A 288,358-nucleotide genomic window follows, 5' to 3' on the forward strand; every position below is an offset into this window, starting at 1 on the left:
TAAGGAGTTCTGTTCTTTAGGAAGTGTTGAACTGTCAAAAAGGTCCCCCTCAAATAAATTGATCCCACCTACTGGGAACCCCAGCAATCAGCTGTAATTGGTGCGGAAACCTGGAAAGTGTCTAAGCACTTCCAGACCAGGCCATTTACTCCCCTTCCTGACCAAGCCTAATTTTGTGGATCTGACATGTGTCACTCTACAGTATGTGGTAATAATTTTGGAACGCTTTTACTTATCCAAGTCTTTCTGAGATTGTTTTCCCAAGATACATTGTACTTTATGTTAGTGGTAAATTTGCGCCAATATGTTTTACCTTTATTAATAAAAAAAAATCTATAATTTAACGAGCATTTTGAAAAAAAAAATCACTATTTTCTAAATTTCCCTTTCTCCGCTTTTAAGACAGGCGATGATACCTCATAAAATAGTTATTAATTAACAGTCACCATTCTCTGCTTTATGTTGGCATCATTTTGGCAATGTCATTTAAAAAAAATTATACGTTAGATGGATTCGAATTTTAGAAACAGTTTTTTAGAAACTGAATTTAAGAAAGTTTCTAAAATCTACTTTTTAAAGGACCAATTCAGTTTTGAAGTCACTTTGGGGAGCTTACATAATTGAAACCACCTATAAATGGCCCCATTTTAGAAACTACACTCCTCAAATTATTCAAAACTGATTTTAATCATGTTGTTAACCCTTTATGTGTTTCACAGGAATTAAAGCAAAATGGAGAAGAATTAAAAAATATTACTTTTTGCAGATTTTTTATCCATTTAATCCATTTTGTCCTGTAACACAGCAAGGGTAAACAGCAAAACAAACCTTAATATTTATTACCCTGATTCTGCAGTTTACATAAACACCCCATATGTGGTCACAAACTGCTCCATTGGCACATGGCAGGGCTCAGAAGGCAAGGTATGTTTTTTTTTTTTTTTAGGGCATATTTTGTTGGAATGGTCTTTGGGTGCCATGTTGCACTTGAATAGACCAGGGGCATAGCTATAGAGGAAGCAGCAACTTTTGGGCCCAAACTCAAAAGGGGCCCACCCAGGAGGAGGGATAAAAAAAATTGTAAGGGCCCACTCAACAGTATATACAATGACATTATATACAGTGACCTGGTAGGAAACGGACAGAGCAGCTGCCGGGCCTGGTCTGAGAGAGCGATCTTGACTAGCTATAGGAGTGGGTGTTGCACCGGAGGAGGGGGTTGTGAAGAAGTTGCTGGGGGGGGCATTAAAAAAATTCTGCGGGGTCCAGTCATTTTTAGTTATGCCACTGGAAGAGACCCTACAGTGGAAACACACAAAAAATTACCATATTTTGGAAACTACACCACCCAGGAAATATTTAAGGGGCGTAGTGAGCACTTTGATCCCACAGGAGTTTCATAGAATTTATAACACTTTGCTGTGAAAATGAAAAATAGATATATTTTTCCAATAAAATGACACTTTAGAGTCAAATTTTTTTTCCACAAGGGATAACAGGAGAATATCACCCCATAATTTGCTACCCATTTTCTCCTGAATACAGTAACGCCCCATTTGTGGTACATATGTGTTTTTGATAGTTTGATATTATGTTTTCTGGGAGGTGACATGACTAAAAAATAGTTTTGGCATAATTTTTATTTATTTTTACGGTGTTCACCTGATAGGGTAGATGATGGAATATTTTTATAGAGCCAATTGTTACGGACGTGGCAATACCAAATGTCTATTTTTTCCAGTTTTACACTATAAGGCTACTTTCAATTCCGGTTTGGAGATCCGGCAGAGGAGGTTTGTCAATATGGGTAAAACTGATCAGGATGCATAAGTATGCATCCGTTCCGTTTTGGTTCCAGACACAATACCGCTCCAAGCTAGAGTTTTGTGTCCGGTTTGCGAAATGGAACAAACCGGATCCGGCATGAAAATCAATGTAACTTAATGCTGCAAGATTTGGTATATTTTTTTTCCAGTTTTGATTTAATACAAATAGATCGGGCAAAACACATGCATCCAGATGCATTAAATGGCATGGTTACATTTAATTCCGGTTTTGAGATCTGGCAGATGTGAAAATGTGAAAGTAGCCTAAGAGAATAAAAAAAATAATAATATTGCTTTTGTGTTGCCATTTTCATAGAATAGAAATACAATATCTGTTTTGGCATAATTTTTATTTGTTTTCTTTACAGTGTTTACTATATGGAGTAGATCATGTGATATTTCTATAGAGCCTACTGTTATGGATGTCGAGATAGCAAAGATGTCTATTTTTTCTATTTTTTTCCAATTTTTAAATGACTTGATTAGGAGAAATAGGTGCATTTTTTTTTTTTACAAGAAAGGCCTAGCAACTCCTGCAATATTCCGGCTTGTTGAGGTTGGAACAGGAAAAGGCATAGCGCTTCCTCAGCTGTATACACAGCGTTCGTTCAGCACTGTGTATACAGTGATCTACAAGGCAGGGACACCAAGGAATGATCCCTACCTTCTCTATGGGGTGCCCTGCTGTCACTGACAGCAGGCACCCTGCTCAGCAGCTGCGATCTCTGAAGGTTTCATAAAATCCGTTCAGAGATAAGTCCTGGCAGCCAGGACATTTATACTATATGGGCTGTTGGCAACTGGTTAATTTCTCTGCAGTACCACCAAAGATAAAAAAAAAATAATAGAACCAGACTTTAACATACTTAGCACAAATTGATAGCACAAAAAAAACACAAGAATCTTGGTAATATTTTATTTGAGAAAATGTAATTTGCTTCACATGAAGAGCTGTTAAGTGGAGAAAGGGGCATTTTCTAAAGCCATGCTCTTCTTCTCCTCTCCCCTGGACTGATTATTTACCTTATTTCACGCCTAAAATCCATCTTGAGATGCAAAATGGACTGAACCTACTAAAGGATCAGGTTACACACTCTCCGTAAAACCCAATGGTGGATGATGGGCTAGTGGAAGTAGTAAGCTGCAAGAAGGATAAAGAGTCGCAGATGTAGTGAAACACTGCTGTCGGCTCTATTAAGGTCTCACATCAGTGCTGGATTTACAGCTGCCACTACTCTGTATTGCTGTATAATGTTACGGTATGAATAGCACAGAAGACACAGGGATGGAAGATGGGGCCCTTATTCAGAGAACTTTGTGTTACTGGGAAAAAATCACCACAGACAATGGCCAAGCACAAACTCCCAAGGCTTAATCCAACACAACTATGAGCAAATCCAGGGGTGCCATCCCATACTCTGATGCCAGCAAATCAGTCCACAATAGTCCTGGGTACTCCACCACTTGGTGAAAAGCCCATAGCGTCCTCCCTCCTCCACATTCCAAGGGGTTCTGTCTGCAGAAAGTTTATTTATTGAAAACTCCAGTAACACACAAAGCCCTTTCCATCCTGAATGTGTGTAGGTTACATGACTCCAGTAGATAGGTTTGCAGGTCCAAGGCTGATAAGAGTAAGATGGAGGTGATTAATTGTCACAAATGTCTACCATGCAGACTTTGAGACTGTGTTACAGAGAGATAGGATAGCAGAATAATTTTTTGCATTCATGCACCCTCCTCATATCTGCATACCATTTAAAGTCCCTGCATTCAGGTGCACCTTTATTTGTTATATATTATAACATGGATTTAGTTCAGGAGGAAAGCGAGAGGTTCAGGTATTCCAGGGGAGAAAAACTACCTGAAGGGTATGTTCCCACATGGTGAGTCTGCTGTGGATTTTCTACTGTGCAAAATCTGTCTGAAATCCACAGTGTCAAATTTTACACTAAATTGTGCAGATGTTATTCCATAATTCTGCAGATTTACCCTCTTCACTGTACACTGTTGTGGATTTGACACATGCAAATCGGCGGTGTAAAATCTGCAGCGCTTACGCCATGTGGGATCATATTTTTATTTGCATTGATTATCGGTAGCCAGATAATGCTACTGTGTGCACTGAGGAAGGTTCTGTACATATAATAGGATTAGTTTACATTCTGCCAATTCTTTTTGAACTTACCAGACATGCCATCTTTTGGAATTGTTGCCCAGGGCCACTATATTGCTCTACCTCTTTTGATACATATTATCTGTACTGCCTTCTGCAAAATAATACACAGCTCACACACCATCTTGGCTGTTTGAAAACATTTTTGGAACCATTTCCATTTCTTTGCTTCTCAGTTCTATTTCTGAACCCACAGATGAAGCCAATTATGAGTTAATGAGTGCATGTGCACTAACTGGGACACCCAAAGATATTCCGTGGGTTGGTGATGACCAACAATATCTGCTTTCACTAAGTATGGATCCTCCTTTCTCCATCTGCCTCCAGGCTCATTCACCTCCCACCTAATGTAGCTCAATTCTATGGCACAGATGTATTTTCACACAACAAGCCTGCATGGGATGACCAATATTTTTCTCACACATTGGTGAAGAAGATGTCTTTAACATAAGGGTGCTAAATATATAGGCTAAATACAGCCCTCCTATTGGCAGTTTCTAATTGTAGGAGAAATAAAAAAGAAAGCAAAATATCAGCCTAGAAATATTGGAAAAGTATAAATAAACAGAAACGGGGGAGCAAGAAGCAGTGTAATCACAGAAAAGGTCCGGAAAAAAAAAATCAAGCAGACAGCTAAAGAGACAGGCACAATAACATATACACTCCTCAACATTGAAACTGCAACACCGAGAAGGACAAGCTGTAAGGTTATGCAAATGGGGGAAGTAGCAGGTGTTGCTAAGATCTGCAGATGGTAAACAATTTTCAACCACCTAGCTCCAAGCTGCAGCATGTGGGGGAAGAGGGGTAGGGGAATAAAAGCCAGGTTGAAAGCAAAGTTTGTTAGTTGCATGAAACCTCAAAATTTGGATCAAGTTGTGTGGGATGATTGTGTGATGCCTCCTGTTCATCAATGTGCTAGTTATCGCTACTTGTCACAAACAGAGGAACCGAATCCTTAAACCTCCATGGCGGTCTGATTATGTCAGTAATTTTGTACCCAAAATGGTACATTGTTTTGCATGGAAATTTGTTGTTTTATATTGTAGGCCTGTAATTCTTAGAAATTACTCACTTAAACCTGTCTAAACAGAAGTCTAGTAGACATTCCAGGTATGATAAAGTTTGAAACACATATAATCATAAATACAATCAATTTTAAAAAATATATGCAATTTTATTCAATAATGTAATAAAAAACACTGCAATTTGTCAAACAAGGGTGCAACATCACTAGTCCCTATAATAATAGACACTGCATATTGGTTCAATAAACCCCCAAGGTGTGAAAATTTTTGAAACATGGGACTGCACAAAGTCCGACGTCACAATCAGGACTATGGAGCCTGGTTTCCTTTCTGATTCTCTTTTCATTATCATCTCACTTTGAGCAAAAACCACACACATCCTTGTAGGTGCTGACTTTTTTTTCGGTTGTTGGGATGTAGTCCATGAAGTGACGACTAGTCAGGTGTTCCGGGTTGACAACATCAACAGTATGACGTCCAGGTCTATTTACAGCCATTGATGGTGTTTGGTGGTTCATAAAGATCCATTTAGAAACTTTCCAAATGAAGTCAGAATGAAAAAATATTAATGGCAAATAGCTCACTCCTCTACAAATCTGGAATGGGTGCTCTAGTCTCAGCTGATTCACTCTATCAAACAAAAGAAAGTATTCACAATGTGGTTTAAGACTGGCACTCCCAGTCTCAAACCACCTCTGGCGAGAGGTGGACTTGTACTGCCGGAGTTCAGGTAGCCGATGTTACGATCTTTCTTTCTATTCTTTTGGAGTGCTCCAATTTTTCTATTGGAATATTGACACACAGGCTTCCAGTAGAAATATCCGTTGGGAATACGATTGTCAGAACCAAATGCGTTTCGGTGATCTCTTTCCCCTTCCTCAGTGGTCAATTCCCAACTTGCTTTGATCCATTTTATACCTTTCTCCGAGAGGAACGGAAAAGAAAGATCGTAACATCGGCTATCTGAACTCTGGCAGTACAAGTCCACCTCTCGCGAGCACCATCTAAGGTCACTTGACAGACCCGAGATTTCGGCACATCGATCGAGAGATAGCGGCAGCGCACGAGCAAGGTGAGACACAGAGAAACCAAGCCACGGACGGAGAAAGTATACTGTGAGTAAAACCGGACTTTCCTCCTTATAGCCATACCAATACAATATCGGACAGATATTTGTGATTTACATCAAGGGAATCAGCCTAATATACAGTCAAGAGACTGAGACAGGCATAAGGATTATACGCATTGGAAACACTGCACTATAGCTTGGGCTGATCTGCTCAGAACTGTATACTTTTTACCCTCCATTTAGGGATTTTTATCATTTTTTTATATTATCAATGGACTCTTTTTACTTTCATTTTTATTTTCATTATTTATTTACTAAGGATATTTGCTGCAGCTATCATCTAAGCTTTTAGTATATTTTATGATCAGTTTTTAACTTGTGTTATATAATAAATATTGTGAATATTTCAGATATAATTGCCATTACCCACAAGTGGGAGTGCCAGTCTCAAACCACATTGTGCAGTCAGAATGAACCAGAGGCTTGTCACTGTTATGCATTGACAACCCCCAGTATGCATTGTATGATTGAAACTATTTACAGCAAAAACTGTCAGGAATTCCTCTAAGTCTATCATACATATGCCTTAAACTTATTTCCTGTTTGAGTCCACTCCTTCCACTTATATGGAGAAACATTGTGACACTCTTTGTGTTGATACATGGAGAGTATTGTTAAATTAGAAGCAAAGAACTTACTGATGAAAAGATAGTAAGTGCAGTGGAGGTGTGGCTTGACTGCAGCATAGAATTTAAACGGACGGGGGGAGGGAGAACAAACATATAATGAAAAGACAGGAAGATATTACTGCATGCCCGGGCAGCCACCTTTTAATAATTGTGTCATCAAGAAGAAGGGGGAGGTGGACCTGTGCCGTATGTGGGCAACAGAATCCTCCCTCCCGTGTTACGTGCCTCACATGTGGTTCTTCACGCCCACATAGCCACATTCTTGTAGTTCCCCGGCACCACCTAAGCTCTGTATCAGACACTGTCATATTCCCAGCCGACACCCACAGCTGGACTGTTGGACTGTTAGCTGATGGTCTGCAGTTAAAGCACATCTTGTTCGTTTCATTTCAAATCCATTATGGTGGTGTATAGAGCCAAAAATGTTAAAATTGTGTCAATGTCCCAAAATTTATGGACCTGACTGTACATGAGATAAAAGAAAAGATGAAGAATGTGGCAGGAGAACAATCAGAATTTTTGAGATATGCAAATTATATCATTTTATCCAAAGCAATATCCAAGGGGGCACCTAGACATGTATCATTCACACCAAATCAGCAGTATTCAACTGTCAGTCAGTTGCCAGACCCCGAGACCCACCCCATGCCGTTTTACCATAAATGAGATAAAATATACAAGACATATGGGTGTACGTGGTCAGATCTACAAAGTTTAATTGTCACGGAAGGTGTACAGAAAACTAGGAGACACAAAATGAAGATCCGACTGACTGGATCCAAAAACTAAGGAACCAAAGGGTAAGCCCTGCAACAGCCCTGGCTCTCTCCCTTACAGCTCAGCCTATGCAAAAATCTCTATGGTAGATGATTGCATACCCTCGTTCCTCGACTGTTTGACACCTGAACACCCTATAATAGTGAGGGGACACGACCACCGGCTCCCTACACTAAATACAGAGGGAGTCAGGGTCTCCTAAGATCCAGCAAACAGGAAAACACAAATGAATGAACAAACTTATCTGTAGAAGACTCAGTAGTAGCATCCAGCATGCACACACTCCAGGAAGTTGTATAAACCGCAAAGTGATGCAGTATGGGAAGGGATTTAAAGGGATGCAATCAGTGCAACTACATGACAGCTGAGAGAGGCTAACGAGATGAGAAAACAAAAGCAAAACAAATGGAACCTCAAGCAAAAGGTTCTGAAGAACGTCTGTCAGAGCATCTCAGATGTCTGGTGGTGACATTAATGGAGAACAAAACTGGAGATTACTCAGCCCTCATTCTGGAGTAACTCAAGAAGCATTGTGTGCCCTGCAATGTGCGTGTCTCTGTTGATCAGTGAATATAGAGTAAGAGACAGGGGGCCATAGCTGGAAGGGGGGAGTGAAGTCATGACATTGGCATGTGTGATAAGAGAGAACACTGTATGCAAGGCCAAAGAGATAATTAAAAGAAGATTGTCGCATTCACACATGCAGGCAAGCAATACACTTGGACTGTGATGCCTCAGGGAGCACAGAATAGCCCCTCATGCTTTAGCAAAGCCATGTCCTCCGTGCTCCATCCATGGCAGGCAGACAACCCGGAGGTCGAACTCCTACAATACGTGGATGACCTCCTCCTCTGTGCTTCAAGCTTTCAGGAATGTCTGGCCAGCTCAATCTCCCTGCTACAGTTCCTGGCCGAATCAGGCTGCAAAGTATTTCAAACCAAACTCCAATTGTGTTTACTCAAGGTAGTCTTTTTTGTCCACTGTATTGCCCAAGGTCGTAATCACTTCACAGATTCCATGAAAAGGCGGTTTCAAACATATGGATACCAGACGCTCCACACCAATTGCTGACCTTCTTAGGCCTCTTTTCCTACTACCAACCCTGGATCCCCCATGCCTCAGTGCTTATGCAGCCTCTATATAACTGTATTCCCCGGAATGCAACCTCTCAGTTACAGTTAACAAGGGAGGCTAATGAGTCCCTTGACAAGTTGAAAACAGCAATTGCAACCATTCCGGCCCTTGGGATTCCTAACTACAGCCTTCCCTTCAGTCTGTATGTCATGGGACGTCAAGGTCACGCTACTGGAGTTCTTACCCAAACTCATGGTGGACGCAACAGACCACTGGGCTACTACTCTAAGCGCCTTGACCCTGTAGCCAGAGCTGCCCCTTCCTGTGTCAGAGCTGTCCATGCTGCAAGCTCTCTTCTGGATGTCACATCTGACGTTGTGCTTGGGCACCCCCTCACTATTTTGGCTCCGCATGATATCTCTGCCATCCTCCAGCAGACACAACCCAAACACCTCACTGCACAACGCCACCTCCGACAGCAGTGTAGTCTGCTCCTGCCAGATAATGTCACGGGAGAAGTATACTAGAGATTCAGGAGAAGCTTCTGAAGATTTTATTGATCTGCATGCTGAAGAAGATCTTCAGGAAGAAGAACTATGGACCTAAACTGACTCTCTTTACCAGGAACAGGATCACGATTGCATCACAATGATGGAAGCTGAAGTAGAGATATCACCATCGGTCCAAGACACTCCTCTGACAAACCCTCATTGGATTATCTTTGTGGATGGCTCAAGGTACGCCAATGGCAAAGGGAAATTCCATACAGGCATGGCAGTCACTAGTGAGCATGAAGTGCTGTGTGCTTGCCCTCACTGAAGCCTGCCTCATGGCAAAAGATTCCACCACTATTATCTACATGGATTCCAGATATGCCTTTGGAGTGGTTCATGACTTTGGACTAATATGGAAGGTATGGGATTACATCACAGCAGTAGCGGCCCTAATGGCAGTAGTACTCCTGCTCACTCAAGTGGCAGTGATCAAGGTAAAGGCCCATACACGAACTGACACTCCTGAAGCCAAAGGAAATGCCCTAGCTGATTAAACAGCAAAGAGAGCAGCAATGGAAGAGGAAGGAGCCCAGACAGAACAGATCCTGACAGTACAAGAAGATCTGGAGCAAGAGGAAGTCACATGGACCTGCTAATACAAATGCAGATACAGGCCACTCCCAGGTAAAAGGAAATCGGGTTGAAAGAGTCAGCCCTCAAAGAAGAATCCAGACTCTGGACACAGGGAAAGAGAGTATGCCTACCCAGAACTCTCTATCCCCTAATAGCCGCAATAGCTCATGGGCTCACCCACCAATCCAAAACCATCATGAAAGAGCTAATTGATAAAATATGGGTGGCCCCAGGGATCACCCCGTCCTGGTGAGACATACTCAAGCGTGCCTCAACTGCGCAGAGTGTAATCCAGGTAGAACCGAGCCCACACCCCAGAAATGTCTCCCAAAGGCCTTATATCCCTTTCAGAGGATACAAATCGACCATATCCAGATGCCAATGTGACAAGGGTTTCAATATGTGCTGGTAGTGATAGACTTGTTCTCTGGGTGACCAGAAGCCTACCCCATCCAAAATTAGACAGCAACTACTACTGCTAAAAAACTGATGCAGGAGCTTGTCTGTAGGTTTGGAGTACCTGAGGTCATTGAGAGTGATCAGGATTCACAGCATTCACTGCCAGATTAACCTAAGAAGTCTGGGAAATGGTAGGGTCACACCTGACGTATCACACCCCTACAGGCCCCAAAGCAGAAGCAAAGTTGAAAGATTGAACGGGGTGTTGAAGTAAAAAATGTTGAAGATGATCAGGGAGACAGGGCTCAAATGGGTTCAGTGCTTGCCTATAGCACTCTTTTCAGTTAGGCACAAACCAAGGCCTCCACACAAACTGACACCATACGAGATCCTATTTGGGACAGGGCAAAGAATGGGACAGTTTCAGCTCCATTATAAATCTGTTGCCAAATATGTGATAGCTCTGAGTAAACAATTGTCTAACATACATGCACAAGTTTTCTCTTCCATTCCAGATCCTAACTCCCTAGAACAGACATATCCAAACTGCGGCCCTCCAGCTGCTGCTAAACTACAACTCCCAGCATGCCTGGATAGCTTATGGCTATTAGGGCATGCTGGGAGTTGTAGTTTAGCAACAGCTGGAGGGCTGCAGTTTGGACATGCCTGCCCTAGAAGGAAGCCACACTCTGAAACCTGGAGAGTGGGTGGTGGTTAAGAAGCACATCAGAAGTACTCTCGAACCATGATAGGAGGGACCTTACCAGGTTCTGCTGACCACCCCAACTTCTGTAAAACTCGAGGGGAGACCTAACTGGATCCACACATCACACTGCAAAATATTACGAGTGCCAGCTCCAGATATCGAGGGAACCACCGCTGAATCTGCATGATGCCTTTTGCAACAGTTATCACTCTGCTACTTTTTGTCTACACCTACACGGTCACATATACACAGAATCTTCCAAAGACAGGAGGACAAGTGGCCATCACCCAACAAAAAGAGAAGGATGGCTACATATTGACCACTTTCTGGTTTAATTCCTCCAGTACTCATGTGGCTACCTTCAAATTCGATTACTGCAGTCTACAGTAGTATTGTGCCCAACGCCAGCATGGCAATATAGCATGTACCAAACGGGCAGCCATAGATCCACATACATCTGTGTCACTGATAACCAGTATGGGGAACAATGTAACTTGTGGGGAGCAGTTGGGTGGAACACGGGTGACCCATGGGGGTACAGACCTCAGAGTGCCCGAGACAAAAAAGACAAAAAGGGTAAATCCTTGCTTACCCGCATGACACTATTTAAGAGTGGAAGATGCCACCCAAGTGGACAGACAGGCTCCAACATGCTACTTACCCTCACAATAGAAAACCCCAGCCCCAATTATGCAGGGACATACCTTATAGGTACCTGGATGGGGGTGGAAACTGCTGGGGACATGGGCATGTCTCACCTGAAAGGCCTACATAATCTCACAAGGATAGCTAAGGGTCCATCTAAACTCTACACCTTATGCAGATGACAGCCATAGCAGACCCCACCTTGGAAGATACTATGGCTGCCGAGACAGGATTTTCTGAAACCAACCAGTGGTTAGAATGGATGAAATACAATGCTGACACACACAATAAGGCAAACTGTTATATATGCAGGGGGGGGCACGCCCACACCTAGGCACAGTGCCCTTGCATCTGCCTCCTGAGACTGAAAGCTGCTTCCTCAGCCTATACACCAACACTAGCATGGATGACTCTGCCTGTGAAAAGTGGAAGAGAAAATACCCCCTGGTAGTAAAAACCTACACCTGTTACTTCAACCCTGGCAGTCAGAGATTCTTGGGCAACTTCACAGAGGGGTACTGCTCATACTACAGCAACCTGTCCAATGAAACACAGAATCAGAGGGTATTTTTGGGGGACATCTATTGGATCTGTGGAGACGGAAAAATAAGAACTAGGTTAGAAGGCAATTGGTCCGGTGAATGTGCCCTAGCGAAAGCCATAATGCCCCTTCACATACTAGAAGATGACCCCACAGTTAGAGGGTACACTTAAAAAAACTATTTAGGGAGGTCAAAAAGGGAGGCCTCAATTTTGACCCACATGTGTATATAGACGCAACAGGAGTCCCAAGGGGGGTCCCCAACGGTTTAAGGCCAGAGATCAGGTGGCAGCTGGATTTGAATCCATACTCCCAATAGTGACAATCAACAAGAATGTTGACTGGATAAACTACATATATTATAATCAGCAAAGATTTGTAAACTACACCTGTGATGCCCTGAAAGGAATTGCAGAACAGTTAGAGGCCACTTCTGCTGTGGCATTTCAGAACAGGATGGCCCTAGATATGATCCTAACTGAGACTGGGGGAGTTTGTAAAATGATTGGGGAAACTTGCTGCACCTACATCCCAGATAACACTGGCCCCAAAGGGAAGGTAACTGAAGCAATAAACAAGCTTACTAACCTCTCAGAGATATTAAAACGTAACTCAGGATGAATCCCAGGGTGCAGAATATAGGCATTCCACAAGCATTGCTCAAGAAGATGCCTAAAGATCTTCGTGTAGCACTTTTGCTGTTTCCGCATTGCTGGGTAGAATGTAATTGCTTGGTCGGCTCTGTCGACGCCTCCCATGGTTTTATTGTAGTCTATCACTACTTGTGGCTTCATGACTTCTTTCCTACCCTTTGTGTGTACCATAACAGTTGAGTTATTATTAACAGTACTCATTAGGCACACATCTTTGTCATGCCAACGCAGTATCTTTTTTGTCATACCAACGCAGTGCCATCATCTTGCCTTTCTGCCAGGTAACCATTTCTGCAGTTTTCAGCTTCTTCTTGCCATGTCACGGCGGTTAGCCCTAACTGTTCCATAGGCATCAGTTTTGTTTTTTAGGAGAAACTCATAAAGTTCAGGAGATGTATAAAAGTTGTTGGTTGTTACATTTAGCAATGGTTCAATGAGTGTGAGGACGGAAGATGTTGACATTTCATAGTCGCTGTACTTTGGATCGAATTTTGTGCTCTTTCCAGTGTATATAGCTGAATTCCAAATGTAGCCAGTTGACGATTTGCAGAGCATATAGGATTTTATGCCAAATCGTGCCCTCTTTGATGCAATGTACTGTATCCAGCTGAGCCGTCCCTTGTAGGCCATTAGACTTTCATCTATGCTGATGTCTCTTTCTGGCACCTAGGTCTGTTGGAAATTCTTTACAATCATTTGATATATTTCCCAATTTTTCTTTAGTTTTGGTGCAGGATGAGTAGTTTCATCAAATTCTTCATTGTTTGTGAAGTGAAAAAAATTCATAATCAGGGAAAAATCTGTACTCTGACATGACGGTGCCAAAAAATGGAGTTGCAAGTAATTTATTAGCGGTCCAATACCATTTCTGCAGGGGTTTTCCTACCACTCCCTAAAGTATTATTAGGCCCAGAAATTTCCAAATGTCATCTTTGGTCACTGGTTCCCACTTTCTGCTTCTTGAAAACTTGTGACACAGAGTAGCGGATTGTTGCTCTTTGTACCTGTTTGTGTCCGTAACAATTTTTTCTATTACCTCATCGGTCAGAAATAATTGTAGGTATGCCAAAGGGCTGTTGTGCTCAACATCTACTTTAATACCAGGTGTTTCAGTAAACGGGAATCTTGGGGGCGCTGCCTGACCCGTACCACAGTCAATAGAACACCAAGTTCGCACATCGCTGAGTTCAGGTGCAGATTCGTCACTGTCACTTGTCTGATCAGTGTCGGATGATCAATTTCCTCATGAATCGTTATTGCTCAATTCAGCGAGTACTTCTGAGTCACTGTCGCTGTCATTTATCTGGTCTGCTTTTGCACTCAATTGATGCTTTTTTGATGCCATGGCCCAAAAAAATATCAGGCAGAAATGACAGTAAAAGGGCAGGCAGGGCACTGGAGAATGATGCCCAGGGACAAATCTGAGGTGATACCGGATTACACTGTATCACTGTGTATGTATGTCACTTTATTGCTTTGAATTTTCCTCCCAGTTATGCCTCTTGCGCCTCCCGACTCGCAGGGAACAGGTAATGGATATTCAGGTTCAGACGTCAGTATGAATGGTCAGCACCCGTTCCACAATTATGCGGAACGGGTGTGGATCCATTTATTTTCAATGGGGCAGGAATGGATGTGGACAGCACATGGGATTTTGGGTATAGAGCTGAGGACATGGGTTGCTAGATGGCCGCTAGCACATCCACAATACCCAGTCCCCATAGCTCTCTGTGATACATATGCAAATTAACCTGAGAAAAGTCCTGTCCCTGACTCATCTCAGTGACAGGACTCATCTCAGGTTAATTTGCATATGTAACAAATTGTTTTTTTTACACAATAAAAGCACACAGAGCTATGGGGACTGGATATTGCGGATGTGCTAGCGGCCATCTAGCAACCCATGTCCTCAGCTCTATACTCAAAATCCAGGTTCCCTTTAAGTTCCCTACACACATGATTTCGCACTGACGTTTTTGCACAATTCCTAAAATGCCATACCACCTGGTTTTTGTGACACTTTTTAGCTCTTTTTTAATCGCAGTCTTTCTCCTTTAGAGAAGGAAATGCCAGAAAAAAAGCACTTTTTTAAAAACACCAGACCCACAGAAAGCCACCTTATTAACAAAAACGCCAAAGCCTTCTGCATCCTGGGTTTTATCTTCCCATAGTCTTTCAGTTAACAACTGGAGCTGATGTTTTTAGTTAACTCCTTAAGGACTGGGCTCATTTTCACCTTAAGGACCAGGCCAAATTTTGCAAATCTGACCAGTGTCACTTTATGTGGTGATAACTTTAAAACGCTTTGACTTATCCAAGCCATTCTGAGATAGTTTTTTCATCACATATTGTACTTCATGACACTGGTAAAATGGAGTCAAAAAAATTAATTATTATTTATATTTTTTTTCCCAAGTTTCAATTTCTCTACTTCTATAACACATACTAATACCTACAAAAATAGTTATTACTTTACATTCCCCATATGTCTACTTAATGTTTGGATCATTTTGGGAAGGACATTTTATTTTTTGGGGACGTTACAAGGCTTAGAAGTTTAGAAGCAAATCTTGAAATTCTTCAGAAATGTTCAAAAACCCACTTTTAAGGACCAATTCAGGTCTGAAGTCACTTTGTGAGGCTTACATAATAGAAACCACCCAAAAATGACCCCATTCTATAAAACGACACCCCTCAAGGTATTGAAAACTGATTTTACAAATGTTGTTAACCCTTCAGGTGTTCCACAAGAGTTAATGAAAAATGATTTTTTGGCAAATTTTCCATTTTAATCTATTTTTTCCAGTAACAAAGCAAGGGTTAACAGCCAAACAAAACTCAATATTTATTGCCCGGATTCTGCAGTTTGCAGAAACACCCCATATGTGGCCGTAAACTACTGTACGGGCACACGGTAGGGGGTAGAGGGAAAGGTGCGCCGTGTGGTTTTTGAAAGGCAGATTTTGCTGGACTGCTTTATTCACACCATGTCCCATTTGAAGCCCCCCTGATGCACCCCTAGAGTAGAAACTCCATAACAGTGACCCCATTTTGGGTAATAAATATTACGTTTTGTTTGGCTGTAAACCCTTGCTTTGTTACTGGAAAAATGGTTTAAAATAAAAAATTTGCCAAAAAATTGCTGTTTTGGCACCGTTTTTATAGAGCAGATACTTACGGATGCGGCAATACCTAATATGTCTATATCTAATTTGTGGTCAGATCAGCTATCAGAAAAATTAACCTAACCTATCTAACCCTATCTACAACAAGCAGTGGAGTTATGCCATAACTGCCGTGGTAGGCAGCCTAAAGGGGGCCACCCTAATGTGAAGTGACTAAGATGGTGTGGGTGGGTGGGTGAAATCAGCGTCAGCCTGGGCCCACAGGTGCCTATAAATAGCCTAGTAATCAGCCAGCCTGGGCTCACAGGTGCATATAATTAGCCTTGTAATCAGCCCCACCTCCCACAAATGCAGCAATATATTTGCTTAATACTTGTGGTCGGATCAGCTATCAGAAAGGTAAACCTAACCTATCTAACCCTATCTACAATAAGCAGTGGAGTTATGCCATAACTGCTGTGGTAGGGCAGCCTAAAGGGGCCAAAAAGAGCAGACCTTAGTTTAGAGTAAATATATACATTCCGTTATGACACTTGATTTTGAACGGAAAAGACCATTCACAATGAAGGTGCGGGATATACCGTATATATCACAGTGACTTCCATCTACCTTACCTCTTTGTCATGTGCACCGCCACATCGTTCTTGGAGATGGTTAATGCTGATGCGATTGAAAGAGTGGCTGGTAACCAGGAACAATTTACTCCTATGTTGACTAACATATGACCATATTACAAGAAGGTCTGAATCCTGAGAGCTGCAGACTGAAACAAACAATGGTGAATCTGTTGGAAGGGCCTAGATGAACTCAAACCATCCGCCAAGGGCCCTGATCGGGCACCGACTGTTCCTGGTGGCAAAATACTTCACCTCTACTTATTCCCCAGGCCACACTTTCTATTAAGGGCCCAAAAGTCAGAACATGGCGTATGCCGTCTTACTGTAGTAGTAAATTAAGTGAAATGTGTGACCTCACCAGGCCTGGGGAACCAGCCATAGGAATACATGGCTATTTCGATTAACAAGCTAATGTTGCCTGTAATAAGGACAGAACGTACACATAATACCTGCAGTTGTGACAGAAAATAAGCTTAAGGTCGTGATAAACTATGTATACTGCGTCTGTAGTCGCGATAGGACTTGTTGCGTCTGAAGACATGAAAGACTTCGTAAACTGCGCCTTATTGCTGGAACTCCTACTGGAAGACGGACCGATACCCAGGACTTAGGCCTGACAGCAACACCCTCGGCCCAAGTTTGTAGATAAGGTAAGCATGCTTGGGAGAAGATGATGTCTGCAAAGGCAGGCTTTGGATGACTGCTTATAAAGAAAACAATGAAAACCCAACAACCTAGAAAAGAAAAGTCAGGGAAAACAATAACGTGAGTGAGACTAATGGCGCAAGCCACGCATGCGGGCCACCACAAGAAAATTGTATTGCGAGCCACAGATGACCGAGCCATGCGAGCGGGTCTGAAGGCAGAAAAAGACATGGAACCTTCTTGTTGTGGGACCACGCAGCAGGCCTTGAATGGCGGAGCCATAAGTGTAAAATTTAAACGGCGGAGCCATGCGTGAGAGACTCTAACGGCGGAGCCATGCATAATAGACTCTAATGGCTAAACCATGCGTGAGAGACTCTAACGGTGGAGCCAAGCGTGAGAGACTCTAACGGCAGAGCCATGCGTAAAACTAAAACGGAGAAGCCATGCGTGCGAGACTCTAATGGCGGATTTTTTTTATTATATTTTCTTTTATAAACCACTTATGCAGCACCAGTATGACTTGGGGACTCGCATAACCATGACCCTCTCCGACAATAAACCTAGGACGCTAACCAGCCTACAACTATATTGTACCCCTAACGAACATGATGAACGGTCATCGGGTTACCGAAGCCATAAGGCCCCCCCGAAGCCAAGAGACTGACCTGGATGACCTTACAGTGACGATAAGTAATTAAAACGTGAGCCAGACCTAATGGAAAATGCATAGACATTAGTGATCCGAATCACTTGCATTAACGAAACATTAAACCAACCGCGAAATTGAAACAGATGGGAGAAAAACAAGAGCCAGAGGCATTGCAGTTCGCTAAGAAAAGACCCTTGTCATGACAAACAAATGAACAACTGTGAAAACATAGTAGGGACTTGCTCCTATTGGCCCACTGACCGCTAGGGAGCTATTTGGTTAACTGGGGTGGGAGATCAATCTGAGTGAATGCAAACCAGAAGTAAAGGAGACCAGTCTGAGTGAATACAAACCAGGACTAAAGAACACCACTTTTTTTTTTTTTCTCCTTCCAGCCTGGGCCCACAAGTGCCTATAAATAGCCTAGTAATCAGCCAGCCTGGGCCCACAGGTGCGTATAATTAGCCTTGTAATCAGCCTCCCCTCCCACAAATGCAGCAATATATTTGCTTAATACATGTCAACTTTTTTTTTATCTTAGTTTAACAAAATAATATTTTTGAAACATTTTTGGGGGGATTTTAGTGTCTCAAGTCTGAGAACCATAGTTTTTTTTCCAATTGTCAGTGGCTAAATGGAATTAAAATTGGGGAAGGGCAATATAAATTTAGTACTACATGGAAGTGTGGTACTCCCTGAAGCAAATAATAAAGCAGAGGCCTGGATGATTGGGGCACGTGTCACACTGAGTGGTGGTGTCCTTCCGTATCCCCCTCCTGTGACACACTGCACTTTTTTGGGGGGATCGTCCCTTCTTTCCAGTATGGGGGACCACACCTGGAAAGTGTTGGCTAGGGATGATCCGGGTGCCTCCAGTTCCCGAGGTACTCCGGCCTGCTCTTTCCTGGTCAGAAAAGATCAGGGCCTTGAGGACTGCCTCATAGAACTGCAGGAATTTCCCTGTGTTGCCAGTGCTCCGGGACAGTACAAAAGAGTTGTACAAGGCAACCTGTACCAAGTAAACCGCAATTTTTTTGTACAATGCCCAGGTTTTGCGCATGGCATTATATGGCTTGAGGACTTGATCAGAGAGATCAACTCCTCCCATATACCGATTGTAGTCGACGATACAATCGGGCTTGAGGACCGGTGGTGCGGTACCTCGCACAGGGACAGGGGTGATGCCGTTACCGTGAATTGTGGACAGTACAAGGACATCCCTCTTGTAGAGTTGAGCGAACCCGAACTGTAAAGTTCGGGTTCGTACCGAACTTTAGGTTTTTCGGCATCCGGACCCAAACCCGAACATTTACGTAAAAGTTCGGGTTCGGTGTTTGGCGCTTTCTTGGCGCTTTTTGAAAGGTTGCACTGCAGCCAATCAACAAGCGTCATACTACTTGCCCCCAAAAGGCCGTCACAGCCATGCCTACTATTGGCATGGCTGTGATTGGCCAACTGCAGCATGTGACACAGCCTCTATTTAAGCTGGAGTCACGTAGCGCCGCCTGTCACTCTGCTTGGATTAGTGTAGGGAGAGGCTGCAGCTGCTGTGAGGGAGAGCTCAGGGAGAAATCTTATCAATAACTGTTTTTTGTACTCAGCGATCTACAGTAAATGTGTTTTGTGGTTGCAGTGCACAATTTTTTTAAGCCTGCCCTAAGCCAACTACTGCTGAAAACGAACTTTTTTTTCTTCAGTTAGTCAATATCATGACATGATCGGCAGCTATTTTATGCAACGATAGTGCACCAGCACAGGCTATCTGCATGTCTGCAAGTCCAGAAATACAGCTTTTTGCTTACTGGGGTTAAAAAAATACATCTGTTAAATATAGTGCACATCTGGGATTACACATGCATAAGTGATTGTCACATTTAGGACAGAAATACAGTTTTTGGGTTGCTGGGGTGAAAAAAAACCTCTAATATACTGCACATCTGGGATTAGGCAAGCATAAGTGACTGTCATATTTAGGCCAGAAATACGGCTTTTTGGTTACTGGGGTGAAAAAAGCCTCTGATATACTGCACATCTTGGATTAGACGTGCATAAGTGACTGTCACATTTAGGCCAGAAATACAGCTTTTTGGTTACTGGGGTGAAAAAACCCTCTAATATACTGCACATTTGGGATTAGACAAGCATAAGTGACTGTCACATTTAGGCCAGAAATTCGGCTTTTTGGTTACTGGGGTGAAAAAACCCTTGAATATACTGTACATCTGGGATTAGACAAGCATAAGTGAGTGTCACATTTAGGCCACAAATACCGCTGTCATATAGAGTTAAAAAAAAAAAATTGAGTGCAATACCCTACATCAGGGTTTTTATTGGCAGTTAATTATTTTTAACAGACTTAACCACTTTTTACTTTGCTTTGCAAACGCTAACTATGAGGCAAAAATCTAATAAAGGACGCGGTCTTGGTCGTGGTGTTGGTGCAGGGAGAGGACGTGGCCATTCTGCCACAGCTACACGTCCTACTGAACCTACTACCTCAGGTCCTAGTAGCCGCCAGAATCTACAGCGATATTTGGTCGGGCCTAATGCCGTTCTAAGGATGGTAAGGCCTGAGCAAGTACAGGCGCTAGTCAATTGGGTGGCCGACAGTGGATCCAGCACATTCACATTATCTCCCACCCAGTCTTCTGCAGAAAGCGCACAGGTGGCGCCCTGAAACCCATGCCCCTCAGTCTGTCACATCACCCTTGTGCATATCGGGGAACCTGTCTGAGCCTCAAGTCATGCAGCAGTCTCTTATGCTGTTTGAAGACTCTACTGGCAGGGTTTCCCAAGGGCATCCACCTAACCCTTCCCCAGGGGTGGAAGACATAGAATGCACTGACGCACAGCCACTTATGTTTCCTGATGAGGGCATGGGAATAGCACCTCAGCACGTCTCTGATGATGATGAAACACAGGTGCCAACTTCTGCGTCTTTCTGCAGTGTGCAGACAGAAAAGGAAGTCAGGGAGGAAGACTGGGTGGAAGACGATGCAGGGGACGATGAGGTCCTAGATCCCACATAGAATGAAGGTCGTGCCACTGACTTTCAGAGTTCGGAGGAAGAGGCAGTGGTGAGACCAAGCCAACAGCGTAGCAAAAGCGGGAGCAGGGTTCAAAAGCAGAGCAGCCGCCGCCAAAACTGTTCGCCTGCTATGGCCACCGTCAACGGGGACTGAGCACACCAAAGGCAGCTTCAAGGAGTTCCCTGGCATGGCACTTCTTCAAACAATGTGCTGACAACAAGACCCGAGTGGTTTGCACGCTGTGCCATCAGAGCCTGAAGCGAGGCATTAACGTTCTGAACCTTAGCACAACCTGCATGACCAGGCATCTACATGCGAGACATGGGCTGCAGTGGAGTAAGCACCTGCAAAACCAAGAAAGGGGTCCCTCCTGCTCCCTCTCCTGCTGCTGCCTAAGCCTCTTCCCCCGCCTCTGGAGGAACGTTGGCACCTGCCGCCCAGCAAACAGAGGATATGCCACCAACAACACCACCTCCGTCACCAAGCATCTCCACCATGTTACACGGAAGCGTTCAGCTCTCCAGCTCACAAACCTTTGATAGAAAGCGTAAATTCCCACCTAGCCACCCTCGATCCCTGGCCCTGAATGCCAGCATTTCTAAACTGCTGGCCTTTGAAATGCTGTCATTTAGGCTGGTGGAGACGGACAGCTTCAAACAGCTCATGTTGCTTGCTGTCCCACAGTACGTCGTTCCCAGTCGCCACTACTTCTCCAGGAGAGCCGTGCCCTCCCTGCACAACCAAGTATCGGATAAAATTAAGTGTGCACTGTGCAACGCCGTCTGTGGCAAGGTCCACCTAACCACAGATACGTGGACCAGTAAACATGGCCAGGGACGCTATATCTCCCTAACTGCACACTGGGTAAATGTAGTGGCAGCTGGGCCCCAGGCGGAGAGCTGTTTGGCGCACGTCCTTCCGCCACCAAAGAACGCAGGGCATCATTCTTTGCCTCCTGTTGCCTCCTCTTCCTACTCGGCTTCCTCCTCCTCTTCTACCACCTCCTCATCCGGTCAGCGACAGACCTTCACCACCAACTTCAGCACAGCCAGGGGTAAATGCCAGCAGGCCGTTCTGAAACTAATGTGTTTGGGGGACAGGCCCCCCACACCGCGCAGGAGTTGTGGCGGGGTATAGAACAACAGACCGATGAGTGGTTGCTGGCGTTGAGCCTCAAGCCCGGCCTGGTGGTGTGCGATAATGGGCGAAATCTCGTTGCAGCTCTTAGCCAGTTTGATGCATGTGCTGAATTTGGTGGTGCAGAAATTCATTCACAACTACACCGACATGTCAGAGCTGCTGCATAAAGTGCGGGCCTTCTGTGCGCGCTTCCGGCGTTCTCATCCTGCTGCCGCTCGGCTGTCTGCTCTACAGCGTAACTTCGGCCTTCCAGCTCACTCCCTCATATGCGACGTGCCCACCAGGTGGAACTCCACCTTGTACATGCTGGAGAGACTGTGCGAGCAGCAGCAGGCCATAGTGGGGTTTCAGCTGCAGCACGCACGGGTGAGTTGCACTGCGGAACAGCACCACTTCACCACCAATGACTGGGCCTCCATGCGAGACCTGTGTGCCCTGTTGTGCTGTTTAGAGTACTCCACCAACATGGCTAGTGGTGATGACGCTGTTATTAGCGTTACAATACCACTTCTATGTCTCCTTGAGAAAACACTTAGGGCGATGATGGAAGAGAATGTGGTTCAGGACGAGGAGGAGGAAGAGGGGTCATCTCTAACACTTTCAGGCCAGTCTTTTAGAAGTGGCTCAGAAAGAGGATTTTTGCAACAGCAGAGGCCAGGTACAAATTTGGGCAGATAGGGCCCACTACTGGAGGAGGAGGAGGATGGGGATGAAGCATGTTCACAGCGGAATGGCATCTAACGCAGCTTGGGCCCATTACTGGTGCAAGGCTGGGGGATACGGAGGACGCAGACGATACGCCTCCCACAGAGGACAGCTTGTCCTTACCTCTGGGCAGCCTGGCACACATGAGCGACTACATGCTGCAGTGCCTGCGCAACGACTGCAGAGTTGCCCACCTTTTAACGTGTGATGACTACTGGGTGGCCACCTTGCTGGATCCCCTTAACGAAGACAATGTGCTGTCCTTAACCACCTCCCGACCGCTGTACGCATGGATGCGTTCGGGAGGTGGTTGATTTACTCCTCCTGGACGCATCGGCGCGTCATCTCGCGATAGCCGAGATTTCCTGTGAACGCGCGCACACAGGCGCGCGCGCTCACAGGAACGGAAGGTAAGCGAGTGGATCTCCAGCCTGCCAGCGGCGATCGCTCGCTGGCAGGCTGGAGATGTGATTTTTTTAACCCCTAACAGGTATATTAGACGCTGTTTTGATAACAGCGTCTAATATACCTGCTACCTGGTTCTCTGGTGGTCCCTTTTGTTTGGATCGACCACCAGAGGACACAGGTAGCTGTGTAAAGTAGCACCAAACACCACACTACACCCCCCCCTTCCTGTCACTTATTAACCCTTTATGAACCACTGATCACCCCATATAGACTCCCTAATCACCCCCCTGTCATTGATCACCCCCCTGTAAGGCTCCATTCAGAGGTCCGTATGATTTTTACGGATCCATGGATACATGGATCGGATCCGCAAAACGCATACGGACGTCTGAATGGAGCCTTACAGGGGGGTGATCAATGACAAGGGGGTGATCACGCATATAGACTTCCTGATCACTTCCCTGTCATTGATCACCCCCCTGTTATTGATCACCCCCCTGTCAGGCTCCATTCAGACGTCCGTATGATTTTTACGGATTCACTGATACATGGATCGGATCCGCAAAACACATGCGGACCTCTGAATGGAGCCTTACAGGGGGGTGATCAATGACAGAGGGGTGATCACCCATATAGACTCCCTGATCACCTCCGTCATTGATTACCCCCCTGTAAGGCTCCATTCAGACGTCCGTATGATTTTTACGGATCCACTGATACATGGATCGGATCCACAAAACACATGCGAACGTCTGAATGGAGCCTTACAGGGGGGTGATCAATGACAAGGGGGTGATCACGCATATAGACTTCCTGATCACTTCCCTGTCATTGATCACCCCCCTGTCATTGATCACCCCCCTGTAAGGCTCCATTCAGACATCCGTATGATTTTTACGGATCCACTGATACATGGATCGGATCCGCAAAACACATGCGGACCTCTGAATGGAGCCTTACAGGGGGGTGATCAATGACAGGGGGGTGATCACCCATATAGACTCCCTGATCACCTCCGTCATTGATCACCCCCCTGTAAGGCTCCATTCAGACGTCCATATGATTTTTACGGATCCACTGATACATGGATCGGATCCGCAAAACACATGCGAACGTCTGAATGGAGCCTTACAGGGGGGTGATCAATGACAAGGGGGTGATCACGCATATAGACTTCCTGATCACTTCCCTGTCATTGATCACCCCCCTGTCATTGATCACCCCCCTGTAAGGCTCCAGTCAGACGTCCGTATGATTTTTACGGATCCACTGATACATGGATCGGATCCGCAAAACAAATGCGGACCTCTGAATGGAGCCTTACAGGGGGGTGATCAATGACAGGGGGGTGATCACCCATATAGACTCCCTGTCATTGATCACCCCCCTGTAAGGCTCCATTCAGACGTCCGCATGTGTTTTGCGGATCCGATCCATGTATCCGTGGATCCATAAAAAATCATACGGACGTCTGAATGGAGCCTTACAGGGGGGTGATCAATGATGGAGGTGATCAGGGAGTCTATATGGGTGATCGCCCCTCTGTCATTGATCACCCCCCTGTAAGGCTCCATTCAGACGTCCGCATGTGTTTTGCGGATCCGATCCATGTATCCGTTGATCCGTAAAAAATCATACGGACGTCTGAATAGAGCCTTACAGGGGGGTGATCAATGACGGAGGTGATCAGGGAGTCTATATGGGTGATCACCCCTCTGTCATAGATCACCCCCCTGTAAGGCTCCATTCAGACGTCCGCATGTGTTTTGCGGATCCGATCCATGTATCTGTGGATCCGTAAAAAATCATACGGACGTCTGAATGGAGCCTTACAGGGGGGTGATCAATGACGGAGGTGATCAGGGAGTCTATATGGGTGATCACCCCTCTGTCATTGATCACCCCCCTGTAAGGCTCCATTCAGACGTCCGCATGTGTTTTGCGGATCCGATCCATGTATCCGTAGATCCGTAAAAAATCATACGGACTTCTGAATGGAGCCTTACAGGGGGCTGATCAATGACGGAGGTGATCAGGGAGTCTATATGGGTGATCACCCCTCTGTCATTGATCACCCCCCTGTAAGGCTCCATTCAGACGTCCGCATGTGTTTTGCGGATCCGATCCATGTATCCGTAGATCCGTAAAAAATCATACGGACGTCTGAATGGAGCCTTACAGGGGGGTGATCAATGACAGGGGGGTGATCACCCCATATAGACTCCCTGATCACCCCCCTTGTCATTTATCACCCCCTGTAAGGCTCCATTCAGACATTTTTTTGGGCACAAGTTAGCGGAAATTTTTTGTTTGTTTTTGTTTTTTCTTACTAAGTCTCATATTCCACTAACTTGTGTCAAAAAATAAAATCTCACATGAACTCACCATACCCCTCACGGAATCCAAATGCGTAAAATTTTTTAGACATTTATATTCCAGACTTCCTCTCACGCTTTAGGGCCCCTAAAATGCCAGGGCAGTATAAATACCCCACATGTGACCCCATTTCGGAAAGAAGACACCCCAAGGTATTCCGTGAGGGGCATATTGAGTCCATGAAAGATTGAAATTTTTGTCCCAAGTTAGCGGAAAGGGAGACTTTGTGAGAAAATGCAAAAAAAATCAATTTCCGCTAACTTGTGCCAAAAAAAAAATGGGCGCGGATGACAATAGGAAAGTGGGATCATCCTCGTTCTCACTGGGGCTCTCGGAGGCAAGCAGGGCGTATGCCTCCTCGGCTGAGAAGGTCTAGCGGGCCATAGGGAAGTATGTGCGTGTGTGTGAGTACGTGGAAAACTTTATTCAGTGTGCGTGTGTGTGTGTGACGGGTGTTCACGGACTTTAAAATAAAAATAACAAAAAAAATTGAAAATCCTAAAAAGTATAAAAAAATAAATAAATTATATTCAAACGCGCTGATCAGCGTGTCCCCAAAAAATGTGTGTGGGGGGTCAGGGGGGCAAGCTGCAGCACCCCTGGGGGGTCTAGGACCACACAGCTGAGTGCTGTGGACCCCAGACACCTGATCTGGTGCTACAACCCAATAAAAATATAAAAATTCCCCTAACTCTCGCTCACTATCCCTGCCTAATCTACCGCACCCTACCTCTCCAAAAAACACAGATTTGTGCCTGATGGCACAAAAAAACATCACAGCACAGCCGGGCTCCTCTCTCTGCCGCTCCACGGACCGGTATGAGCGGGGAGAGGATCTCCGGCAATTCAAAACTGCCGTTCCCCCTGCCCACGTGCCCAGCCGACCAATTAGAATTGATCCTGAGAGGTGGCGTGACCGCCACTTCTCAGGATCATAGGATGGTGATTGGTGGTGTATTATCACCGTCCTATTCAGGGTTATTGGGTCTCCAGAGACCCGAATAACCTGGAAACGCAGCAAACCGTAGGTCGGACACGGGGGGGAGAAGATATCACAGGACCCCCCTGGGAATTGACCCAAGGTGCCTGCTCAATGATTTGAGCAGGCACCTTGTTCCGATCACCCTACGCCCGGAAATACATCCTCTGCCATTCCATCTCTGCTGCTTTGCTGCTCCCCTCCTCTTACCTCCATGAGGTCCTGGATTTCGTTTTGATTATGACAGACTGAAGCATGAGTAACCGGTATTTAATGCCAGAGTTCAGGTGCTTTCACTTAATAGTGGTGATATGAGACAGGTATATCCTTTCAGTGCTGCCCATAGCCAAACAGCTTAACATCTTTTGTGAATATTAAGCCAACAGGTCTATTTTAAATGTTTGCCCGCACAACTACAAATATATTAAAGTTGGTACACACTAAGAATTTTGGATTTTATCCCTGTAAGTGTGGATATAATCAAAGCCTTGTTTTATCTAGTTTAAAGTCATGGGAAATTAGTTTGTAGCATTCAGCTACTTGCATTAGTCTTTTCTATGACAGTACATCTGGATAGTTGGTTGAGGACAGTGAAACTTAAAAAGGTCTATGCATAATTAAATAGACTGAGGGCTGAAGGATCTCATGTCAGATACACTTGCCCTTTTATGATGTGAGTCAGATAATATAGTGTATATTGGATGGCGATCGACTGTGCTTGAAACACTAGCCTAAAATAGAGAGGGTGGCAGCAAATCAGAAACACTTGTTCTTTGCAGCTTTCTTCCATCTTACCCACTGCAAAATGTCAGACCTTTTTTGATCTCTAGCCTTATTGTAAATTCAGGATGTGGTTTGATCTATCTTCCAGACTCTGTTAAAGGATCTTTGTCTTTTAAAATATGTTTTTCTTCCTATTTTTTTTTTTATTATGCCCACTTTCAATTATGATTCATTGTTTTGCCACTTAGCTGAAGTGTCGTTTGCAGGGTCAAGGTTATTAACAAAAGCAGCAGTATGCACCTGGAAGTTTAAGAGACTTTATTAAAAAGTAAGATGAGGAAAACAACACATTTCTGTAAAAGACATTATATATAAGCTGGTGGCAATTTAACCATATAAAGGCAACACTGTTTGGTGCTACCCAATACTCTTTCTACTAATACTCTTGAACGATTCATCACTAACTACTAGGGATACTCCAAGAGAGCATTATAAATACTAGGGACACTACGGGATGGCAGTATAACTACTTGGGTGCTGCAGGAGGACATTATAACTACTTGGGGCACTATGAAGGGATCTTATTACTACCGGATTCTCTACATGGGGCTTTATAGAAGGGTCTTATTACTACTGGGAGCACTTTAGGGGTTTTTATTACTACTGAGGGCACTTTAGGGAGCATTATCACCACTGACAGTACTATGGGACATTATAAGTAGTGATGTCCCGAACTATTCGCCGGCGAATAGTTCCCGGCGAACATAGCTTGTTCGCGTTCGCCGCTGCGGGCGAACATATGCGATGTTCGGTCCGCCCCCAATACATACAGTGGAAGGTACCCAGACAAATTTTTTTTTCTAATAAGGCAATCCCAAACCTCTACTCGGTGATTGAAAAGGAAGTCATGGCATCTCTGGCATACAGTGTTGGGGCAAGGGTCCATCTGACCACTGATATCTGGTCTGCAAAGCATGGTCAGGGCAGGTATATCACCTACACTGCGCATTGGGTCAACTTGCTGACGGCTGCCAAGCATGGAATGCGTGGCTCTGCAGCGGAGTTTGTGACACCACCACGACTTGCAGGCAGGCCTACTGCCACCTCCTCTACTCCTCCTACTCCATCCTCTTTCATAACCTCCTCGGCTGAGTCCTCTTCTGCTGCGGCGTCTGGCTGCACATCAACTGAACCCCCCCAGCTCCCCAGGGGCTACTCCACATCCCGGATACGACAGTGTCACGCTGTCTTGGGGTTGAATTGCCTGAAAGCAGAGAGCCACACCGGACCAGCACTCCTGTCCGCCCTGAACGCACAGGTGGATCAGTGTGACAATGGAAGCAATTTGTTGGCGGCATTGAATTTGGGCAAGTTGTCACATGTGCCGTGCATGGCACATGTGTTGAATCTCATCGTACAATGCTTTGTGTCTAAGTACCCAGGCTTACAGGACGTCCTCAAGCAGGCCAGAAAGGTGTGTGGCCATTTCAGGCGTTCCTACACGGCCATGGCGCACTTTGCAGACATTCAGCGCCGAAACAACATGCCAGTGAGGCGCTTGATTTGCGACAGCCCGACACGTTGGAATTCAACACTCCTAATGTTCGACCGCCTGCTCCAACAAGAAAAAGCCGTCAACGAGTATTTGTATGACCGGGGTGCTAGGACAGCCTCTGCGGAGCTGGGAATTTTTTTGCCACATTACTGGACGCTCATGCGCAATGCCTGTAGTCTCATGCGTCCTTTTGAGGAGGTGACAAACCTAGTCAGTCGCGCCGAAGGCACCATCAGCGACCTCATCCCATTTGTTTTCTTCCTGGAGCGTGCCCTGCGAAGAGTGCTGGATCAGGCTGTAGATGAGCGGGAACAGGAAGAGTTGTGGTCACCATCACCACCAGAAACAGCCTTGTCATCATCGCTTGCCGGACCTGCGGCAACGCTGCAAGAGGAGTATGAGGAAGAGGAGTCAGAGGAGGAATGTGGCTTTGAGGAGGAGGAAGACCAACCACAGCAGGCATCCCAGGGTGCTCATTGTTGTCACCTATCTGGGACCCGTGGTCTTGTACGTGGCTGAGGGGAAGAACAGACCGTCAATGACATCAGTGAGGAGGAGGAACGGGAAATGAGTAGCTCGGCATCCAACATTGTGCAAATGGGGTCTTTCATGCTGTCATGTCTGTTGAGGGACCCTCGTATAAAAAGGATGAAGGAGAACGACCTGTACTGGGTGGCCACGCTACTAGACCCCCGGTATAAGCAGAAAGTGGCGGAAATGTTACCAAATTACCGGAAGTCAGAAAGGATGCAGCAGTTCAAAACCAAACTAAAAAATATGCTTTACACAGCTTATAAGGGGGATGTCACAGCACAACGGGAATCTAACTGGGGAAGAGGTCAAAGTAATCCTCCTCCTACCACGACCACGGCGGCAAGGACAGGACGCTTTACAGATGTGTTGTTGATGGAGGACATGCAGAGCTTTTTCAGTCCTACACATCGCCACAGCCCTTCGGGATCCAGCCTTAGAGAACGACTCAACCGACAGGTGGCAGACTACCTCGCCTTAACTGCAGATATCGACACTCTGAGGAGCGATGAACCCCCTGACTACTGGGTGTGCAGGCTTGACATGTGGCCTGAGCTATCCCAGTTTGCGATAGAACTTCTGGCCTGCCCCGCTTCAAGTGTCCTGTCAGAAAGGACCTTCAGTGCAGCAGGAGGCATTGTCACTGACAAAAGAAGTCGACCTCGGTCAAAAAAGTGTTGATTACCTCACCTTCATTAAGATGAATGAGGCATGGATCCCGAAGGGACTGACAGTAGGGGATACGTTTAACTAACAAAAGGCCTGATGACATGCCTTGCTCTCAAAATGGTCCCCACGCTGCTGTATTTAATGTCTGCATACCGGATGACTTTCGTGAATTCTCCGCCACCAACTAGGGTTCAAGCCGCAATGTTTTAGTCACCTTTCTGCCTTGAAAACATCAAATTTTCCGGCCGCTGCTACAACAGCGGCTGCAACAATAACATTGTTTTTCAGGCCTCTGGTGCTGCACTGTGGGTGCAAAAACAAAACAAAAAAAAGGCACATACAAGTGTCAATTCCCCTTTCGTGATTGTTACCTTGTTGTGGTGAAGGGGCTTGCGTATCACAATGAAGCGATCACCTCTATGAGTGTGTTGGCAATGTTGCCACACCCCAGATGATAAGGCCGTTGCTTCATTATGATCAGACCAAAAGCGATCGGGACGGCTAGATGTTTTTTCATAGAAAAAAACTTAAATTTTTTTATCTTTTTTTTTCAAGTTGTATGGGTGGGTTTTTAATACATAAAATAAAAAAATCATAATAAAGTCTCTTAATAGTTTATTAGAAATAATGCAGACAATTTAAAAAATCCCAACAATTCCAATACAAATCAAGTACAAAGCTCAGAACTAAATTATTCCAGGATGTCGTAATGGTTCGTTAATTCGACAATGGTTAATCAATTCGACACACGTCCCCGGATAGGGGACGTAACAGGGATTAAACTGATAGGAATAGGACTAGTTAAGACACCACTCCCACTCATATAGGGTGTCACAGCACATTGCTCCGTGCACGCGCAGTGCCCCAACTTGGGAGTAAAAGGACCGACCAAGCTGCTTTGTCCATCTCCCGGTTCCTAAAATCAATTCAGTTTGGTGTATCAGAGTTTGGTCTGTCACTGTGAAGGCAGTCGAAGATACCCGGCCTAAATTTTTTTTCACAAAAGGCAATCTCACCCTGATATGGGACGTAACAGGGATTAAACTGATGAGAATAGTACTACAGAAAATAGCACTCATATCGGGTGTGACAGTAAATTGCACGGCGCAGACGCAGTGACCGAGGCGTGGATTCAAACAAAGGGGAGGACGCCAGCAATTTTTTAACCATCTCCCCGTTCGAAAAATCTATTCAATAAATGGACCCCGGATTGGGGACGTAACAGGGATTAAACTGATGAGAAGAGAGAACTACAGGAAATACCACTCATATCGGGTGGGACAGTAAATTGCACGGCACAGACGCAGTGACCGTGGATTCAAACAAAGGGGAGGGAGCCAGCGTTTTTTTAACCATCTCCCCATTCAAAATATCAATTAAATTCGCCTTTCCGGGACCCATGGTGTTGTACGTGGCTGGGTGGAGGAAGAAACCTTCAATGACATCAAAGGGACATGGCTAGCTTGGTATCCAACCTTGTGCAAATGGGAAGTTTGCGGTTGGGCAAATGGACTGTTTGCGGTGCATTAAAAGGGGAGTTTGGTCTGTCAATTTCTGTGAGGCGGGCGTAACCCTTACACTACCTGATCGATACAACATCATACCTGATCGTATACACACACTGGATGTTTTAAACCACGTTGTTCAAAAAAAAATTGGATTGTTAGGTGATTTATGCCCTTTATGGATTAAAATCCAACTCTGCGTCAACTATGTAATTTTCCATGGGAGTTTTGCCATGGATCCCCCTCCGGCATGCCACAGTCCAGGTGTCAGTCCCCTTGAAACAACTTTTCCATCACTATTGTGGCCAGAAAGAGTCCCTGTGGGTTTTAAAATTCGCCTGCCCATTGAAGTCAATCGCAGTTCGCCCAGTTCGCCTGTTCGCAAACATTTGCGAAAATTCGCGTTCGCTGCTCGCGAACTGAAAATTTTATGTTCGCGACATCTCTACTTGTGAACAGCATGATGTCAAGGCCACATGACAAGTTTTTGATACATTGATATTTTTTTGTGGGGGTATACCACTGTTGGCTTTTGTTTCAATAAATTGTTTGAGATAAGGAAATCAACATTGCATGCTTCTACTTAAAGGGAATGTATCATCAGCAAATAACCTGCTGCCTAAATCACTTTTTTTATGCTTAACATATTTTTTAATAAAAAATTATGATATTTTTAATTTTCCATGTTACTTTTTATATTTAAACTAAAACAAAAACTCCTGCAGTTTTTGCTCTGGCCACTATTTCTAATAATTAGCACCACTTCTTGGCTTATACAGATTACTTTACTGCAGTTAACTCATTCTAATCCTGCCTGTAATTATATCATCTCTGTGTATAGATAAGACAGGATCCCCCATTCACAATTACAGTATCTGTTCTTTCCTTGTACAATGACTTCTGCACAGGTCACAGAGCATGCTTAGAAAACTATCCCATGTAAGTCAATATGGTCCACTCCTGCCTGTTGAGTCTATGGCTCGTGGGGCTACCGTAAAGCATTTTTTTTAAAATGCTGTGTAAATGCTGTTAAAAACAGATCAGGCAAGATGGCCGCCCCCATAATCATGTTCAGTAATCCAAAAATAAAAACAGATTACAAAACAGGAGATGTGCTCCTCTGTGATTTTAATTGGCAGATAAAATTGTTGGTGACACATTTCCTTTAAAAGCCCTACATGTAATGATATAATATCACTGTAGCACAAACTTTTTACCTTTTCCATAAATTTTACCTGAAAGCTAAATAGTCCCTAACTTGTTGTGAGTAGTGTATATGCATGATTACTACACAACCTAGGGCAGCAATTTACCTGTAAGTAGCAAAGTGAATTTGAGCATCAAGCCTTAATCGTCTGTTTATTCTATATACACATGGCTCGAATAAAAAATTTGGGGGTATTGTTCAATTTCATGAAACCAGCATATATATGTGATTACTACAAAAATACACATGGTAGAGCACAAAATAATTTGTGGGGGCTAGAAAATTTAGGCCTAAATCCATTTTGTACTATTTCTGTCTCCACACATTTCCAATCAATTTTTTGGGGGGAGTTGTTGTTAATTATATTCAAACCAGAATACATATGTGATTGGTACAACAATTTATAGGGTAGCGCCCAAAATTATCTGTGAGGGATAATGAATTTAGGCCTAAATCTGTTTTCCTTTATTTTTGGTGTAAACTGGTATAGGTGTGGACACCAAATAATCTCACGCTAGACTGACTGACTTCCTTGTAGCAACAGTAGTTAGGAACCTCCTGCTCTGTCCATATACAGTCTGTGGGACACAGTGCATAGTATAGAATGATGTTAACACTTGCAATGGGATTCCGCACTGCTATAATGATTCATGCAATCTTATGAAGTTAAATGTTGTTATTTTAGCACTTTATGGACAACCAAATGGTTAACAAATTAGCTTCCGGAGACTAACAATATGTCCTCTGTGCAGCGTGCCAGTCCGCAGAGGTAAAACACGTGAGGTTCACGGTGGGCTGAAGCGTACATACAGTTCATCGGTTACTCACGGTTTAGCAGACGCCTCCCTGGGCCAGCAGTTATCACGATCGGCGTAACTGTCACATACGTGACACGGAGGGAGGAAAAGAGGGAGGCCCTGCCCTAGTGAGAGGGAAGGTGGTGACCCCTGACTCACCTTGCGGCTGGCACCTGGCTGCCCTGTCGTCCCTAGACGGGTTCCTCACCCGTACGCCGATCACGTGCCTAAAACCCTGGCTTTCCCTAGGATGAGCCCTAGATAGTGAACAGGGCGGTGGGAACACTAGTCCGCACCACTAGCTCTAAAGCAAAACACCAAGGGGAGGACAGACAATACAAACTAAACATATAATCCCAGGTGGGCAACAACAGGAGACAACAAAAGCCCAACAGGGATCCGGAGGGTAGCACTCTGGAACAACAACCAGATTCTCAGCTCCAGTGGGTCAGCATAGATGTCCAGGCAGGAAGCTCTATAACTGGCAACAAGAGAAGTGTGAGAGGAGAATATAAGGAGTTTGGGAGTGGCAGACAAGAAACAGCTGAGGAGGAGAAGCTACGGATCCCTGAGTGAGACAAAAAGGATAGCAAGGCAAATACAGAAAACAAACACTAAGAAACACTGTGATCTTTAGACATAGAGCGCGCAGCCACCCGCTGCGACTTCCTGACCCCGGGTATAACGGAGTCAGACGTGGCTCTTGACACCCTCGTGACAGTACCCCCCCTTTCACGAGGGGCCTCCGGACACTCAGGACCAGGTCTCTCCGGATGAGAGACATGGAAAGCCTGAATCAACCTGTTGGCGTTTACCTCTGACGCTGGAACCCACATTCTTTCCTCGGGACCGTAACCCCTCCAATGCACCAGATACTGAAGAGAGCGGCGGACCCGACGAGAATCAACAATTCTGGATATTTGAAACTCCAGATTACCATCCACAACAACAGGAGGAGGTGGCAGCGGTGATGGTTCTAGAGGTGGAACATACTTCTTGAGCAACGACTTATGGAAGACGTTATGGATCTTAAAAGTCTGAGGTAGCTCCAGGCGAAAAGCCATAGGGTTAATGACGGCTACAATTTTATAAGGACCAATGAACCTAGGACCCAGTTTCCAAGAGGGAACCTTCAACTTAATATTCCTAGTAGACAACCACACATAGTCATTCACTCCTAGGTCCGGACCTGGCGACCGTTTCTTATCGGCCATGCATTTGTATTTACCACTCATATTTTTCAAGTTAGCTTGCACCTTCTGCCATACCGATGAAAGAGATGAAGAAAACCGTTCCTCTTCGGGAACCCCAGAAGACCCCCCCTCTTTGAAAGTACAAAATTGGGGATGAAAACCGTATGCACCAAGAAATGGTGACTTGCCAGTGGATTCCTGACGGCGATTATTTATGGCAAACTCGGCTAACGGTAAATATGATGACCACACCTCTTGGTTTTCAGACGCAAAACACCTTAAATATGTTTCTAGGTTTTGGTTGGTACGCTCAGTCTGTCCATTCGACTGAGGATGGAAAGCTGAGGAAAAGGATAAGTATACCCCTAAACGGGTACAAAAAGCTTTCCAAAACTTAGAAATAAACTGGGTTCCCCGATCCGAAACCACATCGGAAGGGACCCCGTGAAGCTTCACGATTTCACTGATAAACACCTGAGCAAGAGTCTTAGCATTAGGAAGTGCGGGTAGCGCAATAAAGTGTACCATTTTGCTAAACCTGTCTACTACTACCAAGATAACTGTTTTACCCGCAGACAAAGGTAAGTCAGTGATGAAATCCATTGATAGATGTGTCCATGGTCTATTGGGGATGAAAAGTGGCAATAAAGACCCTGCTGGACGTGTATGAGAGACTTTCGCGCGTGCACAAGTAGAACAAGTAGACACTAAATCTATTACATCCTGACGCAACCTTGGCCACCAAAAACGACGAGACAATAGCTCCAAGGTTGCTTTACTACCCGGGTGCCCAGCAAGTGCCGAATTATGATGTTCCTTCAATAACTCAAGACGCAGGTTTAACGGTACAAACAATTTCTCTGAGGGGCAAGAGGCCGGGGCGTCCCCCTGGGCCTCTAACACCTTTCCCTCTAGAACAGAGTGTACAGCAGAGACAACCACTCCTCTTTGTAAAATAGGTACTGGATCACTAACATTACCCCCTCCAGGGAAACTACGAGACAATGCGTCTGCCTTGGTATTTTTTGCCCCAGGACGATAGGTGATTACAAAGTTAAATCTGGTAAAGAATAGCGACCACCTAGCTTGTCTAGGGGTGAGACACTTAGCCGATTCTAGGTACAGAAGGTTTTTGTGATCCGTAATTACCGTGACGGGGTGGATTGCTCCCTCTAAGAAGTGACGCCACTCTTCAAACGCCAGTTTAATCGCCAACAGTTCCCTATTTCCAATATCATAGTTCTTTTCTGCTGCAGATAATTTTTTGGAAAAGAAAGCGCAAGGACGCCATTTGCCAGGAGACGGACCCTGAGACAATACAGCCCCCACTCCCACCTCCGACGCATCAACTTCAACAATAAAAGGTTGGGAGACATCAGGTTGAATTAGAACAGGTGCCGAGGTAAATCTCTCTTTTAGAGAGGAAAATGCAATTTTAGCGGCGTCAGACCATTTAGAAAAATCAGTCCCCTTCCTAGTCATGTCAGTAAGGGGTTTAACGATCACTGAATAATTTTTAATAAACTTTCTGTAGAAATTTGCGAAACCCAAAAACCGTTGTAGAGCTTTAAGGTTCTCAGGAAGATCCCAATCTAAAATTGCCTGGACCTTCCCAGGATCCATACGGAAACCTGAAGCAGATAATAGATATCCCAGGAATTGTATTTCCTGAACGGCGAAGACACATTTTTCAATTTTCGCATATAATTTATTCGTCCGTAGGACCTGCAGTACTTGCCTGACATGTACTTCATGTGTTTTCAGATCAGCCGAATAAATTAAGATATCATCTAGGTATATGACTACAAACCTGCCGATGAGATGACTAAAAATATCATTAACGAAATGTTGGAAGACAGCAGGGGCATTGGTCAGACCGAAAGGCATGACTAAATTTTCGTAATGCCCCTCAGGGGTGTTAAAAGCTGTCTTCCACTCATCCCCTTCCTTGATACGAATCAGATTGTAGGCCCCCCTAAGATCAAGTTTGGAGAACCACCTAGCACCCGCAATCTGATTAAAAAGGTCAGGAATGAGAGGAAGAGGGTATGGGTCTCGGACGGTTATCCGGTTTAGCTCACGGAAATCTAGGCAAGGACGCAGGCCCCCATCTTTCTTTTTAACAAAGAAAAACCCTGCAGCCACGGGTGAAGAAGAGGGTCTGATGTGTCCCTTGGCCAGACTCTCGGAGATATAATCTTTCATGGCTTGTCTCTCGGGACCCGAAAGATTATACAACCTGGACTTGGGTAATTTTGCACCGGGAATCAGGTTAACCGGGCAATCATAAGGACGATGAGGTGGTAGCTTCTGACAACCCTTTTCAGAAAAAACGTCCTCAAAGTCCGAAATAAATGTAGGTAGGGAAGCTATGGAGGCGATTAAGCAATTGTTATTTAAGCAATTCTCTCTGCAATGCTCACTCCACTCCAATATCTCCCTGGCCTGCCAATCCACCACTGGATTGTGCGCTACCAACCAGGGAAGACCCAATACCACAGGAGAGGGAAGGCCCTCCAGAACGTAACATGAAAGACGCTCCTTATGGTGGTCCCCTACCCGAAGATGTAAGTTATGGACAACGTGAGTGAGGTTTCTCTGAGACAGAGGAGCAGAGTCAATAGCGAATATGGGAATGGGTCTCTGCAGCGTACAGAGAGACAAACCCATAGTGCGGGCAAAATGGGCATCTATCAAATTTACCCCTGCACCACTGTCTAGAAAAAAAGAAATAGACTCCGTCTTAACACCAAAAACAATAACCGCTGGCAACACAAATTGAGATGTTCGTATGGAGGAAACGTATACCCCCCGGCTGACATTCTCCGCACAGCCTGGGGTTAGTAGTTTTCCGACTGTCTTTTGTTTTTGGGAAAGGAGGGACAGACATTAATGAAATGACCCTTCCCCCCACAGAAAAAACAAGCCCCCCACCTACGGCGAACCTCAGGAGGACGGACCTGACGAGAAGTTCCTCCTAGCTGCATAGGCTCATCCAAGTCAGTACAGACTAACTGCTGCTTGGGAGAGGTTACCGATTGCTCAGGAATTTTCGATCTCTCCCTAAGACGTCTATCTATCCTGATAGAGAGGGACATAACAGCATCAAGGGAAAGGGGGGTCTCATACAGCGCCAGCGCATCCTTAACCCTTTCAGATAACCCAGAGCAGAACTGACTCCTGAGAGCCGGGTCGTTCCACTGAGTATCCGTAGCCCACCTGCGGAACTCTGAGCAATATTCCTCTGCTGGCCGATCTCCTTGTAGGAGTCTCCGTAACTTCGACTCAGCCAGGGCGACACGGTCAGGGTCATCATATATGAGACCCAAAGCCCCAAAAAATCCCTCCACTGACCGGAGAGCCTGGGAACCAGGGGGTAACGAGAACGCCCAGGATTGCGGGTCCCCCTGAAGCAGGGAAATAACAATCCCCACCCGCTGTTCTTCATTACCTGAGGAGTAAGGGCGCAGCTTAAAATATAATTTGCAGGCCTCACGGAACAACACAAATTTGTCCCTTCCCCCAGAAAATCTGTCAGGAAGAACAACCTTGGGTTCTGTAACAACCTGGTTACCCATAGCAACCGCTGGGCTTACGGTCTGCTGCATTTGCTGCTGCTGTTGGAGGACAGACGCCTTCAATCCTGCCACCTCCAAAGACAGGCCTTGAAGCTGTTTTGCCAAAGCAGCAATAGGATCCATATTGGATTCTAAGTAGAGAAAAAAAAATAAAAAAAATTATATATATATATATATTTATTTATTTTTTTTCTCAAAAAAAAAATAAGGGCCAGTTATAATATCACGATCGGCGTAACTGTCACATACGTGACACGGAGGGAAGAAAAGAGGGAGGCCCTGCCCTAGTGAGAGGGAAGGTGGTGACCCCTGACTCACCTTGCGGCTGGCACCTGGCTGCCCTGTCGTCCCTAGACGGGTTCCTCACCCGTACGCCGATCACGTGCCTAAAACCCTGGCTTTCCCTAGGATGAGCCCTAGATAGTGAACAGGGCGGTGGGAACACTAGTCCGCACCACTAGCTCTAAAGGAAAACACCAAGGGGAGGACAGACAATACAAACTAAACATATAATCCCAGGTGGGCAACAACAGGAGACAACAAAAGCCCAACAGGGATCCGGAGGGTAGCACTCTGGAACAACAACCAGATTCTCAGCTCCAGTGGGTCAGCATAGATGTCCAGGCAGGAAGCTCTATAACTGGCAACAAGAGAAGTGTGAGAGGAGAATATAAGGAGTTTGGGAGTGGCAGACAAGAAACAGCTGAGGAGGAGAAGCTACGGATCCCTGAGTGAGACAAAAAGGATAGCAAGGCAAACACAGAAAACAAACACTAAGAAACACCGTGATCTTTAGACATAGAGCGCGCAGCCACCCGCTGCGACTTCCTGACCCCGGGTATAACGGAGTCAGACGTGGCTCTTGACACCCTCGTGACAGCAGTGCAGTGAAGGGGAGAACAGTACTGGATTCTCAGTGGCACACTCTATTACAGGGGACACCGGCCAGATGGTGATTGAGGTGCCCTTGATGGTGATTGGGTTTCTGAGTGCTTGTGTGGCTGAACCCCCTTAATTAAGTAATGTCGTGATGCCAGCACCGCGATGGTGCAAAATGTTAAGAGTTGTAGCAGTATGGAGTTAGAAGAATGAGGCAGGTTTAAATCCAACTGGGAACTTTACTATAACCAGGTCTTTTGATAACGGCTTACATCCAGCAATAAAACAGTCTCTGGTATACATGCAAGTTGGATGTGATGAATCCCATTAACAGGCTGTGCTGGTAGTAATATATCATGCTAGGGTAGTTAGTTAGGTACTCACTGATATTCAGCTCCTTGCGCTGCTTCAGTCTCAGTTGAGGTAGTTCCAGTCTTGATCTTCTACACAAGTGATGCAACAGAACCCTTATCTGTCCTTAGAATAACGGTGAGGCTGCCGGAAGCTAATAAGTCCTTCACCTAGATACAAAGGCGCCTAGAGCCTATAATAATGGCTTTGTCCTTCCTTTGTCTTTATCCAATAATAAACTTGACCAAAAATTCACTTGTTACCCCTGTAGAGTAAAAAGTAGAATGTTGACTGCCTGTCTTCCTGGTTTTGATACTGAGGTGTACGATGGCTTCTCTGGGCCGTGGAGCTCCAGAGGGAGCTGAAAGGAGAGGGGACCTCTCCTTCCCCCTTAGCTCCTCACTCCATCTCCTTCACACTTTCAACGTTCAACTGCCTATCTAGGCCTGAACTCCCCTATATATACAGTGGTGCTACCCCCACGTAGTGGTGACATGCATGTGGTGCACCTGACCGCCTGGTAAAAAGGGATTTCACATGACAATACAATGCAGCATGTCCATCAGCAAATTACAGAATACAACAAAAAGCTTTTGCAGTTCCCACATAAGCTAGTGGGACGCTGCATCTGCTACTTCTACTGACAAAGAAAGAAGATAAAGGAGAATGTTATGGGTACAGCATGAGTCTGCAAAGTAACCAGCATAAAACATTACTGACTTTGCTGCTGCAATGGGGTAACAAGTTAAGACACCCGATGCACCCCAGATTCATGGATTCAAAGGTGACAACATTTTCGTCAGCACGGTAATCAGCATACAGCTTTCTGGTTGCAGTAGAAAGATAATGGATTTAGACACCCTGCAAACTTCAGGTACGATTTTGGCCAGTCATATTATAGGAACCCCACGCTGCTGTGCAAATCACGAACATTGTGACAATTTGCAGTTGTTAGCCAGAAATACCAGTACTAGAGACTATAGCAAGAGAAAGAGTAATCTGGGGGTCATAACCTCCAACTCATGCTTGGACATTTGTGTGGAATTTGCACTGTGTACAGGTAATTGCTGGCTGTATTACAAATTTGGTGTACAGTAAAGAGAGACTTTGGTTAACTTCAATCTGGCCTGGCTACTGACACTCCTAACACCACACACTGCATCACTACAATCCCTGCCTTGCACCCACACAGACATTTAACATCAAGGACACCCCCAAACTACCATCAGGCCCACAAGTTTAGAGAACCTTTATCTCTGAGATTTCAGCTGCCATTGAAGCAACTCTACTATCAGTGTACCCCCAAAAGAAGGAGATAAGAAGTTTCAGAATCGTTTTCAGTCCATCCATTGGATTCAGACCGCAAGGTATCGACCAACATCTGTTAGTACCAGGGGTGTAGCTATAGGGGGTGCAGAGGTAGCAGTTCCTACCGGGCCCAGAAGCTTGAGGGGCCCAAAGACCCTTGTGCTGCAAAAGAAAACACCAGTATTATAGAAAGTGCATGCTGGTGAAGTTACACCTATGGCTGGAGGGAAGGGGTTAGGAAAAAAATTTGGCATGGGGCTGTTGCTGTTTCAATTTTTACCTCAGGCGGCATGAAGGCTTTGTGCTTCCCTGCCCATGGCCACAAAGTTGAACCCTTGCACCAGGGCCTATGAGCCTTTAGCTACACCCCTGCTTAGTACTACAATCAACCTTGGAGCCACAACTACCACTCCTATCCTCCATGTACTCCTGGTTGTCCACTGCACAAGATTATTTTGCTTCTGCTTTGAAGTTTCTTCAAGAGAACATGAACGTAAAAAGATTAAACTCTGGCTCTGCTCTTTCACTTAGCATCTTCCAATATTCAGCATCTGCATGTAAGTACAAGTTGTGACTGGGAGTGCAGTGCTGGGAAATAGATTGTGAGTAGAGTTGAGCGAACACCTGGATGTTCGGGTTCGAGAAGTTCGGCCGAACATCCCGGAAATGTTCGGGTTCGGGATCCGAACCCGATCCGAACTTCGTCCCGAACCCGAACCCCATTGAAGTCAATGGGGACCCGAACTTTTCGGCACTAAAAAGGCTGTAAAACAGCCCAGGAAAGAGCTAGAGGGCTGCAAAAGGCAGCAACATGTAGGTAAATCCCCTGCAAACAAATGTGGATAGGGAAATGAATTAAAATAAAAATTAAATAAATAAAAATTAACCAAAATCAATTGGAGAGAGGTTCCATAGCAGAGAATCTGGCTTCCCGTCACCCACCACTGGAACAGTCCATTCTCAGATATTTAGGCCCCGGCACCCAGGCAGAGGAGAGAGGTCCCGTAACAGAGAATCTGTCTTCATGTCAGCAGAGAATTAGTCTGCATGTCATAGCAGAGAATGAGGCTTCACGTCAGCCACCACTGCAACAGTCCATTGGCATATATTTAGGCCCAGCACCCAGGCAGAGGAGGGAGGTCCCGTAACAGAGAATCTGTCTTCATGTCAGCAGAGAATTAGTCTGCATGTCATAGCAGAGAATGAGGCTTCACGTCAGCCACCACTGCAACAGTCCATTGGCATATATTTAGGCCCAGCACACACAGGCAGAGGAGAGAGGTCCCGTAACAGAGAATCTGGCTTCATGTCAGCAGAGAATCAGTCTGCATGTCATAGCAGAGAATGAGGCTTCACGTCAGCCACCACTGCAACAGTCCATTGGCATATATTTAGGCCCAGCACACACACAGGCAGAGGAGAGAGGTCCCGTAACAGAGAATCTGGCTTCATGTCAGCAGAGAATCAGTCTGCATGTCATAGCAGAGAATGAGGCTTCACGTCAGCCACCACTGCAACAGTCCATTGGCATATATTTAGGCCCAGCACCCAGGCAGAGGAGGGAGGTCCCGTAACAGAGAATCTGTCTTCATGTCAGCAGAGAATTAGTCTGCATGTCATAGCAGAGAATGAGGCTTCACGTCAGCCACCACTGCAACAGTCCATTGGCATATATTTAGGCCCAGCACACACACAGGCAGAGGAGAGAGGTCCCGTAACAGAGAATCTGGCTTCATGTCAGCAGAGAATCAGTCTGCATGTCATAGCAGAGAATGAGGCTTCACGTCAGCCACCACTGCAACAGTCCATTGGCATATATTTAGGCCCAGCACACACACAGGCAGAGGAGAGAGGTCCCGTAACAGAGAATCTGGCTTCATGTCAGCAGAGAATCAGTCTGCATGTCATAGCAGAGAATGAGGCTTCACGTCAGCCACCACTGCAACAGTCCATTGGCATATATTTAGGCCCAGCACCCAGGCAGAGGAGGGAGGTCCCGTAACAGAGAATCTGTCTTCATGTCAGCAGAGAATTAGTCTGCATGTCATAGCAGAGAATGAGGCTTCACGTCAGCCACCACTGCAACAGTCCATTGGCATATATTTAGGCCCAGCACCCAGGCAGAGGAGGGAGGTCCCGTAACAGAGAATCTGTCTTCATGTCAGCAGAGAATTAGTCTGCATGTCATAGCAGAGAATGAGGCTTCACGTCAGCCACCACTGGAACAGTCCATTCTCAGATATTTAGGCCCCGGCACCCAGGCAGAGGAGAGAGGTCCCGTAACAGAGAATCTGTCTTCATGTCAGCAGAGAATTAGTCTGCATGTCATAGCAGAGAATGAGGCTTCACGTCAGCCACCACTGCAACAGTCCATTGGCATATATTTAGGCCCAGCACCCAGGCAGAGGAGAGAGGTCCCGTAACAGACAATCTGGCTTCATGTCAGCAGAGAATCAGTCTGCATGTCATAGCAGAGAATCAGGCTTCACGTCACCCACCACTGCAACAGTCCATTGTCATAAATTTAGGCCCAGCACTAGTGTTGAGCGGCATGTCCCATATTCGAATTCGCGAAATTTTGTGAATATTCGAAAGAATATTCGTAAAATATTCGCGATTATTCAAATTCGTTATTATTTCGCATATGCGATAATTCGAATTATCGCATAATACATATGCTATGCAAAATTCACATGTGCGCTAATGAAATCGCCTTACGAAGATTCGCAACTCAATTCAATCACTAATGTATGAATGCAATGCCCTTTGCCTCTGTTCTGGGACAAGTGTAGATATTCGCATGTGCGCTAATAAAATCGCCTTACGAAGATTCGCACCTCAATCACTTTCTAGGGAATGTGAGACTTTTGGGAATCAATCGAGATACAGTGGGGGGTGATGACAGTAGTTGACAGAGTACAGATCAATGTAATCTGTAAGGTGGAAAGTAAAATAAAAAATACGAATATTCGTAAATCGAATTTTACGAAGTTCTACGTATTCGCGAATATGGTGCTATACTATATGAATGCACAGGCCTTTGCCTCTCTGTTCTGGGGACAAGTGTAGATATTTGCATTTGCGTTAATAAAATCGCCTTACGAAGATTCGCAGCTCAATTCAATCACTAATGTATGAATGCAAAGCCCTTTGCCTCTGTTCTGGGACAAGTGTAGATATTCGCATGTGCGCTAATAAAATCGCCTTACGAAGATTCGCAACTCAATTCACTAATGTATGAATGCAAAGCCCTTTGCCTCTGTTCTGGGACGTGCCGATATTCGCATGTGCGCTAATAAAATCGCCTTACGAAGATTCGCAGCTCAATTCAATCACTAATGTATGAATGCAAAGCCCTTTGCCTCTGTTCTGGGACAAGTGTAGATATTCGCATGTGCGCTAATAAAATCGCCTTACGAAGATTCGCAACTCAATTCACTAATGTATGAATGCAAAGCCCTTTGCCTCTGTTCTGGGACGTGCCGATATTCGCATGTGCGCTAATAAAATCGCCTTACGAAGATTCGCGCCTCAATCACTTTCTAGGCAATGTGAGTAAGATCTGAGCTGTTGGACCTTTGGGAAACAATCAATTATATGTGTACTGTAATTTTGTGGGGGGGGGGGGGGAAACAAAAAACGAATATTCGTTTTTACGAATATATAGCACTATATTCGAAATATTCGCGAAATCGCGAAGTTGCGATATTCGCGAAAAAAATTTGCTTTTCGAATATTCGCGCTCAACACTACCCAGCACCCAGGCAGAGGAGAGAGGTCCCGTAACAGAGAATCTGGCTTCATGTCAGCAGAGAATCAGTCTTCATATCATAGCAGAGAATCAGGCTTCACGTCACCCACCACTGTAAGAGTCAATTTTCATAAATTTAGGCCCAGAACCCAGGCAGAGGAGAAAGGTCCCGTAACAGACAATCTGGCTTCATGTCAGCAGAGAATCAGTCTTCATATCATAGCAGAGAATCAGGCTTCACGTCACCCACCACTGCAACAGTCAATTGTCATAAATTTAGGCCCAGCACCCAGGCAGAGGAGAGAGCTCCCGTAACAGAGGATCTGGCTTCATGTCAGCAGAGAATCAGTCTGCATGTCATAGCAGAGAATGAGGCTTCACGTCACCCACCACTGCAACAGTCCATTGGCATATATTTAGGCCTAGCACACAGGCAGAGCAGAGAGGTCCCGTAACAGACAATCTGGCTTCATGTCAGCAGAGAATCAGTCTGCATGTCATAGCAGAGAATGAGGCTTCACGTCACCCACCACTGCAACAGTCCATTGGCATATATTTAGGCCTAGCACACAGGCAGAGCAGAGAGGTCCCGTAACAGACAATCTGGCTTCATGTCAGCAGAGAATCAGTCTGCATGTCATAGCAGAGAATGAGGCTTCACGTCACCCACCACTGCAACAGTCCATTGGCATATATTTAGGCCTAGCACACAGGCAGAGCAGAGAGGTCCCGTAACAGACAATCTGGCTTCATGTCAGCAGAGAATCAGTCTGCATGTCATAGCAGAGAATGAGGCTTCACGTCACCCACCACTGCAACAGTCCATTGGCATATATTTAGGCCTAGCACACAGGCAGAGCAGAGAGGTCCCGTAACAGACAATCTGGCTTCATGACAGCAGAGAATTAGTCTGCATGTCATAGCAGAGAATGAGGCTTCACGTCAGCCACCACTGCAACAGTCCATTGGCATATATTTAGGCCCAGCACCCAGGCAGAGGAGAGAGGTCCCGTAACAGACAATCTGGCTTCATGTCAGCAGAGAATTAGTCTGCATGTCATAGCAGAGAATCAGGCTTCACGTCAGCCACCACTGCAACAGTCCATTGTCATAAATTTAGGCCCAGCACCCAGGCAGAGGAGAGAGGTCCCGTAACAGACAATCTGGCTTCATGTCAGCAGAGAATTAGTCTGCATGTCATAGCAGAGAATGAGGCTTCACGTCAGCCACCACTGCAACAGTCCATTGGCATATATTTAGGCCTAGCACACAGGCAGAGCAGAGAGGTCCCGTAACAGACAATCTGGCTTCATGACAGCAGAGAATCAGTCTGCATGTCATAGCAGAGAATCAGGCTTCACGTCAGCCACCACTGCAACAGTCCATTGTCATAAATTTAGGCCCAGAACCCAGGCAGAGGAGAAAGGTCCCGTAACAGACAATCTGGCTTCATGTCAGCAGAGAATCAGTCTTCATATCATAGCAGAGAATCAGGCTTCACGTCACCCACCACTGCAACAGTCAATTTTCATAAATTTAGGCCCAGAACCCAGGCAGAGGAGAAAGGTCCCGTAACAGACAATCTGGCTTCATGTCAGCAGAGAATCAGTCTTCATATCATAGCAGAGAATCAGGCTTCACGTCACCCACCACTGCAACAGTCAATTGTCATAAATTTAGGCCCAGCACCCAGGCAGAGGAGAGAGCTCCCGTAACAGAGGATCTGGCTTCATGTCAGCAGAGAATCAGTCTGCATGTCATAGCAGAGAATGAGGCTTCACGTCACCCACCACTGCAACAGTCCATTGGCATATATTTAGGCCTAGCACACAGGCAGAGGAGAGGTTCATTCAACTTTGGGTAGCCTCGCAATATAATGGTAAAATGAAAATAAAAATAGGATTGAATGAGGAAGTGCCCTGGAGTCCAATAATATATGGTTATGGGGAGGTAGTTAATGTCTAATCTGGACAAGGGACGGACAGGTCCTGTGGGATCCATGCCTGGTTCATTTTTATGAACGTCAGCTTGTCCACATTGGCTGTAGACAGGCGGCTGCGTTTGTCTGTAATGACGCCCCCTGCCGTGCTGAATACACGTTCAGACAAAACGCTGGCTGCCGGGCAGGCCAGCACCTCCAAGGCATAAAAGGCTAGCTCTGGCCACGTGGACAATTTAGAGACCCAGAAGTTGAATGGGGCCGAACCATCAGTCAGTACGTGGAGGGGTGTGCACACGTACTGTTCCACCATGTTAGTGAAATGTTGCCTCCTGCTAACACGTTGCGTATCAGGTGGTGGTGCAGTTAGCTGTGGCGTGTTGACAAAAGTTTTCCACATCTCTGCCATGCTAACCCTGCCCTCAGAGGAGCTGGCCGTGACACAGCTGCCTTGGCGACCTCTTGCTCCTCCTCTGCCTTGGCCTTGGGCTTCCACTTGTTCCCCTGTGACATTTGGGAATGCTCTCAGTAGCGTGTCTACCAACGTGCGCTTGTACTCGCGCATCTTCCTATCACGCTCCAGTGCAGGAAGTAAGGTGGGCACATTGTCTTTGTAGCGTGGATCCAGCAGGGTGGCAACCCAGTAGTCCGCACAGGTTAAAATGTGGGCAACTCTGCTGTCGTTGCGCAGGCACTGCAGCATGTAGTCGCTCATGTGTGCCAGGCTGCCCAGGGATAAGGACAAGCTGTCCTCTGTGGGAGGCGTATCGTCATCGTCCTGCCTTTCCCCCCAGCCACGCACCAGTGATGGACCCGAGCTGCGTTGGGTGCCACCCCGCTGTGACCATGCTTCATCCTCATCCTCCTCCACCTCCTCCTCATCCTCGTCCTCCTCGTCCTCCAGTAGTGGGCCCTGGCTGGCCACATTTGTACCTGGCCTCTGCTGTTGCCAAAAACCTCCCTCTGAGTCACTTCGAAGAGACTGGCCTGAAAGTGCTAAAAATGACCCCTCTTCCTCCTCCTCCTCCTCCTCCTCCTGGGCCACCTCCTCTTCCATCATCGCCCTAAGTGTTTTCTCAAGGAGACATAGAAGTGGTATTGTAACGCTGATAACGGTGTCATCGCCACTGGCCATGTTGGTGGAGTACTCGAAACAGCGCAACAGGGCACACAGGTCTCGCATGGAGGCCCAGTCATTGGTGGTGAAGTGGTGCTGTTCTGTAGTGCGACTGACCCGTGCGTGCTGCAGCTGAAACTCCACTATGGCCTGCTGCTGCTCGCACAGTCTGTCCAGCATGTGCAAGGTGGAGTTCCACCTGGTGGGCACGTCGCATATGAGGCGGTGAGCGGGAAGGCCGAAGTTACGCTGTAGCGCAGACAGGCGAGCAGCAGCAGGATGTGAACGCCGGAAGCGCGAACAGACGGCCCGCACTTTATGCAGCAGCTCTGACATGTCGGGGTAGTTGTGAATGAACTTCTGCACCACCAAATTCAGCACATGCGCCAAGCAAGGGATGTGCGTCAAATTGGCTAGTCCCAGAGCTGCAACGAGATTTCGCCCATTATCACACACCACCAGGCCGGGCTTGAGGCTCACCGGCAGCAACCACTCGTCGGTCTGTTGTTCTATACCCCGCCACAACTCCTGTGCGGTGTGGGGCCTGTCCCCCAAACATATGAGTTTCAGAATGGCCTGCTGACGTTTACCCCGGGCTGTGCTGAAGTTGGTGGTGAAGGTGTGTGGCTGACTGGATGAGCAGGTGGAAGAAGAGGAGGAGGAAGCCGAGAAGGAGGAGGTGGCAACAGGAGGCAAAGAATGTTGCCCTGCGATCCTTGGCGGCGGAAGGACGTGCGCCAAACAGCTCTCCGCCTGGGGCCCAGCTGCCACTACATTTACCCAGTGTGCAGTTAGGGAGATATAGCGTCCCTGGCCGTGCTTACTGGTCCACGTATCTGTGGTTAGGTGGACCTTGCTACAGATGGCGTTGCGCAGTGCACACTTGATTTTATGGGATACTTGGTTGTGCAGGGAAGGCACGGCTCTCTTGGAGAAGTAGTGCCGGCTGGGAACAACATACTGTGGGACAGCAAGCGACATGAGCTGTTTGAAGCTGTCTGTGTCCACCAGCCTAAATGACAGCATTTCATAGGCCAGTAGTTTAGAAATGCTGGCATTCAGGGCCAGGGATCGAGGGTGGCTAGGTGGGAATTTACGCTTTCTATCAAATGTTTGTGAGATGGAGAGCTGAACGCTGGCGTGTGACATGGTTGAGACGCTTGGTGACGGAGGTGGTGGTGGTGGTGGTGTTGGTGGTACATCCCCTGTTTGCTGGGCGGCAGGTGCCAACGTTCCTCCAGAGGCGGAGGAAGAGGCCGAGGCGGCAGCAGCAGAATAGGCCGAGGCGGCAGCAGCAGAAGAGGTAGCAGGGGGAGCCTGAGTGACTTCCTTGGTTTTAAGGTGTTTACTCCACTGCAGTTCATGCTTTGCATGCAGGTGCCTGGTCATGCAGGTTGTGCTCAGGTTCAGAACGTTAATGCCTCGCTTCAGGCTCTGATGGCACAGCGTGCAAACCACTCGGGTCTTGTCGTCAGCACATTGTTTGAAGAAGTGCCATGCCAGGGAACTCCTTGAAGCTGCCTTTGGGGTGCTCGGTCCCAGATGGCGGCGGTCAGTAGCAGGCGGAGTCTCTTGGCGGCGGGTGTTCTGCTTTTGCCCACTGCTCCCTCTTTTGCTACGCTGTTGGCTCGGTCTCACCACTGCCTCTTCCTCCGAACTGTGAAAGTCAGTGGCACGACCTTCATTCCATGTGGGGTCTAGGACCTCATCGTCCCCTGCATCGTCTTCCACCCAGTCTTGATCCCTGACCTCCTGTTCAGTCTGCACACTGCAGAAAGACGCAGCAGTTGGCACCTGTGTTTCGTCATCATCAGAGACATGCTGAGGTGGTATTCCCATGTCCTCATCATCAGGAAACATAAGTGGTTGTGCGTCAGTGCATTCTATGTCTTTCACCGCTGGGGAAGGGCTAGGTGGATGCCCTTGGGAAACCCTGCCAGCGGAGTCTTCAAACAGCATAAGAGACTGCTGCATAACTTGAGGCTGAGACAGTTTCCCTGGTATGCATGGGGGTGATGTGACAGACTGATGGGGTTGGTTTTCAGGCGCCATCTGTGCGCTTTCTGCAGAAGACTGGGTGGGAGATAATGTGAACGTGCTGGATCCACTGTCGGCCACCCAATTGACTAATGCCTGTACCTGCTCAGGCCTTACCATCCTTAGAACGGCATTGGGCCCCACCATATATCGCTGTAAATTCTGGCGGCTACTGGGACCTGAGGTAGTTGGTACACTAGGACGTGTGGATGTGGCAGAACGGCCACGTCCTCTCCCAGCACCAGAGGGTCCACTAACACCACCACGACCATGTCCACGTCCGCGTCCCTTACTAGATGTTTTTCTCATTGTTATGGTTCACCACAACAACAAATATATTATTTGGCCCAATGTATTGTATTCAAATTCAGCGGGATATAAATTTGAGGCCTAGTATTTAGGCGCTGGGTGACCGGTATGGATTTAGTGACAGAATTAGACTTGGAAATGCACAGAAGCGTGTGTGTGTGAAGTTATTCTGAATGACCCAATGTGCACCTTGAATATTATATACCCTTTTAGGGATAGATTTCAAATAGCTCTGATATAGCAGAAACCACTAAATTATGAAATTGCTAAATTGGGAATTGTACTTCAACCCAGAACAAAAAATGTGCTTTGACGGACACTAAATATCTTGCCCAGCAACAACAGTACAGCGGTGGGTAACGAGAGATTTAGAGGGAATTAAATTTGAGGCCTAGTATTTAGGCGCTGGGTCACCGGTATGGATTTAGTGACAGAATTAGACTTGGAAATACACAGTAGCGGGTGTGTGTGAAGTTATTCTGAATGACCCTATGTGCACCTTCAATATTATATACCCTTTTAGGGATAGATTTCAAATAGCTCTGATATAGCAGAAACCACTAAATTATGAAATTGCTAAATTGGGAATTGTACTTCAACCCAGAACAAAAAATGTGCTTTGACGGACACTAAATATCTTGCCCAGCAACAACAGTACAGCGGTGGGTAACGAGAGATTTAGAGGGAATTAAATTTGAGGCCTAGTATTTAGGCGCTGGGTCACCGGTATGGATTTAGTGACAGAATTAGACTTGGAAATGCACAGAAGCGTGTGTGTGAAGTTATTCTGAATGACCCAATGTGCACCTTCAATATTATATACCCTTTTTGGGATAGATTTCAAATAGCTCTGATATAGCAGGAACCACTAAATTATGAAATTGCTAAATTGGGAATTGTACTTCAACCCAGAACAAAAAATGTGCTTTGACGGGCACTAAATAACTTTCCCAGCTACAACAGGACAACGGTAACGAGAGATTTAGAGGGATTTAAATTTGAGGCCTAGTATTTAGGCGCTGGGTGACAGGTATGGGTTTAGTGACAGAATTAGACTTGGAAATACACAGTAGCGGGTGTGTGTGAAGTTATTCTGAATGACCCTATGTGCACCTTCAATATTATATACCCTTTTAGGGATAGATTTCAAATAGCTCTGATATAGCAGAAACCACTAAATTATGAAATTGCTAAATTGGGAATTGTACTTCAACCCAGAACAAAAAATGTGCTTTGACGGACACTAAATATCTTGCCCAGCAACAACAGTACACCGGTGGGTAACGAGAGATTTAGAGGGAATTAAATTTGAGGCCTAGTATTTAGGCGCTGGGTCACCGGTATGGATTTAGTGACAGAATTAGACTTGGAAATACACAGTAGCGGGTGTGTGTGAAGTTATTCTGAATGACCCTATGTGCACCTTCAATATTATATACCCTTTTAGGGATAGATTTCAAATAGCTCTGATATAGCAGAAACCACTAAATTATGAAATTGCTAAATTGGGAATTGTACTTCAACCCAGAACAAAAAATGTGCTTTGACGGACACTAAATATCTTGCCCAGCAACAACAGTACAGCGGTGGGTAACGAGAGATTTAGAGGGAATTAAATTTGAGGCCTAGTATTTAGGCGCTGGGTCACCGGTATGGATTTAGTGACAGAATTAGACTTGGAAATGCACAGAAGCGTGTGTGTGAAGTTATTCTGAATGACCCTATGTGCACCTTCAATATTATATACCCTTTTTGGGATAGATTTCAAATAGCTCTGATATAGCAGGAACCACTAAATTATGAAATTGCTAAATTGGGAATTGTACTTCAACCCAGAACAAAAAATGTGCTTTGACGGGCACTAAATAACTTTCCCAGCTACAACAGGACAACGGTAACGAGAGATTTAGAGGGATTTAAATTTGAGGCCTAGTATTTAGGCGCTGGGTGACAGGTATGGGTTTAGTGACAGAATTAGACTTGGAAATACACAGTAGCGGGTGTGTGTGAAGTTATTCTGAATGACCCTATGTGCACCTTCAATATTATATACCCTTTTAGGGATAGATTTCAAATAGCTCTGATATAGCAGAAACCACTAAATTATGAAATTGCTAAATTGGGAATTGTACTTCAACCCAGAACAAAAAATGTGCTTTGACGGACACTAAATATCTTGCCCAGCAACAACAGTACAGCGGTGGGTAACGAGAGATTTAGAGGGAATTAAATTTGAGGCCTAGTATTTAGGCGCTGGGTCACCGGTATGGATTTAGTGACAGAATTAGACTTGGAAATACACAGTAGCGGGTGTGTGTGAAGTTATTCTGAATGACCCTATGTGCACCTTCAATATTATATACCCTTTTTGGGATAGATTTCAAATAGCTCTGATATAGCAGGAACCACTAAATTATGAAATTGCTAAATTGGGAATTGTACTTCAACCCAGAACAAAAAATGTGCTTTGACGGGCACTAAATAACTTTCCCAGCTACAACAGGACAACGGTAACGAGAGATTTAGAGGGATTTAAATTTGAGGCCTAGTATTTAGGCGCTGGGTGACAGGTATGGGTTTAGTGACAGAATTAGACTTGGAAATACACAGTAGCGGGTGTGTGTGAAGTTATTCTGAATGACCCTATGTGCACCTTCAATATTATATACCCTTTTTGGGATAGATTTCAAATAGCTCTGATATAGCAGAAACCACTAAATTATGAAATTGCTAAATTGGGAATTGTACTTCAACCCAGAACAAAAAATGTGCTTTGACGGACACTAAATATCTTGCCCAGCAACAACAGTACAGCGGTGGGTAACGAGAGATTTAGAGGGAATTAAATTTGAGGCCTAGTATTTAGGCGCTGGGTCACCGGTATGGATTTAGTGACAGAATTAGACTTGGAAATACACAGTAGCGGGTGTGTGTGAAGTTACTCTGAATGACCCTATGTGCACCTTCAATATTATATACCCTTTTTGGGATAGATTTCAAAGAGCTCTGATATAGCAGGAACCACTAAATTATGAAATTGCTAAATTGGGAATTGTATTTCAACCCAGAACAAGAAATGTGCTTGAACGGACACTAAATAACTCGCCCAGCTACAGCACTAGGGACAGATTTAGCTGGATATAAATTTGAGGCCTAGTATTTAGGCGCTGGGTGACAGGTATGGGTTTAGTGACAGAATTAGACTTGGAAATACACAGTAGCGGGTGTGTGTGAAGTTATTCTGAATGACCCTATGTGCACCTTCAATATTATATACCCTTTTAGGGATAGATTTCAAATAGCTCTGATATAGCAGAAACCACTAAATTATGAAATTGCTAAATTGGGAATTGTACTTCAACCCAGAACAAAAAATGTGCTTTGACGGACACTAAATATCTTGCCCAGCAACAACAGTACAGCGGTGGGTAACGAGAGATTTAGAGGGAATTAAATTTGAGGCCTAGTATTTAGGCGCTGGGTCACCGGTATGGATTTAGTGACAGAATTAGACTTGGAAATACACAGTAGCGGGTGTGTGTGAAGTTATTCTGAATGACCCTATGTGCACCTTCAATATTATATACCCTTTTTGGGATAGATTTCAAATAGCTCTGATATAGCAGGAACCACTAAATTATGAAATTGCTAAATTGGGAATTGTACTTCAACCCAGAACAAAAAATGTGCTTTGACGGGCACTAAATAACTTTCCCAGCTACAACAGGACAACGGTAACGAGAGATTTAGAGGGATTTAAATTTGAGGCCTAGTATTTAGGCGCTGGGTGACAGGTATGGGTTTAGTGACAGAATTAGACTTGGAAATACACAGTAGCGGGTGTGTGTGAAGTTATTCTGAATGACCCTATGTGCACCTTCAATATTATATACCCTTTTTGGGATAGATTTCAAATAGCTCTGATATAGCAGAAACCACTAAATTATGAAATTGCTAAATTGGGAATTGTACTTCAACCCAGAACAAAAAATGTGCTTTGACGGACACTAAATATCTTGCCCAGCAACAACAGTACAGCGGTGGGTAACGAGAGATTTAGAGGGAATTAAATTTGAGGCCTAGTATTTAGGCGCTGGGTCACCGGTATGGATTTAGTGACAGAATTAGACTTGGAAATACACAGTAGCGGGTGTGTGTGAAGTTATTCTGAATGACCCAATGTGCACCTTGAATATTATATACCCTTTTAGGGATAGATTTCAAATAGCTCTGATATAGCAGAAACCACTAAATTATGAAATTGCTAAATTGGGAATTGTATTTCAACCCAGAACAAGAAATGTGCTTGAACGGACACTAAATAACTCGCCCAGCTACAGCACTAGGGACAGATTTAGCTGGATATAAATTTGAAGGCCTAGTATTTAGGCGCTGGGTGACCGGTATGGATTTAGTGACAGAATTAGACTGGGATATGGCCAAAAAATGAACAGACTATTGCTGGTTAAATGCACTTGGTGTGACAGCTTCACCCTGATGTAGGCTTTAGCCAAAAAACAACCACACCATTGAGGGTTAAATGCACTTGGTGACAGGCGCAGCTTGCCCCTGATTTTGTATATGGCCAAAAAATGAACAGACTATTGCTGGTTAAATGCACTTGGTGTGACAGCTTCACCCTGATGTAGGCTTTAGCCAAAAAACAACCACACCATTGAGGGTTAAATGCACTTGGTGACAGGCGCAGCTTGCCCCTGATTTTGTATATGGCCAAAAAATGAACAGACTATTGCTGGTTAAATGCACTTGGTGTGACAGCTTCACCCTGATGTAGGCTTTAGCCAAAAAACAACCACACCATTGAGGGTTAAATGCACTTGGTGACAGGCGCAGCTTGCCCCTGATTTTGTATATGGCCAAAAAATGAACAGACTATTGCTGGTTAAATGCACTTGGTGTGACAGCTTCACCCTGATGTAGGCTTTAGCCAAAAAACAACCACACCATTGAGGGTTAAATGCACTTGGTCGCAGCTTGTGCTGGCGCACCACAAGACACAAAATGGCCGCCGATCACCCCAGAAAAATGAGACTGACAAACGGTCTGTGCAGCCTAAAAACAGTGAGCAATTGAGGATCAGCAGCTCAATGATCCACAGCTGCAGATCGATCAGTTAATCAAGTCCTTTGGAGGAGTTAATCTGCCTAATCTCGCCCTACTGTCGCAGCCGCAACCTCTCCCTACGCTAATCAGAGCAGAGTGACGGGCGGCGCTATGTGACTCCAGCTTAAATAGAGGCTGGGTCACATGGTGCTCTGGCCAATCACAGCCATGCCAATAGTAGGCATGGCTGTGATGGCCTCTTGGGGCAAGTAGTATGACGCTTGTTGATTGGCTGCTTTGCAGCCTTTCAAAAAGCGCCAAGAAAGCGTCACAAAAGCGCGAAGAAAGCGACGAACACCGAACCCGAACCCGGACTTTTACGAAAATGTCCGGGTTCGGGTCCGTGTCACGGACACCCCAAAATTCGGTACGAACCCGAACTATACAGTTCGAGTTCGCTCATCCCTAATTGTGAGCTCCATAGACAAGTCACCAAGAAATCTTTTTTTTTTTTTTTTTTGCAATTTTGGAAATTATGAATTGAAATGTAGAAGCAGAGACACAAGTGTGCTCCTCTCTCATTGGGAGGAGGTAACCGTGACAACAAGATGAAGGGGACACCTGTACATTAGCATCTCCCTCCCCTTCTGCCAGGATGTGGGAATATACAAGCGAGGTGATTAAACAGACAAGGCAGACTCACATAGCAAATAGTGCACAGATACGAGCAGCTGTGGTCATGCTTACAACCAAAGGGCACACAACAGAGAACCTAGCAACAGAAAGATGTCAAAATAGGGAGAGCGGGTAGTGGAACGAGAAAGTGGGGGAAGGTTCATGAACCTTACAATTAAATATGAGACAGTGTGAAAAGGCCAAGACATATTTAGTGGAGGAGATAAGTTCAGGACAAACAAAATGCATTACTTGGGAAGACAATTGCACCTAAGAATTCAGGGTGCGGATGGAATTTAATGAGAGGAAAATATTATATTATACAATATATGCAGAGCACAGCATTTAGCTGAAGGACTCCAGAAATAAAAAAACAATAAAAAAAAACAATAATAAGGGTCTATTCTCACGTCCGCAAGTGTTTTGCGGAACCACAAAACACTTACAACGGCCATGTGCAGCATGTTGCGGTTTGCTCTCCGGTCTGGGAACGCAATGCATTTAGGAACATTCCGTTCTGCTCAGTTCAGTTTTGTCCCCATTGACAATAAATGGGGACGGAAATGAAGCGTTTTTTTTACGGTATTGAGCCCCTATGACGGAACTCAATACCGGAAAACTTAAACGCTAATGTGAAAGTACCCTTAGGCTAGTTTCACACTAGCATTCACTAGAGATCCGGCAGACTGTTCAGCCAGAGAACAGCCTACCAGAGCTCTCTGGACTCTGCATTGTGATTTTCGGCATATTTGAAGGGTTGCAGCTGGATCTCTGGGGGTCCTGATTATAGTTATATTTTTATAGTTAATGGGTCCAGCGGTCATTGAGGCATATTTCTGAACGCTAATGTGAAACTAGCCTTATTGCTGATGTGTCCTCCAGGGATATTGTCCATCTGGCTCAGACAACCAAGCTGAATTCTCACAACCATGACTTGTCTCTGCAAAGTCACCCAGATGACTTCAGCTTCACTCTTTACAAACACATTAGCACCCAATTTACAAGCACAAACTCGCTGTGTCCTGACTATAATAGTGGCATACACTCTGCCCCTGAATACAAAAATGTCTCATATTTTGGTCTCTGAAAATAAAGCACCACAGAGACATTACCCCTAATGGTAGTGCCACACATTCTGTGCCATCTGCATATAGTGCCACATGCTTGGTGCCCCTATAGATGGTGCCACACACTCTGTGAAACCCATATGTAGTGCCACATGCTTGGTGTCCTTTAATATAATGTTTTATGCCCCTTTATATAGTGCCTCATGCTCTGTGCCCCCTTTATATAGTGCTTCATGCACTGCTCCCCTTTAAAATAGTGTTTCATACTCTGTGCCCCTTTATATAGTGCCACAGGCTTTGTGCTCTCCTTATATAGTGTCCCATGCTCTGTGCCGCTTTATATAGTGCCACAGGCTTTGTGCTCTCTTTATATAGTGTCCCATGCTCTGTGCCGCTTTATATAGTGCCACAGGCTTTGTGCTCTCTTTATATAGTGTCCCATGCTCTGTGCCGCTTTATATAGTGCCACAGGCTTTGTGCTCTCTTTATATAGTGTCCCATGCTCTGTGCCGCTTTATATAGTGCCCCATGCTCTGTGTTCCCTTTTTCTAGTGCTTCTTGCTCTGTTACCCTTAATATAGTGCCACATTCTCTGTTCCTCCTTTTATATAGTGTCTCATGCTTTTCAGGCAAGTACTTTTTTTTTTCCTGGAGATAAAACCGTAGCATGCTACGGTTTTATCTTTTGCCTGATCAGTCAACATGACTGAACTGAAAACATCCTGATGCATCCTGAACGGATTACTCTCCATTCAGAATGCATGGGGATAAAACTGATCAGTTCTTTTGCAGAATTGAGCCCTTTTGATGGAACTCAGTGCCGGAAAAGGAGGAAAAAGCTAGTGTGAAAGTACCCTAAGCAACTCTTCCACGATGCAAATGAAAGTCAGTGTAATTTTCAAGTCATCAACTGTTAGGCCTCTTTCACACGGGCGTCATGTTTTTGGCCAGGACAAGATGCGGGTGCGTCGCGGAAAAATGCGCGATTGTTCTGCACGAGTGCAAAACATTGTAATGCGTTTTGCACGCACGTGAGAAAAATCGGCATGTTTGGTACCCAAACCTGAACTTCTTCACAGAAGTTCGGGTTTGGGTTAGATGCTGTGTAGATTGCATTATTTTCCCTCATAACATGGTTATAAGGGAAAATAATAGCATTCTTAATACAGAATGCATAGTAAGACAAAAAACATGCAATGCGACAATTGACTGCAATATAAAGTACAAAATTGTATAATAATAACAAGTGCTACACTATAAGTGCGAGATACTTGGCAAATCGTTTTGTACAAAACTATCCGAGCCCGTCTGCCAAGCGTCAAGGCGATCTCTGTTAGACGGGTTCCTACGCTAAATTCTGCCTGTTAGGTGCCATAACAGCTACCGTACACTTCAGGGAGTGTAGGTTCCACATTCCTGCATTGAATCCTACCTGTTAGGTGCCAAGATGGCTACCATACACCAGGGAGTGCAGGTTACACAGCAGGCCCACTCCACAACACCACCGGCGCCAAACAGCTACCAAGGACTGCAGTGGGAGTCCACAAACTATCCCACTCCTGGTGCCATGGCTTCAGTGAATGAAGGGGAGCAGGCCAGACTATGTACTAACACTAATTAAAATCAGCCTGTGAGGCAGACAGGGTGGTCAGGAGTGCAAGACTGAGGAGGCAGCCACACCTCCAAGACAAACTGCAAAGAAGAACCTAAAAAAGGGGGTCAGTCAGCACATACCAAACCGCAGGAGCGCATTGCAATAGCAGGGAACAACATAGAAAGACAAAAAACATGCAATGTGACAATTGACTGCAATATAAAGTACAAAATTGCATAATAATAACAAGTGCTACACTATAAGTGCGAGATACTTGGCAAATCGTTTTGTACAAAACTATCCGAGCCCGTCTGCCAAGCGTCAAGGCGATCTCTGTTAGACGGGTTCCTACGCTAAATTCTGCCTGTTAGGTGCCATAACAGCTACCGTACACTTCAGGGAGTGTAGGTTCCACATTCCTGCATTGAATCCTACCTGTTAGGTGCCAAGATGGCTACCATACACCAGGGAGTGCAGGTTACACAGCAGGCCCACTCCACAACACCACCGGCGCCAAACAGCTACCAAGGACTGCAGTGCTCCTGCGGTTTGGTATGTGCTGACTGACCCCCTTTTTTAGGTTCTTCTAGAATGCATAGTACAATAGGCCTGGAGGGGTTAAAAAATAAATACAAATAATTTAACTCACCTTAATCCACTTGTTCGCGCAGCCTGGCTTCTCTTCTGTCTTCTTCTTTGAGCAATAGGATCTTTAATGAAGTCACTGTGCTCATCACATGGGCCATCAGATGATCTTTTACCATGGTGATGAATCATATGACGGACCATGTGATGAGCGTAGTGACGTCACCACAGGTCCTTATCCTGTGCACAACAAAGATGAAGACAGACGAGAATCCAGGCTGCGTGAACAAGTGGATTAAGGTAAGTTAAATTATTTTTATTTCTTTTTTAACCCCTCCAGCCCTATTGTACTATGCATTCTGTATTAAGAATGCTATTATTTCCCTTATAACCATGTTATAAGGGAAAATAATAATGATCGGATCTCCATCCCAATCGTCTCCTAGCAACCGTGCGTGAAAATCGCACCGCATCCGCACTTGCTTGCTTTTCACGCAGCCCCATTCACTTCTATGGGGCCTGCGTTGTGTGGAAAACGCACAAAGAGGAGCATGCTGTGATTTTCACGCAACACACAAGTGATGCATGAAAATCACCGCTCATCTGCACAGCCCCATAGAAGTGAATGGGTCTGGATTTAGTGCGGGTGCAATGCGTTCACCTCACGCATTGCACCGGCGCGGAAATCTTGCCCGCGTGAAAGGAGCCTTAGAGTATAACTCACATTTTATTGACCGAACCTCCCAATGATATGTTTTTTCAGAAATTCAAAACTCAAAATGCACTGTTACAAATTATTATACACAACAGAGTTTCAAAACATTTTATAGGTTGTAAAGAACTGAAAATGGTCATTTGTTGAATTTGCAGCATTAAGAAGTCACATTTACTGAACTCAAAAGCCATTTCAATCAAAAACAGGCCAAGTTATATGTTAACTTCTTTGATATCACCGTCACAATTCTTGCATCTATTGAACTTGGGAGTTTTTGGAGAGTTCCTGCTTGAATTTCTTTGCAGGATATCAGAATAGCCTTCCAGAGCTGCTGTGTTGATGTGAACTGCCTCTTACCCTCATAGATCTTTTGCTTGAGGACACTCCAAAGGTTCTCAATTCAGTTGAGGTCAGGAGAGGATGGTGGCCACACCATGAGTGTCTATCCTTTTATGCACATTGCAGCTAGTGACTCAGAGGTATTCTTTGCAGCATGAGGTGGTTCATTGTCATTTCAAGAAAGTGGTCAGTCAGAAACTCTATATAAATTCCCAAAGTCATTCAGGGACCCTAAAGGGACCATGATTCCAGACCAAAACATTACTACGCCACTTACTTTCTGACGTTGCAGCCTTGTTGGGACATGGTGGCCCTCCACCAACCATCCACTACTTAATTTGTCTAGACCATCCAGGGTTGCATAGCACTCATCAATAAACAAAACTGTTTGAAAATTAGTCTTCATGTACGAGGACCCACTGCAACCGTTTCTGCTTGTGACCCCTGGTTAGGACACCCAGGAAAACCGGGCGAATTGGCAAGTCTGCACAAAAAACAAGGCAAGTTAAAAAAAAGTGTTGATAAACTGCCAAATAGGAGTCTGTGGTATTTTTTTCCGATCCATATGCGTAGAAAAAATTGCAAGGCTATGTGTTGAACCAGTCCCAAACTGTCAAGTATTAAGCAGCAATGTTAGGAACCAATACACAAAAATGCTTCCAATCACTGATAGCAATCAGAGAACTTGAAGAATTATTGTGAATTATATGATTCTGTACTGGATGTGATATGTACCATAATAGCACAGATCACTTTTGTATATATTGTTTTCACTAGAATTTTGTGATTTCAATTGTAATTAACATCTAATAGCCAGATTCACAACATTTTGAATAACACACATTCAGAATCTATTTGTGTCAAAATACAAGAACCCAGTATAAAATAATTAGTAGGTGGTACAGGCCTCCTGAATTGCTATATCAAATACATCCCGCCCTCTCTCCCTTGTGTTGGAGAAGGGAAAAAGACATAAGTACCACCTCCCATATCTGATTTCATTGTGTTTTGGTAAACCCTATAGGATCTTTCTGGGTGTTTAGTATTGACTACACTATTGATTACACTATTCCCGATCAGCTATATGAAGAGACCCAAGCCACCTTCCAGTTTACCAAGCACAGGGCCATCCATTGGGACTAGGCATCTAGGCCATGTGACCAATGAACGAGACATCACTGGCCTAGGAAGAAGTCGCAGCACTCAGTGCCATAGTCTCTGCAAACAGCTGATCGGCGGAGGTGTGGAGAGTTGGACCCCCACTGATCTGAGGATAGGGTCTTCAATATCAAAATCTTAGACAACCCCTTTGATCATATTTTCTCTACCCAAGTACAACTTTCTTCCATGTTAATTCTACTTAAAGAATTACTGAGTACCATAAAGACATCTCTGAATCACTGAGTGCCTGAGAGCTGAGACCCCCACCGATATTTTGAACAAGAGGAGAGAAGCGCTTGCATATTGTGCTCTGTCTCCTCGCTGCAGAAGATAGAACCGAGACAGGCCCTTAGACTTTATGCTGAGTCCATCTCCAGGTGGCCACCTGGAGCCCAAAGCTCCTGGGGGCCCATGGCAACCCAAACTGCTCAACATCTTAAAAGATTTGAATTCTATAAAAGCGGCCCATAGTTCAGCCACATTAGTGTTATGGCAGGCCGTGGTGCTCAAGTGACAGTCTTCAGCCACAGGGGGGAACAGAGTAGGGGTCGCGGCTCACCTCACTCAAATGATGGTATCCAGAGTGCTCCTCTATTCAAGGAACAGAACCCACCAGACCTACATGTATTTTGTGAGCTGGTTCACTTTTCAACTGCATCTGCCTGGTCTGCTGAGCCTGAACCATCATTTAGCTATGTCAGAGGCAGCAGAGTGCTCAAGTTTGGAAGAGACCACACAGCAGATTGCAGGTGTGCAGCGAAGTGTACAAGGCACCACAACAGACAGCTTATTTTTATCATCACTTTAATTAATATTAAAGAGGAGAAATTAAGCAGTCAGCGGTGTACAGAGAACTGAGTTTTCAGTACACAGGCAATGGTGTGCTTTAGGGAGGAAAAGGTATAAAAATACAAAATTAATTAATAAGGTATATTGGATTTTTTTTTTTTTAGGGACATCATATTAAAATTTTACACAAAGGTTTAGTTACTCTTTACTAGTGTCTACAACCAGGGCCGGATTAAGAGCATCATGGGCCTGGTGCTGAGGATTTTGCTGGGCCTTTTTATGGAAATATATAAAATCATAAATAACATAACACATTAAAGGGATACCGTCACCAGGTTTCACCCCTGTCAGCTAAAAATATGCTGATGTTCAGGGCATCTTCACAATTCCTAATGTGGGCTTATAAATGTCATATGTGGGCTTATTTAGCTAAAAAACAGCTTTTACTAACCTGTCAGTCAAACAAATAAGGTGCCCGAGGGGATGTTAATGGATGCAAGGTGCCGTCTGCACCCGCCGCCGTTCGTGCCCAGCGCCGCCTTTCCAGACTTCTGCGCCGCCTCCCGCCCTCCCCCTCCTGCTGTAAGATCTCACGCATACAGGGGTTGAGCGAAGTGCCGGCGCATGAGCACTTAGCTGTAAGAAGCCAAATGGAGAAGTCCGCACGGCGCATCAGGCAGAGCCCTGTGCGCAAAATCTTACAGCAGAAGAAGGGGGAGGGAGGGAGGGAGAGAGGGACGGCACAGAGGATTAGGAGGCGGCGCAGAAGTCTGGAAAGGCGGCGCTGGGCACGAATGGCGGCGGGTGCAGACTGCACCTTGCATCCATTAACATCCCCTTGGGCACCTTATTTGTTTGACTGACAGGTTAGTAAAAGCTGTTTTTTTTAGCTAAATAAGCCCACAGATTACATTTATAAGCCCACATTAGGAATCATGAAGACGCCCTGAACATCAGCATATTTTTAGCTGAGGGGTGAAACCTGGTGACAGAATCCATTTAAAGAAATTACTGTTTCTAGCTGCTGTGGACTGTGGACTAGCAGCTAGAAACAGTAATTTCTTTATGTGTTGTTATTTAGACTGAGCTCAGTCTCAGCATGCTTAGGCTACTTTCACACTAGCGTTCGGCTGTCCACTTGTGAGCTCCGTTTGAAGGTTCTCACAAGCGGACCCGAACGCTTCCGTCCAGCCCTAATGCATTCTGAGTGGATGCGGATCCGCTCAGAATGCATCAGTCTGGCAGCGTTCAGGCTCCACTCAGCAGGCGGACACCTGAACGCTGCTTGCAACGTTCGGGTGTCCGCCTGGCCGTGCGGAGGCAAACGGATCCGTCCAGACTTACAATGTAAGGCTACTTTCACACTAGCGTTCAGAGCGGATCCATCTGCATTATATTGTCAAAAAAAATGTCTGTGAAATTAGCCTGAGCGGATCCGTCCAGACTTTTACATTGAAAGTCAATGGGGGACGGATCCGTTTGAAGATTGAGCCATATTGTGTCATCTTCAAACGGATCCGTCCCCATTGACTTAGGCTACTTTCACACTAGCATTCGGGGCTCCGCTTGTGAGCTCCGTTTGAAGGGGCTCACAAGCGGACCCGAACGCTTCCGTCCAGCCCTAATGCATTCTGAGTGGATGCGGATCCGCTCAGAATGCATCAGTCTGGCACTGTTTGTCCTCCGCTCCGCTCAGCAGGCGGACACCTGAACGCTGCTTGCAGCGTTCGGGTGTCCGCCTGGCCGTGCAGAGGCAAGCGGATCCGTCCAGACTTACAATGTAAGTCAATGGGGACGGATCCGTTTGAAGATGACACCATATGGCTCAATCTTCAAACGGATCCGTCCCCCATTGACTTTCAATGTAAAAGTCTGGACGGATCCGTTCAGGCTACTTTCACAGACATGTTTTTGACAATATAATGCAGACGGATCCGTTCTGAACGGAGCCATCGTTTGCATTATATGAACGGATCCGTTCAGAAGGGATCCGCTCTGAACCGAATGCTAGTGTGAAAGTAGCCTTTTAGCCAGTCAGTAATTTTCATAGTGCTTTTATGATTTATGGACACAGCTCTCAGCATGCTTAGCCAGCCTTCTATCTGGCTGTGCTTCTTGAGAGTCACAGTCCACAGGCTGTTTCTGAGCCTGCTGAGAGCTGTGTCCATAAATCATAACAGCACTATGATTGCCCTGATACACTCATCTAGTTGGAAGGCAGGGCATCTCACATCTGCTGCAGCCTGCCTCCAGAAGCTCCTGCTGCTGCCTGCTGTCTCCGAGTCCGACTCTCCGTGGGGTGTGGGCTGCCTGTGACCCAGCGCCTGTGGCTGTGGGCCGTCGCCGTCCTGGTCGAAACTGTGGTGCAGGAGGAATAATCGCGGGCACACTACTGAGTTCATATCTGGCGGGCCGGCATTATTTATAGGAACCGCACCAGCTGCTCTGACGTCCTGCCTCCGGATATCCGGCTGTGACGTATATCCGGTGGCAGTGGCAGGACGTGAGAGCAGCTGGTGCTGTTCCTGTAATGACGCGGCCCGCCGGATATGAACTCAGTGCGCCCGCGATTATCCCTCCTGCACCATGCGGATGCGATGCGCTGTGTACAAATCGGCAAAAGGCCCGACGGCCTTTTGCCTGGCACGGATGGGCCTATTTTATGGTAGGGGCCTGGAGCTGCAGCTCCATCAGCCCCTACGTTAATCCGGCCCTGTCTACAACCCCCTAAATTCTACAAACCTTCACTGTGAAGGTGTGCTATTCTGTTTGTCTACTAATGTACTGAACTGTGCCTGTTTACCAACTCTGACTCTCTGCTGCCTGACCTGACAATTGCCTGTTTACTGTTTTGACCCTTTGCTGCCTGCCTTGTCCTTAGACTTGTTTCACCAATACGCACGTACACTGCCAGCCCTGACCTCTGGCTGTTTCCTGCCCACTGATCCCTCAGTGCTTTGCACCTGTGTCTCTTGCCCAAGTGAGTCAGCTGCCAACCAGACTGGGGCTATTCCAGGAAGTAGTGGCCTGGTGCGGTAGCTCCCTTCAGCGAAGTCCAGATCCTTGGATAGGGGTTGAAGCATGAAAACCAGAGGGCTGCCAGGATAACACCCTTAGGTTTAGCCAAAAGTCAAACAGTTTTTTAATAAATGTTGCGCCCCCAAAGCTTGTAGGGTTGCCAAGTGTGGCGAAAATCCCAGGGTATGTGGTCTACTTAATCCACCGCTGGTTGTATTTAATAATGAGCTGTTATTCAGCCCTGTATGCCATTTGACACAAGTACATCTATGTGTGCAGAGAAAAGGACAGTACATTCAATTTATTTTTCTTTTAAAAATCTTTGAATTGATTTTGAAGTGCAGATCATGGTACAATTTACAGTAGAAATTAGTACATGTGCACAATACTATGGTATGGAAGCTGATCATGTGGAGAAACAAAGGTATGTTGCCAAACTAGGTACAAGGCTTTAGTGCAGCATATCACAACAAGCAAATTTCTGCTCCTGGCCATGTTCTGAAGGCTATTTATGGTGAGGAAACATTTCTATAACAACGAACAAGAACAGCCCAAAAAAAAAAAAGGAGGGACAATCAGAGAGAAGGGTGGGTGAGGGGGGAGGGATGGAAGATTTACCCTACGATCCAAACCTGTTATACATGTCTCATGATAAAGTGTTGTGGCGCATAATGGCTTCTCTTCAGGTCTATAAGTAATCTTAAATCTACTGTCTCTACCTGAGGGGTGTATGACATCCAATCATGTCATAACGGAGCTTTGCATAGTGATCTCAATTATTAGATTTTTAGTCCACCCACTGTGACCAAGTCTAAACATATTTCTGGTGAGTTCTTAGTTCTCAATGTGAAAGCTCCTCTAATCTGGAGAGGGATTCTACATTGTCAATCCATTGTGATTGGGAAGAAGGTAATTCTGATTTCCACTTGTAAGTAGAGTTGAGCGAACCTGTACTGTAAAGTTCGGGTTTGTACCGAACTTTAGGATTTTTGGACCCCAGACCCGAACCCGAACATTTCAGTAAAATTTCGGGTTTGGTGTTTGGCTATTTTATGGCGCTTTTTGAAAGGCTGCAGAGCAGCCAATCAACCAGCGTTTAACTCTGTGCCATTAGAAGCCATCACAGTCATGCCTACTAATGGCATGGCTGTGACTGGCCAGTGCAGCATGTGACCCAGCTTCTATATAGCTGGAGTCACGTAGCGCTGCACGTCACTCTGCTCTGATTAGTGTAGGGATAGGATGCTGCTGCTGTGAGGGAGAGAATAGGAAAGAATCTTTAATCTGAAGTGCTTGTTAACTCAGCGATCTACATAGATTTAGTTTTGTAGGTGCATTTTGTGCCAGCTCAATGCACTAGCACAGCATATGTGCTTTTGTGACATTTAAATCCAAGCTTGAAATACTGCAATAATAATATGGGGTTAAAAATTTTTGCCAATGTCCTACATCTGGTGCCTTTGCAGCATTTGTTTGTGCAATTTAAGCTATAAATACAGCAATAATTTTCTGGGTTTTAAAAAACACTTTTTTTGGGCAAAATACTAAATTTTACAGCCCTTGCTGCATCTGTCAGTGTGAGATACACACTTTAGATACTGCTGCCATTTTGGGACAAAGTACTTAATATTGCAGCCTTTGCTGCATCTGTGATTGTTAAAAACAAGCTTGAAATACAGTACTTCAATAATTTTCAAAAACACCCATTTTTGGCAATAGCCTCTATCTGGGGCCTCTGTCGCATTAGTCAGTGTGCAATTTTAGCAAGAAATACAGCTATAATTTTATGGGTTTTAAAAAACACCCTTTTTGGGCAAAATACTAAATTTTACAGCCCTTGCTGTATCTGTATGTGTGAAATTCAAGCGTTATATACTGCTGTCATATTCTGTTATTAAAAAAACACCCATTTTGTGGCAAAGTACTTAATATTGCAGCCTTTGCTGCATCTGTGATTGTTAAAAACAAGCTTGAAATACTTCTATAATTTTCTGGGTTTTAAAAAACACCCATTTGTGGCAATACACTCCATCTTAGACCTCTGCCGCATTAGTCAGTGTGCAATTTAAGCTAGAAATACAGCTATAATTTTCTGGGTTTTAAAAAACACCCATTTAGGGCAAAATACTTAAATTGCGGCCTTGTCTGCATCTGTCAGTTTGAGGTACAAGCTTTAGATACTGCTGTGCTATTCTGGTATTAAAAAAACACCCATTTAGGGCAAAAATCTTAATTTTGCAGCCTTTGCTGCATATGTCATTGTGAGATACACCCTTTACATACTGCTGTGCTATTCTGGTATTAAATAAACACCCATTTTGGGCAAAAATCTTAATTTGCGGCCTTGTCTGCATCTGTGCGTGTGAGATACACACTTTAGATACTGCTGTGCTATTCTGGTATTAAAATAACACCCATTTTGGGCAAAAATCTTAACCGCTACAGGACCGCCGCACGCAGGATCGCGTCCTGGCGGCGGCCCTGTTATTCCTTCTGGACGCGCCGGCGCATCCTCTCGCGAGAGGCGAGATTTCCTGTGAACGCGCGCACACAGGTGCGCGCGTTCACAGGACTTGAAGGTAAGCAAGTGGATCTACAGGCTGCCAGCGGCGATTGTTCGCTGGCAGGCTGTAGATGCGATTTTTTTTAACTCCTAACAGGTATATTAGACGCTGTTTTGATAACAGCGTCTCATATACCTGCTACCTGGTCCTCTGGTGGTCCCTTTTGCTTGGATCAACGACCAGAGGACACAGGTAGCTCTGTAAAGTAGCACCAAACACCACTACACTACACTACACCCCCCTGTCACTTATTCACCCCTTATGAACCCCTGATCACCCCATATAGACTCCCTGATCACCCCCTGTCATTGATCACCCCCCTGTAAGGCTCCATTCAGACGTCCGTATGTGTTTTACGGATCCACGCATCCATGGATCGGATCCACAAAACACATACGGACGTCTGAATGGAGCCTTACAGGGGGGTGATCAATGACAGGGTGGTGATCACCCCATATAGACTCCCTGATCACCTCTCTGTCATTGATTACCCCCCTGTAAGGCTCTATTCAGACGTCCATATGCGTTTTGCGGATCCGATCCATGGATCCGCAAAACACATACGGACGTCTGAATGGAGCCTTACAGGGGGGTGATCAATGGCAGGGTGGTGATCACCCCATATAGACTCCCTGATCACCCCCCTGTCATTGATCACCCCCCGTAAGGCTCCATTCAGACATTTTTTTGGCACAAGTTAGCGAAAATTTATATTTTTATTTATTTATTTTTTACTTCTTACAAAGTCTTATATTTCACTAACTTTTGTCCAAAAAATAAAATCTCACATGAACTCACCATACCCCTCACGGAATACAAATGCGTTACATTTTTTAGACATTTATATTCCAGACTTCTTTTCACGCTTTAGGGCCCCTAAAATGCCAGGGCAGTATAAATACCCCACATGTGACCCCATTTCGGAAAGAAGACAGCCCAAGGTATTCCGTGAGGGGCATATTGAGTCCATGAAAGATAAAAAAAATTGTCCCAAGTTAGCGGAAAGGGAGACTTTGTGAGAAAAAACAAAGAAAAATCAATTTCCGCTAACTTGTGGCAAAAAATTTTTTTTATATGAACTCGCCATGTCCCTCATTGAATACCTTGGGGTGTCTTCTTTCCAAAATGGGGTCACATGTGGGGTATTTATACTGCCCTGGCTTTTTAGGGGACCTAAAGTGTGAGAAGAAGTCTGGGATCCAAATGTCTAAAAATGTCACCCTAAAAGGAATTTGGGCCCCTTTGCGCATCTAGGCTGAAAAAAAGTGTCACACATGTGGTATCGCCGTACTCAGGAGAAGTTGGGCAATGTGTTTTGGGGTGTGATTTTACATATACCCATGCTGGGTGAGATAAATATCTTGGTCAAATGCCAACTTTTCACTGGTATAACTGGTATGAGGTATACGTTCCACCTATCAAAATTATATCACTGTCGTTTGGAACGCTATATTACTGTTAAAACATTTACTTTATTAATCAGAACAAGGGAAGGGAAGGGGAACTGGCCTATATTAAAATTCTAGGACACCATCCGACCAGTATAGGGTCGATGAATAAGACCTATGAAACCGCAGAGTGCGTTGCATGCAACTGTGGATGGGGTCACTAGAAATGCCGCAACTAGTGCCGTACTGCAGGCTGGATCATAAGGCCATAGGGCCGGCTAGATCCAATCCACCAGAAGTATGCACTGTGGCGCGGTCAAGGTGCTCTGAACCACTACCAGCTGATGGAGCCCTGGACTAAAATTTACGATAGACTAATCCATTGATAAACATCTGCCTCCAGAAGCCGACCTCACTTGAAACCATCCGTTCGATGTGAATCAGATGTCTGAGAAGCTGGGTGGAACAGAAGGGCTGGATTGCAATTGCTCATCAACTGCAGAGGGCTGAGAACCGCAGACCTCAACTGCAGTGTGAGCGCAATACAAGCAACATGAACATTAATTCATCCCCACACCACACTCGACGCGTTTTGCCATAATCGGCTCGTCAGGAGCGTGACTCTGTGGGTATTAGGATGAATAATCAAAGCTGCTAAGCCTCCGTAACAGAGGCTACAGCTGTCAGTACGAGGTGGTTCTGATTAATAAAGACAACTTTTACCATTTTTTTATACAAAATTGGCATTTGACCAAGATATTTCTCTAACCCAGCATGGGTATATGTAAAATGACACCCCAAAACACATTCCCCAACTTCTCCTGAGTACGGCGATACCACATGTGTGACACTTTTTTGCAGTCTAGGTGGGCAAAGGGGCCCACATTCCAAAGAGCACCTTTCGGATTTCACAGGCCATTTTTTACACATTTTGATTTCAAACTACTTCGCACGCATTTGGGCCCCTAAAATGTCAGGGCAGTATAACTACCCCACAATTGACCCCATTTTGGAAAGAAGACACCCCAAGGTATTTTGTGATGGGCATAGTGAGTTCATGGAAGTTTTTATTTTTTGTCACAAGTTAGTGGAATATGAGACTTTGTAAGGAAAAAAATAAAATAAAAAATTCATCATTTTCCGCTAACTTGTGACAAAAAATAAAAAGTTCTATGAACTCACTATGCCCATCAGCAAATACCTTAGGGTGTCTACTTTCCAAAATGGGGTCATTTGTGGGGGTTTTCTACTGTCTGGGCATTGTAGAACCTCAGGAAACATGACAGGTGCTCAGAAAGTCAGAGCTGCTTTTTGTACCATAGTTTGTAAACGCTATAACTTTTACCCAAACCATTTTTTTTTTACCCAAACATTTTTTTTTATCAAAGACATGTAGAACAATAAATTTAGAGAAAAATTTATATATAGATGTCGTTTAAAAAAAAATAATTACAACTGAAAGGGAAAAATATAATTTTTTTGCAAAAATTTTCGTTCAATTTCAATTAATAACAAAAAAAGTAAAAATGTCAGCAGCAATGAAATACCACCAAATGAAAGCTCTATTAGTGAGAAGAAAAGGAGGTAAAATTAATTTGGGTGGTAAGTTGCATGACTGAGCAATAAACGGTGAAAGTAGTGTAGTGCAGAATTGTAAAAAGTGGTCTGGTCATTAAGGGTGTTTAAGCTAGGGGGCTGAGGTGGTTAATTTGTGGCCTTGTCTGCATCTGTACGCGTGAGATACACGCTTTAAATATACCGTTGTTCTATTCTGCTATTAAAAATCCACCCATTTAGGGCAAAAATATTCATTTGCAGCCTTTGCTGCATCTGTCATTGTGAGATACACCCTTTAGATACTGTTTTTCTATTCTGCTATTAGAAAAACACCTATATAGGGCAAAAAACTTAATTTTGCAGCCTTTGCTGCATCTGTCATTGTGAGATAAACACGTTAGATACTGTTGTTCTATTCTGTTATTTTAAAAAAACACCCATTTAGGGCAAGATCCTAAATTTGAGAAATATGAGGAGAGCGTCAAATAAGGGACGTGGCCCCGGTCGTGGTGCTGCTGGTGGAGCTCCTGTTGCAGGGAGAAGACGTGGTCGATCTGTGCCAGCTATTCGCACAAGTGAAACCCCTTCCTCAGGTGCGAGTAGGTGACAGAACCTAAAGCAGTATTTGGTCGGGCCTAATGCGGCTCTACGAATGGTGAGGCCAGAACAAATACTGGCGATAGTAGATTGGGTTGCTGACAGTGCCTCCAGTTCCTTTACATTTTCTCCCACCCAGTCTCCTGCACCTGCAGGCGATGTCCATCAGTCTTTCACCTCACCCCCTTGCAAATCAGCCAAGCAGTCTGACCATCGCAGCTTGTCTCAGATGATGACGAAACACAGGTGCCAACTGCTGTGACTTTCGAAGGTGTGCAGACATGGAGGGCAGGGGTGAAGACTGGGTGGAAGATGATGTGGAGGACAATGAGGTCCTCGACCCCACAGGTGAACAGAGGATCTGCCAGCAACACCACCACCTGGGTCACCATGCATCTCTACAATGTCCCACGGAAGTGTTCAGCTCTCCATCTCCCGAACACTGGAGCAGAAGAGGAAGTACCCCACTACCCACCCACGATCCCTGGCCCTGAATGCCAGCATTTCAAAATTAATGGCCTTTGAAATGCTGTCATTCCGTCTGGTGGAGACAGAGAGTTTTAAAAGCCTTATGGTAGTGGCTGTCCCACAGTACGTCGTGCCCAGCCATCACTACTTTTCCAGGCGTGCCATCCCTTTCCGGCACAATCAAGTGGGGGACAAAATCAGGTGTACACTGTGCAACGCTATCTGTGGCAAGGTGCACCTCACTACGGATACGTGGACCAGTAAGCACGGTCAGGGATGTTATATCTCCATAACAGCACACTGGTTAAATGCAGTGGCGACTGGGCCTGAGGCGGATAGCAGTTTGGCGCATGTCCTTCCACCACCGAGGATTGCAGGGTGCTTCAGTTTGCCTCCTGTTGCTTCCTCCTCCTACTCCGCTTCCTCAGCAGGAGCTGTGGGCGGGCCTTGAACAACAGACCGATGAGTGGTTAGTGCCAGTATGCCTCATGCCCGGCCTGGTGGTGTGTGATAATGGGCGAAATCTCGTAGCAGCTCTGAACTAGCCGGTTTGATGCACATCCCTTGCCTGGTACATGTGCTGAATTTGGTGGTGCAGAGATTCCTTAAAATCGACCCCGATATGTCAGAGCTGCTGCATAAAGTGCGGGTCTGTGTGCGCTTTCGGCATTCTCACCCTGCTGCTGCTGCTGGAACTCCACCTTGCACCTGTCGTCCAGTTGTTCCCTGTATCAGGACTCGTGAGGCAAGTAGGCAGGGCCAGGAGTGAGGGGGGAGCGCAGTGGTCACTATCCTTCCCCCTGTGTGTGTGTGGACGTGACCGTTACAAATTGGATGTGGCACAGGAGGAGCAGGAGGAAGAGGGATCATTTCGTAGGGTTTCCGGCCAGTCATTCACAAGTGGCTCCCAGGGTGGGTTCCTGCACCCACAAACGCCAGGTACACAATTGTCCAGCCAGGGCACAGTTCTGGAGGATGACGAGGTGGAGGATGAGGAACTGTGTTCATAGCAGGGTGGCACCCAAAACAGCTCATGGCCATCACTGGTGCATAGCTAGAGGATACAGAGAAAACAAATTATACACCTCCCACAGAGGACAGCTTTTCGCTGCCTCTGGGCAGCCTGGCACACATGAGCGATTACATGCTGCAGTGTCTCTGCAATGACCACTCAGTTGCCCACATTCTAACTTGTGCTGATACCTGGGTGGCCACACTGCTGGATCCCTGTTACAAGGACAACGTACTGTTCTTAATTCCGTCATTGGAGCGTGATCGTAAGATGCACGATTTCAAGTGCACGCTGGTAGACTCGCATTCCCACCTGACAGCGGGGGCACAGTGAAAGTACAAGGCGAAGGCAGAGGAGGCGGAAGAGGTCGCCAACGCAGCTGGGGCACCACCGTCACCTCAGAAGGCAGGGTTAGCATGGCTGAAATGTGGAAAAGCTTTGTCAGCACGCCACAACAACCATCACCACCAGATGATATGAAACGTCTTAGCAGGAGGCAGCATTTCACTAACATGGTGGAGCAGTATGTGTGCACACGCCTACTTGTACTGAATGACGGGTGTGCCCCTCTCAACTTCTGGGTCTCCAAATTGGTCACATGGCCTGAGCTTGCCCTTTACGCCTTGGAGGTGCTGGTGTATTGTCTGAACATGCGTGTGTTTAGCATGGCATGGGACGTTATCACAGACAAGCGCAGCCGCTTGTCCACAGCCAATGTGGATAAGCTCATGTTCATTAAAATGAACCAGGCATGGATCCCACAGGACTTGTCCGTGTCTTGTGCAGAATAGACATGTATACCGGCCTTAACCAGCCATTGTTATACTACAGCGCAATTGCTTATTGTTGTATTTTGGATATTTCACACTCTTTTGGAGAGTACCCTAATTAAAAAAATATTTAAAAAAATGTAAACTGAAAACCAGTGTTAGCTACCTCGTTCTCCTCCACTGCCACTACACCGCTACGTCCACCGCCTCCTCAAATTCCTACTCCATATGGACCTCCACCTCATAAATCAAGTTTATTTGTTTTAATTTGTACGTATTTTATTTTATGTAATTTCATTAATTTGTCTGTTACATTTCTAGGTGGAATTCTAGGTGATATACTACTGCTATACCAAGAAGACAGGTAAAAAAAAATCATTAATTTGTCTGTCTGTTACATATTCGGGTGAAATTTACGAATTCTTTGGTGTGATATACCCTTGCTCTACCTAGTGGACAGGTAACATTTCACTAATTTTTATGTTACATTTTCGGGTGAAATTTACCAATTTTTGAGTGTGATATACCACTGTTATACCTAGTAGACAGGTAAAAAAATAAAATAAATTTGGCTGTTACATATTCGGGTGAAATTCACCAGTTTTTGGGTGTGATATACCCTTGCTCTACTAAGTAGACAGGTAACATTTCACTATTTTGTCTATTACATATTCAGGTAAAATTCACAAATTTTTGGGTGTGATATACTCCGGCTGTACCTAGTATACAGGTAAAAACATTTCACTAATTTATCTGTTACATTTTCGGGTGAAATTTGCAAATCTTTGGGTGTGATATACCAATGCTATACATAGTGGACAGGTAAAAAAAAATCATTAATTTGTATGTTACATATTCGGGTGAAATTCACCAATTTTTGGTGTGATATACCCCTGTTCTACCTAGTAGACAGTTAACATTTCACTAATTCGTCTGTTAAATATTCGGGTGAAATTCACCAATTTTTGGGTGTGATATACCCCGGCTGTACCTAGTACACAAGTAAAAACATTTCACTATTTTGTCTGTTACATTTTTGGGTGAAATTCACCAATTTTGGGGTGTAATATACCACTGCTATACCTAGTAGACAGGTAAAAACATTTCACTAATTTGTCTGTTACATTTTCGGGTGAAATTTAGAAATTTTTGGTGTCATATACCCCTGTTCTACCTAGTAGTCAGTTAACATTTCACTAATTTGTCTGTTAAATATTCGGGTGAAATTCACCAATTTCTGGGTGTGATATACCCCGGCTGTACCTAGTACACAGGTAAAAGCATTTCACTAATTTGTCTGTTACATTTTTGGGTGAAATTCACAAATTTTTGGGTGTGATATACCACTGCTATACCTAGTAGACAGGTAAAAAAAAAAATCACTAATTTGTCTGTTACATTCTTGGTTGATATTTGGCCATTTTTGCTGTGATTAAACCCCTCCTCTGCATAGGTGATAGGGAATTAAATTTCAAAAATTCTTCTTTAATTGAGGCACGCCCCCTCCTTTCATTCAATGCTTAAACTTTAGTAACTTGTCCCACATTTGCGCTTCAATAATTTGTCCCACTTTTCCGCTTAATCATATTTAATTTTAAAAAATGAACCTCCCTTGGATGTGGTCTCTCTTTTTTTCACACTCCCTCTCCGGTGTGGAACCCTGATTCTCAGATAACTGTGATCAACATGGTAGGCTTAGAAAAGAACATTGAAAGTTAATAGAGAAGATATCCAAATTTACGGTGACATGCGATCTAGAAGAGGTTATCTAGAGTCAAAAAAGCGGCAGCAGGGCTCTGTCTAACGTTTCCAAATCCTAAATACCCCATAATTTTTTTATTAATCATTTCAATAACAGGGCATCTTAAGAGTCCTGTATTGTTGTTTATCGTCACTACCTCCCCAAGTCGGGAATGGGTAATTGCTGCTCGCCCCCTCCTTTCCTTTGATTCTTCTGCTTTAATAACTTTACCATATTTCCGCTCAATCACAATAAAATTTCATCTATTGATCTCCCTTGGATGTAGTCTCTCTTTCTCACACTCCCACTCTGGCGTGGAGCCCTGATTCGCCGATAACCGTGATCAACATGGTAGGCTCAGTAAAGAACATCGAAAATTGATAAAGAAGATATCCAAATAGATCGTGGACATCACAGTGACATGCGACATGGTGGGGCAGTATGTGTGCACACGCCTACACGAACTGACTGATGGGTCTCCAAATTGGGCACATGGCCTGATCTTGCCCTTTACGACTTAGAGTCTTTCATGCATGGCTCCGCCATTAGAGTCTCTCCCGCATGGCTGCAGCTAGTGTATTGTCTGAACGTGTGTTTAGCATGACTGGAGGGGGCTATCACAGGTTATATTTCCCAATGTTTTGGGGTGTACTCCAATAAAAAAGAAAAAAGTAAAACCAAAAAGCAGTGTAGGCTACCTCCTTTCCCGCCGCTTCCACCTACATCGCCACATCCACCGCCTCCTCAGCCTCCTACTCCATATCGATCTCATCCTCCTAGATCAAGATTTTTTATTATTTTTTGTATGTGTTTTATGTTAATTAAAGTCATTTCCCTATCCACATTTGTTTGCAGAACACTTGCCATGCTCTTAACCACATTTTGATGTCATTTGCAGCCCTCTAGCCTTTTCCATTGCATTTTTAGAGCCATTTTAGTGCTCAAAAGTTCGGGTCCCCATTGACTTCAATGAGGTTGGGGTTCGGGGTCAAGTTCAGGTCGAACCCGAACATCCAGGTGTCCACTCAACTCTACTTGTAAGCAATCAGTAGTCTTTCTGCCGCTAACAGTGTTCTCAGCAAACTTTTCTCTAGTCTAGAGAGGGAGTCTGATAATATGTTTAATGCAATCTCTGGACAAGTCTGCAATTTAGTGCTTCCTGATCTGAGAATACTATTTAGATTTTCAAAAATCTTACTCCAAAAAGGTGTGCAGGACCACCATATGTGCATAAAGGAGCATTTGTCTGTTTGGCACCTCCAGCACCTATCAGATGTGGAACCATACATCTGTTTCAGCTTTACAGGTGTCAGGTACCATCTGGAAATGACTTTATAAGTATTCTCTTGTACATTTACACATCTGAAAGTTAGTTTAGGAGATGTTAGAATTGTTGTAATGTCTGTGTCCGAGAATTTTGTATGTAAGTCTCTTTCCCACTCCCTAATTAAATATAATGAGGTGGGGGTTTCAATTAATTTCTGGCATATGGTGGAGATTGTGATATTAGTTTTTTAAACCAGGTTAATTCAGTAAGTTGGTTGTCTAGTGTTAAGACACTTTTAAGGGCAGCACAAGTGATAGCATATTGCATGTCATTCAACTGTGGTAGTTGAAACTTAATTCTAACGGTCTCTATGTCTAGAAATGCACCATCCTGATCTAGTATTTCCTGTGGGGGAACAGTTGAATTTCTTAATTGAGTTGGTAAAGATAAATAGCCATCACCGGCCGATAGTAGACAGTTTCCCACCATCAGCTTCGAGGGGTATTTAGCGCATAATTCTCAAATTTCTGGCATTTTCCAGACTGATAAGGTAGCTTCAAGCATAGAGTCGTCTTTAGGATTATAAGGGATGTTTTGTGGGTTGGAAAGAATTAATCCTTTAAGTGGATTTAGCTAGTTTTTCTTTTATCCAAATCCAGTGTTTATGGGACGGCTTTCTGATCCAATCAACCACTCTGCTAAGGTGGGTTGCTCTATAATATCTTGATTTGGATGGAATACCAATCCCTCCCTTGTTGAATGGAATTTGTAGGATCTTGGCAGCGATTCTTGGCTTCACTTTACCCCATATGTATTTAATACATGTTTTGCGGAAGTTAGCAAAGAAATGGCTTGGGAGAGATATAGGGAGAACTTGTATGAGGTATATGATTTTAGGGAAAATTAGAGTGTTTATCCAGGAGATAAAGGTTGGTGACCAGGAGCCTAGAAGCACCGTTATGGATTTTAGTAGGGGGAGATAATTTAAGTTGCATAATTTATTGAGGTCTGGTGGTATGTTAATTCCTAAGAATTTCAAAGATTTCTCAGTTCATTTAAAGGGTGAATTTGTGCATAATTTTCTGAGAACTTTAGTCGATATGTTTACCCCCATAGCTTGGGATTTAGCAATGTCGATTTTGAAATGAGAGATTTTACCGAATGAGTTGAAGCTCTCAATAATTGCTGGGAAGGCCTGTGTGGGGTTAGAAACCAGTAGGAGTAAGTCGTCAGCTTGTTTGAATTCTAGATCTCCGCAAACTAGGCCTGTAATTTCTTTGGATTGTCTAATATGTTGTTCCACTGTTAAAACAAATAAAATCCGAGAGAGGGGGCAGTCCTGTCTGGTACCATTATTGATAATAACTGCTTGGGATAAGATGTAATTTACTTTAATATGGGCACTTGGGGACTCATACATGGCAAATATTGCCTTGATGAAGGAGTCGGGGAATCCAAACTTAGTCAGAGTGGCCTGGCCCTTTATTAAATGTACACTATCAAAAGCTTTCTCTGCATCTGTCCCTAATAGGACTAGAGAGTTATTCCTCTTCTTCACCAAAGCAATTGCATTCACAATTTTGTATGTATTGTCTTTACCTTCTCTACCGGGTATGAACCCTGTTTGATCAGGATGAATCAGCTCCTTGAGTAGGGGTTTGATTCTTGCTGATAATATTCTTGCATATATTTTGAGATCCAGGTTCAGTAGGGAGAGTCGGATCTTTTTGCGGCTTGTGAATTAAAGTAATTTGGGCATTCAGGATCTGGGATGGAAATGGGATACCAGATAATTCTGCGTTAAAAGTTTGGCGCATAAAGAGTGAGGGAGTATCAATAAAGGTTGTGTAGGATATGTCCGGAAGGCCATCCGGGTCTGAGGATTTTCCTTTTGCAATGTATTTCAGGGTCTCTGTTATTTCCCTTGATGGTATTGGAGTACATAGATTTAATGCTTGATCTTCAGATATAGATGGTAGATGAAACTTTTGCAGGAAATCATGAGTTCAGCTTTTGAGTTTCTAGAGTCTTCAGTGTATAATGTTATATAGTTCTGAATAAAAGCTGTGAAAAGCTTTAGCTATGCTGATGTCATCTCTTTTTAATCTGTTCCCTTCTAATTTAATAGCGGGGATTCTTGATCTTCGTTTACGCTGTTTCAAAAGTGCAAGTATTTACTTTGTAGGTTTATTCCCACGGGCAAAAAAAATTCTGCTTTAGGCAGAGGCGTACATAGGAATCACTGGGCCCCATAGCAAAAATCTGAATTGGGCCCCTTAACCCCGCCCACTACCCACCATGGCCCCTCCCACTTCCTGACTTTGCTCCTCCCATGCCACACCCCCATTAAATAAATTTATACATGACCTACAGAAACTGTTAGGGGTTTCCTGGGGGTGACCTGTCACATGGGATATCTGCTGCAGCCTGCAGGTCTCCTTATTTGGGGTGCCATGTTAGGCTACTTTCACACTTGCGTTCGGGTCTCCGCTTGTGAGTTCCGTTTGAAGGTTCTCACAAGCGGCACCGAACGGATCCGTCCAGCCCTAATGCATTCTGAGTGGATGCGGATCCGCTCAGAATGCATCAGTATGGCTCCATCTGTCCTCCGCTCCACTCAGCAGGCGGACACCTGAACGCTGCTTGCAGCATTCGGGTGTCTGCCTGGCCGTGCGGAGGCAAACGGATCCGTCCAGACTTACAATGTAAGTCAATGGGGACGGATCCGTTTGAAGTTGACACAGTATGGCTCAATTTTCAAACGGATCCGTCCCCCATTGACTTTCAATGTAAAGTCAAAACGGATACGTTTGCACTATCATAAACAAAAAAAATATATGTTTTTTTTTTTTGTTCATGTTAATGCAAACGGATCCGTTCTGAACGGATCTAAGCGTTTGCATTATAGGTGCGGATCCGTCTGTGCAGACACCAGACGGATCCGCTCTGAACGCAAGTGTGAAAGTAGCCTTAAAGGGAATCTGTCACTAGCAATTTACCCCCAATTTTTTTTTCGTGAATCCATGTTTAACAGAGTACCTGTTTTCCATCTGTCTTGTTCTTTTGATTGCGAGTCTTGTAATTTCTTCAAAAAATCGATTGTTATGATATGCAAATGAAGCTGTAAGGAGCCCAGAGGGGCGTTATTCTTTCTCTACTGTGCCCAGGAACGCCCCTCTGAAGTGCCGTGCCCGCCTAAGTTTGAAAACTAATAACGCCTCCAAGTTCATCTAAATCGCCTCCCAGAGGCGCGGCTAAGTGCCGCTCTGCGGCAAACACCCCGATCCTCCTCTCGCCGGCATCCCAAATCCCGCGCAGGCGTAGTGCCGTCAGTCATCTTATCATAGCGCAGGCAATCGCCGGCACTCCGCCTGCACGGGATTTGGGATGCCAGCGAGAGGAGGATCGTGTTTGGGAGGCGATTTAGATGAACTTGGAGGCGTTATTAGTTTTCAAATTTAGCCGGGCACGGCACTTCAGAGGGGCGTTCCTGGGCACCGTGGAGAAAGAATAACGCCCCTCTGGGCTCCTTACAGCGTCATTTACATATCATAAGAATCGATTTTTTGAAGAAATGACAAGACTCACAATCAAAGGAACAAGACAGATGGAAAAAAGGTACTCATGGATCCATGTTTAATAAAGTACCTTTTTTCCATCTGTGTTCTTCTTTTCCATGTCAGTCTTGTCCTTTCTTCTAAAAATCGATTCTTAGGATAAGCAAATGACGCTGTAAGGACTGGAGCCCAGAGGGGCGGTTTTCTTTCTCCACGGTGCCCCTCTGAAGTGCCGTGCCCGCCTAAATATGAAAACTCTAACGCCTCCATGTTTAGCTGAATCGCCTCCCAGAGGCGCGGCTAAGGCCCTAGACACCCGCCCCCCTCCTCAGCGCGGTCTGCAAACACCCGATCCTCCTCTCGTCGGCGTCCCAAATCCCGCGCAGGCGCAGTGCCGGCGATTGCCTGCGCCTGCGCTCTGATAATACGGCTGAGGGCAACAGCTTCAACATCGTCACTGGGCTCGGCGCATGCCCAGTGACGATGTTGAAGCTGTTGCCCTCAGCCGTATTATCAGAGCGCAGGCGCAGGCAATCGCCGGCACTGCGCCTGCACGGGATTTGGGACGCCGACGAGAGGAGGATCGGGTGTTTGCAGACCGCGCTGAGGAGGGGGGCGGGTGTCTAGGGCCTTAGCCGCGCCTCTGGGAGGCGATTCAGCTAAACATGGGGGGGGCCCTGGGGAGAAAAGCAGCCGCATAGCCGGCTACAGGTCATGAGTGGGCGGGGCCTTATCTGCGCTACGGGCCCCCCAGTGCCGCGGGCCCCATAGCAGTGGCGTGGTCTGCCTCTATGGGCGGTACGCCACTGGCTTTAGGGATAAATATAGTTTAGTGGACTGTGCATTTAGTAACTTTTTAAGTTCATCTCTTGCTTCCGATAACTTATCTAGACATCTGCATTTTTTATCATACACATCTGTTATCATACACATCTTTTATGTTCTTGCATCTTTGTTTATTTAAGTGAGAAGCAATAGATATGAATAGGGTTGAGCGAACCTAAACTGTAAAGTTCGGGTTCGTACCAAACTTTAGTATTTTTAGACCCTGTACCCGAACCTGAACATTTCAGTAAAAGTTTGGGTTCGGGTTTGGTGTTCGGCGATTTCTTAGCGCTTTTTGAAAGGCAGCAGAGCAGCCAATCAACAAGCGTTTAACTTTGTGCCCTTAGAAGCTATCAAAGCCATTTATACTAATGGCATGGCTGTGATTAGCCAGTGCAGCATGTGACCCAGCCTCTATATAAGCTGGAGTCACGTAGTGCTGCACGTCACTCTGCTGTGCTTAGTGTAGGGATAGGATGCTGCTGCTGTGAGGGAGAGAATAGGACAGAATCTTTAATCAGAACTCCAATTGAACTCAGCGATCTACATAGATTTTGTTGTGTGGGTGCAGTGCACAATCTTTTTACCCTGCTATGAGAACAGTGACAGAGAAAAATAACTTTTATCCGTCTGTTAGTTAGGTGGGGGGCCGCGGCCATTTTATGCAAGCTCAGTGCACCAGCACTGCATATGTGCTTTTGTGACATTCAAATCCAAGCTTGAAATACTGCAATAATAATCTGGTTTAAAAAAAATCGAAAAACTTTTTGGGCAATATTCTACCTCTGGTGCCTTTGCAGCATTAGTCAGTGTGCAATTTAAGCTAGAAATACAGCTATAATTTTCTGGGTTTTAAAAAAGACCCTTTTTGGGCAAAATATACAATTTTACAGCCCTTGCTGCATCTGCACGTGTGAAAAGAAAAGCAAGCGTTATATATTGCTGTCATATTCTGTTAGTAAAAAAACACAATTTTTGGGCAAAATACTTAATATTGAAGCCTTTGCTGCATCTGTCATTGTGAGATACACCCTTTACATACTGTTGTTCTATTCTGCTATTAAAAAAAACACCTATTTTGGGCAAAAAACTAAATTTTGCAGCCTTTGCTGCATATGTCATTGTGAGATACACCCTTTAGATACAGTTGTTCTATTCTGCTATTAAAAAAACACCCATTTTGGGCAAAAGTCTTAAATTGCGGCCTAGTCTGCATCTGTATGTGTTTGATACACCATTTAGATACTGTTGTTCTATTCTGCTATTAAAAAAACACCCATTTAGGGCAACAAACTAAATTTTGCAGCCTTTGCTGCATATGTCATTGTGAGATACACCCTTTAGATGCTGTTGTTCTATTATGCTATTAGAAAAACACCCATTTTGGGCAAAAGTCTTAAATTACAGCCTAGTCTGCATCTGTACGTGTGAGATACACCATTTAGATACTGTGGTTTTATTCTGCTATTAGAAAAAAACACAAATTTTAGGCAAAAAACAAAATTTTGCAGCCTTTGCTGCATATTTCATTGTGAGATACACCCTTTAGATACTGATGTTCTATTCTGCTATTATAAAAACACCCACTTTGGGCAAAAATCTTAAATTGCGGCCTAGTCTGCATCTGTACGTGTGAGATACACCATTTAGATACTGTGGTTCGATTATGCTATTAAAAAAACACCCACTTTGGGCAAAAATCTTAAATTTCGGCCTAGTCTCCATCTGTACGTGTGGTACCACTGGGGAAGGAGTGAATGCAAGTACCCCGAAAGGCGTCTGGTGCCACATCCCCTGCTATTTGTGCCCAGAGACTTTTACCCACTATCGACTGCCATTGACCAGAAGAGCGGGACCTAATACCGTTGAAAGTTACCAACGCAATTTGACGACAAACAAACAGAGGACTCGATATATCATTGGCCCATGTGTCGAATAACAGTTTGTCAGCGTGGCCTTTATCTATAAGAAACTCCCGATACTAAAGTGCTACAACAACGCAGGCACGATACAGGGAGCGAAAATATCCCAGGGTCTGGCAAAGTCTGCTTTTGAAAGAAGTCGATTTAGAGGTAAATAATAATCGCTTGCAAGTTGTTCAGTAGTGGGATGCCGCTACCTATCCTGTTTTAGCGGGACGCCGCTTTATTCAGGTGTGGCTACATAACGATATGAACTTTTATCTATGTTCAAGGACAGATTGGTTTTGATAGAATTAAGTAAAGAACTTTGGAAGTAAAGAACTTTCGAGTTATTTAATCGATTGTTAGTAGTGGACATTTGCTACCTCCGTATATTTTGGTCTGATTATTCTTTAGGTCGAAGTCTCTTAGGTCGAATTTTGGCATCCTGTTTGGTCTCTATTACCGAGCCACTACTATTGGGATTGCCACCATTCGACTTATTTTTTCGATCACAATTTGCTGCTATTTTTACTGTATGTATTCACTGCTTTACCCTGCTGATATTAATCACTGTCTATGTAGTAGATGTTTTTAGAAGTGGTATATTATAACTATATGTAGTATGCTGCTGTCTTATCATTCTAAAAGAAGAAAAACTGCTACAAGAGGACATAGTTTTAAATTAGAGGGGCAAAGGTTTAAAAGTAACTAACTTGTGTCAAAAAATAAAATCTCACATGAACTCACCATACCCCTCACGGAATCCAAATGCGTAAAAATTTTTTGACATTTATATTCCAGACTTCTTCTCACGCTTTCGGGCCCCTAAAATGCCAGGGCAGTATAAATACCCCACATGTGACCCCATTTCGGAAAGAAGACACCCCAAGGTATTCCGTGAGGGGCATATTGAGTCCATGAAAGATTGAAATTTTTGTCCCAAGTTAGCGGAAAGGGAGACTTTGTGAGAAAAAATAAAAATAAAAATAAATTTCCGCTAACTTATGCCCAAAAAAATAAATTTCTATGAACTCGCCATGCTCCTCATTGAATACCTTGGGGTGTCTTCTTTCCAAAATGGGGTCACATGTGGGGTATTTATACTGCCCTGGCATTTTAGGGGCCCGAAAGCGTGAGAAGAAGTCTGGGATCCAAATGTCTAAAAATGCCCTCCTAAAAGGAATTTGGGCCGCTTTGCGCATCTAGGCTGCAAAAAAGTGTCACACATGTGGTATCGCCCTACTCAGGAGACGTTGGAGAATGTGTTTTGGGGTGTCATCTTACATATACCCATGCTGGGTGAGATAAATATTTTGGTCAAATGCCAACTTTGTATAAACAAAAATGGGAAAAGTTGTCTTTTGCCAAGATATTTCTCTCACCCAGCATGGGTATATGTAAAATGACACCCCTGACATTCCCCAACTTCTCCTGAGTACGGCGATACCACATGTGTGACACTTTTTTGCCGCCTAGGTGGGCAAAGGGGCACACATTCCAAAGAGCACCTTTAGGATTTCACAGGTCATTTTTTACACATTTTGATTTCAAACTACTTACCACACATTAGGGCCCCTAGAATGCTAGGGCAGTATAACTACCCCACAAGTGACCCCATTTTGGAAAGAAGACACCCCAAGGTATTCCGTGAGGGGCATGGCGAGTTCCCATGCTGAGTGAGATAAATATCTTGGTCAAATGCCAACTTTGTATAAAAAAATGGGAAAAGTTGTCTTTTTCCAAGATATTTCTCTCACCCAGCATGGGTATATGTAAAATGACACCCCAAAACACATTCCCCAACTTCTCCTGAGTATGGCGATACCAGATGTGTGACACTTTTTTGCAGCCTAGGTAGGCAAAGGGGCACACATTCCAAAGAGCTCCTTTCGGATTTCACCGGTCATTTTTTATAGATTTTGATTTCAAACTACTTCTCACGCATCTGGGCCCCTAAAACGCCAGGGCAGTATAACTACCCCACAAGTGACCCCATTTTGGAAAGAAGACACCCCAAGGTATTTTGTGATGGGCATAGTGAGTTCATGGAAGTTTTTATTTTTTGTCACAAGTTAGTGGAATATGAGACTTTGTAAGAAAAAAAGAAAATCATCATTTTCCGCTAACTTGTGACAAAAAATAAAAAGTTCTATGAACTCACTATGCCCATCAGTGAATACCTTAGGGTGTCTACTTTCCGAAATGGGGTAATTTGTGGGGTGTTTGTACTGTCTGGGCATTGTAGAACCTCAGGAAACATGACAGGTGCTCAGAAAGTCAGAGCTGCTTCAAAAAGCGGAAATTCACATTTTTGTACCATAGTTTGTAAACGCTAAAACTTTTACCCAAACCATTTTTTTTTTACCTAAACATTTTTTTATCAAAGACATGTAGAATAGGGATGAGCGAACCCGAACTGTATAGTTCGGGTTCATACCGAATTTTGGGGTGTCCGTGACACGGACCCGAACCCGGACATTTTCGTAAAAGTCTGGGTTCGGTGTTCGTCGCTTTCTTGGCGCTTTTTGAAAGGCTGCAAAGCAGCCAATCAACAAGCGTCATACTACTTGCCCCAAGAGGCCATCACAGCCATGCCTACTATTGGCATGGCTGTGATTGGCCAGAGCACCATGTGACCAAGCCTCTATTTAAGCTGGAGTCACATAGCGCCGCCCATCACTCTGCTCTGATTAGCGTAGGGAGAGGTTGCAGCTGCGACAGTAGGGCGAGATTAGGCAGATTAACTCCTCCAAAGGACTTGATTATTAATCGATCTGCAGCTGTGGGTCATTGAGCTGCTGATACTCAATTGCTCACTGTTTTTAGGCTGCCCAGACCGTTCGTCAGTCACTTTTTTCTGGGGTGATCGGCGGCCATTTTGTGTCTTGTGGTGCGCCAGCACAAGCTGCGACCAAGTGCATTTAACCCTCAATGAAGTGGTTGTTTTTTGGCTAAAGCCTACATCAGGGTGAAGCTGTCACACCAAGTGCATTTAACCAGCAATAGTCTGTTTATTTTTTGGCCATATACTACATCAGGGGCAAGCTGCGCCTGTGACCAAGTGCATTTAACCCTCAGTAGTGTGGTTGGTCAAGCTGTCACACCAAGTGCATTTAACCAGCAATAGTCTGTTTATTTTTTGGCCATATACTACATCAGGGGCAAGCTGCGCCTGTCACCAAGTGCATTTAACCCTCAGTAGTGTGGTTGGTCAAGCTGTCACACCAAGTGCATTTAACCATCAATAGTGTGGTTATTTTTTGGCCATATCCCAGTCTAATTCTGTCAGTAAACGTATACCTGTCACCCAGCGCCTAAATACTAGGCCTCAAGTTTATATCCAGCTAAATCTGTCGTTACTGCTGTACTGTTGTGGCTGGGCAAGTTATTTAGTGTCCGTCAAAGCACAGTTTTTGTTCTGGGTTGAAATACAATTCCCAATTTAGCAATTTCCAAATTTAGTGGTTTCTGCTGTATCAGGCCTACTTTAAATACATCCCTAAAAGGGTATATCAGAATCAAGGTGCTGATAGGGTCATTCTGAATAACTTCACACACACGCTACTGTGCATTTCCAAGTCTAATTCTGTCAGTAAATCTATACCTGTCACCCAGCGCCTAAATACTAGGCCTCAAATTTATATCCCGCTAAATCTGTCGTTACTGCTGTACTGTTGTGGCTGGGCAAGTTATTTAGTGTCCGTCAAAGTACGTTTTTTGTTCTGGGTTGAAATCCAATTCCCAATTTAGCAATTTCTTAATTTAGTGGTTTCTGCTGTATCAGAGCTATTTGAAATCTATCCTTAAAAGGGTATATAATATTCAAGGTGCACATAGGGTCATTCAGAATAACTTCACACACACGCTACTGTGCATTTCCAAGTCTAATTCTGTCAGTAAATCTATACCTGTCACCCAGCGCCTAAATACTAGGCCTCAAATTTATATCCCGCTAAATCTGTCGTTACTGCTGTACTGTTGTGGCTGGGCAAGTTATTTAGTGTCCGTCAAAGCACAGTTTTTGTTCTGGGTTGAAATACAATTCCCAATTTAGCAATTTCCTAATTTAGTGGTTTCTGCTGTATCAGGCCTACTTTAAATACATCCCTAAAAGGGTATATCAGAATCAAGGTGCTGAGAGGATCATTATGAATAACTTCACACACACGCTACTGTGCATTTCCAAGTCTAATTCCGTCAGTAAATCTATACCTGTCACCCAGCGCCTAAATACTAGGCCTCAAATTTATATCCCGCTAAATCTGTCGTTACTGCTGTACTGTTGTGGCTGGGCAAGTTATTTAGTGTCCGTCAAAGCACATTTTTTGTTCTGGGTTGAAATACAATTCCCAATTTAGCAATTTCCTAATTTAGTGGTTTCTGCTGTATCAGAGCTATTTGAAATCTATCCCTAAAAGGGTATATAATATTCAAGGTGCACATAGGATCATTCTGAATAACTTCACACACACGCTACTGTGCATTTCCAAGTCTAATTCGGTCAGTAAACCCATACCTGTCACCCAGCGCCTAAATACTAGGCCTCAAATTTATATTCAGCTGAATTTGAATACAATACATTGGGCCAAATAATATTTTTGTTGTTGTGGTGAACGATAACAATGAGGAAAACATCTAGTAAGGGACGCGGACGTGGACATGGTCGTGGTGGTGTTAGTGGACCCTCTGGTGCTGGGAGAGGACGTGGCCGTTCTGCCACATCCACACGTCCTAGTGTACCAACTACCTCAGGTCCCAGTAGCCGCCAGAATTTACAGCGATATATGGTGGGGCCCAATGCCGTTCTAAGGATGGTAAGGCCTGAGTAGGTACAGGCATTAGTCAATTGGGTGGCCGACAGTGGATCCAGCACGTTCACATTATCTCCCACCCAGTCTTCTGCAGAAAGCGCACAGATGGCGCCTGAAAACCAACCCCATCAGTCTGTCACATCACCCCCATGCATACCAGGGAAACTGTCTCAGCTTTAAGTTATGCAGCAGTCTCTTATGCTGTTTGAAGACTCCGCTGGCAGGGTTTCCCAAGGGCATCCACCTAGCCCTTCCCCAGCGGTGAAAGACATAGAATGCACTGACGCACAACCACTTATGTTTCCTGATGATGAGGACATGGGAATACCACCTCAGCATGTCTCTGATGATGACGAAACACAGGTGCCAACTGCTGCGTCTTTCTGCAGTGTGCAGACTGAACAGGAGGTCAGGGATCAAGACTGGGTGGAAGACGATGCAGGGGACGATGAGGTCCTGGACCCCACATGGAATGAAGGTCGTGCCACTGACTTTCACAGTTCGGAGGAAGAGGCAGTGGTGAGACTGAGCCAACAGCGTAGCAAAAGAGGGAGCAGTGGGCAAAAGCAGAACACCCGCCGCCAAGAGACTCCGCCTACTACTGACCGCCGCCATCTTGGACCGAGCACCCCAAAGGCAGCTTCAAGGAGTTCCCTGGCATGGCACTTCTTCAAACAATGTGCTGACGACAAGACCCGAGTGGTTTGCACGCTGTGCCATCAGAGCCTGAAGCGAGGCATTAACGTTCTGAACCTTAGCACAACCTGCATGACCAGGCACCTGCATGCAAAGCATGAACTGCAGTGGAGTAAACATCTTAAAACCAAGGAAGTCGCTCAGGCTCCCCCTGCTACCTCTTCTGCTGCTGCCGCCTCGGCCTCTTCTGCTGCTGCCGCCTCGGCCTCTTCTGCTGCTGCCGCCTCGGCCTCTTCCTCCGCCTCTGGAGGAATGTTGGCACCTGCCGCCCAGCAAACAGGGGATGTACCACCAACACCACCACCTCCTCCGTCACCAAGCGTCTCAACCATGTCACACGGCAGCGTTCAGCTCTCTATCTCACAAACATTTGAGAGAAAGCGTAAATTCCCACCTAGCCACCCTCGATCCCTGGCCCTGAATGCCAGCATTTCTAAACTACTGGCCTATGAAATGCTGTCATTTAGGCTGGTGGACACAGACAGCTTCAAACAGCTCATGTCGCTTGCTGTCCCACAGTATGTTGTTCCCAGCCGGCACTACTTCTCCAAGAGAGCCGTGCCTTCCCTGCACAACCAAGTATCCGATAAAATCAAGTGTGCACTGCGCAACGCCATCTGTAGCAAGGTCCACCTAACCACAGATACGTGGACCAGTAAGCACGGCCAGGGACGCTATATCTCCCTAACTGCACACTGGGTAAATTTAGTGGCAGCTGGGCCCCAGGCGGAGAGCTGTTTGGCGCACGTCCTTCCGCCGCCAAGGATCGCAGGGCAACATTCATTGCCTCCTGTTGCCACCTCCTCCTTCTCGGCTTCCTCCTCCTCTTCTTCCACCTGCTCATCCAGTCAGCCACACACCTTCACCACCAACTTCAGCACAGCCCGGGGTAAACGTCAGCAGGCCATTCTGAAACTCATATGTTTGGGGGACAGGCCCCACACCGCACATGAGTTGTGGCGGGGTATAGAACAACAGACCGACGAGTGGTTGCTGCCGGTGAGCCTCAAGCCCGGCCTGGTGGTGTGCGATAATGGGCGAAATCTCGTTGCAGCTCTGGGACTAGCCGGTTTGACGCACATCCCTTGCCTGGCGCATGTGCTGAATTTGGTGGTGCAGAAGTTCATTCACAACTACCCCGACATGTCAGAGCTGCTGCATAAAGTGCGGGCCGTCTGTTCGCGTTTCCGGCGTTCACATCCTGCCACTACTCGCCTGTCTGCGCTACAGCGTAACTTCGGCCTTCCCGCTCACCGCCTCATATGCGACATGCCCACCAGGTGGAACTCTACCTTGCACATGCTGGACAGACTGTGCGAGCAGCAGCAGGCCATAGTTGAGTTTCAGCGGCAGCACGCACGGGTCAGTCGCACTGCGGAACAGCACCACTTCACCACTAATGACTGGGCCTCCATGCGAGACCTGTGTGCCCTGTTGCGCTGTTTCGAGTACTCCACCAACATGGCCAGTGGCGATGACGCCGTTATCAGCGTTACAATACCACTTCTATGTCTCCTTGAGAAAATACTTAGGGCGATGATGGAAGAGGAGGTGGCCCAGGAGGAGGAGGAGGAGGAGGAAGAGGGGTCATTTTTAGCACTTTCAGGCCAGTCTCTTCGAAGTGACTCAGAGGGAGGTTTTTTGCAACAGCAGAGGCCAGGTACAAATGTGGCCAGCCAGGGCCCACTACTGGAGGACGAGGAGGACGAGGATGAGGAGGAGGTGGAGGAGGATGAGGATGAAGCATGGTCACAGCGGGGTGGCACCCAACGCAGCTCGGGCCCATCACTGGTGCGTGGCTGGGGGAAAAGGCAGGACGATGACGATACGCCTCCCACAGAGGACAGCTTGTCCTTACCCCTGGGCAGCCTGGCACACATGAGCGACTACATGCTGCAGTGCCTGCGCAACGACAGCAGAGTTGCCCACATTTTAACGTGTGCGGACTACTGGATTGCCTCCCTGCTGGATCCACGCTACAAAGACAATGTGCCCACCTTACTTCCTGCACTGGAGCGTGATAGGAAGATGCACGAGAACAAGCGCACGTTGGTAGACGCGCTACTTAGAGCATTCCCAAATGTCACAGGGGAACAAGTGGAAGCCCAAGGCCAAGGCAGAGGAGGAGCAAGAGGTCGCCAAGGCAGCTGTGTCACGGCCAGCTCCTCTGAGGGCAGGGTTAGCATGGCAGAGATGTGGAAAAGTTTTGTCAACACGCCACAGCTAACTGCACCACCACCTGATACGCAACGTGTTAGCAGGAGGCAACATTTCACTAACATGGTGGAACAGTAAGTGTGCACACCCCTCCACGTACTGACTGATGGTTCAGCCCCATTCAACTTCTGGGTCTCTAAATTGTCCACGTGGCCAGAGCTAGCCTTTTATGCCTTGGAGGTGCTGGCCTGCCCGGCGGCCAGCGTTTTGTCTGAACGTGTATTCAGCATGGCAGGGGGCGTCATTACAGACAAACGCAGCCGCCTGTCTACAGCCAATGTGGACAAGCTGACGTTCATAAAAATGAACCAGGCATGGATCCCACCGGACCTGTCCGTCCCTTGTCCAGATTAGACATTAACTACCTCCCCTTAACCATATATTATTGTACTCGAGGGCACTTCCTCATTCAATCCTATTTTTATTTTCATTTTACCATTATATTGCGAGGCTACCCAAAGTTGAATGAACCTCTCCTCTGTCTGGGTGCCGGGGCCTAAATATATGCCAATGGACTGTTCCAATGTTGGGTGACGTGAAGCCTGATTCTCTGCTATGACATGCAGACTAATTCTCTGCTGACATGAAGCCAGATTCTCTGTTACGGGACCTCTCTCCTCTGCCTGGGTGCTGGGCCTAAATATCTGACAATGGACTGTTGCATTGGTGGCTGACGTGAAGCCTGATTCTCTGCTATGATATGAAGACTGATTCTCTGCTGACATGAAGCCAGATTGTCTGTTACGGGACCTCTCTCCTCTGCCTGGGTGCTGGGCCTAAATATCTGACAATGGACTGTTGCAGTGGTGGGTGACGTGAAGCCTGATTCTCTGCTATGATATGAAGACTGATTCTCTGCTGACATGAAGCCAGATTGTCTGTTACGGGACCTCTCTCCTCTGCCTGGGTGCTGGGCCTAAATTTATGAAAATGGACTGTTACAGTGGTGGGTGACGTGAAGCCTGATTCTCTGCTATGACATGAAGACTGATTTTCTGCTGACATGAAGCCAGATTGTCTGTTACGGGACCTCTCTCCTCTGCCTGGGTGCTGGGCCTAAATTTATGAAAATGGACTGTTACAGTGGTGGGTGACGTGAAGCCTGATTCTCTGCTATGACATGAAGACTGATTCTCTGCTGACATGAAGCCAGATTCTCTGTTACGGGACCTCTCTCCTCTGCCTGGGTGCTGGGCCTAAATATCTGACAATGGACTGTTGCAGTGGTGACTGACGTGAAGCCTGATTCTCTGCTATGATATGAAGACTGATTCTCTGCTGACATGAAGCCAGATTGTCTGTTACGGGACCTCTCTCCTCTGCCTGGGTGCTGGGCCTAAATTTATAAAAATGGACTGTTACAGTGGTGGGTGACGTGAAGCCTGATTCTCTGCTATGACATGAAGACTGTTACTCCGCTGACATGAAGCCAGTTTGTCTTTTACGGGACCTCTCTCCTCTGCCTGGGTGCTGGGCCTAAATTTATGAAAATGGACTGTTACAGTGGTGGGTGACGTGAAGCCTGATAATCTGCTATGACATGAAGACTGATTCTCTGCTGACATAAAGCCAGATTGTCTGTTACGGGACCTCTCTCCTCTGCCTGGGTGCTGGGCCTAAATATCTGACAATGGACTGTTGCATTGGTGGCTGATGTGAAGCCTGATTCTCTGCTATGATATGAAGACTGATTCTCTGCTGACATGAAGCCAGGTTGTCTGTTACAGGACCTCTCTCCTCTGCCTGGGTGCTGGGCCTAAATATCTTACAATGGACTGTTGCATTGGTGGCTGACCTGAAGCCTGATTTTATTACAAGACACGGAGGCTCATATTTGCTTAACTCTTTCTTTACTGAAAAATAGCAGCAAAGACAATTGAAGAAAAAACCATAAGAATATCCATGGTAACAGCTCCACCCCTTCTACCCCTATATAAGGGACATCACTGGCTGGACACTTCCTCTTTCTTTGCTGCTCCAGCTCAGATAAGTGGTCTAAAATTTCTTTCATTTTAATTGTCTTATTGATTTCTCCTTTTTAGTTTCTGAGGGGTACCTTTTTGAGTTTGTGTTTGGATTATATCCTTTCCCCAGTTCCTTCTGGAACAGGGGTTCTTAGAATTATCTTTTAGGGCCATTTCCTTATTGTGTACCCTGTTGAATTGTCCCGACTTGCAAGGGTTAATTGTGCCGCTTGCGGTCCCTCTCGCTTCACCCCTGTGACACCGGGTCGGTCTCCGGCTGTTCGGTGCCGTTTTTTCGATAGCCCCTTATTATATTTCGGCCATTTTGACTACTACTTCTCCTTCTCCTTACCTGTGCCTTCCCGCGCTGTTTTCCCGGGCTTCGGCGTCTCAGATCTCGTCAGACGAGATTCTCAGGCGCCATCTTTGTTTTCTCCCCTCAGACGCCGAGATCTCGCGTTTCTGTGCGAGATTCTCGGACGCCATCTTTCTCCTCCCTTTCTTCCGATTGGTCTTCTCTTGGAGGGGGAGGAGTCTTACTCCTGCGCTCATCGTCGGCTCATTGCTCCACAGTGCGCTGTCCGCATCGCTCGTCGGGTTTCCTGCTCTCTTGCCAGCGTTCTCTTATCCTGCTATCTGTTGGGGTGACCTACTCCTCAGGTACATATCTATAAAATGTCTTTGGTCCCTGTGTCCCCTGCCAGTTCGGTACCGGTGAGAAGATCCAGTCAGGTCTCACCTTCCCCCCCTCATAGGGTTAATGATGCCCCTGTTCAGGAATTGCAGGCTGCTAATCTCCAGCAATCTATTTCAGATGCAATAGTTGCTGCTATGGGGACAGTTTCAGAGTCCTTATCGCACACTATATCCCAGGCCCTAAGGGCTCAAACTAACCCTGTTATGCCCCCTCCTGCCTCCAGAACAAATGTGAATGTGGGTTCTGGCCCATCTAATGAATGCGCTGTCAAATCGCGCAAAAGAGCTAATTCACGCCCGGCAGAAAGGGCACGTGCATGGAAGACCGCCCGGTCCTTACCGGAGCAGGTATCTGATTCGGACGCAGAGTCCGTTGAGGAGGCGTATGATGATTACCCCCTTTATCCTGGGGATGATAATTTAAATGATGTGGCAGTAGATCCTGCTATTGAGGAGGACCCGTCTAAATCAGCGGGGACCGATATAGACCCTTTAGAGTCCGGCAAGGACACTATTCTGGATCCCATGGGTGACCCCCTATTTAATCCGGACCAGTTACACCATCCTAGGTCCTCAGAATGGCTTCCCGCCACTCATGTGGCGCAATACTTGGAAGCAAGGATTCGTACTCCCCTCTCCAAGGAAGCTCGCAGTAAGCTTCGGGCAGAGTGCCCACGACCCCTGATTCCCCACAGGATTTGTGAGACACCTAGTGTGGACCCAAAAGTGGTGCAATTTCTAGCTAAAACGGGGTTCAACCCGCGTAAAGGCTTGGACTCGGCATTAAAAGCCTGTCAGGATAAATTATTGGATATGACAGGTCCGCTGGCCAAAATTTTTGACCTAGCCGAATCTGCTAAGGCAGCGGGCACCCAGGTAGATCCTGAGGATCTTAGCGGTTGGGCCTAGCAGGCAATGTTAATACTTCTATAGCCATTGAAAGAAGAAAGGCCATTTTAATGAAAATTGAGCCTAAATTGGCAAATTTATCCCTGACGGAATCCGGGAAAGAGGCGCAAGGCCTATTGTTTGGGGACCCCTTCATAAAAGAGTTGGGGAAGTATGTTGGCGCCTTTACGGCCCTTGATAAAGCGCAGAGCTCTATGCGCCGCGTCTTTCAGGCGCGTTTTTCCTCCAGGGCCGGCAATCCTAGGGGCCGATTGTCCGGCCGCTCCAACTTTCAGCCCAAAGGCACGGGCCGTGGCTCCTTTACTTATCGACAGTCGCTGCAGGACTCCAGGTACCAACCCACCTTCTTTCCGTCCCGTGGAGGTCTTTCCCGTTCCAGAGGTTTCCGTGGCACTCCGGGCTCAAGGCGCCCATATGGTAAGTCCTCCTTGTGTGCCGCCCCTGAGTTCCCAGCAGGTTGGGGGAAGACTCCGTCACTTTTTCCATGTGTGGTCAGGGATCACCTCAGACCAGTGGGTCCTGTCTACGGTCCGGGGTTTTACCATCGAGCTAGTATCCACCCCGCAGGGCCTTCCCGCTGTTTGGGGGGGTCCGACCTCGGACCGGTCGCTCCTAAATTCAGAACTGTCATCCCTTCTATTCAAAGGGGCCATAGAATTGTCTCCCCATCCCTTCACAGGGGTTTTGAGCAGTATCTTCCTGGTACAAAAGAAAGGTGGCCAGTTTCGGCCGGTCATAAATCTCAAGCATCTAAATGTCTTCGTTCGCTACAGGCATTTCAAGATGGAGGGCATCCATCTGCTCCGGGATATGCTTCTGCCGGGAGACTGGTTCGTCAAACTGGATCTGAAGGATGCATATTTAACGGTCCCGGTAGCTCCTCCATCTCGAGATCTCCTTCAGTTCTTATGGAACGGCCGGACGTGGCGGTTTACGTGCCTCCCGTTTGGCCTGTCATCCGCCCCGTGGTGCTTTACGAAGATCATGAAGCCGGTAGTGGCTTGGCTCAGGGCGAGAGGGGTGCGTCTAATTATTTATTTGGACGACATCCTGATCATGGCCCAGAATCCTTCCCTTCTGTTGTATCATTTAGAGATGGCCAAGTCCCTGCTTCAGGGACTGGGTTTTGTTCTCAACCTGGAAAAATCATGTCTGGTTCCGGACACCTCGGTAGAGTTTCTCGGTTTCTCCGTGAACTCTTTGGATCAGTCCCTCAGTCTGCCCTTAACCAAGGTCAAATCAATACGCAAGGAAATTCGGCATGCTCTCTTGCTTCCTCAGTTATCTCTCCGTCACCTTGCTCGCCTGATCGGTCTCCTCACTTCCTCCATTCAGGCGATATTCCCTGCCCCTCTTCATTATCGGGCTCTTCAGAGGCTGAAGATTGCTCACCTTCGAGCAGGGGCCTCTTATTCAGACACTCTTGTCCTGGACACAGAGACCAGGGACGAATTGATGTGGTGGATACACAACTTGTCTGTATGGAATGGTCGAGCGATATTCGGTCCTCTTCCGGATCTGGTCATCGAGTCAGATGCCAGTCTGAGGGGGTGGGGAGCACACTGTCAGGGAGTATCCACGGGTGGAGCATGGTCTCCGGAGGAGGCTCATCTTCACATCAATGCCCTCGAACTCTTAGCGGGCTCTTTCGCAATCCGCAGCTTTGCTCAGGGGTCCGTACGGGCGTGTATTCGCCTTCGTATGGACAATGTCTCTGCGGTCCGTTACGTGAATTGCCTGGGGGGAACGCGGTCCAGGGTTTTGGCCTATCTGGCCAAAGATTTTTGGGAGTTTTGTCTTTCCAGGGGAATTTCGGTGGTGGCGGAGTACATTCCAGGACTCCACAACACATTGGCCGACTGGAGTTCTCGTTGCATTTCGGACTCCAGCGACTGGAGGTTGGATCCGGGGGTCTTCCGAGATATTGTGTCTCTTTGGGGCCCATGTTGCATCGATCTGTTCGCATCTCGCCTGAACACGCAACTACCCAGGTACTTCAGTTGGCGTCCGGATCCTCAGGCAGAGGCCGTGGATGCTTTCCTCCAGAACTGGGGGGGTCCCCTCCATTATGCCTTTCCTCCTTTCGCTCTCATCCCTCGGGTACTCGCCCAGGTCCGTCGCCAGATGGCTCAGTTGGTCCTTGTGGTTCCCTTCTGGCAAACACAATCGTGGTTTCCTCAGTTGCTGCATCTTCTCGCGGAGGAGCCTCGACTCCTGCCGTCGTTTCCGCAGCTTTTGCTCGACCCTTTTGGTCGCCTTCATCCCCTTCTCCTAGACGGCTCTCTGCAGCTTCTAGCTTGCCGGGTTTCAGGGGGCCCTGGGATTCCTCTGAGTTTTCCACTGCAACCAGACAGCTGTTGGAGTCGGCTTGGGCTCCAGGCACTAGACGAGCCTACCAGGCGGCTTGGGACGTCTGGGTTCGTTGGTGCAATCCACGGGACTTGGATCCCGTTCAAGCCCCTGTAGTCGCGGTTCTTCAGTTCCTCACTTCTCTCTTTGAGGCGGGTAAAGCTTACCGTACCCTGAACGTCTACCGCTCGGCGATTTCTGCTAGACATTCCGGATTTGATGGTTGCCCCGCTGGTCAACACCCGTTGATCTGTCGTCTGTTGCGTGGGTCTCGATTGTCGCGTCCTCCTAGGCCGCGTTTCTCTACCACTTGGGACGTTGCGACGGTTCTCCGGTTTCTGGAGGCTTGGCCCCTCAATTCGTTGCTGTCTCTTCGGCAGTTATCCGCCAAGTTGGTGACCCTTTTTTGTTTAGTCTCTTGTAAGCGCGTCTCGGACGTACGGGCTTTAGATATTGACGCGCGTTATTTTACGCCTCAAGGGGTGCTGTTCAATATATCCCGTCGCACTAAGACGGGTATCAAGTCGGTTACTTACCCGTCTTTTCCTTCTTCTCTGCAGCTGTGCCCCGTGGCTTGTTTACGGGAGTACGAGTCTCGCACCGTAGCTTTTCGCTCTCGAGATTCCCCGCAGTTGTTCATCTCTTTTCGTCGCCCTTTTTCCCCGGTTACCAGTGTTACGCTTTCCCGTTGGGTTAAGTGGATCCTTTCCCTCTCTGGTATTGATACTTCCATCTTCACCGCGCATTCGGTTCGGGGAGCGGCGGCTACCTCTTTGTCGGTGGCTGGGGCCCGTTTGGAGGATGTCATGCAGTTGGCGGATTGATCCCGAGTCTCTACCTTTCGGGAATTCTATTTCAGGCCAGATCCTCACGTTTTTGCTTCAGTTATTGCCCAGCTTTAAACTTGCAAATATGAGCCTCCGTGTCTTGTAATAAAATTAAGGATTTTCCTAAGTCATGACGTAAAGTCATGATTTTATTAAAGACACGGAGGCGAGTATTTCCCGCCCTTTGCACTTTCACCCTCCCTGCTGGGTTTTAGAGTCTTTGTACTGTTCGTTATTATTTATCTGTCTGTTACGGAATGTGAAGTAATTGAGCTGCTGTGCTTGTTCGGGAACAATGCAGTGGGGTGAGTTGCTGCCATGATGTTGTTTTTTCTCTTCCCTCCAGGTTGATGCACTTTGGTCATCCATCGTCTGATGTTCACCTTCCAGAGGTTCCGTTTGATTGTTCTACGGCTGCTGTTCCGGTTGTTATTGTCCGTTCCAGAGTCCAGTTTTCGCCGTTGAAGACTGCAAAGAAAGAGGAAGTGTCCAGCCAGTGATGTCCCTTATATAGGGGTAGAAGGGGTGGAGCTGTTACCATGGATATTCTTATGGTTTTTTCTTCAATTGTCTTTGCTGCTATTTTTCAGTAAAGAAAGAGTTAAGCAAATACTCGCCTCCGTGTCTTTAATAAAATCATGACTTTACGTCATGACTTAGGAAAATCCTTAATTCTCTGCTATGACATGAATACTGATTTTCTGCTGACATGAAGCCAGATTGTCTGTTACGGGACCTCTCTCCTCTACCTGGGTGATGGGCCTAAATTTATGAAAAAGGACTGTTACAGTGGTGGGTGACGTGAAGCCTGATTCTCTGCTATGACATGCAGACTGATTCTCTGCTGACATGAAGCCAGATTCTCTGTTACGGGACCTCTCTCCTCTGCCTGGGTGCTGGGCCTAAATATCTGACAATGGACTGTTGCAGTGGTGGCTGACGTGAAGCCTGATTCTCTGCTAGGACATGCAGACTGATTCTCTGCCGACATGAAGCCAGATTGTCTGTTACGGGACCTCTCTCCTCTGCCTGGGTGCTGGGCCTAAATTTATGAAAATGGACTGTTGCAGTGGTGGGTGACGTGAAGCCTGATTCTCTGCTATGATATGAAGACTGATTCTCTGCTGACATTAAGCCAGATTGTCTGTTCCGGGACCTCTCTCCTCTGCCTGGGTGCTGGGCCTAAATATCTGACAATGGACTGTTGCATTGGTGGCTGACGTGAAGCCTGATTCTCTGCTATGAAATGAAGACTGATTCTCTGCTGACATGAAGCTAGATTCTCTGTTACGGGACCTCTATCCTCTGCCTGGGTGCTGGGCCTAAATATCTTGCAATGGACTGTTGCATTGGTGGCTGACGTGACGCCTGATTCTCTGCTATGACATGAAGACTGATTCTCTGCTGACATGAAGCCAGATTGTCTGTTACGGGACCTCTCTCCTCTGCCTGGGTGCTGGGCCTAAATTTAAAAAAATGGACTGTTACAGTGGTGGGTGACGTGAAGCCTGATTCTCTGCTATGACATGCAGACTGATTCTCTGCTGACATGAAGCCAGATTGTCTGTTACGGGACCTCTCTCCTCTGCCTGGGTGCTGGGCCTAAATATCTGACAATGGACTGTTGCATTGGTGGCTGACGTGAAGCCTGATTCTCTGCTATGATATGAAGACTGATTCTCTGCTGACATGAAGCCAGATTGTCTGTTACGGGACCTCTCTCCTCTGCCTGGGTGCTGGGCCTAAATTTATAAAAATGGACTGTTACAGTGGTGGGTGACGTGAAGCCTGATTCTCTGCTATGACATGCAGACTGATTCTCTGCTGACATGATGCCAGATTGTCTGTTACGGGACCTCTCTCCTCTGCCTGGGTGCTGGGCCTAAATATCTGACAATCGACTGTTGCATTGGTGGCTGACGTGAAGCCTGATTCTCTGCTAGGACATGCAGACTGATTCTCTGCCGACATGAAGCCAGATTGTCTGTTACGGGACCTCTCTCCTCTGCCTGGGTGCTGGGCCTAAATTTATGAAAATGGACTGTTGCAGTGGTGGGTGACGTGAAGCCTGATTCTCTGCTATGATATGAAGACTGATTCTCTGCTGACATGAAGCCAGATTGTCTGTTACGGGACCTCTCTCCTCTGCCTGGGTGCTGGGCCTAAATATCTGACAATGGACTGTTGCATTGGTGGCTGACGTGAAGCCTGATTCTCTGCTATGAAATGAAGACTGATTCTCTGCTGACATGAAGCCAGATTGTCTGTTACGAGACCTCTCTCCTCTGCCTGGGTGCTGGGCCTAAATTTATGAAAATGGACTGTTGCAGTGGTGGGTGACGTGAAGCCTGATTCTCTGCTATGATATGAAGACTGATTCTCTGCTGACATGAAGCCAGATTGTCTGTTACGGGACCTCTCTCCTCTGCCTGGGTTCTGGGCCTAAATATCTGACAATGGACTGTTGCATTGGTGGCTGACGTGAAGCCTGATTCTCTGCTATAATATGAAGACTGATTCTCTGCTGACATGAAGCCAGATTCTCTGTTACGGGACCTCTCTCCTCTGCCTGGGTGCTGGGCATAAATATCTGACAATGGACTGTTGCAGTGGTGGGTGCTGTGAAGCCTGATTCTCTGCTATGATATGAAGACTGATTTTCTGCTGACATGAAGCCAGATTGTCTGTTACGGGACCTCTCTCCTCGGCCTGGGTGCTGGACCTAAATTTATGAAAATGGACTGTTACAGTGGTGGGTAACGTGAAGCCTGATTCTTTGCTATGACATGAAGACTGATTCTCTGCTGACATGAAGCCAGATTGTCTGTTACGGGACCTCTCTCCTCTGCCTGGGTGCTGGGCCTAAATATCTGACAATGGACTGTTGCAGTGATGGCTGACGTGAAGCCTGATTCTCTGCTATGACATGAAGACTGATTCTTTGCTGACATGAAGCCAGATTGTCTGTTACGGGACCTCTCTCCCCTGCTTGGGTGCTGGGCCTAAATTTATGAAAAAGGACTGTTACAGTGGTGGGTGACGTGAAGCCTGATTCTCTGCTATGACATGCAGACTAATTCTCTGCTGACATGAAGCCAGTGTAATGACCGGTGTCACGCACAGGGAGGAAAACAGGGAAAGCCCTGCCTAAGGGAGAGGGAAAGGTGGTGACCCCTAACTCACCTTGCGGCTGGCACCTGACTGCCCTGACGTCCCTAGACGGGTTCCTCACCCGTGCGGCGATCACGTGCCTAAACCCTGGCTTTCCCTGAAATGAGCCCTAGATAGTGAACGGGCCGGTGGGATCGCTAGTCCTCACCACTGCACTAAGAGGGAAACACCAGGGAGAGGACAGACAAACACAGACCAACACAAACACCCAGGTGGACGACAACAACTGTCCACAAAGGTCCAACAGGGATCCGGAGGGTAGCGTTCTGAATCAACAGTCAGAGAACGCAGCAACACAGCTCCAGTGGGTCAGGATAGATGTCAAGGCAGGAAGCTCTATCTCTGGCAACCAGAGAAGTGTGAGAGAGGAATATAAGGAGGTTTGGGAGTGCTGGACAAGGAACAGCTGAGGAGAAGGAGCTACGGATCCCTGAGTGAGCCAAAAGGGTTTGCAAAGCAAACCCAGAAAGCTACCATAAGGAAAACAGCCCTATCTTAAATAGAGCGTGCAGCCAACCGCTGCGACTTCCTGACCCCGGGTATAACGGAGTCAGGCGTGGTTCTCGATACCCTCGTGACAGTACCCCCCTCTCTACGAGGGGCCTCCGGACACTCAGGACCAGGTCTCTCAGGATGAGAGGCATTGAAAAACCCGAACTAACCTGTCGGCGTTTACCTCAGACGCAGGAACCCACATTCTTTCCTCGGGACCGTAACCTCTCCAATGCACCAGATATTGAAGAGAGCGGCGGACCCGACGAGAATTAACAATTTTGGATATCTGAAATTCTAGATTACCATCCACGACAACAGGAGGGGGTGGCAGCGGTGATGGTTCTAGAGGTGGAACATATTTTTTGAGTAACGACTTATGAAAAACATTATGAATTTTAAAAGTCTGAGGTAACTCCAGGCGAAAAGCCACGGGGTTGATGATGGCTACAATTTTGTAAGGGCCAATAAACCTAGGACCCAGTTTCCAAGAGGGAACCTTCAATTTAATATTCCTAGTAGACAACCACACATAGTCATTCACTCCTAGGTCCGGACCTGGCGACCGTCTCTTATCAGCCATGCATTTGTATTTACCTCCCATATTTTTCAAGTTAGCTTGCACCTTCTGCCATACCGATGAAAGAGATGACGAAAAACGTTCCTCTTCGGGAACCCCAGAAGACCCCCCCCTCTTTGAAAGTACAGAATTGGGGATGAAAACCATATGCACCAAGAAATGGTGACTTGCCAGTGGATTCCTGACGACGATTATTTATGGCAAACTCAGCTAACGGTAAATATGATGACCACAACTCTTGATTTTCAGACACAAAACATCTTAGATATGTCTCAAGGTTTTGGTTGGTTCGCTCAGTCTGTCCATTCGACTGAGGATGGAAAGCTGAGGAAAAGGACAAGTGTACCCCCAAACGGGAACAAAAAGCTTTCCAAAATTTAGAAATAAACTGGGTACCCCGATCCGAAACAACATTGGAGGGGACCCCGTGAAGCTTCACGATTTCACTGACGAATACCTGAGCAAGAGTCTTAGCATTAGGTAGTGCGGGTAACGCAATGAAGTGTACCATTTTGCTAAACCTGTCCACTACTACTAAAATCACTGTTTTACCCGCAGACAAAGGTAAGTCAGTGATAAAATCCATTGACAGATGTGTCCACGGTCTATTGGGAATGACGAGTGGTAATAGAGACCCTGCAGGACGTGTATGTGAAACTTTTGTGCGCGCACAAGTAGAACAAGAAGACACAAAATCCAATACATCCTGACGCAACCTTGGCCACCAAAAACGACGAGACAATAGCTCCAAGGTTGCTTTAACTACCCGGGTGGCCAGCAAGTGCCGAATTATGATGTTCCTTTAATAATTCGAAACGTAGGTTCAACGGTACAAACAATTTCTCTGAGGGGCAAGAGACCGGGGCGTCCCCCTGGGCCTCTAACACCTTCCCCTCCAAAACAGAGTGTACCGCAGAGACAACCACTCCTCTTTGTAGAATGGGCACCGGATCACTCACATTACCCCCTCCAGGGAAACAACGAGATAGTGCATCAGCCTTGGTGTTCTTTGCCCCAGGACGATAGGTAATAACAAAGTTAAACCTGGTAAAAAATAGCGACCACCTAGCCTGTCTAGGGGTGAGACGCTTAGCTGATTCGAGGTACAGGAGATTTTTGTGGTCCGTAATCACAGTGACGGGGTGGACTGCCCCCTCTAAGAAGTGGCGCCACTCCTCAAATGCAAGTTTAATAGCTAATAGTTCCCTATTGCCAATATCGTAGTTCTTTTCTGCTGCAGATAGTTTTTTCGAAAAGAAAGCACAAGGACGCCATTTGCCAGGAGACAGACCCTGAGACAGCACCGCCCCCACTCCCACCTCTGACGCATCGACTTCAACAATAAAAGGCTGAGAGACATCAGGTTGGACTAGTACAGGTGCTGAGGTAAACCTCTCTTTTAGAGAGGAAAAAGCAACTTTAGCGGCGTCAGACCATTTAGAAAAATCAGTCCCCTTCCTAGTCATGTCAGTAAGCGGTTTTACAATAAGTGAATCATTTTTAATGAATTTCCTATAGAAATTCGCGAAGCCCAAGAACCGTTGTAGTGCTTTGAGGTTCTCAGGAAGATCCCAATCTAAAATTGCCTGGACCTTCCTAGGATCCATACGGAAACCTGAAGCAGATAAAAAATAACCCAGGAATTGTATTTCCTGAAAGGCGAAGACACATTTTTCAATCTTAGCATATAATTCATTCGTCCGTAGGACCTGCAGTACTTGTCTGACATGCTCCTCATGTGTTCTCAGATCAGACGAATAAATTCAAATATCATCTAGGTATATTACCACAAACCTGCCGATTAGATGACTAAAAATGTCATTAACGAAATGTTGAAAGACGGCAGGAGCATTGGTCAGACCGAAAGGCATAACTAGATTTTCATAATGCCCCTCAGGGGTGTTAAACGCTGTCTTCCACTCATCCCCCTCCTTAATACGAATCAGATTGTAGGCCCCCCTAAGATCAAGTTTGGAGAACCACCTAGCACCCGCAATCTGATTAAACAGTTCAGGAATGAGAGGAAGAGGGTATGGGTCTCGGATGGTTATCCGATTTAATTCGCGAAAATCTAAGCAAGGGCGCAGGCCCCCATCTTTCTTTTTAACGAAGAAAAACCCTGCAGCCACGGGTGAAGAAGAGGGCCTGATGTGTCCCTTAGCCAAGTTCTCGGAGATATAATCTTTCATGACTTGTCTCTCTGGACCCGAAAGATTATATATCCTGGTCTTGGGTAATTTTGCGCCGGGAATAAGGTTAACCGGGCAATCATAAGGACGATGAGGTGGTAACTTCTGACAACCCTTTTCAGAAAAAACATCCTCAAAATCCGAAATAAATGTAGGTAGGGTAGTTATGGAGGCGACTAAGCAATTGCTATTTAAGCAATTTTCTCTGCACTGCTCACTCCACTCCAATATCTCCCTGGCCTGCCAATCCACTACTGAATTGTGCGCTACCAACCAGGGAAGACCCAGCACCACCGGAGTGGGAAGCCCCTCCAGAACATAACCTGAAAGCATCTCGTTATGGTGGTCCCCTACCCGAAGGTGTATATTATGAACAATGTGGGTGAGGTTTCTCTGAGACAGGGGAGCAGAATCAATAGCGAATATGGGAATGGGTCTCTGTAACGTACAGAGAGACAAACCCAAAGTGCGGGCAAAATGGGCATCTATCAAATTTACCCCTGCTCCACTGTCTAAAAAGAAAGAAATAGTCTCCGCCTTATCACCAAAAACAATAACCGCTGGCAACACAAATTGCGATGTACGTATGGAGGAGACGTATACCCCCCGGCTGACATCCTCCACACAGCCTGGGGTTAGTAGTTTTTCTGACGGTCTTTTGTTTCTGAGGAAAGAAGGACAGACATTAATGAAATGACCCCTCTCCCCACAAAAAAAACAAACCCCACGCCTACGGCGAGCCTCAGGAGGACGGACCTGACGAGTAGTTCCTCCTAGCTGCATAGGCTCGTCTAAGTCCGTACAGACTAACTGCTGCTTGAGAGGAGTTACCAATTTCTCCGGTTCTTTCAACCTGTCCCTAAGGCGTCTCTCTATACGGATAGAAAGGGACATAACCGCATCAAGGGAAAAGGGGGTCTCATATAATGCAAGCGCATCCTTAACCCTTTCGGATAACCCAGAGCAGAACTGACTCCTGAGAGCCGGGTCGTTCCATTGGGTATCCGTAGCCCACCTACGGAATTCAGAGCAATACTCCTCTACCAGCCGTTCTCCTTGTAAGAGTCTCCGTAATCTTGATTCAGCCAGTGCTACTCGGTCAGGGTCGTCATATATGAGACCCAAGGCCCCGAAAAACTCATCCACTGACCGAAGAGCCTGGGAATCAGTAGGTAAAGAGAACGCCCAGGACTGCGGGTCCCCCTGCAGCAGGGAAATAACAACCCCCACCCGCTGATCTTCATTACCAGAGGAGTGAGGGCGCAGTTTAAAATATAACTTACAGGCCTCACGGAATGCCAAAAACTTGTCCCTTCCCCCAGAAAATCTGTCAGGGAGAGGGACCTTGGGTTCCGCAACAACCTGGCTACCAGTAGCAACCGCTGGGCTTGCGGTCAGTTGTAATTGCTGCTGTTGCTGGAGGACCGACGCCTTCAATCCTACCACCTCCAAAGATAGGCCATGAAATTGTTTGGACAGAGCAGCAATTTGATCCATACTGGATTCTAAGTAGGTAAAAAAAATAATATAAATATATATATATATATATTTTTTTTTTTTATTTTTTTTTTACCTACACAAAATAAGGGCCAGAGATAATGTAATGACCGGTGTCACGCACAGGGAGGAAAACAGGGAAAGCCCTGCCTAAGGGAGAGGGAAAGGTGGTGACCCCTAACTCACCTTGCGGCTGGCACCTGACTGCCCTGACGTCCCTAGACGGGTTCCTCACCCGTGCGGCGATCACGTGCCTAAACCCTGGCTTTCCCTGAAATGAGCCCTAGATAGTGAACGGGCCGGTGGGATCGCTAGTCCTCACCACTGCACTAAGAGGGAAACACCAGGGAGAGGACAGACAAACACAGACAAACACAAACACCCAGGTGGACGACAACAACTGTCCACAAAGGTCCAACAGGGATCCGGAGGGTAGCGTTCTGAATCAACAGTCAGAGAACGCAGCAACACAGCTCCAGTGGGTCAGGATAGATGTCCAGGCAGGAAGCTCTATCTCTGGCAACCAGAGAAGTGTGAGAGAGGAATATAAGGAGGTTTGGGAGTGCTGGACAAGGAACAGCTGAGGAGAAGGAGCTACGGATCCCTGAGTGAGCCAAAAGGGTTTGCAAAGCAAACCCAGAAAGCTACCATAAGGAAAACAGCCCTATCTTAAATAGAGCGTGCAGCCAACCGCTGCGACTTCCTGACCCCGGGTATAACGGAGTCAGGCGTGGTTCTCGATACCCTCGTGACAGCCAGATTCTCTGTTACGGGACCTCTCTCCTCTGCCTGGGTGCTGGGCCTAAATATCTGACAATGGACTGTTGCAGTGGTGGCTGACGTGAAGCCTGATTCTCTGCTAGGACATGCAGACTGATTCTCTGCCGACATGAAGCCAGATTGTCTGTTACGGGACCTCTCTCCTCTGCCTGGGTGCTGGGCCTAAATTTATGAAAATGGACTCTTGCAGTGGTGGGTGACGTGAAGCCTGATTCTCTGCTATGATATGAAGACTGATTCTCTGCTGACATGAAGCCACATTGTCTGTTCCGGGACCTCTCTCCTCTGCCTGGGTGCTGGGCCTAAATATCTGACAATGGACTGTTGCATTGGTGGCTGACGTGAAGCCTGATTCTCTGCTATGATATGAAGACTGATTCTCTGCTGACATGAAGCCAGATTGTCTGTTACGGGACCTCTCTCCTCTGCCTGGGTTCTGGGCCTAAATATCTGACAATGGACTGTTGCAGTGGTGGCTGACGTGAAGCCTGATTCTCTGCTAGGACATGCAGACTGATTCTCTACCGACATGAAGCCAGATTGTCTGTTACGGGACCTCTCTGCTCTGCCTGGGTGCTGGGCCTAAATTTATGAAAATGGACTGTTGCAGTGGTGGGTGACGTGAAGCCTGATTCTCTGCTATGATATGAAGACTGATTCTCTGCTGACATGAAGCCAGATTGTCTGTTACGGGACCTCTCTCCTCTGCCTGGGTGCTGGGCCTAAATATCTGACCATGGACTGTTGCATTGGTGGCTGACGTGAATCCTGATTCTCTGCTATGATATGAAGACTGATTCTCTGCTGACATGAAGCCAGATTGTCTGTTACGGGACCTCTCTCCTCTGCCTGGGTGCTGGGCCTAAATATCTGACAATGGACTGTTGCATTGGTGGCTGACCTGAAGCCTGATTCTCTGCTATGACATGAAGACTGATTTTCTGCTGACATGAAGCCAGATTGTCTGTTACGGGACCTCTCTCCTCTGCCTGGGTGCAGGGCCTAAATTTATGAAAAAGGACTGTTACAGTGGTGGGTGACGTGAAGCCTGATTCTCTGCTATGACATGCAGACTGATTCTCTGCTAACATGAAGCCAGATTGTCTGTTACGGGACCTCTCTCCTCTGCCTGGGTGCTGGGCCTAAATATCTGACAATGGACTGTTGGATTGGTGGCTGACCTGAAGACTGATTCTCTGCTATGATATAAAGACTGATTCTCTGCTGACATGAAGCCAGATTGTCTGTTACGGGACCTCTCTCCTCTGCCTGGGTGCTGGGCCTAAATATCTGACAATGGACTGTTGCATTGGTGGCTGACGTGAAGCCTGATTCTCTGCTATGACATGCAGACTGATTCTCTGCTGACATGAAGCCAGATTGTCTGTTACGGGACCTCTCTCCTCTGCCTGGGTGCTGGGCCAAAATTTATGAAAATGGACTGTTGCAGTGGTGGGTGACGTGAAGCCTGATTCTCTGCTATGATATGAAGACTGATTCTCTGCTGACATGAAGCCAGATTCTCTGTTACGGGACCTCTCTCCTCTGCCTGGGTGCTGGGCCTAAATATCTGACAATGGACTGTTGCATTGGTGGCTGACGTGAATCCTGATTCTCCGCTATGATATGAAGACTGATTCTCTGCTGACATGAAGCCAGATTGTCTGTTACGGGACCTCTCTCCTCTGCCTGGGTGCTGGGCCTAAATATCTGTCAATGGACTGTTGGATTGGTGGCTGACCTGAAGCCTGATTCTCTGCTATGATATGAAGACTGATTCTCTGCTGACATGAAGCCAGATTGTCTGTTACGGGACCTCTCTCCTCTGCCTGGGTGCTGGGCCTAAATATCTGTCAATGGACTGTTGGATTGGTGGCTGACCTGAAGCCTGATTCTCTGCTATGATATGAAGACTGATTCTCTGCTGACATGAAGCCAGATTGTCTGTTACGGGACCTCTCTCCTCTGCCTGGGTGCTGGGCCTAAATATCTGACAATGGACTGTTGGATTGGTGGCTGACCTGAAGACTGATTCTCTGCTATGATATAAAGACTGATTCTCTGCTGACATGAAGCCAGATTGTCTGTTACGGGACCTCTCTCCTCTGCCTGGGTGCTGGGCCTAAATATCTGACAATGGACTGTTGCATTGGTGGCTGACGTGAAGCCTGATTCTCTGCTATGACATGCAGACTGATTCTCTGCTGACATGAAGCCAGATTGTCTGTTACGGGACCTCTCTCCTCTGCCTGGGTGCTGGGCCAAAATTTATGAAAATGGACTGTTGCAGTGGTGGGTGACGTGAAGCCTGATTCTCTGCTATGATATGAAGACTGATTCTCTGCTGACATGAAGCCAGATTCTCTGTTACGGGACCTCTCTCCTCTGCCTGGGTGCTGGGCCTAAATATCTGACAATGGACTGTTGCATTGGTGGCTGACGTGAATCCTGATTCTCCGCTATGATATGAAGACTGATTCTCTGCTGACATGAAGCCAGATTGTCTGTTACGGGACCTCTCTCCTCTGCCTGGGTGCTGGGCCTAAATATCTGTCAATGGACTGTTGGATTGGTGGCTGACCTGAAGCCTGATTCTCTGCTATGATATGAAGACTGATTCTCTGCTGACATGAAGCCAGATTGTCTGTTACGGGACCTCTCTCCTCTGCCTGGGTGCTGGGCCTAAATATCTGTCAATGGACTGTTGGATTGGTGGCTGACCTGAAGCCTGATTCTCTGCTATGATATGAAGACTGATTCTCTGCTGACATGAAGCCAGATTGTCTGTTACGGGACCTCTCTCCTCTGCCTGGGTGCTGGGCCTAAATATCTGACATTGGACTGTTGGATTGGTGGCTGACCTGAAGCCTGATTCTCTGCTATGATATGAAGACTGATTCTCTGCTGACATGAAGCCAGATTGTCTGTTACGGGACCTCTCTCCTCTGCCTGGGTGCTGGGCCTAAATATCTGACAATGGACTGTTGCATTGGTGGCTGACGTGAAGCCTGATTCTCTGCTATGACATGCAGACTGATTCTCTGCTGACATGAAGCCAGATTGTCTGTTACGGGACCTCTCTCCTCTGCCTGGGTGCTGGGCCTAAATATCTGACAATGGACTGTTGCATTGGTGGCTGACGTGAAGCCTGATTCTCTGCTATGACATGCAGACTGATTCTCTGCTGACATGAAGCCAGATTGTCTGTTACGGGACCTCTCTCCTCTGCCTGGGTGCTGGGCCTAAATTTATGAAAATGGACTGTTACAGTGGTGGGTGACGTGAAGCCTGATTCTCTGCTATGACATGAAGACTGATTCTCTGGTGACATGAAGCCAGATTCTGTGTTACGGAACCTCTCTCCTCTGCCTGGGTGCTTGGCCTAAATTTATGAAAATGGACTGTTGCAGTGGTGGCTGACGTGAAGCCTGATTCTCTGCTATGACATGCAGACTGATTCTCTGCTGACATGAAGACAGATTCTCTGTTACGGGACCTCTTTCCTCTGCCTGGGTGCCGGGGCCTAAATATCTGAGAATGGACTGTTCCAGTGGTGGGTGACGTGAAGCCAGATTCTCTGCTATGGGACCTCTCTCCAATTGATTTTGGTTAATTTTTATTTATTTAATTTTTATTTTAATTCATTTACCTATCCACATTTGTTTGCAGGGGATTTACCTACATGTTGCTGCCCTTTAGCCCTTTCCTGGGCTGTTTTACAGCCTTTTTAGTGCCGAAAAGGTCGGGTCCCCATTGACTTCAATGGGGTTCGGGACGAAGTTCAGATCGGGTTCGGATCCGAACCCGAACATTTTCGGGAAGTTCGGCCGAACTTCTCGAACCCGAACATCCAGGTGTCCGCTCAACTCTAATGTAGAACAATACATTTTGTGAAAAATGTAAATATGGATGTCGTTTTTTTTGCAAAATTTTGCAACTGAAAGTGAAAAATTAAATTTTTTTGCAAAAAAATCGTTAAATTTCGATTAATAACAAAAAAAGTAAAAATGTTAGCAGCAATGAAATACCACCAAATGAAAGAAAGCTCTATTAGTGAGAAGAAAAGGAGGTAAAATTCATTTGGGTGGTAAGTTGCATAACCGAGCAATAAACGGTGAAAGTAGTGTAGTGCAGAAATGTAAAAAGTGGCCTGGTCATTAAGGGTGTTTCAGCTAGGGGGGTTGAAGTGGTTAAGCATGCATGGGATAGGCATAAGGCCATCCTTCATATAAGATAGGGCCAGGGGCTATCCATAGTATTTAGTATATTGGGCAGACTAGATGGGCCAAATGGTTCTTATCTGCCGACACATTCTATGTCTATTGATTGCTGAATATCTTTAGCACAAATAAATATATTTCCTGTATCAGTGCATGGTCTCAGACTTCTTTGAGTGCCCTATCCATATTTGTAAACATACCCTTTAGATACTGTTGTTCTATTTTGCTATTATAAAAACACCCATTTAAGGCCTCTTTCACACTTGCGTTGTCCGGATCCGGCGTGTACTCCACTTGCCGGAATTACACGCCGGATCCGGAAAAACGCAAGTGTACTGAAAGCATTTGAAGACGGATCCGTCTTCAAAATGCTTTCAGTGTTACTATGGCACCCAGGACGCTATTAAAGTCCTGGTTGCCATAGTAGGAGCGGGGAGCGGGGGATCAGCATACTTACCATCCGTGCGGCTCCCGGGGCGCTCCAGAATGACGTCAGAGCGCCCCATGCGCATGGATCATGTGATCCATGCGATCACGTCATCCATGCGCTTGGGGCGCCCTGACGTCACTCTGGAGCGCCCCGGGAGCCGCACGGATGGTAAGTATGCTGCTGCCCCGCTCCCCACTGCACTTTACCATGGCTGCCAGGACTTTAGCGTCCCGGCAGCCATGGTAACCATTGAGAAAAAGCTAAACGTCGCATCCGGCAATGCGCCGAAACGACGTTTAGCTTAAGGCCGGATACGGATCAATGCCTTTCAATGGGCATTAATTCCGGATCCGGGCTTGTGGCAAGTGTTCCGGATTTTTGGCCGGAGCAAAAAGCGCAGCATGCTGGAACGGAAGACATCCTGATGCATCCTGAAGGACGGACTGTCCATTCAGAATGCATTAGGAAAATCCTGATCAGTATTCTTCCGGCATAGAGCCCCGACGACGGAACTCTATGCCGGAAGAAAAGAACGCAGATGTGAAAGAGCCCTTAGGCAAAAATCTAAAATTGCGGCCTAGTCTGCATCTGTACGTGTGAGATACACCATTTAGATACTGTTGTTCTATTCTTCTATTAGAAAGACACCCATTTAGGGCAAAAAAACTACATTTTGTAGCCTTTGCTGCATATGTCATTGTGAGATACACCCTTTAGATACTGTTGTTCTCTTCTGCTATTAGAAAAACACCCATTTTGGGCAAAAATCTAAAATTGCGGCCTAGCCTACATCTGTACATTTGAGATACACCATTTAGATACTGTTGTTCTATTCTACTATTAGAAAAACACTCATTTAGGGGAAAAAACTAACTTTTTCAGTCTTTGCTGCATATATCATTGCGAGATACACCCTTTAGATACTGTTGTTCTATTCTGCTATTATAAAAACACCCACTTTGGGCAAAAAACTTAAATTGCGGCCTAGTCTGCATCTGTACGTGTGAGATACACCATTTAGATACTGTTGTTCTATTCTGCTATTAGAAAAAACACCCATTTTAGGCAAAAATCTTAAATTGCGGCCTAGTCTGCATCTGTACGTGTGAGGTACACCATTTAGATAACAAAACACCCATTTAGGGCAAGATCCTAAATTTGAGAAATATGAGGAGAGCGTCAAATAAGGGACGTGGCCCCGGTCGTGGTGCTGCTGGTGGAGCTCCTGCTGCAGGGAGAGGACGTGGTCGATCTGTGCCAGCTACACGCACAAGTGAAACACCTTCCTCAGGTGCGAGTAGGCGATAGATCCTGCAGCGGTATTTGGTCGGGCCTAATGCGGCTCTGCGAATAGTGAGACCAGAACAAGCACAGGCGATTGTAGATTGGGTTGCTGACAGTGCCTCCAGTTTCTTTACATTGTCTCCCACCCAGTCTACTGCTGAAAGATCAGAGTTGGCACCTGCAGCCAATGTTTATCAGTCTTTCACCTCACACCCTTGCAAATCAGCCAAGCAATCTGAGCCCCAAGTCATGCAGCAGTCTCTTCTGCTTTTTGATGACTCTGTTAGCAGGGTTTCCCAGGGCCATCCAGAAGTGGAAGAGATTAAGTGCACCGATGCCCAACCACTTATATTTCAAGATGATTACATGAGAGGACCATCGCAGCACGTCTCGGATGATGATAAAACACAGGTGCCAACTGCTGGGGCTTTCGAAAGTGTGCAGACTGACATGGAGGGCAGGGGTGAAGACTGGGTGGAAGATCATGTGGAGGACAATGAGGCCTCCATGTGGCATGACCCCACATGGAATCAAGGTCATGCGAGTGACCTGTGTAGTTCGGAGGAAGAGGCCATGGTTGCACAGAGCCACCAGTCAGGCAGAAGAGGGAGCAGGGTGAAAAAGCGGAGCGGCCATCCCCTAGACAGTACACCTGCTACTGCCCACCGCAGCAAGGGACCAAGCACACCAAAGCCAGCTCCAAGGAGTTCCCTGGCATGGCAGTTCTTCAGACAATGTGCTGACGACAAGACATGAGTGGTTTGCACGCTGTGCAATCAGAGCCTGAAGCAAGGCAAAAACATTCTTAACCTGAGCACAACCTGCATGACCTGCACGAGCTGCAGTGGAGTAGACACCTCAAAAAACAAGAAAGGTCTCTGGCTCCTCCTGCTTCCTCTTCTGCTGAAATCTTGGCCTCTTCATCCACCTCTGGAGTGACAGTGCCACCTGCTACCCCGCAAACAAAGGATCTGCCAGCAACACCACCATCTAGGTCACCAAGAATCTCCACAATGTCCCACAGAAGCGTTCAGCTCTCCATCTCCCAAACTCTGGAGCAAAAGGGGAAGTACCCCACTACCCACCCACGATCTCTGGCCCTGAATGCCAACATTTCAAAATTACTGGCCTTTGAAATGCTGTCATTCCGTCTGGTGGAGACGGAGAGTTTTAAAAGCCTTATGTCACGGAAGGTGTACAGAAAACTAGAAGACACAAAATGAAGATCCGACTGACTGGATCCAAAACTAAGGAACCAAAGGGAGAGCCCTGCAACAGACCTGGCTCTCTCCCTAACTGCTCAGCCTATGCAAAAATATCAATGGTAGATGATCGCATATCCTCGTTCCTCGACTGTATAACACCTGATCACCCTATAATAGTGAGGGGACACGACCACCGGCTCCCTACACTTGATACGGAGGGAGTCAGGGTCACCTAGGATCCAGCAAACAGGAAAACACAAATGAATGAACAAAACTTATCCATAGAAGACTCAGTAGTAGCATCCAGCATGCACACACTCCAGGAAGTTGTATAAACCGCAAAGTGATGCAGTATGGGAAGGGATTTAAAGGGATGCAATCAGTGCAACTACATGACAGCTGAGAGAGGCTAACGAGATGAGAAAACGAAAGAAAAACAAAAGGAACCTCAAGGAGGAGATTCGGAAGAACGTCTGTCAGAGCTTCTCAGATGTCTGGTGGTGACACCTTATGGCGGTGACTGTCCCACAGTATGTCATGCCCAGCCATCACTACTTTTCCAGGTGTGCCATCCCTTTCCTGCACAACCAAGTGGGGTACAAAATCAGGTGTGCACTGCGCAATGCCATCTGTGGCAAGGTGCACCTCACTACGGATACGTGGACCAGCAAGCACGATCAGGGACGTTATATCTCCATAACAACACACTTGGTAAATGCAGTGGCAGCTGGGCCTGAGGCGGATAGCAGTTTGCCGCATGTCCTTCTACCACGGAAGATTGCGGGGTGCTTCAGTTTGCCTCCTGTTGCTTCCTCCTCCTACTCCGCTTCCTCACCCAATACCGGCTCCTCATCCGGTCAGTGTAACACCTTCACCACCAACTTCAGCACAGCAAGGGGTGAACGACAGCAGGCAGTTTTGAAACATATCTGTTTGGGGGACAAACCCCACACCGCGCAGGAGCTGTGGATGGGCCTTGAACAACAGACCGATGAGTGGTTGGTGCCAGTGAGCCTCAAGTCCAGCCTGGTGGTGTGCGATAATGGGCGAAATCTCGTAGCAGCTGCTCGCCTGTCAGCGCTGCAGCGTAACTTCGGCCTTCCTGTTCACCGCCTCATATGCAATGTGCCCACAAGGTGGAACTCCACCTTGCACATGCTGGCCAGACTGTGCGAGCAGCTGCAGGCGATAGTGGAGTTTCAGCTGCAGCACGCACGGGTGAGTTGCTCTGCAGAACAGCACCACTTCACCACCACTGACCTGTGTTCCTTGTTGCACTGTTTCGAGTGCTCCACTAACATGCCCAGTGCCGATAACGCCGTTCTTAGCGTTGCTACTTCTATGCCTCCTTGAAAAATGCTGCTGGTGATGATGGAAGAGGATGTGGCACAGAAGGAGGAGGAGGAAGAGGGATCATTTCATAGGGTTTCCAGCCAGTCATTTACAAGTGGCTCCGAGGGTGGGTTCCTGCACCCACAAACCCAAGGTACACAATTGTCCAGCCAAGGCACAGTTCTGGAGGATGATGAGGTTGAGGATGATGAGCAGAGTGTCACCCAGAACAGCTTATGGTCATCACTGATGCGTGGCTGGGGGCATACAGAGGACACAGACGATACACCTCCCACAGAGGACAGCTTTTCGCTGCCTCTGGGCAGCCTGACACACATGAGCGATTGCATGCTGCAGTGCCTCCGCAACGACCGCCGAGTTTCCCACATTCTAACTTGTGCTGATTACTGGGTGGCCACTCTGCTGGATCCCCGTAACAAGGACAACACACCGTCCATAATTCCGTCACTGGAGCGTGATCATAAAATGCGCGAGTACAAGCGCACGCTGGTAGACACGCTGCTGGTGGCATTCCCACCTGACAGGGGGGGCACAGTGGAAGCACAAGGCGAAGGCAGAGGAGGAGGAAGAGGTCGCCAACACAGCTGGGGCACCGCCAGCACCTCAGAAGACATGGTTAGCATGGCCGAAATGTGGAAAAGCTTTGTCAGCACGCCACAACAACCAGCACCACCAGCTGATATGGAATGTCTTAGCAGGAGGCAGCATTTCACCAACATGGTGGAGCAGTATGTGTGCACACGCCTACATGTACTGAATAATGGGTCTGCCCCCTTCAGCTTCTGGGTCTCTAAATTGGCACATGGCCTGAGCTTGCCCTTTACACCTTGGAGGTGCTGGCCTGCCCTGCAGCCAGTGTATTGTCTGAACGTGTGTTTAGCACGACTGAAGGGGGTTATCACAGGTTATATTTCCCAATGTTTTGGGATGTACCCTAATTTAAAAAAATAAAAATACATTTAAAACCAAAAAGCTGTGTAGGCTACCTCCTCCTCCTCCACCCCCGCTTCCACCTACACCGACACATCCACTGCCTCCCCAAACTCCTACTCCATATGGACCTCGTCCTCCTAGATCAAGATTATTATTTTTAAAGTCATTTCCCTATCCACATTTGTTTGCAGAGCACTTGCCATTCTCTTAACCACATTCTGCTGGCATTTGCAGCCCTCTATCTCTTTCCATGACATTTTTACAGCCATTTTAGTGTTCAAAAGTTCGGGTCCCCATTGACTTTAATGGGGTTCAGGTTCGGGGTCAAGTTCGGGTCAAGTTTGGGTCCCAAACTCAAACTTTTTTCGGGAAGTTCGGCCGAACCCGTCGAACCCGAACATCCAGGTGTCCGCTCAACTCTAGATATGAATTCACCTCTTTTAACCGACTTATGCGCCTCACAAACCATATGAGGGGATATATCTTCCGTTGCATTGATAGAGAAAAATTCCTTTATTTTTTTGTCTATTGTTTCTTTGACGGTTGGGTTATTAATGAGAGTCTCATTTAACCTCCAAATGGTCATCCTTTGATGAGAATCTGGGAAATCAAAGGAGGCAAATACTGGAGCATGGTCTGAGTGAATTATTGGGCCAATTTTTACTTCAGTACATAAATGTAGCTGAGTCTCTGAGAATAAAATATAATCTAATCTCTGGTAAGTGTTGTGTGGTGGGCAGTCGTGGGTATAATCTTTTGTGTTGGCATTGAGTATTCTCCATGTATCTGCAAGGGCACTTTTATGCATTAGCTTTTTAATGGTATTTAGAGTTCCTTTATGAACTCTATACGAGGGTTAAGGCCGATATTAAAGTCTCCTGCTATAATGACTGTACCCTCTCTGAACTGTTACATTTCCTGCCAGAACTCTTTGAACCACTGTCTGTGTGAGACATTAGGTGCATAAATGTTAACCAGAGTGTAGAGATGGATGTCAATTTTCCCCTTTACCATTATATAGCGACCTTTATCATCTGATCTATTATCTACTAACACTAAATCAGTGTGTTTGTGGATTCCTATGCTCGCTCCTAGTCTATTAGAGTAGGCGGATGAACTCTGGAACCAGAGATTGCAACTAGAGCGTGAGAGGACTGGTATATTATTGTGTTTAAAGTGTGTTTCTTGTATAAAAATTAGGTCGCTCTTCTCTTTATGTAGTTGATGTAGGATTTGGCTCCTTTTAACTGGAGATTTGAAGCCCCGTACATTGTAAGTTGCTTCTAAGGTTGGTCATAATGATATGTTTGGGATTGCAGGGCATGCTTCATTATACTCACAGACCCGAAGATGTGAACTAGAAGAGATTCGGAAGTGAGAGGAAGCTTGGTGCCCAAGACGTAGTGGGTAGATCAGGAGGGCTTGGGAAAGAAAGTGCTAAGGCAGGAATGATAAAGAGCAAAAACAAACATTAATAAATTAATAGCATTCCTCCAAATTTGAAAACCGTAGGGTCAGTTCTAAACCCTAAATGCAACCTGATTAAGTCAGGTTGTCTGACTCTTGTCAGAAGCTGGTAGACCTCAGTAAGGATATGGTACTGTCGGTACATATTGAGAATGAAACAGGTGGTTTATGTGACTGTTAACACATTGAGACTAACTCAAAAATAAATTAAGTTAACAAGTAGACCTGAGAGTAGTTTCTAGGACCTTTGGTAAGCTCAGTGAGAGAGGTAACCCCCACGCTCAGTCAGCTATATCAAACAAGCCACCAGAATGTTAGCAATTGGTTGATAAGAGCATGTGGGTTCACCCTCCGGTCCTGTTGACCAATCAAGGCACAAAGGCAGTGATAATTCACTAATACCTAGGCCTCAATAGAAATAAGTCATGTACTCTACAGGGCCTTCAGTTCTCTTCAGTAATGATACGTCTTGGTGTCATTCTTCCCTGTTTCTTTCTTGTTCTTTGCGCTTTACTGGAGACTATGGTCTCCCACATATTGGAGATCAGTATTTCTGAGGGAATGTAGACATCGTTAGTGGCTGACCAATCCGAGATGTCTTCGATCTCTAGTGCCGCAAACACTTCAGGAAGGTCTTTTGGGATCTGATGATGTATTTCTTCTCTTTCCAAGTGATCATCCATCTAAAAGGGAATTACTATCTGAAGGCGATTTGTTTGTGTCTCAGATAGTCTGTCAAGGGTTTGAGCATTCGTCTCTTGTTCAGGGCGGCTAGGGCCAGATCTTGAAAGAGTAATACAGAGGAACCTTTGTATTCTATGTGGGCAGTTTATCTGGCTTTCTTCATTACTTGTTCCTTTTGTGCAAAATTTAGAAGCTTGCAGATTATATCTCTTGGAGGGTCACCAGGTTTGGGCTTGGGACATAGAGCTCTATGGGCTTTTTCTATTGTGATGGGATCAGTATGGTCTTCACCCAGCTTTTAGGTACTGTGATGGACCCCCAGTACTCAGGAAGAGTATGTCCGCCTCTGTATTCTTCTTTCCTCAGGAGATATTGCAAACCGCTGATCTGTAGCTCCCAGTTTCCCCAGTCACTGGACGAGACTCAGTGTGGGTGAAACAAATTCTGCTTTATTGAACAACTGCACAGACTTATATACAGAAAGTGAAGAGATGAGACTGTAATCTCATCACATCCCCCTTCCCCTCCCCAGACATTCTGTCTTCCCCCCAACCACAGGCGTCCACCTGCTAAAATAGCTCCAGACAGGCCTAGCAGGAGCCTGGTCAAAATGTAATTGTCCTGAGCTCTTTCAGAGTACAATGGGAGATAATGAAGGGGAAGGGGGGGGGGGGGGGTGCTGACAGTCTTTTGAAACAAGTTACACAACATAACATAATTACACATATCCAACACCAGTACACATTTAACTCAAACTTATGTCCATGTCATCACAAAGCTCCTCTAAGTTAAAGGATGGCAAACCCGGTGAGACGATCTATGGGTCCACTTGGGGATGTCTATGAGGGTATAGTCACCCTCTTCAGTTCCGTTTGCCGAGATAGTCCATGGTCAATGGCCTTGGGTTTCCAGAGTCTGTGTTGAATTGGGAAATTGGATGGCTGTAGGGCCAGGCTCCAACGCAACATCCATCCCTGGGCCCCGGACCCCCGGTTCAACCAAACAAGGTGGGATCTCCAAATTTCTAGGCCCGTAGTCGCTAGGAAGAAGGCTGGCCATCAGCTCCCTCTGGGAGCCCAGTTCACGGTGGATTCCGTGACAGGTACTGCCTCAGGTGCTACCGATTCTGGCACTCCTCTGAAGCGTATGTTGTTCCTTCTGTTTCTATTGTCTTTGTCCTCAATGTAATCATACAGCTGGTTTATATGTTGTTGATACGTGGAAAGAGTTTCTGTGGTTTGTTTTGAATAATTGGTAATGGCGGTTTGATAAGCTTCAACTCTGGATCCAATCTGTCTCATCTCTTTTTTGATTTCTGAAAGTTCTTCCATAACTGGACTGAGGGCTTTTGAGAGAGCTTGAGAGATAAAGAATCTGGAAATCGGTAGATCATGTGAAGTGTCTGTATTTTCTTCTTCTTTACTATCTCCGTTGTGTTGTGTCATTGCTTGACTAGTATGAAAGCTTTTCTGAGTTAAAGAGTGGGCTCCTGGTATAGTTTGTGCTTTTTTCATGATAAACTTGTCTAGATCTGATTGCGATAACAAGGGAATCCTTGTAGGTCTTTGAGTATCTTGGATGGTGCCTCTATATCTTCCCACCTTTACATATGTGCTTTTGATCTATGCCCCTTAAGCAGCCTAAAACCAACTTAATAATAGAGTGTGATGCTAAATCATAGTTCTTCCTCCGGGTAGAAGGTGCTGATGGGAGCGTAGGAGGGATCAGCTCCTCTGTTTACTAATGAATGGAAGGTATATCATAGAGTAAACAAAAACCGCGGCACTCCAAGTCTTCAGGAAAACTTCTTTATTTGCACCAAACAAGCGATGTTTTGACTCTATGAGTCTTTCTCAAGCTTGAGAAAGACTCATAGAGTCGAAATGTCACTTGTTTGGTGCAAATAAAGACGTTTTCCTGAAGACTTAGAGTGCCGCTGTTTTTGTTCACGCTACGGTATTAGTGAGTTCGGAAGGTCGGGCGTCAACACTGTGGGCACCGCCACCAAATGACTGTGCTGAGATGATTCAGTGAGTAGTGCTGTCTTACTACAATTTGCTTGGAAGATATATTAGTTATGCTTTAGCAAGAAAGAGTTAGCTGAGTATATAATGGCATAATATACAATGGCTGAGTATCAGACGGCTGAATATAGGAGGCTGAGTATAGAGTAGCTGAGTATATAAAGGCTAGCTATAAACCTGGTATATAGGCAGTTAGGTCTGTGATGTCCATACCGCAAAAATAAAAAATTGGGTCATTGGCCCTTTACACCAGTTTGGCAGAAGGTCCAGTGAGTCCGATTGCTGCACCCCTTGATCGTGTGTGGCGGCCTCTGTTCTCTCGGATCACTGAGGCAGTAGTGCTGTGATGCGGTGCTGGACTTGAGTCCAGAGCTTGACTGGTGAGATGACGGACCTGCCGCTTCACCGGTAAAATGGTGGGCCTACCGCTTCTCTGCTAAGATGGCGTGCCTGCCTCACTCTTATACTCGGCGGAGTCTCGTTGTTCTCTGCAGCCCCCTGCCACAGTCTCCCAGTAGCCGAAGTAACCTCCGGGTAGGCCTATGTCTTGTGAAGTTGGGCCCGTAGCCCGGCAGCCGCTTGCGCAGTGAACTTTAGGCCGTGGTCTGCCACATGAGGTAGGCCCGAGGTGGATCTCCGGTTCTGGTGGGTCAAACTTGCCGTGAGTTGGCTGAAGTGGGAGCCCGGTGTGAGAGCCACCTATATGTCAGCTTTAGGAGCTTCTAGATAGCTTATGGAGGGTAGATGTCCTTGGATTTGTTCTCTTCTATCAGAGCTGCTCATAAAGCCATCTGCTCTCCCTGGTTTCCGGACACGCCCTCAGTGCATTCAATTTCAAAGAAAAGCTGAAAAAGATTGAATGAGAAATAGTCAAACTATATTAACCAAGAAAAGTAGAAAGGAAACTAAGATGAGGTGAATACATGGGAGATGGTTGCCATATCCAAGCAGTTCTTTAGCTTCTTACATAAAGATTAAATGCATCGGAAAAGATGCTTGCTGCTTTAATGGGAAGTGTGGAGCAAGCTTCACTACCTAGATGAGATGAAGGTGTCAGAGCTCACTAAGCCATCGTTATAAAAGTTTCTCTTTTCTGTCTGATCTCAAATAAGAAGAGCTAGTTCTAATGAAGAAAGTTTTGCCATATGAAGCATCCTGAGTCTGTAACCTGTGAATATTAAACATTAAGAATCCTGGGCACATACAGACGATGCAAGAGAACACCAAAAGATATGGAGGGGAATAGGAGATGAAAGGGATAAAAGAGAAAGTAAAGGCAGGAATAGAAACGGCAGCAGACAGACAGACATGGATACCTAGTGACGTTTAAAAAAAGCTATCCAAGTTAACTTTTTATGTGTACCAATCAAGTCTACATGTATGTTCCACATTTTATATATTCTATATAATAAACAGTTGTACTATGTGTACTAGGGATGAGCGAATCAACTTCGGATGAAACATCCAAAGTCGATTCGCATAATACTTTTTGCTGTAGAAAATGGCTTAAATCTAGCCCCAGCAAGGGAGCTGGTATAAATTTAAGTCTGTTGCACGGCCTGCTTGGAGAAACGGCAAACTTATGTACAGCTTCCTCCAGCAGAACAGAGGAACTTAAGACCGGTGGTCTTAATAAATGTTGCCCATAATGCTTCAACTGGTGTGATTGGAACTTTACTTGCATATAACTTCAAACTCTGCACCAAACAATCTGTCAGCAACAAACAGGCTGACTTTTCCATTTTAAATGTGTCAAATATAGAAATATTGTCACAGGGGTGGAGGTTTTAAAAAGGTTTGTTTGGAGTGAACTAAAGGCACTTGCTATTTTCCTTTCAGAATCAGAGCTACTGTTATCAATGGACTGTGTCTAGCATTGCAGTTCAATCTTATTCAAGTGAGTGGAGCTGAGCACCTGTGCAGGAGAGAATATACTGTTGGTGCAGCCTGTGCAGCTGAACATGAACCCTATAGCCAAGAGGACTCTACTATAACAAGGGTCACCAATGTTCTCTCAGCTCAAAATTACTGATAGATTCTGATCTATTAGCTAAAGGATTGACTATACAATCACACTAAGATACAAGGAGCACTATGGTGAGTTCCCTAACTCTTGATAAATTAACTGGTAAACAGCAAGGGGCCCACCTACTATTTTTGCACAAGGGCCCTCTACTGACTATGTGTGCCCCTGAACCCATGTACAGATGTAGCATTCAGTCTGGTAAAAGAAGCTGTGTTTTTCTAATTCGTTAAGACCCTCATGAAGATAACCCTGTCGATATGTATATGGACATCATAGGGAAGGCTATTATTAGAAGAAAATTTTAATTTCTAGTTGTGGAGTAACTATTTATTCAATAAATGTTTGTATGGTAGCACTGCTTACTGGTCACTTCTGCCACCCTTGTTTAGGTCCCCCTCATGCTGCCAAAACAGCACTGTCACATCAAGGCTTGTGCAGCAAACCCCAGAGGAGTAAAGGATAGGAAGGCTTGGGCCTTGGGAGTGGTTGTGGCTCTGGTAATAATTATTCGCAGTGGCATCCTCATGCCGAAGCTCCATATGGCCAGGGTAGTGATAGGAGTTTGTATCCTTTCTTTCCTCGGGGCACACTCTAATGTTGGTGCTTCTGCCTGATAATAGTTGGGGTGCAATTGGTGTGGTGAGTTTTGTGCTGGTGTAAAGCAGGAGGTGTAGGTGCTGTGGCTGGCAAATGGTGCTGGAGTTAGTAGCCAGGCCAATTGTAGAAAATAAACAAGTCTCTCTTTACTAACTGCACAGTGGTAATTGTTAGAGATGAGCGTAGCAAAGTTGACGAAGTGAATTTTAGGAAAAATTTGATTTGCACTGAATCCAAATTTCCTCACACTTCGTGGTAACGAATCACATTTTTTCCTAAAAAGGCTGCTGAACGTGTTAGGACATGGAGCAGGGAACTCTGGGAACGAGGGATCACCCACAATGCCATGCATGCAGCCAATCAGCAGCCAGCCAGCCCCTGTGATGTCACAGTCCTATAAATAGCCTCAGCCATCTTGGATTCAGCCATTTTCCAGTGCACTTAGTGCAGGGAGAGACGTCAGCAGGCGCAAGGGACAGTGGTAGAAAATACTTTAAAACTTTTATTTTTCTGTATAGAAGTTCAGGGAAAGAATAGGGAGGAATCATTCCACAGTATTGAAGCAGAACAGGGTTCAGTAGGGGAGTTTACAACCTGGGTAATAGGAACAATCCTTGTACACCTTGCTGCACTGACTGTGGATCCAAATTGCCATTATACAGCTCTGTAATTCCAGCAAACTGTTCTTGTTATTGGGGTGCAAGTGCTGTTTGCTACAGGCATTAACAAGGTTTATTACAAGGAAATATTTCTACATCTTATTTTCCCTTGTGCGGTGCAGTTATATGTTTTAAAGCATTTTTTGGCTTGTATTAGGGGGGAAAAGAGCTTATTAGCCCTTGTGTAGTGAAGTGAGAAAATTGCAGCCCTTTTTTTACATGTATTAGTGGCAAAAAAATATATATTATTTGCCGGTCAGAGGTGCAGTTATATGTTCTAAAGCCCTTTTTGGCGTGTATTAGTGGCGCAAAAATATATATTATTTGCCATTCAGTGGTGCAGTTACAGTATATGTTCTAAAGCCCTTTTTTGCGTGTATTAGTGGTGCAAAAATATATATTATTTGCCATTCAGCGGTGCAGTTATATGTTCTAAAGCCCCTTTTGACATGTATTAGCGGCAAAAAAAATATATATTATTTGCCGTTCAGTATTGGAGTTATATGTTCTAAAGCCTTTTCTGGCGTGTATAAGTGGAAAAAAGTAAGGGCCTATTTGCCGTTCAGCGGTGAAGTTATATGTTCTAAAGCCCTTTTTGGCGTGTATTAGTGGCACAAAAAAAGTATTTGCCGTTGTGTGGTGAAGTGAGAAAATCACAGCCCTTTTGGTGTGTTAGTGGCAAAAAAATATATATTATTTACCATTCAGAGGTGCAGCTATATGTTCTAAAGCACATTTCTTGCATGTATTAGTGGCACAAAAAAAAGTACCGTATTTGCCGTTGTGTGGTGAAGTGAGAAAATTACAGCCCTTCTTGGCATGTATTACAAGGGAATGTCACAGTTATTTGGGATGCGCAAACGTTATACAGGAGATTTAGCGCAGGCAATGTAACTGTCCGCAGCGGACACCGTCTACGGAAAAAGTACATATGCAATGTCTCCATAAAGTGGCCTGGGAGAACCGTGGCTCCGGTGTGGTGGTCCAGCCTGCTGCAGCGACCGCTGCATCACCCTGTGGAATGCACCAGATTTCAGGCAGTTAAGGCTCCACCACCTCAGCCGAAGGGAGCTGTCTGTCCTTCCCATCATCTGCTGGTCCTGATGCTCCAGCTCCTCCTCCTACTCCTCGTTAGTGTTGGATGCAAATATTAGAATTTTCTGTAGTTTTCTGGAGTTCTGAGAGATACAGCAGTGTCATTGCGGTGGTCTGTGCTTTACTGTTTAATTACATTAGATAATTAGTTAGCTTATATATATAATACAGATAGTTAGTGGGAGATAAGTCAGTGTAGGTTAGATCGTGATATAGTGTTCCAGTGCAGGGTGTTAGGTAGCATGACAATACTTAGTGCACCAATAAGTAATATGTAGTCAGACCTGCTAAAATGTAAAGTTGCGCATATTGCGCAAAAATATGCACCTCATTACTTGTTGATATGCGCAATCGCGAATATATTGGTGCAGTCTATCTGCATATAAAGCTATTGTTATGTTCTGCCATGCCAACCATTTCTTTAGTCTCAGGAAACTTCTAGCAGCTTGAAAAATGTAGCAACAGTGACCCACGCCTGTAATGCGCGCACAATACGCACATATTACATTGCTGATTTTCGCAATCAAGAAAATAATAAATATATGATGAATATTCGCCAAATATTCGCAAAATATTGCAAATTCGAATATTGCCCCTTGCTCACTACTCCTCGTCAGTCATTCCATCAGCAATCGATCACCGAAGCGATTGCCAAGAGACAACAGTATGCATGCACTCATCCAGTGGCGCAGAAGCTGAATGTGCTCCTGGCCAAGTTGCTGGTGCGGCAGTCCCTCCCTTTCCAAATGGTGGACTCTGCACCTTTTAGAGAACGGATGGCTTGTGCCGAGCCGAGGTGGAGAGTCCAAAACCATCATTTCTTTGCCAAAAGGGCGTACCAGCCCTGCACACGTATGTAGAACAGAAGGTGGGCCATTCCTTCAGCCTGTCGGTGTCTGCCAAAGTGCACGGCAGCGCTGACGTATGAAGCTGTAACTACAGTCAGGGACAATACATGTCCTTTAAGGCTCACTGGGTAAATGTGGTTCCTGCACAGCCACACCAGCAACTTGGCCAGGTGACGCCGCTTCTTCCTCCACGTTCTCACGCCGTTGGTCCTGCGACAATGTCCGCCTCTGCCTTCTCATCCTCCACCGTGTCCGCAGTGTCCATTGAAGGGACAAATCACAGTGCCCATCCAGCATACCACATGTGCAGGGCACAGCGGTGTCACGCTGTTCTGCACCTCGTTTGCCTGGGCGTACGGAGCAGGGGCGGACTGGGCCGGGGGGCAGGGGGGCAATTGCCCCCCGGGCCTCCCTGGCTTGCTGTCTCGGCCGGCCGGCCGGCCGGGCCGGAATAAACAGCCACTTTATGCCAGGGAGACGGGGAGCAGGGGAGGCGTGTTGCTGGCAGCCTATCAGACAGGCCGCCGGACCGGCGCAGGCGGCGCGATGACGTCATCGGCGCGATGATGTCATCGCGCCACCTGCGCCGGTCCTGCGGCCTAAATGAGCCGCTGCGCTGCCGTAAAGTGATTGCATCTGTGCTGGCTGGAGGCGGGACCGGAGTATTCCAGAGAAGCAGGGAGGTAAGTATAAGTCTGACTGACATTTTTTATTTATTTTTTTCTTTATTTCTGTCCCTATCTGGCTACTACTGGGCTGGCACTTTAAGAGGGGGGTGGGGGGCAGGGGGGCACAGGGGCACAATCTGGCTAGTGGCTACTCCTGGCACATTATAGGGGGGCCCCCCCTAATCTGGCTACTGGGCTGGCACTTTATGAGGGGGGTTGGGGGCAGGGGGGCACAATCTGGCTACTCCTGGCACATTATAGGGGGGCCCCTATCTGGCTACTCCTGGCACATTAGTGGGGGGGCCCTATCTGGCTACTGGCACATTAGTGGGGGGCCTATGGCTACTGGCAGATTATAGGGGGGCCTATGGCTACTGGCACATTATGGGGGACCTATGGCTACTGGCACATTATGGGGGACCTATGGCTACTGGCAGATTATAGGGGGGGCTATGGCTACTGGCAGATTATAGGGGGGACCTATGGCTACTGGCAGATTATAGGGGGGGCTATGGCTACTGGCAGATTATAGGGGGGGCTATGGCTACTGGCAGATTATAGGGGGGGCTATGGCTACTGGCATATTATAGGGGGGCCTATGGCTACTGGCACATTATGGGGGACCTATGGCTACTGGCATATTATGGGGGACCTATGGCTACTGGCAGATTATAGGGGGGGCTATGGCTACTGGCAGATTATAGGGGGGCCTATGGCTACTGGCACATTATGGGGGACCTATGGCTACTGGCACATTATGGGGGACCTATGGCTACTGGCAGATTATAGGGGGGGCTATGGCTACTGGCAGATTATAGGGGGGGCTATGGCTACTGGCAGATTATAGGGGGGCTATGGCTACTGGCAGATTATAGGGGGGGCTATGGCTACTGGCAGATTATAGGGGGGGGGGCTATGGCTACTGGCAGATTATAGGGGGGCCTATGGCTACTGGCACATTATAGGGGGGCTATGGCTACTTGCACATTATATGGGGGGGGGGCTATGGCTACTGGCACATTATGGGGGACCTATGGCTACTGGCACATTATAGGGGGACCTATGGCTACTGGCACATTATAGGGGGGCCTATAGCTACTGGCACATTATAGGGGGGCCTATAGCTACTGGCACATTATAGGGGGGCTATTGGCTACTGGCACATTATAGGGGGCACTATGGGGACATTAGCTCAATTGGGGACATTACAAGGGGGTATTTTTTGCACTATTATAAGGAGAATTATTTCTACTGGGGGGGGGGCATTATGGTGGGCTTTATTACTCCCCCATGGTCTGAGCTCTCTAGTAGCAGCACCAGCCTCTCTCTGCTCTGCTATCCCTCTGCCTCTTCTCCAAATCCTTATTATGAAATTTTTCTCATTAGGATAAAACACATCAGCTCCGCCGAACCCCTGGCCAAAGTGTGGAAGTGTCTGAGATCCCCAAGGGTCAAGCCAAGTAATTGTAAGTTTTCATATGAAATATGTTTGTTATACACATATAGCCTACACTGTGCCCCACAATATACAGTTTCTCCTGCAAAAGTCATCAAGTGTCATGGCGGGGGGGACACAGAGCAGCGCCCAGCGGGGAGGAGAGAATACACGGATGCAACACTGTATCAGCCAGAAAATGACACTTTCGGCATTATACCAAAAATTCCATTTTCGGCTGATATGTTTCGGCGACCGATATATCGGAGCATTCCTAGTTTATTTTGTTTTCCTGTGTTGGAATTTACATGGCTGACGAAAGTGGCAAGGGGGGGGGGGGGGTCAGGAGGAGGCAGGGGAAATGGGAAAGCAGGAGGGGGGCTCAGTGGGCCTCTGGGTGTTACTTGCCCCCTGGGCCAAAAGTTGCCAGTCAGCCCCTGGTACGGAGTCACACAGGGGAGGAACTGCCTTGTGTCCTTCATCAAGAAATCGAATCCTGGTTTTCTCTGCAACAGCTCAAAATTGGAACCATGGTGACCGACAACGGGAAGAATATAGTGTCGGTGCTGCATCAAGTAGTGCTGAGTTATGCTCCCTGCATGGCACGCGTGTTCAATCTGGTTGTCAAGCGGTTCCTTAAGTCTTCCACCCACCTGCAAGACATCCTAAAAATGGTCAGGAAACGTTGAATTGGTGTAAAAGGAGTACGCTCTTGCACGCTATAATAGGATCTTGGGCCTCTGCATGGTTCCTTATACCTGGCATTAACATCGACCTGTAAGGCTGAGTTCAACACTTCAGTTATTCTGTCAGTTTTAGCCCTTTAACTGCCCAAATAAGTGAAGTGTGCAGTGATCCTAAGTGCGATGCCTGTCATCTACATGTCATACTGACTGACAGTATTATTTCACTACCAAAGCAGACTCCCTATGCATGTTACTGCAAGGCACAGTGTTCTACACCACTATAAAGGCTCTCTGCAGCCAGGAAATAGCTGTTTTTTAATGCGATTCAACACGAATACATTCGGATCGAACTACATTTTTTAGAAATTCACTCATCTCTAGTAATTGTAGTACATTTAACGATATCAAGGCACAGTTCCAAGGCAAGTCACAATGCAGTCTCTTCCCAATAGCTGTATATAGGCAAACTACAACAATGATGATAATAAGAGCATTAATGCCTAAGTTCCTTGTAAATACTTTGCAACCTTTCCAAGATGATCACAGGTGTGAAAACTCTCAAAAATAAGTACTGCAGTTTCAAGGCAGGGTGGAAATCCTACAAATGGTTGGTCAACCCATTATGTAAGTGTGAAAGGTGCCGTTAACTGTTAATCTTCTACAAGCAGGAAAGAATATAGCCATAACAAGCAAATACCTTGCTACCATGCACGGCTTTGTAATCCAAGACAATCTTTAGATATTCTTCCTTCCCTCAGGGATTCTCTCCTTCACAGAAATTATATTTCTCTTGGATAAAAAGTCTCTATCCTTGCCTCCTGCCCCACAGAGGCTCATGGGCATCTTCCCTGAATGCAGGGCCGGTGCTACAATAGAGGCAAGGGGGGAAATTGCCCCCGGGCCCCCGACTCCTTAGGGGCCCCCAGCGCCGGCCCGGCAACAACTACTAATTGAATAATTCTATTGTGTGCCTGACACTGCCTGTGTCTGGAGAGTCAGGTGGAGCCTCAGGAGGGGCCCCCTGCCAGGCGCCGGCGGCCGCTGAGTGACCTGACTGTGCCTGCGCTGCGCTGATTGTCTCTTTAAGATATTCGAGACAGGCGCAGCGGCATGCACGGCACAGGCACGTCTAGCGTCTGGCTGATGTACGTTGCCACAGGCTCCGCCCCCCCCCCGCCCTGGATTGAACTTAAGGAGGGCAGGAGGCATTGAGGCAAGGGGCAAGCAGCAATTAAGCAACAAGCAAGCAAGCGCCATTGGCATTTGGCAGCCAGCCAGCCACAGCCCACAGCCCAGTCTGACTCTGCCAGCAGCGCCAGGGAAGGCCTGCCGCCCACAGACAGAAGGCAGGCAGCCCACAGCCAAGTTCCAAACTTCCACTGTCTGGTAGGTTCATAATTCATTGGTTATATTGTTTTGTTGTAAATTAAACTGGATCGAATCCATGATCCATCCATCCATACCATTCCCAGTGTTTCCCACTCAATGACTTACTTAGTCCGGCACAATCTCACCCGTCAAGTTTTGAAATGAGGCTGCCATGGTTCAAACTTGTTTTTCCAGCACATTCCTCAGATTGTCATTTGGAATGAGATCTTGAGAATTTGGTACTCAAATCAACATTTTGATCTCTTTTTCCTCTTGCTTAAAGGGACACTGACAGGCCCAAAAAGCATATTTAGGGGTATATATGACAGTATAGGTCTTATAAAGGGTATTAGAATCATCTAAGTATCCCCCCTGTCCACCTTATAAATACAGTAATCTGAAGTTTTATAACCTGCTTTCCTGGTGTTCAATCTGCCCAAGGGGCGGTGCTTCATATCAACTTGCGCCCAGCCAGCCTCGCCACAACTGCCATTTGAAGCGCCGTCCATGCTCATCAATATTCACTGAGCTGGGCGGCTACTCTGAAGCGCTGTACTAGTGTCCCCGGCCATCTTCAGCGCATGCGCCCGGCACCCTCACTGGCCGGGATCGCATTGCGCGTCTGCTTTATGCGCATGCAGGGCGCTGCTGTGCCCGGCGCATGCGCATAAAGCAGACGCGCGATGCGATCCAGGCCAGTGAGGGTGCTGGGCGCATGCGCATAAAGCAGACGCGCGATGCGATCCCGGCCAGTGAGGGTGCCGGGCGCATGCGCTGAAGATGGCCGGGGACACTAGTACAGCGCTTCAGAGTAGCCGCCCAGCTCAGTGAATATTGATGAGCTGGGCGGCGCTTCAAACGGCAGTTGTGGCGAGGCTGGCTGGGTGCAAGTTGATATGAAGCACCGCCCCTTGGGCAGATTGAACACCAGGAAAGCAGGTTATAAAACTTCAGATTATTGTATTTATGAGGTGGACAGGGGGGATACTTAGATGATTCTAATACCCTTTATAAGACCTATACTGTCATATATACCCCTAAATATGCTTTTTGGGCCTGTCAGTGTCCCTTTAAGCCATTACTGAACAAATGTTTGCAGTGTGGCAGGGTGTCATGGTCTTACCTCCTTGCTGTTCCCTTCGTTTGACATGTGCTGGCGGCCATCTTGGTTTCTGGGTTTTCTTGTAGCCTCCCACCCTGCGGCTCCTCCTTCCCACTGGGAGGAGCTGGATGCCCAGCTCATATATATAGGAGGTCTGTGGCTTCAGTTCCTTGCTTGGTCCTCCTGTGTTCACATGCTTCCAAGACTGCTGCTGCTTCTGGTTCCTGATCCTGGCCTCGTCTGACTACCCCGTTGGTTCCTGATTCCGGCTTCGTCTGACTACCCCGTTGGTTCCTGATTCCGGCTTCGTCTGACTACCCCGTTGGTTCCTGTTCCTGGCTTCGTCTGACTACCCTTCTGGTTCCTGACCTCTGTCTCCGCAAGACCCTGCTTCGGTTTTAGCCATCCGTTCGGACTTTGCTTACGGCTTGCTCTTCAATAAAACCTTCTTATTTTCCACTTATCTCTTGTTGTACGTCTGGTTCATGGTTCCATGACATTAGGACCAAGCCATGAATTCTGACGGTACAGGGCCACCCTCGCTACCTACGCTGGTTGCCAGACTTGATCAGCAGGATCACCTGTTGGGTCGGTTCGCTGTGGCGTTGCAAACCCTGCTTGAACGCACGGCTCATTTAGCTTCCGTTGCCGATGGGTCGGTTGTCGCTCCTGGGCCCGCTCCTACTGCCGCTCCGGTTGTTGCGCCAGAGTCTACCCCTGACACCTGTTGCTGCGCCTGCTGGTGTCTCGGGGTATGACCGGTTCTGCCCCCCTTCCACAGCGCTTTGGGGGAGAGCCAACTCAGTGCCGAGGTTTCCTTAACCAGGTGGGCATTTACTTCGAGTTGCTGCCACATGCCTTTCCTACTGAGAGATCAAGGGTGGGCTTCTTGATCTCGCTGCTCTCGGACAAGGCCTTGGCCTGGGCCAGCCCTTTATGGGAGAACAACAATCCGGTGGTTGCCGAGTTTTCCGGTTTTGTTGCTTCTCTTCGGAAGGTATTCGATGTGCCGGCTCGTGCTGCCTCTGCTGCGAAGCTCCTTATGTCCATCAGACAGGGTTCACGATCCGTAGCTGAATACGCCATTGAGTTTCGTACCCTGGCAGCAGAGGTGGGCTGGAATAATGAGGCTCTGGTCGCTGCTTTCTCTCATGGTCTCTCGGATGCCTTGAAGGATGAGGTTGCAGCTAAGGACCTACCAGTGGAGCTCGAGTCTCTTATTTCTTTCCTGATTTTGATTGACACCAGACTCAGGGAGAGACCTTCCTTTAAGGAGAGCCTGCGGAGGTCTCCTAACAGATTGGCGCCTACGTTTGCTGTCCCACCCGTGCCTCCCTCTCCTCCCACGCCTCCTGGGGATGACTTGTCTGGGGGTGAACCCATGCAGCGGGGGTTTGCTCGCCTGTCTGAGGGGGAGAGGGTACTCCGGAGACGCGAGGGCCGATGCATGTACTGTGGTCTCGGTGGGCATTTTCGGTTGGCATGTCCGAACCGTCCGGGAGAACGCTCGCACCTGAGGTCCTGTCAGGGGGCAGATCTTGGGTGGAGTCTCCTCGTCCCCGGTTTCCCGTGTTGACAAACCACTGATCACGGTTGTCCTCTCCTGGGTCGGGGGCTCGGTGACGACCCAGGCGTTGGTGGACTCTGGTGCTGGTGGTTTGTTCATTGATAGAGTGTTCGTTGCCGCCAATTCCATTCCTCTGCAGCCTCGAGGTTCCCCACTGGCTCTTGAGGCGATAGACGGCAGACCCCTTCTGCCGCCACACGTGACTCATGAGACCCTTCCAGTGGGGATAGCCATTGGTGCCGTTCACAGAGAGTCGGTCTGTCTCCAGGTTATTTCGTCTCCACACTACTCGGTGGTCTTGGGGTACCCCTGGCTCCAGAAGCATAATCCGACTTTCGATTGGAGATCGGTCGAGATCCTCTCGTGGTCACCGCAGTGTGGGGCTAGTTGCATCCATGGGCCTGTCAAGTTGCTGTGTACTTCCTCGGACTCTCTGTTGCCTCCTGAATACGAAGAGTACCGGGATGTATTCGATAAGGTGCGCGCGGTTGCCCTACCTCCGCACCGCCCATACGATTGTGCCATAGAGTTACAATCCGGTGCCGTTCCTCCTCGTGGCAAAGTCTATCCACTGTCGGTAGCGGAGAATGAGGCCATGGAGGAGTACGTGAGGGAGGCGCTTTCACGCGGACACATTCGCAAATCCTCGTCCCCGGCAGGGGCTGGATTTTTCTTTGTGAAAAAGAAGGGCGGCGAGTTGAGGCCTTGCATCGATTACAGGGGTCTCAATCGCATCACGATCAAGAACGCTTACCCGATACCCTTGATTTCCGAGCTGTTCGATCGCCTCAAAGGGGCCACGGTCTTTACCAAACTCGACCTGAGGGCGGCATATAACCTGGTAAGGATCAAGGCGGGCGATGAGTGGAAGACCGCGTTTAACACCAGGACCGGTCATTATGAATCCTTGGTTATGCCCTTTGGGTTGTGCAATGCGCCCGCAGTCTTCCAGGAATTCATCAACGATGTTTTCCGTGACCTGTTGCAGCAGTGTGTGGTGGTCTATTTGGATGACATCTTGGTATATTCTGCATCCATGGAGGCCCACATTCTGGATGTCAGACGAGTGTTGCAACGCTTACGAGAGAACAAGCTGTTCGGTAAGCTTGAGAAATGCGAATTTCACCGATCCCAGGTAACCTTCTTAGGTTACATCATTTCCGCTGAGGGGTTCTCCATGGATCCTGAGAAGGTTTCGGCTGTCTTACAGTGGCCCCAGCCCAGTGGGCTTCGTGCCCTGCAGCGCTTTTTGGGCTTCGCCAATTATTATCGGAAGTTCATCAGGGACTTTTCCATGCTAGCCAAGCCTCTCACGGATCTGACCAGGAAGGGCAGTAATCCTCAGGTCTGGCCGCTCGAGGCCATCCGAGCTTTTGAGGCTCTAAAGTCCGCCTTTGTGTCGGCTCCGATTCTGTCGCATCCCAACCCTGGGTTGCCTTTTGTCCTCGAGGTGGACGCGTCTGAGACGGGAGTAGGCGCCCTCCTGTCTCAGCGTAGAACACCAGAGGGTCCTCTGCTTCCTTGTGGGTTTTACTCCCGGAAACTGTCTTCCGCGGAGTGCAACTATCAGATTGGTGACAGGGAGTTATTGGCCATCGTGCAGGCCCTTAAAGAATGGAGGCACTTGCTCGAGGGCTCGGTGGTTCCGGTTCTCATCCTGACGGACCACAAGAATCTGACCTACCTCTCTGAGGCCAAGAGATTGACACCACGTCAGGCCAGATGGGCTCTGTTCTTGTCACGTTTTAATTACGTGGTCTCCTACCTACCCGGCTCCAAGAACATCAGAGCGGATGCCTTATCACGGCAGTACTCCGAGCTGTCCGGGGAGGAGTCGATTCCGACTACGGTCATACCCCCGAATCAGATCCTGGCCGCTATTCGCACCAGCCTGACTTCTCCTCTGGGTGAGCAGATTTTGGCGGCTCAATCTGGTGCTCCCTCTGGGAGACCCAACGGCAGATGTTTTGTGCCTGAGGAGTTGCGCACTCGGTTGTTGCGAACCTACCATAACTCCAAGGCCGCGGGGCACCCTGGAAAGAATCAGCTGTCCTGGGCGGTTTCACGTCTGTTCTGGTGGCCTTCTCTACGTTCCGACATCGCCGCATATGTAGCGGCATGCTCCGTTTGTGCCCAGAGTAAGTCCCCTCGGCACCTTCCGTTGGGCCTTTTGCAACCCATAGCCACCGGGGAGCGTCCATGGTCACACCTGGGGATGGATTTCATTGTGGACCTCCCTGCATCCCGAGGCCATACGGTCATTCTCATGATTGTGGATCGGTTTTCCAAAATGTGCCACTGTGTTCCTCTCAAGAAGTTACCCTCTGCACAAGAGTTGGCCTCGATTTTTGCCAGGGAGGTCTTCCGGTTGCACGGTTTGCCCAAGGAGATTGTGTCGGATCGGGGGAGTCAGTTTGTGTCCAGGTTCTGGCGCGCCTTTTGCTCCCAGTTGGGGATTCATCTCTCTTTCTCCTCGGCCTACCACCCTCAGTCCAATGGGGCCGCAGAACGATCCAATCAGGCCTTGGAGCAATTCCTTCGTTGCTATGTCTCCGATCACCAAGACAATTGGGTTGACCTCCTGCCTTGGGCTGAGTTTGCCAGGAACACGGCGGTGAACTCTTCCTCTGGGACGTCTCCCTTCATGGCCAATTATGGGTTCCAACCTGCCGTGTTACCGGAGGTATTCTCTCCCCAGGATATTCCGGCTGTGGAGGATCACCTTTCCGTCCTACGTGCTTCTTGGGTACAGATCCAGAGGTCCCTTGAGGTCTCTGCGCAGCGCCAGAAACTCCAGGCTGATCGCAGACGAGCGCCCGCTCCTTCCTACCAGGTCGGAGACCGCGTATGGTTGTCCACCCGCAACCTCAACCTTCGAGTGCCCACTCCCAAGCTGGCGCCTCGCTTTGTTGGTCCCTTCCGAGTGCTTCGCAGGGTAAACCCGGTAGCCTATGCCCTTGCGCTTCCTCCTGGCATGCGGATCTCCAACGTGTTTCATGTCTCCCTGTTGAAGCCACTGGTGTGTAATCGTTTCACTTCCTCGATTCCTCTGCCTCGTCCGGTCCAAGTGGGCAATCGTGAGGAGTATGAGGTGAGCAATATCCTGGACTCACGCCTGGTCCGCGGCCGGGTGCAGTTTTTGGTCCATTGGCGTGGTTATGGTCCAGAGGAGCGTTCCTGGGTTCCCTCCGCAGATGTCCATGCTCCTGCTTTGCTCCGAGCCTTCCACGCACGCTTCCCTCAGAAACCGTTCCTTACTCCGCGGAGGAGGGGCCCTTGAGGGGGAGGTACTGTCATGGTCTTACCTCCTTGCTGTTCCCTTCGTTTGACATGTGCTGGCGGCCATCTTGGTTTCTGGGTTTTCTTGTAGCCTCCCACCCTGCGGCTCCTCCTTCCCACTGGGAGGAGCTGGATGCCCAGCTCATATATATAGGAGGTCTGTGGCTTCAGTTCCTTGCTTGGTCCTCCTGTGTTCACATGCTTCCAAGACTGCTGCTGCTTCTGGTTCCTGATTCTGGCCTCGTCTGACTACCCCGTTGGTTCCTGATTCCGGCTTCGTCTGACTACCCCGTTGGTTCCTGATTCCGGCTTCGTCTGACTACCCCGTTGGTTCCTGTTCCTGGCTTCGTCTGACTACCCTTCTGGTTCCTGACCTCTGTCTCCGCAAGACCCTGCTTCGGTTTTGCCATTCGTTCGGACTTTGCTTACGGCTTGCTCTTCAATAAAACCTTCTTATTTTCCACTTATCTCTTGTTGTACGTCTGGTTCATGGTTCCATGACACAGGGTGAAGAGACTGCTGAATGAGGCCACTGCCACTAGGGATTAATGTTTCCATGAAGGGGTATACTTGATCTGTAAAAATGTTTAGTTGGATAGTATGTGTCAAAAGGTAACACCCACATGAACACCTGTTTCCCTAGTAAACATTGCCTACAGCATCACACTGTTTCCACTGGCATGTTTTCAACCCATAGTACATCATGGTGCTCTCTCTTCCCCAGGTAATCAATTTACATGCACCTAGCAATCCATATGATGTAAAAGAAAATGTGATTTATCAGACTGAATTTTCTTCCATTGCTCCATGGTCGACTTTTGAAACTCATCAACCCAGTTTTGGAGCTTTTGGAAATGGACAGGGGTTATCATGAGCACTGTGACTGGTCAATGGTTATGCATCCCTATATGCAGTTACCGGGTTTGGGGTGGTACCAATGCTATGCTGTGCCTCCAGACACCGTTTATGCTATCTGGAGGGTATGGTAAGCTATGGTGCACCCCAATGGGAAATACGGCCAAAGAATCAAAGTTTGCAGTAAACCAGTGTGATTTTTTTTTTGCCGGTGAAACTAAAGTGCAAAACAATTCAGGCAAGGTACTAAGCCTATTTTTCAAAACTCCTCCCTGGCAGAAGAGGTTCTGTGCTGAGGAAAGACCTGAGCTAGCTGTCCCCCTCTCTCTCTCTCTCTCTCTCAAAGAAGCCTGGTACCCTGGCTAAAGAGCTGGTGGCCCAAAGTCTGTGGCTCAGTCATCCAGCTGGCCTTCTTGTCAAAGGTCTGGTAATTTAGGGTCTGTGGCAGAGTATCCTCATCTCAGTGTCCTCTGGTCACTTGGTGTCAACACCAGACATCTGAGAAGCTCTGACAGATGTTCTTCAGAACCTCCTGCTTGAGGTTCCTTTTGTTTTGCTTTTGTTTTCTCATCTCGTTAGCCTCTCTCAGCTGTCATGTAGTTGCACTGATTGCATCCATTTAAATCCCTTCCCATACTGCATCACTTTGCGGTTTATACAACTTCCTGGAGTGTGCTGATGCTAGAAGCTGTTACTACTGCATCCACAAGATAAGTCTGTTTTCTTTATTTCTGTTTGCCTGTGGGCTTGATCCTAGGTGACCCTGACTCCCTCCGTATTAAGTGTAGGGAGCCGGTGGTCGTGTCCCCTCACTATTATAGGGTGTTCAGGTGCATACAGTCGAGGAACGAGGATATGCAATTTTCTACCATTGGGATTTTTGCATAGGCTGAGCAGTAAGGGAGAGAGCTAGGGCTCTTACAGGGCTTACCCTCCTGTTCTTTAGTTTTGGATCAAGTCAGTCGGATCTTCGTTTGTGTCTTCTAGTTTTCTGTACACCTTCCGTGACACTTGGGCAGTCTGGCAGAGTCTCTTCTCTAAACACTGGTCCCTTTAGACAACTAGGGGCTCTAACACACATGGTGTACTGTGTACAGTTCTGGGCTCCTGTAAACAAGGCAGACATAGCAGAGCTGGAGAGGGTCCAGAGGAGGGCAACTAAAGTAACAACTGGAATGGGGCAACTACAGTACCCTGAAAGATTATCAAAATTAGGGTTATTCACTTTAGAAAAAAAGACGACCAAGGGGAGATCTAATTAATATGTATAAATATATCAGGGGTCAGTACACAGATCTATCCCATCATCTATTTATCGCCAGGACTGTGACTGTGACGAGGGGACATCCTCTGCGTCTAGAGGAAAGAAGGTTTGTACACAAACATAGAAGAGGATTCTTTATGGCAAGAGCAGTGAGACTATGGAACTCTCTGCCTGAGGAGGTGGTGATGGTGAGTACAATAAAGGAATTCAAGAGGGGCCTGGATGTATTTCTGGAGCGTAATAATATTACCAGCTATAGCTACTAGAGAGGGGTCGTTGATCCAGGGAGTTATTCTGATTGCCTGATTGGAGTCGGGAAGGAATTTTTTATTTCCCTAAAGTGGGGAAAATTGGCTTCTGCCTCACAGTTTTTTTTGTTTGTTTTTTTTGCCTTCCTCTGGATCAACTTGCAGGATGACAGGCCGAACTGGATGGACAAATGTATTTTTTCTGCCTTATGTGCTATGTTATGTACTATGTAGGAACTGCTCTCCTTATATACAGTTTCAACCTTAACTAAAATCTTCTAGTGGAATGGAGAAGCAAATCCTAAACAGAACCATTGTTGCAATTTCAGTTTGTCATAGATTTACGGATGTAGCCAAGCTAATCTTGATGGTTAAAGCGTTAAGTAAACAATTGCAAAAAATGTTAATTTACTTTTTCAATGGATTTCACTGGCTTTTGTCATGAGATAACACAGTGACATATGTTATCAGAGTCAACTTTAGCTTGGCTACATCTGTATGTACAGTTTCAATGCAAGTCTATGAGAATGACTAAGCAGTTTTTCCAGACATAAACAAGTCTTCAAATGTAAACAACACAGCTAAACCAGACAGTCAGAAGGTCAGTGTGTCTGTTTTGACCCTCCAAAACTTTGCATAGTCCCTTATGGTAACTGTGGAGGATTTCTAATTTCTCAGTGCATAGATAAAAAGTCCCAATGTCTCTTATTATTAGCAGGCCGTGCATTAACCCTTTCCACAGTGCAGTGCAGATACAGTGCAATAAAAGTGCATATTAAATGCAATTCAACAATATAAAACAATATACGTGTAAACAACGGCATAAATCATAGTGCAATTTAACCCTTCCAAGTACACTAAAGTAGTGAGTTAATGGCTTTACCTAGTAGCAATAGGGGAAAATGTCCACAAATGTCCATAGTCCAAAGTATTCTTTTTTTTTTTTTTTGAACAATAATTTTTATTGAAAATTTTAAACATAATAGGTTACAAAATGTTTGAGAGACACTCACATGTTCAATTGAACACACAAGTGTAAGGCACATACAAATCTTCAAAAGAATAGTAGAAATTACACAGCATATAAAAAGAAGAATAATAAGACATAGAAATCTAGTAGGTACATGTCAAAAGGAGGTAAATAAACCGATACTTGTGTAGAAAGCATAAACCAGCTGGGATAAGGACCTAAAACCTGATGGAAGCATCAGGAGGAAGTTTACAACTACTATGGTTTAGCCAAACATCCCATCTCCTCAAGAATGTAGACTTTGTGTTCTTAGATGACGCCCACAAACCTTCATATAAGCAGCTGTTATCTAAAGATCTGAAAATTCTGTTAATGTTAGGGAGAATTCCAGATTTCCAACAAGCAGCAACTTTTAGACGGGTTATGAATATTGAGTGGCCAGCTATAAACCTAAAGTGACAGGGAAGGTCTACCAATCCAACAGATAAAAGAGCCATCTTAGATGAAGGTTCGATAGGATAACCAGCTAGTGCAAAGTATTCTTGCTCCATGGCACTACATATAAAGAGAAAACTGCAGTGCACTGTTCTGACACTTTTCTTTTATAGCCAGCAATTTATGGTACCTTGGGCACTCTTTACCTGCTGCAGGTTAACCAGTTGCCCTTCTTTGGACTAATTTAGTAGGTTGTAACCACTGCCTAACAGAAACACCCAATAATATCGGCTTTATGCATATGTTCTGACCCAGTTGTCTAGCTACCCCTATTTGGTCCTAGTGAAATTTACTCCGATTCTTACTGTAGTTCATTTTACTGCTTCCAACACATCAGTTTAACACACTATGATTGTTTTTCTGCAAGTAAAGAGAAGAACTCTTTATTCTCAAAAAAATCAACAAACATATGCAAAAAGTGTGTGAAAAGCCTCCAGTATTTTTAGCACATCGATGTTCCAACACTTTTTCTCTCTACATCTCTGTTAAAGCTTTGCTTGTGAATTTTTAACGTTGCTTAAAATATGTACTAGTAATCAGCTTTTCCGTTGACTTTATATTCATGGGTTATATGTAGCTGACTAATATAGTTATGAACAGTTGATAAATGATATGACAGGTTAGTTCTCTTGGTCATATTGTAGTTATTGGTATGCTCGCATACAATGCATTTTTAGTTTAAATGGTACCAAAGAATTGTATTGATTAATGTATTTTAGAAAGATGCTCATACATCACAATTAAATGCTTGATTCAGTTGTTATTTTCTTTATGGTTCAATGAATATTGATGGCTGCAGTTCACAGCAATGATTTGAAGAAAACAGTGCTATAGCAGGTATAGAATACATTAGCGAGAAAATGGCAATGATTTATGGACAGATAGCAGTCAGTACATACATTTTCAGGGTATGGAAGCGAAACCTAATAACTAGGCGGGCAACCAGCAACTATAACTAGATGCAGACAAATCTTATACCAAGGACAAATCTAGATTTCCCTCCGAAGTGAGGGAAATGGAGAAGAGAAAAGGGAGCGCACAATAGGGTAGTATGTTCAACCAGATAAAATTTATCAAGTGAGAAATATTCAAACTTACCTTATAGAGTTGTGCTCATGCAGGCACAACTCTACTGTAGACTTAATAGAAATAGGACCTTTATACCAGGACTGCAGCAGCAGGTTGTATAATCTCTTGGATGAAATGTCCAGTCCCCCAAAAGAAATTTGTAGTGAAAGAAAAAGGGTTCTGCGTTGGCCCAAAATCACTGGTGAAGTCGGTCTTAATAAATTAATTTTTCTTGTTTATTAGAAACAACGCGTTTCAGGGATCAGGATCTCCCCTTCATCAGGTTTCACAATGTCAAACCTGATGAAGGGGAGATCCTGATCCCTGAAATGGGTTGTTTCTATTAAATTAATTCATTTATTAAGACCGACTTCACCAGTGATTTCGCGCCGACGCAGAACCCTTTTTTTCTCACTAGATGCAGACAAAGGAAGGGAGACAAGGAGAAGGGACCAAAAAAGGACAGGGGAAAGAGGCAGGTAGAGGATCAGAGTGGCGATTAACAATGACTAACCTAAAGGAGGAGTCCCCCAGAGATCCAGCACGGCCAGAAGAGGCTCAAATCTGGGCTCACAGAAACCAGGTTTTATGAAAGGAAGAAACGGTGCCATGGTCTATCGTCCCAAGTTCGTCCAATATCATAAGCTGGTTATGGGTCTCAACCCACAGGGCTCTGCAAGGAGGAGTAGATAAAGTCTCCAAAAGAGAGTAACAAAGAAGCCCTTTCTTAGATATAGATATTAGATATAGAGCCCAGGAGCAGTGACAAAAGGGCTACTTCGGGAGTATCAAGGACTGTGGTGCCCTATAATAAATTATAAAGGAAGAACACCCGCTTTTGTGCCAATGGGAGAGAATCTTGAAGTTCAGTTTCTGAAGTCTATATGAGACAAAAAGTCTGTGATTGAGAATGAATAACTCAGTTCAGTCCATGTCTGAAAAGCTCCTGCCCAATTCCTTCTCTCACGTCATCAAATGTTTGAGTCTAGTTGTAATTCCCTTTAAATGGCTTGACCAATTTGGATTTCCATTCCAGCATACATGACTCACTAATGTTGGGTGAGCATGCTCGGTCGAACACCATTTTGACTCGAGCATCGCGATGCTGAACACCGCGTGTTCTCGAGCGCTATGTTCAAGTCTCCTCCCCGCACGTCTGTTTGCTACTACGCAGTCAATAAACATGGGGGGAAGCACTGGCACTCACTGTAATGCAGTAGCCATTAGGGATAAGCGGCAGGGGCAATATTCGAATTCGCACCCCCAGAGGAAGGCATTGCCGAAATGCGCGTCGGAGTACGTGGCCCTCCTGAGGTGGATATCCTTAATATGATGGGTATGTGATTATACTATGCATTACTGTGAGGTTTAAGTTATTAGTGTCGTGATCCTCTACAGATTTGATATACATTATTCCAGTCTTGGCCCACAATATTTTGTTCCCTTATACATGTATTTGGGTGATCATGGTAGCCTTATTGTTATGCTACTGGTTGTTATAGACATTTAATTGATAATATGCACTTGCAATTTAGTCTTGCTGGGTGCTACATATGCGTATATATGCATACGTGTCAACTGTGAACACGGGTGTATGCACAGCATTGGGCCAGATAACTTTTTATCACTTCTGTTTCCTCTTTTCCTCTACATGTATACCTTGTAATACCTCCTCAGGTGCAGTCCACTTTTTTTTATCTGGTGTATCATGTTCTCTTTTTTATCTATGTAATTTTCATTTAATAAAGAATATATATTTTGATGTTATACCTGTTTAGTTTTAGTTCATTTTTGGTATCGGCTCAGAAGGGACAGATAGTGTAGAGACAGGAATATTTTTTTTTTAGGCAGGGTTTAGTGTTAAAAGGTGTTAGACACCCAAAAGTCCTTTTAAAGACTATTGTTTTATCTGGCTGCAATATATATTATTAGAGCAACCTGTGCTAAATTTCGTGCAGTTGTTTGGCCACTGCTGACAGTGACACAACCTCTGCTACATCTGTTGTGTTACATTTGCGCATCCTAAATATCCGTGACATTCAGCACAATTGTTTGGCCGCTGCTGACAGCAACATTACCTGTGCTACATCTCCTGTATAACGTTTGTGCATCCTAAATATCTGTGACATTCAGTGTACTATTTTCTTAGCCGCTGGTGACAGTGACATTACCTACACTACATCTCCTGTATAACGTTTGCGCATCCTAAATATCTGTGACATTTAGTGTAAATTATTTGCGCATACACTTTCAAAACCTGCACTACTGTACGTGTGTCATACTTGCAAGCATATATACCATTTAATATGCTCAAGGCTAGCAGCAAGGGACACGCAGAGGCCGTGGCCCTGGGCAAGGTGAAACTGTGCCTGCTGCCAGAGCACAAGAAACACACTCATCCACGATGCATAGCTTCATGTCCCAGTTTGCAGGGTGGTGCAGGACACCACTCTCGAAGCCAGAACAGTTTTGACCAGGTGGTCGGTTGGATTGCAGCAGATAATGCTTCCAGTCGGTTAAGCACCACCATGTCTTCCACAAAGTCCAGTCTAAGTAGCCAAGAGTCTGGTTAACAGAATCTTCACCCTGATACTCCTTTCTCCCACCATGGAGAGTCTTGGCAAACAAGAGATCCCACACTTGGATATTCCAAGGAGCTCTTTTCATCGCTATTCCTTGTTTTGGGCCTCTCGCCAAGCCCGCTTGAAAAGGGACATGAGGAGATCTTGTGCACTGATTCCTAAACTCTAGAGCACCCACAGTCATTTCACAAGGTGAATGATGATGATGAGACACAGTTGCCAATAGGTCAACGGCAATTAGTGTCTCAAGAGGTTGATGATGAGGATGAGACACAGTTGTCAATAAGTAAGGTTCTTGTTAGGTCAGGAGGATGACCAGAGTGATGAAGTGGAAGAGGAGGTGGTGGACGATGAAATCACTGACACAACCTGGGAAGTTGGCAAGCCGAGTGAGGACAGCAGTATAGCGGGGGAGGGATCCGCAACAGGCTGGAAGAGGCAGTGGGGTGGCAAAAGGGAGAAGGCGGGCCACACCAAACAGGCCCGCAACTGTTCCCCGGAGCACCCCCTTATGGCAATCTTCCTTGCCAAGGGGTAGGTGTTCCACAATCTGGAGCTTTTTTGAGGAATGTGCAGACAATAAAAGAATTGTCATTTGCAACCTGTGCCGTACCAAAATGAGCAGGGGCGTGAACACTAGCAACCTCACAACCACCAGCATGATCCGCCACATGGCATCAAAGCACCCTAATACGTGGGCTGAACTCCTGGGTCTACAATCAGTGTCACACCACTGCCTCCTCTTCCCCTGTGTTATGTGCTGGCTAATCCCTTTTCCAAGACGCAGGCCCAGATGCCTCCCGCCCTTCATCTGGACCTTTGCAAGAACCATCAGCTAGCACATCCACTTCTGTGTCCCAGCGCAGCGTACAGATGTCCATACCCCAGGCCTTTGAACAAAAGTGCAAATACCCATCCACCCACCTACAGGCCATAGCATTAAATGCGCACCTTTCCAAATTACTGGCCCTGGAAATGTTGCCATTTAGGCTTGTAGACACTGCGGCCGTCCCTCGTTACTCAGTCCCCAGCCGCCACTATTTTCCCCGGTGTGCCGTCCCGCCTTACAAGAGCGTGTGTCCCGTAACATCACCCGTGCCCTGACCAACGCAGTTATTGGGAAGGTCCACTTAACGACTGACACATGGATAAGTGCTTTTGGCCAGGGACATTTCCCTGACGGCACACCGGGTGAACGTTGTGGAGGCCGGAAGGAAGTCATACCCTGGGATGGCACAGGTGCTACTGACACCAAGGATTGCGGGCCCTACTTCCATCAGGATTTCTGCCCCCCCTTCTACTCCTCCACCTCCTTCTCCACTTTCACCTCTGAATTCTCATCTTGCAGCACCAGTCAGCCATCAGTCAGTAGCTGGAAGCAGTGTAGCACTGCAGTGGGGAAGCGTCAACAGGCTGTGCTGAAACTAATTTGCTTAGGTGACAAACAGCACACCGCCGCAGAGCTGTGGCAGGGTATAAGAGACCAGACTGAGCTGTGGCTCTCACCACTCAACCTACAACCAGGCATGGTTGTGTCTGATAATTGCCATAACTTGGTGGCGGCTTTGGAGCTCGGCAAGCTCATACACATACCATGCCTAGCACACATGTTCAACTTAGTGGTTCAACGGTTTCTCAAAACCTACCTCAATTTGCCTGAGGTACTGGTGAAGATGCGCCACGTGTGTGCCTATTTCTGAAAGTCATCTACAGCTGCCGCCGGTCTGGCAACGCTGCCGCAGCGCTTGCAATTGCCAGCTGACTGACTGCTATGCGACGTGAGCATGCGCTGGAACTCCACGATCCACATGTTGACCAGGCTTTGTGAGCAGCAGAGGGCAGTAGTGGAATACCAGCTGCAACATGGTTGTCGCCTTTCCAGTCAGCTTCCGCTCTTCACAATCGACAAGTGGGCATGGATGTCTGACCTCTGTGAGGTTTTATACAACTTTGAGAAATCAACACAGATGGTAAGCGGCGATGCCGCTATTATCAGCATCACCATCCCACTTCTGTGTCTACTCAAATGCTCGCTGCTCACAATGAAGGTGGAAGTCATCCTCCTGATGAGGACAGCGAAGTCTTGTCTGTTGGGACTCTGGCACACATGGCTAACTTTATGTTATGCTGCCTTCCCCGTGACCCTCGCGTTATATGCATTTTGGCCGACACCGATTACTAGTTGTTCACCCTTCTTGACCCCCGCTACAAAGAGAACTTCTCATCTCTCATTCCTGTGGTGGAGAGGACTAGAAAAATGGTGCAATACCAGAAGGTCCGTGTGGAAAAATTGTTCCAAAAATGTCCAGCTGACAACGCTGGCTGCAGAGTACGTAGTTCCTTGGGCAACTGAGGAGGGGAGACGAGGGGAACACACAGCAGTTCCAACAGAGGCAGGGCAACACTCAACAAGGCCTGGGACAGTTTCATGACACCCCGCCAGCACCCTCACCCTGATGGGGAAGGAGTACATAGTAGACCGTGTCAGCGTCCTCAGTGATCCCTCTGTGCCTTACAACTATTGGGTGTCCAAGCTTGACACGTGGCATGAACTGGCACTCTACACCTTGGAGGTGCTGGATTACCCTGCCGCCAAAGTTTTGTCAGAGCGGGTATTTAGTGCTGCTGGGGGCATAACTGATAAGCGCATCTGCCTGTCAACTGAAAATGCTGACAGGTTGACTTTTATCAAAATGAACAAGGCCTGGATTACCCTTGACTTCTCTACTCCACCAGAGCAAAGAGGCTGAACATAAAGGCACTTTAAATGTGGCTTTTACGGTGTATTGAATACACTGTATTCCCATGCACCCCTTCCACCACAGAAAAAGAAGAGAAGAAGACGACCCCAGAAGTCCCCCAGCATATATAGCAAGGGCAGTGCCCGTATAATAAACAAATATAGGGGGACACCCGAAAGAAAATGACTCGGTACAAGCTCCGAGCATGAAGGCAGAAAACAGAAGAAAAGAGCTTAGAGTACCATTAATTAGAAAAATACGCTTTTATTAAATTCATAATAAAAAACACACATATAGTAAATGCCAAGGGCAGGGTAAGGGAGCAGGGGAAAAGAAAACGAGCGCCATCCTGGATGGACACACTGGTCACAACGTATAATGGTCTATCAATAGGGTTACTGCAGATATGGGAAAAACAACTAATAATGTATGGTACAATGACCAACCCATAGGTGCAGACCTGATGAATAATTTATTGTAGAGGGTGAGTGGAGATCACAAAATAGTCAAACCGCCATGGCTATAGTGCATAGTATATGGTACGAAAAACATAGGTCATACAAGGTGTAGACAGTGTACCAATAGATCGACAATGATGGACCAGGCGAAATAGCTCAACGTTGGCAGCACATAGCCATGGCTGGGAACCTGTGATCAGGCACTCACCGATATGGGACCAAATGTGAACGGAAAACCAGGATGGCGCTACCCCAACGCGCGTTTCGGCGTGCCTTCGTCAGGGGTGCCCCTGGCGCGTTTCGGCGTGCCCCTGACAAAGGCACGCCGAAACGCGCGTTGGGGTAGCGCCATCCTGGTTTTCCGTTCACATTTGGTCCCATATCGGTGAGTGCCTGATCACAGGTTCCCAGCCATGGCTATGTGCTGCCAACGTTGAGCTATTTCGCCTGGTCCATCATTGTCGATCTATTGGTACACTGTCTACACCTTGTATGACCTATGTTTTTCGTACCATATACTATGCACTATAGCCATGGCGGTTTGACTATTTTGTGATCTCCACTCACCCTCTACAATAAATTATTCATCAGGTCTGCACCTATGGGTTGGTCATTGTACCATACATTATTAGTTGTTTTTCCCATATCTGCAGTAACCCTATTGATAGACCATTATACGTTGTGACCAGTGTGTCCATCCAGGATGGCGCTCGTTTTCTTTTCCCCTGCTCCCTTACCCTGCCCTTGGCATTTACTATATGTGTGTTTTTTATTATGAATTTAATAAAAGCGTATTTTTCTAATTAATGGTACTCTAAGCTCTTTTCTTCTGTTTTCCACCACAGAAAAGGGTATATGGTTCAATCTTTCTTTTCTTGTCCTCCTCCTCCTCCTCCATCATATCAACATGCTTATTAGGCTGCCCTCACTCCTGTTTTAGAGGGTCAGCTCAGCAGCAGACACTCACCCCTAATGTTTTAGAGGGTCACCAGCAGGCCCTCGCCCATAATGTTTTAGATGGTCAGATCAGCAGAAGGCCCTCGCCGCTATTTTAGATGGTCAGATCAGCAGGAGGCACTTGCCCCTAATGTTTTAGAGGGACAGATCAGCAGCAGACCCTCACCCCTAATGTTTTAGATTGTAGGATCAGCAGAAGGCCCTCGCCCCTATTGTTTTAGAGGGTCACCAGCAGGCCATCAATCATAATTTTTCAAGGGTGTGTATGATACCCTCCTTTATGTGTAATAAAGGGTGTATTGGAGTGGCGTTTCCTTGTAATTTTTGGCAGCCCTTTCACTTAGTGCATAGGCTTTATGGGTGTAGGGGTCCCACTACCTGAACAATTGTACCATAACGTGAACGAGGTCCTCCTTTATGTGATATACAGGTTGTATGGGAGGCCTCTTCCTTGTAATTTTTTAGCAACACTTGCACTTTATATACAAGTAAATATACAGGAAAGAATGTTTCCTAACAATTTTCCTCTAAAATCTATTTTATCTTCGGTTTTGTGCGTATTATTGTCAGTCTGTAAAAGTGGCGTACTACTCAGACAACATCGTTCCCAGCAGCAACCTGGGAGTCCAAGATGCATCCAGAAATCCTCCCCATGCTGTTCCTGAACCATTTCAGTGGTGTTTCCATCAATTTCTGACCTTTTACTATGAACCAGACACCCTCCCCTCTTCAGGGCAGGAGGTGCCTGGTTTAATGCTCTGTTCTCCCATTGACTTCCATTGTGCTCTGGTGCTCTGTAAAGTACCCGAGCATCCAAAAGTGTTTTACTCGAGCACCAGAGCACTTCAGTGCTCAATCAACACTAATGCTCACCTGTCATCCTTTCCGTCCATGGGCTGCAAGATAGCAGTGACTGCTTTCTCTGGCTGCTCCTTGGTACCCTGGTACTCTGTGCAGGTGCAGGCAACTGGATATCTCCATGGCATGCACAGACATTCTGCTTGTGCTGTTCTTTTCAAATTTAATTCCTGCACTGCATTATTATCTTCCTTTACTATGTTGTTTCTATGTATTGTTCTCTGCTGCCATCTGCTGGCCGGAGTTCGTATGCTGCACGCCTTGTTTCTTGTCTATAAAGTTTTTCTCTGCTGGGCGTGGTTTTAGCAGCCTTGGTCCTTGTCACTTCCTGTAGCCATTTTCAGTGCTGCACTCCTTGTGACTGGAGACTCACATCTTGGCTTGTGAAGGCATCAGTTTTTGACCAGCAGTTGCCTCAGCAGTTAGCCTCAGGAAAGACATCCACATCACAGCATCTACTGCATCACTGTATGCATCACTGTATGTTGCCTGCTCTGGATCAAATAAACCCACGTTTGAGTGCATCCTCATGTCTACGTCTGGGTCCATCTAACCTGAGCATCTGCCGGTCGTCTGCTCCACTGCTTGGATACGAAGGTAAGACAGTCACAAGGTCATTATCAGTTACACCTTCATTCGCCTTCATGTGGGGACAGAACAGTCAAAAACTGCCTTAAAGCCTTATCCCCCAGTAAATACCCGTCTCAAGTCCAATGCCCGGCTACAGATTCACTCAGAGCCCAGTGCCACACTCAGGAACCTCCCTTGCAACAGGCCCACTAGCAGCAAATCTGCCCGGCAACAGTGCACGTCCCATAAGCCCAAGGGGAAGCACGGCGTGTCCGCAGTAGATATACTCTTGCCTGGAAGTCCTCCACTACTTGCCAAGCTACTTTCTACATCCTATGTTAACCCTTGCTCGCATGATATAAGAACTGTTTATGCACGCGGGGCCTCCCTCAAACCAAAACCCCGCAATTCACTGAAAACACTTTAGGAACCTTATCGGGGTGCCTCATCTGAGCCGCACGGCAATTTTCAGCCCCCAATTCGAAAGTTCATTTTCTTAAAGAGACAGCGCACCTTAAATCAAAATGGCCGAAAAGGACCTCGTACAGTTCCCCAGTGATGAAACAAAGCAAATTCAACCTGATACTGATCATTATGAAGAGCTGGAGGTAGAATCCACACTTCCAGCAGACCAAGTCACGCGACCAAGGCGCTCTCTCAAACCAACTATAAAGATCACGGAAAATTATCACACCAGGAAAGATGAGCTATGTGACAACCTGGAAGAGCTATGGGAACGAGTTTCCTCCCTCATATCAGGAATTAAGTCCTCCTCAGGCGATGCCACCAGTTTAAAAGTTGCCGTCGGGCGGCTGAACTCAGCCCATGAAAGATACAAGAGACTGTCCACAAGGTATATAACCTTTCTAAAAGACTCTAATATTGAAGAAGCCCCGTCAGAATTGTGCAAGGCAGAATCAATAGACAGACAAAGAGACGCCATGGTGCTGGATGCTAAAGATAAAGTGGAACTCCGCATCTCTCATTTGCAAGAAACTAGATCACACAGATCGCATTCATCCAAACATTCCTCGCGGTCCTACAGATCATCATGCTCTAGAAGCTCCGCCCTGAGCGACAGATTACTAGAGGCCCGCATAAACGCAGAGCAATCCAAAGTGAGGCGTTCCTTCACCGAAAAAGAAGTCCTTGCGAGGGCAGAAGCACAGACGGCGGCCAAGAGGGCTGAAGCGGAGGCAGAAGCCAAGAGGGCAGAAGCAGAGGCGGTGGCCAAGAGGGCAGAAGCGGAAGCCAAGAGGGCAGAAGCGGAGGCAGAAGCCAAGAGGGCAGAAGCAGAGGCTCGAATAAAGATCCTTGAATCAGAGAGGGAAGAGGAAATTGCATTAGCAAAAGTAAGACTACTTGAGCAAGCATTGAGCCAAGGCCTTGATTCAGTCTGTTTACCACCAGAGGAGATAGACGATCCAGTTGATCGCACCAGCAACTATGTACTGAAACAGTTATCTGCACCACCCCCAGTGTGCAGTACTGTCCAAGCCAATAACACTGAAACCTCCAAGCCAGCTCTACCCACAGTGCCAGTGACACCCACAGCACCCGAGCAATCCAATAACAGTCGCCCAGATGCGCCCTCTCAAGGACAGCTATTACAGCAAGATGGCTGCCAGGTGTTTCCTGGCTTACCTCCACAGTTCAAGCAGCAGTCATCAGAATCTACAGAGGCTAGACCACAGCTCAACCCTGCAGCAACATCATTCTACCTGGAAGCATCTCACCCTTTCACGCCATGCAGCCCATACGCCCCAGGGGCATCACAAGTTGTCATGGCAACAAGCAGTGAGAAATCAGATATGTCTGAGTTTGCCAGGTTTATGGTGAGCAGAGAGCTAATTAACACCAGTCTCTCAAAATTTGATGACCGTGCAGAGAGCTACAGAGCCTGGAAGGCAACCTTCAAAGCCGCCATCGCCAACCTCAACCTAACCGCAGAGCAGGAGCTCGACCTCTTGATCAACTGGCTGGGCCCAGGCTCCACAAATCGCATCAAGAGCCTTAGAACTGTCTATGTAGGACAAGCAGAAGCAGGTCTCGCTGCAGCCTGGCAGAGACTCGAACGCACCTTTGGCAGTGCAGAAGCAATAGAGAAGGCACTATTCAGGAGACTGCAGAACGTTCCCAAGATCAGTCTCAAGGATGTCCACAAGCTTCAGGATTTAAGTGATTTGCTCATGGAACTGGAGCTCGCCAAAAGAGATCCTCGTCTGTCCGGGCTGTGCTACCTGGATACTGCCCATGGGGTGAACCCAATTGTCGTGAAGCTACCATACAGCCTGCAAGAGAAGTGGGCGGCATCCGTCTCAAGGTACAAAAGAGTGCATGACGTCACTTTTCCCCCATTTATTCATTTCTGTAGGTTCATCGACGAACAGTCCCAGATGAGGAATGACCCCAGCCTCGACTTCCTGGAGTTCAATACTACAGCTTCAGTGACACCATCATCAAGGTATGAAAGTATTGTGCATAAACACAGAGACTTTAAGAGCAGCGTGAATGTTAGGAAGACTAACCTACCATCATCTGCAGTACCCACTGGTAAACAGTACACTACCTCATCAGGAGACAAGGCCTTCAATCGTGAATGCCCCATTCATAAAAAACCACACTCACTAAACAAATGCAGAGGATTTAGATCCAAAACCATACAGGAGCGCAAGAAAGTCCTCACCGAGCTTGGGGTATGTTTCAGGTGCTGCGCTTCATTGGAGCACATGGCTAAGGACTGTAAATCCATTATCAAGTGTGAGGAGTGTCATAGTGAAAGACACGCCTCAGCTATGCACCCAACTCCACTTACAAGGGATTCACCGGCTGCTGTCACCACCAGTCCCGCTCCAAGTCATGGCGGGGAGCCCCAAAATAACGCTAACACAGCCACTGCTGTTTCCTGCTCATGCTTGGACGTATGTGGGGAGGGCCAGAGTGAGAAATGTTGTGCCCGCATATGCCTTATCAAGGTCTACCCGGAGGGGCTACCAGAAAAGGCAGTAAAAATGTATGCCATCATTGACGACCAAAGCAATCGCTCCCTAGCAGGACCTAAATTCTTTGAAGCCTTTGGAATAAAGGGACAGTCAGAACCCTACATCTTAAACACCTGCTCGGGTCGCATAGAGACTAGTGGCAGGAGGGCACAAGGATTCATTGCTTGTTCCGTCAGTTGGAATACAGAAATACCTCTACCGACGCTGATCGAATGCGATCAAATACCCAACCATAGGGATGAGATTCCTACCCCGGAAGCTGCATTTCACCAACCACACCTAAGGCACCTAGCCAATGTTATCCCACCTATGGACAACAACGCCGAGATTCTACTCCTGCTTGGCAGAGACAATCTAAGGGTACACAAGGTGCGTCAACAGTGTAATGGTCCCGACTATGCACCATACGCCCAGAGACTGGACTTGGGATGGGTAGTCATAGGAAATGTATGTTTGGATCAACAAAGAGTCCACTCTTTCAAAACGTACGTGCGTGGAGATGGACGCACAACTTGCATTAAGCCTTGCCCTCATCACTACGAGGTGAAAGAGAAGCCTCCAGACCCCATACAACCACCTGACGACATTCCTCCCTTCTTTGCCGACAACTTGGGAAGATTAGTCTTTCACACAAGCAAGGACGATGATAAAGTAGCTTTGTCAGTAGAAGACAGAGAATTTATCAAGATAATGGACAATAAGTTCCTTAAAGACGAAACCAATCACTGGGTTTCTCCATTACCCTTCCGAGCTACCAGGGTGAGACTCCCGAACAATAGGGAACAAGCTCTGTCTAGATTTAACTCTCTTCAGCGTACCATGAACAGTAAGCCTGAGATGAGAGAACACATTGTTGCCTTTATCGACAAAATATTCCGCAACAACCATGCAGAACCAGCTCCGCCCTTAGGGAAGAACGACGAGTGCTGGTACTTGCCTTCATTTGGAGTGTATCACCCACGGAAACCTAATCAAATTAGGGTTGTTTTCGACTCAAGCGCCAAACATCAAGGTGTATCTCTTAATGACGTCCTTCTCACAGGTCCTAATCTGACGAATAACCTAGTTGGAGTGCTGATGAGGTTCAGAAAGGAGCTTGTTGCCATCACCGCCGACATTGAACAGATGTTCCACTGTTTCGTAGTCAGAGAGGACCACCGGAATTTCCTCAGGTTTCTGTGGTACAAGAATAATGACACCAACGCAGAGATGGCAGAATATCGAATGAGGGTACACGTATTTGGAAACAGCCCTTCACCTGCCGTGGCAACTTACGGCCTTCGGCGCACTGCAATAGAGGGAGAATCCGAGTACGGTAAAGACGCCAGAGACTTTGTAGAAAAGGACTTCTACGTAGACGATGGACTCAAATCACTACCGACTGAAGAAGCGGCCATCGATCTGCTCAAAAGGACTCAAAGTATGTTGTACCAAGCCAAACTTAGACTACACAAAATTGCCTCAAACAGCCTGGCCGTTATGAGGGCCTTCGAATCAGGCGATCATGCACCAGGATTCAAGAACATTAACTTGGGACTGGACAGTCCACCTGTGCAGAGGAGCTTGGGCCTCAGATGGGATCTCTCGGCTGACTCCTTCGGTTTTCAGATACGTTGCCCAGACAAGCCATTTACAAAACGAGGCGTCCTATCAGTGGTAAACAGCCTATTTGATCCGCTGGGATTTGTAGCGCCCATCACCATACAAGGTAAATCTCTACTGAGACAGCTCTCTGAAACAGTCAAGGATTGGGATACCCCACTTCCCTCCGAGAAAGAGCAAAAATGGGAATCCTGGAAGCGATCCTTGTGTGCCTTGGATGAGATCCACATCCCGAGATGCTATGTTAAAACCTCACTTTCCTCTAGCATAAAGAAAGAACTCCATGTGTTCTCAGACGCCTCCACGGAGGCCATCGCAGCGGTTGCCTATCTGAAGGTGACAGAACCCAACAACCAGAATCACGTTGGATTCGTCTTTGGTAAGGCTAAGTTAGCCCCCAAGCCTGATCATACTATTCCCAGACTGGAACTTTGTGGGACTGTGTTGGCAGTGGAGATTGCGGATTTCATACAACAAGAACTGGGTGTCGACATAGCTGAAGTCCAGTATTACACCGACAGTAAGGTCGTCTTGGGTTACATCCACAATCGGACCAAGCGATTTTATGTGTACGTTAGTAACCGCATAGAGAGAATCAGGAGATCCTCCAAACCTGAACAATGGCACTATGTACCATCCGAACTTAATCCAGCAGATCACGCCACTAGACCTATGTCTATAGGTTCCTTTATTAACTCTACTTGGCTTACAGGTCCAGAGTTTCTGCTTGGAGAGGTGGACGAATGTGTACAGGAAGCTTTCAGCATCCAGGATCCGGATAATGATCCAGAAATCCGCGCTGAAGTTAGTGCGTTAGTCACTGGAACTAAGCAAACAGCCAGCTTCGGTTGTCAGCGCTTTGAGCGTTTCTCCAGCTGGATGAGACCCATTGAGAACGTCCCTGACGGGTGAACAGGACTGTATCTAGCTTCGCAGATCTTCTCCATTCCAATTTGGAAAACTGGACTAATCTATGTTTGCGTTCTAACATGTTTCTTTTTACAGGTTGTTTTATATTTTATGGACATTCGTCATAGTGAAATCCCCAAAGTGAATTTCAGACGGGGAGTGTGCTGTTCTTTTCAAATTTAATTCCTGCACTGCATTATTATCTTCCTTTACTATGTTGTTTCTATGTATTGTTCTCTGCTGCCATCTGCTGGCCGGAGTTCGTATGCCGCACGCCTTGTTTCTTGTCTATAAAGTTTTTCTCTGCTGGGCGTGGTTTTAGCAGCCTTGGTCCTTGTCACTTCCTGTAGCCATTTTCAGTGCTGCACTCCTTGTGACTGGAGACTCACATCTTGGCTTGTGAAGGCATCAGTTTTTGACCAGCAGTTGCCTCAGCAGTTGCCTCAGCAAAGACATCCACATCACAGCATCTACTGCATCACTGTATTGCATAACCGTATGTCACTGCTCTGGATCAAATAAACCCACGTTTGAGTGCATCCTCATGTCTACGTCTGGGTCCATCTAACCTGAGCATCTGCCGGTCGTCTGCTCCACTGCTTGGATACGAAGGTAAGACAGTCACAAGGTCATTATCAGTTACACCTTCATTCGCCTTCATGTGGGGACAGAACACTGCTGCCTTTAGCTGTTGTGGATGTGTTCATATGCTGTTCAGCGCCTTCGCAGAATAGAAGGCACCCAGAAGCGGCCAGAGTAAGCGTTCATGTATGCTTGTATGACAGCATACATGACTGTATATGGCAGTCTGACCAATTTTATTGCAAATTAACTAAACCTTTAAAAAATGTCATACACGTGTGTATTAATAGTCTAACTCATCCTGTGAGGGACATGTCAAGGGCGGGTCAACCATGTTCTATATGACATATCGAAGACATGATGGGGTCAGGTGAGTATCATAATTAATTGTAATGGACATGTAATGGACAAATGATGACGCTTTCATGTAACGTAGTTTTTGGCCCTTGCGTAGCAACTTCTTTACAAGTCAAAGATCACTAAAGTAAAGCATTCTGATACAGAAGTTAATGAATTAAGACTATGTCCACATGGTTGCTGTAACGCTATTTCTCACTGTGGATTTGCATGCAGCCGTATTTTATATTAACAGCAAAACTGAGGATGAGCTTTTAAGAAATCTCCTTTACACGCTGTGGAAAATACCTGCAGCAGAAATTGACCTGTGGTACAATTTTAAATCCACAGCTTTCATTGCCAGACATTTTCAACAGACAGTTAACAAGAAAAACAATCAGAAGCCAAATGCTCTCTCTATCGAATGAAAGTGCACTTGATTGCTGGGCACTGTTATTGAGATATAGCCTATAACACACATAAACATCAAGATAAAAGCATAATCTTATGAAATTATTATTTTTTATTATTAAACTGTGCAAAAAATGTTTCCCCCTAAAAAAAAATTGTCAATTGGACTCTATGACGCACAATAAAAAATATGTCAGTCAGCTGGAACACGCTCATTAAATGATTTATTTATTTATTTAACTATGCAAAAAAAAAATACAAAAAATGATCAATTGACAGAGACTGCCATGATGCACATAAGCAATGAGTCAGCTGCAGGCACCCTCTGATGAAATTATGTCCTGTCTCTAAAACCTACAGAATCTATGCCATTCAATGATAAAATCTAACTAGCTATTGTCTTCTCTTCACTGTGATCCTAAACTAGCTATATTCTGTGTTTTAAGATCTATTTCCTCTATATAACAAATGTGCTATCCTTCCAATGTACATGCCCGAAAAAACAGGGTAGATCCTGGCTGGGATCTTATAAAGTGCATATGACACATCCACTGACATACAGTAATAGCCAGTTCCTTATGACTGGCTGTAGCTAGGGTTCGGCAAACCCGAACTGTAAAGTTCGGGTTCGTATCGAACTTTAGGATTTTTGACCCCGGACCCGAACCCGAACATTTCCGTAAAAGTTCGGGTTCGGTGTTTGATGCTTTCTTGGCGCTTTTTGAAAGGCTGCACAGCAGCCAATCAACAAGCGTCATGCTACTTGCCCCTAGAGGCCATCACAGCCAAGCCTACTAATGGCATGGCTGTGATTGGCCAGTGCAGCATGTGACCCAGGCTCTATATAAGCTTGATTCACATAGCGCTGCATGTCACTCTGCTGTTACAAGTGCAAGTAGAGGATGCTGCTGGACTTGTGATTTCAGGAAGAGAATAGGAGAGAATCTAACTCAGCGATCTACAGAGAAATAGTTGTGCGGGTGCAGGGCACTATCGTTTTACCCGCCCTGAGCTCATTGACCAAAAAATACTATCTTTTAGAATTCTGTTAGTTAGGTGGGTGGCGGCGGCCATTTTATGCAAGCTCAGTGCACCAGCACTGCATCTGAGCTTTTGGGACATTGTATATCACCATTTTTTGGGGCAAACTACAACATCTGGATTAGTCAATGTGAAATTTAAGGTAGAAATACACCCATCATTTTCTGGGGTTTGAAAAACACACTTTATTTTATTTTTTAAACAGTATTTTCCAGATCTGCAGGTGTTAAATTCAAGTTTAATATATACAGCTTTCATATTCTGTTAGCAAAAAAAGACATTTTTGTCAATCTACAAAATCTGTATTAGTCAGTGTGCAATTTAAGGTAGAAATACACCCATAATTTTCTGGGGTTTGAAAAACACACTCTTTTGACAAAAAACACTATTTTCAGACCTTGCAGCATCAGCACGTGTGAAATTACAGGCTTATATACTGCTGTCAAATTCAGTTTTTAAACAAACACTCATTTGGGCACAAACAATTTAGTTTGCAGCATTTAATGCAGATGTCATTGTGAGATACACTCTTAATACATTTGGGTTACATTCAGAGATTTTAAATACCGGCATTTGGAGCACCAATATTGAATTCAGGCGTACAGAGCTTCAAGCCCTCTGAGATACTACCTCTACATAAAGGGGTTTGAATTAGGCATTTGAAATACAGCCATTTTGTGCAAAGATATATTTACCTCATGCCTACAGAGGTTCAGACCCTGTGCGATACCACCTCTACATACAGGGGTTTGAATTAGGCATTTGAAATACAGCCATTTTGTGCAAAGATATATTTACTTCAGGCCTAGAGAGGTTCAGGCCCTCTGAGATACCACCTTTACATACAGGGGTTTGAATTAGGCATTTAAAATACAGCCATTTAAAATACAGCCATTTTGCGCAAAGATATATTTACTGCAGGCCTACACTGGTTCAGGCAATGTGAGATACTACCTCTACATACAGGGATTTAAATTAGGCAATTGAAATACAGCCATTTGAAATACAGCCATTTTGTGCAAGGATATATTTACTTCAGGCCTACAGAGGTTCAGGCCCTCTGAGATACTACCTCTACATACAGGGGTTTGAATTAGGCATTTGAAAAACAGCCATTTGAAATACAGCCATTTTGTGCAAATATATATATACTTCAGGCCTACAGAAGTCCAGGCCCTCTGACATACCATCCTCTACATACAGGGGTTTGAATTAGGCATTTGAAATACAGCCATTTTGTGCAAAGATATATTTACTTCAGGCCTACAGATGTTCAGGCCCTCTGAGATACCACCTCTACATACAGGCGTTTAAATCAGGCATTTGAAATACAGCCATTTTGTGAAAATATATATTTACTTCAGGCCTACAGAGGTTCAAGCCCACTGAGATACTGCCTCTACATACAGGGGTTTGAATTAGGCATTTGAAATACAGCCATTTGAAATACAGCCTTTTTGTGAAAAGATATACTTACTTCAGGCCTACAGAGGTTCAGGCCCTCTGAGATACTGCCTCTACATACAGGGGTTTGAATTAGGCATTTGAAATACAGCCATTTGAAATACAGCCTTTTTGTGCAAAGATATACTTACTTCAGGCCTACAGAGGTTCAGGCCCTCTCAGATACCACCTCTACATACAGGGGTTTGAATTAGGCATTTGAAATACAGCCTTTTTGTGCTAAGATATATTTACTTCAGGCCTACAGAGGTTCAGGCCCTCTGAAATACCACCTCTACATACAGGGATTTGAATTAGGCATTTGAAATACAGCCTTTTTGTGCTAAGATATATTTACTTCAGGCCTACAGAGGTTCAGGCCCTCTGAAATACCACCTCTACATACAGGGGTTTAAATTAGGCATTTAAAATACAGCCATTTGAAATACAGACATTTTGTGCAAAAATATATATACTTCAGGCCTACAGAGGTTCAGGCCCTCTGAGATACCACCTCTACTTACAGGGGTTTGAATTAGGCATTTGAAATACAGCCATTTGAAATACAGCTTTTTTGTGCAAAGATATATTTACTTCAGGCCTATACTGATTCAGACCGTGTGAGATACTCCCCTACATACAGGGGTTTGAATCAGGCATTTGAAATACACCCTTTTTGTGAAAAGATTCATTTACTTCAGGCATACAGATGTTCAGGCCCTTTGAGATACCACTTCTACATACAGGGGTTTGAATTAGGCATATGAAATACAGCCTTTTTGTGCAAAGATATATTTACTTCAGGCCTACAGAGGTTCAGCCCCTCTAAGACACCACCTCTACATACAGGGGTTTAAATTAGGCATTTGAAATACAGCCATTTGAAATACAGCCATTTTGTGCAAAGATTTATTTACTTCAGGCCTACAGATGTTCAGGCCCTGTGAGATACCACCTCTACATACAGGGGTTTAAATTAGGCATTTGAAATACAGCCATTTGAAATACAGCTTTTTTGTGTAAAGATATCTTTACTTCAGGCCTACACTGTTTCAGACCGTGTGAGATACTACCTCTACATACAGGGTTTTGAATTAGGCATTTGAAATACAGCCATTTGACATACAGCCATTTTGTTAAAAAATATATATTTATTTCAGGCCTACAAATGTTCAGACCGTGAGAGATACCCCCATACATACAGGGGTTTTAATCAGGCATTTGAAATACAGCCTTTTTGTGCAAAGGTATATTTACTTCAGGCCTACAGATGTTCAGGCCCTGTGAGATACCACCTCTACATACAGGGGTTTAAATTAGGCATTTGAAATACAGCCATTTGAAATACAGCTTTTTTGTGCAAAGATATATTTACTTCAGGCCTACAGAGGTTCAGCCCCTCTGAGATACCACCTCTACATACAGGGGTTTAAAATAGGCATTTGAAATACAGCCATTTGAAATACAGCCATTTTGTGCAAAGATATATTTACTTCAGGACTACATATGTTCAGGCCATCTGAGATACTACCTTTACAAACAGGGGTTTGAAATAGGCATTTGAAATACAGCCATTTGAAATACAGCCATTTTGTTCAAAGATATATTTACTCCAGGCCTACACTGTTTCAGACCGTGGGAGATACCTTCTTACATACATGGGTTTGAATCAGGCATTTAAAATATAGCCATTTGAAATACAGCCATTTTGTGCAAAGATATCTTTACTTCAGGCCTACACTGTTTCAGACCGTGTGAGATACTACCTCTACATACAGGGTTTTGAGTTAGGCATTTGAAATACAGCCATTTTGTTAAAAAATATATATTTATTTCAGGCCTACAAATGTTCAGACCGTGTGAGATACCCCCCTACATACAGGGGTTTTAATCAGGCATTTGAAATACAGCCTTTTTGTGCAAAGGTATATTTACTTCAGGCCTACAGAGGTTCAGCCCCTCTGAGATACCACCTCTACATACAGGGGTTTAAAATAGGCATTTGAAATACAGCCATTTGAAATACAGCCATTTTGTGCAAAGATATATTTACTCCAGGACTACATATGTTCAGGCCATCTGAGATACTACCTTTACAAACAGGGTTTTGAAATAGGCATTTGAAATACAGCCATTTGAAATACAGCCATTTTGTTCAAAGATATATTTACTCCAGGCCTACACTGTTTCAGACCGTGGGAGATACCTTCTTACATACATGGGTTTGAATCAGGCATTTAAAATATAGCCATTTGAAATACAGCCATTTTGTGCAAAGATATCTTTACTTCAGGCCTACACTGTTTCAGACCGTGTGAGATACTACCTCTACATACTGGGTTTTGAATTAGGCATTTGAAATACAGCCATTTGACATACAGCCATTTTGTTAAAAAATATATCTACAGGTCTACAAATATATCTACAGGCCTACAAATGTTCAGACCGTGTGAGATACCCCCCTACATACAGGGGTTTTAATCAGGCATTTGAAATACAGCCTTTTTGTGCAAAGGTATATTTACTTCAGGCCTACAGAGGTTCAGCCCCTCTGAGATACCACCTCTACATACAGGGGTTTAAAATAGGCATTTGAAATACAGCCATTTGAAATACAGCCATTTTGAGCAAAGATATATTTACTTCAGGCCTACAGATGTTCAGGCCATCTGAGATACTACCTTTACAAACAGGGGTTTGAAATAGGCATTTGAAATACAGCCATTTGAAATACAGCCATTTTGTTCAAAGATATATTTACTCCAGGCCTACACTGTTTCAGACCGTGTGAGATACCTTCTTACATACATGGGTTTGAATCAGGCATTTAAAATATAGCCATTTGAAATACAGCTATTTTGTGCAAAGATATCTTTACTTCAGGCCTACACTGTTTCAGACCGTGTGAGATACTACCTCTACATACTGGGTTTTGAATTAGGCATTTGAAATACAGCCATTTGACATACAGCCATTTTGTTAAAAAATATATATTTATTTCAGGCCTACAAATGTTCAGACCGTGTGAGATACCCCCCTATATACAGGGGTTTTAATCAGGCATTTGAAATACAGCCTTTTTGTGCAAAGGTATATTTACTTCAGGCCTACAGAGGTTCAGCCCCTCTGAGATACCACCTCTACATACAGGGGTTTAAAATAGGCATTTGAAATACAGCCATTTGAAATACAGCCATTTTGTGCAAAGATATATTAACCTCAGGCCTACAGATGTTCAGGCCATCTGAGATACTACCTTTACAAACAGGGGTTTGAATTAGGCATTTGAAATACAGCCATTTGAAATACAGCCATTTTGTTCAAAGATATATTTACTCCAGGCCTACACTGTTTCAGACCGTGTGAGATACCTTCTTACATACATGGGTTTGAATCAGGCATTTAAAATATAGCCATTTGAAATACAGCCATTTTGTGCAAAGATATCTTTACTTCAGGCCTACACGGTTTCAGACCGTGTGAGATACTACCTCTACATACCGGGTTTTGAATTAGGGATTTGAAATACAGCCATTTGACATACAGCCATTTTGTTAAAAAATATATATTTATTTCAGGCCTACAAATGTTCAGACCGTGTGAGATACCCCCCTGCATACAGGGGTTTTAATCAGGCATTTGAAATACAGCCTTTTTGTGCAAAGGTATATTTACTTCAGGCCTACAGAGGTTCAGCCCCTCTGAGATACCACCTCTACATACAGGGGTTTAAAATAGGCATTTGAAATACAGCCATTTGAAATACAGCCATTTTGTGCAAAGATATATTTACTTCAGGCCTACAGATGTTCAGGCCATCTGAGATACTACCTTTACAAACAGGGGTTTGAATTAGGCATTTGAAATACAGCCATTTGAAATACAGCCATTTTGTTCAAAGATATATTTACTCCAGGCCCACACTGTTTCAGACCGTGTGAGATACCTTCTTACATACATGGGTTTGAATCAGGCATTTAAAATATAGCCATTTGAAATACAGCCATTTTGTGCAAAGATATATTTACTACAGGCCTACAGAGGTTCAGGCCCTCTGAGATACCACCTCTACATACAGGGGTTTGAATTAGGCATTTGAAATACAGCCTTTTTGTGCAAAGATTTATTTACTTCAGGCCTACAGATGTTCAGGCCCTCTGAGATACCACCTCTACATACAGGGGTTTGAATTAGGCATTTGAAATACAGCCTTTTTGTGCAAAGATATATTTACTTCAGGCCTACAGAGGTTTAGCCCCTCTGAGATACCACCTCTACATACAGGGATTTAAATTCGGCATTTGAAATACAGCCATTTTGTGCAAAGATATATTTACTTCAGGCCTACACTGGTTCAGATCGTGTGAGATACCCCCTCCACATACAGGGGTTTGAATCAGCCATTTGAAATACAGCCATTTTGTGAAAATATATATTTACTTCAGGCCTACAGAGGTTCAGGCCCTCTGAGATACCACCTTTACATAAAGAGGTTTTAATTAGGCATTTGAAATACAGCCATTTGAAATACAGCTTTTTTGTGCAAATATATATTTACTTCAGGCCTACAGAGGCTCAGGCCCTCTGAGATACCACCTCTACATACAGGGGTTTGAATTAGGCATTTGAAATCCAGCCATTTGAAATACAGCCTTTTTGTGCAAATATATATTTACTTTAGGCCTACAGAGGTCTAGGCCCCGCGAGATTCCATCTCTACATACAGGGGTTTGAATTAGACATTTTAAATACAGCCATTTGAAATACAGCCTTTTTTGTGCAAAGATATATTTACTTCAGGCCTACAGAGGTTCAGGCCCTCTGAGATACTACCTCTACATACAGGGGTTTGAATTTGGCATTTGAAATACAGCCATTTTGTGCAAAGATATATTTAATTCAGGTCTACAGATGTTTAGGCCCTGTGACATACCACCTCTACATACAGGAGTTTGAATTGGGCATTTGAAATACAGCCATTTGAAATACAGCCATTTTGTGCAAAGATATATTTGCTTAAGGCCTACAAATGTTCAGACCGTGTGAGATACCCCCCTACGTATAGATGTTTGAATCATGAATTTGAAATACAGCCATTTGAAATACAGCCTTTTTGTGCAAAGATATATTTATTTCAGGCCTACAGAGGTTTAGGCCCACTGAGATACCACCTCTACATACAGGGGTTTGAATTAGGCATTTGAAATACAGCCATTTTGAGCAAAGATAAATTTACTTCAGGCCTACAGAGGTTCAGGTCCTCTGAGTTACTACCTCTATATAAAGGGGTTTAAATTGGTCATTTAAAATACAGACATTTGAAATACAGCTTTTTGTGCAAAGATATATTTACTTCAGGCTTCAGAGTTTCGGGCCCTGTGAGATACCACCTTTACATACAGGGGTTTGAATTAGGCATTTGAAATACAGCCTTTTTGTGCAAAGATATATTTACTTCAGGCATACAGAGGTTCAGGCCCTTTGAGATACCACTTCTACATACAGGGGTTTGAATTAGGCATATGAAATACAGCCTTTTTGTGCAAAGATATATTTACTTCAGGCCTACAGAGGTTCAGCCCCTCTAAGACACCACCTCTACATACAGGGGTTTAAATTAGGCATTTGAAATACAGCCATTTGATATACAGCCATTTTGTGCAAAGATTTATTTACTTCAGGCCTACAGAGGTTCAGGCCCTCCGAGATACTACCTCTACTTACAGGGGTTTGAATTAGGCATTTGAAATACAGCCATTTGAAATACTGCCATTTTGTGCAAAGATATATTTACTTCAGGCCTACAGATGTTCAGGCCCTGTGAGATACCACCTCTACATACAGGGGTTTAAATTAGGCATTTGAAATACAGCCATTTTCTGCAAATATATATTTACTTCAGGCCTACAGAGGTTCAGGCCTTCTGAGATACCACCTTTACATACAGGGGTTTGAATTAGGCATTTGAATTACAGCTATTTGAAATACAGCTATTTTGTTTAAAGATATATTTACTTAAGGCCTACACTATTTCAGACCGTGTGAGATACCCCCCTACATACAGGGATTTGAATTAGGCATTTGAAATACAGCCATTTGAAATACAGCCATTTGGGGCAAAGTAATATTTACTTCAGGCCTACACTGGTTCAGACCGTGTGAGATACCCCTTCTACATACAGGGGTTTGAATGAGGCATTTGAAATACAGCCATCTTGGGCAAATATTTAATTTAGGCCTACACTGGTTCAGGCCCTGTGAGATACTCCCTCTACATACAGGGGTTTGATTCAGGGATTTGAAATACAGCCATTTGAAATACAGCCATTTTGGGCAAATAAATATTTAATTTAGGCCTACACTGGTTCAGGCCCTGTAAGATACTCCCTCTACATACAGGGGTTTGATTCAGGGATTTGAAATACAGCCATTTGAAATACAGCCATTTTGTGCAAAGAAATATTTACTTCAGGCCTACACTGGTTCAGACCGTGTGAGATACCCCTTCTACATACAGGGGTTTGAATCAGGCATTTGAAATACAGCCATTTGAAATACAGCCATTTTGGGCAAAGAAAAAATTAATTCAGGCCTACAGTGGTTCAGGCCCTTTTGAGATACTCCCTCTACATACAGGGGTTTGAGTCAGGGATTTGAAATACAGCCATTTTTGGGCAAATAAATATTTAATTCATGCCTACACTGGTTCAGACCGTGTGAGATACACCCTTTACATACTGTCGTTCTAATCTACTATTAATTAAACCCCTATTTTGGGCAATATCCTAAATTCGAAAAATATGAGGAGAGCGTCAAATAAGGGACGTGGCCCAGGTCGTTGTGCTGCTGGTAGAGCTCCTGTTGCAGGAGAGGACGTGGTCGATCTGTGCCAGCTACACGCACAAGCGACACCCCTTCCTCAGGTGCGAGTAGGCGACAAAACCTACAGTGGTATTTGGTCGGGCCTAATGCTGCTCTACGAATGGTGAGGCTTGAACAAGTACAGGTGATAGTAGATTGGGTTGCTGACAGTGGATCCAGTTCCTTCACATTGTCTCCCACCCAGTCTCCTGCTGAACGACCACAGTTGGCACCTGCAGCAGATGTCCATCAGTCTTTCACCTCACCCCCTTGCAAATTAGCCAAGCAGTTTGAGCCCCAAGTCAAGCAGCAGTCTCTTCTGCTTTTTGATGACTCTGTTAACAGGGTTTCCCAGAGACATCCACCTAGCCCTGCCCCAGAAGTGGAAGAGATTGAGTGCACCGATGCTCAACCACTTATCTTTCAAGATGAGTACATGGGAGGACCATCGCAGCACGACCCCACATGGAATCAAGGTCATGCAAGTGACCTATTTAATTCGGAGGAAGAGGCGGTGGTCGCACAGAGCCACCAGCAGAAGAGGGAGAAGGGTGCAAAAGCGGAGCGGCCGTCCTCTAGACAGTACTCCTCCTACTTCCCACTGCAGCAAGGGACCGAGCACACCAAAGCCATCTCCAAGGAGTTCACTGGCAAGGCAGTTCTTCAGACAATGTGCTGACGACAAGACATGAGTGGTTTGCACGCTGTGCAATCAGAGCCTGAAGCGGGTCATAAACGTTCTCAACCTGAGCACAACCTGCATGACCAAGTATTTAAGTGCAAAGCACCAGCTGCAGTGGAGTAGACACCTCAAAAACCAAGAAAGGTCTCTGGCTCCTCCTGCTTCCTCTTCTGCTGCAGTCGTGGCTTCTTCATCCACCTCTGGAGTGACAATGCCACCTGGTACCCTGCAAACAGAGGATCTGCCAGCAATCCCAACACCTGGGTCACCAAGGATCTCCACAATGTCCGACGCAAGCGTTCAGCTCTCCATATCCTAAACGCTGGAGAGGAAGAGGAAGTATCCCCCTACCCACCCACGATCCCTAGCCCTGAATGCCAGCATTTCTAAATTACTGTACTTTGAAATGCTGTCATTCCGTCTGGTGGAGACGAATAGTTTTACAGGCCTTTTGGCGGTGGCTGTCCCACAGGACGTCGTGCCCAGCCGCCACTACTTTTCAAGGCGAGCCATCCCTTACCTGCACAACCAAGTAGGGGACAAAATCAGGTGTGCACTGTGCAACGCCATCTGTGGCAAGGTGCACCCGACTACGTATACGTGGACCAGTAAGCACGGTCAGGGCCATTATATCTCCACAACAGCACACTGGGTAAATGCAGTGGCAGCTGGGCATGAGGCGGATAGCAGTTTGGCGCATGTCCTTCTACCACCGAGAATTGCAGGGCGCTTCAGTTTGCCTCCTGTTGCTTTCTCTTCCTACTCTGCTTCCTCGTCCTCTAACAGCTCCACATCCAGTCAGCGTATCACCTTCAGTGATGAGCGGCAAGGGGAATATTCAAATTTGCAATATGTTGCGAATATTTTGCCGAATATACACCATATATTAGAGAATTCGCAAATCCGTTATCTCCAGGCATTATTTTCTTGATTGCGAAATTTGCATAAATGTTTGCATACAAATTTGCATACAAATTTGCATAAACTGGTATAAAAAAAAAGGAATATTCACGATTACGAATATATTTTGTGATATTCTAAATATTCGCGAATTCTCGAAGTGCCGATTTTCGCGATTAAAATTCGCAATTCGAATATTCGTGATCAACACTAATCACCTTTACCACCAACTTCAGCACAGCCAGGGGTAAACGACAGCAGGCAGTTTTAAAACTTATCTGTTTGGGGGACAAACCACACACCGCGCAGGAGCTGTGGACGGGCCTTGAAAAACAGACCGATTAGTGGTTTGTACCAGTCAGCCTCAAGCCCGGCCTGGTGGTGTGCGATAATGGGCGAAATCTCGTAGCAGCTCTGGAACTAGCCGGTTTGACGCACATCCCTTGCCTGGCGCATGTGCTGAATTTGGTGGGGCAGAGATTCCTTAAAAATTACCCCGACATGTCAGAGCTGCTGCATAAAGTGCGGGCCGTCTGTTCGCGCTTCCGGCGTTCACATCCTGCCGCTGCTCGTCTGTCAGCGCTGCAGCGTAACTTCGGCCTTCCCGCTCACCGCCTCATATGCGACGTGCCCACAAGGTGGAACTCCACCTTGCACATGCTGGCCAGACTGTGCGAGCAGCAGCAGGCGATAGTGGAGTTTCAGCTGCAGCACGCACGGGTGAGTCGCTCGGCGGAACAGCACCACTTCACCACCAATGACTGGGCCTCCATGCGTGACCTGTGTTCCTTGTTGCGCTGTTTCGAGTACTCCACCAACATTACTATCCTACTTCTATGCCTCCTTTAAAAAACGCTGCTAGCAATGATAGAAGAAGATGTAGCACAGGAGGAGGAGGAGGAAGAGGGATAATTTCGTAGGGTTTCCAGACAGTCATTTACAAGTGGGTCCGAGGGTGGGTTCCTGCACCCACAAATGCCAGTTACACAATTGTCCAGCCAGGGCACAGTTCTGGAGGATGAGGAGGTGGAGGATGAGGAGGAGGAGATGGAGGAGGAGGAACCATGTTCACAGCAGGGTGGCACCCAGACCAGCTCATGGCCATCACTGGTGCGTGGATGGGGGGATAAAGAGGACACAGACGATACACCTCCCACAGAGGACAGCTTTCCGTTTCTGGGCAGCCTGGCACACATGAGCGATTACATGCTGCAGTGTCTCCACAACGACCGCCGAGTTTCCTACATTGTAACTTGTGCTGATTACTGGGTGGTCACGCTGCTGGATCCCCGTCACAAGGACAACATACCGTCCTTAATTCTGTCACTGGAGCGTGATCGTAAGATGCGCGAGTACAAGCGCACGCTGGTAGAGGTGCTGCTGGTGGCATTCCCACCTGACAGCGGGGGCACAGTGGAAGCACAAGGCGAAGGCAGTGAACGAGGAAGAGGTTGCCAACGCAGCTAGGGCACCGCCAGCACCTCAGTAGCCAGAGTTAGCATGGCCGACATGTGGAAAAGCTTTGTCAGCACGCCACAACAACCAGTACCACCAGCTGATATGGAACGTCTTAGCAGGAGGCAGCATTTCACCAACATGGTGGTGCAGTATGTGTGCACATGCCTACACGTACTGAATGACGGGTCTGCCCCCTTCAACTTCTGGGTCTCCAAATTGGGCACATGGCCTGAGCTTGCCCTTTACGCCTTGGAGGTGCTGGCCTGCACTGCAGCCGGTGTATTGTCTGAACATGTGTTTAGCACGACTGGAGGGTTATATTTCCCAATGTTTTGGGGTGTACCCTAATTAAAAAATAAATAAAAAAATTAAAACCAAAAAGCAGTGTAGGCTACCTCCTCCTCCTCCTCTGCCACTTCCACCTACATCGCCACATCCACCGCCTCCTCAACCTCCTTCTCCATATGGACCTGGTCCTCCTAGATCAAGATTATTATTTTTTATTTTTACGTATTTTATGTTATTTCCCTATCTACATTTGTTTGCAGAGCACTTGCCATGCTTTTAACCACATTTTGACACCATTTGCCCTTTCCATGACATTTTTACAGCCATTTTAGTGCTCAAAAGTTCGGGTCCCCATTGACTTCAATGGGGTTCTGGTTCGGGGTCAAGTTCGGGTCAAGTTTGGGTCCCGAACGCCAACCCCGTCGAACCCGAACATCCAGGTGTCAGCTCAACTCTAGCTATAACTGACTGCAAGGCATTATGGGCAAGCCGACTGGTATGGGGGTTATGCAATCCTCCTTCTTCATCTTCTCATCTTCTCTGTATTCTGATATGTAAAATGGCAGACACTCTTTTGATCTATTCATGCAGGACCAATCCCAAAAATGTCAGATTCATAGGAAACTTGTGACAAATCCAATTAATTCAGAATCAATTTACTCATCTCTAACAGCTATTACTAGTCATTCCTCAGTTCACTGTAACCTCTTATATGCATTAATACTGTTAAATCCTATGAATATTTGAGCAATATGCACCACTGAGGATACAACAGCTGAGAAATATAGGTATTCATGCTTTTTTCAAATTTTGGTACATCCGATCTACTGATTTACTGGTTCTAATAGTTCTAGTAGCTTATATTATAATATTATAAATAAAAATTAAAAATGAAATTAAGGTGTAAAATAATTTAAATTGACAGTGAATGTGAATTTGGTCAGGAGATCCACAATCAGCATTTTCTATAATAGTAAGGGTCCTGCTGTAGTAAAAGGAACAATCTACCTCCCAGTCTCATCTATCATGTCTCATTTCTTCCTATTAAAGCATGCATGTATATGAAAAGCAGGCTAATTTGCATGTAAATTATATCTGCTGCAAGAGCGCTGCTCATTCAAAAATGCCGGTGTCATTTACTGTAGCTTTACTAAAATTAAATGTGTTCTTAGTGACTTTAAATACCTAAGTTGGAAGTTCCAGCCAAAGACAGAGAAGTATCTTCAAGACTGTGAAGATATAAAGTCAATCAGTACAAACTGCTAAAAATTTGCTTCAAGTTCAGTTCAGCCAAATCAGTCGACAAATTGGATTTAGGTCCGAATTGATTCTACCCAAATTGAAAGTTTTTCAGTTGGCTTGAAAATTGTATATCGCACTTTGAAGTCTCTTCGGATATTTTTGTTTTTCTAGTCTCTCACTTTTTTTTTTTTTTTTTTATAAATTTCTGTCTCTCTCTCGCCAGAATCGAATCATCAAAAATTTGGACTCAGATGCAACCCAAATTGTTACAAAATGTAGGTCATAAACTTTGTTTTGAATTCATCTGCTTATCTCTGTCAGTCAGTTTTAATCAACTTTTGTGTGATTTGCACCAAAATATTCCACAGTGCTATGTGATGTATAGCTTGAAGCAGAGAACAACTGTCACGACCCTTGGTGATGGCCGTGACTCCTTGGGAGCCGCATGCAGTTGCCCGTGGTTTGGTGTTGTGTCAACCGCAGCTGGGGGCACTTAGTGGTTTGCCTCAGGTGCGGTTGCCGCGGACAACAGGCATGCGTGCGGTTGCCCTTGGCAACGTGTGTTTGTGTGCACTTCCTTTGTCTGTTTGTTGTGCACGAGGTCATGTTTGTATGCGCTTAGACACCTCCCTTCACTTGCGGTTGTCCGCGGCAACATCTGGTGTTGTGTGCATGTGGTGGCAGTGTCTTGGCCTCCTGGTTGTTCTTCAGGACACGGTTGCCACGCATGCCATTGCCGTCGGTAACAGGTGAGTGTGTTTGTGTGCTTTTCCCTTTGTGTGGCTTCACTACCTTCCCTGGTGTTGGAAGGGTTAACTCTCTTTCTGTGTGTGTAAGACACTGGGTGTGTCTGTGTGGGTGTGGTCTCTTAGGCCTATAAAGCCTCAGTGTTTGGCATGTGTCAGTGGGTTGCTTCAGCCATGCTTAGCTGGAGCAGCCTCCTGTGTATATAACCTGCCAGTGGGGGCCACCCTTGTGGTCATAGGTTTATCTGTGAAGTTTATGTCTTGATGTTCAGTTGATGTTTTCCTTTGTCTCTGTTTATTTGCAACTACGGATGTCCTGGTTACCTGTGTGTTATGTGTGCTCTGTCCTCTAATTGTTCTGTGGACATTAGTGTTGCATGCATAGGTTCCAGTCAGCGTGGCTGTGACAGGTACGTGTGGAACTAGTAGTTCGCCTGTCATATCTGTATGTTGTATGTGTTTCCCCATTCCTTGCTGCTTGGCCAGTGAGACCCCTGTTCCTCCGTGTCCAGAAGGAACAGGCCGTCTTACCTTGACTCCTAGTTCAGGGACCAGTCGGAGGGTGAGTTAGGGATCTGAGGTTCCTGAGTATGGGCCCTCCTACCTTCAAGGTCGGCCCATGCAGCTAGGAGTTAGGGTCAGGTTAGGGACGCTTTAGGAGGTGACCTGCTCCCTAATCCTGTCGTCCTGGCCGAGCAGCCTAACATCTTCTGGCATCGCACGGCTGAGGCTTATCCCCATCCTCAGCCGTGACAACAACACAGCAAATGCACATTAGGGTCATATAAAAGACAAATTTCCCCATTAAAACTAATAATAATGTTCTCCAAACAGTACATAGAAATAAAATAAAAATATTGTGCAGTAAACAACTGTTTGCTCTCTCCCAGGTCATTGTATCATTGAATAAACTGTCATATTAGATAAAGGGAAGCCAAATACACAGTCACACAGGCTATTTTCATGTATGCGTTAAATGTATCTGGCTGGCATGTATCGGCAGAGGAGCAGCCTGTTGGAGTTGACCATATCTGGCATAGATGGATACTGCCATTCACCGCCGGAGCCCATAGTTTATAATGGGACCCAGCAGTGAACCAGAAAGTTTCTGGCATGAGTGAAAACACTGTCTTTTTTACGGCCAAATTTCAGTATTAATGATGGAAACAGCCACCACTTCCCATTATAGTCAATGGAACAGCCTGTGCCAAAACAGCCTGCCAGATCGTTTTAATGCATATGTGAAAGTAGCCTTAGCACTTTTAACAAAATAATTGCTGCATTGGTTTTCTCCTGAAGGCCACCTACTTTTAAATAGAAGCTAACCTGGTGATTAATAGATTTGGTAAAGAATGGCTACTACATTGTTTAACAATTAAATATGATTTCAATTAAACTGTAAAAAATAAAAAACCTTTAATGGTGAAAGTTTTTTTTATATATATATAGACTAACTGGCTTTAAAGGGAGCCTCTCAGTTTTTTTTATATATATAGACTAACTGCTGACAACACTAGGTACAGGCTCGGGAGAGAGCAGTGAAAACATACCTCTTGTGGAACTTTTATAATCAGGAGTAGTGTAAATATGAAGTTTTAGTTTGCTGGAGTCTGTTCTGCAAGTGCCAAGGACAGGGCTTCGATGTGAAGTGCCTGCTTCATTGAGTTGCTTCACAGATTCTCCCATATGTGCTGAGTGACAGCTGTAGCGATCTCCTGGTTGGATGCTATAGATGACAATCAGAACAGAGGAAAGGGGCTGTGAAGCCCAATGCAGACAGCACTTCATAGTGAAACCCTGTCCTGGGCAATTGCAGGAGCAAAATCTTGCAGAATAAAACTTCATATTCACACTAATAAAGATAAAAGCTCCACAAAAGGTAAGTTTGTACTGCACTTGCCAGGTCATACTTAGTGCTGTCTGCAGTTAAGTATAGTTAAAACTGGTAACGGACTTTAACTCCCCTGTGTTCACAAAGTGGCTACTCAGTAAGATTTCTTGTTGGCATGGGCTCCAGTAGATGGCACATGGTGAATACAGATTTATATTTATTCTATTCAGTACAACAAAATCAGTGCAATTCCTTGTGCACCCATTTGTTTTTGGAAAGATCCTAGAATTTTATTCTGCTATATAAAAAGTTATTTAGACAATACTTAAGGGGTTTATCCCATGATTGATAGATAAATGTAAAAACTGCAGTGCTCACCTGTAAGACTTCTTGGGTAGCACAGACTAAAGACCCGGATGCAGTCATACCAAAGTTTCTCCCAAAAATGTGTTGAATCCAGCTTCCCATAAAAGAAGTTCTTTATTAATTATACAATCCAACAATCAATTATAGATACAGTGTGTACAGTCTACGCGTTTCAGACCTCAAACATTTGGATCCTTCCTCATGGACTCAACAAAAGTTTTGGGGATCCTATGATTGATGTATAAATGAAAATCAGATAGTACGTTGACTTTCTCTTTCTAAAAAAAAGCAAGAACCAATTCAGCACTTTTTAGTGCTTCAGAAGTTCATAATTTTTTTATGTATTTACACCAGACAACTAGTATAAATGCACTGATAAATTTGCTTCTTCCGTTAACATATTATAAAACTGGCTGCCTGTAGCCACCACTAGGGCAAGCTTAGAGAATAGGTGTTAATACAGTTACCATTGTCTGCAATGTAAGCTGTAATAATCTCTTAGCACTGAGCTCTACCGGCGACTGCATGAGAAAGTAGTGCTTTCAAGTCAGGAATAGAGCAGGAATTCAGTTCCGGGCCCCAATAGTAAATATAGTTGGTGGCAGTTGAAGGAGAGAACTGAGCATGTGCGACCATGCTCATCCAGCTCAGTAGGTGGTCATGCATTTTACAATATGAAACACCAGGCGACTTAATTATAATAAAGTAAGGTGAATATCTCACATGTTTTCATGCTAATTTATATTAAAATAATATTTAATGTTGGCACAACTGTTTTACTAAGTCTTTTAATTTTCAATGCTACTGGCTGGCATGTATTTATGCCACTTATATAATTAGCAGGACATATCATATCAGTAAGCAATGCCGCTGTCATCTTCTTTGCTGTGACACACTAATTATTCAGGAAGGCTTGCTTTTATAGCGTCTGCTCGACCGTGAGGGAGAAAACTGTTCAAAAATTAGGTGTCTCCATAGCAGCTGGAAAGTCCATGGTGACAGAGAAATCCAGTCTTGTGTCAACCAGCTCTTAGTGGCACACAGACCAGCCCCCTCCCTACCTTCTCTGTGCCCACAGCTATCTCTCACCTTGCAGACAGGCTGTCTTCATTGATACACATCCATCTATTCTACTCATTTAATAGAAATAAGGGTATTACTCTAGGGGATTGAATCTTGACAGAGAGCTTAAAATAGTCAAAGATTATACAGAGATCGGAGGGCTGATAACAGGCTTTGAAAAAGATACGGAGTGAGGCAGCAGCAATGCAGGGTGAGCAGTATGCTACAAGGGAGAGATTGTAGGAATAAATACAGCCTTAATTAGAAAGCATGCAGAAGACTATGCAAGGAAATAAGATACAGAGGATGGGTAACATTGCAATAATGCATGCACACAAAAGACACAAAGCAAATGGATAATAGGGAGGTAAAAAGTACTGATTTCAGGTAGTGCTGCAGGATAAAAGATGCTATAGAAGAAAGGTGTAATGGCTTGTGAGAAGAAGGATGCAGAATGCAGGGCTGATTTTCAAAGAAAAGAAAACGCCACTGAACTACAGTCATTATATGAAGTTATATGGTATGGTTTAAAGGGCATCTGTCAGCAGATTTGCACCTATGAAACTGGCTGACCTGTTACATATGCGCTTGGCAGCTGAAGGTGTCTGTGTTGGTCCCATGTTCATATGTGCCTGCATTAAAGAGAAAAATGAAGTTTTAATATATGCAAATGAGCCTTTAGGAGCAACGGGGGCGTTGTCATTACACCTAGAGGCTTACGCTGGGTTCAGACCTGAGCGTTCTGAAAGGAGCGCTCTGTATGCGCGATTGTACCGGCGTTTGCAATCGCGCATACAGAGACAAGCGAACGCCCATTGTCGCGCGTTCCCGAAAGTCTATGTACGGAACGCGCGACAAGACGCCCCAAAGAAGCTCATGTACTTCTTGGGGCGTCGGGCGTTTTACAGCGCGATCGTACGCGCTATAAAACACCCAGGTGAGAACCATTCCCATAGGGAATCATTGGTTCCTCCGTGTTGAGCGTTTTACAGCGCGTAGGAACGCGCTGTAAAACGCTCAGGTGTGAACCCAGCGTTAGGGTACTCTCACACTAGTGTTAGAAGAATCCGGCAGGCAGTTCCGTTGCCGGAACTGCCTGCCGGATCCGGAAATCCGTATGCAAACGGATGTCATTTGTTTCAGGATCCGGATGCGGAGCTGTCTGACAAACGCATTGCAATATCGGATCCGTCTCTCCGGTGTTTTCCAGAAAAACGGATCCGGTATTTATTTTTTTCACAGATTTAAAGCTCTGCACATGCACAGACTGGGAAATCGGATCCATTTTTCTGGTACACTTGGTACCGGATGCTGCATTAATACATTTCAATGGAAATTAATGCCGGATGCGGCATTCCGGCAAGTGTTCCGAAATTTTGGCTGGAGAAAATACCGCAGAATGCTGCAGTATTTTCTCCGGCCAAATACCGTAAAAGGGACTGAACTGAAGGCATCCTAATGCATACTGAACTGATTGCTTTCCATTCAGAATGCATTGGGCAAAACTGAAGCATTTTTTTCCAGTATTGAACCCTGTGACGGAACTCAATACCAGAAAACTTTAACGCTAGTGTGAAAGTAGCCTTAGCTCTCTCCGCAGCTGCCATGCCCTCTGCACTCTGACTGTAGGAGAAGTCAGGACCAAGTGTGATGACATTTACACTGCCTGGACCTGTCAATCAAAATACAAAGGCCATAGCAGTTGCAGATAAGGCTGAGCTTCTAGGATGCCCTTTAAGGAGGAGTGAATCAATTTGTAACAAACCAAATTTGTTACAAATTTTCCAAAAGTTTGTCCTTTAAATGAACTCAAAGCTTTTCTGATTTGCTTCGAACAAATAGCATAAAAAGCAGCTGATGAGGGTGGATAAGTCTCTTTCAGTGTCTGCCCCCAAAAAATCCAGAATACACAGAGGCAGAAACAACTATTCTAGTGTAATAGGGACAGTCTAGGGAGAGAATGAAAATTGTTAAAGGGGATAATAATTATCGATATTTATGCAAATCTCAATAATTTAATATTCATAAATAGGCGTGAGTCGTTTATGCCTAAAAAAACAACAAACACTACTGATTACCTTACTCTACACTGTACTACCTGCGGCTATTGCTGCGGCGCCTTATACTACAAAAGACTACACACTGTGCTTAAATAAAAGGTATTTATTAACACATTACACGTTACAGTCTAATATTTGCCTATAAATATATATCTATATCAATGGAACAGATATATATATATATATTTATAGCAGCACACAGCAATATAAGTAAACACACTATAACAACACACAAATGCGATCCTAACTACGCTAACACAGTCCCAAGTCCACCCCAGGATCTAACTACAATTACAATAATACACTTACATTCACACAAATATCAGTAACCCACCCGCCTGGCTACTCACTGTCCCTACGGGGTACAAGGGGTTAAACACAATTGTGACACTGCAGGGGTCAATACTTGCAGGCCAGGGTACACAGGGTTGTAGTTGGACAGCAAGGGTTAATGCTCTGCAGGGACAGGGCAATGCAGGGGTTAATGCTCTGCAGGGACAGGGCAATGCAGGGGTTAATGCTCTGCAGGGACTTGCAGAGCAGGGGAACAGAGCACTGAAGGGGTTAATGCTCTGCAGGGACTTGCAGGGCAAAGACTGCAGGGTTGATGCAGGGGTGTCAGGGCAGAGCAGGGGTAATCAGAGCAGCAGACTGCAGCAGGGATCAGGCAGTGAAGGGGTTACTGCTTGATCAGCGCTATGCTGTGCGCTCTCGTTTCCTGGGATAGGGGTTCTGCCGCTCCGAGCGCCGGCTGAGCTCTCCTTCATCTGGGGAAGTGTGGGGATCTTGTCTGAGCGCTGGCTGCGCTCTTCTCATTTTCTGAGCACAGCACAGCACTCTGCTTCAGGGAGGCTGGTAGGGGTACTCAGCTCCTGAGCGCAGTGCTGCTGGGGTATTTAAACCCTGCGGGGCTCGCTCCCGTTTTCTTACCCTGCAGGCGTGCGCATGCAAGCCTGCAGCCAGGACCACGTGGGCTGGCGCGGTGATATGAAATCACTGCACCAACCCGCACTCCCAGGCAGGGGGATCCTTTGATCCTCCCGCCTGTGGAGATATCGCACATCTCTGGCGCTGTAATTACAGCACCGGAGGTGAGCGGCACACAGGGGCATGGGAACTCTTTGTTCTCATGTCCCTGTTAGGCATACCATCTCCGGCGCTGCCAGAGATGGTGACAAAGGGCAGAGGATCTTATTGATCATCTGTCCTTTGAAGAGGCCGAAACTGGACATAATTGTCCAGTTGTCGGTCTCTCCTTCCCCAGCAGGCACATTCCAGAGGGGGGGCATCCATGGGAGCTTCTGGGCACAGTTTAACTGTACATATATACTTATAGATGCTTGGGGCACATCCATAAATATATATATAAAACAGGGGGTCTGAATGGGCAGCAATAAGCCCACCTACACATATATATTATATACATAGAGATGTATGCTGACAAGGGGGCATACATACATCTCTATGTATACATGTACCACCTGGACTGGCCCATGCAAAAGGGCCAATATATATGCATATATGTAGGGCAAATATACACATATATTTAAATCCAACACTTCCCTCAACAAAAATAAATAATTGTGTAGATTTCAGAGACTTTGAATAGGGAGGGGCTGAAGGCTAAGGAGCATTTTAGCATTTCTGCATTACAAAACCAACGGCCTGCAAAGAAAAAACGTATTTTTCATTTGAACAGACAGCTTTGATTATTATTATTATTTTTTTAAACCTTGTCTCTACATAGGCTTATTGTTAGCACAGCGCCCTATAGCATTCTCCTGCAAACATTGCACAATTACACATTTTTTGTAGTGCATTATAGCTGTGTTATTAATGTGTTGCATTATAGCAAAAGCATTTTACAGCAACAATGCAATTTTTATACCCGTGTTTCTGAACGCCTAGCTCAGTGCAAACACTGCATTTTTCTATCCGTATTAGCGGACACATTATTGCATCACACTGTGTTTTCACACATTTTAGTCCAATAATTGTTAAGTAATAAGTGTTATTTCAGGCCTAGTGAAAAATAAAACTATTTGCTGCAAACACTGTTGTATTATCTGTGATAGAGGAAACATTACTGCATCAGATGGTGGTTTCATACATTTTAATACAATAATTTCATAGTTGAACAGGTTTTATTCAGGCCTAGTCGAATCAATGTTAGGGAATGCATTACTGTATTACATATTGTGAGACAGTGACAGGTCTCACGCAGATTAGAGGCAAGGAATGGGTGGATAGTTCGGTCCATATCCCTATTCCACCACAGGCAAGACCAGCTGGAAGTAATCAGGCTGGCACAAAGCACCTCCCAGGGTGTCAGTAAGGTCCCTTTCACACGAGCGTGATTTCCGCGCGGGTGCCATGCGTGACGTGAACGCATAGCACCCGTACTGAATCCTGACCCGTTCATTTCAATGGGTCTGTGTACATGAACGTTGTTTTTCACGCATCAGTTTTGCGTTGCGTGAAAATCGCAGCATGTTCTATATTCTGCGTTTTTCAGGCAGCCCTGGCCCCATAGAAGTGAATGGGGCTGCGTGAAAAACGCATTGCATCCGCAAGCAAGTGCGGGTGCGATGCGTTTTTCACTGATGGTTGCTAAGAGATGTTGTTTGTAAACCTTCAGTTTTTTATCACGCGCGTGAAAAACGCATCAAAACGCATCGCACCCGCGCGGGAAAAACTGAACAACTAAACGCAATCGCAGACAAAACTGACTGAACTTGCTTGCAAAATAGTGCGAGTTTCACTGAACGCACCCTGAACGCACCCTGAACGCATCCGGCCCCAATCTGCAACGCCCATGTGAAACCAGCCTAAGGGGGGAGTGTGTTGCCTGTGGACAGAGGCCTGGAGGCTCTGTGTGGTCCAAGCCAGGTGGGCTGAGAGACCACTATTCCCCATGTGTGCTGAGACACTGGACTGGCGACAGTTGGCGTACTGTGCTCTGTACAGTCAGGAGGCTGTGGGACATTGGCTCAGAAAGCCGCATGTGTTCACAGGGTGTGAACAGGGACTTAGGGGAGTCAGGAAACTCTGTGTTAGGCCTCTTTCACACGAGCGTGACGGATTAGTTCCGGATGCGTTCAGGGTGTGTTCAGTGAAACTCGCACTATTTTGCAAGCAAATTCAGTCAGTTTTGTCTGCGATTGCGGTCAGTTGTTCAGTTTTTTCCGCACGGGTGCAATACGTTTTGATGCGTTTTTCATGCGCGTGATAAAAAACTGAAGGTTTACAAACAACATCTCTTAGCAACCATCAGTGAAAAACGCATCGCACCCGCACTTGCTTGCGGATGCAATGCGTTTTTCACGCAGCCCCATTAACTTCTATTGGGCCAGGGCTGCGTGAAAAACCCAGAATCTAGAACATGCTGCGATTTTCACGCAACGCAGAACTGATGTGTGAAAAACAACGCTCATGTACACAGACCCATTGAAATGAATGGGTCAGGATTCAGTGCGGGTGCTATGCGTTCACGTCACGCATTGCACCCGCGCGGAAAACTCGCTCGTGTGAAAGGGGCCTTAGTTAGAGCCTAGCCGGGCAAGTGTTTATTATTTTATGTGGATGTCACATGTGTTAGGTGAAGCTGCGACTTCATGATAACCTGTATTGGTTGGAGTGTGCACAATAAATGCACAGTTTGGACCTGAAACCTGGTATCCTAAAGTCGTATCTGTGAGAATGACCCCCAAATAAGAGGCGATCCCTTACAATATATACAATTACTGGGCTTTTAGCCTATGTAATACTACTGATTAAAAGCACCAGGTAGATGGGTGGGGGCACATGGTTCAGAGGGGATGCCACTTCCCTACTGTATACACCAAAAAAAAGATTAAACTAGCATCTCCATAATGCATATAGATAAGGGCGCAGGTGTATGCTACCTTGGCTAAAATGCAGTACATACATAGAACTATAAGTAACAGCACCCTGCTTAATGCACAAAGACATAAGTAAATGGTGAATTCATGGGGAAAAAAAGGAAACTGTATTGTTGCTATACTTACTGTAAGAAAAAGTAGAATCTCTTTGCGCATATTTTTGATCAAAAATATGTCGGCCCATCTACCCACGACAAGGTGGCTTCAAACAGATGGGACTTACTCTAACACATGCCTCCCCTGAGTTATCAGCCTACAATCTTGGCAAAGTAAGGTCCAGCTATGTGATACTTCCTGCTCAAATACATGCCTCTCTTGGGCTTTTGGCCTTTAATTGTCGCGGTTAGATGGGCCAGACATATTTTTGATCAATAATATGCGCAAAGAGCTTCTACAGTAAGTATAGCAACAATGCAGTTCCTTTTTTTCGCATGAATTCACCGTTTACTTTATTTAAGTCAATGTAGCATGCTCCTGCACCCTTATCTATATGCATTAAGGGGGTGCTGGTTTAATCTTTCTTTTTTTTGGTGTATACCATTGGGGAGTGGTGTCCCCTGTGAACTGTGCACCCCCGCCCATGTAAATGCTGCTTTTAATCAGTAGTATTACATAGCTGGATCCTACTTTGCCAAATTGTAGGCCAAAAGATCAGGAGAGGCATGTATTTGAGTAGGAAGTATCACATAGCTGTACCTTACTTCGCCCAGATTGTAGGCTTATATCCCAGGAGAGGCATTTGTTAGAGTAGGTCCCGTCTGTTTGAAGCCAGCTTGTCGTGGATAGATGGGCCTGACATATTTTTGTGCAAAGAGCTTTTATTTTTTTCTTACAGAAGGTATAGCAACAATGCAGTTTCCTTCTTTTCCAATGAATTCACTGATTACTTATGTCTTTGTGCATTAAGCAGTGTGCTATTACTTGTAGTTCTATATATGTATTGTATTTTAACCAAGGTAGCGTGTATCTGCGCCCTTATCTATATGCATTTTGGAGGTGCTGGTTTAATTTTCTTTTTTTTGGCATTACTGCATTAGACTGTGTTTTCATACATTTTAGTCTAATAATTTCATAGTTGAACAAGTGTTAATTCAGTGGAAAAAAAGTTTTGTCACAAACACTGCATTGTTTTATCCGTGTTAGAGGACGTGATGTGATCTGTGTGTTTCAAAGAAATTTTGCTACAAAAATATAATTTTTTACCCAGTAAAATTAAGTGCATAGATAAAAGATCTTTCACTGCAAAAAAGCCTATTTCCAAAGTAAATTGTCAATACCAGTACGCAATGTGTTTGTAGAAGGGGAGGGGCATATAATAGCACCTCTGCTTTTAAATGACAGAAAGCACACTTGCAATTTTGCTAGTAGCAAAAAAAAAAAAAACATGACAATGATATATCACAGTCTGATAAAAGTAGCAAGGAGGGTGAGGACTATTACAATGAGTGTGTGTTGGACAGGACCTGGGAACCAGATCTGGGTACGGAGGAGATGTCATTTGAGGAGGAGGGCGGTGGCCACAGTGACAATAAAGAGTAGAGGCAGCAACAAACTGGTAGCACCATTTTGGCTTCTGTTTGTGTCAGTTTGGAACCTGGTGATGCAACTGATACTGTGGGCGCAGGCTCAAAATATGCTAGACCTAGGCCAAACTTGGCTACTTCTAGATCTGAGTGAGCAACTCCCCAATGAAAGGTTTTCTCCACAAGGCCGGCACACAAAACCACAGCTATATGCAAGAGCTGCAGGATTTAAATAAGTTGTGGCTGTTGAAACACAAACATAGTTGCCTGGGCTCTATTACAGCACAGGGGGCAGCATCAGCGGATCCTGTGGGAAAATAGAACAGACTAGCATTCCGAATCAGAACAAGTCTGTTCCCTTGCTCCTCATCCTCAACCCACATCTCCAAGCAGTACAGTTTGTCCTTTTCAGCTATTTCTTCTCCCCGTCAATCTTCTTCTCCACTTTGTCCTCTGCTCCATCGTGAGACATCCATAACGGAATGTGCAAAGCAATTAGCTTGTGTGTTGCTAAACTCACACCTGGCCAAGTTGCTGGTGGTGCATTTGCTGCCGTACCACTAAATTGTGGCAAATGTAGCGCCGATTACCAAAATTTAATTCTGATGTAAAATTGAGTACTTCTCTATGTCATCAGCCACAGTTTCTGCCATATTGCATCACATGGACTTCCAAACAAGGATCCGTAGTGGTGCAGTTCAGCGCCTTCACCAAAATGTAATTTGCTGTAAAATGACTTTTTCCCTAAGTGATCAGCCACAATTTCTGCCATATTCCATTCAGGTTCTTAATCCAGGACTCCCACTTATGGGATAAAGGGGTTCACTTCATCCACAGTCAACATTCAAGAACGGAGGAGACCATGCATGTATGTGACTGTGTGCATTGTAGATTACGGATGTTATGGTAATAGTTTATCACATAACCACTACAATGGAGAGAGCTGCATGCATAGACACTATTACTCTGACTCATATAATCCTTTCTAGAATGCAAAATGGGCAGGGGGGAAGGTGTTCAATTTATGATCGTCCCAGAAATGGTTACACAGTGCACCGTTAATACTTTTCTGTCCCTGCTTCTGAGATGACTTCATAAAATATCGATTTCAGTTGCAGTAACTATTGTTGAGCGAGCATGCTCGGCCGAATACCGCATGTGCTCGAGCGCCATGCTTGAGTCTCCTCCCCGCATGCTTTGCGGCTGCTAAGCAGCCAATAAACATGCAGGTAAGTATGTAATGCCAGTAGCCAAATGTCATTACCCCAGGCATTTGAATGCAAGCGCAAATACCCAGCCACCCACCCACAGGCCATAGCACTAAATGCGCAGCTTTCCAAATTACTGGGCCTGGAAATGTTGCAATTTAGGCTTGTGGACACTGAGGCCTTCCACAGCCTGATGTCGGTGGCCATCCCTCGTTACACAGTCCCTAGCCGCCGCTATTTTTCAAGGTGTGCCGTGCCAGCCTTACACCAACATGTGCCCCTTAACATCACACGTGCCCTGACCAATGCAGTTACTGGGAAGGTCCACTTAGCCATGGACACATGGACAAGTGCTTTTGTCCAGGGACGCTACATTTACCTGACCGCACACTGGGTGGATGTTGTGGAGTCCGGGAGCGACTCATACCCTGGGATGGGACAGGTGCTACCAATGCCAAGGATTGCGGGACCTACTTCCATCAGGGTTTCCGCCAGCACCTACATTAGTGGCTCCAACCCCCACTTCTCCTCCTCCGCCTCCTCCACTTCTACCTCCGAATTATCCACGTGCGGGCCAGGCTTTGCGAGCAGCAGAGGGCAGTTGTGGAATGCCAGCTGCAACATGGTCGTTGCCTTTCCAGTCAGCTTCTGCTATTTACAAGCAAGGAGTGGGCATGGATGTCTGACCTTTGTGAGGTTTTACTCAACTTTGAGGAATCAACACAGATGGTGAGCGGCGATAACACTATTATCAGCGTCACCATCCCACGTCTGTGTCTTCTCAAACGCTCACTGCTCACAATTAAGGACAACGCTGTGCATGTGGAAGAGGTGGAAATGGGGGCAGACATTACACAGGTTGATGATAGCCAGACTACCCTCAGTTCACCTTCTCAGCACGAATTGAAGGCTGAAGAGGAGGAGGAGCGGTTGCCTCCGCTACAGAGGGTAGTACCCATGGAAGTTTAATTCTATCTGTTCTGTGTGGGTGGGCAGAAGAGTATGAGGAGATTGGGAGTGATCCTCCTGATGATGACAGCTAAGTCTCGCCTGATGGTGCTCTGGCACACATGGCTGAGTTCATGTTAGGCTGCCTTTCCCGCGACCCACGCGTTATACGCATTTTAAACAACACGGATTACTGGTTGTTCATCCATCTCGACCCCCGCTACAAAGAGAACTTCTCATTTCTCATTCCTCTGGTGGAGAGGACGAGCAAAATGGTGCAATACTAGAAGATTCTTGTTGGAAAATTGTTCCAAAATTTTCCATTTGACAACGCTGGCGGCAGAATCCGTACTTCCTTGGCCAACCGAGGAGGGGAGACAAGGGGAACACGCAGCAGTTCCAACAGACGCAGGGCAGCACTCTCCAAAGCCTGGGACAGTTTCATGACACCCCGCCAGCACCCTCACCCTGATGTGTGGCCTACTGCCACAAGGACAGAAAATTTTTGGAAGATGGTGAAGGAGTACATTGCAGACCGTGTCAGTGTCCTCAATGATCCTTTAGTGCCTTACAATTACTGGGTGTCCAAACTGGACATGTGGAATGAACTGGCGCTCTACGCTTTGGAGGTGCTGGCCTGCCTTGCCACCGGTGTTTTGTCTGAGCGTGTATTTAGTGCTGCTGGTGGCATTATAACAGATAAGCGTATCCGCCTGTCAACTGAAAATGCTGACAGGTTGACTCATAAAAATGAACAAGGCTTGGATTGACCATGACTTCTCGACTCCACCAAAGGAATTCAGAATTTTTCCTCTAAAATCTTTTATTTTTATTTTATTTTTCCCTTGGTTTTGTGCGTATTATTGTCATTATGTAAAAGCGGCGTACTATTTGGACAACATAGTTCCCACCAGCGAGTCCAAGATGCATCCATACATCCTCCCCATGCCATTACAGAACCATTTTGGTGGTGTTACCAACGATTTTTTACATTTTCTTATGAACCAGGCACCCTCCCCTCTTCAGAGCAGGGGGTACCGTTCGCCTGCTGTGCCCCCCGTTCACTTTTCCCCGCCTGGTAGGCAAATAAATAGCATCAATACAGGGAGGAGGAGATTGCCCTGTTTCTCAAAGGGCATCTCCTTCTTCCTGGCTCTGGCGCGGTCCAATCGCAGCAGAGAGCGTCACAGCCAGGGAGAAGGTGAGGTTTTTTTCTACCTGTGATGCTCTCAGCTGAGACTGGACCGTGCTACAGCTAGGGAGAAGGAGACGCCCATTGTGAAACAGGGCAGTCTGCTCTTTCCTGTACCGATGCTATTCATTAGCATACCAGGTGGGAAAAGTGAACGGGGGGCACAGCGGGCGAATGTAGCGGCGCCTAGACAAACTAGTAAGCGATGCTACATCCCTGTACTATGCCCTACATAACCTGCTAGTTATTTCATAATGTCTGGACCCATGAAAAGGTCCTCTTTAAGCCATTGGCCGTATGGACACATTACCTGACCACCAATGACCAATGCACATTTCTGCATTGCTATATGCTATATGAGGCCGCACGTTTTCTTCAGCACAACTTATCACAGGTATTATCACTCTCTCTCCAACAGTGGAATCGAGTTTCAGACGTCTTCTATTATAAAACATCCTATGAAACATCAGAAATGTTTTAAAATAGAAGACGTCTGTGAGACTCGATTCCACCGTTGGAGAGAGAGAGTGATAATACCTGTGATAAGTTGTGCTGAAGAAAACACGCTGCCTCATATATATTGCATTTTACTTTGTGTGAATTGAACCCACATCACGTCCGAGACACGCAGCGATAAACTATCACAGTTGACGGACTGGATATATTGTATATTGTATTTTTGCATTGCTAGAAGATCTCTGTATTGTATCATGTTAAAGTCATCAATAACTGATCAGTTGAGGCCCGACAGCCAGCACCCTCACCGATCAGTTGTTATCTGAAGCCTCCAGTGCTGGGACTAGCACTTTGAGTGGAGCAGGAAGCACATCTCTGTTCAAAGTGTAGTGGCTGTGCTGGGTTACTGCAGCTCAACTAACATTCACTTAAGGATGAAATGAGCTACAATAACCCAACATGGTCACTAAACTTTGAAAGGACCTGTGTTTCATGCTCCATTTCATGCTCCATTTGCTAGGATATGCCCCCAATGTTTTATAGGTGAGGGTCCCACCTCTCGGACCCTAACCTATCTTGAGAAAGGAGCCCACAAAGTGAAAGAGGGTGCACTGCGCATGCATGGCCATCCTCCATTCATTCCTATGGGAGCGTCAAAAATACAAACCATATTCCCAAAAAGTTGGGACACTAAACAAATTGTGAATAAAAACTGAATGCAATGATGTGGAGATGGCAAATGTCAATATTTTATTTGTAATAGAACGTAGATGACAGATCAAACGTTTAATCCGAGTAAATGTATCATTTTAAAGGAAAAATAAGTTGACCAATTAACACTAACTAGGTCAATTGGCAACATGATTGGGTATAAAAAGAGATTCTCAGAGTGGCAGTGTCTCTCAGAAGCCAAGATGGGTAGAGGATCACCAATTCCCACAATGTTGCGCAGAAAGATAGTGGAGCAATATCAGAAAGGTGTTACCCAACGAAAAATTGCAAAGACTTTGCATCTATAATCATCAACTGTGCATAACATCATCCGAAGATTCAGAGAATCTGGAACAATCTGTGCGTAAGGGTCAAGGCCGTAAAACCATACTGGATGCCCGTGATCTCCGGGCCCTTAAACGACACTGCACCACAAACAGGAATGCTACTGTAAAGGAAATCACAGAATGGGCACAGGAATACTTCCAGAAACCATTGTCAGTGAACACAATCCACCGTGCCATCCGCCGTTGCCAGCTGAAATTCTACAGTGCAAAGAAGAAGCCATTTCTAAGCAAGATCCACAAGCTCAGGCGTTTTCACTGGGCCAGGGATCATTTAAAATGGAGTGTGGCAAAATGGAAGACTGTTCTGTGGTCAGACGAGTCACGATTCGAAGTTCTTTTTGGAAATCTGGGACGCCATGTCATCCGGACCAAAGAGGTCAAGGACAACCCAAGTTGTTATCAACGCTCAGTTCAGAAGCCTGCATCTCTGATGGTATGGGGTTGCATGAGTGCGTGTGGCATGGCAGCTTGCATGTCTGGAAATGCACCATCAATGCAGAAAAATATATTCAGGTTCTAGAACAACATATGCTCCCATCCAGACGTCATCTCTTTCAGGGAAGACCCTGCATTTTTCAACAAGATAATGCCAGACCACATTCTGCATCAATCACAACATCATGGCTGCGTAGGAGAAGGATCCGGGTACTGAAATGGCCAGTCTGCAGTCCAGATCTTTCACCTATAGAGAACATTTGGCGCATCATAAAGAGGAAGGTGCAACAAAGAAGGCCCAAGACGATTGAACAGTTAGAGGCCTGTATTAGACAAGAATGGGAGAGCATTCCTATTTCTAAACTTGAGAAACTGGTCTCCTCGGTCCCCAGACGTCTGAGTGTTGTAAGAAGAAGGGGAGATGCCACACAGTGGTGAAAATGGCCTTGTCCCAACTTTTTGGGGATTTGTTGACACCATGAAATTCTGATTCAACATATTTTTCCTTTAAAATGGTACATTTTCTCAGTTTAAACTTTTGTTCCGTGATTTATGTTCTATTCTGAATAAAATATTAGAAGTTGGCACCTCCACATCATTGCATTCAGTTTTTATTCACGATTTGTATAGTGTCCCAACTTTTTGGGAATCCGGTTTGTAGCTGAGCGGCATGCTTGGCTATTTTCGGCAGTCCCATTGACATGAATGGGAAGTGCATTGTGCAAGCGTTAAACAAACCACTGGTCACTGGACCAAAAATCCCTGTAGGGGTACTACTATGTGAAAATTAAAACATTAGACTTTATTTGATAATTTAAAATATGGTTATAGATGAACCAATACCCACACACTTAAAACTATCAGATGATGGTGCTGGAGTGTACTAGGTTGCTGATTAATACTATTTCCCTCACAATATAACAATTGAAAAGAAAGAGATAAAGGAGGGTGGAATATTGTGGTTTGAAGTGTGCAGTTTGGATGCACAGGACAGAGATGTGACCCTATTTGGGGAACACTTAGACCTGGGCCCAGGTCATAACTGTAAATCCTAACACCTATTCACGTGGGTCTGCGTATCACTTGCCACTGCCACTAATACCACAACATTCACACACACTGGCTAATACCCCTAACCCCTGACGAAGCCGCATTGCGGCAAAACATGTCGGGTGAGGACTAGTGTTAGGCGCAACTTGATTTTAGGCAGATGTTAGTGCTTTAACAGGTGCTTTAATAAGTGCACATGGTGATCTGAATACGAGCAATACACTTCATATGTTCCTGGGTGTGTGTGAATGTTGTGGTATTAGTGGCAGTGGCAAGTGATACGCAGACCCATGTGAATAGGTGTTAGGATTTACAGTTATGACCTGGGCCCAGGTCTAAGTGTTCCCCAAATAGGGTCACATCTCTGTCCTGTGCATCCAAACTGCACACTTCAAACCACAATATTCCACCCTCCTTTATCCCTTTCTTTTCAATTGTTATATTGTGAGGGAAATAGTATTAATCAGCAACCTAGTATACTCCAGCACCATCATCTGATAGTTTTAAGTGTGTGGGTATTGGTTCATCTATAACCATATTTTAAATGATAAAATGAAGTCTAATGTTTTAATTTTCACATAGTAGTACCCCTACAGGGATTTTTGGTCCAGTGACCAGAGGTTTGTTTGAGGTTAAACCTCCCGAGGGTCTCTACTAGGGCCCATCCAATAGTATCCTTGTGCAAGCGTTGCCTCCATTCCATTCACTTCTATGGGGCTGGCGCTCCCATAGTAATGAATGGAGGGTAGCCACACATGCATGGTGCGCTCTTCTTCACTTTGCCACCTGCTTTGGACCCGCACCTATCACACGTTGGGAACATAGCGATATGTTCCCAATGTCTGAGTTGAGACAAACCCTTTAATTATCCTCAGTATTATATTGTATAAGTCACAAGACAGGTGGCATGAAGACATAAATTGGGTTTACAGACTTGGAGATAATTATTGGGGCAGATATTTTACTAGGAAGTAAACAGGAAAAATTATTCGGATTCTATCCAACTTTAACAGCAACCCAGTGGCTATAATTACTACTGTATGCATAAACCCACACATATCCTTTTCTTTTATGAGCATACAGATATATGAAGTTACTGATCTGCCTTTAATCTTTACTGACTGTTCCCCTTCCATTATTTCTGTACCCTTTCTCTCTCGTACGTCACTATTGATATATATTCATTTAGAGAATACATTGAATTTAATTTTTTATAAGAAAGAGAGATTACGAGACTTAGAGTACAAGTGATATTTAATTTATACATAGGCCAGCAGAATGCCTAATCAGAAATGAAAAGATCTGTCCATAATTGCAGCCATCCTCCGCTGATTTACTGCAAAAAGTGTAGTGGTTTTCTACACATTCTTCTAATATAATCCATGCATTGTATTATATTTTCTGGATAATTTTAGCATTTACAATCCTAGTTAATAATGCCAGCTCATTCTAATATACTTATGGAAATCCCATTAGATTATATTAGAATTTTAAGTACCTAGAGATGCTTCTCAATGATCAATTAACTTTAATACAGTATTCAACAATGACTGAAGTTGTAGACAAGGTAAAGAACAGTAGAGAAAACAGTGATGGTTGCTTTAGGAACATATTGAGACATTTTAAAAATACAAATGCGCATTGTGTTCCCATATTAGCTCAGTCATGAAAGGATCTGATTCTCTGTGATGAGATCCAATAGCTAGTAAATAGACTTTGAGGCAATGATCAGTGGGAAAATTATACAAAATAGCTCTACTCCAAAAGGACCATCTGGTGGTTGGAGGGTAACAAAAATAAATAAAGTCACTGGAACACCATATGGAATTTAAAATTGCCACATCTTTATTAGTAAATGTTTTATTAAACCATAAAAATGATATGCCAACCATGGAGGAAAACCTCTGGGCATGATAGAGCCACATCTTAAAAAAGTCTCTGCCTGGTTGATGAACGCATGGAGTACCACCTCCAGGACTAATTCCCTATTACAATAACAATTCTAGACTTGAACTGCCGAAAGATAAAGCTGTGACAAATAATAAGGTAAAAAGGAGATGCACAATACAGAGAAACTGTACAATACAGCTGTAAGAAGTGCGAAAATAAAACCAAGTGCGAAAATAACACATATAAATTTTTTGAAATTATGATTACCATGTACCTAGGGTGGGATCGTGGCTTCGTTTTTCATCTGGAAGTACCAAATGAAAGGGATTGATTGAGAGAGAGCAACATCAAACAGGATAACCCCACCAACAAAGGCACAGCCAATTTTAATGTTAAAACATCTCTATGATATTAACAAACAACATTGAACTGTCTACGACCCTGGCTTCTACAAGATTCAGGCTGGTGTAAGGGATCGCCTCTTATTTGGGGGTCATTCTCACAGATACGACTTTAGGACACCAGGTTTCAGGTCCAAACCATGCATTTATTGTGCACACTCCAACCAATACAGGTTATCATGAAGTCGCAGCTTCACCTAACACATGTGACATCCACATAAAATAATAAACACTTGCCCGGCTAGGCTCTAACTAACACAGAGTTTCCTGACTCACCTAAGTCCTTGTTCACACCCTGTGAACGCGTGCGGCTTTCTCAGCCAATGTCCCACAGCCTCCTGGCTGTACAGAGCACAGTACGCCCACCGCCTCCAGTCCAGTGCCTCAGCACATATGGGGGAATAGTGGTCTCTCAGCCCCCCTGGCTTGGACCACACAGAGCCTCCAGGCCTCTGTCCACAGGCAACACACTCCCCCCCTTGCTGACACCCTGGGAGGTGCTTTGCGCCAGCCTCATTACTTCCAGCTGGTCTCACCTGTGGTGGAATAGGGGTGTGGACCGAACTATCCACCCCTTCCTTGCCTCTAACCTGTGTGAGACCTGTCACTGTCTCACATATCCCCCCCCTTTGTTCAAGCCTGTGAGGGTGAACACCTGTATAACCACAGGGGAGGCTGGTGAGAGGGCATCCACCTGGCCTGGACGTGGGGAACAGCCACCCACCCTGCTCTTTGGCTGCTCCCAATAAGAACCGGCCCAGATTGGCTTTACAGCCACACTAAGTAACACAGTGTCAGCGAGCACTAGCTGCCGCTGCCACAGAAAATTACCGGTTCTTATTTCACCGAGGCCAGGAACCTCGGTGACACGTACCTTCCCTTTGTTCTGCCAGACCCATGCCAGCAGAGCTTGGTTTATCACCAAAACCAACATATTGCCTAACCGAAACTGCCTAAAGGCCTCATGTGCCCATCTCATGACCAGATACTCTTTTCCTACTTTTTCCCGAGTGATAATGATGCGCTGTCGTATATTTTGATCTCTCTCTCTTTTTAGATCCTCTGGCTCCTGTACATGCGCCTCACGTCCTTTCTTGGACTGCTGCAGCTCTGCCTGAACTGTTCCCAGTCATGGTCATATCCCGACACTTTCTCCTTTGCTTTGCAGGGCTCCTTCAGCAGAGCATGCTTGCCCCTACTTGCTTCTCTTACGTGCATCTGGGTCACTTCTTCCTTCTTTCCAGCAGTAGTTACCCCAGCTACTATGGCAGTTTTAGAGACCTCTGCTTCTTTAGCGGCTTTTGCCACTTCGGCCGCGGCTCCCTTTGGCTTAACTTTGGTCTCTGTAGCACCTGGGGACCTCACGTCAACCAACCCATCGGCCTTAACTTTTTCAGTCTTTGTCTTCTTGAAGTCTCCAGTCTCTTTGACCGCCTTCTCATCCTTCTCGGACATGGCACCATACACTTGCCCTGTTAACCCCTCCCCCTCTTTCTCATCGAGGCAGGAGGCACCAGGGTCTTCAGCAGACTCCTCATCTTCTGTCATTTTCTCCAGAGGCTCACCCAGGACACTGTTCTCCTTTTGGGGAGGAGTCAGGAGAGACAGCCCATCGTAATAGCCCGGATCTGCATACTGGTCGTCTATCTCCTCATATTTCTTCCCCAGCAGGCAGCTGGCTACTTGGAAGGCCTTGTAGGCGGAGGGGACGTCTTTTGCGACCTGGTCCTGGTTACACACTGTCATGAGACTCTTGGCCTCTGCATAGACATCAGCCCCATCAACTGGTTCAGCCGATACATTTTCCACCTTCTCTGCCTTGGCCAGCACCCTGGCACCACCATTTCCAGACCCACTCTTACCAGGCTCTGACTTCTTGGCACCTTCCAGAGGATCTTCCTCTTCTGGTTGCTCACTTTTTTCCACCTGCTGTGCAGGAGCACACTTAGGCTTCTCCACCTCATAGATGGCATCTTTTGAGCTCATGAGAGCTTCCATCTCTACTCCGAGTTGCTTGTTCAGCCTCTCTAATTCCTTTCGCTCCTCAAGCACTTCAAGGGCTCTAGCCAAGGAGAGGGCCTTGGACTCTTTCTCCCGAGCATCAGCCTCCGCTCGGTCACGTTCTTCGGCATATCGAGCCGATATGTATTTCTCTTCAACCAAGAGCTGGTCAAACTTCTTTTGTTTCTTCTCCAATCTAGATACAGTTTGTCTCTGGTGGTCCAGGTCCACCTTGCGATCACATAACTCTTGATCAAGTTGAGTCATCCTGGCTTCCAAATGTCTTTTCTCCTCCAAAAGAGCAGATTTTTCTGAGGCGCCGTTTAGAACCTCATCAGCCAGCTCATCTCTTTCCTGCTCTGCATGAAGTCTGGATCGCTCAGAAGCTGCAAGTTCCTCTTGAAGTTGGAGAATTTCCGCTTCTATTAGTGACTCTAGTTCCTTCAGTTCATTCATCTCTTTCTGTGACTCCTCTGGAGATTCCTGCAGTTGCTCTGCGAGAACCGCAAGCCCCGTCTCTAGTGTATCTAGGGACTGTGCAGAGCGAGCGAAAACATCAAGTTTGTAGCTGTACTGTCCTGTCAGGTCATCTACAACTGTAAGGATATGAGCTTCAGACACTAGGCTGTCACCCGACTGAACTCTGGTCTCGTCAGATATAACTGTCATCTGGTCGCTAGACTCGCTACTAGTAACCACTTTAGTTTTGCTGGGTCTTGACATGGTAGCCTCACTCTCGGAGTTGCTAACTGTCACGGCACATAGGCCACTTATACTGCTCGAGTCATTATTAACCCTGGCCTCTAGGGGCACCCCTGAGTCAATCCCCACCTGGGACATTTTATTAATCATAGAAACCTGTGGAGACTGCACATCCACCTCTGGTCCGTGTGGTACACCCTCTAGCCCCGCCACATTGTCTACAATGGGGTCTCCTAGCGGTGTTTCTTCAACATTTATCAACACTTTTATATCAGACACATGTTTACCAACAGGGGGAGCTTTTTCCCCAATCACAGCCTGCAAAGGAAAAGGCATGTCATTATTACATATTTCATATGACATCACATTTTCCTTATACATTTCCGCACTTTTGTCACCATCACTTTGCATTTGACCAGCACCATTGTTTCCAATGGTCAATATTCTTTCCCCATGCAGGTCAAAGTGCAGCTCCCTTAAAGGGACAGTTACAGGTTCTGCAGGAGTTTTTGCCCTCTCTGCAGAAGTGTCTCCATTACTCCACAACTCCCAGCATAAGGGAAGATTACACCCCAACACTCCCTCATGCATAAGCTTATCTGTAACATCAAGTTCATCAGTCTCTGTTCTCATTGGAGTCTCACGCTCAGTGAAAATCAGTGGATAGTCCTTCTCCGCACGACTGTCCAGCACCTTTATTATTTTACCAGTCTCAGGTTTCAATATTGTGCTACCCCTTACCCGGGCTAGCATGGGATCCCGGATCCTTGTCATCCCAAAACTAGCTTTGATCATGGGCAACTGAGGTAACACAGAAACCTTCTCCCCTGCAGGTTCCTGCGAGGGAGCAATCACAGCAGGCTTATCCGCCTGTCCAGACACAGTCTTTTCTCTGTGTGACTTATTACCTACCGGCCCAGCAGGTATCCCCTGCCGCCGGCTCACTGTCACTGGGTCTGCCACATAGTTAATAACAGGAACAGCCTTACCCTTTGTAATCAACCATTCTGGTAAAGCAGTGACATTCTCTCCCGCGGACTCATCAAGGTTGTGGTTGCTCCTAGCAACAGCTTTACTGCACCTCCGCACTTCCTCTCTAGGACTCCGGACACAGTCGCAGGGAAGATATGCACTCCTGAGAACCGCACCGCTCTCCTCCTCTTTGTCTTCCCGACGGTTGCCCTTGGCAACGGCATATATCTGCTGTTCATCGGATTCTCCAGGTACACAATTTGTAGCATTTTCTCCGCTCCACAGCTGCCAAAATAATGGGAAGTCTTTGCCAAGCACAAACTCCACTTCCAGGGTCTCACATTTTAAGAGCTCACATTGCACAGGGCCATAGTCTGTTATAAAGGTCAGAGACACGGTGACATCTGTCTCTGGCCCTCTCTCCAGAAAGTCCAGCACTTCAGGCCTGACGCATCTAGAGTGACCCCCAGCGGGATTTCCCCAATCACCAACTTGCAGGATCTTTCTGTACAGGGTCCATACAGTGTTGAGAACCCATTTCTCAAGGCCAGCTGCAACTGTGACTCCAAAGCCTCTCGCTCTGCATCAAATTTCGCCAATTCATTTTTAGTGTAGCCAATTGCTATGGCCATTTCTTCTGCCTGCTGTATGCGCCAGCGCTGCCAGACGTACTCTTCCCCGAGACCCATGGTAGCAGGAAAAGCTTTCAGCCACAAGTCCACTTTTGCTGGGCTACTGGCCCTTTAATTCACTGCAGTTTTACTTGCACCACAGCAAAATAGTTCACACTCTTATGAGCAGCACCTGCTCCACTGGACAAAAAAAAGCTTCCGTTCCTTTAACACCACACACACGGCAAAAAACAGCTTTTAGCAGCACCTGCAGTCTCAGTGTTGCCCCTAGCAACCGACCGTTGCCCTTCTCTCATGGACAACTTGCCCGCATCCTCCACCAATTGTAAGGGATCACCTCTTATTTGGGGGTCATTCTCACAGATACGACTTTAGGACACCAGGTTTCAGGTCCAAACCATGCATTTATTGTGCACACTCCAACCAATACAGGTTATCATGAAGTCGCAGCTTCACCTAACACATGTGACATCCACATAAAATAATAAACACTTGCCCGGCTAGGCTCTAACTAAGGCCTCATGCACACTGCCGTGTTTCACGGCCGTATGCGGGCCGTGGAACCGCGGCCTGGATCCCTCCTGAGAGCAGGAGCGCACGGCGTCACTGGTTGCTATGACGCCGTGCGCTCCCTGCTGCCGCCGCAATACAGTGATACACTGGTATGATCTATACCAGTGTATTACTGTACTGTGCCGGCAGCAGGGAGCGCACGGCGTCATAGCAACCAGTGACGCCGTGCGCTCCTGCTCTCAGGAGGGATCCAGGCCGCGGTTCCACGGCCCGCACACGGCCGTGAACAACGGCCGTGTGCATGGGGCCTAACACAGAGTTTCCTGACTCACCTAAGTCCTTGTTCACACCCTGTGAACACGTGCGGCTTTCTCAGCCAATGTCCCACAGCCTCCTGGCTGTACAGAGCACAGTACGCCCACCGCCTCCAGCCCAGTGCCTCAGCACATATGGGGGAATAGTGGTCTCTCAGCCCCCCTGGCTTGGACCACACAGAGCCTCCAGGCCTCTGTCCACAGGCAACACACTCCCCCCTTGCTGACACCCTGGGGGGTGCTTTGTGCCAGCCTCATTACTTCCAGCTGGTCTCACCTGTGGTGGAATAGGGGTATGGACCGAACTATCCACCCCTTCCTTGCCTCTAACCTGTGTGAGACCTGTCACTGTCTCACACTGGTCATATCACCCATGACCTCCATACAGAAATCATGAATGTCACTGGACCGCCTGGGAGGGTGGAACTTTCACCCAGGTGTTTAATTCAACATCTAGCTCTCAGTCTAAATTCAACACACATAAAGACTGTGGCCCCATATGGGATTTAAAATGACCATGGCTTTATCAGGAAATATTTTATTAAACCATAAAAATGATATACCAACTGCAGGGGGAAAACCAGCGGGCATGACAGAACTCTGGGTGATAAACCCATGGGGTACCACCTCCAGAATGCATGGGGAATTACGATTCTGGACTTGAACTGCCACCACCAAAACAGTGGTTAAATCTAACCAGAGAGTTGTTCCCTAGCACCTCTCCAGAGAGACCAAATGACAGTAATAACCTTTGCAAGGGCAAAACTCATAGCCAGCTTTGCTTTTATTATGTGGATCATATAGGACATTCTTTATTAGACCCAAATTATTCCTTTCCAAATGGATTAGCATGATGAAATGATTTAGGTATTGATGCTGTATGTATAAGACTTCACAAAACAACAGGGCACAACTCATATCCTTAATGTCCTTCTCTCTGACCTGAACTTGCCATGGAGGATAACTCAAGTTATGGCAGTATGTTATTTTTTTTATCAGCTCTTTTGCTGGCCCAAAAGATGATCAAAATGTACAACGATCCACATGCGAATAGGCATAAAATAGAAATTAAAGAAGAGTAGGGTGAACATATGAGCTAAAACATCTTGATTTCTACCTTCTTGTGCTTAGACATGCCATATAAAAATACTGTGGTGGTTGTCCCTATTCTGAATCCTGAAATGTGAAAACAGTGCAGCAAAACTGTGAACAGCAAATAATGTAATCAATATTCCTTTACCGGACTAATCTGTTTAAGGTCACGATGAGAATATACAAAATGAAGAACCATATACCTGTACATTATGCCTGGAGAAGCCATTAGGGTAGGCCTTGCAACTGGAGATTGGTTCCTTAATACGTAACGCCCCACAATATGAAATGCCTTAAAAACATGACCTTAAAATACTCCTCGGAATAAGAGGGTCTCAAGATCACTAAAGACGACATGGGGGGAGCCATCCATAGAGAAAAAGTACAGGGGGAAAGGTGATGAGCTGCTGCATGTCTTATACTGTGTCCTTGCTCTTTTACTAGTTTACTTATATTATTTGCTTGACTAAAGGGTGTATTAAGACACCACTATCTGGCAGACGATTGTCGGAAGGGAAGCGTTCTTCCCGGCAATCGCCTGCTCACTAGCGGAGGAGACTGCTTCTATTACATTCTGCGCATCTCCATAGGATAGATGGCAACCATACGGCGAACAATAATTTTCCAAAACTATATACAGACGTGGACAAAATTGTTGGTACCCTTTGGTCAATGAAAGAAAAAGTCACAATGGTCACAGAAATAACTTTAATCTGACAAAAGTAATAATAAATTAAAATTCTATAAATGTTAACCAATGAAAGTCAGACATTGTTTTTCAACCATGCTTCAACAGAATTATGTAAAAAAATAAACTCATGAAACAGGCATGGACAAAAATGATGGTACCCCTAACTTAATATTTTGTTGCGCAACCTTTTGAGGCAATCACTGCAATCAAACGCTTCCTGTAACTGTCAATGAGACATCTGCACCTCTCAGCAGGTATTTTGGCCCACTCCTCATGAGCAAACTGCTCCAGTTGTGTCCGGTTTGAAGGGTGCCTTTTCCAGACTGCATGTTTCAGCTCCTTCCAAAGATGCTCAATAGGATTGAGGTCAGGGCTCATAGAAGGCCACTTTAGAATAGTCCAATTTTTTCCTCTTAGCCATTCTTGGGTGTTTTTAGCGGTGTGTTTTGGGTCATTGTCCTGTTGCAAGACCCATGACCTGCGACTGAGACCAAGCTTTCTGACACTGGCTAGTACATTTCTCTCTAGAATTCCTTGATAGTCTTGAGATTTCATTGTACCCTGCACAGATTCAAGACACCCTGTGCCAGACGCAGCAAAGCAGCCCCAGAACATAACAGAGCCTCCTCCATGTTTCACAGTAGGGACAGTGTTCTTTTCTTGATATGCTTCATTTTTTCGTCTGTGAACATACAGCTGATGTGCCTTGGCAAAAACTTCGATTTTTGTCTCATCTGTCCACAGGACATTCTCCCAGAAGCTTTGTGGCTTGTCAACATGTAGTTTGGCATATTCCAGTCTTGCTTTTTTATGATTCGTTTTCAACAATGGTGTCCTCCTTGGTCGTCTCCCATGTAGTCCACTTTGGCTCAAACAACGACGGATGGTGCGATCTGACACTGATGTTCCTTGAGCATGAAGTTCACCTTGAATCTCTTTAGAAGTCTTTCTAGGCTCTTTTGTTACCATTCGGATTATCCGTCTCTTAGATTTGTCATCAATTTTCCTCCTGCGGCCACGTCCAGGGAGGTTGGCTACAGTCCCATGGATCTTAAACTTATGAATAATATGTGCAACTGTACTCACAGGAACATCTAGTTGCTTGGAGATGGTCTTATAGCCTTTACCTTTAACATGCTTGTCTATAATTTTCTTTCTGATCTCTTGAGACAGCTCTTTCCTTTGCTTCCTCTGGTCCATGTCGAGTGTGGTACACACCATATCACCAAACAACACAGTGATTACCTGGAGCCATATATATAGGCCCAATGGCTGATTACAAGGTTGTAGACACCTGTGATGCTAATTAGTGGACACACCTTGAATTAACATGTCCCTTTGGTCACATTATGTTCTGTGTTTTCTAGGGGTACCATCATTTTTGTCCATGCCTGTTTCATGAGTTTATTTTTTTACATAATTCTGTTGAAGCATGGTTGAAAAACAATGTCTGACTTTCATTGGTTAACATTTATAGAATTTTAATTTATTATTACTTTTGTCAGATTAAAGTTATTTCTGTGACCATTGTGACTTTTTCTTTCATTGACCAAAGGGTACCAACAATTTTGTCCACGTCTGTATATATATATATATATATATATATATATATATATAACAAGAAAAATGAGCGGCACTCCAAGTGATAAAGTGATGAATCCTTTATTCACACCAGTGGTGCAACGTTTCGGCTCTGATCGCGAGCCTTCCTCAAGCAAAGACACAACTCAAATGACTGTGGTTATATAGGAAATACAAATCATGTGACAACACCCCAGTGGGTGTGATTAACAGATCATAAATATATGACAATAGTGTACATTGAATCAACATAATATCTGCAGTGTACAGCACATATATACATATAGTGATCATCATCAGTAGTGAAATCACAAATATAGGGCATGTCTGCAAGTGAATTTCATAAACCTAATGGTATATTATACCAACGGTCAGTGTGCATACATATAAAAAAAAAGGGAGGGGGGGAGGAGCATTGAAGTGTTACACGTAACATACTTGGCAGGTAAGGAGGCTCATTCCTTGCCGTAAGTATGTTACGTGTAACACTTCAATGCTCCTCCCCCCTCCCTTTTTTTTATATGTATGCACACTGACCGTTGGTATACTATACCATTAGGTTTATGAAATTCACTTGCAGACATGCCCTATATTTGTGATTTCACTACTGATGATGATCACTATATGTATATATGTGCTGTACACTGCAGATATTATGTTGATTCAATGCACACTATTGTCATATATTTATGATCTGTTAATCACACCCACTGGGGTGTTGTCACATGATTTGTATTTCCTATATAACCACAGTCATTTGAGTTGTGTCTTTGCTTGAGGAAGGCTCGCGATCAGAGCCGAAACGTTGCACCACTGGTGTGAATAAAGGATTCATCACTTTATCACTTGGAGTGCCGCTCATTTTTCTTGTTATTTTCAATAGGGAAATCATTCCATTCCCTCTGAGGCGTGCACCCGCTTTTTCCTTGTTGAGCCAGTGCCGCCTTTTTTCTTCATATAATTTGGTCCATTGGCTGAGCACGGCGCATTTATCATCATTTTTTCCCCTTTTTTCTTCAATTTTTCTGCGATGTCTACATCTGAATCCGCTTCCATCAGTGGTTGTGTGTACACAACGGAAGATGCTGAACGTATCCTGCGAGGCATAGGGGGAGATACCACCTTCCTTAACACCCCATCTGTTAAAGAGTTAAAACGCAAGTATGAAAATCTCTCCAAACGTATTATTTCTTTGCGTCTTCATATGATGACACTTGGTGAATACCACAGAACACAAAACGTTCCAAGAGGGATGCGGTCTAACATCCGACCTAATCTGTTTTTTGACAATCCTCTGTTTTGCAAAAAGTTTGAATCCTTATCAAACCGCTACTCCTTAGATTTTATTTTGCTTAATATTGAATACCTGCAACAGGAACTGTCCACCCTACAGTGTGAAAAAAGCGAAATTGAGGCCGGTTTGCAAACTCTCCTATCTCCTGAAGATCTCACCAAGTATATGGAGGATATGTCCATCCACATGAGGAATTTCCAAACTGAGTCTGAGGAAAACAAAAGGGTGAAATGGTGCCGGGACGCAGATGACTACAGGAAAGGGAATATCTACAACTGGCAGACCGATAGACAACTCAACATGCTACAACGTGACAATAAGAGACGGAGAAAGACAAATCAAGCCTCTTCTAATGTGGAACAGTCTTTTTTAGAGAAGGGTCCACAGACATCAGCGAGACGCGACGACGTATCAGGAGAGGTGGTCGTGGACACAGGAGGGCCAGGCGGAGCACGCAGCAAGACCAGGTCAATGGCTGCCAAGCCAACTTCAGGAAAGAAGAAGTGACTGTGGTCAATCTTTCCTCTAAGGAACTGACAGCTTCTCAAGTGAGTGTCTTGTCCAAGGGGTTTTCATTCTGCCCCAATGCACCTATTGACTGGTTTGAATTAGAATCCAATTTGTTCTCCTTCTTTCGACGTATTAAGTTGAAGATTTGGTTCCACAAGAGGAATGTGGCTGCGAGACCCCAGATTAGTGATTTCACTCTGGGCTCCCTCAACCTATTTTCAAAGAGTAACTTTGTACCTGTTATCAATGAGCCATCTGTTGATGCATACATCAGTGCAGTCAAGTTGGGGATCTCTGAGCTCAGGTCTTCCTCTAATGGAGGCCGGGCCTTCAGACATCCCAATTTGACTACTACTGAGATTGAAGCCCTGGAGTCCCTTAGATCCGACCCCACCATAACCCTTAAACCAGCTGACAAGGGGGGTGCGGTCGTAGTAATGGACACCACAAAATACATACAAGAGATCATGCGACAATTATGTGACCCTCAGGTGTACAGGATTTTGGATTCTGATCCCAAATTCATGATAGCGGATATCATCCGCCGGTGTCTTAGGGAGGCCAAGGCCGCGGGCATCATCGATGGGGGTCTCAGTGATTTTCTTGAGGTAGCGCATCCTGTCACTCCGGTGTTGTATGTGCTGCCCAAGATTCACAAGACCCTCATCGATCCCCCGGGTCGCCCCATTGTCTCGGGCTCAGATTCCATCTTCAGCGGCATAGCCGTTTTCCTAGACAAAGTACTGCGGGAATTTTCCATAGGGGGATCATCCTACATACAGGACACATCTGATTTCTTGACTAAACTGCAAAGTGTTGATTTAACCCAGGTGTCTTCGGTGTTACTCGCATCATTTGATGTTACCTCACTGTACACGTCAATTGCCCATGACAAGGGTCTCAGAGCTGTGGAGAAAATGCTGGGGACCTCGGCCTTTTCTCCTCAAGCCTCTGAATTCATCATTGAATTGCTCAAGATTGTGTTACAGCACAACTACTTTCTCTTCAGGGACGTTTTTTACTTGCAAGAACGTGGGGTGGCCATGGGGTCTCACGTGGCCCCCACGTATGCAAATATATTCATGCGGTGCTATGAGGAGGATGTCGTCTATCTGTCCCACCACTTCAGCCAGGTGCTGAGGTGGTGGCGATACATTGACGACATCTTCCTCATATGGACCGGCACTGAGACCGACCTGGCACAGTTCCATAGTTTTTTGAATAGCCAGGATCCTGACTTACAGTTCACCCTTGTTTATTCTCGAACTGAGATCCAGTTCTTGGATACACGAGTCACACTCAATGAGGGTGAACTACATACTGAGTTGTACACAAAACCTACTGACACCAATACGTTTTTGTGTTACAATAGCTCACACCCTCGGAGAATGATCCGGTCGTTGCCGTTCTCTCAGTTTCTCCGCGTCAAGCGTGTTGTGTCAGATGAGAATAAACTTGATGCGACTCTAGATTCCATGGCAGTTAAGTTTCGTGACAGGGGTTATCCCAAACGACTGCTGGACGAACATATGAATAGAGCACGAACGCTTGATAGAACGGAGTTACTGACGAAACGGAACACTGTCCAGAACAAGGCCAGGATTCCGTTCGTTTCAGTATATACTGAACTGAGCCCGTCAGTCAACAAGATTTTGAATAAACACTGGGGTCTATTGGGTACATGCTTCAAAGATATCCCCGAGTTCTCACGTCCACCATTGTCATCATATCGCCGATCCCGTAACCTACGTGATCAGCTGGTTAAGGCTGACATAGGCCCCGGGGTAGCTTTGAAACAAACTAAATTGACTCAGTCTGGCTTAGGCTGTTTTCCTTGTTTAAACTGCGTTAACTGTAGGTACATTCGCAAGGGAAGATTCTTTGTACATCCCAACACTGGGGTGTCCTACAGTATTCCATTTCACTTGACTTGCGATTCCAACTATGTCATCTATGTGTTGTCTTGCCCATGTAATTTGCTTTATGTTGGCGAGACAACAACCGAATTGAAGACACGCCTCAACAATCATCGCCTCAGCATACGTAAAAAACGTATGGACTTACCACTATCTAAACATTTTACTGAGGCCACACACAAAGAAGGCGATTTGAGATGCTGGATCCTGGATCATATACCCCAGCCACGGCGTGGTGGAGATAGATCCAGGATACTCAAACGCAGAGAGCTTAGCTGGATCCACAAATTGGACAGCCTGAAGCCAAAGGGCTTAAATGTTGATTACAATTTTGGGGAAGTTCTGTGAGGGTTGTTTGCCCCTGGTGCTTTGCCGGATATCGTTTTGCTAATTGTGTACACACTAAGAGAGTTATACAACTCATTTTATTCCTATTTTAATTCTCTTTTTCTTCTTTTTTCAGATCACTCACTACTTGCACTTTGGGGTATGGATCATACGATTGGAGTGCACGCAACATACTACGGAAGGAGTCTATTTTTATTATATTCTATATATTATGTTTGTTTTAGTTCTGTCATCGTCAGGCGTGATAGACACCTGGTGTTGATATTCATCGACACCTTATATATATTCCTCTGTTGTCACATATCTTATTCTTTGATACTGGGAGCTAAACCTTGCACACTCTGCAGCATCTGTGCACCACTGGAGGAGATCCCTCACGGGCAGTATGGGACGACAGAATCCCTGACGTTATTCCTGCAAATGCCGCGGTTTTCCGTGGCTACTGTGGTTTTTCCGTCTGGGGGCACATTGGTACCCTATCTATGGGACTCCTTGTGCCTTTCTCTGTCCCCCTATGCTCGTTTTTGTCTGTGGTTGGATGCGATTGCATAGTAGGTATGTATGGGCAGCTCTCCAGTCATAAAGATGGCGCCTGCAGCTCGTTTTCTTACTGAGCATGCGCCCAGGACAACATACTGTGTCCTACGTTGTGACGGAGGAGGATCGGCCTATCGAGATGACGCGCAGCGCCAGTGTGATGATGCGCAGCGTGTCCGGCATGCCGAGAATCTATCATTGGTGCGCTGCCACGCCTGCGCAGACGGACATCCGGAACGCCGAGTTTACGGCAAGGAATGAGCCTCCTTACCTGCCAAGTATGTTACGTGTAACACTTCAATGCTCCTCCCCCCCTCCCTTTTTTATATGTATGCACACTGACCGTTGGTATACTATACCATTAGGTTTATGAAATTCAATTGCAGACATGCCCTATATTTGTGATTTCACTACTGATGATGATCACTATATGTATATATGTGCTGTACACTGCAGATATTATGTTGATTCAATGCACAGTATTGTTCTATCTTTATGATCTGTTAATCACACCCACTGGGGTGTTGTCACATGATTTGTATTTCCTATATAACCACAGTCATTTGAGTTGTGTCTTTGCTTGAGGAAGGCTCGCGATCAGAGCCGAAACGTTGCACCACTGGTGTGAATAAAGGATTCATCACTTTATCACTTGGAGTGCCGCTCATTTTTCTTGTTATTTTCAATAGGGAAATCATTCCATTCCCTCTGAGGCGTGCACCCGCTTTTTCCTTGTTGAGCCAGTGCCGCCTTTTTTCTTCATATATATATATATATATATATACAGTATATATTATTACGTTTGGTGATGTGAGCTGATATATGAACAGCTTTATGAAAGCTAATGTTTTTTTTTTTGTAAAGATACAGCAAAAGATAGGAAAACCTTAAGAAAATATTCCCCAGGAATAATACAAAATAGCGCTCTTACAGAACAAAGAAAACCATGCTCTCATGTAAAGATATTAATTGTGTAGTTTCAAAGTGCCCTTAGATTTCTGTGAACTACCGTATTCCCATTACATTAATTTCTAAAAGATTTTTCCTCATAGAGTACTGCTCACTTGAGCCTAATCTATGTCTTAATTAAGTCATTTCTTCCAGTACTGAGATACTAAGATATGTGTCATATTAATGTTTATTACATTACAAATTGCAAGGTTCCTTTTAGATGGCCTAATTCGGGGCCATAACGAGCACTGATAGATGATATAACAAGGTGACCAGCACATGCTTAAAGAGCATGCAAACCACTGCAAGCTATATTGGGGACAAACGATCGTCAGTACAATCGTTCATCCCCAATACAATTTGCATATTGTTGAGAAAACATCCCCTTTTTACACAAGGATACTTGATGCTCACAAAAAAAAAAAATCTGATTTATCAGAATCCAAATTTCTTTAAATTCAATTAAGGAAAATACTTAAGATTTTTTTTGAAAGACCTTTCTAGACATTTAAACACTTTAGATTTCAGTAGAATTGCTTTGTACACAAGTCGATTCACTTAGTCGATTCAGGCAAATTGGCCTAAAAAAATAATAAATTCTCTCATCTCTGGTACATTCACTTATGTGCTTAGTAACAGAGCACATAACCAATGGACGACACTCTCATTCAGTGAATGGGCTCTGGGCATATACTCATATTCGCCACCAGCTTATAAGACCATGACCGCCACGGAAGTTCACAGCTAAGACCCAATGCTGGAACAAGTATTTATTGAATTTTTTTCTCCTTTCCTTAGCACTTAGTATTATGCTAACAGCAACACGGATTTCCCAGGACCTTCTATTCACTCATTCACTCTATTACTCATATTACCCCAGCTTCAAAAAGATAAGCATATCTCAGGGAATTATTAAACAGATTATATTTGCCTAATTTAAAGTGGTTATAAGTGGTTATCACCATGATTAATGTGTGCCAACGAGCCAGGAGGAGAGGAGCGGAGGTTGGAAGTGGTTTACTGGCACTGTCAGTCACTGTAGCAATCCTCACACCAATGCTCCTTAGGGCCAGGCTGGAGGTGTAGGGTGCAATAGCCGACATACGATGCAGGAATCAGTAACCAGGCCAAATGTAGAAATAAACGTCTCTCTGTACTAAAGTACAGAATGGGAGTACTGGCCAGACTGGCCAGGTTGTGTCCCAGTGTGAAGGCTGTCCGCGTAGTGTTCATCTCACAGCAGTAAAGTCAGTAGCATTAGTCAGCAAATACTTTACTGGCTGAATCCAATAGTCAGCCATTCAGACTTTTTTCTATTTGCTTCATTTCCCTCCTTTTCTTGAGGACTGAAGAAATGGTAAGGTTTTTCTCTCAGTATATAATCCTCACAAAAGATGATTCTCTCTGGATTTTCAGTCCAATCCTGTGAGGAGTGGATCACATGCAGGGTTGCCAACCGTCCCGAAATTCCCTGACAGTGCGTAATAATATATGACTTTTTTCTTGTGTCTGTCAAAAAAATAGATGCGTCCATAATTTTTTCTAGGTTGGTGGTACTTGACTAGATTATTTTAGTGGTAATTATCATCATTTTAGTGCTCACAGTAAATGCTGATAATGAGCTCTTATCAGTATATTGAGCTATAGACCTGTATTACCTATCTTTATAATTCAGTATGGTATTCCAATCTGTCCGTAAAAAATGTTGGCTGTCTGTGATTTAGGTATAAGTCATCCAGAAAAAAGAAAAAGGCAGCCCATACTAGTAATAGGCCTAAGCCTGTACAAGGCTTCCAGGTCAATTGCTAGCATATTCCAATGCTGGCATGCAAGTGGCAACACTGCATTAGAATATACTGAATCCTGCTTTGCTTTAGTTTGCAATCTAATGAAGTTGCAATCTAATGAATGCATGTTATAGCCACCTCCGGTAACATAAAAAAATATATGAATATTATGAATAAAAGATATAAAAATTCAAATCACCCCCTTTTTCCTGGAATAAATAAATAAACATAACAACATAAACATCATGAGTATCACCGCATCTGAAAATGCCCATATTATTCAAATCTAAAAATATTTATCCCATATGTTTAAAGGCTTAATGTAAAAAATAAAACTCAAAATGGCCAATTTGCAGTTTTTTTCTTCACTTCACCTCCCAAATAATCCTCACACAGCAGTAAAATTAAAGTTTTGGGGGTTAGAATATGGCAAAGCAAATAAAAACAAATGCATTTTTTTCCCCCTTTTTTTTTTTTTTTTTAGGTTTTAAACCACAATTAAAACTAATAAATTTGGTATTGCCGTAATTGTACTAACCTGGAGAATAATGGAACAGGTCAATTTTACCACATAGGGAATGCTGTAAAAGCAAAATCCATAAAACTGTTGAGTACTTGCATTTTTATTTTATTTTTACAATCTTACCGCATTTGGAATTTTTTTTCCATCTTTGAAGCACATCGTATGCAAAAGTTAATGTTGCACTTCATTAGAATGTATATAGGTCTTAGAGTGTCCTGTATTTCTAACAGATGTTAAGATGTTAAACAGGGGTTAATAATAGACACTCAAGATGTGTAAATAGGAGCAAACTGGCATACAATGGTGAATAAGCAGTTGCTCGAGATTTTTGTATCAGGGAGTAAGACCCACAGATTCTTGGATAACAGACATGCATCGTTGACAAAGAGGAGGTGGAGAGTTTCCAGGGATAATAGACCCATACATTGAGCATATAGGGAGGAGCTAGAAGGAACCTGGAGGGGTTAACTGGTGATGGAAGCTAGAGGGGCAGAGAGACAGGGATTTGAGACCTATGTATGGTAATAACGTCATGTATAAGTTCTATGTTGTATAAGCTTATCGTGTCATCTTGGTTGTTAAGTAATTGTAACTATAGACTCTCTGTTGGTAATATTTATTTCTCTCTTGTTCCATATTATATGTCAATAATAATAACAGTAACATTTATTTTCCACATTATAAAATATACTTTTTGTTTATACGCTCTCTCTTGAATCTCATTTATTGCTCCCAACCTTCAAATCAGATCCAGTAAGAGGGTGAGTTAAATATAGTAAATATTTATTATATATATTTATATATAATAATTTCTTATAAGGTAGTGCCCTTAGGCCTCATGCACACGACCGTTTAGCGGACAAGAATAGGCATTTATATTGCCGGCGCCCGTTCCGCAAATTGCGTAAGGCAACACGGGCGGCTTCCTTTTTTGCTGATCCGCGGTTTGCATGTTCTGTGTCGTGTGTATGAGGCCTTAGTTTGATGTTCTTAATGGAAAGCCATACTTTGTCACCTGGAGAGACCCGAGGAGCAGGTCTGTATTTACATATTTTTTTAATCTGGACAGTAGCTTTTACAAGAGTGCCTTGGTTTCCTGCCAACACCGAGAAAATATTTCAGCTGAAGAGTCAGCTGCCAGTTTTCCCAAAGAAAGTGGAATAGAAAGAGGAAATGCCATATACAATAGAAAAAGGAGATTGAACTGTAGACTCAATAGCATAGTCATTGTAAAAAAAACTTCCACCTATGGAATTAAAGACACCCAGTCATCCTGATGTGCATAAGTAAAGGGGCATAGATAGTTGGTTAGAACCTGATTGATGCTTTCAACTTAACCATTGCACTGGGGATGGTATGTAGAGGAAAAGTCCAAGGTAATATCCAGAAGTTTACAGACTGCTCTCCAGGTGGATTGAAGCTACGGACACAATTTTGAATCAATGATATACTGAGATTTTTCTTCCTGGTCAGCAAGATTGTACGGTCTTGTCAAGGCATCCACTAGAGATGAGCGAATCAAAGCTGATGAAATGGAATTCATTCCAAATTTCAGGAAAAATTTGATTCGCACCGAATGAGAATATCCTCTTTCTTCGTGGTAACGAATCACATTTTTCCTAAAATGGCTGCTGCACGTATGAGGACACGGAAAAAGGAACTATGGGAAGGTGGGATCAACTATACTGGCATGCATGCAGCCAATCAGCAGCCAGCCAGCCCTGTGATGTCACAGCCCTATAAATACGGCAGCCATTTTAGATTCTGCTATTCACCAGCGTACTTAGTGCAGGGAGAAACGTGTCTGCAAGAGCTAGGGACAGTGATAGAAAAAACGTCATTGTGCAGGGAAAGATTATTCAAGGTATAGGGAAAGGATAGGGAGGAATCATTCCACTGCATTTCTGTTAAACAGGGTTTAGTCAGGGAGGTGACAGACTGGATAATAGGAACATTCCTATTACACCTTGCAGCACTGACTGGGGATCCGAATTGCCATTATACAGCTGTTATTCCAGCAAACCGTTCTTATTAGGGTGAAAGTGCTGTTTGATACAGACATTAACAGGGTTTATTACAAGGCAATATTTCTATTTGCCCTTGTGCGGTGCAGTCATCTGTAGTAAAGGCTTTGTGGGGTGTTTTAGCAGAAAAATAAAAAATATATTTGCCGCTCAGCGGTGCAGTTATTTCTTGTTAAGCCTTTTGTGACGTGTATTAGCGCAAAAAGAAAAAATACATTTTCCGCTCTGCAGTGTAGAAATCTGTATTAAAGGCTTTTGTGGGGTGTATTAGCACAAAAAAAAATACATTTGCTTCTCAGGGGTGCAGTAATCTGTAGTAAAGGCTTTTGTGGGGTGTTTTAGTGAGAAAAAAAACATATATTTGCAGCTCTGCGGTGCAGTTATTTCTTGGAAAGCCTTTTGTGACATGTATTAGCGCAAAAAGAAAAAATACATTTGCCGCTGTGCAGTGCAGTTATTTCTTAAGGCTTTTGTGATGTGTATTAGCACAAAAAAAATTATACATTTGCCGCTCTGCGGTGTAGTTATTTCTCGTAAAGCCTTTTGCGACTTGTATTACCACAAAAAGAAAACATATATTTGCTGCTCTGCGGTGCAGTTATTTCTTGTTCAGGCTTTTGTGACCTGTATTAGCACAAAAATAAGAAATATATTTGCCGCTCAGTGGTGCAGTTATTTCTTGTTAAGCCTTTAGTGACGTGTATTAGTGCAAAGAGAAAAAAAAATTTTGCCGCTCTGTGGTGCAGTAGTCTGTAGTAAAGGCTTTTGTGTGGTGTTTTAGCGGAAAAAGAAAAAAATATATTTGCCGCTCAGCGGTGCAGTTATCTGTTGTAAAGGCTTTGTGGGGTGTTTTAATTTTCTATTTATTTATTTATTTGATCTAACAGTATGTCAAGCAGAGAAGTGCCAGACCCTGCACAGGGGAGTGGCAGAGGCCTAAATGTTTCTGGTGCAGACAGAATTCACAGCGAGTGAGGGGCCCTGGCAGCAGGCGTCCCTTCCAGAGGAATGAGCTCCCAGTCTCAGCTAGCGGTCGTGTCGTGACCAGCAACCCAGCGGTTCCTGAATGGTTGACTCGATCTTCGACTTCGTTGCAAATGACATCAGACACCCCCAGCCAAGAGTCTGTCGGTTCATCAGACACAACCCTTAGTTGGCATGGCCCGGGAGCAGGACTTGTGCCCTCACCTGACCTCAACCTGCCTCTGTCCTTTTCTGTTCCCTCACCGTGAGAAGTATTATATTCCTGACCAAGAGATGGTTGAGGACATCAGTGACATGCAGACACTACTCGATGATGATGATGATGATGAAGCTGATCGCAATTGGGAGCCGGGTGACGAAGGGGCTTCATCATCATTGGGAGAAGAGGGTGGCAGCTTGCCCATGAACCAGCAGCGAAGCCAGCAAGTCGCTAGCGTGGCCGGGAGTCAGCAGGGTGGCAGCAGTGGAAGGTCGAGAGCCAAACGTGCCACCCACTTTGCATGAGCTTACCTGCCCAAGAAGTAGCGGTGCATGGGTTCACGGAGGCAGCAGCGGTAGCAGTCATTCAGTGCATAGTGCTGGGGATAAAATCACCTACTCGGCGGTGTGGCAGTTTTTTTTTTCTTAAGCCACCTGAACGTGGCCATATGTAGAATCTGTGGGCAGAAGGTGAAGCGTGGCCAGGGTGCCAATGTTGGCACTACGGCCCTACGTTAACATTAGTGATGAGCAGCAGGGACAATATTAAAATTAGCGATATTTTGCAAATATTTGGTAGAATATTCGTCATATATTCGAGTGTTCGCGAATTCAAGATTATTTTCTTGATCGCGAAAAATCGGCAATGTAATATTCGTGTAAAGCGCTCGAAATACAGGCGTGGGTCACTATAGCTATATTTTTCAAGCTGCTAGAAGTTTCCTGAGACTGGAGAAAATGGTTGGCACGGCAGAACACTGCAATAGCTTTATATGCAGATAGAGTGCGCCAATATATTCGCGATTGCGAAATCGGCACCAATGATGCAAATATTTTGGCGCAATACGTGCCACTTCACATTTTAACAGGTCTGACTACTTATTAGTGATTGGTGCACTAAGTATTGTTGTGAACTTGTGACATCACAGCCCTATGTATGTATCTTTGTATGTATGTAGCCTACATACATACAGCACTATGTATGTAGCATGTATGTATGTATAGCTACACTATATCACTATCAAACCTACACTGACTATCTCCCACTAACTATCTGTATTAGGCCTCATGCACACGACTTTGGTGTGTTTTGCGGTCCGCAAATCGTAGATCCGCAAAACACGGATGGCGTCAGTGCACGTTCAGCAATTTGCGGAATGGCACAGACAGCCTTTAATATAAATGCCTATTCTTGTCCGCAAAGCGCAGAGAAGAATAGGACATATTATATTTTTTTTTTGTGTGGCCACGGAACGGAGTAACGAATGCGGACAGCACACAGAGAACCATGGCTCTGATGTGGTGGTCCAGCCTGCCGCATCAACCGCTGCATCACCCAGTGGCACGCACCCGGTTTCAGGCAGTCAAGGCTCCACCACCTCAGGGAGCTGTCTGTCATTCCCATCATCTGCTCGTCCCGATGCTCCTGCTTCTCCTCCTCCTACTCCTCGTCACTCCATCAGCAATTGATCACCAAATCGATTGCTAATAGACAACAGTATGCGTGCACGCTGGTCCTGCAGTCCCTCCCTTTCTAGGTGGTGGACTCTGCATCTTTCATAGAACTGATGGCTTGTGCTGAGCAGGTCAGAGTCCCAAGCCGTAATTTATTTGCCAAAAAGGCACACACATGTAGAACAGAAGGTGGGCCAGTCCTTGAGCCTGTTGTTGTCTGCCGAAGTGCACGGCAACGCTGACGTGTGGAGCTGTAACTACGGTCAGGGACAGTATATCTCGTTTACGGCCCACTGGGTGAATGTAGTTCCTGCACAGCTACACCAGCAACTTGGCCAGGTGAGGTGACACTGCTTCTGCCTCCATGTTACCACGCCGTTGGTCCAGCAACAATGTCTGCCTCATCCTCCGCCGTGTCCACAGGCTCCACAGGGACAATTCACAGTGCCCCTCCAACATACCACATGTGCAGGGCATGGCGGTGTAACGCGGTTCTGCACCTCATTTACCTGGACAAACTGAGTCACACAGGGAATTGCTTCTTGTCCTTCATCAAGAAATTGAATCCTGGCTTTCTCCGTGACAACTGAAAATCGGAACCATGGTGACCTGACAATGGGAAGAACATTGTGTCAGCGCTGCGTCAAGGAGGGCTAAGCCATGCACCCTGCATGGCACACGTGTTCAATCTGGTTGTTAAGCGGTTCCTGAAGTCTTCCACCAATCTGCAAGACATCATAAAAATGGCCAGAAAACTTTGCATGCATTTCAGCCACTCGCTTCACATCCTCCTTGAGCTGCAGCGGCAGAATGGCATCCCCAAACATAGGATGATATGCAACGTTTCCACCTGTTACAATTCCACCTTCCATATGTTGGACCGACTGTACGAACAGAGAAAGGCCATCAACTATTTCCTGATGATCCAAGCGGACAGAAGTACTCCCCCGTCTAACTTCGATGTCAGCCAGTGGCAGCTCATGCGTGACACCTGTCGTTTTCTCAGGACCTTTGAGGATGCCACGTTATTTGTCAGTTATTGCTCATCATTCCACTGCTTCATGTCCTGGAAAAGATGCTGCTAAATCTGGCTGGTCAGGGGACTGGAGACGTGGCGCCTAGATCTCACGGCCACATGAGCCTTTGGGGGCTGAACTGGAGGAGGAGGATATTGGAGCCCAAGCAATGTCTAGCGAAATGGGTGGTTTTTCTACACACGTGACAGGAGAGGAGAAGCAGGAGCAGCCGGAGGAGCAAGAGGGAGTTGAAGAAGATGAGGCAGATGACCCAGGCACACAGTGGCAGTATGCAGTGGAGAAGGAGGCGCGGAGTCCCTCCGAGTCTCTTGCGCAAATGGCCCGCTGCATGCTCAATTGCTTGGGTAGTGACAGCCAAATTGTCACCATTCAGCAGAGGGATGACTTCTGGCTCTCCTCCTTGTTGGAGAGGGGGGACAAACTCAACTACTATAGAGACATCCTATGTAGTCAGTTGGCCGCTGCCTATCTACTCCATCGTCCATACCCTTGTAGGTCTGACTGGGGGGGGGGCCTCTGCGATCACGTTCCACTGCCATGGCTGCTGGGGGGGGATGGGCTGGCAGGAGCAGTACCAGCTCCATCAGCAGCAGCCTGAGTCTAGAGTAGCTGATGAGCAGCTTCCTTCACCTGCATAGTGAAGAAACTACTCACCAGCAGCTAGACATAGAGCAGAACCTGAACCATCAGGTGGTGGCATACTTGAACAGCACCCTGCTACCCCACATTGAAGATCCGCTGGACTACTGGGCATCCAAACTGGATTTGTGGCCGCAAGTAGCAGAGTTTGCCCTATAAAAACTGTCCTGCCAGTACTGTGGCATTAGAGCGGGTGTTTAGTGGAGAGACTGACCTTTGTCAAGATGAATCAGGCGTGGATCAGCAGGATTTCCACCCACCAATTCCTGATGCATAAGACTAGATCATCCATGGTGCCACACCAACACTCCTATAAAAGAGACCGGTTTCTTCGGGCTACCTGCCTCATCAACTATTCTGATGCTGCCACCCGCCTGATGACACACATCTGATGCCAAGTGCTCCTTCTTTCACGCACCATCTACATCAGGTACCGGTATTTCCACCCACCTCCACACTATGTCACCTTGCCACTCTGTGGTCTCCTGATGCTGCCCCCACCTCCAGACTCTGTCATTGTGCCACTCTGTGGCCTCCTGATGCTGCCGCCACCTCCAGACTCTGTCATTGGGCCACTCTGTGGTCTCCTCATGCTGCCGCTACCTCCAGACTCTGTCATTGTGCCACTCTGTGGCTTCCTGATGTGGCTTACATCAGAATTGGTTTATAATTTGGAATCCAAAAGCAGGAGTGGGTACAAAACACAGAAGACATGCAACTATTCAGTTCATGTGTCAGCTCTGTTTTGGATCCACCTCATTCAATGCTTAAACTTCAATAATTTGTCCCACATTTGTGCTTCACTAATTTGTCCCACATTTGCTCTTCAATAATTTTTCTCACATTTGCGCTTTAATAATTTGTCCCACATTTGCTCTACAGTAATTTGTCCCACATTTGCTCTACAGTAATTTGTCCCACATTTGCACCTCAATAACTTTTCCCATATTTCCGCTCGATCCCCCAAAAAATGAATCCATTTATCTATCTTGGATATGGTCTCTCTTTTTCACTCTCCCTCTCCGGCGTGGAACCCTGATTCGCCGATAACCGTGATCAACATGGTAGGCTCAGAAAAGAACATCGAAAGTTGATAGAGAAGATATCCAAATGGATGGTGAATGTCACAGGGGCGTGCGATCAGGCAGAAGTTATCTAGAGTCAACAAAGCGGCAGCAGGGCCTCTCCTGACTAACGTTTACAAATCCGAAATACCACAGTGACATTCCCTATAATTTTTTATAAATCATTCCAATAACAGGGCATCTTAAGAGTCCTGTATTGTTATTTATCGTCACTACCTCCCCAAGTCGGGAGTAGGTAATTGCCGCGCGCCCCATCCTTAACTTGGAAGCTTATGCTTCAATACTTTGTCCCACATTTCCGCTCGATTACATTTAATTTCATCCATTGAGCTCCCTTGCATGTGGTATCCTTTACTCAGGCTCCCTCTCCAGCCTGGAACCCTGATTCCCCGCCACCTGTGATCACCATGGTAGGCACATAAAAGAACATCGAAAGTTGATAGAGCACATATCAAATTGGATCGTGAACATCACAGGGACGTGCGACATGGTGGGGCAGTAAGTGTGCACACGCCTACACGAACTGACTGACAGAGGTCAGCCCCTGCAACTTCTGGGTCTCCAAATTGGGCACATGCCCTGAGCTTGCGCTTTACCCCTTGGAGGTGCTGGCCTTCCCTGCAGCCAGTATATTGTCTGAACGTGTGTTTAGCATGACTGGAGGGGGTTATCACAGGTTATATTGCCCAATGTTTTGGGGTGTACCCTAATTAAAAAAAATAAAAATACATTGAAAACCAAAAAGCAGTGTAGGCTACCTCCTCCTCCTTCACGGCCGCTTCCACATACACCGCCACATCCACCGCCTCCTCGACCTCCTACTCCATATGGACCTCGTCCTCCTAGATCAAGATTATTATTTTTTTATTTTGCATATTTTATTTAATTTAAAGTCATTTCCCTATCCACATTTGTTTGCCGAGCACTTGCCATGCTCTTAACCCTTTCATGACCAAGGGTCATTGATGCCCCAGTGTCCAGGTCAAAATTTTCAAATCTGACATGCGTCACTTTATGTGGTAATAGCTTTGGAACACTTTTACTTATCCACGCCATTCTGAGATTGTTTTCTCGTGACACATTGTACTTCATGATAGTCATATATTTGAGTCAATATATTTCACCTTTATTTATGAAAAAATCCCAAATTTACCAAAAATTAGGAAAAATTCACAATTTTCCAAATTTCAATTTCTCTGCGTCTAAAACAGAAAGTGATACCTAATAAAATATTTATTACTTAACATTCCCCATATGTCTACTTTATGTTGGCATCATTTTGGAAATGTCATTTTATTTTTTTAGGGCGTTAGAAGACTTAGAAGTTTAGAAGCAATTCTTACAATTTTTAAGAAAATTTCCAAAACCCACTTTTTAAGGACTAGTTCAGGTCTGAAGTCACTTTGTGGGGCTTACATAGTGGAAACCCCCATAAATGACCCCATTGTAGAAACTACACCCCTCAAGTTACTCAAAACTGATTTTACAAACTTTGTTAACCCTTTAGGCGTTCCACAAGAATTAAGGGAAAATGGAGATGAAATTTAAAAATTTCACTTTTTTGGCAGATTTTCCATTTTATATATTTTTTTTCTTTAACACATTGAGAGTTAACAGCCAAACAAAACTCAATATTTATTACCCTGATTCCGCGGTTTACAGAAACACCCCACATGTGGTCGTAAACTGCTGTACGGGCACACGGCAGGGCGAAGAAGGAAAGGAATGCCATACGGTTTTTGGTAGGCAGATTGTGCTGGATTGGTTTTCTGAACGCCATATGTTTTTTATTTTTCTGCCGATCGTCTTGTGCAGGGGCTCGTTTTTTGCAGAAAGTGTTGAGGTTTTTATTGGTACCATTTTTGGGTACATAGGATTTTTTGATCATTCATTATTACACTTTATAGGGCAAGGTGACCCAAAAATTGGCTGTTTTGGAACAGTTTTCATTTATTTATTTTTACAGAGTTCATCTGAGGAGTTAGGTCATGTGATTGTTTTATAGAGAAGATCGTTACGGACGTGGCAATACCTAATATGTATACTTTTTCTTATTTATTTAAGTTTTACACAATAATAGTATTTCTGAAACCAAAAAAATGATGTTTTAGTGTCTCTATAGTCTGAGAGCCATAGCTTTTTTATTTTTTGGGCGATTGTCTTAAATAGGGTATCATTTTTTGCGGGACAAAGTGACGGTTTGATTGGTACTATTTTGGGGGTCATAAGCCTTTTTGATCGCTTGCTGTTGCACTTTTTGTGATGTAAGGTGACAAAAATAGCTTTTTTGGCACTGTTTTTTTTATTTTATTTTTATGGTGTTTATCGGACGGGGTCCATCACGTGATATATTTATAGAGACGGTCGTTACGGACGCGGTGACACCTAATATGTGTATTTTATTTTATTTTTTCATTTTTTTATAGGAAAAGGCAGTCTTTTTTTTTTATTTACATTTTAATTTATTTATTGATTTATTTTTACTTTTATTATTTTCACTTTTTTTTTATCAGTTCCCTCTTGGATCTTGAAGATCCAGTGGGGCTGATAGTTGTACTATACTTTGCAATGCTCTTGCATTGCAAAGTATAATACTTCCAGACTGCCTGTAGGTGGCAGCACTGGACACCTTTGCCATGGCAACCGGACGCTTTTGCAAAGCGCCCGGTTGCCATGGCAACCATCGGGCGCTGCGATCACAGCGCTGCAGCCCCGATGGTGGAGAGAGGGAGCCCCCTCCCTCTGTTAACCCGATGGATGCCGCAACCGCAGCATCTATTGGGTTACAGGAGAGTGTCAGCATAGAGCTGACACTCTGCTGATGGCGGCGGCTCAGGAATGGAGCCGCCGCCATCACACACACAGAATGGGGAATCGGGGGGTAGGGACAATATTGAGGGAGGCTGGGGCAGGAGGGGCGGCCAGAAAATTAATGCAGGGGGCGGGGAGGGGGCGGACCGCATGCCAATCAGGGCAGGAGGAAGCACATGAGCGCCGGCTGGGAACAGATCAGCGAGGCACAGATCGGGGTAGGGGGGGACCACAGAGGGGCACCAAAGGCTTGGAGGATCGGGGGGCATGAGGAACACTATCGGCTTTCAGGCTCTGATCTGCAGAGCGCAGATCAGAGCCTGAAACCGGCATTTTTTCACTGCCGCGATCCGATTGGTTAGTCTGCACAGACTAACCAATCGGATCGATTGCCGGCAAGGGGCCACTCCGATTGGTCCCTTGCCGGCATTACTGCACTGTATGCTGTCCGTGACAGCATACAGGGCAGGGGCAGAAGCTTTAATCCAAGCGCTTTGCAGCGCTTGGATTAAAGAGCTGCCAGAACGTTTATATACGTGGTAGCTGCACGGGGTATGTGCAGCTATCACGTATATATACAGATTGCGGTCGTGAAAGGGTTAACCACATTTTGATGCCATTTGCAGCCCTCTAGCCTCTTCCATGACATTTTTACAGCCATTTTAGTGCTCAAAAGTTCGGGTCCCCATTGACTTCAATGCGGTTCGGGTTCGGGGTCAAGTTCGGGTCCCGAACTCAAACTTTTTGGTGAAGTTCGGCCGAACCCGTCGAACCTGAACATCAACCTAAAATGTCATTCATTGTATCCTCCCCAAACACATTCACTGCTGCTACACTAAAGTCAGGCCTTCTGTGGCAGAAATGGTCTGTGGACTCCTTCATGAACATGGCATCATACATCAGTGTTTAGTTTATGTGTCTTCTCATTATATCTATTGTATAATTGTATAAAGATTAGTGATGAGCGAGCACCAAAGTATCCGGTTGTTCAGCCCATGTTTATGCAAATTAGTTTTTACATGACAAAACTGTATAGAAAGGTTATTGAATATTATGTTAGGACAATCGGAAAACTTTTTGTCGCCCTAATGATATTGATCTAGGTGTGCAGGTCCACCCAAGCCATCCAACAGATGCAAAATAACTTTGAGGGTTACTGGTTCTCAGTCAGATGAGAGCTGGTTTGAAATATCTCATAGTGCACAAGGCTGCCATTGTAAGGTATGCTGACTAAGCCTGTCATCTGTCTCATGGATAGATTGATGGCTTGCACATACCTGGCTTTTGGCATACAGTCTTTGTGTGGTTGTCTATTGTATGTTGTACATAATAGGAGTCTAAGACGCATCCAGCTATCCTCTTAATGCTGTTTCCAAACCATTTTGATGGAATTTCCATCAATTTCTAACCTTTTTTTTATGATCCAGACACCCTCTTTGCTTCCAAGCAGGGGGTGCCTGGTTGTTTCCCATTAACTTCCATTATACTCGTGTGCTTACCGAGCACACGAATATAGCAATGTGTTCAGGCCGAACACCCGAATACTTTGGTGCTCGCTCATCACTAATCTTTATACAATTATACAATAGATATAATGAGAAGACACATAAAATAAACACTGATGTATGATGCCATGTTCATGAAGGAGTCCAGAGACCATTTCTGCCACAAAAGGCCTGGATTAGAAAGTAGAGGATGTCTCAGTGGTTGCATATATAATCATACAGAGAACATGAGACGATTACACAGTCCTAGCCATTTATATATAGCAGCCACATCTGGGATCACCTCAAACTAGGCAAACTAGCCGTGGAAGGGTGTGGACTGGACAGTCCCACAAGCAAACCTACCTACCAGTACAAAAATTCCACCTCAGAACCAAATCTAAACATTTCATTTATCTCACCTAGCTAAGGATTCTGGGTGAAATATACACCCCTACCAGCACTTTAACCTACTCCTGTGTGGGATTACATGTAAAAATTCCCATGCAATGTTTTTGGAAGCCATGTTCTATAACAACCAATATGTACTGGTGTCCCCTAGCAGACTTGACAATGGGACATACCAAATCTATAGCAAGTCTCTTGAATGGCACTTGTCCCCATCGCGGCCTGCTTTTGCATCTATCTACCATATACAGTGGGATGCGAAAGTTTGGGCAACCTTGTTAATCGTCATGATTTTCCTGTATAAATCGTTGGTTGTTACGATAAAAAATGTCAGTTAAATATATCATATAGGAGACACACACAGTGATATTTGGGAAGTGAAATGAAGTTTATTGGATTTACAGAAAGTGTGCTATAATTATTTAAACAAAATTAGGCAGGTGCATAAATTTGGGCGCTGTTGTCATTTTATTGATTCCAAAACCTTTAGAACTAATTATTGGAACTCAAATTGGCTTGGTAAGCTCAGTGACCCCCGACCTACATACACAGGTGAATCCAATTATGAGAAAGAGTATTTAAGGGGGTCAATTGTAAGTTTCCCTCCTCTTTTAATTTTCTCTGAAGAGTAGCAACATGGGGGTCTCAAAACAACTCTCAATGAGATTGTTCACCATCATGGTTTAGGGGAAGGATACAGAAAGCTGTCTCAGAGATTTCAGCTGTCTGTTTCCACAGTTAGGAACATATTGAGGAAATGGAAGACCACAGGCTCAGTTCAAGTTAAGGCTCGAAGTGGCAGACCAAGAAAAATATCGGATAGACAGAAGTGACGAATTTTTAGAACAGTCAGAGTCAACCCACAGACCAGCACCAAAGACCTACAACATCATCTTGCTGCAGATGGAGTCACTGTGCATCGTTCAACCATTCGGCGCACTTTACACCAGGAGATGCTGTATGCGAGAGTGATGCAGAGGAAGCCTTTTCTCCGCCCACAGCACAAAAAGTGCCGCTTGAGGTGGGCTAAAGCACATTTGGACAAGCCAGCTTCAATTTTGAATAAGGTGCTGTGGACTGATGAAACTAAAATTGAGTTATTTGGGCATAACAAGGGGCGTTATGCATGGAGGAAAAAGAACACAGCATTCCAAGAAAAACACCTGCTACCTACAGTAAAATATGGTGGTGGTTCCATCATGCTGTGGGGCTGTGTGGCCAGTGCAGGGACTGGGAATCTTGTCAAAGTTGAGGGACGCATGGATTCCACTCAGTATCAGCAGATTCTGGAGACCAATGTCCAGGAATCAGTGACAAAGCTGAAGCTGCGCCGAGGCTGGATCTTTCAACAAGACAATGACCCTAAACACAGAGGCTGTAATTTCTGCAAAAGGAGGATCTACTAAATATTGATTTCATTTCTTTTTTGTGGTGCCCAAATTTATGCACCTGCCTAATTTTGTTTAAACAATTATAGCACACTTTCTGTAAATCCAATAAACTTCATTTCACTTCTCAAATATCACTGTGTGTGTCTCCTATATGATATATTTAACTGACATTTTTTATCGTAACAACCAACGATTTATACAGGAAAATCATGACGATTAACAAGTTTGCCCGAACTTTCGCATCCCACTGTAGTTACATACATTGTCCATTGGCCCTTTTTGGATAAGTATACTATAGTATGCTTTTTTAGGGTCCCCAACAGTTTATAGAAGCTGCGTCTATCACTTTTTTGCGTCACAAAAAAGCTTCAAAAGTAAGCAGAAAATAGTTTAAATCAGAGATCATGGGTGCTAGAAGCTAGCTAATACTAGGGATTTTTTTATTTTTTTGTTCCTATGTAAATGTACATGGTACAGTATACAATATGTGCTTGTTTAACTGTGGTACTTGAAAGCAAATACATGTTGAATTCAAGGTATGTTTTATAGGTTATAAGTTATAAATAAATGAAAAAATGTAATTGCTACATAAAATATACAACAGACATTATTGTCACTGAACCTTTTATATAGTCATTTACAAGGCATAATATTATCCCTTTTCTAAGACCTCCAGTACACACCAGTTAATTATTATTACTCACATTAATAGTGGTTCATTAACATACTAATGTGTCAAGGTCTACAATTTTTGTAACAGAAATTCCTGTAAGTATAGCGCTAGTATTTCCCATCAGGGAGGCCATAACAACTGCCTGGGAAGGTGTTAAATGATATATACATACATTAACTTCACACTTGTGCATTGAAAGCCCTATAGCATGTTATCAGTAATGTGCACCCTTCCTTTGTAAATTTTCACATAGAGTCGAAAAAACATGTACTTGGTGTTGACATCCAGTTGTATAGTATTGCTAATAACACATACCCGAAGTTCATCATTACTATTAACCCTTTAGATGCTGCCGGCAATAGTGACTTAAGGCATCTACAGTGGTTCTTGAAAGTTTGTGAACCCTTTAGAATGTTCTATTTCTGAATAAATTTGACCTAAAACTAGATTTTCACATAAGTTCTAAAAGTAGATAAAGATAACCCACTTATACAAATCAGTCAAAAATATTAGACTCGGTCATGTGTTTATTGAGGAAAATGATCCAATAACACGTTTGTGAGTGGCAAAAGCATGATCACCTTTAGAATTAGCAGATAACACCGCGCAACAATGATTTTGCTACTGAGAGAAAAACATAGGTTTTATACTAAAATGAGCGCGCTGATTCCAAATATTAACTCGGAATTTGCCTGACACGTCTAGATTTTAGGTTATACATGCAAAGCCTTTTCAGTTATAATATTAATGCATTATATTGGAAATATTCTAATGGACATGTCCAGACCTTTCCGGACGCACTCAGGTTGATGTCAGCAGTAAGTATATAAGGCAAGCTGGACAGATTTTGATAAAGTTATCTGTTATAGTGCTATCAGTTTTGAAACTTAAGATGGATAAACGCAAATGTGTTAACGATCCAGACAATTTCTGCTACATATGTGGCAAATACACTACTTATGATCAGCGCAAGAATCTGACAAAACAAGTGCGTCTTGCTTACAAGTATTACTTTAAATGTAAAATTGTAGATCAAGATAAAAGCTGGGCAGCTCATGTTTGTTGGAACTGTGTGTTACTCTGGACTAACGTAGTGGTTGAATGGTAAAAGGAAAGAAATGACTTTTGCAGTACCTATGGTTTGGCGTGAGAAGAAAAATCACCATTCAGACTGTTACTTTTGCATGATTAAAATTGCTGGATATTGATAGAGAAACAAGTCACAAATTGTGTATCCTGCCTGTGAGTCTGCTCTTAAACCAGTACCACACGATGTAGAGAATCCAGTGCCTGCCCCTCCCACAGCAGGGATGGCAATTGAAACAGACGGTTCTGATCCTGATGAAGAAGAAGATGTGGATTGTCATAGTGTATTTCCTGATCCAGAACAACTGGAGGGTCAGCCGCACTTGCAGATTTAGAGGATCTGGTAAGAGATCTGTCATTATCTAAAGAAAAGTCAGAACTGCTAGCTTCTAGACTTCAGGAATGGAATTTTCTACAAAGAGGCACCACAACTTTACACTTTTGTCATCGGCACACCGAGTTAGCTGTATACTATGCAATGGAAAGCGATGTCTGTTTCTGTACTGATGTAAATGGTCTTATGATGGAGTTAGATGGTACACATGTTCCAGACGAATGGAGGCTATTTATTGACTCTAGCAAAACAAGTTTGAAAGCTGTCTTTTTGCACAATGATAACGCAAAACCATCTGTTCCACAAACCATATGTGTTTCTTGCGCCTATGGAACAGTCATGATTACAACAATCATTACAAAATGAGACAGTGGCCTCTCAGAGTCGAGCACACAGTTGGTCAGTACAATGTACAACTCAAATCACTGGTCGATCCACTTCAAGTTTATCTTCCACCACTTCACATTAAACTTGGTTTAATGAAACATTTTGTAATTGCACTTGATCATGATGGAAATGGTTTCCAGTATTTGAAGAAGTTTAGCACACTGAAAACTGATGCTAAAATAAAGGCCGGAATATTTATTGGCCCCGAAATCAACAAACTAATGCACGATGACACATTCAGAACAAAACTCAACCCTCTGGAACTCTCAGGTTGGGATGCATTTGTGCTAGTAGTGCAGAACTTCCTTGAGAAAGATCGAAACATCGCTGTGATTTGGTGATTAAACGCTGGAATCACGAAGACATGAGAGTGCCGCTGTAGACTTTTTTTTGTATTTTTTTGTATTTGCTGTGTTGGGGTTGCTACGGACTGGCGCCTGACACCGCAGGCACCACCACTGAAGGATCCATTTTTATGTGCTGCTACACTTTTTGTTTATTTTTTTTGCAATGGAGAACAGGTATCAAGACCACTGGAATCCCAACAAGAACTACTGCTGGTTTTTGCAATGACAAAATATGACCATTCACAAATGCAAAAGCAGATGCCTGAAGCACTTTTAACAGTACCGGGCCTTGCTCAAGTAAGACTTTTAAACTGAAAAACAAGACTTTTTGAAATTTTGTTATTCCAATACATTTTCATACACTGTTTACTACACAAACTTTGATGTAGATCAGGTAATTGTTGGAGTAAAACTTGTTCTGTTCAAAATTATTTAATGCTTTCCAAGTGCTTAATTCATTTAGTCATACTTATGCATAGCAAAATTTCATGACATCGGATTTGTATAGGACAAATGGTTTTTCCCAGTAGCAGATTAAACTTTTTTTTGTGTTGTGTGGTGTAATTTGAAGGTAAAATTAGATTCAGGTGCTTTCAGTCAAAGAGATGACAGGTGTGAATAAGCGACCTGTTTTATTTAACAGGGATCTATCAAAGTCTAATCTTCACAACACATGTTTGTGGAAGTATATCATGGCACAAACAAAGGAGATTTCTGAGGTCTTCAGAAGAATGGTCATGCTTATCAGAGTTGGTCATGTTCATCAGAAAAGTTTAAATTCATCTGTAGAGTTTAGACTTCACTTAACCACAGTCAGACAGATAATGAATGGAGAAAATTCCAGTCCATTATAACCCTCTCCAGGAGTGGTCAACCAACAAAAATCACGCCAAGAGTAAGGCGTGTAATAGTCTGTGAGGTCACAAAGAAACCGAATGTAACTAAATACCAGTAGTAAGAGGGGATATGTTTCGTCAAAGTGACAGGTACCACGCCCCTTTTTACACGCCCCCTTTTATATCTCTTGATATAAATTTGATATAAAATTTATAGTGTTTGATATAAAGTTTATAGTTTGATATTGTTTGGTATAAATATAGGTCTAGCTATTAAAATTTATAGTGTTTGATATTAAAATATTAAAATTTATAGGTCTCGCTATTGAAATTTATAGGTATCGCTATTAAAATTTATAGGTCTAGCTATTAAAATTTATAGGTCTAGTTATTAAAATTTATAGGTATCGCTATTAAAATTTATAGGTCTCGCTATTAAAATTTATAGGGCTCGCTATTAAAATTTATAGGGCTCGCTATTATTTATATTATAGGGCTCGCTATTAAAATTTATAGGGCTCGCTATTATTTATAGTGTTTGATATTAAAATATTAAAATTTATAGGTCTCGCTATTAAAATTTATAGGTCTCGCTATTAAAATTTATAGGGCTCGCTATTATTTATAGTGTTTGATATTAAAATATTAAAATTTATAGGTCTCGCTATTAAAATTTATAGGGCTCGCTATTAAAATTTATAGGGCTCGCTATTATTTATAGTGTTTGATATTAAAATATTAAAATTTATAGGTCTAGCTATTAAAATTTATAGGTCTCGCTATTAAAATTTATAGGGCTCGCTATTAAAATTTATAGTGTTTGATATTAAAATGTATAATGCATGATATTTTAATATAATAGTATTAAAAATCAAACGATGACAAATATAATTTGGTTAAAAAGCTTTATTCATTTTCCTTATTTACAACATTCCCGTAGGGACAGACACGTTTGACTGTAATTACAGCATCGTATACATAACCGTTTCATGCGTTTTGTTACAAATGATCGCACAATACGGTAATTTTTTCTAAAATCGTTAGTGAACATTTTTAACACATTTTCAAAAGAGCTCCCTTTAGCGAGGCATTGCAAGATATAGATACAGTAATGGCCGCAGACCGTACTAACGGCGTCTTGTATTTGTCTGTTTTGGTACCTTACAGTCTTAGAATTTTTATATAAAAACTGCATAAACTCGCCCGGAAATATTTCATTTGCGGGGGATAAACCATAACTATCAAAAAAAATAGATATATCATTCGGGTATAATATAATTAAAATCCAATGCTTCCCCCGCTGATACGAATTATCCGTATTTACAATGTAGGCCGCGGGCCTGTCGATGATCTTACCCCCCGGTAATAAATCACACGGGAATACACCTTTAAATATGCGCCTGGCGTTAATATCAGCTTTAATAACACATGCAATTTCATAATTATTCATGTCTATTGAAAATCATATAATACCTCCCGACGATTATTTATTTCAATAATATTTTCATGAACTGAATATACAATCATATTAATTGTGTTCGCAATCGGTTCGGCAAATCTAATTTCAGCTCGCAGATTGCCAGTTTTTACTAGAGAGAAATGACCGCCGGGCTCCTGATCCGGCGATAAATCAAAAGCGAACAAAGTGTAACCGTTCAAAAACTCGTGTCGATCGACGGATAAAGCGTTGTCGGCCTTGTGTTTCCCCGAAATATGTACTAGTGACATATATTCACGAACAGCTGACTCGTCTTGGAAGTTAGGTTGAAAAGGTTTTGCCGGTATCTGTTGACCATCCAAATATAAGGCTGCATAATTCACATTATAGTGGTTGAAGCACAAAGGGTTTCTTTGGTAACTCCCGGAAAATGATTCGTTATCCACAAACGCTAGTATTACTGTTTTTGGTAGGTTGCCGAGGAAAAGATTCTCGTGGTTACATATGCGAGTACCGGCGGGTACGCTATACACTTTAAGCGACGCCCGATCGATCGAGTACTTTGCGTTAGCGGTTAACAGAGCACGACTGTGACCGATTCTTACAGCGGGCGATACTTGTACTCTTTTGACAAACAGGGAAGCGTGCTGTATCTGTACTTTAAAATGTGCCGCCTCGGCCGACATAAGGCAGAAAGTGTCTTTGTTTCTTGTCAATTTTATCTTTAGATCTAAACCGTTCAGTATTAACTTTGGTTGATTAAATATATCGGCGTAAATGGGGCCCATTAATTCAACACTCATAGAGCGGGCTGAATACTTTGCTCTCTTGCTGATGCCGTCATTACGCCCGTCGAGAACCCGATCATCATGATGTCCCGCTGTGTCTTTATAGAATAAACCGGCTGTAAATTGGGTCGCTAAAGTTTGTGAATTATAATTTATTAGGGACTCTATATACGCTCTATACGTATAAAGGTTGTCGCTTCTTGAAATCAACGTGTCGCCGAGCGTTATATCCAGTTGATTAAAAAGACTCGCTATAGGGTAGTTAATAAGTGCAACGCGGGATCCTTCCGGTATGGGGGTGTTATCAGGACTAACGATTTTGCAAACGACGTGTAACAATGTGTTATTAAGGTCGTAATAATATTCACCGCTGCCCGTGATGTAGAATTCCAAAGGGGCATTGTCAGTGATTGCGGCGATTGGCTGCACCTCTACATAAAGCGATTTTTCAATGCTTGTTTGGGTAGGTGGTATTTGAAAGATATCCAACTCTGATTTGGCGTACTCGGCGGAGGCGTCATGCACGAAAGCCATAGCGTCTGACTAGAAGATGTCACGCGGTGAGCGACTTCTTGTTTTCTGGCGGCGACGTCTCTTAGGTTGTGCTACTTTATTCATAAAAGATGGTAAGACAATGGCAGCTCGTTCACAATTTCTTTTACGCGTTTTTTTACGTATTTGAACGACACCAGAGCCCTCCTGGTTCTGCGCCGACCTATTTACACGATCCATAAAGGCGGTCGAAGCCGTAGTGACAACGTCTTTAGCGATGTTACGGGCGGCTGTTTTCACGTGTGGTTTTGCAAGCTCCACACCTTTCTTAAATAGGGGAACGACACGGCGGAACAGACCCCGAAACAACCCGGCGAGTCCAGAACCATGCATGAATTCAGTACCGTGAAAGCCGTCCAAGCCATGACCGGCTTGCGTTATGTAATAATGCGTATAGGCGTCCGGGTCACCGTGCACTCTCTGGGACAACATTTTAGTGCGTCGTCACCGCCAGCGGTCTAAAGTGTAATCGCACAATAGTCTTACCGTATTTGAATTTAACAGGTTTAGCCTGATCCGTCAGTATCGATATTGTAACCGTGTCAAAATGATGTTTACAAACAGGTATATAGTTCGGACGGTGATACTTTTGCGTGACTATATCACCATTTTTACCGCCTAACTCGACAGTTCTTAAAAGTTGGACGTAACTATCACCAACAAGTTGATGTTGGACGATATCGGTACATACAAACAAGGTATAAAAACCGGCTTTAATATTGGAATTAATTTTTTTCTCTTTTGATGCAACTAGCGCAACCCCCTTTATACTACCAGCATGATGTTCTAAAACAGGTAAGCCGGGGCCTTTGTAGCGGAGAGTGATGTGCTCGGTGTCGGCATTCTTGAGCGACGGAGTTTTCGAATAACCCGTCAGCCCCAAAATATTCCCCAACTTCACACAAGGCATGAACCTGTATGCTGGTGAGTTCAGTACATAAACGGTTCTGTCAATATCATCGTATCTTAGGCGCAGTTGATCGGGAGGTATTTTTATAGATTCAAGTTTGCTATTAATGGCTTTGATGAGATCGTCTATTTTGGCGTAATAACCCGATTTAACAAAAAGCTCGCTGAACGGCTCGTCACGATGCGCTATGTAGAATACACCATCTCCGGGGCCAAAGGTTTCCCACGTATGTGGATACTGAATCTCCACTAAAGCCACTTCGTAAGGGCCGCGAAGATGCACCACTTTTGCTAACTTAGTGGTGTAATCGGCGATGCTGTTTTCGGGATAAAGTTTGGCGGAGGCGTTGCAAGGCAGCGTGATAAAAAACGATCCGTCCTCCATAGTTTACAGACGCATCAACTGTTTTTCAGGCACCCAAGAGTTAAACTTGTCAGGGTAACCTATCCACTTTACAAAACACAACGTTTTACCCTGAACTTTCTTCTTTTTCAGTATTTTTTCTATCCTGTAAACGCGTAGCTTGTCGAGAGTTACTTTTTGGACTTCTTCCGTGTAGAACGAGCCTTCAATGAGCTCATCGGACTGGTCTTTCAGCTTATAAAGGGGTCTGAGGCCCCTAGTGTTTACAGCATGAATTTTAAATATCTTGTCCGTATAGGTTTGTTCATACCCCTTTGTAAAAACACCCTTATAACGAACAATTCTGACGTGATCACCTATTTATAATACCGGTTTAACTTTTTTAATAGTATCGTAACACCCGTAGATATTTTTCCAAATGGTTAAAGAGTTCTCTTTTGTCACATCGACGGGGCGCCGCCTTATAGTTCTGTGGTATGTGTGGTTATAACTATACACCAAGTCTTGCAACTTGTCGATGTACCTGTACGTGTTTTGTTCTCTAAGATAGCGCCACATTTTAGTTTTCAGCGTTCTATTAAAACGCTCAACCAACGCTGCCTTAACAGCGTTTGTAGTTAAAAAATTATGTATTTTATAGGTTTCACAAAGATGCCTCATAGGTTTGTTTATAAACTCACGGCCCGATCAGTCTGTAGCTTTCGGGGGGTTCGGCCGCTTAACTTAAATATCCGCTCAAAAGCGGTAGCCACGGTCGCCCCGGACTTATTTGAAAGGCCCGACACCCAGGCATATTTAGATAGAATATCAACGACCGTCAGCAGGTATTTCACACCATTATTTTCTTTAGAAAAATCCATCATCGACACAAGATCTGCCTGCCATTGAGCATCTATATCAGACACCATAACCTTGTTTCTTGTAAAGGCTTTTTTAACAGGTTTGTATAATGTGTAAGTATCCTCGTTACTCAACCAGTTTTTGACAGAGTCTTTTCTTATTCCAAATTTCCGTACTTCTCTGAATAAGGCGTCAATGCCCCCATAAGAGCCGACAGCTTTTGGCGTGTAGTACTGTTTTCGCAATATTTAGCTTTTTGCAGGCATTTTAGCTGTGTTTTAAACAGCGTCTACTCAACAACACGTCCTAACTGTTTATACAATTTTAAATAATCAAGCTATTATATTTATTGTAAAAAGAAAAAACAGACTACATTTTTATTTTAAACAGTTTATGTATAGTAAATAAACATTATAAGACATTACACACAAATACATTTTATATACAGGCACAGTAAAAATTTATGTAAAACAAATAAAAGCATTAAAGGATGTTTAATACAAACAAAATTTATATACAATAGCCAAAGTAAGAAAATTTACAACGTTAGCCAAGCAGCTTGCAACAAGGGCGGTGGCCTCTTTTTAGGTAGTAATGATCCACGCGGCGATACAGTAGGCGATCTTAATAACCCCGGGGGTGTAAAAGGGCTTCGAGCCACGTCAAAGGGCTCACTCAGCGACCGCTTTTTCAAATTATCGAAAAGTTCTCTTGTTCTTGTGTTACCGATAACCGTTGACGGGGCGTTCAGCTGTGCGATAGTTTCCATAAAATAGTCCCAACCGTGAGGTTTAATATTAGGCAAGCCGTGACTCTGGGTAGCCGTTCGAATCAGGTCAATAATGTTGGATCCGGGTACAGTTTGTTCTTTGTAAATGAACTCACCCATAGCGTTCCAGCACGGCTTATTACCAGAGCGGTACAGTTTACTTAACAATAGTTCGGCATTTTTTCTATAACGTGTGTTAATACTGTCAAGTATCTCGTTATTATCTGTGCTGCTTGAGGCTGCATTTGACAATTGTTGTTGATCGGTTTGCGGCTGTGTAATCAGGGTTATACCAGGCATTTCTTTACCGGACTGTTTGTTGAGCATTAAGTACCTCTGTAACACAACTGTGTAGCTCTTAATTTTTTCATCATCTGAAAGGTCATTTCTGTGTAGTATTTCACTAATCTCAGCATCTAAGCGCCGTATGGCTGTTTGGCGTATATCTGTTGCATCTACGGAGGTATTTTTAAGCCTGTCCATTTCATTTTTGGAAACCAGGAACATTTTCTCTGCATGCTGCATTATGAACCACCGGCGGTATTAGCTATCAGGCTAGTGATTAAAGGTATAGCAAAGCCGAGCAAAGCTCCTATAAAACCGCCGCTCTGGCTCACAATGCGTTTCTTTCCTTCAATGGAGTACTTTTTATCGCTTAATTTCTTTATAGCCCTACGCCATTTTTTCAATATATTTTTTTGGCGCTCTTTAAGGGGGATCTTTCCTTTAAGAATGTTGAGAGCTATCTCGCCAATAGCCGATATCAAATCATTACTGGCGTTACGTAATATTGATTTTTGGGCCTTCAGATTTGTTTTGACTAATGCTTTTAAAAGGTCCCAATTACGCCGGATCCTGTTCGACATCCTTACAGCACCAGCGCAGCTAACAAAAATAACCGTAAAGATGTGCGCTACCTCATTTTAGAGCTTCTGTTTGCACACATAAGCTACAGGCAGATCTGGTGGGAACAGACCGGTTCTGAGTCGCAGGTCCTCAGGCGTGTCAGATCTTAAATCTACAAGTAAATAGCCGTAAGGTTTGTGTGTAGCATCTTCAAAAGCTTCTAAAAAGAAACGTGTTTTACCGGGGTACATCTGCCGAGCCAACGTAATAACCTGTAATTTATCACGAGGGTTCTTAAAAAGGACCATGTATTTAGTGTTTAAATTTATGGTTCGGCTTTTCTTACCCTGACAAAAAACGTTTTGAACGAGATACATAATGCTCAAATTTCTGTGGTGCACGTATTTGGTGAATGCGTTTTGTATTTCAAGATTTTCACAAGCCGCCTCCATAAGATCATCAACAACCGCCAAATTTACCTTGTCCGTTGGAAATAGATCCGCGTCTGTAAAATTTTGCGGGACCCCCTCGATAAACCTGATATTTGTAAACAAACGGGTTAGTTCATCATACAATTTCTGCCAACAGGCGTAAAACCAAATGACATTATCAGGTTTGTGCGACATTAACGTATCCTTGTGCATTAATACATTTTTAACAAAAAAACTCTTTCCGGAATTTGAGGGTCCTGCTAGAATACACGAAAAAGGGTGTTGAAATTGTGCAGTCATATTTAATAGCCAAAAGGCAGAGTTGTAAAGTCAACCGTCAGCTGCCTCTTTGTGTAGACGCACTTTTGCGTTTTACGTAACGGTCTTGTCTCTATGGTCAAGCGCTTCCTATTTCTGAAAATGCCGTCTTGCTCGATGCCTATTGTTTTCTGCGTCTCGGGGTCGCTGTTGTGTGAGTAATCCAACACAAGGTCTTTTAAACTGTCAAAATTAACAAGCCGTGTGTTAGCGACATTGAGTGTTATACCCTTAACCTTCAATACGGTTTTGCCGTTGTTAAGTTTGTAGCCGTAAGTCTTTGGGCCTGCGGACACAAACTCGGTAATGTGGGCATCGTCGGGTATTTCACTAGTTAGTTCACCGAGAAAATCACCCAAGGGTGGTGTCCATTCAGACCCCTTACTCACGAATATTACGGAGTCTGTGTCATGATAAAGGCAACGTTCCTGTAGCCTGTCTAGGAGCGTGTATAATTCGAGTCTGGCATAGGCGGTTGTAAAACAGGCTATAAAAATGTTTGTGTTTTTGTTGTGGGTGTAGCGCTCTTTTACATAGCGCCAATTGACTACGGCCGTATCGTCATCGATGAAATTAACCTCGGAGAGGTCGTAGTACGGCACAAAAGCTAATTTGAAAAGCTCGTCAGGGTCCGTGACTATGCTGGTACGTGACAAGTTAGAACGCTGGCCAAACTTACCCCACAAAGAGTTTAGGAACAGTTTTGAAATTTGTCTTTTTGCGGGGTTTACAGCTATCTTATCAGAGCGCAAGCAGACATCTTCTTTTTTTAAAAATGCCGCTATGTAAGCGGCTTTTTCAGAATCCGTTTTACACCAACTGGGATAACCGGAAGCCTCCTGTTTATCTCTGAGGTGTAATTTGATGTACGGGGCAAACAAATTGTCTGTTGTATTCGGAAAATGCCAGATCTCGTAGATCTCGGCAATCCTGTAACCTTTTTCAACAGCTAAAACTAGCTCTATGGTGCACCATGTACCGGTTAGGGACCGCTCATCGTCTGTGTGACTGCAAATGTCTTTCTGACAGCCCAAGGCACATGTGTAACATAGCGGAAACATTAGTTTTTTATTTAGCTTTACAGGGAGGACCGGAAAAAATAAGTCTCTTGGCGGGTACACTTTAACTCGCGCAATGCCAAAGTATTTTTTGATGTATCCAAAATGATCATAAATGATTTTTGGGTGCCCTACAGGGTATGTCTTAGTTTTATTAACAAAAGGGTACAGACTGGTGAAATCGTAATAATGCAATGTTTCATCGGCCTGCACCTTGTGGTAAAGTTTAATGGCGTTAGTTCGCCCGCCGTAAAGCGCGTCACGAGGATCCAAAGGAGCTGGGAATTTCATTATAATCAGAAAGTCTTTGACCCCCGAATCGTTTGCAATCATTTCCCGACACTCGTGTTCCCACAGGACGCGGACCGTAAAGCCTTGTCGCTGTAGTCGACTTTTCCTGACTAGGTAAGATTGGTATAGCTGCCTGTAGGACGATTTAGTAAGCTCGTTGCTGTCCTGCTCGTTATAACACACAGGACACCCATGATAAAAACAGCCCTGAAATTCAAAAGCGGTGTGCTTACCGTTAACAAAAGCATACCCGTCCAAAAAATATTTACCAACCTTTTTTTCACCGCCCTTTAACGCGTGTTGTATAGAAATGCCTTCAGCATGTTCAAGGTACATGGGGTTGTATGGCTGCATGTAACAAACATGGTCGTCAAATTTGTCAACCTGTCCGCCGCAGATGGTGCATTTTAAACCGTTACATTTGTGCTCATCGCCGCTGTCTATATATGTGTAACAAAATCTGCAAAAAGTTTTTTTCTTACAAAGAGCTTTATCACTAAGTTACAGGTTTCTATGTGTTTCAAAACATGCAGCTGAACGGCAGTACGTCCTACATATCGGGCAACGTGTATTATTAGACTGCTCCGCACAATTCGGGCTCTGGCACGCTTTACAAAACTGCATACACCCGTGTCGGTATTTATGTCTGTATACAGTGCAACAAACATCGCAAAAATAATCAAAGCCGATAAAGGCTTTTAGATTTTTTATGCCATAATAATGCTTTTCATGGTGCAATATATAGACGGTCTTTTCTTTAGCGCTGCGGGCTGTGTGATAATAACGCCACTGACCCCTATTGTGGTACAAAATTTTAATTGTGATGTTTAATTTTTTTTCAAATTCAGCAACGTCAGTAAAAGACACCAAATACCCCTCAGGTATTTGTAAGTCTCTATGCAGTTGTCGAGCTTTCTCTAACAAAGCGACATCGCCCAAAGCAGCACCCTCCAAAATAGCGTAAACACTAGCGGCCAGACAGACGTTATTATCGTAATTAATGAAATCGTGGAAAAATAGACTATAGATAAGTAGATAGATAGAAAACAGATAGATGATAGATAGACTATAGATAGGGATTGATAGATAAAATGGATAGATAGAAATAGCTAGAAAGATAGACTATAGCTAGGTAGATAGAAATATAGATAATAGATAGATAGATAGATAGATAGATAGATAGATGGAAAAATAGACTATAGATAAGTAGATAGATGGAAAAATAGACTATATATAAGTAGATAGATATAAAACAGATAGATGGATAGATAGACTATAGATAAGTAGGTAGATATAAAACAGATAGATGGATAGATAGACTATAGATAGGGATTGATAGATAAAATGGATAGATAGAAATAGCTAGAAAGATAGACTATAGCTAGGTAGATAGAAAGTTAGATAGATAATTGTTAGATATAAGGATAGATAGGTAGATAAATTGATAGATAGACTTTAGATAGATGGGGTATATGGATGTATAGATACATAGCTATGTAGATAGATACATGGAAAGATAGATAGCAGATAGATGTAAAGATAGACTATAGATAGGTAGATAGAAATATAGATAATTGATAGACAGAAATATAGATAATTGATAGATAGATAGATAGATAGAAGGATAGATAATAGATAGATAGATGGAAAAATAGACTATAGATAAGTAGATAGATAGAAAACAGATAGATGATAGATAGACTATAGATAGGGATTGATAGATAAAATGGATAGATAGAAATAGCTAGAAAGATAGACTATAGCTAGGTAGATAGAAATATAGATAATAGATAGATAGATAGAAGGATAGATAATAGATAGATAGATGGAAAAATAGACTATATATAAGTAGATAGATATAAAACAGATAGATGGATAGATAGACTATAGATAAGTAGATAGATATAAAACAGATAGATGGATAGATAGACTATAGATAGGGATTGATAGATAAAATGGATAGATAGAAATAGCTAGAAAGATAGACTATAGCTAGGTAGATAGAAAGTTAGATAGATAATTGTTAGATATAAGGATAGATAGGTAGATAAATTGATAGATAGACTTTAGATAGATGGGGTATATGGATGTATAGATACATTGATAGATAACACATAGCTGGATATAGAAAGATAGTTGGATAGCCCTATGCATGTACGTATACGTATCTCTGTGCTAACCATACACAGACTGTGTCCTGTTTTATATATGCGGGTCCTGTTGTAAAACACATGTTGCAACTATTAGCACATTCATTAGTTGATGTCTCTCTTATTTATTTATATATATATATATATATATATATATATATATTTTTTTTTTTTTTTTTTTGTAACTGCCGGACATTAGATTTCACCATCTGTAGTAAGCTGTCATGAGTCTCTCAAAAAGCGCAACATCCTGTTTTAACACTAACATTAATCTGAGAAGAATGTCTGGGAGGATGTTGCCCTCTGTAGTAAGAAGCTGGCAGAAGTGGTAAGACCTTAATGGACGAATACTCTTTATATCAAACAATATCAAGCGATATGAACTTAATATCAAGCAATATCAAGCGATATAAAATGAATATCAAGCGCTATAAACTTTATATCAAACTATACTCTTTATATCAAACACTATCAAGCGATATAAATTTTATATCAAACAATATCAATCAATATAAAAGGGGCGGGTTTAGCTGTATAAAAGGGGGCGTGGTACCTGTCACTTTTAGTTTGACAAAACATATACCCTCTTACTACTAATACCTTTCTAACACTAGCTAATATTAATGTTCATGAGTCCATCACCAGGAGGACACTGAACAACAATAATGAAAATGGCAGAACTGCAAGAAGAAAGAACATTGCTGTTCATCTGCAGCTTGACAAAGATCACCTGGACAAGCCAGAAAGAAAATTGGAACAATATTTTGTGGATGATTCAGACCAAAACAGAACCTTTTGGTTTAAATGAGAAGTGTTATGTTTAGAGAAAGTATAACACCGCTTTCCAGCATAAAATCCTCATTCCATCTGTGAAACATGGTGATAGTAGTATCAAGGTTTGAGCATGTTTTGCTCCATCTTGGCCAGGATCCCTTGGCATCATTGATGGAACAAAGAATTCTAAATTATAGCAAATTTTAAAGAAAAATGTCAGGACATCTGTCCATTAGTTGAATTTCAAAACAAATACAGGTCATGCAAGACAAAGTCCCTAAAGCACACAAGTCGTCCTACTTGTGACCTTTGTTTCCTCCTATGAACTGCTGTGTTGGTGGGTTTCCTACCATGAACTGCTCTCTTTATTTCCTTCCACAACATTTCTATTTGATTGATGTCAGGACTTTGACTAGGTCATCCCAGAATCTTCTTTAAAGGGGTTTTCCAAGTTATATTTATTGATGACCTATCCTTAGTATAGGTCATCAATATCAGATCGGCTTGGGTCTGACACCCGTCACCCCCGCCAATAAGCTGTTTGAAGAGAAGGCACGTGCCGTGCCAGCGCAAGCCTCCTCTTACTGTTTACCTTCTCGCCTTTGCATCTGCAGTGACTTACCAGGAAAGATTAAAGGACCTTAACATGTATAGCTTGGAAGAAAGACGAGACAGAGGGGAAACTTTTAAATACATAAAGGGAATCAACAAGGTAAAAGAGGAGAGAATATTTAAAAGAAGAAAAACTGCTACAAGAGGACATAGTTTTAAATTAGAGGGGCAAAGAAAGTAGGAAGTATTACTTTACTGAGAGAGTAGTGGATGCATGGAATAGCCTTCCTGCAGAAGTGGTAGCTGCAAATACAGTGGAGGAGTTTAAGCATGCATGGGATAGGCATAAGGCCATCCTTCATATAAGATAGGGCCAGGGGCTATCCATAGTATTTAGTATATTGGGCAGACTAGATGGGCCAAATGGTTCTTATCTGCCGACACATTCTATGTTTCTATGTTTCTTAAAACAGCTGATCAGCCTGGGTGCAGGGTGTCGGACCCCAGCCGATCTGATATTGATGACCTATCCTGAGGATAGGTCATTAATAAATATAACTTGCACAACCCCTTTAACCACTTCAGCCCCGCTAGCTGAAACCCCCTTCATGACCAGAGCACTTTTTACACTTCGGCACTACACTACTTTCACCGTTTATCGCTCGGTCATGCAACTTACCACCCAAATGAATTTTACCTCCTTTTCTTCTCACTAATAGAGCTTTCATTTGGTGGTATTTCATTGCTGCTGACATTTTTACTTTTTTTGTTATTAATCAAAATGTAACGATTTTTTTTGCAAAAAAATGACATTTTTCACTTTCAGCTGTAAAATTTTGTAAAAAAAACGACATCCATATATAAATTTTTCGCCAAATTTATTGTTCTACATGTCTTTGATAAAAAAAAACATGTTTGGGCAAAAAAAAAAAAATGGTTTGGGTAAAAGTTAAAGCATTTACAAACTATGGTACAAAAATGTGAATTTCCGCTTTTTGAAACAGCTCTGATTTTCTGAGCACCTGTCATGATTCCTGAGGTTCTACAATGCCCAAACAGTAGAAAAAACCCACAAATGACCCCATTTCGGAAAGTAGACACCCTAAGGTATTCGCTGATGGGCATAGTGAGTTCATAGAACTTTTTATTTTTTGTCACAAGTTAGCGGAAAATGATGATGATTTTTATTTTTTATTTTTTTCTTACAAAGTCTCATATTCCACTAACTTGCGACAAAAAATAAAAAATTCTAGGAACTCACCATGCCCCTCACAGAATACCTTGGGGTGTCTTCTTTCCAAAATGGGGTCACTTGTGGGGTAGTTATACTGCCCTGGCAATTTAGGGGCCCAAATGTGTGAGAAGAACTTTGCAATCAAAATGTGTAAAAAATGACCGGTGAAATCCGAAAGGTGCACTTTGGAATATGTGCCCCTTTGCCCACCTTGGCAGCAAAAAAGTGTCACACATCTGGTATCGCCGTACTCAGGAGAAGTTGGGGAATGTGTTTTGGGGTGTCATTTTACATATACCCATGCTGGGTGAGAGAAATATCTTGGCAAAAGACAACTTTTCCCATTTTTTTATACAAAGTTGGCATTTGACCAAGATATTTTTCTCACCCAGCATGGGTATATGTAAAATGACACCCCAAAACACATTCCCCAACTTCTCCTGAGTACGGCGATACCAGATGTGTCACACTTTTTTGCTGCCAAGGTGGGCAAAGGGGCACATATTCCAAAGTGCACCTTTCGGATTTTGCAGGCCATTTTTTACACATTTTGATTGCAAGGTACTTCTCACACATTTGGGCCCCTAAATTGCCAGGGCAGTATAACTACGCCACAAGTGACCCCATTTTGGAAAGAAGACACCCCAAGGTATTCCGTGAGGGGCACTGCGAGTTCCTAGAATTTTATTTTTTTTGTCACAAGTTAGCGGAAAATGATTTTTTTTTTTTTCTCTTTTTTCCTTACAAAGTCTCATATTCCACTAACTTGCGACAAAAAATAAAAAATTCTAGGAACTCGCCATGCCCCTCACAGAATACCTTGGGGTGTCTTCTTTCCAAAATGGGGTCACTTGTGGCGTAGTTATACTGCCCTGGCAATTTAGGGGCCCATATGTGTGAGAAGTACTTTGCAATCAAAATCTGTAAAAAATGACCGGTGAAATCCGAAAGGTGCACTTTGGAATATGTGCCCCTTTGCCCACCTTGGCATCAAAAAAGTGTCACACATCTGGTATCGCCGAACTCAGGAGAAGTTGGGGAATGTGTTTTGGGGTGTCATATTACATATACCCATGCTGGGTGAGAGAAATATCTTGGCAAAAGACAACTTTTCCCATTTTTTTATACAAAGTTGGCATTTGATCAAGATGTTTATCTCACCCAGCATGGGTATATGTAAAATGACACCCCAAAACACATTCCCCAACTTCTCCTGAGTACGGCGATACCAGATGTGTGACACTTTTTTGCAGCCTAGATGCGCAAAGGTGCCCAAATTCCTTTTAGGAGGGCATTTTTAGACATTTGGATCCCAGACTTCTTCTCACGCTTTAGGGCCCCTAAAAAGCCAGGGCAGTATAAATACCCCACATGTGACCCCACTTTGGAAAGAAGACACCCCAAGGTATCCAATGAGGGGCCTGGCAAGTTCATTTTTTTTTTTTTTCGCATAAGTTAGCGGAAATTGATTTTTTTTTTAGTTTTTTCTCACAAAGTCTCACTTTCCGCTAACTTAGGACAAAAATTTAAATCTTTCATGGACTCAATATGCCCCTCAGCAAATACCTTGGGGTGTCTTCTTTCCAAAATGGGGTCAGTTGTGGGGTGTTTGTACTGCCCTGGCATTTGAGGGTCTCCGCAATCATTACATGTATGGCCAGCATTAGGAGTTTCTGCTATTCTCCTTATATTGAGCATACAGGTAATGAGATTTTTTTTTCCGTTCAGCCTCTGGGCTGAAAGAAAAAAATGAACGGCACAGATTTCTTCATTCGCATCGATCAATGTGGATGAAAAAATCTCTGCCAAGAAAAAAAAAATGGAAGGGAAAGGCGTCTGCCAGGACATAGGAGCTCCGCCCTACATCCATACCCACTTAGCTCGTATGCCCTGGCAAACCAGATTTCTCCATTCGCATCAATCGATGTGGATGAATAAATCATTGCCGGGATTTTTTTTTTTATATATATATATATACAAAGTGTTTGCCAAAGCATAGGAACGCCGCCTCCTCCTCAGCTCGTATGCCTCGGCAAACATATCTGTTACTGCAGAGGAGAAAATCCCGTCTTGCAGCGCCGCATACACCGACTTGCGCAATGCTTCTGTCAGAATGCACATCAGTGCTGCAGCTAATCGATCGGTTGGTCCACCTGGAAGGTAAAAAAAAAAAAAAAAAAAAAACAGGCCGCAACGCAATAATTTTATTAACTTTGCAACAGAATATATAAACTTTAACTTTTTTAACTGAACATTAACCTTTTTGCTTACTGGTGTTTTTTTTTTTTTTTTTTTGTTTTTTTACCTTTATAGAACAAACCTCTCCTTCCCCATGGGTCAATGTGCAAAGCGCAAATCGCCCAAAGATGTGGCGAAGTGCGTTATGCACTTTGTCCCATGTGAAAGGAGACGTTTGCAGCAGCAGTGAGTGAATGGGCCCTAATAGCCCTGTGTGCCTGTCCTGGTGAGATGATCCCTATGCTAATAGTGTACCTGTGAGTGGTACTTCCGGAAACACTCTCCAAAGCATAGGGCAGGGTGGTCAGGACAGTCAGGACAGAAATAGCGGGTGTCACGCCTTATTCCACTCCTGCTACAGACACGACATCTTTTTCGGGGTGACGGTTGGGTTGAGGTACCAGGAACGACATTGGGGAAATGTCGCTCGTGTAGACGGCTAACTACACTGGTGGATGGGGCCACGGAACCTCCTGGGTACAGGAGGTTCTCGATGATCTCTTCCTGAAATTTGAGGAAGGATCCAGTTCTCCCAGCCTTACTGTAGAGAACAAAACTATTGTACAGAGCCAATTGAATTAAATATACAGACACCTTCTTATACTAGCGTCTGGTTCTGCGGGAAACTAAATACGGAGACAACATCTGGTCATTGAAGTCCACCCCTCCCATGAGCAAATTATAGTCGTGGACTGAGAGGGGCTTTTCAATGACACGGGTTGCTCGCTCAATTTGGATTGTCGTGTCTGCGTGAATGGAGGAGAGCATGTAAACGTCACGCTTGTCTCTCCATTTCACCGCGAGCAGTTCTTCGTTACACAGTGCGGCCCTCTGCCCCCCTTGCAAGATGTTATACACAAGGCAACGCAAAACCAAATGTCGCAACAGCGCAATCACCGGGAGAGAAGAGGACGACAGGCGGTTAATACAATGGACCACACCCAGATTATCGGACCAAAAGCAGACATGGTGATTTGAAAGCTCGCGGCCCCAGATCTCCACAGCCACAACAATAGGAAACAATTCCAACAGCGTCAGATTCTTACAAAGGCCCTGGGAGCGCCACAACTCCGGCCAGGGGGCGGAGCACCATTCCTTGCCAAAAACAGTACCAAAACCGCAGGAACCCGAAGCGTCTGAAAAAAGGGACAAAACCGAGTTAGGCAACTCCTCAGAAATAACACACGTGCGACCGTTGTAAGAGCGCAAAAAATCCTGCCATACCCGCAAATCGGCTTTCAGGGACCTGGTCAAGCGAATGCGGTGATGTGGCGACTTAGCGCCCCGGGTCGCTAATGACAAACGCCTGGAAAAAACACGACCCATGAGCATGACCCGGCATGCAAAACAGAGCAAACCAAGCAAGGACTGAAGCTGCTGTAGGGTAACCTTATGCACCGCCAGGAAACCTTCTATCAAATACAACAACTTCTGCAACTTATCACCGGGCAAACGAAAAACCATCTCAACAGAATCAATCTCAATACCCAAAAAAGACAAACACGTGACAGGACCCTCAGTTTTTTCCGCCGACACGGGGACGCCAAACCTGGACATACAGGACAAAAACGAGTTGAGGAGCAAAAGACAACCGTCCCCAGCCCCCGGGGAAACAAACAAAAAGTCATCCAAATAGTGTATGACCGAGGAGGATAACGTTTCATGCCTGACCACCCACTCCAAAAAACAACCAAACATTTCAAAATAGTGACAGGAAATGGAGCACCCCATGGGAAGGCACGTGTCATAATAAAACAGGCCATCTAAAGAACAACCCAGAAGATGATGACAATCAGGGTGAACAGGCAAGAGCCGAAAGGCCGATTCAATGTCGGATTTTGTCAAAAGGGCTCCCTGACCCGCCGCCCTAACCAGAGAAACAGCGCGGTCAAAGGACACGTAGGATACCGAGGCCTCCTCAGGCAAAATAGCGTCATTCACCGACGAACCCTTGGGGTGGGATAAGTGGTGTATGATGAGGAACCAGGTTCCTTCTTGGGGACAACACCCAAAGGGGAAACTCTAAGGTTAGGAAACGGAATTGATTGAAACGGCCCCTTGACTGCCGAGGGCCACCTCCTTACCCAACTTCTCACGAACAACCTCCGGGAGCTCCCTTGCAGAACGCAAATTAACGGGAAAAACAGGAAACCTACTCAAAACAAAAGGAATAAAGAAACCAAACGTAAAACCAAAGCGAAGCTGTGAGGCGGCCGCCTTATTGGGGTAAATGTCTAACCATGGGGACATCTCTGATACGCTCACCGGGGTCCTTAGAGTCTCCCGGTACGGGGGGCTTGAAAGGCCTGGAAGCCGGACGGGAGCACCGGTTAGCGGCGTGGCTGCCGCCACATGCCGAGCACTCATGCCTGTACTTGCACAAGCCCGCGTATTTGCAATGGCCTTCGTTAAAAAGCCAGCACGCCCCAGGGCGTCGGACGGCCACTGGCCCGTGACCAGAGACTGCTCCGGAACCAGTGGCCGCGCTAAGAAAGGGGGGCTGCCGCTGGGACACCATGAGGCGAAGCCAAACATCGGTCGCCTTGACGCCCCAACCCACCTCCGGATGCAACGCCAACCGCCGCAGGAATTCTTCGTCATAACGCCACCAAGCGCTACCGCCATGGGCTCTGTAAGCACTGTAAATAGTGTCCTGGTAGACAAATAATTCCGAACAGCGGTCAGGGTGGCGCTGGCCCATAATACATCCTAACACCGAAAAGGCCTGCAACCAGTTATTAATAGACTTCGCAACCCTGGGCTTGCGATCAAACGGCTTGTCAGGGAATCGCCTCTCCTTATCAATCGTATGCTGATCCACCGATAAGAGACCAAATGTCAATATACTGGTTGGACCATATTTTCTCCTTAGCAGCGTCATCTAAATGACAACCCAGGGGGCTAACGCCGCAAAAGAAAGAATCTTTATGAACCCCCGCTAAAACAGGGGCGCGCGACAAGGAAGACGAAGGGGCAGGAGAAGGGGACATCTTCGCTAACAAAGCCTTAAGCACTGATTCCACATCCCCACTAACCCCCCCCCCCCCCATGCCCTAGTATATTGGTACTCACCGGGTGCATCCGTCGCCAACACCGAAGAAGGACCGGGTACCGGGATCTCAGTCCGGGGTTCCGTCACCGGGGCCAGGCTGGGAGCCCTGGAGGTATGACTAGGCACCTGCCTCTTTCTTCTAGAACTGGACGGCCGACCAGACTCCCCAGATGCGCCCGTCGATCCGTCCAAAGACGACGGTGAGCGCCACCCTGAGGATCTGGAACGCCTGCTGCTGCCTGAAATCCTGGAACAGTGACGGGAACGGCGCCTATGCGCATGGCGGCGGTAACGCCTCCTGCCGTCGGTGGATGAGGACGACGAGGACCTAGACATCCCCCTGCGCCTACGCGATTGAACAACGCCCCCAGGGGTTTGAGGCTGCGGGGGGGGCAAGGGTGAGGGCTGAGGCAACTGCAGTGGCTGGGATGGTAAAGGGGGGGGCACAGCCAAAACAGGGGGCTCTGCAAATGAGGAGGCAGGACCCTCCAAGCCAGCCTGGCCGGCTACTATCAAACGTGGGGCAACCTCAGTGCCCCCTGCCATAGCAGAACTAACGCCCACCTGGGCTGCAGGCTGGGAAGGGGGGGGGGTCGGGGGGGAATCGCAGGACTCCACGCTGCCCTGGGCTCCCATGATGTCCAGAAGTCTCGCCTGCCACGCACTAACTAACGCAGGAGCGGCCGGGGGTGACGAAACAGGAAGGGGCGGGGCCGAGGCGCACTCATTCAACGCCGCAGACTCCCGGCCGGCCGAATTATCGCATGCGCGCGCGCGCGCGGGACCGGGAGCTCCGGCTCCGGTGAGTGCCCACACTATGAGAGGGAGCGGGAGGGCTGTGACCCAAACGGGCGGGAGGGCGGGTGCACCGGGTGGACCGCCGGCCTCCAGGGGAAGAGACAGCACTGCCAGCAGCATGCGGCAGCGCTGCCCCAGAGCCACCAATAGCACTCGCAGAAGGGGGCAGAGGGGGGCCAAGGCTGCTCAAAAACGAGCGCAGCCAGCCCTCTCCCCCTTCAGAATAACTCGCCAGAAGGGCCTCTCTCAAGGAAGCATCCCTCGCGGACATCTCTAGTACAGACAGCCGACCTTACCAACTCGGCTTCCGCTGCAAAGAGGAAGTGCAGCAGCAGGGGAGGGGGTTATATATCCTGCTAGGGGGAGGAGACATAACCTAATCATCCCAGAACGACGTCCCATCCTAGCTCAATTAACCCCACAAGCACCTAAACGGAACCGACGAGGTGCCACATATGAACCACGGCTATGAAGGGGAAGGGGAGGGGGACCCCCAGTCCCTAAGCACCCTCCCGATAAGTCGGGCGCTTGCCAGAACCGGAAAAGGTGAGTAGTTACTGTGCTTTTTTTGTTTTTTGTTTTTTAACACAGAGGGGGCACAAAGGTCATTGCTAATGTGAAGGGGCACAATGGACATTGATAATGTGAAGGGAGCACAATGGGCATTTCTACTCTGGAGGAGGCACAATAAGCATTGCTAATGTGAAGGGGGCACAATGGGCATTTCTACTATGGAGGGTGCACAATGGCCATTTCTACTCTGGAGGGTCCACAGAAGGCACTTCTAATGTTAAGGGGGCACAATGGGCATTTCTATTCTGGAAGGGGCACAATGGGCATGTCTACTATGGAGGGTGCACAATGGCCATTTCTACTCTGGAGGGTCCACAGAAGGCATTGCTAATGTGAAGGGGGCACAATGGGCATTTCTATTCTGGAAGGGGCACAATGGGCATTTCTTTTCTGGAGGGGGCACAATGGCATTGCTAATGTGAAGGGGACACAATGGGCATTTCTACTATGGAGGGGGCACAGTGCACAGAGGGCATTACTACTATAAAGGGGGCGCAGAGGGCATTATAACTGTGAAGGGGGCACAATGGGTATTACTAGCACAGAGGGCATTACTACTATTAAGTGGGCGCAATGTGGATTTCTACTATGGAGAGGACACAGAGGGCATTATTACTGTGAAGGGGGCACAATGGGCATTATTACTGTGAAGGAGGCACAATGGGCATTATTACTATTAAGGGGGCACAATGGGCATTATTACTATTAAGGGGGCACAATGGGCATTATTACTGTGAAGGGGACAATGGGCATTACTAACATTAAGGGGCATTATTACTGTGAAGGAGGAACAATGGGGATTATTACTGTGAGGGGGCACAAAGAGGGCATTACAACTGTGAAGGGGAGCAGATAGGGCATTACTAATGTGAAATGGCCACAGAGAGGGCATAACTACTGTGAGAGGGGCACAATGAGGGCATAATTACTATGAAGGGGGCACAATGAAGGGATATGTACAATGGCTGTATCAAGGAGAGCGGAGCGTACTGCCCAAGGACTCTGGGGAGCTGCGGTCTCATGTAACTGGACTGGTCTGAGAGAAAAGCTGACCCTGGGCCTGTGATCCCCCCCCCCCCCAGCCGTGTTGTTGTGGCAGTGAAAAGCCCGGCCTGTCAGTCTTCAAGTAAGTGATTCCCCCTTCCCCAATCATGATTCCGTCCAGTCTCACAGTTCTCTGCTCCCTCCTACTCCTGTTACCCCACTAGTAAACCTGCTCCCCCCTCCTCCTGTTACCCCACTAGTAAACCTGCTCCCTCCTCCTGTCACCTCACTCGTGACCCTGCTCCCTCCTCCTCCTGTCACCCCACTAGTGAGCCTGCTGCCCCCTCCTCCTGTCACCCCAATAGTAACCCTGCTGCCCCCTCCTCCTGTCACCCCTACTAGTGACCCTGCTCCCCCCTCCTCCTGTCACCCCACTAGTGACCCTGCTCCCACCTCCTCCTGTCACCCCACTAGTGACTCTGCTCCCTCCTCCTGTCACCCCACTAGTGACTCTGCTCCCTCCTCCTCCTGTCACCTCACTAGTGACCCTTCTCTCCCCTCCTCCTGTAACCCCACTAGTGACCCTGCTCCTACCTTCTCCTGCCCCTCCTAGTGACCCTGCTCCCCCTCCTCCTGTCACCCCACTAGTGACCCTGCTCCCCATCTTCCTGTCACCCCACTAGTGACCCTGCTCCCCCTCCTCCTGTCACCCCACTAGTGACCCTGCTCCCCCTCCTCCTGTCACCCCACTAGTGACCCTGCTCCCTCCTCCTCCTCCTCCTGCCACCTTACTAGTGACCCTGCTGCCCCCTCCTCCTGTCACCCCACTAGTGACCCTGCTCCCTCCTCCTCCTGCCACCTTACTAGTGACCCTGCTACTAGTGTCCCTGTGTGTGTCTGTCCCTGTGTGTGTGTGTCTCTCCCTGTGTGTGTGTGTGTCTCTCCCTGTGTGTGTGTCTGTCCCTGTGTGTGTGTGTCTGTCCCTGTGTGTGTGTGTCTCCCTGTGTGTGTGTGTGTGTGTGTGTCTGTCCCTGTGTGTGTGTGTCTCTCCCTGTGTGTGTGTCTGTCTGTCCCTGTGTGTCTGTCTGTCCCTGTGTGTGTGTCTCTCCCTGAGTGTGTGTGTCTGTCCCTGTGTGTGTGTGTGTGTGTCTGTCTGTCCCTGTGTGTGTGTGTGTGTGTGTGTCTGTCCCTGTGTGTGTGTGTGTCTCTCCCTGTGTGTGTGTGTCAGTCCCTCTGTGTGTGTGTGTGTGTGTGTCTGTCCCTGTGTGTGTGTGTGTGTGTGTCTCTTTCCCTGTGTGTCACCATCACCATGCCCAGTGTTCCTATGTCTTGACGCAGCTGCATCAGGACGTTCTGTGTGTGGCAAGAAGAAAAAGATGGAAGAGGAGGCAGCGCCGCCAGCATGGAGTCCATGGGAGACACAGGGAGGCACACTAAGGGCGTAGGTAACACTACCGCATCATCAGGACTAGTGTTATCTGTGTTTTTACATAGGACTGCAGGTAACACTACTACATTTTCTGTACTCAGATAGACATTACTGTGTTATCTGTGTTGTTACACAGGACTGCATGGGACATCTACTATATTATCTGTACTTAGAGTTATCACTGTATAGGGGGGTCCACTGAGACTGTATCGCCCAAGGGCCCACATGAGCCTGGAGTGGGTGCGGTGTGATATATGGGTGGGGCTTGAGAGTGGGCGGAGACAGGCGGCGACACAGGGGCCCCATAATCTGCTGTTGCCCGGGGGCCCCATGAGTTGTCAGTCAGCCCCTGGTGTTGAACGAATTGAAGTTTAGGGAAAATTCAATTGACTGCAAAGCCGAATTTACTAGTGCTTCATGGTAACTAGTCGATTTTCCCTAAAATGGTGTAATAAAAAAAAAATCATACTTACCTAATCCATTTGAGCGCAATGAGCCCACCACCGTTATATTGATTCAAGATCCCATGCGAAATCCCAAGCACGGTTATGTCACCACGTCAGCAAAAGTAATGATGTCATCACGGGCTGTGCAGGATTTTGCTGTGGATCTTCAATCAAGATGGCGACGATGGGCTTTTCACAATCAAATGGATGAGGTAAGTATGATTTTATATTTTTTATTTTTTATTACAGACTTCAATATTAAAGTCAGATGCGACGATCAGTGTTATGAACGCCACATCTGAAAGGTACAATGATGGGGAGCAGCACAATCATCGTTCCCTGTCATTGCACCCACTATTAGTCACAAAGCAAATTTTTGGGTAAAATTCGGCGAAGCAGCCAAATCTAATTTTCCATAACTTTTCTGAACACTAATCACTAATATCTGATCAATGGCGGTCCGACTTCTAGCGCCCCAGCAGATCAGCTGTCGGCACAGCGCTTGGATGAAGTGGATTTCCTAGAATCTTATCCACTTTGCCGGTACTGTAAAACATTGCAGATTTTCTACATGTAATTCCACAGCAAATCCAAATGGAGCTATAGACCGGTAGATCTCAGACATGTGTAGCAGGTGAGACTTTTTAACATTAAAGAAAAATAGGAGTTACGTTGTGTTATTATTCGGAGCACACCAACGCTTGCAAGAATTCACTGTGCAAGATCTAATATCCATGCAGCAAAATACAGTCGAGTGGGAAGCTAAAACTAGTAAGGCTAAATGCACACGATCAGGATTGCGTGCAGATTTTCAGAGCAGATTTGCGTGCGGAAAATCCGCACTGTAGGTCATGTACATTTTATTCTATGAGAATTTGAAATTCTCAGTGCACACGATGAAGATTTTTTCCACACGGATTTTGACCTGCGGTGCGGATTTTAAAATCCGCAGCATGTCAATTTATTTTATTTTTCCTGACCAGATTTTCTTCATTCACTTAGTAAAATCCGCATTCGGAAAATCCGCACCGAAACCGCACCAAATCCGTGTGCAAATCTGCACCAATTGATGCGGATTGACCGCGCAGATTTGCTTGCGAACACCTGCGGATTTCAGTGCGGATGCTCCGCACATGAATCCTGAACGTGTGCATGTACCTTATTTCTTTCTCTCTTCTTCTGGAGGATCAGAAGAACGGACAGCTAAACGGTGATGTGAATGCATCCTTACGTGTAGGTAAAGATCTGTATGAGAAGACCGAAGGTGGTTTTAAACTGGGTTGGGCAACAAGAGACACTTCCTATTTCTAGAATTACACAGCAGAGCTTAATTTGTCTGCAGTTTTAGGATTTATATACACTCTTGCTTTATTATACACATTTAATTGCCTATCCTCTGAGACCTTTTTTATTCAGAGAGCAAGTAGATTGATAATAACCTCATTATATTATCAGCGTTATTTTCCTCTCAGGCATGTGAAACACAAAAATGGTGAGACAAGCAATAGAAAAAAAAGACAGGAAGCCTAAATACAGACTAGAAAAACATAAAGGCTTGTGTAAATCAACATAGCGCTATAACAGAATATTGGCTTCCGAGAAAAAGCTATACAAGGAATATTAAAGAAAAGGGGAAAATGTATTTCTTTCATTTTGCTCGGGCCAAGCGTGCCGCACAGTTTGACACCTCAGATGGAAGACTGGAAGGTTAAGTAAGAATGGAAAAGAGGAAAGCAGGGGCATAGCTAGGCCGGAGGGACATAGGTAACAAAATGATATATGTCACTAGGACAATTCAGAGGACTGGAACCTTAGACACATTGCGTAGTACAACTTATAGTAAAGAAATGCAGATAAAAGCTCATCTGAATCCCTGGTATCAGGATTTCTAATACAGAGTGAGTTGATTTTTAAAATGTTGCCACCTAATCGGGGCTCCGCTAGAAATTAAGCTTATCCTCTGGCAGTCCATGTGCATAGAATGAAATCTATACCAGCTCATGGCTGCCGTAGATTTCTGTCACCATTTATACCAGAAAACTGGTAAAAATGCCAGGGTTGACGACCTGGCCCACACCACTCCCCTTTTCAGAAAGTGGCGATGGCGACATATAAATGGCATTTGCACAAACATTTTTGCGCAAATGGCGTTTAAAAAGTCACAAACCCATGGCTTGGGACTTTTTTACCTCAGTTTTCTGGCATAGGGTTTTGATAAATCTCCCCATTCTTCTTTTCATTTGCACCGGTTTTCATAGATATTACATTTATCAAGCAGCTCATACAAGTGTAAATCTGAGGCGCTGATCTATTCTAAAAAACAGATACTGTTTCCAGTACAGACATTTCTTGGAACCAGTTTTCCAAAAGAAAAACATTTATATATGAGACAACTGGTAGGTAAGGCTACTTTCACACTTGTGGCAGAGAGATCCGGCAAGCAGTTCCGTCGCCGAAACTGCTGGCCGGATCAGGCAAAATGTATGCAAACTGATGGCATTAGTAAGACTGATCAGGATCCTTATCCGTCTTAAAAATGCCTGATCAGTCGAAAAAATGCCGGATCCGTCTTTCCGGTGTCATCTGGCAAAACGGATCCGGGATTTATTTTTTTCACCTTTTTTTCAGCCTGCGCATGCGCAGACTGGAAGGACGGATCCGGCATTCCGGTATTCTGAATGACGGATCCGGCACTAATACATTCCTATGGGAAAAAATGCCGGATCCGGCATTCAGGCAAGTCTTCAGTTTTTTTCGCCGGAGATAAAACCGTAGCATGCTACGGTTTTCTCTTTTGCCTGATCAGTCAAAACGACTGAACTGAAGACATCCTGATGCATCCTGAATGGATTACTCTCCATTCAGAATGCATGGGGATATACCTGATCAGTTATTTTCCGGTATAGAGCCCCTGTGACGGAACTCTATGCCGGAAAAGAAAAACGCTAGTGTGAAAGTACCCTAAGAAGATGCTCAATATGGAAGGACTGATGAAGGAGAACTAGAGTAGAGGAGGTAGGTCAGATATAAAGGAAGCGATCAAGCTAAAACGGATGAGGAGTTTAAAGGCTAATCTATTGGCCATAAAAGTAATACATAAGGAGGTAGACATAAGCAGGCATTTAGGAATTTCATAACTTGCATTGGCAGAACATAAAAAAGGAAAAAAGCTGTGAGGAAAAACAAATCATGCTTCTAGATTGCACTAATAGTAGCAAAGAAGACCTAGAAGAGGAGGGAGGGCTTCAAATATGAGAGGAGCAGGGAAAAATGAGATTAGTCCAGAGGAAAGACAAGTAAAATGCTATATGCAAATCTGATAGGGATGATTTGTAGCAGGCAGCGAGCCCTGCGGCACTTACATTCTACATACGTGGGATCCCATTAGGACCCTGCTGTACCAAAGCTCCTCTATTGTATCATTTGTCACTGGGAAGCAGAATAGAAACCTGCATCCGCCTTTCACAATAGCTCTCTATCAGCTAATGATACTGTATGTGTGCCATCAGCCAGACTTTATTGGCAGAAGGGTAGCCAAAGTGTTAAGTCACAGCACAATGCCAGGCTTCTGGAAGACGATTTTATGACAAAGGACATTTTACTTGTCTTTTGCTGAACGGTTATGCCTAACATAATTGGTTTTAGGATTAACATCTAAACTGTATGTGTCACTGATCATCTGGCAAAAAGATGCAATGCAGAGACTGGCAGACAGCTTTGTTACATAGAACTGATATGGATGTCTCTATGGATTGGCCATTAATTATGTAGAGCTGGTGTACGCTGCAGCACTGTATGTTGAGTGGTCTCACATTGGTCCCTGTGACGAGCTATCTATTTCTCAGATAAGTACATGCACACACTAGGGTCACATTTGCTTTATGTAGGTCTTTTTTCACATTGTCTATCTCAATGTGTCTTTATTTTATATTTACCGTATAGTCAGAATTCATTGTTCTTCTTTGTGTTCTTCATCTAGTTCTCTATTTGTAACATTTATTTTTACTGTCGTATATGACCCACTTTTCTGTATCGTATCTTTTGTTCACAAAAAAACAAATTCCTTTTTCACATCCCCTGATGTCTCTTCAGCTTTGGTTTTCCATATAATTATTTGACTATTTCATGCCCCGTTTTTCACTTTCTCTACTCATCTAGCCTGAGTATGTTTCTTTCCACGTATCTCTAGAAAACCTTTATTTCAGTATGTCTTGCCTCAGTTTCACTGGCAATTATTTTCTCTTATTAATTTTCCTTCTCCTATATTATTACAGAGTGTCTGTCTTTCTCTCTCTCTCTCTTTCCCTTTCTCCCCCCTCCGTTGTCTCGCTCTGTCAGAAAGACACCACAGAACAGTTGAAGCACTTATTAAATTGTTAGTACGTAAGTGCCATGTAACCAGTATAATTGGCTTCTTAAAATATTCTGTGTTTAACAATAGCAGCTCTGTCTGCAGCACGTGGCAGCGCTGAGTGACAGTGTGAGTGACAGTGCCACTGGGAGGTTGGCGGTTAACCACAAAGGTAAAAGAATGTCTAATATACCTTCATAGCATTTCAAAAATAATGCATATTAAATGTCAGTGACTATTATATCTTGCTTGCTAAAAGCTCTGTATTTCTTAGGCTCTAAAGTCATCTATGCTCTCCGTTCTGTTAGCGACCTAAGATTAATAACCTCCATAATTCGTACCTCTCACTTCCGTCTTCAAGACTTTTCTCGAGTTGCACCTACTCTCCGGAATACTCTGCCCCGGAATACTAGGTCAATTCACAACCTCTCCACCTTCAAAGGTGCCTTAAAAACACATCTTTTCAGGCAGGCTTATCAAGCTACCTAAAATGACTTTTCCCAGACTAAACCTTTCCCCAACCAACTGCTATGGCCTTAACTAGATCCTCTAGTAGTCCCAAACCCAAAGCAGATCGGCCGGCACCACTCATGTCAGTTCAATAATGGCTCAAATCCTACTTATCACAGTCAACTACCTTATGTGTCACCCCCAATTCCTCAGATTGTAAGCTCTTGTCCTAGTGTTTCAGTTGCATATTAGCCAGTTAGTTTTGTTTCGTATATAAACCCTATTTGTAAAGTGCTGCGGAATATGATGGCGCTATATAAATAAATTGTATTACTATTATTATTATCTATCATGGCACTGAGTTAGGCAGACCTACTCAGATTATAAGGGCGGTCTGTTCTAAACACATACATTTCATTTGTGGTCGTGGCAACCAGGAACGTACCGAGATCTACCTGGGATGCCCTACTCTAAAGCGGTCAGAGTTGTGCCGTAACCGCGTCGTGGAGGGACGCCTGAAAGAGGGCATCCCCTTTGAGAGTAACAGGTGAAAAGGGTGGGTGGGAGGGGAAACTCTGCACGTCGTACGATTTGTGGGAGGGCACTGGCCGTTGAAGTAGGCAACCAAGCCCCTCCCACAAATACAGGCCAATGAATCGGCCTTACACTTGTGGTCGTGGCAACCAGGAACGTACCGAGATCTACCTGGGATGCCCTACTCTAAAGCGGTCAGAGTTGTGCCGTAACCGCGTCGTGGAGGGACGCCTGAAAGAGGGCAAAAGACATACCGGTAGGCAGGAGTACTTTATTACAACGTGATTACAAACCAGACTCTGAAAGCTATTGACATCTCAGTTTCGGGGTGAGGTATGTAACGGCTAAAACACGTGGAGCGCCAACGCCCTAATTTCTGAATGACATGCGCTGGCACCTGATTCTTGGAAGCCGCGGACGCAGCACCTATGCGGAACGAATGTCCCGAGATCGCGGTGGCGTCGCCGCCCAAGCTGGCCACCAGGGAGCGTACGTGGGACACGAACTGATGGGTGGTGAGTGACGCCACCCCAAAGGGCAATAATGGACTATCTGGCCCGGACCCTGACAAGGCTGATAGTAGTTGACAGAACTGTGACAGGGCACCATTGATGAGACGTGGGAAATAAGACACCGGTACTGGGGGCCCCACCTGTGGGTTTTGGACGTCCTCAGCAGCAGCACGTAACCTTCGGCGTTTTGGACCAGCTGGTCGACTGTGAGAAACCTGCTGCTGCCAGGAGAACAAGTGAACTCCCCAGGCCTCAAGAAGCCATAAAGCTAGATAGATGGCGGATTTGAGCACCAGGTTGGGTAGAACCCCAAAAGGATTCCTATCCAGAACGTCATAAAGTCTACGAAAAGGAGCCCTGTGACAGCCTGCCTACGTACTTGGCCCTGGGGCCCGCATTTGCTTAAACCCTCGAGTGCGGCTTTGACAGCATGCATGGAGAACACCGATGTCCGTTCGGGATGATTGATGGAGAAGAAATGTTGCACTCCCGACAGGTATGATCTCACGGTGTTATGAGAGAGTTTTAGTTCTGAGTGGCAGTAGCCAATGAACGCCAGGATGTATTCTACAAAACTAGATTCCTCCTGAGGACATTCCCCCTGAAACTTGCAAAACGCCTTCCACCCGGTGGTATATGCCCTGGTGGTGTTGGGGGAAAGGGACTTGGAAATCAAGGCGTGGGCCGTCTCTAGGTGACTAGTCACGCTAGGATTAAGGATTCGTGAGGAGGGACGGTAGCGCCCACTACATCTGCCTCTGGCATGACCTGTAAGAAAAGGGAGAAATTAGCCCTTGATAAGGCATCGGCAGCCACGTTTTGTGAACCTGGCACATGCGCGCTATGGACATGGAAGTGGTGATGTAGGGAGAGTAGTACTAGTCGTCTCAAGAGACACATAACATGGGATGATCTAGACGACCCACTGTTTACAATGTCTACCACTGCTGCATTGTCAGACACAAACAGAACAGACTGATTTACCCAACGATTGCCCCATATGTAGGCAGCTACCACAATGGGGTACAGTTCGAACAGTACCAAGGAGTGGAGGAAACCTGGGATCTGTCTCACCTCGGCAGGCCATTCGCCCGCGACCCAGTGGGTGCCAAAAATAGCGGCCAAACCTGAGCTTGCGGCCGCATCTGAAAATACTACAGGAGAATTACACGACAACTCGGGACTGAACAAGGACACCCCATTCCATTGACAAAGAAATTGATCCCACATGTGGAGATCAGCTAAGGCCTGACTATCCAGACACACTGGGCTGTCCTGCTCCGGGCCGTGGCCAGGAGCGCCAACAGGTGGGATATGAACGCCCTGCCCTGCGGAATGATGCGCATGGCAAAATTTAACATGCCCAGTAGTGACTGCAAATCGGCCTTAGTGACCACGGTCGTGACTGCAAACCTGTGGACAACTTCTCTGATCCTCATCAAATTGTCCGAAGGTAACCTGGCTAACATGTCTTGTGAGTCTGGTTCAATGCCCAGAAAGGTGATAACTGTGGACGGGCCCTCAACTTTCTTGGCAGATCTGAGCCCTACCTGGCTGAACAATGGGCCGACCTAGCTTGTCCACGGAGCTGGGGGGTCTGAAAACATCGAGTGGTCCAGCTGTAGAGCTGGACGGGTACGATGAGGTACTGGCGGCTGACTAGTGACACCACTCTACCGAGTGGAAGATGGACTGACAGGCGGAACAGGAGGGAGCTTTCAGGCCAGCAAAGTGCCTGCAGAACAGTTCTGTGTCTAAGTTGGACCAATCTGTCACATGTTGGAACTGGGAAAGCGCAGCTGCTGCTTTGGCCAAAACGAACAATGATAGTCATAAAACGAATTTCCTCCATACTTGTAACCCAACTCTGTAACCCGAAAGAGGTACAGATCGAGTTCCTCCCTCCTGTCCGGCCTGGCAGAACATATAACATCCCTAAAAGGCTGAACGCCATGACAAATTCCGGGATGGTTAGCTTGCGGTTAAGCCTGTGGTCACGGCCTCTCAGCACCACCGAGACTTCCCCGCAAGCTATGACTTTGTTGTCAGACAAGTCTCTGGAGGCTATCAGCAATGAAGCGAGGTTAACATCCCTACCCTCAAGGATGTCTTTCCTGATGCTGATTGGCACGAAATGAGATGGAGCCACGTTGGGGATGGCCTGGACAGAACGGGTATCCCCTACGGCAGAGGTGGCAACGACCGGGACCTCAGGGGCAGAAATTGGAACGACCGGGACTCGATTAATTCCAACCTAGCCTGTATCGAGGTGACCGACAAAGTTATACTGTTCAACATGACGTGCAACTGCGCGAGTGACGTCTGCACCGTGGCCATAGGGGGATCGTCACTACTGGGCACTAAAGAGTCTTTCCACAGTCGATACAACTCTGCCTTCCTGGCGGAAGCCGGGAAAGGGACGCCCTTCTTCGTTAGCTCCGACATGAGCTTGGGAATGGTCCATGCACGTAGGGACGGAATACTGCCCCCCTCAGACATTCCTGCTGCGTTTTCGTCCACGGACGCCTCGATGACGTCTGATGCGTGTGACATCACAGCTGTGGAAACAGTAACATAAGTGACTGGCTAAACTGGACGACCACCAGTATCCGTGAAACTGCACGCAAAGCAAGGAAAGGTGTACTGCCCCCGTGTAGTTATGCACACTGACACAAAAGGAACCGTGAGGGAGTGGCCAGGAACCGCCACCCGGAAATACAACACGGGGGAAATGATCTACTTACCTACTCAGAAATCTACACTGACCACCACAGAAAGTTCGTGAAACAGCACAACCTGGACGTGAGACACATAACCCACTGATGGGCACTTCCTTTCCCCTCCCCCACGTGAACCCCTACTACCTTACCGATAAGCCACAATTACGTAATGAGATCAAGACAACTTGGACCCTGGAAGCAAACAATGAAGGTGTCAACTGTGGATCGTGCCTGCCATATGGAACCGTGCAGGTAAAACATGGAATGATTGGACATGAGCTGTAAGCTGCAGGTGACCGGTAGAAGGGGTTAGTCACTGGCTAAGATGTACCCCCCACGACCGTTCCGGCGTTGTCACGGATCCCTGCCTATCTAGGTGGCACGGCGGCCCGTGCCAGACTTTAGTGAAAACGCAGAGCATGGCCAATGCGCCCCCCGCATTCCACCACGATAACCGCGTGGGGAGCGCGGAGCTCCCTGGCACCGTGGCCCGAATGGGGGGACCCTCTAGCGCACTGGCCCCTGCCCCACGCCAACACAGAACGGGAGCCACGTGGAGGGCTGCGCGGCTCCCTGGCAGAGTGCCCAGTGCGGGGGGTGCCCTCCGTCGCTCAGGGCCTACCCACCTGCCGGCTGAGCACTTCTACCGCGTGGGGAGTAGCGTAGCCCTCTGGCCTAAACCGGTGCGGGGGGGCCCCTGAATCAACGCGGGCCCCGCCACATCGGTCAAATGAATGTTGCCGCGTGGGGGGTCACGCCGCTCCCTGGCAGGGTGCCCAGTGCAGGGGTGCCCCCCTTGCTCGAGGGGCCGACCCGCCGCCGGCTGGGCACACCCACCACGTGGGGAAACGGCGCAGCCCCCTGGCATTTAGGAGCCGGGACAGGGGGGGGCCTTATATGAGCCGGCCCCCACCCTTCACCGGTTGAGACGAGCCGCGTGGGGGGTCACGCCGCTCCCTGGCAGGGTGCCCAGTGCAGGGGTGCCCCCCTTGCTCGAGGGGCCGACCCGCCGCCGGCTGGGCACACCCACCACGTGGGGAAACGGCGCAGCCCCCTGGCATCTAGGAGCCGGGACAGGGGGGAGGCCTCATGTGACCCAGCCCCTCCCCTTATCCGGATAAACTGTGGCCCCGTGGCGCCGCACTCGCTCCCTGGCAGGGCGCTCAGTGCGGGGGCGCCCCCCCTCATCTGGGGGCCGACCCACCGCCGGCTGAGCCCGCCCACCACGTGGGGAGGTAGTGCGACGCTGGCCAGATCGGAGGGGTAGGGGGGGGCCCCTGCTCCATCGAGTGTCCCGCCCCCCGCTGGTGAAGTGGAACGTGGTGGACCTGTAAGCGGGGAAGGAGGGGAGCGCTGCCACCGTCGTGGCCCCGCCCCCCCGCCGTGGCTCCGCCCCCCCCCCGCCGGAGGAGGGCAGTGTTAGGGAACCCTGTGTGGACGGGAGGAGGGGAGCTCGTCATCGTCGTGGCTCCGCCCCCCCCGCCGAGGCTCCGCCCCCCCGCCGGAGGAGGGCAGTGAACCCTGTGTGGACGGGAGGAGGGGAGCACGTCACCGTCGTGGCTCCGCCCCCCGCCGAGGCTCCGCCCCCCCGCCGGAGGAAGGCACTGTTCGGGAGCCCAGTGTGGAGGGGAGGAGGGGAGCTCGTCACCGTCGTGGCTCCGCCCCCGCCCCCCCGCCGGAGGAGGGCAGTGTTCGGGATCCCTGTGTGGACAGGGGGAGGAGGGGGGCGCAGATACCGCCGCGGCTCCGCCGCCGCCCCCCTTCCCCCTGAATGACGGCCAGACATGGTGCATGAGGGAGCCTGGCCTCCGTGCGGTCCGCCCCCAGCCTGGAGGAAAAGAAGCGACGCGGTCCGGAGCATAGCCCCACTCACCTAGGGGCCAGCCGACCGGACTCCACTCGCCTGCCTGCTAAAGACAAAGATGCCAGGTACGAGCGCACGCTTCCTGCAAAACTCTGCACGTCGTACGATTTGTGGGAGGGCACTGGCCGTTGAAGTAGGCAACCAAGCCCCTCCCACAAATACAGGCCAATGAATCGGCCTTACACATATCCTGTTACATACAGTTGCAAGAAAAAGTATGTGAACCCTTTGGAATGATATGGATTTCTGCACAAATTAGTCATAAAATGTCACAACAATAGACAATCACAGTCTGCTTAAACTAATAACACACAAATAAATAAATGTTACCATGTTTTTATTGAACACACCATGTAAACATTCACAGTGCAGGTGGAAAAAGTATGTGAACCCCTAGACTAATGACATCTCCAAGAGCTAATTGGAGTGAAGTGTCAGCCAACTAGAGTCCAATCAATGAGATGAGATTGGAGGTGTTGGTTACAGCTGCCCTGCCCTATAAAAAACATACACCAGTTCTGGGTTTGCTTTTCACAAGAAGCAATGTCTCATGTGAATGATGCCTCGCACAAAAGAGCTCTCAGAAGAACTACGATTAAGAATTGTTGACTTGCATAAAGCTGGAAAGGGTTATAAAAGTATCTCCAAAAGCCTTGCTGTTCATCAGTCCACGTTAAGACAAATTGTCTATAAATGGAGAAACTTCAGCACTGCTGCTACTCTCCCTAGGAGTGGCCATCCTGTAAAGATGATGTTCCACAACAGTCCTGTCACCACCAGACATCTGAGAAGCTCTGTCAGATGTTCTTCAGAACATCCTGCTTGAGGTTCCTTTTGTTTTGCTTTCGTTTTCTCATCTCGTTAGCCTCTCTCAGCTGTCATGTAGTTGCACTGATTGCATCCCTTTAAATCCCTTCCCATACTGCATCACTTTGCGGTTTATACAACTTCCTGGAGTGTGTGCATGCTGGATGCTACTACTGAGTCTTCTACAGATAAGTTTTGTTCATTCATTTGTGTTTTCCTGTTTGCTGGATCCCAGGTGACCCTGACTCCCTCCGTATCAAGTGTAGGGAGCCGGTGGTCGTGTCCCCTCACTATTATAGGGTGTTCAGGTGTTATACAGTCGAGGAACGAGGATATGCGATCATCTACCATTTAGATTTTTGCATAGGCTGAGCAGTTAGGGAGAGAGCCAGGTCTGTTGCAGGGCTTTCCCTTTGGTTCCTTAGTTTTGGATCCAGTCAGTCGGATCTTCATTTTGTGTCTTCTAGTTTTCTGTACACCTTCCGTGACAAGTACTGGCAAAATATTCTGTGGACAGATGAAACCAAAGTTGAGTTGTTTGGAAGAAACACACAACACTATGTGTGGAGAAAAAGAGGCACAGCACACCAATATCAAAACCTCATCCCAACTGTGAAGTATGATGGTGTAGCATCATGGTTTGGGGCTGCTTTGCTGCGTCAGGGCCTGGACGGATTGCTATCATCGAAGGAAATAGAAGTAAATCAACAACAGAATGGCTTAAACAGAAGAAAACAGAAAATACGCCTTCTGGAGTGGCCCAGTCAGAGTCCTGACCTCAACCCGATTGAGATGCTGTGGCATGACCTCAAGAAAGCGATTTACACCAGACATCCCAAGAATATTGCTGAACTGAAACAATTCTGTAAAGAGGAATGGTCAAGAATTACTACTGACCGTTGGGCACGTCTGTTCTGCAACTACAGGAAACGTTTGGTGGAAGTTATTGCTGCCAAGAAGGTTCAACCAGTTTTAAATCCAAGGGTTCACATACTTTTTCCACCTGCACTGTGAATGTTTACATGGTGTGTTCAATAAAAAACATGGCAACATTTAATATTGCCCGAAACACTTCCGAATTTTTGTCAGCAGTCACATCATCAATAAATTCAAGAGAACCGGTTCCATTTGCAGCCATACATGCCCACACCATGACACTACCACCACCATTCTTCACTGATGAGGTAGTATGCTTAGGATCATGAGCAGTTCCTTTCCTTCTCATACTCTTCTCTTCCCATCACTCTGGTACAAGTTGATCTTGGTCTCATCTGTCCATAGGATGTTGTTCCAAAACTATGAAGGCTTTTTTAGATGTTGTTTGGCAAACTCTAATCTGGCCTTCCTGTTTTTGAGGCTCACCAATGGTTAACATCTTGTGGTGAACCCTTTGTATTTACTCTGGTGGAGTCTTCTCTTGACTGTTGACTTTGACACACATACACCTACCTCCTGGAAAGTATTCTTGATCTGGCCAACTGTTGTGAAGGGTGTTTTCTTCACCAGGGAAATAATTATTTGGTCATCCACCACAGTTGTTTTCCGTGGTCTTCCGGGTCTTTTGGTGTTGCTGAGCTCACCAATGAGTTCCTTCTTTTTAAGAATGTTCCAAACAGTTGTTTTGGCCACTCCTAATATTTTTGTCTAGCTCTCTGATGGGCTTGTTTTGTTTTTGCAGCCTAATGATGGCTTGCTTCACTAATAGTGACAGCTCTTTGGATCTCATCTTGAGAGTTGACAGCAACAGAGTCCAAGTACAAATAGCACACTTGAAATTAACTCTGGACCTTTTATCTGCCCATTGTAATTGGGATAATGAGGGAATAACACACACCTGGCCATGGAACAGCTGAGAAGCCAATTGTTCCATTACTTTTGGTCCCTTAACAAGTGGGAGGCACATATGCAAACTGTTGTAATTCCTACACCGCTCACCTGATTTTGATGTAAATGCCCTTTAAAATTAAAGCCAACAGTCTGCAGTTAAAGCACATCCTGTTCATTTCATTTTAAATCCAAAAATGTTAGAATTGTGTCAGTGTCCCTATATTTATGGACCTGACTGTATCTTTCCAGTAAGGGGAGGACTAGGAGTGGACAGTAGACTAGACAGATGCTGATAGTATGAGATTTTAATATTAGGGGTATAGATAGGGTAATTAGTAGTGTTGATCGCAAATATTCTAATTGCAAATTTTTATTGCGAACATCAGCACTTCAAGAATTCGCGAAGATTTAGAATATCTTTGTAATCGCGAATATTCTAGTTTACTTTTTTATCATTAGTACCCTCCTGCTTCTTGCTTGTGGGCCAATGAGAAGGCTGCAATATCTTTGTCTGAGCTTAGCAACATCCTTTGCAACCAATAGGAAAGTTCTCTAACCCTTACTTGTTTTTTGCAGTTCTGAGAGAGAGAGAGAGCAGTGTCATTGCTGTGGTCTGTGCTTTGCTGTGTCATTACATTAGATAGTTAGTTAGCTTATATATCTATAATACAGATAGTTAGTGAGAGATAGTCAGTGTAGGTTTGGCCTCATGCACATGACCGTTGTTTTGGTCCGCATCTGTTTTTGCGGCTCAGATGCGCACCTATTCACTTCAATGGGGCCGCAAAAGATGCTGACAGCACTCCGTGTGCTGTCCGCATCGGTTGCTCCGTTCCGTAGGCCCGTAAAAAAATATAACATGTACTATTCTTGTCCGTTTTGCGGACAAGAATAGGCATTTCTACAATGGGCCGCCCGTTCTGTTCTGCAAATTGCTTCCGTTTTTTGCAGATCCGCGGTTTGCGGACCGCAAAAAACTGAACGGTCGTGTGCATGAGGCCTTAGATAGTGATATAGTGTATCTGATAGGTTCCAGTGCAGGGTGTTAGTTAGTGTGATAGGAATTACTGTACTGTGCCTTTTTTCTAGTCTTAGGAAACTTCTAGCAGCTTGAAAAATGTAGCAAAAGTGATCCACGCCTGTATTACATTGCCGATTTTCGCCGCAATCAAGAAAATAATGACTGGAGATCACAAATTCTAGAATTTGCTAATTTATTGCAAATATTAAGCCAAAAATGTGCGAAATATCGCGAAAACAAATATTGCCTATGCTGCTCATCACTAGTGATGAGCGGCAGGGGTCATATTCGAATTCATGATATTTTGTGAATATTTTGTAGAATATTCGTCGAATATTCTCGAATTTGAATATTTGTTATATTCTACATTCTTTTTTTTTACTAAAGAATTGTCAAGGTAATGATCGAGTAATATGAGAATATTACGCGATCAATACAGGCGTGGGTCAAAAACAAATATATAGCACTTTAGAATATTCGTCATTTTTTACATTTGAACACATGATTCCTCCCTGCTTCTTGCTTGTGAGCCAATGAGTAATTGGCCTAAAAGCAATTTAAGCAGGGAGGAATCATGACTTCAGATGGAAAAAAATGACGAATATTCAAAAAAATGAATATATAGCACTATATTCAATATAGTGCTATATATTCGTTTTTTAGAATATTCGTCATTTTTTTCCATCTGAAGTGAACAGATGGAAAAAAAAATAATGATTATTCTAAAAAACTAATATAAAAGACAGAACAGAACAAGTGATTATGTGGCTGGAGGTATATTAGGCGGTCAGTGGATAACAATTTTACTGTAGGCCAGTACAGGCCCCAAAAATTTGGCATTCACCTGACAGAAAAGAACTTGTGATGATGTAGCTGGAAGTACAATAGGCGGTCACTGGCTAAAATTTTTACTGTAGGCCAGTACATGCCCCAAAAATAAGGCATTCACCTGACAGAAAAGAACTGATTATGTGTCTAGAGGTACATTAGGCAGTCACTGGATATATATTTTACTGTAGGCCACTAGAGTAGAGGCCCCAAAAATTAGGCATTTACCTGACAGAAAATGCCTTTTATGCCGCTGCATATACATAAGACCATTCTTTGTTCTGGGTGGTGGCGGATATGTGTGGGTTAGCATGAGGAAATACAATTACACGTGGTCATCACAGGCGTTAACTTCATCCGAGATCCATGCTTCATTCATTTTTAGAAATGTGAGGTAGTCCACACTGTCGTGAGCTAGGTGAATGCGCTTATCGGTCACTATCCCCCCTGCTGCGCTGAACGTCCTTTCGGACAGGACACTCGACGAGGGGCAAGCCAAGAATTCCATGGCAAATTGTGCCAGCTCTGGCCATAGGTCAAGCCTGCACACCCAGTATTCCAGGGATTCCTTGCTTCTCAGAGCATCCACATCGGCCGTTAACCCAATGTAGTCGGACACCTGTTGGTCTAGGCGTTCCCTGAGGCTGGATCCGGAGGCTGGCTCTTGATGGGTTGGCTGCAAGAATGATCTCATATCCGAAGTGACCAACACATCTTCAAACCGCCCTCTTCCTTCGCTGTGGGTGGAAATTCCTCTGACAGCGCCCACAACAGCAGAATGCAGCATATCTCACAGCAAGGCCTGGAAATGCTGCATTCTGACAGCCCTCTGTGATGCTGGTAACATGTCCGCCATTTTGTGTTTGTACTGGGGGTCTAAGTATGTTGCCACCCAGTACTGGTCCTTGCCATTTATGCTTTTTATACTAGGGTCCCTCTTCAAACACTTGAGCATGAAGGCCCCCATTTTCACTAAATTGAAAGCAGTGGAGCGCCCTGTCTCCTGCTCATCGCCCAGGAGAATGTCATCCTCGGTCTCCTCCCCCCCAGCCATGAACAACACCAGGGATCCCCAAAAAGTTTTAAGTCCCCCTCAAAGCCTGCTCTTCTTGTTCCTCCTCCTCCCCCCAGCCACCATCCTCCTCTGACTCCTCTTCAGACTCCTGCTGACTTGTCTTAGATGGAGTCGCCCCTCCAGGGAATTCATTCAGCATTGCGACTTCCTCATCTACCAGCTCCTGCTCCTCAAAGGCTTAATCAATAAAACAATGCAATGCACGCTCCAGAAAGAAGGCGTATGGTACGAATGTCACTGATGGCGCCCTGGCTGCGACTGACCAGTTTGGTGATCTTATCAAATGGCCGCAGAAGTCTGCATGCAACGCGCACAAGCAGCCACTGGCGCAGTGAAAAGAAACCAAGCTCCCCAGAACCTGTCCTGCTGAAGAGTTTGTACAGGTAGTCATTAACGGCACATTGATGCTGCAGCAGCATATCAAGCATATACAAGGTGGAGTTCCTGCGCGTCGGGTTGTCACAAATCAGACGTCTGGCGGGCAGGTGGTGTGGCCGCTAAACTTCAGCAAGGCGAGCCATGGCTGTGTAAGATCTTCTAAAATGCCGCAATACATCCTGGACCCTGAGGTATTTGGCAACAAATCACTGCAAAACTAAGTTCAGAACGTGTGCCATGCATGGCATGTTGCCCTGTTTCAGCGCGTTCAGCAGATTGGCACCATTGTCCCACACCACTTTACCAACTGTCAAATTGAGCAGGGTTAGCCACTGATTGACCTGTGACCACAGAGCTGAAAGCAGTGCAGGACCGGCGTGGCTCTTGGCTTCCAGGCACAACAGACGCAGCACAGCATGGCAGCGTCTCACCTGGCATGTCGAATAGGTTCTGGGGAGCTTGGAGGGTGCAGTGTAAGAGACGGTAGCAGTGGAAAAGGAGGAGTGAGCCGAGAAGGAGACGGAGGATGGAATAGGGGGAGGAGAAGAAGAGGCAGGCCTGCATGCAATCCATGGCGGTAACACCAAATCCACACGGGTGCCACGTGTTACATGCTTGATGGCCATCAGAAGGTTCACCCAGTGAGCAGTAAAAGTTATGTACCTTCCCTGCCCGTGTTTGCTAGACCATGTGTCTGTGGTCAGATGTATCTTGGCACCGACACGTGGCCATATAGCTATGGGATGCCCTTCTGGGAGAAGTATTTCCTTCCGGGGACCCTCCATTGTGGTGTGCCAATAGCCACACACTTTCTAAAGGCCTTCGAGTCCACCAGTTTATATAGTAGTAGTTTGTGGGCTAGGAGTTCTGACAAGCCAGCGGTCAGCCCTTGGCAAGAGGGTTATTCGGCGTCATCAACATTTTATGCTCGAACATTTGGACCACGGAAGCCTGCTTTCTGCCAGATGAACGCGATGACGGCACGGTGGAAGGTGGAGTGGAGGACAAATGGGAGGAGAGAGGAGAAGAAGAGGCAGGACGTGGAGCGCCGTGAGTCTGGTTTTGTGGGTTCTGACAGTGTTGCAGGTGCCTTCTTAAGGCGGTCGTCCCTAAGTGAGTGTGAGGCTTACCGCAACTTATGCATTGCCAACACAGGCTACAGATTGCAACACTATTGTCAGCAGCTGACACGTTAAAAAAGGCCACACTGCGGAGCCATATGCCGGTGTCCTGGGAGCGCCAGATGTGACCGTGCCTGGTGGATGGTTTGCTCCAGATACATTTGCAGTCTGCTTTTTGCTTCCTGTGCACTGCGAGTTATGCCTGCTTCTCCTCCTTCTCCTCCCTATCTGCTGCTCCATCTCTCCCTCTGAATTCCTCTCCAATTCCTCTCTTGTGGGCACCCACGTGATGTCCATCGACACGTCATCATCGTCACCTTCACCACCACTGACATTAGAGATCTCGGAGTAGGCAGCAACAGCGGGGACCAGTCTCCTTGGGCTGATCTGGGTACTGTCGTCAGACCGCTGGGTGGCGGCCGTTGCTACCTCCTCTTCCTCATCCGATGCCAAGAATGGCTGCGCATCAGTAAGGTCTGGGAATGGATGGGAAAATAATTTGTATTTCATTAGTATTTTGTAGAAGCAGGTATATCGCACCCCTCAATTAGTATTTTGTGGAAACAGGTATATAGAACACCTGAATCAATATTTGGTGGAAGAAGGTATATCACACCCCTCAATCAGTATTTTGTGGAAGCAGGTATATCAATCCCCTTAATCAGTATTTTGTGGAAGCAGGTATATATCGCACCCCTAGATCTGTATTTTGCGGAAGCAGGTATATCAAACCCCTTAATCAGTATTTTGTGGAAGGAGGTATATCGCACCCCTCAATCAGTATTTTGTAGAAGCAGGTATATCGCACCCCTCAATCAGTATTTTGTGGAAGCAGGTATATAGAACACCTGAATCAATAATTGGTGGAATCAGGTATATCGCACCCCTCAATCAGTATTTTGTGGAAGCAGGTATATTGCACCCCTCAATCAGTATTTTGTAGAAGCAGGTATATAGAACCCCATAATCAATATTTAGTGGAAGCTAGTGTATCACAGGCCTCAATCAATATTTGGTGGAAGCAGGTATATCGCACCCCACAAGCAGTATTTTGTGGAAGCAGGTATATAGAACCCATTAATCAATATTTGGTGGAAGCAGGTATATGCACCCCTCAATCAGCATTTTGTGGAAGCAGGTCTAGCAAACCCCTTAATCAGTATTTTGTGGAAGCAGGTATATCGCACCCCCAATCAGTTTTTTGGGGGGGGCAACAGGTATATCACACCAGTTGCAATTAGTTATTCCAATAGCATTTGTCCCTCTACATACTGTAGCTGCGGTATTGCAGCAGAACTGCACACAACTGCTGCACAATACAAATGCACTATAATATACTTTCTATGTTAGAAAATATATTATATGTATAGCACACCCCTCAGTATATCACACCTATCGTAAGCACACCTATACCAGTCCTTAAAAGGACTTCTGTGGCCCTATTAGCTAGCGTTTGATGTCCCTAACAGTCTGTCTCTGCTCAACAAAGCAACCTCTCCCTACACTGGCAAAACACAGAATGTAAAATGGCCGCCAGATCGGGTTCTTTTATAGGGTGGGGGTTTGTCCATGTGCTGAAAAGTCTCAATTGGCTGTCCTGTCCCACCTGATGGATGTGTCATGGGTCAAAGTTCGGCGCAATGCAAAAGAATATGGCGCATTCGAACATATGTTTGCATGTTCAGCGAATCGCAAACGAGCAAAGTTCGCTGCAAAACGACCACCGGGCGAACCGCAAGACTATCGCTAATTATAATGATTTTATGATTTTTTTCTTTTTACTATCTTTTTAAAACTACTGTACATCTAGAGGAAAGAAGGTTTAGAAGGTTTCTAAAACAACATAGAATGAGATTATTTACTGTAAGAGCAGTGAGACTATGGAACTCTCTGCCAGAGGCAGAGGTTGTAATGGTAAACGCAATAAAAAAAAAGTTCAAAAGTGAGCAGGATGCAATTCTGGAGTGTAATAATATTACAGGTCGTGGGGTTGTAGTGTGTATCCTATCAGTAACTGACAGCTATCTCTGTATGCACAGTCAAGTAAGGAATGCTATCAAACACTGATAGGATAGGACCTGCTACTGGACGCCTAAACATAGAAAGAGCAAATGTATAAAAAGTTATAATGTTTTCCAATTAAACTATATATAACTCTACTCAGTTCCTCCTGCTCTATAACATGGTGCATGCAGATTCAATAGCACTTTCATGGTGACAGGCAGACAAGCAGATATAAGGGATTCTAGGTTTGGGAACCAGCTGAATAGCTGTAGTTAAGCACCATATTCAGTACAGCTCTTGCACTTCACATGGGTTTATTAAAATCACCACTGCAGGAAACATTTGCAATTACACAGAAGCAACCCCTGTGATAACAGCTGGGAACTCAAGGGGATGGAATCACTGGCAATCTGCTAGTTTCAAATGGCTGTGAGATCTGAAAAGTTATCTAAAATGACATTGCATTAATGTTTAAAGGGGCTGTTCAGGCCCTGAAAAAAAATTGAGTATAATTAGGCATGGTGTGTGAAAACACTCCCCTGCTCTGTACATGCCAGCTAAGGGCTCTTTCACACTTGCGTTGTCCGGATCCGTCGTGTACTCCATTTGCCGGAATTACACGCCGGATCCGGAAAAACGCGTAAGAACGCATAATTTTTTCTTTCCGGATGCGTCTTTCCGGCTTTTTTGGTAAGATACTGATCCGGAAATCCTGAAGCCAACATCAACGTTTTTTTTCTGGATCCGTCGTACGGATCCGGTATGGGGCCGGATTCGTCGTCCGGATCTGTTAAAACAGCGGATCCGTCGTGTACTGATGAGCGGATCCGGTATGTAAATTATTTCTTATCAGAAAATTTCTAGTTTGTTTTACAACTAATAAAATATGCAAGGGACAAACACACACAATACTCACCTCCACGAGCTTCTTTTTTCAGGCCCTGTCTTCTCCTGCGGCGGCTGTCTAGTGGAAGTTTTCGCGCCAGCCAAACCCTTCCTACTTCCCGGCTCAGACGCAAATTCTGGATCCGTCGTTGCGTCCTAACAACTGAAGATGTTAGGACGGATCCGGAATAATACATTTCAATGGGCTATTATTCCGGATCCGTCGATGCGGCAAGTGTTCAGGATTTTTGACCGGAGCAAAAAGCGCAGCATTCTGTGGTATTTTCTCCAGCCAAAAAACACGTTCCGGTCCTGAACTGAAGACATCCTGATGCATCCTGAACGGATTTCTCTCCATTCAGAATGCATGGGGATAATCCTGATCAGGATTTTTCTGGCATAGTGCCCCGACGACGGAAAAGCGCAAGTGTGAAAGAGAACTAATGCAGAGTTTCTCAGTCCCTGATGCTCCTTTTTCCTGTCTGGCTAAAAGGGTGGCATACCAATTCCCCACACATTACCGCTGCTGCCAGTCAATGTCCTCAGGTAATATGTGCAGGCTTTGTACATGAACGCTGAGGCCATTGATCTGCCAACAGTGGTGACATGGATTCAGCATGTCACACTTCTGGCCAGCCAGGACCTGAAGTAATAGGACTACCAGAGCTGTATAATGACGGGTTTTTTTAGCACGGAACGGGCGCCGGCAATAAAAATGCTTGTCCGCAAATCGCGGAAAGAATAGGACATGTTATATTTTTTTTGCGGGGCCGCGGAACGGAGCCACGGATGCGGACAGCACACAGATTGCTGTCCGCATCTTTTGCGGCCCCATTGAAATGAATGGGTCCGCATCCGAGCCGCCAAAATGGCGGCTCGGATGCAGACCCAAACAACGGCTGTGTGCATGAGGTCTAATCTATTAGCTATTTGTTCCTTCATAAACCAAGTAGTTCCAACAAATGGTATCATCACCTCTCTAATTTCATGTACTGTAAGCGTCTTTTCAATAAACTTTCTCCATTTTTGAAAGAAATTCTTTGTGGCTTTTTCTTTGTTTCTTTCAGTATCTACGGCAGTCTATCCATATACATAAGCTTTTTCATTGTTCGAATCACTTCATCTAGAGAGGATATTTGGGGTTGTAACCACTTTCTCAAAATACACTTTTTGGCTGCTAATAACAAAATATGTGGTCTCTTAATGCTTGTTGAGTCTGTATCCCGATCTCTGGGAATGAACTGGAAGATACATTGTTGAGGCACATCACAAACTTCAACTTCCCAAGTTGTCTTAACATAATCACATATTTGCCCCCAAAATGATCTCAAATGGTCAAATCCCCACCACCCATGTAATAAGTCTGCTTTCCGTAACCCACATTTAGGGCAATTTCTCAAATAGTGAGTTGGAACATTGTTATATGACAGGTCAAAGGCATTTGTTGCTTTATGAATTATTCTGAATTGGTTTTCCCTCCACTGTTCATTGTTAATAGCTGAAGGAATCTTATCCATTCCCTCTCTGATTTTAAAGATTATAGTATTATCCTCTAATGTGGCCTCCCACCCTTTAAAGACAGTTTGCGCCACCCCTCCAAATTGGGCATCACAGAGTCTTCTGTAAGTGGAAGAAAGCGAATCAGTTACAGTTTCAGTGCCCATCAAAACGAACGAGATTGTTTTCCGTCCCCAGGGAACTGGATTTGGTTGCACAAAATGCCCTCATCTGTAGAAATTGTAAATAATATTTTGACGAAAGCTGGAACCTATTCTGTAATTCCTCCCAAGAGATCAGGTTTGCCCCCAAGTGATCCAGTATGTCCCTTTTTTTGCCTCCATTCTTTGAATAATTTGTTATTATGGCCTTACTGAAAGGATGGAAGTGTCCACAATGACATGTAATCCGAGATATACATGGGAAGTTTAGACAACTTTCTGATATGTCTTCATGTTGCCAACGTATCCGTAATAAGTGAAACATTTTCTGCCGCTTCAGGGTGCAATGCTCTTTTGGTATGTAAAAGGACCTGAAAATCATAAGGTACCACTAGTTCCTGTTCCAGATCCCCACTTGAGTAGTTAGATGTTCCCCAGACCCAATCCCTAATGTGCCTAAATATTGCTGCCAAATTGTTTCGTCTGATTTTAAGTAGTTGTAGACCTCCCTCCCACTTTAGAAGACATAACTATTTGTCTGCTATCAAAGGCCTTTTTTTCTGCCACAAGAATTCAACAAAAGCTGTGTGTAGGCTACAGACATCGACACGTTTCAGCAGTAAAGGAATAGTTTGCATTGGGTACAACAACCTAGCAAAACTGGTAATTTTCACTAATTGTGCCCTGCCCAGAAGGGACAATGGGAGATCTTTCCATCTCTCCAATTTCTGAACTATTTTGTTTATCAAACGGGTATAATTTAGTTTATATATCATAGCAGGGTTTCTTCCAATTTTTATCCCCAGATACTTTATACATTCTCTTGCCACTAAGATCGAATCTATTTCCTGTAACAGTGATGTTCCTCCCCCAATCTGCAACAATTGGCATTTGGTAACATTTATTTTGTACCCCATGAAATCATTCACCCCATTCAGGGTCGCTAGCACCTTAACCAAATCTTTGGTCGGATCATTCATAAATATTAACATATCGTCCGCAAAGCAGGTTATTTTTACCTCTTTTTTCCCTACTTTTATCCCTTCATAAATATCAGACCTCAATAGATGTAGGACTAATGGTTACAATGCTATATCAAATAGGAGCGGTGAGAGCGGACACCCCTGTCTTGTTCTTTTCTGAAGCTGGATCAGAGCAGATAAGAACCCAGGGAGGAAGATTCTAGCCTGGGGTGAAGTATATATTGCTTGAACAAAGACACGAAGGCATCCCCTAATTCCCATCTGGTCCAGAACCAATCCCAGCCACTCCCAATTTACATTATCAAAAGCTTTTTCGGCATCTATCGTCAAAAGAGCCTGACGTCCTCCTTTCTCAGGGTGTTTTTGTTTTGTTACCCAATCCTGTACTGCCAGTACTGTACGTATGTTTATAATGGCTGAACGACCTTTTACAAATCCCACTTGATGGTGACCAATTAATTTAGGTAGGATGTCCGCCAGTCTATTTGCCATTATTTTAGCAAGGATTAGTGTTGATCACGAATATTTGAATTGCAAATTTTTTGCGCAAATATCTGCACTTTGAGATTTCGCGAATATTTAGAATATAGAGATATATATTCGTAATTTTGAATATTCAAGATTTTTTTTTAAACAGTACACATGATCCATCCCTGCTTCTAACTCGTGGGCCAATGAGAAGGATGACTTAAACTTTAGGAGAAGTGTTGATTGCAAATTTTCGTACTGCAAATTTTTATTGCCAATTTTTTAATTGCTGATTTACGCAATCAAGAAAATAATGACTGAGATAACGAATTCTAGAATATATGGTCAATATATTCGCCTAAATATTCGCGAAATATCACGAATACGAATATTGCCCCTGCCGCTCATCAGTAGCGAGGATCTTCAGATGTTGGTTTATCAAGGAGATTGGTCTATAGGACCCCGGATGTGTTAGATCCTTATCCGGTTTGGGTATAAGTTTGATGTGCGCCACTTTCCCTGATAGCATAACACTCTGACCCTGTAGATTCAAATTAAATAATAACAACAGATTGGGGGATAATTCTGTGCTAAGATAAAACTCAGCCGGGAAACCATCTGGGCCCGGGGTTTTCCCATCATGCAAGGATTTAATGACAGACAGAATTTCTTGCTCAGTGATTTGGGCATTCAGGATTGCTAGATCCTTCTCCCCTACCCTCAGTAAGGATATGTTATCCAAAAAAGCTTTTCCACCTTGTGCCTAATAGGGGTCCTGAGTACATAATTTTTCATAGTAGTCCCTGAAGATTAGTAAAGTGTCTCTCGGGTCATTTGTCACTCTGCCTCCACTTAACTTAAAGGGAACCTGTCACCTCCCAAAACCATGCCAAGCCGCCAGCAGTGGGTTTCTGATGATGCCTTTCTTTCCGAAGGCAGATGCAGCAAAAGTACTGATAACGTTGTTTTATCCCCTGCCCAACACGCTTCTCCACACATGCTTGAACTCAAGGAGGCAGCGGCCTCCTTGCTTCAAGTCACGGTAACCACGCCCCCTTCCCTGCCCCTTCGCTGTGACTGACAGCTGGCCGCTCGGCAAAGGTAGCCGAACTCTCGTGCATAAGAGCTGTCAGTCACAGAGAAGGGGCAGGGAAGGGGGCGTGGTTACCGTGACTTGAAGCAAGGAGGCCGCTGCCTCCTTGACTTCAAGCATGTCTAGAGAAGCACGCCAGCAGGGGATAAAATAACATTTTCAGTACTTTTGCTGCATCTGCCTTCAGGAAGAAAGGCATCATCAGAAACACACTGCTGGCTACACGCAGGTACTGCTGGCGGCTTGGGATGGTTTTGGGAGGTGACAGGTTCCCTTTAAGTTTTGGCATTGGTTGTTGAGGTCTCCCTTTTGCCAGTCTGGCTAATAGTTTGCCTGCCTTGTTACCGTACCTGAAGAAGTAAGCTGTGGTGTGATCAGCATATATCCTTTCTAGCTTTTCTGAATAATGGTCAAAGTTGTGCTTAGCTGTCACCCATTTGACATTGTTTTGCTCTGTGGGACTCTGCAAAAATGTGGTATAACGTCTCCTCAGGGAGCTAGTGGCATCTAGAAATTTAGTTCTCGCCTTTTTTTCTGGGCCGAGGTATATGAGATGATTCTTGCTCTCAACACTGCCTTCACAACATCCCAAAACAAAGCCGGGGTGTCCCTATGCTGCTTATTAGTCTCCATATATTCCCACCACCACCACCTCAGAAGTCTGTTTTTAAAATCTTCATCAGTGGCTAGATATCCAGACAGATGCCATATAAAGTCTTGACCTTTAGGGCTGACTTCTTGTAGCTGCAGGACTACCGAAGCATGATCCGAGATCGCTATCTCCGCTATATCAACCCCCTGTACTCTAGGATCATGTGACTAGTACCTAAGGAATAATAATCAATCAGTGACCAGGCTTGTTGAGAGTGTGAGAATTGTGTAAATTCCCTTTCTATTGGGTTAGAGTACCTCCAGATATCAGTAAGCCCAGTGGCCTCCAGTAGGGTGGGGAGAAGGGGAGATGCCATAACCCCCATCCTGACATCAGTTCTTGTCCTCTTCCTGTCCTCCGAGACCACATATACTGTGTTCAAGTCTCCTCCCACCAACACAAGGTTTGCCTGAATAATATGTCCTTCTAGGTCATGAAAGAAAGAATTAGCTTGCGCATTTGGTGCATATACATTATATATTACCATTATTCCCACTGGCATTTTCAATGTCACTCTAGCTAGTCACCCTTTTCCATCATCTTCTGTAGTAATTTACTTATATTGTAACTTTTTATGTAGCAAGAGGAGCACCCCTGCCTGCCTTCCTTCAGACGAGGAACCAAAAATTCACCTACCCATAATCTCTTCATCCTCCAGAAATCACTTTCTTCTAAGTGGGTCTCTTGTAAGAGGACTTTGTCAGCTTTAAGCCTTTTTAGATGTCTAAGTACCATTAATCTCTTATGAGGTGATCTCAGACCTTTTACATTCCATGTGACTATACGTACCATCTTTTAAAATAATGTGATACCATCCTGTTCAATCTCCTCCCTCGAGTCCCCCTACAGTGCTGTAAACAAGGTATCCCCTACCCCATTCCTTCCCATTTTTCTCAGAACTATTTGCATTGTGTCTCTGTTGTTCCTCTGGGACATAATGGATCCTCTGTGTCTCTTGCACAGATTTGATTTGGGGCTAGTCTTAATGGCGTTCTCTAAGCAGTTCCCTAGGTTGTCATACTAAATCCCTATACAGGGATCTGGACTCTGCTGCAGGGGAGCCACTAGCCCAGTACCTCTGGGAATAATCTCTATTCAAGTGACTGCTGACCCACGAGGGTCAAGAGACCCATGCAGAGCACCAATCAGGCAAATATGTGGTCAGGGACAGGCTGAGGTCAGGGCAGGCATACCATGTGCAAACTGTTAAACAGACCTGTCAGGGTGGGCAGCTCAGAGTCAGATCAGAGATTAGGCAAGGGGAATGTGCCTGAAGTACCTCATTAACTGGGGAAGATTACAGTGAACACTGGCACTTTAAGAGCTGGAGATATCATGTGCCACACTGCCAGAGAGAACCATAGCTGGCAGGAAGCAGGCCTTAACTTATTCTAGTCTAGGAGCATAGTTACTCTGGCATCTGGGACCACCAGGCTCAGAGAGAAGGATGCTAAAGCCCTAAAGTTATACAACAGTTAATTAAGGTGATGGCCGTGCCCATGAGCAGGACCACGGCAATTACACCAGACAACTATGTGTTATCAATCCCTTTGTCAAAGGAGTGTGTCCCCACAAACTATGACACTGACTATGCAGTGACATGAGTGGCAAATCAGGCAGGGACACACCTTATTGAAAAGGAAAACAGTAACCAGGTTGTCAATTTAATCATACATTTCCAGGAGAAATAACAGAACAATGGCACAATGCAGAGTTCTACAAAGAGATTCTCCAAAATTCTTCTATTATAGGAAATGCAAGAATTCCTTAAGACAGAAATGTCAGGAGAAATGTCAGGTCCCCTTTGAAGGAGAAATTCTTCCAAAATTGGTCTTCTGAGATATTGTCAATGCAGTTCATAAGCATAATATGCTTATTTCTAGAATCAAAGAGCTGTGACACTTCATACAACTTGCAAACCCATTTAGAACAACGCAATTACTAGACATTTCTGACATATTCTAAGCAAAGGGACTTTAAATCAATGAGAGTTTACTTAGAATTTCACTGTACAGTATGTCAGAGGCTTCCATAGATGATAATCAGGATCGGACTGACCATTCTGGCACTCGGGCATGGACCGAGGGCCCGCGGCCACTAGGGGGCCCACTCACTCCTGCAGCCAGAGGTCGCAAATAGGGATGAGCGAACCCAAACTGTATAGTTCGGGTTCGTACCGAATTTTGGGGTGTCCGTGACACGGACCCGAACCCGGACATTTTCGTAAAAGTCCGGGTTCGGTGTTCGTCGCTTTCTTGGCGCTTTTTGAAAGGCTGCAAAGCAGCCAATCAACAAGCGTCATACTGCTTGCCCCAAGAGGCCGTCACAGCCATGCCTACTATTGGCATGGCTGTGATTGGCCAGAGCACCATGTGACCCAGCCTCTATTTAAGCTGGAGTCACATAGCGCCGCCCGTCACTCTGCTCTGATCAGCATAGGGAGAGGTTGCAGCTGCGACATTAGGGCGAGATTAGGCAGTGATTAACTCCTCCAAAAGACTTCATTCAGAGATCGATCTGCAGCTGTGGATGATTGAACTGCTGCTATTGAATTGCTCACTGTTTTAAGGCTGCCCAGAGTGTTTTTCAGTCACTTTTTTCTAGGGTGATCGGCGGCCATTTTGTGTCTTGTGGTGTGCCAGCACAAGCTGCCACCAAGTGCATTTAACCCTCAATGGTGTGGTTGTTTTTTGGCTAAATCCTACATCAGGGTCAAGCTGTCACACCAAGTGCATTTAACCAGCAATAGTGTGGTTGTTTTTTGGCCATATACTACATCAGGGGCAAGCTGAGCCTGTCACCAAGTGCATTTAACCCTCAATGGTGTGGTTGTTTTTTGGCTAAATCCTACATCAGGGTCAAGCTGTCACACCAAGTGCATTTAACCAGCAATAGTGTGGTTGTTTTTTGGCCATATACTACATCAGGGGCAAGCTGAGCCTGTCACCAAGTGCATTTAACCCTCAATGGTGTGGTTGTTTTTTGGCTAAATCCTACATCAGGGTCAAGCTGTCACACCAAGTGCATTTAACCAGCAATAGTGTGGTTATTTTTTGGCCATATACTACATCAGGGGCAAGCTGAGCCTGTCACCAAGTGCATTTAACCCTCAATGGTGTGGTTGTTTTTTGGATAAATCCTACATCAGGGTCAAGCTGTCACACCAAGTGCATTTAACCAGCAATAGTGTGGTTATTATTTGGCCATATACTACATCAGGGGCAAGCTGAGCCTGTCACCAAGTGCATTTAACCCTCAATGGTGTGGTTGTTTTTTGGATAAATCCTACATCAGGGTCAAGCTGTCACACCAAGTGCATTTAACCAGCAATAGTGTGGTTATTATTTGGCCATATACTACATCAGGGGCAAGCTGAGCCTGTCACCAAGTGCATTTAACCCTCAATGGTGTGGTTGTTTTTTGGCTAAATCCTACATCAGGGTCAAGCTGTCACACCAAGTGCATTTAACCATCAATAGTCTGGTTATTGTTTGGCCATATACTACATCAGGGGCAAGCTGAGCCTGTCACCAAGTGCATTTAACCCTCAATAGTGTGGTTGTTTTTTGGCTAAATCCTACATCAGGGTCAAGCTGTCACACCAAGTGCATTTAACCATCAATAGTCTGGTTATTTTTTGGCCATATACTACATCGGGGTAAGCTGAGCCTGTCACCAAGTGCATTTAACCCTCAATGGTGTGGTTGGTCAAGCTGTCACACCAAGCGCATTTAACCATCAATAGTGTGGTTATTTTTTGGCCATATCCCAGTCTAATTCTGTCAGTAAACGTATACCTGTCACCCAGCGCCTAAATAATATGCCTCAAATTTATATCCAGCTAAATCTGTCGTTACTGCTGTGGCTGGTCAAGTTATTTAGTGTCCGTCAAAGCACAGTTTTTGTTCTGGGTTGAAATACAATTCCCAATTTAGCAATTTCCTAATTTAGTGGTTTCTGCTGTATCAGAGCTATTTGAAATCTATCCCTAAAAGGGTATATTAGATTCAAGGTGCACATAGGGTCATTCTGAATAACTTCACACACACGCTACTGTGCATTTCCAAGTCTAATTCTGTCAGTAAACCTATACCTGTCACCCAGCGCCTAAATACTAGACCTCAAATTTATATCCAGCTAAATCTGTCGTTACTGCTGTACTGCTGTGGCTGGTCAAGTTATTTAGTGTCCGTCAAAGCACATTTTTTGTTCTAGGTTGAAATACAATTCCCAATTTAGCAATTTCCTAATTTAGTGGTTTCTGCTGTATCAGAGCTATTTTAAATCTATCCCTAAAAGGGTATATAAGATTCAAGGTGCACATAGGGTCATTCTGAATAACTTCACACACACGCTACTGTGCATTTCCAAGTCTAATTCTGTCAGTAAACCTATACCTGTCACCCAGCGCCTAAATACTAGGCCTCAAATTTATATCCAGCTAAATCTGTCGTTACTGCTGTACTGCTGTGGCTGGTCAAGTTATTTAGTGTCCGTCAAAGCACATTTTTTGTTCTGGGTTGAAATACAATTCCCAATTTAGCACTTTCCTAATTTAGTGGTTTCTGCTGTATCAGAGCTATTTTAAATCTATCCCTAAAAGGGTATATAAGATTCAAGGTGCACATAGGGTCATTCTGAATAACTTCACACACACGCTACTGTGCATTTCCAAGTCTAAGTCTGTCAGTAAACCTATACCTGTCACCCAGTGCCTAAATACTAGGCCTCAAATTTATATCCAGCTAAATCTGTCGTTACTGCTGTGGCTGGTCAAGTTATTTAGTGTCCGTCAAAGCACAGTTTTTGTTCTGGGTTGAAATACAATTCCCAATTTAGCAATTCTCTAAATTAGTGGTTTCTGCTGTATCAGGCCTACTTTAAATTTATCCCTAAAAGGGTATATTAGATTCAAGGTGCAGATAGGGTCATTCTCAATAACTTCACACACACGCTACTGTGCATATCCCAGTCTAATTCTGTCTGTAAACGTATACCTGTCACCCAGCGCCTAAATAATAGGCCTCAAATTTATAGTCAGCTAAATCTGTGGTTACTGCTGTGCCTGTATTAGTGTAATACGGTACCTAAATAGATAGCCAGATAGTGTTAGTTGTCTTTAAAAAAAGGCCTGAATTTGAATTCAATACATTGGGTCAAATAATATTTTTGTTGTGGTGAACGATAACAATGAGGAAAACATCTAGTAAAGGACGCGGACATGGTCGTGGTGGTGTTAGTGGACCCTCTGGTGCTGGGAGAGGACGTGGCCGTTCTGCCACCACCACACGTCCTAGTGTACCAACTACCTCAGGTCCCAGTAGCCGCCATAATTTACAGCAATATTTGGTGGGGCCCAATGCCGTTCTAAGGATGCTAAGGCCTGAGCAGGTACAGGCATTAGTCAATTGGGTGGCCGACAGTGGATCCAGCACGTTCACATTATCTCCCACCCAGTCTTCTGCAGAAAGCGCACAGATGGCGCCTGAAAACCAAGCCCATCAGTCTGTCACATCACCCCCATGCATACCAGGGAAACTGTCTGAGCCTCAAGTTATGCAGCAGTCTCTTATGCTGTTTGAAGACTCCGCTGGCAGGGTTTCCCAAGGGCATCCACCCAGCCCTTCCCCAGCGGTGGAAGACATAGAATGCACTGACGCACAACCACTTATGTTTCCTGATGATGAGGACATGGGAATACCACCTCAGCATGTCTCTGATGATGACGAAACACAGGTGCCAACTGCTGCGTCTTTCTGCAGTGTGCAGACTGAACAGGAGGTCAGGGATCAAGACTGGGTGGAAGACGATGCAGGGGACAATGAGGTCCTAGACCCCACATGGAATGAAGGTCGTGCCACTGACTTTCAGAGTTCGGAGGAAGAGGCAGTGGTGAGACAGAGCCAACAGCGTAGCAAAAGAGGGAGCAGTGGGCAAAAGCAGAACACCCGCCGTCAAGAGACTCCGCCTGCTACTGACCGCCGCCATCTGGGACCGAGCACCCCAAAGGCAGCTTCAAGGAGTTCCCTGGCATGGCACTTCTTCAAACAATGTGCTGACGACAAGACCCGAGTGGTTTGCACGCTGTGCCATCAGAGCCTGAAGCGAGGCATTAACGTTCTGAACCTTAGCACAACCTGCATGACCAGGCACCTGCATGCAAAGCATGAACTGCAGTGGAGTAAACACCTTAAAACCAAGGAAGTCACTCAGGCTCCCCCTGCTACCTTTTCTGCTGCTGCCGCCTCGGCCTCTTCTGCTGCTGCCGCCTCGGCCTCTTCCTCCGCCTCTGGAGGAACGTTGGCACCTGCCACCCAGCAAACAGGGGATGTACCACCAACACCACCACCTCCGTCACCAAGCATCTCAACCATGTCACACGGCAGCGTTCAGCTCTCCATCTCACAAACATTTGAGAGAAAGCGTAAATTCCCACCTAGCCACCCTCGATCCCTGGCCCTGAATGCCAGCATTTCTAAACTACTGGCCTATGAAATGCTGTCATTTAGGCTGGTGGACACAGACAGCTTCAAACAGCTCATGTCGCTTGCTGTCCCACAGTATGTTTTTCCTAGCCGGCACTACTTCACCAAGAGAGCCGTGCCTTCCCTGCACAACCAATTATCTGATAAAATCAAGTGTGCACTGCGCAACGCCATCTGTGGCAAGGTCCACCTAACCACAGATACATGGACCAGTAAGCACGGCCAGGGACGCTATATCTCCCTAACTGCACACTGGGTAAATGTAGTGGCAGCTGGGCCCCAGGCGGAGAGCTGTTTGGCGCACATCCTTCCGCCGCCAAGGATCGCAGGGCAACATTCTTTGCCTCCTGTTGCCACCTCCTCCTACTCAGCTTCCTCCACCTCTTCTTCCACCTGCTCATCCAGTCAGCCACACACCTTCACCACCAACTTCAGCACAGCCCGGGGTAAACGTCAGCAGGCCATTCTGAAACTCATATGTTTGGGGGACAGGCCCCACACCGCACAGGAGTTGTGGCGGGGTATAGAACAACAGACCGACGAGTGGTTGCTGCCGGTGAGCCTCAAGCCCGGCCTGGTGGTGTGCGATAATGGGCGAAATCTCGTTGCAGCTCTGGGAGTAGCCGGTTTGACGCACATCCCTTGCTTGGCGCATGTGCTGAATTTGGTGGTGCAGAAGTTCATTCACAACTACCCCGACATGTCAGAGCTGCTGCATAAAGTGCGGGCCGTCTGTTCGCGCTTCCGGCGTTCACATCCTGCCGCTGCTCGCCTGTCTGCGCTACAGCGTAACTTCGGCCTTCCCGCTCACCGCCTCATATGCGACGTGCCCACCAGGTGGAACTCCACCTTGCACATGCTGGACAGACTGTGCGAGCAGCAGCAGGCCATAGTGGAGTTTCAGCTGCAGCACGCACGGGTCAGTCGCACTACGGAACAGCACCACTTCACCACCAATGACTGGGCCTGCATGCGAGACCTGTGTGCCCTGTTGGGCTGTTTCGAGTACTCCACCAACATGGCCACTGGCGATGACGCCTTTATCAGCGTTACAATACCACTTCTATGTCTCCTTGAGAAAACACTTAGGGCGATGATGGAAGAGGAGGTGGCCCAGGAGGAGGAGGAGGAAGAGGGGTCATTTTTAGCATTTTCAGGCCAGTCTCTTCGAAGTGACTCAGAGGGAGGTTTTTTGCAACAGCAGAGGCCAGGTACAAATGTGGCCAGCCAGGGCCCACTACTGGAGGACGAGGAGGATGAGGAGGAGGTGGAGGAGGATGAGGATGAAGCATGGTCACAGCGGGGTGGCACCCAACGCAGCTCGGGCCCATCACTGGTGCGTGGCTTGGGGGAAAGGCAGGACGATGACGATACGCCTCCCACAGAGGACAGCTTGTCCTTACCTCTGGGCAGCCTGGCACACATGAGCGACTACATGCGGCAGTGCCTGCGCAACGACAGCAGAGTTGCCCACATTTTAACGTGTGCGGACTATCGGGTTGCCACCCTGCTGGATCCACGGGGGGGGGGGGGGTTTAGTTTTTTTTTTTAACACAGAGGGGGCACAATGGTCATTGCTAATGTGAAGGGGGCACAATAGGCATTTCTACTCTGGAGGGGGGGACAATGAACATTGCTAATGTGAAGGGGTCACAATGGGCATTTCTATTCTGGAGGGGGCACAATGGGCATTGCTAATGTGAAAGGGGGCACAATGGGCATTTCTACTCTGGAGGGGGCACAATGGGCATTTCGTCTCTGGAGGGGGCACAATGGCATTGCTAATGTGAAGCTGGCACAATGGGCATTTCTACTATGGAGGGTGCACAATGGGCATTTCTACTCTGGAGGGGGCACAGAGGCCATTGCTAATGTGAAGGGGGCACAATGGGCATTTCTTCTCTGGAGGGCGCACAGTGCACAGAGGGCATTAATACTCTGAAGGGTGCACAGAGGGCATTACTACTATAAAGTGGACACAGTGGGCATTATTACTATGAAGGGGGCATAATGGGTATTACTAGCACAGAGGGCATTACTACTATTAAGGGGGCACAATGGAGATTTATACTATAGAGGGGACACAGAGGGCATTATTACTGTGAAGGGGGCACAATGGGCATTATTACTGTGAAGGGGGACAATGGACATTACTACTATTAAGGGGCATTATTACTGTGAAGGAGCACAATGGGGATTATTATTGTGAGGGGGGCACAAAGAGGGCATTACAACTGTGAAGGGGCACAGATAGGGTATTACCACTGTGAAAGGGCCACAGAGAGGGCATAACTACTGTGAGAGGGGCACAATGAGGGAATAACTACTATGAAGGGGGCACAATGAAGGGATAAGTACTTTAAGGGGGCACAATGTGGGCATAATGACTGTTAGGGGGCACGATGTGGACATAACTACTGTTAGGGAGCACTCATCTGTACAAAACTACTGTGAAGGTTGTAAAATGAGGGAATACTACTGTGAGGGTGTGAGGGGGTAAGATTTTTTTCAAAATATTGGGAGGGGGGGGGGGGTGCCAGAGAAAGGACCCGCCCCGGGTGCCAAACAACCTAGGCACACCACTGCTTTTACTAAATAATACATTTTACTCACTGGAAAAAGTCCCCCGCAGTGAGCGCTGTGAACGGCACGGGCAGCTCAGCAATGCTGCCTGTACCTGAAATAACCAATAACAAAGCTCCTTACAGCAAGGAGCTTTGTTATTGGTTGGGTATTGGCGATATAGGTCGGGTCAGGCAGGGGAAGCCGGCGAGAGCTGGAAGAAGGAGGGGCAAGCTCCCGGAGATGCCCAAGGACCCTGGGGAGCCGCGGACTCATGTGACTGGACTGGTTTAAGAGAAAAGCTGACCCTGGACCTGTGAATCCCCCCCCCCCCCCCCCCCCCCGCCGGGCAATTGGTTGTGGCAGTGAAAAGCCCGGCCTCTCCATCTTCAAGTAGGTGATTCCCCCTCCCCAACCATGGTTCCGTCCAGTCTGACAATTCTCTGCTCCGCCCTCCTCCTGTCACCCTACTAGTAAGCCTGCTCCCCCTCCTTCTGTCACCCCACTAGTGAGCCTGCTCCCTCCTCCTGTCACAGCATAGGATGCTCTCTCTGCAACTGCCGCATCCTATGCACTTTGATTGACAGGGCCAGGCAGTGTAAACTTTATCACCCCTGGCTCTGTCAATCATAGTGCAGAGGGAGCAGCAGTTACAGAGAGAGCAGAGCCTCTAGGTGTAATGGTAACGCCCCCATTGCTCCTAGAGGCTAATTTGCATATATTAAAACATAATTTTTCTCAGCAATGCAGGCACATATGAACATGCAACCAACACAGATGCCAGGGTCATAGGTACAAAACTGCTGACAGATGCCCTTTAAAGGGAATGATTTCAAGAGAACTGTATTTAAATATGGGGTCCTACCATAGCAGAATGAACTGAACACTTTAGCAAGACCCTCTGTGATGCCCCAATATATGTGATGGGTTTGTACAAACAGATTGACCCTTAAAGGAATTATAAACGAATTAAAGGAATTATTATTCAGGAATTATATTATTGATGGACTGTCCTCAGGTTAGGCCATCAATATTTGATTGGCAGTGGTACGACATTCCCACATCCCCTCATTGAGCAGTGGTCGCAGTAACCAGCTCCATTCATTGGGTGGAGCTGTGCAGTTTTGGTGTTGGAGCTAACTGGAAACAACTGATTGTTGGTGGTGCCCGGTTTCAGACCACTGCTGATCAGATATTGAAATCCATGGACATCCCCTTTAGGCCTCATGTACACTAACGTTGTTCTGGTCCGTATCCGAGTGGCCATTTTTGCGGCTTGGATACGGACCCATTCACTTCAATGGTGCCGCAAAAGATGCGTACAGCACTCCGTGTGCTGTCCACATCCGTTGCTCTGTTCCGTGGTCCACAAAAAAAAAAAATATAACCTGTCCTATTCTTGTCCATTTTGCAGACAAGAATTGTCAGTTATAGTAATGGCTGTCCGTGTCGTGCCGCAAATTGCGGAACACACACGGACGCCATCCGTGTTATGCGGATCCACAATTTGTTGACCGCAAAACACACCGATCGTGTGCATGCGGCCTTACTTGTAGATATTCAGCAATGACATTAAAAAATGGATCATTTAGTCGTAACTGTCTCAAGGATGACTCATCCTTTCCATATCAAGGGCTGGCATTATGATAAGGCCAACAGCGGGTGGCTGATATGTGAACGATAGTTACTTATACGGCTGCTTATTTTGATAATGGCAAAAAAAAAAAAAAAAAAAGTCAAACAAGGTAATCTAGAAACAAGACTAAATAGTGGGGAAGGTGGAACAGAGTCTCCGGAGAGAGGGGAAGAAAGGGGTCTTTTAACTCATGTGAGTATTAGATATCATACAGCACAAATGTTTGTTTGTGTACATATAAGACCATCTCGCCAGACAAAGTGGTAGGGGGAACCGCAGGAGCGCGCACCGCCACCATGCACATTAATTGGAGGAAGCACAGACATGTACACATAGCACTAAGCAAATACAGGAATCCGTGCACCCTATAGAGAGGATGTTTAGATAGACATGCAAAGAGCGAAGGAAATACTGGCACGAATTCAGAGGAGAGGAAAAACATGAATGGACTAGGTGGTGCCTAGAGGTCACCCTTTCTGGAGAGCGAGACGCTCAGTCTTGCCCAGTATGAATTAAAAAAAAAATCAGACATGGTCATTTAGGACTTGAGAAGCCTTTGTCCTGAGTATGTAGTTTTGTTTCTCCAACTTTAAAGGGGGCAACAATTTTTTTTTTTACTTGCACCACTGCATCGGAAAAAAACCCAATGAAGCCAGTTGACAAAGTCTTGATTAAAAATGATCTTGTGTCTACAGAGGCTAGAAGACCTACTGTATGTGTCTCCATGGCAGGGGTGCACCACCAATGAGGCGAGGTGAGGTGATTGCCTCAGGTGGCGCCTGGTAGGGCAAAGTGGGATCATCGGTGGAGCCATGGGCAATAAGCGCTTCCATTGCGGAAGCGCTCATCTCTGCATGTCCCTCCTGCACCTTTAACAGTAATGAAGGGGTTAACTTGAGAATTTTGCATTGGCGAGGCGCGTTTCAGTTTTGCCTAAGGCAGCAGAAAGGCTAGGTGCACCCCTGCTCCATGGTTACAGGCTACAAAAAGACCCCTCTGTAGTCTGATCCATTATTAGGGCCCCCTCAACAGTATTATACAATGACATAGTATACAGTGACAGTATATATGGTATACACAGGAAACAGAGCGGCTGCTGGGCCTGGTCTGAGAGAGTGAGCTTGACTAGCCACAGGAGTGGGGGTTGTGAAGAAGTTGCTGAGGGAGACCCATTAAAAAATTTCCTGTGGTGCCCAGTCATTTCTAGTTACGCCACTGACCCCATCATCTCATAACTCTCTGAGTAAAGATGTCATAGATGTTACCTGCAGTCCTATGTAACACCCCACATAACACAGTGAATTATTGTGTTATGTGGGGTGCTACATAGGACTGTAGGGAACATCTACTATGTTATCTGTATACAGAACGTAATCACTGTTATCTGGGCTTTTACAAATTTGCCAAATTTAAAATACATATGATTATAATAAAAAAGACTTGGAGGAGAATACAGCACCATATACCTCTTACATCCAGGGACATCTCCTGTCATGTAGACCTTTTCGTTCCTCTTCTCCTGCGTCTGACCCAGACCACCATGACAAATTCGTTCAGCCGCATCTCGTCTCTAGAGTTTGTTACACAGACACGTTAGATTTCTAAATTTTTCCATCATCCTCCCCATCCTGGTGTCCCCACAGTGTCATCCTGCTGCCACTCCCAATACTGTGCCCAATGTGCTCCCCAATGGGACCATTTATCAAACTGGTGTAAAGTAAAACTGGCTTAGTTACCCATACCAGCCGATCAGATTCCACATTTTATTTTCCAAAGAAGCTGTCAAAAATGAAAGGTGAGATTTGATTGGTTGTTATGGGCTACTAAGCCAGTTCTATTTTACACCAGTTTGATAAACTATCCCAAAGATCCCTATAATGTCTACAGAAATTATTATGTCCCCTAGAGTGCCCCCAGTAATAATAAGATCCTATATTGTGCTTCAGGTAATAATGCTTGAATAGTGTCCCCAAAAATAATGTCCCCTAATATGTCCTGTAATAGAAAGGCCCCTACAGTGCCTCCCCAATAGCAACATCCCCCACACCGCATAGTAATTTCCCCCACACTGCCCCCATATAGTAATTTCCCTCACACGGCCCCCATATAGTAATTTCCCCCACACGGCCCCCATATAGTAATTTCCCTCACACGGCCCCCATATAGTAATTTCCCTCAAACTGCCCCATTAAGTAATTTCCCCCACACTGCCCCATATAGTAATTTCTCTCACACTGCCCCATATAGTAATTTCCCACACACTGCCCCCATATAGTGATAATTACCCCGACACTGCCCCCATATAGTAATAATTACCACCGATGTCCCCATATAGTAATTTTCCCTCACATTGCCCCATATAGTAATTTCCCAGACACTACCCCCATATAGTAATTTCTCTCACACTGCCCCATAAAGTAATTTCCCCCACACTGCCCCATATAGTAATAATTACCCTTACACTGCCCCAATATAGTAATAATTACCCCCGATGCCCCATATAGTAATTTATCCCACACTGCCCCATATAGTAATTTGCCCCACACTGCCCCATATAGTAATTTGCCCCACACTGCACCCATATAGTAATCATTGCCCCCATACTGCCCCATATAGTAATTTCTCTCACATTGCCCCCACATAGTAATTTCCACCCACTGCCCAAATAGAAATTTCCCCCCCCACTGCCCCCATGTAGTAATTTGCCCCGACACTGCCCCATGGAGTAATTTGCCCCGACACTGCCCCATGGAGTAATTTGCCCCCACACTTCCCCATGGAGTAATTTGCCTCCACACTGCCCCCATTAAGTAATTAACCCCCACACTGTCCCTATTAAGTAATTTGCCCCATTACGAAATTTGCCCCCACACTGTCCCCATTAAGTAATTTGCCCCACACACTGCCCCATTACGTAATTTGCCCCCACAGTGTCCCAATTAAGTGATTTTCCCCCACGCTGTCCTCATTAAGTAATTTGCCCGCACACTGCCCTTATTAAGTAATTTTCCCCCACACTGCCCCATTAAATATTTTGCACCTACACTGCCCCCATTAAGTAATTTGCCCCCACACTGCCCCATAGAGTAATTTGCCTCCATACTGCCCCCATTAAGTAATTAACCCCCACACTGTCCCCATTAAGTAATTTGCCCCATTACGTAATTTGCCCCCACACTGTCCCCATTAGGTAATTTGCAACAATGTAGCGAAGACAAAAAGAATATGCGGCACTCACCGAAGCGTTCAAAAGTGTTGCTCTTTATTCAATCCTTCATATAGGACAAACAAGTGGGGTTCTGGGGCGGACGGGCTCCTGCAGATGAATGGCGGCTACGGCAGTTTCACGCAGTATATCGCGCTTCTTCTGGCCGCTCTGATCGTCAAGGCGCAATACTGCGCCATATATAAGCGACGCCCCTCAGCCGGCATCATGTGCAGCAGCTGTGCGCCGCCAGTAAGTGACGTAAAAATATATCCATATGACAGAGGGAGAAAAAGAGACAGATGTAACATGCCAAAATATAAATAGGCAAACAAAGGTTGGATTAATAAAGCTGGCAGCAGCAGCTGCTCAAACCTGCAGGAGTCGTTTTTATGAATAGCGGTTTTAATCGAAGCAACGCAGGTATAGGGAGGACAGGATGTGAAAGGGTTAATCTCTTAAAGGGACTATTAATGATATGGCAGGCCAACACCTATGACTATATTCCTTGATATCCCACTCTTAAAGGAACACGGACATGTCGTTCCTATCGTTCAGTCCTGCTGCGCCGGTGGCTTTAGTATGCAGAATCCACCTTGCTTCCCTCTGCAGGAGCAGCCAGTGACGATCCCCTCCACTAGGGGTGGATCGGACCTGTTCCGCTCCCGCAAAGGAAACACAGCGCGGATGGCCACCATGCGCATCCCTGACGTGATCAATCAGGCGGGAACATCCTCTACCTGAACGGATGGAATTCACATGTTCCCGTATTCGTTCAAAGAGTGGGCGAATTGTTTTGCCGATGTAATACCTATTGCATGGACAAAACACGGCGTACACAACATAAGGCGTCCGACATGTTATAAAATCCTGCACCGCATGTTGAACCCCTCCTATCTGCAGCCATTTACTGCACATGTTCAATGCGCAAAAAGAGCACTGCCCACATTTATGATTTCCCTCGGGTTTCCTGCTGGTGAGCCACGTCTCCACCTGGGATGTGCGAAATACGCTGCTCACCAATTTATCTTTGAGGGTTGCGCATTTTCTGAATGTGACTAATGGTCGCTGACTAGAGAGGTTACTCAAGGCTGGATCACCCTTAAGAAGATCCCAATTCTCATGTATTACACGCTTAATGATATCTGTGACCGGACTGTACTTGAATGCAAAAGCAAAACAGGGTTGTTCAATATTTCTGTTTCTTTCCACCAGCAATGTGTTACGGTCAAGTGCGGCAACCTTCCGTAGGACGACTGCCGCAAGTAATTTGCCCCACACACTGCCCCATTACGTAATTTGCCCCCACAGTGTCCCCATTAAGTGATTTGCCCCCACGCTGTCCCCATTAAGGCTACTTTCACACTTGCGCTTGATCGGATCCGTTCTGAACGGATCCGATCATATTAATGCAGACGGAGGCTCCGTTCAGTACGGATCCGTCTGCATTAATAACTTAGAAAAATTTCTAAGTCTGAAAGTAGCCTGAGCGGATCCGTTCAGACTTTCAATGTAAAGTCAATGGGGGACGGATCCGCTTGAAGATTGAGCCATATGGTGTCATCTTCAAGCGGATCCGTTCCCATTGACTTACATTGTAAGTCTGAACGGATCCGCTCGCCTCCGCACGGCCAGACGGACTGCGGAGGCGAGCGGAGCGGAGGCTGAACGCCGCCAGACTGATGCAGTCTGAGAGGATCCGCTCCATTCAGACTGCATCAGGGCTGGACGGAGGCGTTCGGGTCCGCTCGTGAGCTCCTTCAAATGGAGCTCACGAGCGGACCGACGAACGCAAGTGTGAAAGTAGCCTAAGTAATTTGCCCGCACACTGCCCCTATTAAGTAATTTTCCCCCACACTGCCCCATTAAGTATTTTGCACCTACACTGCCCCCATGGAGTAATTTGCCTCCACACTGCCCCATTAAGTAATTAACCCCCACACTGTCCCCATTACGTAATTTGCCCCATTACGTAATTTGCCCCCACACTGTCCCCATTAAGTAATTTGCCCCACACACTGCCCCATTACGTAATTTGCCCCCACAGTGTCCCCATTAAGTGATTTGCCCCCACAGTGTCCCCATTAAGTGATTTGCCCCCACGCTGTCCCCATTAAGTAATTTGCTCGCACACTGCCCCTATTAAGTAATTTTCCCCCACACTGCCCCATTAAGTATTTTGCACCTACACTGCCCCATTAAGTATTTTGCACCTACACTGCCCCCATTAAGTATTTTGCACCTACACTGCCCCCATTAAGTAATTTGCCCCCACACTGCCCCATGGAGTAATTTGCCCCCACACTGCCCCATGGAGTAATTTGCCCCCACACTGCCCCATGGAGTAATTTGCCCCAATGTAATCATTTGCCCCCACTGTCCCTGCAGTAATATGACCCCCCAAAGTTGGCGCACACACAAAAAAAAATATAAAAAAAAATAACTAAAGGCTAATACTGTGTCCGTGATGGTGAGGCAGGTTTGCGCTTACATCAAAGCCTTACGCTCCGAAACAGGTGCGCGATGACGTCATCGCACGTGATGACATCATCACGCATGCCTGTGCCGGGCTTTCACTGCCACATAGGCCGCAGGCCTACTAGGCCTGAAGCCTATGGTGGTGATAAGCGGCGGGGCAGAGAACTATGTGCTCCCGTAAAAACGGCACAGTATGTGGGCGTTTGGGTCGGCGTTGGACCCCCCCCCCCAGCGATGCTTTGCTTCTCCTGCTCCTCACACATCACTACCTCTCTCCTTACTCCTTAGCTAACTTCCTTCCTTCTCTCTCTGCTTTGGCACACCCTAAGATATATATATACTGTACAGACCAAAAGTTTGGACACACCTTCTCATTCAAAGAGTTTTCTTTATTTTCATGACTATGAAAATTGTAGATTCACACTGAAGGCATCAAAATTATGAATTAACACATGTGGAATTATATACATAACAATAAAGTGTGAAACAACTGAAAATATGTCATATTCTAGGTTCTTCAAAGTAGCCACCTTTTGCTTTGATTACTGCTTTGCACTCTCTTGATGAGCTTCAAGAGGTAGTCACCTGAAATGGTCTTCCAACAGACTTGAAGGAGTTCCCAGAGATGCTTAGCACTTGTTGGCCCTTTTGCCTTCACTCTGCGGTCCAGCTCACCCCAAACCATCTCGATTGGGTTCAGGTCCGGTGGCTGTGGAGGCCAGGTCATTTGGCGCAGCACCCCATCACTCTCCTTCATGGTCAAATAGCCCTTACACAGCCTGGAGGTGTGTTTGGGGTCATTGTCCTGTTGAAAAATAAATGATGGTCCAACTAAACGCAAACCGGATGGAATAGCAAGCCGCTGCAAGATGCTGTGGTAGCCATGCTGGTTGAGTATGCCTTCAATTTTGAATAATTCCCCAACAGTGTCACCAGCAAAGCACCCCCACACCATCACACCTCCTCCTCCATGCTTCACGGTGGGAACCAGGCATGTAGAGTCCATCCGTTCACCTTTTCTGCATCGCGGTGGTTGGAACCAAAGATCTCAAATTTGGACTCATCAGACCAAAGCACATATTTCCACTGGTCTAATGTCCATTCCTTGTGTTCTATAGCCCAAACAAGTCTCTTCTGCTTGTTGCCTGTCCTTAGCAGTGGTTTCCTAGCAGATATTCTACCATGAAGGCCTGATTCACACAGTCTCCTCTTAACAGTTGTTCTAGAGATGTGTCTGCTACTAGAACTCTGTGTGGCATTGACCTGGTCTCTAATCTGAGATGCTGTTAACCTGCAATTTCTGAGGCTGGTGACTCGGATGAACTTATCCTCCGCAGCAGAGGTGACTCTTGGTTTTCCTTTCCTGTGGCGGTCCGCATGTGAGCTAGTTTCTTTGTAGCGCTTGATGGTTTTTGTGACTGCACTTGGGGACACTTTCAAAGTTTTCCCAATTTTTCGGACTGACTGACCTTCATTTCTTAAAATAAAGATGGCCACTCGTTTTTCTTTACTTAGCTGCTTTTTTCTTGCCATAATACAAATTCTAACAGTCTATTCAGTAGGACTATCATCTGTGTATCCACCTGACTTCTCCACAACGCAACTGATGGTCCCAACCCCATTTATAAGGCAAGAAATCCCACTTATTAAACCTGACAGGGCACACCTGTGAAGTGAAAACCATTTCAGGTGACTACCTCTTGAAGCTCACCAAGAGAATGCCAAGAGTGTGCAAAGCAGTAATCAAAGCAAAAGGTGGCTACTTTGAAGAACCTAGAATATGACATATTTTCAGTTGTTTCACACTTTTTTGTTATGTATATAATTCCACATGTG

This window comes from Bufo gargarizans, chromosome 1, assembly GCF_014858855.1.
Source record: "Bufo gargarizans isolate SCDJY-AF-19 chromosome 1, ASM1485885v1, whole genome shotgun sequence".
NCBI classification, from domain to species: Eukaryota; Metazoa; Chordata; class Amphibia; order Anura; family Bufonidae; genus Bufo; species Bufo gargarizans.